The sequence below is a fragment of the Nipponia nippon genome, unplaced genomic scaffold (genome assembly GCF_047370975.1).
Source record: "Nipponia nippon isolate SJK-2023a ecotype South Korea unplaced genomic scaffold, ASM4737097v1 scaffold_30, whole genome shotgun sequence".
NCBI lineage: Eukaryota > Metazoa > Chordata > Aves > Pelecaniformes > Threskiornithidae > Nipponia > Nipponia nippon.
Genome location: NW_028262348.1, coordinates 4,449,998 through 4,681,419, shown reverse-complemented (window position 1 = coordinate 4,681,419; position 231,422 = coordinate 4,449,998). Strand labels below are relative to the sequence as shown.

General features: G+C 59.4%; 15 protein-coding genes, 1 non-coding gene and 1 pseudogene across 52 annotated transcripts in view; 9 read left to right on the top strand and 8 right to left on the bottom strand.

The window, feature by feature from the left end:
• Positions 1-1,559: 1,559 nt before the first annotated feature.
• UQCR10 (ubiquinol-cytochrome c reductase, complex III subunit X) lies at positions 1,560-4,581 on the bottom strand. Its single transcript, XM_009462688.2, has 2 exons — positions 4,408-4,581; positions 1,560-1,837 (listed from the first exon to the last, which is right to left on the bottom strand). Exons 1-2 carry the CDS (start codon positions 4,546-4,548, stop codon positions 1,790-1,792), a joined length of 189 nt encoding a protein of 62 aa, XP_009460963.2. The 5' UTR covers positions 4,549-4,581; the 3' UTR covers positions 1,560-1,789.
• Positions 4,582-4,640: 59 nt separating this feature from the next.
• ZMAT5 (zinc finger matrin-type 5) lies at positions 4,641-22,559 on the top strand. Of its 10 annotated transcripts, none has more exons than XR_015707167.1 (7): positions 4,692-4,830; positions 9,255-9,487; positions 11,227-11,289; positions 11,521-11,601; positions 18,095-18,206; positions 19,982-21,242; positions 21,336-22,276. XR_015707167.1 is itself a non-coding variant. In XM_087768461.1 (6 exons), exons 2-6 carry the CDS (start codon positions 9,361-9,363, stop codon positions 22,537-22,539), a joined length of 645 nt encoding a protein of 214 aa, XP_087624587.1. In that variant the 5' UTR covers positions 4,641-4,702; positions 9,252-9,360; the 3' UTR covers positions 22,540-22,559. The 10 variants fall into 10 exon arrangements, 8 of the variants coding, with proteins under 8 accessions (XP_087624587.1, XP_087624586.1, XP_087624585.1 ...); XR_015707168.1 differs by having other exon boundaries at positions 22,026-22,157; XM_087768461.1 differs by lacking the exons at positions 19,982-21,242; positions 21,336-22,276 and adding an exon at positions 22,278-22,559 and having other exon boundaries at positions 4,641-4,702; positions 9,252-9,487.
• Positions 22,560-28,375: 5,816 nt separating this feature from the next.
• Positions 28,376-36,446, bottom strand: CABP7 (calcium binding protein 7). Of its 2 annotated transcripts, XM_087768534.1 has the most exons (6): positions 35,666-36,446; positions 31,815-31,958; positions 30,176-30,288; positions 29,361-29,514; positions 29,139-29,242; positions 28,376-29,001 (listed from the first exon to the last, which is right to left on the bottom strand). In XM_087768534.1, exons 1-6 carry the CDS (start codon positions 35,772-35,774, stop codon positions 28,885-28,887), a joined length of 741 nt encoding a protein of 246 aa, XP_087624660.1. In that variant the 5' UTR covers positions 35,775-36,446; the 3' UTR covers positions 28,376-28,884. The 2 variants fall into 2 exon arrangements, with proteins under 2 accessions (XP_087624660.1, XP_087624661.1); XM_087768535.1 differs by having other exon boundaries at positions 28,376-29,242.
• Positions 36,447-46,860: 10,414 nt separating this feature from the next.
• NF2 (NF2, moesin-ezrin-radixin like (MERLIN) tumor suppressor) lies at positions 46,861-96,163 on the bottom strand. Of its 11 annotated transcripts, none has more exons than XM_087768843.1 (17): positions 95,961-96,163; positions 84,836-84,961; positions 83,650-83,772; positions 80,815-80,898; positions 76,204-76,272; positions 75,640-75,722; positions 74,865-74,940; positions 74,419-74,553; positions 72,036-72,110; positions 70,399-70,512; positions 67,872-67,994; positions 67,279-67,496; positions 65,796-65,901; positions 60,549-60,679; positions 58,603-58,762; positions 56,757-56,816; positions 46,861-48,283 (listed from the first exon to the last, which is right to left on the bottom strand). In XM_087768843.1, exons 1-16 carry the CDS (start codon positions 96,072-96,074, stop codon positions 56,781-56,783), a joined length of 1,773 nt encoding a protein of 590 aa, XP_087624969.1. In that variant the 5' UTR covers positions 96,075-96,163; the 3' UTR covers positions 46,861-48,283; positions 56,757-56,780. The 11 variants fall into 11 exon arrangements, 10 of the variants coding, with proteins under 10 accessions (XP_087624969.1, XP_087624967.1, XP_087624970.1 ...); XM_087768841.1 differs by having other exon boundaries at positions 56,772-56,816; XM_087768844.1 differs by having other exon boundaries at positions 56,772-56,816; positions 60,549-60,676.
• A 2,372-nt stretch (positions 96,164-98,535) lies between these two features.
• On the top strand, positions 98,536-102,133 carry LOC148054413 (uncharacterized). Its single transcript, XM_087768326.1, has 6 exons — positions 98,536-98,552; positions 100,420-100,543; positions 100,646-100,749; positions 100,869-101,040; positions 101,629-101,722; positions 101,805-102,133. The coding sequence occupies exons 1-6, from the start codon at positions 98,536-98,538 to the stop codon at positions 102,131-102,133; spliced, it is 840 nt and encodes a 279-aa protein (XP_087624452.1).
• A 25-nt stretch (positions 102,134-102,158) lies between these two features.
• NIPSNAP1 (nipsnap homolog 1) lies at positions 102,159-104,749 on the top strand. Of its 2 annotated transcripts, XM_087768382.1 has the most exons (10): positions 102,159-102,298; positions 102,770-102,897; positions 103,010-103,055; positions 103,358-103,452; positions 103,592-103,662; positions 103,778-103,918; positions 104,112-104,143; positions 104,253-104,347; positions 104,442-104,525; positions 104,613-104,749. In XM_087768382.1, the coding sequence occupies exons 1-10, from the start codon at positions 102,177-102,179 to the stop codon at positions 104,675-104,677; spliced, it is 879 nt and encodes a 292-aa protein (XP_087624508.1). In that variant the 5' UTR covers positions 102,159-102,176; the 3' UTR covers positions 104,678-104,749. The 2 variants fall into 2 exon arrangements, with proteins under 2 accessions (XP_087624508.1, XP_087624509.1); XM_087768383.1 differs by lacking the exons at positions 103,010-103,055; positions 103,358-103,452.
• A 4-nt stretch (positions 104,750-104,753) lies between these two features.
• THOC5 (THO complex subunit 5) lies at positions 104,754-120,021 on the top strand. Of its 2 annotated transcripts, none has more exons than XM_087768380.1 (20): positions 104,754-104,892; positions 105,861-105,974; positions 106,612-106,755; positions 107,413-107,526; positions 108,221-108,318; positions 108,955-109,101; positions 111,511-111,625; positions 112,126-112,258; positions 113,599-113,676; positions 114,051-114,091; positions 115,023-115,122; positions 115,614-115,722; positions 117,215-117,316; positions 117,567-117,663; positions 118,008-118,122; positions 118,639-118,742; positions 118,829-118,916; positions 119,059-119,174; positions 119,368-119,558; positions 119,799-120,021. In XM_087768380.1, the coding sequence occupies exons 1-20, from the start codon at positions 104,821-104,823 to the stop codon at positions 119,860-119,862; spliced, it is 2,142 nt and encodes a 713-aa protein (XP_087624506.1). In that variant the 5' UTR covers positions 104,754-104,820; the 3' UTR covers positions 119,863-120,021. The 2 variants fall into 2 exon arrangements, with proteins under 2 accessions (XP_087624506.1, XP_087624507.1); XM_087768381.1 differs by lacking the exon at positions 104,754-104,892 and adding an exon at positions 105,500-105,520.
• Positions 120,022-120,784: 763 nt separating this feature from the next.
• Positions 120,785-126,285, bottom strand: NEFH (neurofilament heavy chain). The gene is made up of 4 exons (XM_087768379.1): positions 125,472-126,285; positions 124,226-124,425; positions 123,430-123,554; positions 120,785-123,083 (listed from the first exon to the last, which is right to left on the bottom strand). The coding sequence occupies exons 1-4, from the start codon at positions 126,256-126,258 to the stop codon at positions 121,340-121,342; spliced, it is 2,856 nt and encodes a 951-aa protein (XP_087624505.1). The 5' UTR covers positions 126,259-126,285; the 3' UTR covers positions 120,785-121,339.
• A 1,202-nt stretch (positions 126,286-127,487) lies between these two features.
• AP1B1 (adaptor related protein complex 1 subunit beta 1) lies at positions 127,488-154,917 on the top strand. Of its 4 annotated transcripts, XM_087768542.1 has the most exons (24): positions 127,489-127,537; positions 133,543-133,658; positions 135,048-135,110; positions 136,184-136,289; positions 138,103-138,238; positions 139,046-139,291; positions 140,152-140,342; positions 140,911-141,132; positions 142,515-142,635; positions 142,851-142,946; positions 144,010-144,125; positions 144,919-145,084; positions 145,979-146,077; positions 146,451-146,710; positions 147,160-147,361; positions 148,296-148,316; positions 148,651-148,680; positions 148,796-148,942; positions 149,480-149,625; positions 150,187-150,316; positions 150,909-150,993; positions 151,516-151,602; positions 152,372-152,526; positions 153,790-154,917. In XM_087768542.1, the coding sequence occupies exons 3-24, from the start codon at positions 135,074-135,076 to the stop codon at positions 153,862-153,864; spliced, it is 2,874 nt and encodes a 957-aa protein (XP_087624668.1). In that variant the 5' UTR covers positions 127,489-127,537; positions 133,543-133,658; positions 135,048-135,073; the 3' UTR covers positions 153,865-154,917. The 4 variants fall into 4 exon arrangements, with proteins under 4 accessions (XP_087624671.1, XP_087624668.1, XP_087624672.1 ...); XM_087768545.1 differs by lacking the exon at positions 148,296-148,316 and having other exon boundaries at positions 127,488-127,537; XM_087768543.1 differs by lacking the exon at positions 133,543-133,658 and having other exon boundaries at positions 127,490-127,537.
• On the top strand, positions 149,729-149,833 carry LOC148054412 (small nucleolar RNA SNORD125). Its single transcript, XR_015707264.1, has one exon. It is a non-coding gene; the product is annotated as a small nucleolar RNA SNORD125 (small nucleolar RNA).
• Positions 154,918-155,827: 910 nt separating the features above from the next.
• Positions 155,828-164,597, bottom strand: GAS2L1 (growth arrest specific 2 like 1). The gene is made up of 6 exons (XM_087768809.1): positions 164,310-164,597; positions 162,983-163,641; positions 160,575-160,682; positions 160,228-160,324; positions 159,613-159,910; positions 155,828-157,999 (listed from the first exon to the last, which is right to left on the bottom strand). Exons 2-6 carry the CDS (start codon positions 163,625-163,627, stop codon positions 156,745-156,747), a joined length of 2,403 nt encoding a protein of 800 aa, XP_087624935.1. The 5' UTR covers positions 163,628-163,641; positions 164,310-164,597; the 3' UTR covers positions 155,828-156,744.
• Positions 164,598-165,165: 568 nt separating this feature from the next.
• EWSR1 (EWS RNA binding protein 1) lies at positions 165,166-188,280 on the bottom strand. Of its 4 annotated transcripts, none has more exons than XM_087768850.1 (17): positions 188,171-188,275; positions 185,012-185,048; positions 184,711-184,762; positions 182,242-182,365; positions 176,640-176,826; positions 175,099-175,266; positions 174,127-174,341; positions 173,438-173,618; positions 170,582-170,619; positions 170,017-170,049; positions 169,087-169,205; positions 167,638-167,767; positions 167,111-167,233; positions 166,853-167,030; positions 166,375-166,472; positions 165,588-165,861; positions 165,166-165,379 (listed from the first exon to the last, which is right to left on the bottom strand). In XM_087768850.1, exons 1-17 carry the CDS (start codon positions 188,244-188,246, stop codon positions 165,340-165,342), a joined length of 2,073 nt encoding a protein of 690 aa, XP_087624976.1. In that variant the 5' UTR covers positions 188,247-188,275; the 3' UTR covers positions 165,166-165,339. The 4 variants fall into 4 exon arrangements, with proteins under 4 accessions (XP_087624976.1, XP_087624977.1, XP_087624979.1 ...); XM_087768851.1 differs by having other exon boundaries at positions 170,582-170,616; XM_087768853.1 differs by lacking the exons at positions 165,166-165,379; positions 166,375-166,472 and having other exon boundaries at positions 165,702-165,861; positions 188,171-188,278.
• Positions 188,281-189,788: 1,508 nt separating this feature from the next.
• Positions 189,789-200,482, bottom strand: EMID1 (EMI domain containing 1). Of its 4 annotated transcripts, XR_015707250.1 has the most exons (16): positions 200,266-200,482; positions 197,857-197,970; positions 197,628-197,734; positions 195,104-195,190; positions 194,939-195,000; positions 194,688-194,814; positions 194,079-194,177; positions 193,759-193,896; positions 193,575-193,661; positions 193,429-193,481; positions 193,277-193,330; positions 193,084-193,128; positions 192,959-193,003; positions 192,565-192,649; positions 191,622-191,712; positions 190,332-190,378 (listed from the first exon to the last, which is right to left on the bottom strand). XR_015707250.1 is itself a non-coding variant. In XM_087768855.1 (15 exons), exons 1-15 carry the CDS (start codon positions 200,406-200,408, stop codon positions 190,248-190,250), a joined length of 1,377 nt encoding a protein of 458 aa, XP_087624981.1. In that variant the 5' UTR covers positions 200,409-200,482; the 3' UTR covers positions 189,789-190,247. The 4 variants fall into 4 exon arrangements, 3 of the variants coding, with proteins under 3 accessions (XP_087624981.1, XP_087624982.1, XP_087624984.1); XM_087768855.1 differs by lacking the exon at positions 191,622-191,712 and having other exon boundaries at positions 189,789-190,378; XM_087768856.1 differs by lacking the exon at positions 191,622-191,712 and having other exon boundaries at positions 189,789-190,378; positions 197,628-197,731.
• Positions 196,413-197,507, top strand: LOC148054410 (uncharacterized; annotated as a pseudogene).
• A 5,362-nt stretch (positions 200,483-205,844) lies between the features above and the next one.
• Positions 205,845-216,747, top strand: DTX1 (deltex E3 ubiquitin ligase 1). Its single transcript, XM_087768576.1, has 10 exons — positions 205,845-205,981; positions 207,055-207,818; positions 211,320-211,980; positions 214,155-214,216; positions 214,337-214,498; positions 214,741-214,802; positions 214,991-215,149; positions 215,260-215,421; positions 215,517-215,606; positions 216,260-216,747. Exons 2-10 carry the CDS (start codon positions 207,560-207,562, stop codon positions 216,482-216,484), a joined length of 1,842 nt encoding a protein of 613 aa, XP_087624702.1. The 5' UTR covers positions 205,845-205,981; positions 207,055-207,559; the 3' UTR covers positions 216,485-216,747.
• A 75-nt stretch (positions 216,748-216,822) lies between these two features.
• RASAL1 (RAS protein activator like 1) lies at positions 216,823-226,622 on the bottom strand. Of its 3 annotated transcripts, XM_087768573.1 has the most exons (21): positions 226,367-226,576; positions 224,840-224,896; positions 224,636-224,749; positions 224,461-224,522; positions 224,245-224,374; positions 223,308-223,389; positions 223,090-223,227; positions 222,708-222,796; positions 222,434-222,551; positions 222,188-222,341; positions 221,915-221,979; positions 221,663-221,775; positions 221,278-221,470; positions 221,052-221,189; positions 220,073-220,217; positions 219,654-219,829; positions 219,428-219,565; positions 218,594-218,729; positions 218,383-218,503; positions 218,234-218,298; positions 216,823-217,307 (listed from the first exon to the last, which is right to left on the bottom strand). In XM_087768573.1, exons 1-21 carry the CDS (start codon positions 226,429-226,431, stop codon positions 217,186-217,188), a joined length of 2,421 nt encoding a protein of 806 aa, XP_087624699.1. In that variant the 5' UTR covers positions 226,432-226,576; the 3' UTR covers positions 216,823-217,185. The 3 variants fall into 3 exon arrangements, with proteins under 3 accessions (XP_087624699.1, XP_087624700.1, XP_087624698.1); XM_087768574.1 differs by having other exon boundaries at positions 218,383-218,729; positions 226,367-226,622; XM_087768572.1 differs by having other exon boundaries at positions 221,278-221,775.
• Positions 226,623-228,626: 2,004 nt separating this feature from the next.
• Positions 228,627-231,422, top strand: part of WSB2 (WD repeat and SOCS box containing 2) — a 4,284-nt gene continuing 1,488 nt past the window's right edge. For 2 of the 4 annotated variants that reach the window (XR_015707198.1, XM_087768607.1), the window contains exons 1-7: positions 228,627-229,144; positions 229,315-229,486; positions 229,561-229,796; positions 230,007-230,138; positions 230,504-230,604; positions 230,863-231,035; positions 231,269-231,382. Coding sequence is in view for 3 of the 4 variants with exons in the window: in XM_087768607.1 (XP_087624733.1) it covers positions 229,129-229,144; positions 229,315-229,486; positions 229,561-229,796; positions 230,007-230,138; positions 230,504-230,604; positions 230,863-231,035; positions 231,269-231,382 (944 nt within the window). In the remaining variant the exon portion in view is untranslated. The remainder of the gene's footprint in view (positions 229,145-229,314; positions 229,487-229,560; positions 229,797-230,006; positions 230,139-230,503; positions 230,605-230,862; positions 231,036-231,268; positions 231,383-231,422) is intronic. The other 2 variants (XM_087768606.1, XM_087768605.1) reach the window with 2 other exon arrangements.

Below are 231,422 nucleotides of genomic sequence, written 5' to 3'. Positions count from 1 at the left end.
AGCAGGCAAAGGTGCCTGGGGTTCTCACCTGCCTGCTGAGAAAATTAGCAGCGGGTTACGTAGCGTTAGAGCTACTGTTCAGGGTAAACCTAGTGCTGCCTTCCCGCTTCCGAACGCCGCAGAAGGAGTGCTTTGGTAATAAGCTCTGTAGGCACGTACATCACCGCCTAGTTTTACGCAGAGGGCGGGGACTACAGGGCTGTATGATGAGCGCTGCTGCCAAACACTATTGTGCTGGGGCTGTTTTGGGAAAGTGTAGAAATGGCTGTCACCATTATGCAAATAAGATGAAGTCCTGAGTGCTCCGAGGACAAGATTTTTCTTTGCGTATCAGTACTGCCCAAACCCCCACATGACAAGGCATCGGAAAAAGGGAATTACATTTACCAACTTGCCCAAATCCACTGTCAAGGGAAATCACCTGCTAGGATAACTAACTCTGCTCTTCTGTAGCTACTGTTCTCTGGACTAATAGCTTCATTTACTCTCCGCCAGTCCGCTACAATGCTGTCTCCCCCTTCCTAATACTGCATTCATCTTCAGTTCTTGCATCTAAGAAGCTGCAAATCTCTTATCACCCGCTCAGCATAGCGTGAAGCTATCAGCACTGCAGACAGATCTGGTAGTAAAGCAGGCAGTCTTAAACTCTACAAGATTACCTGAAGAAAGCTTAAACCATTCCTCTTAAGCATCTGTATAAAAGCACAGCTGGGGCTGTGAAAGCTGCAGTTGTTTTTTGCTCAAAAACCACAAGCACAATTTTTAAATCCTCTTTGTGTTCTTAGAGTAAATGTTTTACTCCTGACACCTATTTGCAAACCCAATAAAGCTGCTTTCGTTAGCATTGGCTCTAATTTGCTCTGCCTCATCCATTGCTAAAATTCCTCCTTATTAGTGAAAATATAGTGAGGAGGGAGAGATGTGGCTTCTGGGCTGGTACAGTGGGAAGAGCAGGAGTCACTCAGCCAGATCTTCCTACAGCCACCTGAGAGCCCGGAGTAATTAACTGAATCATTACCCCAACCAGTACCTGAGCAGCCCTTCCCTGTGAAGAAAGACATGTTTGAAGTGGCCGCTGAGGACGACAGGGGTGGACTCTTCAGTGAAGCTGCTAAGAGAATTACTCCTTCCCCTCCCACAGTCAGCGGCTGGAGCCACACGCCCAGAGCGCGGCTGAACGCTCCTGGCAGAGCTGCAGCTGCGGAAGGCAGAGGAATCACTTGGCTCTGCAAGGAGCCAAGAACCAGCACAGTCCTGCATCCAAGGCGTAGAGGATTTACAAAAGAGCATGTAAATTTAAGTCACTTTTCTTTGAACAAGACTAGAAGAGAGCAGGCAGCTCCCTACCCCTCAAAGTTCTCATCAGACAGAAGCCAAGGGTAGCGGCCGTGGACCACAGCTGTATAAATGCTTTCAAGTCTTTCAAACCATTTTTAGGATGTTGTGATTTCTTAGTGTCTTGAAACTAAGGTGTGGGGCCATATTTAAGCATTCTCCATCTGCTAGATAAGGAGAAGTTACAAGCAGGCCAAAGGATAAGTCAGGTGGACACACAGGCATGAGACATGGACCAAGAATTTTTTATTTTAATACAGTAAGTTTGAGTACAGCAGCAGAACTCCTTGAGTCCATCTTGGTTTACATCATATCAGTAGGTGGCTGATATAATCTGGCTTGGAATTGTTCAATTGGGAATCCATTTCCCATTTGATACAACCAGTTTCAGGAGACCGAATCCTTCTCTGCAGTGTCTTTTGCCACCCCAGGCTGGATCCTGCTGCTGAGCATTTCAGTCTTCACTTTTCTCATACTTGTGCTTGATGTGTTTCCACAGTTTCTGTAGGTAAAACAAACAAACAAAAAAAAACCCCAAATGATAATCTTAGCCAGCTTTTCAGTGGTCCTGGGATAAAGTTTCACTTCAAAATGCAAGTTATCATGAAACCTACATCCGCAACAGGCAATAGCAAGAGAGCAAGGAAGAGATTGTACGAAAACACATCCACAAGTACCACCAGGGTACAAGTACCACCAGGGGGGGCACGCCCTGCTCCACAACAGCAGCCCTCCCACACAAAGGTTTGAGGAGCAGCTGAGAGGCCACGGGCCCGCGCTGGGCACAAAAAGCTGCTTTCTGCTGTGGAACAGACACGGTGGAACAGTTTGTCCTCTCACCGCTTTGTCTGTCCCCTCCACCTTCCTCCCCTTCTGTGGGGGCTCAGTGGGAACAGCACCCGCTGATGCTGCTGTGCCTCAGCTCCCCTGCTCCGGGAGGAGGTGGCGGATGAGTCCTGTACCCAGGTCTGCGGGACAGGAACAGCGCGCAGGGGGCTCCGCGGCTCTTAGACTAGACAGGGAGGAATCTGCAGATGTCCCGCTTCCCCTCTTCTCCTATTCTGGGAGCCAGTATTCCAGTCACATCGCCTTGGCTTCCCACTCAGACCGGGGAACGTATTTCTGCTCCCAGAGATACGGGATGCACAGAAGAGTCCTATTCCAGGTACTGAAATCTGCTGGCACAACGGGGACTGAGGGAAGCGCTGCGCAAGGGGAAGGCGCGCGCCCTGCTTTGCTGTTTGTTGTAGACAACGCTTTAGATTTTCAAGAAGAGTTAACTTCCTTGATAATTTGTTTTCAAACCCTGCTTTGGGTTCAGCCTCAAGCTGCGCCAGGGGAGGTTTAGGTTGGATATGAGGAAAAACTTCTTCACCAAAAGGGCTGTCAGGCCCTGGCACAGGCTGCCCAGGAAAGTGGTTGAGTCTCCATCCCTGGAGGTATTTAAAAGATGGGTAGACGTGGTGCTCAGGGACATGGTTTAGTGATGGAGTTGGCAGTGACAGGTTAACGGTTCGACTTGATCTTAAAGGTCTTTTCCAACAAAACAATTCTGCACATAGAAAACTAATGCTACAATTAAAAAAGGGAGTTGAGTGCAAAGCTGAAGTTCAGATATGATTTTATGTCAGCTTTTAACAAATGACTGTTGCTAAAAAGGAGGAGAGAGGGACCCTGGTCTCGCTCTTACTGTATTTTCTCAGCTCACCCAACCCCTCGTGAGTTACTTCAGGGCAGTGAAGATGTCGCTTTGTGTGGTATCAGTTCTCAGCTGGTTTCGTGACCTGGTTCAGGAGGCCAAAAAGCAGACATCACGCTGTCAGGGAAGGCACAGGGCAGCTCTTTCCAGCATCAGAGCCATTCAGATGACCTGGCTATCCTAGGAAACTGCACCCTGGGTGCTCCGAGAGACCTGAGGCACATCAGCGCTGCAGGACGGGGAAGAGAACTGCTGTGCTGCAGACAGGAATGTGCAACACACTTAAGGTTTTTTTGTACTTGGTGCAAGGTGGAAATAACAGCACCTTTTCTTAGGGCACGCGCTGTATCACCTCATCCTGTCCAGGACACTGTAACATGTCCTGTCCGTAAGACTCATTTTCCAGGCAGTTATTATCCTATCGCAGCTCTACTTTGAAATGTAAGGATGACTTGACCCATCTCATCGGCACTGGTGAGGCCGCACCTCGAGTGCTGCGTTCAGTGTTGGGCCCCTCACCCCAAGGCGGCCATGGAGGGGCTGGAGCGTGGCCAGAGCAGGGCAGCGAGGCTGGGGCAGGGGCTGGAGCCCAAGGCTGGGGAGGAGTGGCTGGGGGAGCTGGGGGGGCTCAGCCTGGAGAAGACGAGGCTGAGGGGAGCCCTCATCGCTCTCTGCAACTGCCTGAAAGGAGTCTGGAGCCGGGGGGCGTTGGTCTCTTCTCCCCAGGGCAGGGGCTGAGTCCCCACCCCTGGAGGGATTTAAAAGCCGGGGAGATGTGGTGCTTAAGGACATGGTTTAGTGATGGACTTGGCAGTGCTGGGATAACGGTTGGACTCCATGATCTTAAGGGTCTTTTCCAACAAAACGATTCTATGATTCTATGATCCACGCCTGGGAGAGCAGACCCCGCTGTCCTGCACGTCCCAGCCACAACTTGACAGCACCGCACATTCACCAGCCGGCATCCCTGGCCTCCGCCAAGGGCAGACCAGGAAAGGTGGAGGGCTGCAGACCTGGGGAGTGCAACGCAAGCTCAATCCATTTTAACTTTCTCGCATCTCACCGTCTTTGATACCTTCTCCCCACCGGCCTTCGCAGCCAGAGGAGCCCCAGAAGACACCGCAACCCTGACTACCAGGCGCCACGGCACCAGCAAAGCCTCTACAGGCCGGGCAGCGCCCAGCTGCGGCCCCGCGGCCTCCTCGGGGAAACCAAGGTCGCATTTCAGCCGGGGGAGCGCCCACCGCGGGCCCGGGAAGCCGGGGGCAGCCGGCGGTGCGGGCCCCGGGGCCGGGCCCAGGCGGGGCCGGCCTGACCTTCAAGGCCGGGCCTACGCCCGGGTGGTCCCGCGTCGCGTCGCCGCCCTTCCTTACCCCCTCGTTGAGGTGCTCGAAGATGGCGTCGGCGCCCTGGTCGAAGGCGCGCTCGAAGAGGACGGCGCCCAGGACGATGGTGAGGGCGAAGGTGGAGGTGCGGCGGAACAGCGCGCTGTACGCCTGCCGCAGCAGCGCCATCTTGCTCGAGCACTCTGCGCATGCGCCGCCGCCGGCGCGGAGCATTCTGGGGGTTGTAGGCAGCGGCACTCCCGCCCGCCGCGGGGCCTTCTGGGGGATGTAGGCGGCGCTCCCGGCAGGCGCGGCGCGGCCTACGGCCCAGGGCCGGCGGGAGGTGAGTGTCGACGGAGCGGAGGAGGCGGTTTGAGGGCCTTACCCGGGCTGCGGGTCGAAGCACCGTCCCCTCCTGGCACCTCTTCCCTTCAGCGGCTTCCGCTGGGCAACCCCAGTCTTTATTTTCTGGTGTGTTTTTGTTTTTGAGGTGAAATCTGCAGCGTTAGCGCAGGCCGGGGGGCTGAAGGCCTCATCTCGTCTCTGAGCAGAATGATGCCTGTCGGGTGAGGCCCTCCCCGGCTGCGGGGGCAGTGGGCCTTGCTGGGGGGTAGGAGACCCCCTCTGCCCGTGTGGAAAGGGGAAGAAAGAGGGTTTGGCGTTAAAGTTCTCTTCTGCTGACCCCCGGGGGGGGCGGGAGTAATTTGGGCGGTTTCTTCTTGTTTGTGCCAGCTGCGGAGGGCATTAAGCATCATCAGCGTCGTCCGAGCGGGAGGTGGATGCTGTGGCTCCTAAATCCTGGAGGACGCTCAGTCGGCCACTCCAGAGGCCTCGAGAAGAGCGTGACATGGCTCCCTGTGGCATAGCCAAAGTGGAAACGTTCCCGTTTGCCGCCCTCTCTTCGTGTTTTTCTTTCTGTTTCACCTTGGCGAGGGCAGAGGGGCCCCAGGGTAGCTCCAGCACCGGTGGAAAAGCGAGAGAGGTTTGGGTTTGGAAAGGGAGGACAGGCACAGAGGGTGGGGGAATCTTAAAACTGAAGTCATCCCGCAGCCGGATTGTTGTTAAGTGAGCACCTACATTAAATTTCAGAGCAGATCCTCAAGTGACACTTGCTCTGTCGTTTCATTTGTCTCGGCTGCTCAGGAAGAACGCGTAGTCTGGCCGCATAGTCATTTCTCTTAATTTATTTATGTTTGGTTCCCTGCATGTAGCTACTGTGGGATTTCTGGGGTAGGGTAAAAGCTCTGCTTGTGCTGGAAGCCCCTACAGAGGCTGGAAGGTGCCTAGCGTATTCCCGTGCCCTGTGTATAGAGTCGTCCCTTAGGCCAGCCCGTTGAAAAGCTCAACTATTATTTTTCAAAGTTAACTGCTAGGGATTGTCTCTAAGACAAATCTCCCCAATAGCCTATAAACTGCTACCCCTGGGGGGGGGTTGTGTAACAGTCAGGTTGACGTTAATCCCGAACCGAGCCGGTGGCTCTGGATTTACACTGGGCGTAATGGAAATCAGAATCTGTCCCTCTGTCATTGTGAAGGTGCAGACTCTGCCAGCGTTTTGCGTGTTCCCACAGAGATATGACCACGTCTAAATTGGCAGCTGAGTATCATCAGCTCAACACTTGGATTTAATTAACTTCACATCTGTCTGGATACCCAAAGTGGCTGAAATGGCCCCGAGCCTGGGCTATAAGAAAGCAGGAAATTGAGGTCAAGGCCCAGCAGCAATTCTCAGGGTTCGGCGTGGAGAAAAGCCGTTACACCCAGACGAAAACAAGTCTGCCCTATGCCCGTTTCTGGGTCATCTTCTTCCCTCTGTTCACATCTCGGGGAAATCAGTGGAAGAACCCCTGGAGAGTCCTAAATAAAATCTGTAGCTAGCAGAGCGCAAGGTGGAGTGTTTTGGCAGCAATTTGAGAAGGGAAAATGTCGAATGGTGCACATGAGATCTTGCCTGGAGTTTTACCAAGCATGTCAGCTAGATGAGCGAAACACCTGCTAGGTGTCGTGGAACATGCTATTTCTTATAAAACATTGCTCCAAGAGGCTTACAGCAGAGGATTTTTTTGTTAATACTTTTAAGCATTGAGATACAAGACAAAGCTCTGGGTTTTTTTTGTATTTGGATTTATGCAGAAAGACTTTTAAGCTGGTACAAAGCCTGTCTGAAATCATTTATGGCTGCCTTTGGGTCCAGAGGTCTATTCGCCTGAATTCAATTGCAAATTAGGGTCTAGAAATGTTAAGAGGAAGTGGCCAAGCTGAAGCAGTTCTTTATAAAGCAGCTAGATTTACTTTATTTCGTAATGACTAAGATGGATTTAATTAGAAAACATCTCTGTTTTCAACTGAATAATGCTCTTTGTTTACTGTTTGAGCCGTTCGGGAAAATGGAAATAGGTTAGCCAGTGTGGCTCAGAAGCGGCTTTTATTCCTACGTACCAGTTCAGCGCAAAGCGCTGTGGATGCTGATACTGCAGAGAGTTGTCAGAATCCAGCCAAGATAATCCATGCAATTGAATTCTTAAAAAGATGGAAATAAGTGTTCAGTGTAATCTTTGGAGGGGGCGATCTCTGGGAGAATCCGATGCTCCTCTATTTGCCTTTTTTTTTATTCTGTTCATCCCCTGCAGTGGGAATTGCTAGGAGAATTTGGGAGCCGGCACCCCTGGGGTGTGGGATCTGGCTGCCTGAAATCTGTAGGAGCTTTCTGCCTACATTATTGGGGAAGGAGGAGGAACGAGCTTCTGCAATTATTGCCATCGGGGTGATGAAAGGAAAAGTTTGAAATATGATTTCAAAGGCTGGCTGCTGCTGGGCTTCTGCAGGCAGAATTCCCATTGAGATCTGTGGAAACTTGCGTGGGACCGCTGCAGGATCTCATTTGTTTTCCCCGTTCACAGCAGCCGCTTCTGCAGAAAGGGAGTGCAGGAGCCAGCAGCTGAAGCAGGAAGCTTTTATGTTACCAGAAACTTTGGGAGACTATGGCACAAGATGCAGAAGGGGGATTTTTCAATACTTAAAAGCCACAGCAGAGCCTGCCAGTGGGCCAGACGCTGAGGGTAAGAGCGTTCCCTCTGGATTCCAGCAGCCCCACCACAGTGCAGCAAAGCTGGCTGCCAGGCTGGCTGTGAAACTCTGGAATGATCTAGTAAAGGACAGAGGAAAATTATGGCTTCATGTTCGTTAAGCAGCACTTGGTTTTGGTTTCTTGGGCTGGAGTAGGACAATTTCAGACCTCAAGCCCTCCACAGCTGGTTTACACCTTCCAAGCAGGAGCCAGGTCTGACCGTGTTTGTAGGTGAAGCAGTTTGCAGTCGTGTCAGGGAGAGGTGGCTGGCTGATCAGCACCGCCTCCCAACAAGGTATTTCACCTGGAGAAGGAGGAAAGGACCTTAAAACAAACAGATTTCAAGTTCAGTTGAGTCTCTGAACATTTTACCTTCGGTGTGAAGGTTTGCAAGCCGATTCAAAAAAATCAGGTGGTCTTTCTATTGAATGTAACTGGATGCAGATGGAGGAGACTACGTTTTAACTTGTGTGCGGACTGAGAGATTTCTGGGGACGTGATTTTGAAGCAGCGGTTCTCGGGAGTGGGGGAAGGAAGGGAGTTTGGCACAGTTGCTCATGAGGTGCCAGGATGGATGGCTGGCAGGAGGGCTTGGCAGAACTGCTTCGGCTCAGCGTGCTCGACTCTGAGGGATTGCCTGTTGCCGCTGCTCTTCCCGCTGATTCTGAGGAATCGTTAGGGAAGCTGTGATTGATTCTGACCCTGTTTTATTTATAAGATCTTTATTTCTTGCGCTGCTTTCCCTGCCATTTTTTAAACGCATTTGGCTGTCAAGGTGTCAAAAACTGGAGAATTGCTTTTGGAGTTTATCTCCCAGTCCATCCATCTTTGGCATTTATCAGGTACCTTTATATCACTTGGGAGAGAACTTACAGCTCCTTCAGGCTATCTGTTGCACCTCCAGCAAGGACAGCAGGTGGGGACAGGGCTGCACTTCATCACAAAGCCCATCTGCCCTACCGGGGTCTGGGCTGCTCCAGGCTCAGCACAGAGAAGAGCACCCAAATTCTCTCCTCTTACTTCTCGATACTCCGCAGCAGAGTCTCCGGACTCCAAATCCATGTGTGATAAGCCCCTCTTCCCTGTGGGAGGAGGAGGACCGGGCATCTCCAGGTTGCTTTCAGTGGCCGTGGAGTTGGGGGTTCTTTCCTCCTGGCTGTAAGGCTGTTGTGATCATAGTTATTGCACGTCTTGTACTCGCTGAAGCAGACACATCTTGCTGCCATAGGCTGCGGAAGATGAGGAGAGCAGTCCTTGATGTATAGGAGTAAAGAGGGCTAGGTGAACTAAACAAGATGTTATGTCCTTTAGTGTTTGTAATGCAGCTTCCCACTTGTGGTACAGGTGAGATCAGCTTTTTTCAGCTTTGTGGAGTTGCTGAGTTTCTTCCTTACCTTGTAGAGATGGACACGGGGGAATTTCCTTCCTCTCGCATGGCAGCTTGTGGAGGTTGTCTGTGGTCTTGGGTTAAAGTCCTGGGGCCCCAGATGGAGGCTGTGGCATGGATCTCTAGCTCCTGTTTGCACACTGGATGGTTTGCTGCACCTTCCCTGGCGCAGGTGGTGGCTGGGAGCCGCTGGCTCTCTGGGGTCTCTGCTTTGTGTGATCTGAACTCCGGCACACTCAGGAAAGGAGAATTCTTTCAGCAGAGACGTTGTTGCTTTGAGTAACGGAGGTAAGAAATGCAGATCTGAGCCTGTTCTCCCATATACATGCAGTAGATGCTGCCTTACCAGTCTCTGATGGACAAGAATGTATACTACTGGGTCTCACTTCTTTCTCTGCCTGCCAACCCTAAATGATTTGAGTTCTACTCCTTTGGAAGCAGGCGCTGTAAATCTTGGATCCTCCATCCCCGGGGCAGGCATGGCTGGGCGCCGAGGAACTGTCTGATGTTTCCCAGGCTGCACTGATGCTGCTCTGCCAGAAGAGAGATGGGGAAAAGATACTTCTGTGACTACTGTGACAGGTCCTTTCAGGACAACCTTCACAACAGGAAGAAACACCTCAATGGAGTGCAGCATCTCAGGGCTAAGAGAGTCTGGTACGACTCATTCCGAGGTGAGTACTACCAACTGTCTGCCACTCCCTTTCTGGGACTGGGGAGGTGATGGATGAGGTGTGGGGCGGGGGGAATAGCTAAAATAAATCAGCACTGATGATTTATGTTCAGATTGTCTGTGCCAGTAAATTGTGGGCTTGATACTGTTGCTGTCGAGCAGTCTCAGAGGCAAAACCCTCATGTGCCTGGATGTGGGAAGGGGAAACTGTAGACGTCAGCTGGGACTTGAAATGAGGTGGAAGAGATAGGGAGGTTGTTTCTGAGAACAGGAGTTGCAGATAAAGCTCTCTTGGCATTACGGGCAAATCTGAGACGAGACCTGGGAGAACAAAGTGGGTTATGGTTTCTGAAGGTGTGTTAGGTGCCTTCTGCAAACCAGAGTTGATCTCTGACATGCAAGGAGCAACAGATATCAGGGGCGGAGGGTGTAGATGGAGAAAGTGGGCTGGAAGGCAGGCTGTACACATGGGGTGTGTGAACGGGTGGGAAGCTGGCAGCAGTGCTCTGCGCTGGGTGGAGATGTTGGTTCTGAGGGTGGCCGTGGGAGAGGCTGAGGATGCGACTGCTTGACTGGAGACCCCAGAAGGGTGAGAGGGCTGGGGAAGCAGCTCAAAGCAGGGTACGCTCAAAACTATCTTAGCCAAGCAAGGGAGCAGAGGAGGAGGGCTAGGTGCACTGGGGCTTCGGCAGAGGAGGGATTGGAGTTTTGGGGCTGGAGGCTGCATTAGGATGTGCTGAAGGAAAGCCCTGTGTCCTCTGTCTGTTTAACAGGACTCTTCTCACCTAGCTCAGTGCTCTGACCCGGCTCGCCACACAGTTACATGTGTTTTAGTGCCAGCCTGAGGAATATGGTGGGAATGTGTGTCCAGGGTCCTGAGAGCAGTAGCAAACACTTAGTTCGGGTTCAACTGATTGTGAAACCATTGCCTGTATGTTCCTTTGCTTCCTTCTGGTTCCTCAGGATCAGGAGTTGCAGGCTGTGCTTGTCTCCTGGCTAGCTAGGTGAGGAATACCCTGTGGAGCTCTGGGTAGCTCTGCTGTCTGCTTAACCATACATGGAATTTGGAAAGGCTCTCAAGTGTGGAGGACCAACAGCCCCAGCCCAGCACAGTTCTAGCTGGGTTAGTGATGGCAGATTACTTAGCACTTTTCTTCTCACCAGGCTGCAACCCTTCATTTCCCTCTGATTGATAAAATTCCTCATCCCATCCCTGATTAGGAGGGTCATCTCCTCTTGTCTCCAGACTCTGTGGCGTGGCATCAGCCAGTGCAAGTTCTTCCACAGTCTATGGGAGCTGCTGTGTCTTTGGGGTTCGCTTTCTCCAGGACATCTCCAGGAGGTGAAGGACCATTTCAGTGGTGTCCACTGGAGACTCAGCACACGGTTCTGTGAGGCCTCACACAGTTTTTGTGAGAGCTCTGTGAGTCTGCCTGGTCTTTCTCTGCTGCACAAAAGTGCTGCAGAGTCCTTGCTTTTCTGTCATGCTTGTTTTCCCCTACTGGCGTGGGGAGAAAGCATGAAGCAGAAAGCAAAGAAGGTGATATTAGCAAGCCAGTGAAAAGCTGAAGCCAAGGGTACAGATAGGGACTGTTAACTGTCAATTTGTCTGTGGCTTAAGTTCATGGTTGTCACGTAAAGTGACTTCCCACTAGGGAACTGACCTGTTTGGGACCATGATACGATGGGGTATTGCTGTGCAAGAGATCTTTACCCTGTTTTGTCCTTTGTCTCCCATAGATGCTGCCGCTATCCTGCAAGAGGAGCAAACCAAGAAACCGTGTCGGAAGTTTCTGCAAACAGGTGCGTTCTTCTGAGGTAGAAATAACTGCCTGAGCTCCGGCAGCTCCTTCACGAGCCAGCCCAAGGCTGTTCTGGAGAGCCCTGGTATGTGTGTTTGTCTTGGAGGGAGTGAAGGGCTTGGGCCTGTGTGTCTGGCATGGAGGTGGCAATGGATCTTGGGTTTGCATGCACATTTACAAGGGAGGACCTTGCGTGTGCGGTTCTCGTGGAGCTCCGTGACTTTTCTTCCAGGACAGTGTGATTTTGGGTCCAACTGCAGATTTTCCCACATGACAGAGCAGGACCTAGAGAAGCTGAGTGCCCAGGTTCAAGGTGAGTCCTCGAATAAAAAAATGTCCAGGGGTCTCTGAGGAGGGGGAGTTGCTGCAGGGAGCGTGGGCTGCAAAGGGGCGTGTGAGGGGTTGTGCAGCAAGAGCCTGCAATCCCGCGCTGCCTGTATGTAGCCAGCTGAGCGTGGATCCCTCCCGCCTGCCTCTCCGTGCTATGTGAGTCTGTAGCGTGGCTGTAAGTGCTGCAGTTTTTCATATGCTTTCTGCTCTTGATCTGCTGGCACAGACACAAACCTAGAGTTGAGCAATGCTATTACTACTTAGCAGCAAGCATCTGAAGCAGAGAGTGGGCTTTCTGAGCCCTCAGGGTTTTGTTCAGGCAGGGAATAAAAACTGTCAGCAGCAGAGGGCACTGGTACATCACTTCCCCTTAAATTTATGGATTTGATTTCCCCCCACCTCTCTGCTATTACCAGGGAGCTGCTGCTTCCACTCAGGAAGAGCTAGCCTGCTGTCGGTTGGGTTGTCCTGAGGAGAGGACACAGGGTCCTGGATCCAGAAATGGCCTCTGCTCATGTGGCTTTGGGTGGAACTGAAGTTTGGGCAGAGGATGAATGGCAGCTGCTCCCCTGCTGTGAGTCTCCAGAACAGTTTTGAACTTTTTCGTTCTGGGAGTACCACCTCCTTGCCCTAAAAGGAGTGGCAGCTCTGTTTTCTCTATAGGATTCATTACTTTGGTGGTTAGAGAAAATGTGAGAGAGGTGTTGGTGAGAACTTGCGGAATGGTTGAGGTCTCCACTGGAGATCTAGTCCCAACCCTACCTTGCTCAAAGCAGGGTAAACTAGAGTGGGCTGCTCAAGGCCACGTCCAGTTGTGCTTTGAATATCTCCAAGGCTGGAGACTCTACAGCCTCTGTGGGCAACCTGTTCCAGTGTTTGACCACATTTGCAATAAAAATGTTTGGTTTTTTTTTAATATTTAAATGGAAATTCCTCTATTTTGGTTTGTGCCCATTGTCTCTTGGCTTTGCTGGACTCCCTCCAGTATGTCCCTGTCTCTGTGGTGCTGGGGAGCCCAGCGCTGGACACAGCACCCAGACATGGCCTCACCAGTGCGGAGCAGAGAGGAAGGATCCCTTCCTCGACCTACTGGCAATGCTCTTCCTAATGCAGCCCAACTCCTGAGCAGATCTTGTGCCCACACTGCTAGCTGAAGCCAACTGTTGTTTTGCCAATAGTCTGACAAAAACAGGCTTAAGTGTTGAAAGCGTGTGTGTGTGTGTGTGTACATGCATGCGTACATATGAGATTTGGGGTGTGCGTGGGGTAGAGACTCTCTCCTGGCCTTCCTGAGGGATCAGATTTGGGGAGGCATGGCTCTGGTGAACCTGGGGGAGCAGGAGGAAGGCAGGCACTACGGAGCTATTCCAGTCCTTGCCGTCGCTGAGTCAGTCTGCGAGTCCCCGAGGCGACTCTGTGAATCAATCGCTGAACAACGCCGGCAGTCAATAAAACCCATCTCATCGGGCTGCGCAGGAGACGGAGCGCTCCAGCCAGCCCTTCTCGGAGCGGCAGTGCCGGGCTGGCAGTCGCGCTCCTCTTCCGCGCTGCTAGCCCAGAACCTCTCCCCGACCCTTCTCTGCTGCGGGGTTTAAGTGCTGGGTTCCCGAGAGGTGGCACAAGATGTCAGCCTATTTGCAGGAACCTGCAGTGTTTCCAGTCATTGAAGACTGTTTATTGCAGGGGAAGTGAAAGCTCTTTGGAGCAGAGCGGAGCTGCAGGGGAAGGCTGGCAAGCTCCTCTGTGGTTGGGTAGGTTCCTTTGCCAATTACACTTGTTACTGAATATTGACTTCTGTCAAATGGGTCAGGTGTAAGTGGAGAATTGGCTAGCGAGAGAGCTGATTCCTGGGAGATTACTTGGAAACCTTACATTTGTATTACCGAGTCAAACATTTAATTAAACAATTAGACTTCAAGGAGCGATGGCCAGGGGACGGCAGGGTGCCCTGTCCTTGGCTGTGCTGCTCTAACACGAATGCCTGGTTGTAGAGTTAAATCCTGCTCACCTCTCTCATGGTGTTGCTCCATGGAAATCCCATGTGAGCCAAGCGAGTAGGCTGAGCATCACACAGACCTCTAAATCCAATCAGTTGAGCCCACAGAGAGCTTGGAGGGATCTGATGGAGGGAAGAGCTCAGCAGGACTTGGTGGAGAAGAGGTGGAGCCCGTAACACGGCAGACTGGGTGGAAGTGTCTCAGGTGGTGAGGCTTAGGGCAGAGCTTAAGGCAAGCTTGTGTGATGGCAGGTTGGACTGCAGGTTGCAGTAGTCATGCAGGAGACCTGATTCTTGTAGCCTGTCCCTCAGGCGCCTCCGTCAGTCATGTCCCTATATCCATTAGCACCTAGTCCCAGTGTTTCTGTACTGTGAAGCATCGCTGGCCACTGCCAGTGAGACGATACAGGGTAGAGCAGTGGTCTGGATCAGGCTGCCTCTCACTGAATTGTCAGTGTCCTCAGAGATTTCCCATCTGAACCCGCAGCGTTTGGGAGATTTTGACAGGCTTGCAGCCTGGGGTGGTTGGGGATTTGAGGTGAGCTAAGAGGCTGGAAGCACCAGAGCCCCCTGACCATTTTGTGCAGAGCCTTGTGTGACCATGCTGGAGATGACCACGCTCTGCCTCTGGCGGGGTAAAAGTGGACGGTCTCTTGGTGGGTCCCCAGTGCTGCTTAACTCCACTTTCCTCAGCTCTGGTGCGAGGGCATAGAAGCAGAGGAGCTGTCAGACTGCGTTGAACCCGTGTCTCGTCTTGTCCAGGGGCAGATGCTTCAGCAAAAGGTGCAAAGAAATCCTGTGGTGAAGTGGTGTAGCCCAGTAACCCGTGTTCAGGGGTGAGCTTGCATCCTAAACCACAACAAAGCCTTTTCTGACTTTTTATAACACTGCTAAACCGTGATGGCACTTTCTTTGTCATATAAATATTGAACCTGTCCCTGAATCCCTGTTAAGTGTTTGGTGTTGGTAGTTCTGTGTCAGTGAGCTCCCCTTGCTAATGATGCGTTTATATTACAGCCAAAGGAAACATTACATTATTTTTAACATTTGGCCTTTTTAATGCAGGGAATTCACCCTGCTGTTTGTGTTAGTCTTGTGGGTTAAGTAGGAAAATTTCTGGACGATTCGCTGTTCTATATCAGCTTAGAGCATGTCCTAGTTTGGCTTCAGCATTTCTGCACCCCGTAGAATATACTCATCAAGGAGCAACAGTTTCCACCTTCAGCAGGGAGAGAGGCATATTCCCAGCTGTTACCGCATCAAAGCATTAGCCTTCTGCATCTGCTGCATCATTCATCAGCGAGACACTTCCAGGCTGTCATTTTAAGTACAGTCATGTCAGGAAAAGTCACTGTCAAATTGCCATCTTCTTGCTTAAAGTTATTGGCTCCCCGCTACTCTGCGTCACTTCTGCTGGTAGTATTGACACAACCCAGCCTCTTTGGTGAGCTCCAGCTAGCCAGAACTGCAAGGGGAGAGTAAGGACACGGTTTTGCAATATATCCATGTGACTGAAAGAATATGAGTGACCCTGCTGGGGGTGGCTGTAGTCAACCAGTTTAACTTGGCGATGAGCAGGAGGAGCGCTCTTGCAGTCGGCTGCCGCTTCTTGGCTGCGGGGCGGTAACTTCTTAAGCTGCTCATATTGCAAGACCTCATCAACCTCATCTCTCAGCCGCAGTCTGCTGCTGTTCATGTGCTCTGGAGGAGTTTGGGCTGCCACATCTTCCTGCCCAGGGAGGGAGCTGAAGGATTACGTGTAAATCCCTTTGCTGGGTGACTTGCTCGGAGCTGGTGGTTGCATCTCACATATGGTGGTGTCTCATTCAGGAAGAAAACTCATGGTAAAGGTTGCATGGGGAGAGAAGATAAATCTGGGCTCCCACTCTGGCATCATTAGAGAGGCACTTCATGACTACAGACGCTCTTTTAATTGGCTGTAATTAGACTTTGAAACAAAAACCCCAGTGAGAAGGAGGGGGGAAGCACCTTCACACCTGTCTTGCTGCTGCAGTCTGGCTGGCTGCACGACCAGGTAGGAGGAGTAAGGGCTGTAATTGTGTTTGAGTTACAGCTTGGAATACCTGTTGACATTCAGGGGGTATTTCCTATCTCATGGTGGTTTTGGTGGTCCTTGGATGGGACATGTGTTTTTCAGAGGAGGACAAGATGAAAGATTTGCGTTTTTGATGGGCACATGCCAAGGTGGACAGAGCCAGACAGTTGCCTGTACCTGCTGCCGCACTTCTCAGCCCACAGGTTGGAGTTACTTTGGAGCAGTAACTTGTGGAGCTGTGTGAATGGGGAGCCAGCTGGATGTCTTTCTAGTCTGGACACCTGGCGCCTCATTTAGGCCAGTGTGAGTCTGGAGTCGTTCCACTGCAGCCAGTGAGGTTTTCTGGACGAGACCAGTGGGTTGTGGCTGCTTCAGTCCATGGGCTCCCACCAGTTCCTGCTGTGGCACTTTGGGGCAGTGGCCCTGGGGCTCCCTGCTCTAAAGAGAGAGGCTTTGGCAGTTTTTGGGCTGTTCTGTGTTGGGGCTTGGAGTGGTGGGAGCGGTTTCTCTCTGTGATTTTCTTCCCTGCCTCATTGAAGCATCTCACAACCAGTGCTTGTCCCCTTGCTGAGGTGGGGTGTGCCCAGGCACTCGCTAGGTGGAGAAACCTGAAACAAATGGAAATAAAGTGGCTGTAGCCAACGTTGCTGGAAAAGTCTAATCCGGGAGCTGAATTCAGATACCCTGAGACTGAGCAGTGCCCGGTTCACCAGACTGAGCTTCTTGCCTCCCCACTGCTCTCGTGTGGCCAGGCTCTTGGGGTGACCCAAAATAGCTCTGCTGGGGCTTTGCTCCTTGGGAACAACTGTAGGAAACTTGAACAGTCCTGTTTCCAACTGTACCCTTATCGCCGGGTTGCAGAGCAGCACCTCGACATCAGGACCACAGCAGGCTGTCTTTGTGGTGGCAGCGAGTACATCGTCACCCCTCTCAGCAGCAGCAGATGAAAAGGCTGGATGACAAATTATCCATCTCCGGCTGCTCATTGTGTAGCACGTTCCTGCCATCCTTATTAATATTCAACAGGCAGATGAATAATTGGTTGCCACCACTAGGATGAAGTGATCCTTCACTCTGCCCAAGCAATATTAATTTCACACCCTGTCTGGAAATGTATAATATTTTCCTTAACCGTGTGACATATGGCGGGTAGGTGTGGAGGAGGCTCCTGGTGGGCACGGCTGCAGGATGGCTGCCACCGTGGGACTGCTGGTGGGTTGATCTCTAAATGGGATCAGGGTTCCCCCAGAGCGCTTGTCCCTGGAGGGTTTGATGAGCCGGGCAAAGGGGAATGACACACAGCTGCCTCGGCTTCCTTCTTATTAATATCAGTGTTTGTTTTTCAAAGTATCGCATTCCCTTTTCTGTTAGGTGGGAACTTTCCACTAGGCTGGAGCTCTAATAGCTCTGAGCATCTCTTCAGCCTGCGCTGCCTGACGCGCTGTCAGGAGCATGACTGTTGTTTGTGTCGAGGACTCGTGCTAGACCCTGTTCTCCACTAGCATCCCTTCCTGCTTTGTCACTGGTGCTGAGGGGGGACCGAGGAGCTTTGCTAACTGGGCAGCTGCGGATTTCTGCCTGGTGGGAGGGACTGGTGAGTGCTGGACTGTCCTGCTGGCTCTGTGCCCTTCTGCCCAGAGAGGACAGTGCTGCAGGATGGGGTGGTGGAGGGGTTGAAAGCTTGAAAGGACGTCAGGCTGCCCTGTCCCTTGGTAGACAGCAGAGGTTTCCTACTGGTCTCCTTGCTTGTTCCTAACTTACATGAGAAAATACAGGAACTTGTTCCCCTCCCTTCCTCCCTCCCTCTGCCATGCTCTGCTCTGATTTTGCACCTGGGCTGAGCAGAGCTGGGCAACAGCCTCCCACCCTGTCTCTGCAGGGGCTGGGGATGCATCACGCAGCACGCGCCTTAAACAGACCTGACAGCATCTCTGAAATCCCGTCTCCTGCTTGTACGCGCACTCTGAACCTTTCAGACTCCCGCGGCCTGCCAAGTCTGCATCGATCTGGACAGACGTCCCTGTCACTCCCTCCTAAGTGGGCAGAGGTGGCAAAGTCCCTCCTGCCAGTAGGAGGGACACGTCTTTGGAAATGGCTCAGGGCTTGGGGCCAGCAGAGGCTGTTCCAGGCGAGGATGAGGATGATCTGCCCCGGGGGGGAGATGTCAGACTCCCTTCAGTTAAGTGCCCGAACTGCTGCTGTGCTCTCTGGCTTAGTTCTTGTTCCCGGCTCTGTCTGGCTGGAGCTGTCACCAGTGAGGAGGCCAAGCATCAGATGGCGGGTGAACAGTGGAGGAGGAGGGGCCGCCACAGGCAAATTGCAAACTCCACCATAAGAACCTATGCAGGGTAATGAGCAGCGGGTTTAATGGAGTGAAAGGACTGCAGCGCAAGCGTCTGATAGCCCTTTCTCTCTCTCAACCAGGGGAGCAAAGGTTGAAGGAGCTGCGGCAGGAGGGAGCAGATGTCCCGCCTGGCACCATTGAGGACTGGCTGGAGAAGAGAGCAAAGAGACTGAGCGCGGCTCAGAGTAACAGGTACTGGTGGCTGGAGAGCATCCGTGTGAGGGCTGGCTGCTGCTGCTGGCCCACACGATGCAGAGGGGGGATCCCACAAGAGGGGTGTGAGTGGGATAGGAGAAGGCACGGGTGATCAGAGGTCCCAACTCGCTGGGACCCCCCGAGCCTTGCTGCCTGTGGCTGCTTCCCTGGGGAAGGCGAGCAGAGGGGTACTCCTGTGCTCTCTGCAGAGTGCGCAGATGTGCCTGGAAGGACAGTGCCACCATGGGGCTGAGTTATTAATGCCCGGAGTTAAGTGGCAGGAGCCCAGTCTCAGCTGTTGACAGCTTCTCCATCCTCTGTCTGCACATCTCTGCCAGTCCCTGCCAGTGAGAGGGTGGAATTAGCTCCTCCTCGCGGCATTCATTCGGATTCCGGTGCCTGCCGGTGCCTGCTGTTTCCTTGCTCACCTGACTGTGCCGCAGGCTTAATTGGATGACATTTGGGCAGGTGCCAAATCTCTCTTTTGTTCTTTTTCAGTTTGCTCCTGTCCTCTCTGTGTTTGATCTGGGCAGGATCTTCCTTCTGGTGCTTGTCTGGGCTTGTTGCTTTCTGTTCGCTCCATCCATCAGTTTGGCTGCCCTTAGCCTTGCAGCGGTGCTCACTGACAGCCGTAACCTTCCTACCCTCCATACACTTCACTTGCCCCATTTTGCTTGTCCTGCCCCTGAGTCCCTTGGTCTTGGGGTAGATCATCTCTTACAGAAGATAGCCATCGCTATACCCAGAGCAATTTCCAGACCTTCGTAACTACTTAGTCCCTGCTGCCTCCAAAGGTGCACAAGACCTGGGATTTTTAGGGTTGTTGCTTTCTACCCAGCCTCTGTGTCCCTGCAGGCTCAGAAACCGCCTACTACAGGAACTAAGCACCAACTATTCAAAGCTTCTCTTTCTCTATCTGGCCTTGCCGACGCCTGTCCCTTTTGTTTCTCTTCTCCCCTTGTGCTCTCCAGCCCCAGCATTGCCCTTCTGAGCAACTGTGTGTTTTGTTTTGTCGGCCAGAGAAGTTGTTTTGCATTGCCAGGGAAGAGGGCCTGTTTTAGGCAGATCCCTGTGCTCCTGGTGCCTGGGGAGTCTGTGTTCCTCCTGAAAATGCTTTTAAGAACAAGGAGCTCCCTCTCCCTTCTGCAGTCATAGAATCGTTCAGGTTGGAAAAGACCTTTAAGATCATCAGGTCCAACCGTTAACCTAGCGCTGCCAAGTCCACCACTAAACCATGTCCCTAAGCACCACATCTCACTGGCTTTTAAATACCTCCAGGGGTGGGGACTCAACCACTTTCCTGGGCAGCCTGTGCCAGGGCCTGACAGCCCTTTCGGTGAATAAGTTTTTCCTAATACCCAACCTAAACCTCCCCTGGCGCAGCTTGAGGCCGTTTCCTCTCGTCCTATCGCAGTCCTCAAGGTCCCTGAAATGTGGCAGAATCTCTGGCAGGGTCTAACACTGCTTTGGGGAATTTGTGGTTTTGGATGATAATCTGCCTAGGGGCTGCCTTGCCTGGTTGGCGATGTCAGTAAAGACCAGTGGTCTGCACAAAACAGTAGAGAAAGTGCTCTTGAGGGCAGTCATCTCTAACAGGGGATGCTGGAGACCCAGCTCCACTTCTGTCTTCTCTGGCAGCACTGAGTAGGAAGGATTCACACTGGGATGGAAGAGGTCTTGGAAGCGTGATCTCCCAAAGTGTGATGGGAAGCTGTTGCTGTGTTAAGCCTCAGCCTGCGAGCGTAGCTGAGTTTCTGTCTCTGCCTTGCCAGCGGCTTTCTAGCAGGATACCCAGTGGAGCTACTGCCTTGCATGGTCTCCAAGTACACCACAGTGCAAAGAAAACACTGCGCTGGACTAGAAGTGGCCATGTGGCCAGGTATTGCCTTGGCTGAAGGGTAGCACTTTCTTAAAGGCAGTAACTTGAGCACCGTTTCTGACTGTCACCTAGCTTAGCCCCATGGATCGAGAGTTGCCGCGCTGCCTTCCACCCATCGTTAGTGCAGCCGCTCTCCCAGCCTGGCTGGGCTCAAGGGGACAATCTTCATTTGGAAGCCTCTTACCCAATGCGTTTTTTCAAAGTCACGCTGTGCCGTTGCTTTCTGGAGAGCTGAGGTGGAGTTGGATGGGGTTCGTGTAGTTCTCTTGGTAGCGGAGCTCTGCCAGGGTGTGATTGATTTTTTTCACCTGATTTCCAAAGGAAACGGAGCATGGCAGCGCACGTGAGTGTGTGCTTCCGCCATAACTGCCGTGGAGCCCACTTGCTGATCTCCATCAGAAAGGGGGTCTGAGGCCTCAAAGACAGTAAGATACTACAGGTTTCGTGAACGTGGGAGTAGGTAGAGGAGAGGGATCCCATTAATGCCTTCAGAAAGGAAATATTCTTGACCCTTGCTAGACACCAGAGAATCCACATGGGACAACCATTCTGAATGCTCCAGCTGTAGGTAAACCTTGGATAGCACTCGTATCTTATGAGACCCCAGGGAATTGCGTACCCAGACAGCATCATCCCTATTGATTAGTTCTGCTGCTCACAGAACAGCTCATTAGTTGATAGCTGTGCTGTTCCACCTTGCAGCATGCCTTGTCCTGCTCCCCACCCCACCGTACTGCTGCTGCGGGGGCTCCCCTGCCTGCGTGAGCGACAGTGCCTGGATGTAACAAAAAATATTCCTGCCTGAGAGGGGCCTGGTGTGTGTCCTAGCAGTCTTGTCTCATCCTCGGCTCTGAAGAATCCCCATCAAGGGGATAAGCATCAGACCAAATGACTTTGCTCTGTGTTAGTTGCCTAGAAAACACCGCACTCAACTTCTATAGCTGGCTTTCGGCCACGTCGTCGGCCCTGCAGGGAGAGGAGGGTGCTGCTTCTCCGGAGTATAATGTAAAGGAGTTTGATTAGATATCTTCTGGCATAACAATTAAAAAGATTCATCAGGATCAGAGGTAGAGGCCTGAGAAGCTGGAAGGCTGCTGCCAAGGCTTGCGCTAAAGAACAAATGAGTTTCCTGCACTCAGGAATTAATGGAAAAGGTATGTTTCCCATTAATTTAAACCTGCCCCGGCCAAGCACTTTCTTCAGCTGGAGAAGAGGGAGCAATGCTTCTTGCTTTTGCACTTCTTCAGTCAGGTGTGGTGTTTGCAGCAGCCTCAACTAGTAAACTTGAGGGAGAGAGACAGAAAAAGTGTTTCCCAGGCTGTGAGTTGGAGGAGGAAGCCTGTTCCCTCTGCTGAAGGGTGCTTCTGTGAAAACACCCCATCGTTCTGGCAGTTTCTCCGTTTCCGAGGGGTCCTTGTCCTTTGGGAAGTGCACAGCTGGCTTGGGATTCAGGCTGCTCGGAAAGAAACATCTGCTAATTTTGTTTGTTCTTCTCAAAACTCAGCTGTGTGGAGAGTGGAGAGCAGCTGGGGGTGGGAGGGGACGGGGCCAGCCATGCTCCCAGCACGGGGCCTCTCCTGCTGTCAGCTGGCTGGGGCTGGCGCTGCTGCCCCTCTCGGGGGGCTGCGCCTGCTCTCCCCCCCGGCAGACCCCCTTAACTTAGTGCTCCCACCTTATTTTTGCACTACGTTAGCAAGCGCCAGCTGCTTGAATGGGCTGGGGGGGGGGGGGTTACGCAGCAGTTGTGCTGTTGGATTTGGTGGCAGGGGGGGAATATACCTGCTTCTTGATAACCAAAACCCTCCTCTGCTGGACCCCTCCTCTTTTGGGGGCTAGCGGAAGGCGCGCAGGGAAGCTCAGCCGCTCAGCAGGGTCTTGCTTTCAAACTGAGACGGCCCCATCTCCCCTCTGTCCCTTCCATCTCCCCACCTCCGCAGTGCTCTGCCTGAGAAACCAGCGCCTTTCCAGTACCCGCCGGGCTGGCCACCAGTGCAGGATCTGCCCCCGTCCCTGCAGGCCCCCCCACCTGGGGGGTGGCCAGTCCCCCCCAACCTGCAGTGGGGCTGAGGCACAGGGACCCCCGCAGAGGTTGTGCTGGAGATGGACTGCTTCCTCACCTGCTCTAAGAAAGGGACAGAATTATTTATATACACTTTTATATCAATAAAAGCCTTCCCTCCCTGTTGCAGCCTGCATGGGTCGTGTTATTTCTCGCCTGGCAGCCTCCCGTGGGTTGAGCCGGTCGGGCGGTTGTCTCCCTGCCACTGGAACGGGGATCTGCGCTCCGCGGAGCTCCAGCCCTGCGCGGAGGGGCTGTCGTCTGGAGCGGACAGCCCCCGTTTCCTGGGACAGGATCCATCCCCTCGGACCGCTGCTGTCTGTGCTGTGCCCTGCACTGGCCGCTCTCAGTCAAGCTCTGCGGCTGATCCAGGCTGGGGAAGGAAGCTGTAACCAGGCTTTTAAAATTGATATTTACTATTTCCTCCAGTGTTTATGACTTATGTTTGCTTCTGGTAAATTCAGTGTGTAAAACTGCTTCAGTTCAGGTGCTGGAGCTCCTAATGAAGAGCTTGGGGAGCTCCCATAACCCCTCTGCTCCTGCTCCCACTATGCTGAAGGCGAGAAGCAAGGAGAAAAAAATACCCTAAGGTTTCTCCTTCTCCAGAAAACTAAGTAAACGGTGAGTGCCAGCGGGGCAGGTACCTCCGTGGGTCGATCCCTGCTGTGGGAGCTGGCTGGCCAGGCGTGTGTGCTGGGGGCTTGAGCTGGGAAGGGGCGAGGAGGGACTCTGCCGCCATCCCACTCGCTGCGGGGCTGCGCTGGGAGCCGAGGGCCAGGCGCAGTGGCCGGGGAGGCCAGCGTGCCTGCCTTCAGCTTCTCTTTACTGCTCTGGAAGGGCTGTGCTGGAGAAGCACACCTATAGGGGTGCTTTTAGGGTGCAGTTTTGGTATGGCCAAGCCCAGGCAGAGGCAGGTTGAGCCCAACCACGTGGCTGCTGCAATGAGAGTTTCACAGAGTCATCTCACCAGGAATCGTAGAATCATTTAGGTTGGAAAAGACCTTTAAGATCATCAGGTCCAACCGTTAACTGCCAAGTCCACCACTAAACCGTGCCCCTAAGCACCACATCCACACGTTTTTTGAATACTTCCAGGGACTGTGATTGCACCACTTCCCTGGGCAGGCTGTTCCAACGCCTGACCACTCTCTCCGTGAAGAAGTTTTTCCTAATATCTAAACCTCCCCTGGCGCAGCTTGAGGCCGTTTCCTCTCATCCTATCACTTGTTCCTGGGGAGAAGAGACTGACCCCCCCCGGCTCCAGCCTCCTTTCAGGCAGTTGCAGAGAGCGATGAGGGCTCCCCTCAGCCTCCTCTTCTCCAGGCTGAGCACCCCCAGCTCCCCCAGCCGCTCCTCCCCAGCCTTGGGCTCCAGACCCTGCCCCAGCCTCGCTGCCCTGCTCTGGCCACGCTCCAGCCCCTCCATGGCCGCCTTGGGGTGAGGGGCCCAGCGCTGAGCACAGCACTCGAGGTGCGGCCTCACCAGTGCCCAGCACAGGGGCGCCATCACCTCCCTGGTCCTGCTGGCCACACTATTCCTGATACAGGCCAGGGTGCCATTGGCCCTCTTGGCCACCTGAGCACACTGCTGGCTCATGTTCAGCCGGCTGTCAGCCAACACCCCCAGGTCCTTTCCTGCCAGACAGCTCTCCAGCCACTCCTCCCCCAGGCTGCAGCGTTGCATGGGGTTGTTGTGACCCAAGTGCAGGACCCGGCACTGAGCCTTGTTGAACCTCATTGAACCTCAAAAAAAAGGCAAGGGAGGGATGAAGAAGGCCCTTGGCTTGGCTTTCTCAGGAAGGCAAGTGGGTGCTCGGCTTCACCGCAAAGCTGCCGGGCATGTGGGGGACCCCAGCCAGCCGCGTCCCGGGAGAGCAGCTCTCCGGCAGCAGGTCTGTCCAGGACAGCCGCAGCTCCTGCCAGTGCATTTCAGGTTTGGCTGCGCACGGCGGCGGTGGGTCCAGATTCATGAAGAGCGCAGGCAGGAGCCAGCTGCCTTTGGCCAAATCTTGCCTGCATCACGCCGGCGCTCGGCTGCCCGGGACAGAGCAGAGCTCCGGCCTCGGGGTGTGCAGGCAGCTGGTCATGGGGAGCCGTCAGCCGGAGCACGCCCCATCCTGGGACACAGCTTAGACATGAGCAGGGGCTGGATGTGACCGCAGCGAGGCTGGGTGCGGAGCTGCCTGAGCCCTGCTGCAGCGGGGAAAAACCAGCCTTGGCCGGAGGCTGGTCAAGCTTTAAGCCAGACTAAAGGGTGTTTTTATCCTTCCCGGTGTGACTGCGGTTGCCCTGCCGAGCCCTGTGCTTGCTGGTCTTGGGCTCAGAGGACGCAGCATCAACCCTGTGTCCCATCCTCGCCTCCCCTTGCAGGAGCTGGCACGTGGGTAAAGAGCACCCGTGTGGCACCCATCTGGTAAATTGAAGTCACCTGGAGGAAGGGGACCCCTGCCCTGAATGCGGAGGTTGCACAGCTGCAGGAAGCCAATTGGGGGGGTAAAAAAACCCCAAAGGGGCTGTGGGATGCCCTGGGGTGGAGGCATGAGGGCTCTGCTCTCGGCCATCACGGGAGCAGCTTTGGCTGCTCTCTGCAACCTGCTTTGATGTGCATCCCCCCAGCACAGCACGGGGGGGAGCCGGGGGCTGCTGGGGGGCTCAGCCCCTCACCCCCACCGCTCCGCTGACTTCAAAGGCTGGCAGACGGCTTGGCTGCAACTCTGAGTGGCGGCAGTGGCAGCCAGGCCACGTGCGGGCACCTTCCTAACCAGGCCACGGCTGCCGCCGCCGCTGCCGGCAGACGCAAATCAAAGAACAACGCTCCCATCTCTCCCGTGGATGTTTTGAGGACGGCGGCAAAGCGTGTGCCGGCTGTTTTGCAGTCAGCTGTCAAAATACCTTGCAGTTCCTCGCCCGTGTTTGGAGATGTGCTTTTATCCAGCCCCAAGAGCCCATCCCTGCTCCATCAGCAGATCCTGGTGTGTTTTGGAGCATCCCTGGGAGGGTGGCTGGTCCAGGAGGTGTTGCTTTACCCAACACCCACAAGCTTCATGGCTCTGAAACTGCTCCCCAGATCCAGCTTAAATTTGGGAGAGAAACACGTCTCCGGCTGAGCAGGCTGGAGCTCCAGGCAGCTCCCTGGGTGAGCTGCAAAACTGAACCGTAAAAGAAAATTACAGTGTAAAACACAAATGCAGCCACAGCCCCTCCACGCTCTTCCTCGCTCCCGAAGAGATGAGCTGCTTGTGACGCAGAAATTCCCAGTAAAGCCGGAAAGCTGCGAGCGGGAGCGTTCCCCGCCAAGCACCAGCCTGGCCGGGGGAGGCTGAGAAGGGCTGGCGAGGGGGTTTAATTAAAATCGGGCTTTCCTGCAAAAGCTCGTGGGATCTCCGGCCGTCCGGGCTGAGCTGAGCATCGCTTGTAGGGTGTCCTGTATTCACGGAGCCGTGTAACTCCCAGGTACTTGTAGGAGCCTGTAAATTACAGGCTTTTATGGGGGCGTATTTTACAGCGTGGTGTCAGGAGATGTAATGATGGCATGTATCACTGCCGGGGCCGGGACGCGGCTGGCGTGGGCTAACCCGAGGAAAAAAACCTCTTTGCAGAGAGCTGCACGGTGGGGAGGAAAACGCCGAAGCAGGACAGGGCGCTTGTCTCCTTCCCTTGCTCCCACTGCGGGACGGCTGGTGCCCGGCTCCCAAAGGATGCTGCAGGGATGCTCAGCATCCTCGGCAGGTCCTGGCTGCCCCGGGGTGGGCGAAGAGGAGCTGCGGCCCCTTAGTGACGGCACGAGCCAAAGTGCCTTTTATAGAGCAAGAGCGGGAGTAATTTATCGGGAAGCTTTTAGGGAAATGAGCAGCTCCTGGGCCCCTGCCAAGGCGCAGCCCCGCTGGGCTCTGCCCGGTGTCCTCTGGCAGCTCTTGCTGGGAGAGGAGGGGGGGACGGGGATGGGGATGGGAATGGGGAGAGGGTGGGGAGGGGGATGGGGACAGGGATGGGGATGGAGATGGGAACAGGGATGAGGACAGGGACAGGAATGGGGACAGGGATGGAAATAAGGATGGGAATGGGGATGGGGATGGGGAGAGGGGACGGGGACGGGGATGGGGAGAGGGGATGGGGACATGGATGGGGCTGAGCCCATCTCAGACTGCTGGCAGCACCAGAGGGAGAAATAACCTTTACCAACTTCTCCCCTCCCGATCCCAAAGCACTTCTCGGTGCTATGGCAATCTCAGCGCTGCAAGCCCCAGTGGTTTTGGTGCCGGTTCTGCTCTGTCCGGCGGGGACCGGAGGGGTCCCTCTCCCCCTCACCCACAGCAGCCCCACACCTCCCCGGCACCTTCCCTCATCCCGCTGCAGCGCTTGCAGAGTAAAATTTTTTTTTCCTTTCCTAGTGAGCATTTAATTAAATTAGCGAGGAGCATCGCTGTCTCGCAGCAGCCGCAATGAGCCGTCCCCGGCTGCGGCAGAGCGGTGCGAGGCTGGCGTGCAGGGAACGTGGCCGGGATCCCGTGCTGCCCACCTGGGGCCCGGCGGCTCCTGGATCGGGAGCTGCGATCTCCAGCCCCGCCTGAAGAAATCCCTTCTCCCAATTCCCATTAAAATTAATTGAGCAGCTTTGAAAAGCTGAGCTTGGGGGATCGCATTATTCCTTTTATCTAATTTTTCTTTTATGTTATTGTATTTTCTAGCAAATTAAATTGTCCTCTTTTTCTTTTTGGCTCCCTTATGTTTATTCACAACGTCTATAATAGACCTGGTTAAAAATATATATATACACAGACATCTCCAAGGCCACGTGGCTTCCTTTGGAAATGCCAGTTCATAAAAAATCAAAACTTTCTGCGGGGAGATGGATGAAATTTCATTACGGGCGCAGAGCCTTCCCCACTTTGCGAGGCAGCCGAAATGATTTCATTGCCGTGGAGCACTTCCCATTTTCATTTCTCATTTGGACGTTCGGTTCAATTTGTTTGATAAATTATACGAGATCAAGGAAAAAAAAAAAAAAAAAAACACCAACCCAAACCCCAAATCAATAAACGCAGCCGATTCCTCCCGGCATCCCAAAAATGGGGTGTCCCCCCTCTTGGTGCTGGGGAGGCCCATCTGGAGGCTGGGAAATCCCTGGAAATGTGTTTTCCCCATGAGGGGATCAAACAGGGCTCCAGGGAGGTGAAGGCTGGGGTTGCCCCAGCCCCAACGCCCCGGGGATGGTCACCTCCAGCCCCTTCCCCACGGGGACCCCCCCAGCACCGCCTGCGGCGGGGGGCAGCAGCCTTGCCCCGCACGCTCACCGCACCGAGAGCTTCCCCTGGTTTTATTTATTATTTTAATCTGTTTGTCATTAAAAATGCATCATTCGGGGGCTTGGGGAGGGCGCTCCATTAGGCGGACGTGATTGCCACGGTGGTTTGCACGAGCACGGCCGTGTTTTCATCAGCGGGACGGTGTCGCTCAGCACGGAGGGGATTACACCACCCTGGTGTAAATCAGGAGTAAGAGGGTTGCTCCCCTCCCTGCCAGACTCCGGGCAGGACGGTGACCCCCCCGGAGCCGCTCTGAGCCCCCGGTGCTGCGGGCCGGATCCTGGCTCTCCCTGGATTTGCGGTTAAGCTGGGTGAAAGCACTTTTGGGAACATGCTCGGGCCGCGTGTTCTCCCTGTCAAGGCGCTTTGTAAGGCAAATGGCCTTCAACCATTTGCCAACATAAAATATCAGGGCATGGAGACAAGGCAGGGGGAGTAAAACCGCTCAGCGCTTGCACCGATGCATGGGAAAGGGCGGCATCCACAGCAGGATCCACGGCTGGACCGGGGTAGGTGACACGGGGGTGTAACCCCCCCCGGCGCTGGTGGGAGCCACTGGGTCCCCTCCAGCCCAGGTTTGGGGATGCTCCGGCCCCTGGGATGCTGGGGGCCACAGAGCCCCGGCCATTGCTCACCCCCCTTTGCCAGGAGGACTCGGCCACAGACTGGCAGCAGCTCAGCAGCACCCATGGGTGCCCCCATGGCCCTACACCCGCCTGGCACCCATCACCCCATGTCTGTCCCCACCCCAGCCCCGTCCCTGCCCCCCACATCGCCAGGAGCCCCAGCAGCCCAGAGCACTTCAGAAATGCCAGTTTTATTTCAGATCAGAAACAACCAACCAGGAAGAGAAAATAAATAAATAAATAAATAAATAAATAAATAAATAAATAAATAAATAAAAACAAACCCCAAAACAACTCCAAAGAATGAGAAACGGCCCCAAATCCGAACCAGTCCGGTGCCCAGGTGGGTGCTACATACAGGCTGGGGGGGCTCGGGGTGCACAGGGTGGGCTCCCCAGCCTCGGGGTCGCTCCAGCTCTTCCCAGGGCGTTCGGCTCAAAAGTGCATCAAGCAGGAGGTCAGCGGCGTCCCCCCATCTGGAAAGTGGGGAAACCGAGGCACGGCGCGGGGGCCGGGGTGGGGGTGCGGGCGGGAGGGGGGTGAAATCCAGCCCTTGGCAGCCAAGTCCATGCAAACGCTCCCATCGCAGACCAGAAACCATCTCAGGCGCGTGTATTGCTTAGGGGATGATTTGGTTTTTATCATAAATATAGAGCTATAGACGCTAGTATCGGTGTATCCGACGGGATCCTACGCCCGGGGGGGCAATCCGCCCCCGGCGCGGGGAGGGGGCAGCACACGGGGCTCCATGCACGTTACATGCACTTACAGGTTTAGGGTTTTTTTCGTGTGTTTGTGTGTCTTTATCAAAGTTTCCATGTTCTGCAAACAGCCATGCGATCGCGTCGCACCAGGACAGTGGGGACCCGGCGCAGGTCTTCCCCCCTCGGGTTTGCCCCTCTCCCGGGGGGGGGTTTGTGTGTCTGATTCAAATATGGAGATATATATAGATATATATATATATATATATCTATACTCCCCACTATAGGTGTGGCTCCCCGTCGGTGGCCAGAGGCAGGCGCTCGGGGCGGCCCCGCTACTTCATGCCACTGCGCAGCACCTGGTTGGCAGCGATGAGCATCACGCTGATGATGAAGGCGATGGCGAAGGCGCAGATGAGGCTCTTCCGCACGCAGGTCTGCCGGATCTGCTGGCTGGAGCAGGCTGGAGAGGGGAGAGCCGGGGATGTTACCCCAACGCCCCTCCGTACCCCGGGTACCCAGTGCCATCCCCGTGGCATTGGGGCTGGGGTGTTTGGCATCCCCAGCCAGCCGGCACTCACTCTCCACGTCGACAGGGCACTCCTCGGCCGTGCCCATGTGGCTCTCCTCCTCTGTCATGATGATGTTCTCGATGTCCTTCATGGAGAGGTGCTCGCAGAAGGTGTCGTACAGCAGCCGTTTCAGCTCGTCCACCGTCAGCTTCTGCATGTCACACTGCGGGGGCGGGCGGGGGCTCGGGAGGGGGCTGACCCCACGCTGGGACCCCGCCAAGGGGGCCGTGGTGATGCTGTGGGGTCCCCCGGCACCCTCGGGTGCTGCATTTTGGCTGGATCCCTTCACTTTTGGTGGGAAAAGGGCTGGTGACCTGCTTAGCCCCTGGCAGAGCAGGGCTGGCGGCTCCCAAGAAGGGCACCCAGCGGGTGCCCAGCCTCAGGCCGTCTGCCACCCCGTGCCGAGGCAGGGACAGAAAAGCCTCAGACTGGTGAATCCTAACCCTGACCCTGATCCTGACCCCAGCCTAACCTTTCCACTAACCCTAACCTGGAGCCTGAGCTTGACTCTCACCCTAATCCCAACCCTGACCCTAACCCTGACCCTGAGCCCAACTCTGACCCCAACCCTAACCCTTAAACTAACTCTAACCCTGAGCCTAACCCAGAGCCTGATCCTGATCCTAACCTTCAGCCTTGCCCAAACCCCAACACCAGCCCTGACCCTAATCCTAACCCTGACCCTAACCTTAACCCCAAACTTGACCCTAACCCTGACCCTGACCCCAACCCTGACCTTGACCCTAAAGCTGACCCCGAGCCACCCCCCGGGGCTCCTGGTGCTGGGCGAGGGGTGGGGGGGGGTGGTGGGGGGGTGTCCCTACCTTCCAGAAGACGGTGTCGAAGTCCGTGCCGTGGAACTTCTCCGGGATACCCGAGGTAGACAGCTTGGGCCCCAGTAACGTCACGAACTCCTCGAAGTCCACCTGCCCGTCGCCTGCAGGACACGGAGGTGACCATCACCCCCTGCCCGGGCAGGGGGACGCATGCGACTTCCCCTCCCACCCCCAGAAGGGTCCCCTGGGTGGGGACACCCTGGGTGATGCTCAGAGGTGCACCCCTGCGCAGCCTCAGGGGGGCCCCGCTCCAAGCCTCGGTGTTTTTTGGGAGGACCCCACTCCTGGGCTTGGCACTGCTGGGGACACCCTGCTCTGGGGCTGCCTGGGGGGACCCTGCTCCTGGGCACAGCACTTGGGGGGCTCAGGCAGCGCCCAGAGCCCCCCAATCTTGCCCATCCACCCCACAATGGCCCACAGCAGCAGCCGGTATTACGGGACCTTGGACTCTCAGATTCAGCAGCCAGGGACCCCCAAGCTGGCTGGGGACGCCCAGTACCAACCAGGTCCCCATTCCTGGCCAGGGACCCCCAAAGCCAGCCAGGGACCCCAACACTGGCTGGGGACCTCCAGCATGGCTATGGGTCCCCCAACATTGGCCAGGATGCCCAACACTGGCTGGGGTCTCCAGTGCCAGCTGGCACCCCAATGCCATCGGGGACCCCCTAGTGCCATCTGGGGACCCCAATGTTGGCTGGGCCCCCCCAAAACCAGGCAGGGACCCCAACAGTGGCTGGGGACCTCCAACAAAGTTTGGGGTCCCCCAACATCAGCCAGGATGCCTAACGCTGGCTGGGGTCCCCAGTGCCAGTTGGCACTCCAATGCCATCCGGGGACCCCCAATGTCGACTGGGGCCCCCCAATGCTGGCTGGGGACTCCCAATACCATCCAAGGCCCCGAAAACCAGCTGGAACCCCAGTTACAGCTGGGACCCCAATGCCAGCTGGGGACCCCCGTGGTGGCTGTGACCCCGGGGCGGCACTGGGAAGGGGCTGGGTGCAGCCGGGCTGGCCGCATCCTGCAGCTGCGGAGGATGCTGGTGTCGGGGCTGGCAGGCCGGCACTAACGATGAGTAATGAAGGGAGTGGCGGCTTGGCAGCGCTGCCGGAAAGGCTTTTAAATGGGGGAAAAAAGGAAACCAATAAATTAACGAGCTCTTTAAGGTCCTGATGAGTGCGGGAGCGACGGGGACAGGCAGATGGTGGCAGCGAGTGCTGGAGGCGCATGGCCAGCCTGGCCTGCTGGGTGGGGAGGGCATGGCCCGCGGTGCAGGATCCGACCCAGGGTGCAGGATCCAGCCCGGGGTGCAGGATCCGGCCCCAGCAGCCCAGTCCCAGCTGGTTTGCCGAGCCGGGAGAGGTGCCATTCCTGCCCACAAGTGCACCAGGATCATTAAATCCTCCTAAACGAAGCTGGGGTGGCGATGACGATGACGATGACGATGATGATGATGGATGCAGGAGGCTCCAGGCACAAGGCAGAGCCTGGATCAGGCCCTCCCGCATCCCACATCGGGGCCGGCAGCCACCAGCCAGCGGGGCAGAAACAGGGCAGATTGGGTGTTTCCCCAAAGGGAGGGTGCTGGGGTCCCGTCCCCATCCCTGTCGCGGGGCGCCAGGGTCCTACCGTCCATGTCGAGGCGCTGGATGATGACTTCCAGCTCCACCTCGTTGGGCATGTAGCCCAAGGAGCGCATGGCCGTGCCCAGCTCCTGCTTGGAGATGAAGCCATTGCCATCCCGGTCGAACACCTTGAAGGCTTCACGGATCTCTGCGGGGGGAGTGGGGATCAGTCTGGCCGTTCCCCCGGCCCTGGTCCCCACAGATCCCCCATGGGCAGCACTGGTGGCCCCAAATGAACCACCCACCCCTCCGGCCATAGCGGGGTCCCCCTTACAGAGGGGAAACTGAGGCACATGTGCACACACACACACACACGGTGTCCCCAGCAGCTCGTGCCCCCACAGCCTCCCCAAGAAGGGCCTGACCCCCCCAAAGGGCCACTGACACAGCCCAAGGTCTTTGCTCCCACTCCAGCCACCCACTCACAGCACCCACCCTGCCCTTGCCACCGCCTGGCCCTCTGCAGCCGAAAACCCAGCATCCTGCCCCAAACTGCCCTCCTGGGATGTGCTCGAGGTTGGGGTGCCCACCAGGGTGGGAGCTGCGGGTGGGGAAACCCCCACGGTGCTGCAGCACCCGGCTGGGAGCATCCCCGCGCCCCGGCTGCTGGCACGGGGAGGGTGCTGTGCACGTCCTCCCTGGGGACTTTGCACCCATCGCAGGGTTATGCAGGGTGGCCGCCAGAGCTGTGCCACACTTCAGCCAAAAAAAGTGCCAGCTCTCACCAGGGTCGCTTCAGTGTTCAGCCCTCTCCCGTGCGGAGAAAGATGGGATGGAGACAGGGAGGATTTGGGGTTTCTGGCTCAAAATGAGTCCTGGGGCGCAGGGGAAGGTCCCAGCGGGGTGGCAGGGAAAGGCTGCACTGAGCTCAGAGGGCAGCAGGGAAACTGAGGCACGGTGCTTGCCACACCGCGTGGCTGTCGCCCACCCAAAAGCCCTGCGGTGTCCATAGGCTCCATCCCACCTCCCACTGCGCTCAGGGCTTTGCTCCTTTTTGGGGGAGTTTCTGCCTTTTTGATGCCCCCCTAACATGCGGAGCTCGAACCAGGCCGATGGGAAAGAAGGGACTGAGCGAGTTTGTATCAGGAACACTGGGAAGCTGAGCCGGGATGTCGTGCCCTCTTCCTTCGCCAGGCGGCAAAGCTGCCGGCACCGGGCAGCATAAACGTGCAGGTCTTTGCCGGTTGCCAGAGGGATTCGTGTTGGAGGACCCCGACAAGGAGAAACAGGGGCTGAGAACTTGGGTTTTGGGGGGGGGAAAACCCACGTAGGGTTGTGCTATCGATCCCCAGCACTTGGGGACGTCCCTGCCCAGATGGTGGCCCATCGGTGACGTCTTCCGAGGTGTTTTGGGGGAGTTTTGGGGGGTTTTTGGCCTGCCAGCCCGATGGGTAAAGCTTTTCCATGGCCGGCACCCCTGCCTGGGCAGGGGGATGCTCCTGGTTCCCCCTGCGCTCGCGGGGAGCCCCGCTCCAGTCCAGGCACCCCCAGAATGCATCCTTCGAGGATGCTCATCCCAGCCCGCCCAAAGGCGGGTCCCCATCACCCGGCTCAGGGTGCTGGGGGAAAAGCAGGGGCATGCTCCGACAGTGGCCAAACTGGGGTCCCACTGGGGGTGTCACCCCCCCAGCCACGGCACCCCAACTCTCCCCAGCCAAGCCAGTAGCACCCTGCCCTGGTTTGCACCCTGCGTCTTCTCAGCCCCAGCGCAGAGCCCCGAGGGGCGGCTGCGGGGACGGGAGGACGGCTGGGTGTCACGAACGTCCCCCCCAAAACTGGAGGGTGACCGGCGGGAAGGTGGCAGCACGGCTCCCCCCGCAGCGCTGCGGGCGTCTGGCACCTCGCGGGGTCACCTTGGGCCTCCTGCCGCTGCCATCGATCCCCGCGGGCCTGCAGCCGCAGGTGGGGTGCTGGGGGGGACCCGGGTGCTGGGAGCACCCCGGGGCCTGGCAGCGCCCGTCCGTGCTGCGCCAGGCTGGGTGCATCGCCACAACTCCCTGGTGCACGTGCACGCACACGCAGTGAGCGTGTGCACACACACCCGCTGCAGCGAGGCTGTGTACAGGCACGTCGATGCACAGGCACAGCTGCAGTGAGGTTGTGTGCACGCAGACACCTTGCAGCGATGCTGTACTCGTGCATGCACACATGCACCAATGCCTTGCAGTGACGTACTTGTGCACGCACACAAGCACCTTGCAGCAACGCTGTCCTTGTGCATGCACGCACATGCACGCATGCAGAACCACGTTGCAGCAATGCTGTATTTGTGTGTGCACAGACACCTTGCAGCGATATACTTGTGCATGCACACACACGCACAGAACCACCTTGCAGCGATGCTGTACTCGTGTGTGCACACATGCACTAACGCCTTGCAGTGATGTACTTGTGCACGCACACGCGCACACAAACACCTTGCAGCAACGCTGTCCTTGTGCGTGCACACACACAGAACCACGTTGCAGCGATGCTGTAATTGTGCGTGCACGAACACCTTGCAGTGATGTACTTGTGCATGCACACACACACAGAACCACCTTGCAGCGATGCGCTACTTGTGCGTGCACACACACACCTTGCAGCAACGCTGGACTCGTGCACACACAGCGCCACAGTGCAGCGATGTACTTGTGCATGCACACACACCCCCCCTTTGCAGTGACGCTGTACTTGTGCATGCACACACACACACACACACTCTCTGCAGCAGGGCTGTGCACATGAACCCGTCCTGCTCTGACGCTGTACGTGTGCGCACACACCCTGCAGCGAGGCTGCACATGTGCACGCACGCCCTGCAGCGATGCCGCCCGTGTGTACACGCACGCGCTCACGCAGCCGCCCCGCAGGGAGGCTCTGCGTGTCCATAAAACTGCACGAGCGCACACATGCAACGCGCGGCAGGGCCGGACGAAGGGGTGTGCGTACCCACTCGTGCACACACACACACGCAGGCACAACCCCTGCAGTGAGGCTGTAAATGGGCACGTAAGCACACACGCACGCAACCCGCAGAGCCATGGGCACACGCGCGCTCTCGCACACCCGCCGTGAGCCTGTCTGCCCACCTGCTCGGGGCTCCAGGCCCCCAGCCTTGGGGCTCCGTGCCTCAGTTTCCCCACGGGGTGTCCCCAGGGGCTCCAGGCCTGACGCCGAGCCCCCTCCATCCCCTCTCGCAGGCGTAGCGGGGCCATGCATGAGGCCACCCCGTGCCTCAGTTTACCCTGTGGTGCCAGCGCCGGGGCAGCGATGGGGCTGGGGGTGCTGCAGCCCCTTCCCCCCGCCCGGGGCTCCCGGGGGACACCCCGAGTCGGGGCAGCCTGGGGGTACCGGTAACACCCATCCCGCCGCCCTGGCAAACTTTTAGGGTGGAAAAAGCCATTCTGGCCAGAGCCAGCTGAGACCGGCCCCGCTCATCGCAGGGGTGGGCAGAGCCCCGGCGGCCGCTCCTGCCGGCCGGAGCCCGGTGACAGCGGGGCTGCGTGGGTCTGCCGTGACCCGGGGGGGGTGCCACGGGTGACAGCGCCCCCGGGCCCCCCCCCCCGCCACTCACTGTCATATTATGACAGCGGGGAGGGGTGGCCCCGCCACGCCGGGGGGGTCCGGCCCCGTGCTGCCACCGCCGGTCCCTGCTGTGTCATATTGCCACAGCCGGGGCCGGGCCCCCCCCCCCAGCCGCCCCCCCCCCCCCCCCGCTGCCCGGCTCTCTCCCACGCTCCTTCCTCCCCTCCTCCTCCTCCCCATCCATCCGCATCCCGCTCGCCTCGAACCTCCCCAGGGCGCCGGCGGGGGCCGCGCACCCCAAAACCCCCCCGGGGGATGGGGTCCCGCCCCAGCCCCCAGCCCGCTCACCCTCCAGCTCGTCCTCGGGGATCTCCACGGGGTGCTGCTCGGCGAGGATGTTGGGGATGGTGTAGATCCCCCGGTACATCAAAGCCGCCGTCACCGGGTGGAAAGGCATCTTCAAGGCTTCCCAAAAGCCAAAGTTTAAACCCAAATTTCCTCGGAGCGGGGGGGGGGGTTTGCCCCAACCGGTACCGGGGTAGGCTACAAATAAGTTCCCGCTGCCCGCCGCCCCCCACCCGGCACCCACCGGGCAGGGGGGGGCCGGGGCGGTCGCTCCCCGTCCTCCGGGGCCGGTGGCGGGACGGGGGGCTGGCGGCGGAGCCCCTCACCGGGGAGTCAGGGCGCGGGGGGGGGCCGGGCCGGAGGAGGCTGGGGGCGGCCCGGTTCCCCCGCGCACATGCCCGCCCGAAGTGGCAACGGGAGGCGAAAGCATCCAGGCACCGGCTAAATCCCGGCGGCGGCGGCGGGGGGGACGGCGCTGGCCATGCCGCTCCGGGGCCCCCCCTCCGCCAACCCCGGGCCGCTCACAGCCCCCGGGGGGCCGCTGCCACCGGGCCACGCTCCCCGGTGGGGCCCGGCATGGCGGGGCCGAGGCCGAAGGCGGCCTCTTCTTCTTCCTCCTGCTTCCTCCTCCTCCTCTTCTTCCTCGCCGCTAAGTGTCCCGGGCAGGGCCGGGGCTCGGTTCCCCGCCGCTGGCTCAGCCCCCGGCGCCGCGCACACGCTCCCCCCCCGCCGCCACCGGCGAACGGAGCATCCTCGGCCGCGGCCCCGGGGAAGCGGCGGCGGAATCCGGGGAGAAGCGGCGGGGCCGGGCGGGTTTTGAACGGTCCCGCCTGGCAAATGGGGCTGGGGGCGGGGGGGGGTGGTGCCTCCCCCCCCATCACCCGTGGGGGGGGGTGGGGGGGGTGGGGGGGAGTTGCGGCAAAGGGGGTGTCACAGCCACCCGTGAGCGTCCCGGGCCGGATCCTGCTGGGGGGCTGGGGGGTGCTCGAGGGGTGCTGCGGGGGTGGAGAACGGCAGCGCTGGGGTCCCTGTGCGGGCAGTTGTCACCCCAGGATCCCCACAGGCAGCAACCCATGCCCAGGCAGTCGTCAGCCAAGGTCCCCACACATGGCACACATGGCACCCCAAGGTTGTCATCACCCCAAAGTCCCTGCACGCAGCACCCCGGACCGGGGCAGCCATCACCCCGAGGTCGCCGCGCTTGGCACCCTGTTCCTGGGGCAGTCATCGTCCCAGCGTCCCCACACACGGCACCCCAGGCTGCCGTCACCCTGAGGTCCCCGCAGGCAGCACCCCAGGCCATCATCACCCCAAAGTCCCGGCTCACAGCACCCTGGATCATGGCAGTCGTCCCCCCGAGGTCCCCAGGGAGCTGCGGGGTGGCAGGGACACCGCGGCCAGGCCTCCTGCCCCTGCCCCAGGGCAAAAATGAGCCGTGGAAGAGGAGCGAAGCGGGGCCGGGAGCGAAGCCCTCCGTCCCCACCCCCATTTCCAGCCGCTCCCCACTTGCCCCCAAGCCCCGATCACAGTTTTCACCTTATTTCTCCCTTTGGCACTGATTAACCACAGTGGGGCTCATGCGCCGGGGCCGTGCCATGTCCCCGCGGCATCCGTGTCCCCATGGCATCCGTCTGCACCCTGGTACCTGGGCAGGGAATCCCAGATGCTGGGATTCCCTCTCCTCCCAAGTCCCACTCTCCATCTTGCCTGGCCTGTCTCCCTGGCTGGGGGTGGCCCCGGCAGACCCCAGCCTGCCAGGAGACGGGGGTCACGGTGTCCCCCGTGCCTTGGTGGCATCTCTGTGGCTGGGCATGGTGGCGTGGGGAGGCTGCCGAGGCCCCCGCTCCCCGCTGGAGGCTGCTGTGGTGGGAGGGAAGGGGTTGGGGCAAGAGGGAAAACGTCCCCAGAGCCGGAACGGGGTGGGAAAGAAAAAGGGGGATGGCGGGCACCTCTTAGGGGCTCATCCGAACCCCAAAGGTGCTCAAGAGTGATGGGGAAACTGAGGCACAGCCGGACAGGCTCCAGAAGTGCTCCTCACATTGGGACTGGTGCAAGAACCCCCAAAATTTTAGAATGGGGTTCCTGCCACTGCAGCCTCATCATTAAAATCCCCCCGGCATCTCGCAGCCGCCCCGGCCACGCGCTCAGCCTCAGCCATTGCCTCGTTCAACTCAATGCTGCCGGGAATTTTGGGGCAGACGGCAGCACCAAATCCTGCACCTCTGGCGGGAGCAGCGGCCGGCACCCCACGCCGGGGCTCCCCAAAACCCATCGTCCTTCCCCACCCGCCTCCCGGCAGCGCTGCCTGTTTGATTTTAACCAGCTGGGGTCCCCTTTAAGCTATTTTTTAGCTGGGAGAAATTTCCTTCTCCGGCAGCGGAAAACCACCACGGCCGTGCTCCGGAGCTGGGGAATTACAGGGCTGAGCAAATCCCCGCTGCTGTGGGGTGGTGGCTCCCAGGGCAGGATCCTTCCTCCCGGGATGTCACAGCTCAGGGCTGGCTTTTCCCAGCTCTGATAAAAACTTCATCCCCCACCGGGGCTTGGGACAGCGGTGGAGCACACGGACCTGCGCCCCACGGGGAGTCTCTGGTGTCTAATACTGCGGTTGAGCTCGCAGCACGGCCCTGAGGGGGAGGATGCTGATGATAAAAAGGGATTTTTGGGGAGAAAGAAGCCCAAAAAGGCAAAGTACCCTAACTGAAAACCTCCTCCTTTGTTCTTAGAAGATCAATTTGCTCCCCAATGTTAACGAAGACACCCTCCCAATTAATTCTCCGTTTGCCCACCGGAGGCCCTGGGGTGGAAGCTCATTAATTTCTCACCACCCAAACCGCGGCAGGAATAACACCGCAAATTTCTGGGCTTTTCCCCACAAATCCCCCCAGGAGATCTCCGCGCTCGGCAGCAATGGGGACCTGTCGGAGCATCCTTCCCCACGGACGGGGGAGGCAGCCAGTCCCAGCTCCTGCTGCTTCATCCCTGGGGATGGAGAGCATGAGCACGCGGCGGCACGGGGGAAAAATGAGAATTAAACAACGGCTTAATTACATTTGAAGTCTTGGTTGGTTTTGTGCTCATTAGGGATCAGCAGCAGAGCAGTCTCGGCATTCCCCCTGTGCCCAGCTGGAGACCCCCACCGCATCCTCTTCCTCACGGGATGAAGGCTGGGACCTTCCCCCTGTACAACCCGCTCCATTGCCCACCGCTCTGCCCCGCAGCTTCAATGTCCATGCTTATTTTGGGGCGAGAAGCTCTGAATTGGTTTCCTCAGACCTCGGTCCATCACCACGCACCGCGATGACGGGGTGGAGGCAGCGGTGCCCCCAAACCCCAGGGATTTCAGCTTAAAATCCCAGCCACAGCCGGGTGATTTACACCTTTCCTGCACCGCTGGGACGTTGCAAATGTTCCTCTTCATAATTCCTCCATTATTTTATTAGCTGTTTCTCTTCACAGTTCTCCCTTCATTTTAGGAGGGGCTCGGCCAGCCCTGCCAGCAGGTCAATGCCGCCTCTCCCCCCATCCCCGCGTCCCTCCCGTGCTGGCAGCACCTTCCCGATGCTCGCAGCTGGTATCCTAATTAGCTGATCCCGCTAACGAGGCAGGAGAAGCACGATCCAGGCCCAGCATTTTGCATCTTATTTGCAGCTTTGCGAAGACCTTGCTCTCAAGAGCTCCTGGGTTTGCATCCCGACATCGTCGTCTTTATTTCTCTCAGGAAGATTGAGAGGAAAAAATTAAAAGGGATAAAGCCGTGCTGGCACAGAGGCGGTGCTGATTTATCTTTAATTTAATCTTCTCCTCCTCATTTATTACTGAGCCTGCTTTCCCAGCCTCCCTGGCAGGGCGGAGGTGGCCCTTGCTCCCCGCCGGCCCCCTGCCCAGCAGAGACTCCTCTGTCCCATTCTCTCCCTGTGCGTATCCCGCCAGCTCCGTTTATCCGGGTGCTGGCAAGTCCGGTCTCTGCCACGTCCCCCAGTTGAAATTCCCAATTGTCCTTGCAGAGGGGAGAGGGAACCTGCCAGGGATGGGATGGGGATGGATGAGGATGAGGTTGGGGATGGGGATGGGGGTGCGATAGGGATGGGATGGGATGGGATGGGATGAGATGGGGATGAGGATGGGGATCCCTCACAGGGGTGGGGATGGGGATGGATGGAGATAGGATGAGGATGGGATAGGGATGGGGATGGGATAGGGATGGGATTGGAGATGGGATGGGATGGGATGGGATGAGATGGGGATGAGGATGGGGATCCCTCACAGGGGTGGGATGGGAAGGGATGGAGATAGGATGGGGATGAGATAGGGATGGGGATGAGGATGAGGATGGGGATGGGGATGGAAATGACGGGATGGGATGGGATGAGATGGGGATGAGGATGGGGATGGGGATCCTTCACGGGGGGGGGATGGGAAGGGATGGAGATAGGATGGAATGGGATGGATGGGGATGGCAATAGGATGGGGATGACATGGGGATGGGATTGGAGATGGGATGGGGATGGGAATCCCTCACGGGGATGGGAATCCCTCACAGAGATGGGAAAGCTCACAGGGAGGGGGAAATCTGGCAGAGATGGGGCTGGGATGGTGCAAACCTGGGCTGGGTGCCCTCAAATCCCCCAGGACACCCTCACGGATAACTCACCCCGGGGCAGCGTGAGGATGCTGGGGTGCAGGGCAGCACCACAGCGTCCTCCGGGATACAACATCGCTCACGCTGAGCACAGGGAGGGGACGTGAGCGGCCCAGGGTGGCCATTGTGTCATTTTAAAGTCACCCGCTGGCACCGAGCCCTCGGAGACGCTGGAGGCATCAATCTCCCAGGGCCGTTGCTGTCAGCTGGGCATTTAGTGAAATGTTTCTTAAATGAATGCTTGATGGAAGAAGAGGGATGGCTGCAACACACCAAGCCGCAAGGTTATCCCTGCCGCCGCGCCGGCTGCCAGCTCCCTGTGCCCGCTATTAAACCCAGGGAGGGCGGCTGTCAGAACCCAGCGGGGAGGTTTCGGGAGACGCTACCTGGGGCAGCCGTGGCCGTTCCCACACTGGGGTGCATTTCGGAGCAAAGCCGGGAAACGCCGTGCAAAGCTCCCGGCAGCTGGTGCAGGTGGGGAGGGAAGGGAGAACGGGAAAGGCTTTGAGACCCCCATTTAATTTGGGTTCACAAGGGGGAAAATAGCCCCTCCATGGGAGGAGGCAAGACTTCTGCTTAGGAGAAATTTTTCTTTATGAAAACCAGGAAAAATTGAAACCAGCCTGCTCTTAGCATCCCTCCAAGCGGATGCGGCCCGGGATGCCAAGGGCAGTGGCGGTTCCGCTTGCCAAGAGACCAAGCGGGGAGGTAACTCCCAGAGACCTCAGTCAAGGACCTTCTTAAACTCATTAACAGCATAAAAAAGACTGGTGGGAGGCTCAGCCTGCGCAGGAAGGAGTGCGGCAGCGCAGGGTGGGATCCAGCCTTTCGAAAGGGATGCAGGAGAGGGGGGCAGGGAGGGCCCTGGCCGAGCCATACTCGGCCCCAGAGGCACCGCGCGAGGGTGAAGCCGTCCCCGAGCCACCCGGCTGACCGTCAGCCCATGCCCTCAGCGACGGCGGCAGGGAGAGGGGTAAATGCAGCAAACCCCAGGTTACAGCGCCTGTGCGTCCGACACAGGCGGGCGCTGGCACCAGGCAGGTCCCTGAGCCGCTTTTCCCTGCTACAACCAACGCCGAAGGCAGACTCCAAAACAAAACCCTTGGCTGAGCGTTAAAACTGTTTGGAAATGGTTTCCACACCTCCCTCGCAGCGTCCCTACAGCATTTTCCTCTCTATGCATCACCCCAACAAATCTCCTTGCAATGAGATTTACCTTCAGGACACGGCCATGCCGGGCCAGGCTCTGCTCCCATCCTGCCATCGGCACACAGGCGATGCTCGCCAGGAGACACCAGCAATCAGCCATGCCCCAACGGCACAGCGACCTCAGGTAGCAACACTGGCTCCATCTCTCCCAGATGCTGCGAGCTGTTGCCCTGGGACGCCCTGGCACTGTGATGCCAGGACCCGGCGGTACCCAGTGCCACGATGCCAGGACCTGGTGGTACCCAGCACCACGATGCCAGGACCCAGTGGTACCCAGCACCACGATGCCAGGACCCAGTGGTACCCAGCACCACGATGCCCAGGCAGGCAGTAGGCAGCATCCCAGCTGGGACGATGCCCGGTGTCCCTGCAGCAGGTGATGCTGTGGCCGGGCAGGAGGAGGTGATGGGAATGGGACCCCAGCGTTCCCATTCCGGATCCGGCCCAGGGGTCCCCAGCAGTGGTGGCAGCAGATGCCCGGAGGCCAGGAGGGATGATGCTGCCCGAGGTGATCACCAGGGAGGGGGAAATGAACGGCGAGGGTGAAGGGGTGGAATCCTGGCTGGTGGGATCCTGGCCGAGATGGCGTCTCCTTCCCCAGGGCCGTGTCCCCGTCAGGGCCGGCCGTGTGCTGGTCGGCAGCACCTGCTCACTCTCTTCCATGCCCGGAGAGATATCAGCCCTTGTGCTCTCAGGGCAGCAGCTCCCCCGATCTCCTGGGCACCGGCTGGTCCCAAGCGTGTTGCGTGGTCCTACACCAAACCGCATGACCCTGCGACCTGCTGCATGGTCCCGCACCCTGCCGCATGGTCCTGCAGCAGACTGCGAGGTCCCACTCCCCACCATGTGGTCCTGCACCAAACCATGTGGTGCCGCAGCCTGCTGCACCATCCTGCACCAGGCCATGTCATCCTGCAGCCTGCTGTGGGGTCCTGAGTCCCATTGCACAGTCGTGCAGCCCACCGCCCCATCCTGCACCCCATCACATGGTCCCACACCCCATCACATGGTCCCATACCCTGCTGTGCAGTCCTGCACCAAACCACAGCATCCTGCATTCCCACAGCGGCCTGCGCCCCACCGCAAGATCAGGCACCCCATTGCATCATCCTGCACCCCACCATGTGGTCCTGCACCCCATCACATGGTCCTGCACCCCACTGCACGGTCCTGCACCCCATTGCAGTCCCGCACCCCACTGCATGGTCCTGCACCCCACCATGCAGTCCCACACCCCGTGGTGCGGTCCTGCACCCCATCACACGGCCTTGCGCCCTGTGGCGTGGTCCTGCATCCCACGGTGTGGTCCTGCACCCCATTGCAGTCCTGCACCCCACCATGCGGTCCCACACCCTGTGGTGTGGTCCTGCACCCCATCGCACAGTTCTGACCCCACCGCACGGTCCTGCACCCCCTCACACCTCGCCCAGCATCCCCCCCGCTCGGCCCGAGCCCCCTCCAGCGATTCATCCTCCGCTCGCAGGGAAGCTGCGGCGGCTGGAGGAGCTCCACGCGCTTTTTATTTTATAGCATCCATATATCGTCCCCTCCCCGGTGCTCCGCCTCAGTGGCTGAGTGGGCACCTCTGGTACCCGCCAGAGGATTCAGCTCCGGAGCTGTGGCTTCCCCACCGCAATCCTCCCGCTTTGCCCATTAAGCCCTTAATTAAGCCGACAAGACACGCTGGGCTTTTAATTACAGCTGTGCGGCGGCTGCCCCAGGGGAGGTGTCGGGGCAGGGGGAGATGCACCGAGCTGGCCAGGCCTCTGCTGGGTGCCTCTCCCCGGCGAGGCTGCCTCTCCCCTCGCCTCTCCCTCCTCATTTCATTTTCTTTCCCCTTTTTTTCCCTGGAAGACAAAGGGCCGGGAAGAGGAAAAGGTGGAGGGACGCTGCCAGCAGTGCTGTGCCATCGGCCCGCGCCGGCGGTGATGGCAGAGGGTGGTGGGGACAGCACAGGGCAGGCAGCCACCAGCCAAGGAAGGCAGAAGGCCCCCACGTCCCCAAGATGCTGTCCCCAAAGAGCAGGACCCCAGCCGGCTTTGCTGCCGGGGAGCCGCATTTTACGTTGGCATCTTGCAACCTGGCCCCAAACCACGTGGGAGCTGAGCACCCATGGGTGCCCCGAGCACCCCAGGGTGCCTGAGAGCAGGGATGGGGTGTCCCATGGGCTGCTCCCCTAATTCCCACCCTGCGCTGGGGCCCCGTTGCCGGTGAGCCGAGTGCGACCCCGCAGAGCCACCCGCAGCCCTGGGGTGCCCCAGCTCCCCCCGGCTCCAGCCTGCACCCATGGTGGCCCGTGGCCAGGCGCCTGCTGTGCCGTGCCGTGCCATGCCAGCCCACATCCATTAAGCAGTGAGTCAGAGCCGGGTCGGTGCTGACTAACGCCTGTGTGCCGGCTCCGAACACCCGTCCTGCATGCCAGGGCACCCGCTGCACCCCGACATCGCTGGGGTGCACCAGCGCACGTCCCTGCTTCACCTCCCCGTGCAAATGCACCTCCCTGGGCACGCACGCCCCGCGTGCAGGTGCACGTCCCTTGTGCATACACTCCCTTGATGCAAAAGCATCCTTCATGCAAATGCACATCCCATCTGCAAATGCCCTTCCCTTGTGCACATGCACTTCATGCAAAAGTACCCCTCGTGCAAACGCAAATCCCTTGTGCAAATGCACATCCTACGTGCAAATGCCCGTCCCTTGTGCATACACACTTAATGCAAAAGCACCCTGCTTGCAAATGCACTTTCCTCGTGCAAATGCTCTTCCCATGTGCACACATACCCTCGATGCAAAAGCATCTCTTGTGCAAATGCAATTCCCTTGTGCAATCGCTCACCCTGCGTGCAAACACCCTTCCTGCGTGCACACACGTGCTGCCCGACGAGCCCACACGTGCAGGAGCACCCCAGCCCTGGCACTGCGGGACGAGGCTGGCACACCAACCGGCAGCCCCCAGAGCTGGCCAGCATCCCTGGCGCCAGCCCTGCCTCAGTTTCCCTGTCCACCCCGGCTCCCTGCTACAAGTTGGGGTTTGGGCACAGGGACGCCCAGGTGAGCAAGAAATTGTCCCCAAGCCAGCGCCAAAGCCACCGCCACTGTTAACGCGCACGGAGAACCGCTGCCGAGGTGCTCAGTTGCTGCCTTGGGTTAGCAAAATCCCCGATTTCCTTCCCGAGGGACGCGTGGCCGGAGGGAGCTGGCACGGGCCTGCCCGCTGCCGCACGGGGCTGCGCATCGGCAGTGCTGCCGGTGCAAGGCTGCGAGTGTGCAATGCAGCGAGTGTGAGGCTGTGAGCGTGCGAGGCCCTGAGCATGCAAAGCTGGGAGCACGGGAGGCTGCAAGTATGCGAGGCTGCAAGTGTGCAATGCGGTGAGCGTGCAATGCTGCGGGTGCCTGGTGCTCTGAGTGTGTAAGGCCGCAAGTGTGCAAGGTTGCAAGTGTCCAATGCCGTGAGCATGCAATGCTGCGTGTGCATGGTGCTGTGAGTGTACAAGGCTGCAAGTGTGCAATGCTGTGAGTGTGCAATGCTGCAGATGCATGGTGCTGCAAGTCTGCAGTGCTGCAAGTGTGCAAGGCTGCAAGTGTGCAATGCCACGAGTGTGCAATGCTGTGGATGCATGGTGTGGCGAGTGTGCAGTGCTGCACATGTGCAATGCTGTGAGCATGTGGGGCTGCAGGCGTGCAATGCTGTGAGTATGCAAAGCTGTGAGTGTGCAAGGCTATGAGTGTGCAAGGCTGTGGGGGCATGGTGCTGCAAGAGTGCAAGACTGCAAGTGTGCAGCACTGCAAGCGTGCAATGCTGTGAGCATGCAAGGCTGCAAGTGTGCAAAGCTGTAGGTGTGCAATCCTGTACACACACAAGGCTGCAAGTGTGCAATGTCATGAGTGTGCAATGCTGCAGTTGCATGATGCTGCGAGTGTGCAAGGCTGCAACTATGCAGTGTTGCACGCGTGCAATGCCATGAGCGTGCAATGTTGTGGGTGCATGGTGCTGCAAGTGTGCAAGGCTGCAAGTGTGCAAAGCTGCAAGTGTGCAATGCTGTGAGTGTGCAATGTTGCAGGTGCATGGTGCTGTGAGTGTTCAGTGCTGCACATGTGCAATGCTGTGAGTATGTGGGGCTGCAGGCATGCGATGCTGTGAGTATGCAAAGCTGCAAGTGTGCAAGGCTGTGAATGTGCAAGGCTGCGAGTGTGCAATACCGTGAGTGTGCAATGCTGTGGTTGCATGGTGCTGTGAGTGTGCAAAGCTGCAACTATGCAGTGCTGTGAGTGTGCAATGCTGTAAATGTGCCGTGCTGTGAGTGTGCGGGGATGCAAGCGTGCAATCCCACAAGTGGGCAATCCTGTACACACTCAAGGCTGCAAGCGTGCAATGCCATGAGCGTGCAATGCCGCGGGTGCATGGTACCGCAAGCGTGCGGTGCCGCGAGCGTGCAGTGCCGTGAGCGCGCAGGGCTCCAGTGTGTCGGGGGGCAGACGGAGACCCCCCCATGTGGGACCCATCCCTGTCCCCCTGTGCTGCTGCCTCCGGCCCCGCCGCCGTGGCCTGGGCTGGCTTCGCTTTGGGGCTGGGGGCTCTGCCCGTCCGCCGCAGGCAGCACAGGCAGCGCAGGCAGCGCAGGCAGCAGCTGCATTATCGACACCGGTGGCTGCGGGCAGTGCTCCCGCCCTGCGCGCGGGAAATCAGGTCGCCCTCCGCTTCCATCGCCCACCGCCTCCCAGCAGCCCCGAAATCTCCCCCGTTTCCCCATCAGCACCCCTTTGCCAAAAAAAAACCCAACCCCATCCCATCTCCAGATATGATAAGACATGCAAACAAGCACATCCATCGCTGAGCGCATCAAGGCGCGGCGGGGCCGGGAGCAGCCCCCCGGGGTCGGATCTCGGGGTGCTCGGCACGGACGGCGGGGTGGTGAAGCCCCACCGGCAGCCCCGGCTCAGGGCTGGCAGCTCAGCTGGCTCCCCGCATTCCCAAAGGGGTTTTATCTATAATTAATTTAAAAATTGAGGTCAAGGCAGCATATCGTTTCTTTATTCCAGGCAGGCCGAGAGCAGGCAGCATCGGGCAGAGTCCCAGCGATGGCAAACTCGGGGCTTGGCCCCTCCGGACACCCCAAACCCTGGGAGGGAGAAGGGCAAGCGGGGATGGAGGAGCCCTGAGGGGCTGCTGAGAGCAGGACCCTGGAGCGACGGGGAGGGGGAAGCCATCCCGGTCCCACCGGGAGCTGCCGGAGGGATCCCAGGGCCACGGCTGTGCTTCCCATTAAAATCTCTCCTTGCTTTAACTGCGGCAGCGAAGGGCTTTGCAAGGATTTTCCCAAAGAAAAAAGACCAAACAAGTCCCAGCTCCCCCTCCCAGTGCTTTGAATTTTTATTAAAACAAAGGAGAAAACCATTATTTCTTCCGAGTACAACAGTCCAGGGGACCGGGAAAGCGGCCATGCCGGGCCACAGCCACCCGAGCGGGAGCCACGTGCGGGGAGTCGATCCGAGGCAGCGCGGTTTTAAATAAAACGGCTTCAGGACGTGATCTGCTACGCACCAAGCCCCGGGCTGGCCCTCCGGCCGACGGCGGTGTGGCTGGAGGTCGGGCGAGGGAGGAATTGGGGGTCCCGAGGGGACGCAGGGGATGCTCAGGGCAGCACCGGCTCCGTATTTCCCCCTGAGCAAGGGCAGGATTTGGGATGGAGACAGAAGGGAAATGTCCGGGCATCCCCGTTCCCACCGCGGCTGCCGGCGGGGGGTCAGAGCTGTGAGCAAAGGCACCCGCTCAAGGACAGGCAGGAGCAGGCAGCCCCAGCGCTGCCGGGACGCAGCCCGGGGAGGCTTGGAGGAAGCTGGGGGGGCCCACACCGCGTTAGGGGTGCCGGGCCTGGGCACCCAGGGAAAGCTGGGGCCGTGCCTGCCCTCTGCCCGGCTCCGAGCCCCCAGAGCCCTCCCGGCCTCAAGCTGCCCAGGTTTGTCACAGTTTGCAGGAAAAAAAAACAACAACAAAAAAAAAAGGTTTCATTTGGTTGGCACTAGCTGTTCTGCTCCTTATCCCTTGCAGAGAGAAGGAGGAGGAGACCTTCCTCCCCACCTCCTGCCCCTGCCTCCTCTCCCCAGAGAAGCAGCAGCCCTGATCCCCACAGACCGAAGCCCCTGCAGCCGCTGCGATCCCGCTCCCTGCCCGCCTGCCTCCCACCTCTGCCGGGCGCTGGCAGAGCCGGCGCGACGGCCCCTGATTTACAGCACTCCACTCGAACATGCTCTGGGTGCCTAATGGAGCTCCAGGCACCGCCAGCCTGAGGCTCTGGGGCTGGCGGGCCGCTGCCGGCAGAAGGCAACCCGGAGGGTTGGCATCCTTGCCAAGGGAGCCCCTTGGGCACGCTCCTCCGCTGGCCGCCGGGCTGGGGGGCACGGCCGCAGCCCTGACCCCGGCACCGGGGGAAAGCCTGGAGAGCCAAGCCAAAAAACTACACTAGAAAAGTAAGAAAAAGGCTGGAAAAAAGAAAGGCAGGGAGGAGGATGAAGGGACACTAAGCTAGAGAACATCACACAGTCCGTGGGCAGCCGGGCCCCGAGTCCGTCGGTGTGCAGAGGCTGGCAGCACCCGGCGGGGACCGGGGGCGATGCCTGGCTCCCCGGCCCCGGTTGGGGCACACCGGTCCTGGGGAGAGGCTCCGGCTGGTGGGGAGCCGGCCGGCAGGCAGCAGCGGTGCGGAGCGACTGGTTGCTTCCTAGAGCTCCTCGAAGAAGGCCACGCGGGACTTGGTGCTCTGTAGGGTGAGCTGCAAGAGAGCAGAGGGGGCGGCTGAAGGGGGATGGGGCTGACCCCCTCCTTCCCGCAAGGCACCCAGCCCCGGCTTCACCCCCTCCAGGAGGGCACCGGGCTGAGCAGGAGGCAGCTGCTGCCTGGATCCCCTCCTGGCCCAGCCCCTGCCCCTCCGAAAATACCCGGGAAGGCAGAAGCAGGGACGTCGCGCGCGTCCTCGGCAGCCGAGCCCCCCGCTGCAACAAGCGGAGCCCGAAGGCAAAGCGCGGGGCGAGGGGAGGCGGGCTGGGCTGGGGCAGCGCGATGCCGGAGCAACACCGTCCCCCGAGCAGAGGCTGCTGGGGGGCCACGGATTCCATCACCATAATTAGCGTGGCCGCAGCTTCTAGGCTGTGGGATACACAGGGGCATGGATCAAAGGTGCCAATGCTGGGCATGGGACGGTGCCCTCGGGGTCCAGCGGGCTCCCTCTGTTCCTTGTCCTGATGGTGGGGGACACACAGGGCGCTTGCAAAGCTGGAGGAGACAATCTCCATCAGCTGAGGACATGGAGAAGCATGCTCATCCCTAAACCCACAGCTCCCAAAGCCTCCGGGACAGCCTCCGTCACCGGTTAGGGACCATCCTCTGTCCCGTGCTCACGTCCAACCCCAACCCACCACCCGTGATGGGACGAACACACATGCCTGGTGCGGTTCAAGCAGCCACAACGCGGCTCGCCACCACCGTCCCGGCACCTGCATGGGGCTGACGCCTTCCCCCTGCCCCGGGACCTCAGCCCAGACCTGCTGCCTCCATCCCACAGGAGGATGGAGCTGGAGAGCCCTCGCTTGCAGGACTGCGGCCTTGGAGCCAAGGCTCTGCAGGACTTGGAAACCTGGCCCAGAAAAGCTTTTTGCAGCGCTACTGAGGCTATCTGAAAAATAATACCCCACGGAGGAACCACAAGCTCCTTTTCTAACGGGCCAAACAAGAGATGAAAGAAACATCCTCAGCAGCGAGGAAGAAATCACAGTATTTCCAGATAACCACCCAAAGGAGCATGGCGGAAGAAGTGCCACCTTCCAACCAGCTGCTGAATCACCACAGGAGTTTGCCAAACCAGCCAGCTAATTGCAAAGGCTTCATTTCAGCTGGATTAAGCAGCGATGCCTTCCGCCAGGGATGCCGGTTTTGCTGAAACAGGAATCCTAGGATCACGTTACAGTGAGTTAAGCCCCCGCGACGGAGCTGCCAAGTGCTTCTCCCCTCCCTGCTTCCCCCCACGGCCTTTCCCTCGGTAATTCCTTCACAGTCTTAATGTCATTCTGAAAAAATCTGTATTGCAGAGGAAATTTCTGCAGGGGCTTAATACCCTTTGCTGGCAGCATCTCCTGGGCCAGGGCTGGCTCTCCTCCTCCTCCTCAGCATCCCCTGCAGAGCTGGATGGAGGGGGGATGAGATGGGGCAGGGGCTCCGTGGGCTATGGGCAGCTCTTTGCCTCTTTTTCAAGCTGGAAAGGGGGGGAAAAAAAAAAGCGTGGGCAGTCCCAGCCTGCTGCCAGCCCCAGTGTAGGCTTCGTTCCGGCTCTTCCAGCAGAGATCACGCCCGTGATCCCAAGCAGACACCTGGCTGGGTCACAGGCCAGAGAATTTGGCAATAAAGCTGGAGCGGACATCCCGGCGTGCAGCACGGTCCTGCCCTGTGAGCAGGGCTGCTGCCTCCCGCCGCAGTGACCTGGTGCAAGGACGGGGACTGCGGTCGCCCGGCAGAGAAGGGCGGTGGGCGAGGGGGCAGCTTCGCTTTCCCGTTTCACCTGTGGAGACCTCTGAGAGACCAGACACCCCCAGGGAGGAACATTTACCTGCCAGCTATCATCTCCTAACACCCTGCCACTGAAGCTCTCTCTTCTGCAGGCTAGATGGTGAATCCAAGCACCCCACCACCTCCCCGGCCTGCAGCAGCTCACGGCGCTGCTCTGTTAAAGCACAGCAAGGGGAGATGCCCCCCAGGTCCCCCCCAGCAAACCCCACACTCTGATGGAGAAAAGAAAGGAGCCAGTTCCAAACGCTGATGAGGCAGAGAGGGAAGATGTTTTCCCCAGGCTTATACAGGAGATTCGACTATTTCGAGTCTGCTCTCTGCCTTTAGCTACACACAGCTCTGTTAATCCCCCACGTGCTTTCACGGTCCTGGGGTACCTCAAAGCACCGCTCGGGCAGCCGCCTCCGTGCCCAAAGCTGGACCTTCCCAAGCAAACACTGCTGCTGCAGCGCTGGGGGAAGCACGCGGAGGCAGAGCTCCGAGGGCATCCAGCACAGGCGCAAGCGGAAAGAAGAGATGCAGCCCTGCTCTTTCACCAGGGGCTTTCATCCGTGACCTTCAAAGGCTCCCTGAGATGCTCGATGTTGCTTTTTTTAACCTACCAGGGAAACTGAGGCACGGGAAGAGCAGCCCAGCTGCAGGCATACAGGGAGCGGGAGCAAAGATGGGGCTCGATGAGATGGGGTGCCGCAGAGAGAGGGCTGTGCCCTGCGGCTCAGCGGCACTCAGCAGCGGCCAGATTTTGCCACCTGAAAGGCAAAGACCACAGGGATTTCAACAGCAGCGGCGCAGGCACCCACGCTGCCACCCTCGCTCCTGCCGTGCAGGGCACCCCCGCATCTCTCATCACCCCCATGTTATGCTCCGGCTGTTTCTGAGAAAGCCAGGAGGCTCGGGCAGTGCTGGCATCTGGGCAGGAGGATTTCTTCCCATTTAGGCTCCCCAAACAGGAGCCTCCGGCTGTTTCTCCCCAGTAACCTGGAGGGTGTTAGAAAAGCAGCACAGGAGCGGGGCAGGGGCAGAGTTGGCCTATTTCTCCTTAGCAGGAGCTGGGTTATGGCTCAGACCTCGGCAGTGGCTTGGGCAGCAAGGGGCCAGCCACTTCAGGCTGCTCTGCCTCCACCACCCCTGGAGCGAAGGCAGCTCCGGCAGCCGCCAGCGGGAACCTCCGGCACCAGGAACGGGGCTGCCCAGCAGCTCCCAGCCTCCTCACGTCCGATCGCAGTCAGGCACATCAATAAACAGAGGGGACATTAGGATTGCTCTTGACTGCACACTGACTCTCCACCACCATGCTCCACCGCGCCTGGAGGGAAAACTCCTCCCCTCCCTTTTTCTTTTATTTTATTCTCGTTTTTCTTGCTGTTGAGCAATTGCAGGCAGGGCTCTCCTCGCTCCCGTCGCGGGCAGGTGGTGTGGCCTCGACAGCGAGCTTGGCAGGGCTGCAGCATGACAAAACCCGAGGGATCGGCTGGAGGAAGATGGGCAGAGGCAAGGAGGGTCCTCGGGGCAGAGCCCCACGGCAGCCTGGCTCAGCCCGGCCAGCGCCGCGGGGGTACGCAGAGGTGCTGCCTAAGCCAGGGGGCTGAGCTCTCCTCCCCTCCCCTTTTGATTGCAAAAGCACGAGCCCCAGACAGCTCTTTGCAGGGAAATCCCATTCCCTCATGCCGGGAGCAAGCAGTTTTGCTCTTTTCTGCACCGGAGGAGGAGAGCAGGCAGGGAGGAGAGCACAGCCCTGCTCCGGCCTCTCCGCCATCTGCCAGGGGAAAGCCCTAAGGTGGCCTCCAGCACCTCCGCAAACTCTTTTTGCGCCGTCTGCCTCCCCTCTGCCCAGGCAGGCAAGGACAAATAAATATATATATCCATACCGTAACACTGTGCAGGCGAGGCAGAGTGATTAAGAGCAAGTTACATTCTCGTCAGTGCGGAGAGAGGGGAAAAAAAAATTGATTTACAAGCAGTATTATGATAATCTCCTTCCTGCAGGAGGGAGGGTGGGCTCCACAACGCACTCCCAGAGCCATCAAAGACAATTTAGAGCGAGAGAGAGGGAGCGCAATTAAGCGACCAGAGCTCAAATGAATCAAGATATGAGAAAGGGAAGAGTCCCGCTCCCTGCATTCCTACACTGGGGCTCCTCCGAGCTCTGCTTTTACCCAGGGCTGCTGGACTGATTTGATTTGAGAAAAACAAACGAACAAAAGCAACCCAATAAATCCCTCATAGCCAAACACGTTTTAGAGCAGCTAACCCAATAACTGCAGGCACATAACTTCGGCTGGCAGGGCAAACCGAATAGAGAGAAACCACCTGGGCGCCCAGCAAGCCCACGGGAGCCGGTGCCTCCCCACACGCTGGAGATGGGGCGCAGCAGGAGAAGGGGGCTGCAAATCACATCAACATCCTCCCGGGTCCCGAGGAATGGGGAGAAGTTTAAAATTTCTCACTTCCTTGCTGTTTTCTTGTTTATCCTGCAGCCCGGCCAGGCTGGAGGAAAGGGTGACCCATGCCACCCCCAGCAGCATCGCCTCACCCCACGCGATGTCGGGGACGTCTTCCCGCGGCTGGGAGGGAGATCTACCATCCCTGCTAAATCATCACCCGGCGCTGCACACAGTAAATCCTCTTTATTCCCCCCGCCCCGCTCCCCTGAACGTCCTTCTCCACCCCTGCCCACTCCCCAGTCCCCACCGGCCAGGTGGATGTTTCAATTCCCACCTTTACTTTTGAAACCAAAACCTTCCCATTTTTTCCCTCCCCACCCCCTTTCCAATCCCCACCTCGCCATTTCTCTCTTACTCCCACGCTGCCGTTTATTCTCTCCCAAGCACAACTTTCCCCTGGCCTCCAACGCTTTGATGAGTGCGTTTAAAAGAGAGGAGATGACGCTCCATTTGAAGGAAACACTTTTCAAAGGCTGCCACAAAAATAGCTGATAGGCCTGACGTTTCCTAGTTTCCTTTCGCTCCTTGTAAACAAGGAAAGGAGGCTGCCGTGTCCCAGTTTAGCTGCCAGGGAGTTTCACTTCCCAGCTCCCAGGAGAAGCAGGGCAGAAAGAAAATGAGCCTAGCGTGGACGCGGCCTCGCACACATGGGGATGTGTGGGCAAGACCCACGCAGGTTGCGCCTCCGACTCCTGCTACGCTCAAAAAATGTGTGCCTAGAGGTGTCCAGAGCTGCTCAGCTCACTGGGTATCTCCCGGCTCTCGCCTGCATCCCAGGCGGGTGCCAGGCGGGGCGAGAAGCCAGCATCCTCACTCATCTTTTCTCTACCCTCACAGCTCCCGAGGTGATGGGAATGCCAGTGCTGCTTCTCCTGGGAAGTCCCTCGCTGGTCACGGTCCTGCACTGCAGCATGCAGCCTTCCCCTCTCCTGGTGGGAGCGGATTATACAGCGATGCCATGGCAATGCTGCAGTTCTGCATGAGACTAAAGATCCGTGTCCAGGCTGTCGCAGGATCCACAGGAAAGGATGGACGCACCTGCGTGCGGCTCAGCCCAGCCTGCCCTGTGCCACCCAGGCTCCCTCCTGCCCTTCCCAGAGCCAAAGGATTTCTTGTGCTGGTCCCCTCCCTCCGCAGGATGAAGCTCCAGAGGCGCAGTAACGTCCTCCTTGCCTGAAATGGCCGTGGTCCACCATCTCCCCAGCAAACTGCTGAAGCAAAGCGGACCCATTTCACACAGGGGAGTCTGCAGTTCCCAGAAGGGGCGAGGCGAGGAAGGGAGTCCCCAGGAGATGACAAAGAGACCCCACAAGATTTGTTGAAGTCCTTGAGGGACATGTCTCGGCGACCCCTAGCAAGATGCTAGCCAGGCGCAGCTGGAAAATGGGCAGAGAAGCCGGGGAGAAAACCTTCAGCCTGTCCAGATGATTAAGTAGCCTGATGACATTCGGTGGTGGCACAGCAGCTTCGTATCTGCATCACGAGAGACTCGGATGGCAGTGCCCATCACTAACTCACCAGTGTCCTTACTCTGCTGTAGAGGACAGACCACAGCTTGTCTCAAAGGTGAGAGCAGTGAGGACGAGCCTGCAGAAGTCCACTTTGCTCTGCCTCGCTCGCCCCTCCGTGCTTGGCAGCCAGGAGCTGCTCATTGCCTAAACCCGAAGGGGTCCGTAGGAACGTGGTAGAACATGACCGTTCATGGCCCAGTGACGGAGGAAGCCCAGTCCAGTCTACTGGTGATGAATCAGCAGATTTGAAGTAGTTTATCCAAACCCCCAGTGCCTCAATGATAGGAAAAAAATCCTGCATTACCCGAGTTGAGGGCAACGCTGCACTGCAACCAGGATCAGCCAGGAGAGGAGCTGACAAGAGCACCATCAGCAACAGCTCACCCCACCGTCGATGTCCACACCAATTCCCACGGGCACCAAGACCGCTGGCCCCAAGGAGCCAGCTCGAGCCCCAGGGAAATGCTGCATCCAAGAGAAAGCCGAGAGCCGCCTGAGAGCGCGGCAGGGAAAGGCCAAGCCTGTCCATCGAAGGACCAGAGCGCTGCTCAAGGACAAAGCTGCTTGTCTGGGAACAGGCATGGAGATTTGCTCCTTGCCTGGATACTTCAAAGGGCTTAAATCACAGTAAATAAGCATGACTGTGCAAGAAGAAAGCAACTGGAATGAAAGACCTGATTGTGTTTTAGAGCAGCAGCCTGCCCTGGGAGCCTTCCTACACCGGAGGATGCGAGGAAGAAGTGGGTTTTTTCATCTTCTACCGCAGCCTAAGCGGCAAACCCTCCTGAAGCCGAGCCAGCTGGAGTCAGCAGCGCCAGCCCACGGCGGAGAGCGCTACGGAGAAGGGAAATCAGTTTCCAGATGAGGTGCTTCTGCTGTGCCCACAGAGCTCATAAAAAAGGATTAGCATGTTAACCACGTAATTAAACATAAAAAACTTAGCGGGCGTCTTCAAAGGCGGGCAACAAAACCCAGAGGTCACACCGCAGCACTTGCTGTGCATCTGGTTTAATTATGGGGGCTCCTCCCAGGCACGAAATCTCTCCTGGCTGCTGAATTAGGCTTTCCACAAATTGCCAGAGCATCATTTCACCTCCTCGTGTTGCGGCCACAAGTGGATTTTGCCCAAATTTCACCTGCCACAGAGTTCCTCAAGCCAGTCGGGATGGGACAGCGGGTTTCAACCACGGCCAGCCTGCCCCAGAGAGACATCCAACGCCTCCCCCAAGGTGTCCCAGACTTGCAGGGTCACCCTTCGTTTTAGCCACGTCCTTCCTCTTCCCAAGGAAACACTTAACAATGAGAGTGGCTGGTCCTGGGAATATCCGTGGCCCCCCCGAGAGTGGCTGGCAGCAGCCAGCCAGCACAAAACCCTAACTGGAGTCATTTACCGCGCTGCCTGCAGCCCTGAAAGGGCTGGTCCGTTCAAGAACAGCACAAACCTGTGCTGATCACTTCTGGGTACTGGCCAGGGAGAAGTCTGCATCTAAAGCATCCTCCTGCCTCTGCTACAGAGCTCCAGAGGTGCTGAGAAATTGCTCCACAGTTGGCTGTACGTGCCCGCCATGCAGGCAGGGCTGTGCAAGCCCTCAGAGTAACTTTTAACAAAAGCCTTTTCCACAGGCGTTTATCACCAGGTTTGCCACCCGCCTTCGTGAGCGCTGCCACCGCAGCATCCTTGCTGTTCCTTCCCTTAGCGCTACCACTCAAAACTCGCTAAACCCCGTGGGTGTGCAAGAACCACGGTTGAGGAAAGAGCAAAAAAGCTTCCCCAAACTAATCCTCCCGAAGGAGGGAGTCAATGCTCTGCACACACACAGCCCGCAGATCGAGGGCAAATCCTCAGAGGAAAGCAGGCTCCAGAAAGAAGAGACATGGCGTTAACAGAGCAGGAGGCACCGGCGCGCGGAAGGAGGCAGGGGACAGGCAGAGGCATCGCAGGCAGGAAGGAGAGCAGCTCTGACAGCCGGTGTCCCTGGGCGCGACGGTGACCAACACGGCTACCTCCAGCACAGTCTCCGTGGACCACCCCCAGCCTTGCCCAAGAGCTACCTGCAGACGCCGGCTGTCCTCAACCATCTGCTTTACGTCCCCGCGATACTTCTCAAACAGGCGGAAGCTGATAATGCGTCCGCGTGCTGCTCCGCTCCAAGATGGAGGTGTGCATTTTTAGCCTGTTATGACAGTTTTGGCAGCAAAGAGTTGGTCGGGTCTGTTTGTTTGTTTTTTTAAATCCTGAATTTCTTTCTGCAGCAAACGAGTGGGAAGGTCCTGGTTTACTTCATTAAAGAAACCTTCAAAGGCCACCCTGCACCTCCAATAGATTCCCAGCCACCAGCAGCACAGCAAAAACAGGCATGTTTAAATATTTAAGCACCTATGCCTGCACTCCCCCACTGATGTTGCCAACTCAACTTCTGCCAAGAAAGACACTTCCCAGCATGGAGGATCAGGTGCAAAAACGAGTGCAGAGAGGCCGTGAACGCCACCGAGGGAGCAAGAGCCGGGCAGGGCGGCTGCCTGCGACATGCTGCACGGGTCCACTGCGGGGACAGGCAGGGTGCTGCGCCGCGGCGAGCCTGGTCTCACCGGCGCCACACCCCGCTGCGGTGCGTAAGGAGCGTTGTAGGGGTGGCAGCAATGGGAGCTGGCTAGAGCGGTGCATATCGCAGGCAAGCTCATGCACGGGTTAGTATTACAGCCGGTGATCCCATCACCCCACGCAGAGTACCTTGGAATAACCTACTTTGAAGTCTCAAATGCAGATAGGTCTTCTGCCCTGGGCTTGAGGCTAAACCAGCAAAATAAAATGAACAACAACAAAAAAAAATAATCCTCTGTGATACGAGTAATGTCAGGTCATTCGTGCAGTCTGTACAGTTTGCCCAGAGCGCTGAAGTGATCAGCGGCTTCCAGGTGGGGCAGAGGGTTGGTATTATTTAAGTGTTGCTAAACTGCTATCCCATTTCCAGCATCTTGCATGTTCCTTTCCATCACAACTGCAAAGACAAAAGCCCTCCTGACCTCCTGGTGGCATGAACAAAAGCAGTCTATAATTTTCTTCTGATGTGCTCCACTAATAGACTATTATTTAAAAGCCTGAGATGCAGGAGCCCGGCAGCCTCAGTCCCCTCCTGAAGGGAAGGGACAGGACAAGGCTCCAGCTTCAAAGGAACGAAGACTGACCGCACAGTCCCAATTACAGCGATTAGCCCTGACAGACATCGAAATGATTGCCCAGCCACCTTCTTCAAATGAGACAAATGGGACCATCGGCTCTCTATGAACTCGTCTCTGTTAGAAGTGAAAATTTAGCATTTTCTGTTTAAACTGAGGACTCTGAGCACGGAGACAAAACCCAGCAAAAGCTACTGGGAGCAGAAATGTCTTCAGATTCTACGATGACAAAAGGGTCTGTGAAGATTTTTTATGTTCTCCGCTCTGGAGGGACAGGAACCTGAATAGCTCAGGGCTAGCACGGGGAAACTGGGAAGGGAGACACGCTAGATTCATTTTCCTGCCCCAGTTCCGTGATCATAAACTCCCAGCCACAGAAGTCAGCATGAACTGATATTTTCAAATCCTTTCAGACACAACTCTCAGCTGGGGGTAGTAAAGAGATAAGGATTTGTTTTTAAAACCTGGAGTTGTTACCACAACCTGCATCCCATGCCATACAGATTTCTGAATCCCTCACAAGGACAGCTGCTAGCAAAAACCCAGCTGGGTAAAAGCCTTTGCAGGCTAAAAGCCTTTGCAGGTGAGTGGGGCTGACCGCTACATCCCACCGTACCAACTATGGATGTGCCCCCAGCCCCTCGTTACACTGAGCCCAGCTGGGAGAACAGCAGAGCTACTAAGCAAAAGGAAAAGGACTGGATGTAAAAATAAAGAATGGGCTTGGTTGTGACCTTTCAGGTGTGACCGCCGGGTTAGCAGACCCAGCCATCCTAACTTTTTGGCTAGGTAGTCACCCCAAAGACATTTCGAGAGGCAGGTGGTTCCAGGGTCCACAGCACCTTGCACACACCCTGCTAGCAAAAGATTTTGCTGTTAGTATTTGAAGCTGCACTACAGGTTACTCAAGAACAGACTAAAAGAGAGGACGAGGCTTTTGGCTTTTTCTACTGAGAGCCCGTAAGTCAGGAGTATTTTTGCCCTTATTATTCACCAGCCAAGCTCAGGACTGCTTCCTTGCAAGGCCTTTAGGGAATGGTTGCGATAGGCAGGTAGGGCTTTGCTGTTCCTGGGGTCACTAGGGTAGCAGATCCCTTCTAACAGCATCCCTGTACAGCTTTTGTTAAGGTTCAGCAAGACCTTCAAGCCTCGAGACCTTTGCTTCCCCTCACACAGCACTGAAGAGCCAAGGCTTGGTTGTGGCCAATATAAACCAGGAGCCACCAGAAGCTGAAATTCTCTGCACCCTGGTTCAAAGCTAAGCAGCCACGGAAGAAAGCCTAGATCAAATAATTTTATTATAACAACTTGTGCAAAAGCTAAATCAAACGGAAGGGTTATTTTGTTGTTGTTTTTAAAGGATTTCATCAGGCGAGATACAAACTGGAGCTCTCCGATACCTTTTTAATAGTGTTGTGCTTGCTGTTGCCTCGGCTGGCATTCTCGTTGTGCAATATATCCAGAGCTGTCTCTCTCTCCTTTAGCTTCAGTGCCTCAATTTCTGTCTTCAGCTCGTTCAGCTGCTCCTGCAGGTGCTTGCTCTTCTCCATGTACTCCACCCTAGCACACACAAAAGAGGCCTGGGTTAGTACTGGCCAGCTCCACGTGCTGACATGATACCGTGGCAGCCGATAACAGAATTATAACAGAAAAACCTTATCTTGTTCGCTTCTAGTGTGTGGAACTGACAACATTAGTTTACAGCACACAGTAAACTACCCCGAGCATTGATTTGTTCGTTATTAGAAAGAGGACCCAGACAGCTGACCCAAGAACAAAATTGTAAGTTATGTTACTATAAAAAAAACCAAAGCCAAACTGGAGCTGCTGGGTGATATTTGTGAGCCTCCCCATTTCCGAGCGAAGCTGCACCACGACATAGGTTAACATTACCCAGTTTCAGTCTACAAGAGAGCGGTTTAAGCAGCGCTGCTCTACTCACTGCACCCTCTCTCCAACCCAGCTCACAAACTCAAAGGCACGAATCCTTCCAGAAAGGACGGACCCTGATGTACTGACTTCTCACGTTTTAGAGGGATTTAGCTTGTAAACCACGTGGGAGCAAGCACTGTCTCCAAAATATCAGGTATCTTTTAGACACACAGCATCCCTGGGAGAGAGAAAGGTCTCCCAAAAAAAGAAAGAAAGAAAAAAAACCCAAACCCAGCCGTTCTGATGACTCGGCCCTAACTGCCTTCCACGATGAAACACTGACTGGAGAAAAATCACACCATGCCAGCCTCGTACTTGTGATTAAACACCGAGACCCGGGTCACAGCACCAGCAGACTAACAAGAACCTTTTCGGAGTGCCAAAATTTGTAGCAGAGTTTATCTCAGCACCCGACGAACGCAAACAGTCCCGGAGAAGTCAGTGAAAGCATGTTATTGCTTTCAGCATTTGGCAGAGACAAGCTCTCCCTGCTTTGGAGAGTGGGATGACCTAGTTAGCAACCTGGCTACAGAACCAGGAATTATCCTGTTATTTTCAGCTTCTATCTTTTTCCTTCTAGCTTTAGGAAAAGTTTTTAACCTCTGTCTCTAGCACAGTGCTCTGTTATTTCATACACAGGAGAGGGTACTCGGCAGAGGCAGAACAAACGACCCCTCTGGGATCCAGGGGCGTTTCATTCCAGCCCCAGGAAGTTTTGGCCGGAGCGCTATGGCAGAGCCCTTCTAGCTTTGATCTGCTCCCCAATCAATGAACAAAGCACATCATTACCACAGAGATTAAAATCTGATCTGCTTTGATTTCTGCTAAATTTGTAATTTTGAAGGCTACACTTACACCCCCAGGAAAACACAAGATCAAAGCTCATAATCACATCCAAACTTGCTTGCGCACACTTTTTATGTATAAACATGACACAGATTCCAAGAAAAAGGGGTTAAAGCCCTAACGCGGGACCTTCGCACAGACTCCGGCTATCTTTACGTTCTCTGGACACACTACAAATGCACAGCTATTGCCAGCCTGCAATAGTTCAGCGTACCAGCAGCCAGACTGCTCTTAACTCCTTCTACCAACATGGACAATCCAAGCCTAACCAAGAGCTGGGTTAACCGTACAGAGAGGAACTGACCGGTGCAGGGCTCAGCATGCTTAAACTCGCCTTTAAGCAGGTACTAGGGATGCATCTGTGACACCAGGTCCCCACCCAGAGAAATGGTCAACCAGCAGCTACTAATGACCTGGTAAAGGTGGGCTCAAAAGCCTTCTCCCTCTTCCACCTCACACCGGTGCTCGTCTGGAACGTAAAAGTCCCATTCAGCCCCGGCGCAATTCCTCCCACTGCAACCGAGGCACAAATCCCAGCCCTGGCCCGGACTGGATGCATGCCACATACTTCTCTTTTTCGATTTCCATTGAAAGCCTCTTCATGTCCGTATCTTTGAAGTCAAAGGACAGGCTCTCGCTGATGAGGTTGAAGCTTGGCAGGTCGGTAGGCAGTGCTGTCGTACTTGAGTTCATGGACTGCTAAAGAGAGAGAGCACAAATTAATCACTTTTGGCCACACAAATGTTGCTGCAGCAAACGTTCTGCAACACAGAGGTAAAATCAGAGCAACACGCAGTACGAGGTGCTACTTTCTAATGCCGTAATAATCCTGATCTGCTACTCACACAGGTAACAGCACACTCTTCTTGGAGTTGGGTGTATTCTCCTTGCAGTGGTGCTGAACTGGAGGGATCTCATCATTTGCACGGGGAAAGGGAAGGGGCACCTGTATTCCTGATGCAACACAGCCCACAACCCCATTTGTCTGAACCAGCCTCAAACTTTCTGGAGAGCAGATGATGAGGCTCTTTTTCAGCTGGTGATCTTTTAACACAGAAGATGGCAAGCACCCCAAGGCGCTGCAGAAGCAGAGTGGCAAACAAGCCCAGCGTCCCGAGCACCAGATCAGCCTGAAGAACCCCTTGCTCCATTCACAATTTGCTCTTCCATACAGAGCGATTGCTCCTCTGGGACCCCACTCTTTGCAGTAGTGAAGAGGAGACAAAACAACACTTGCCTTCAGAAGCTATTGACAAAGCTTCATAAAATCTACATTTTATTACTGCTGTGCCACTTAACGCCGGACAGAAGCTGCCTCTTGGGTGACACCTGACAGCTATTTAACATTAAATCAAATTTTAAAAGTGCAAGCTGTGAACAGGGGCAACGTGAGACCCTGCGTGACAGCAGAGTCCTGCGCTCCACTGCTCCCCACAGCGTGAGCAGAGAACACTGTAACCCCAAGGGTTAACTCAGGATGCAATTTCCGTAAGGTCCATGGAGATGCACCGAGACATTTTTCTCTTCGCAGTAATTTACAGTTCCAAGTGTTTAAGAACCACTGCTAGATTCAGTTGGAAATGCAGAGATAACATAGGGAATCACTCATATCGCACCTGAGCAAGGGTTTGGGACTTTCTTCCTCCTGTAAAATGCTGTGATATCCCCCACCGACACATGCTGCCAGGCCCTCAGATTTTATCTTCCCCTAAAAAAATGACCCTCCTCTCAGTCAAAAATTCTGTCATACCTCTAACAAACGGGCTCATTACCAGGAGAGGCAAAGCACCCTGACTCAAATCATCCCTCTGCTCTTGCAATACGTTAGATGAGGTCGCAAGCAGCAGCACGCGTCAAGAAGGGCACAGCAGCTTCAGACGGCAGACTGCGCGCGTGGATCTGAGTCAGAACTGCTGCTGGCGTGCTCAGCCCTCGCTGTGGAAGCGAGATAGCCAGCCCAGCATACAAAAGGTCACCCACCTCTCTGCTAGATGCTCCTTCTGGCTTTAAGGGAGTCCTGTAATGAAAACAATGTGCCCAAAGCATCCTGGACTGGGGGACGGCAGGAGACGGTGCTGCAGAGACAGGCTGCTCTGGCAGCACGCGCCAAAAGCTGGGGGGATGGTTCTAGGGTACCTGCCCCAACAAACGAGATCTTGAGCTTCAGCTGGTTATTTCTTTCCCTCATTTCTCCTATTTGGGATACTCCAGGGGCTGTCTGCAGCTAGCTCCGCTTCAGCAAGAACCACAAGCACCAGAGCAGTGACAGATTTACTCTGCACAATAACCTGCCTCTTCCCTCACCGCCAGCTTGGAATTCACAAACAGCCAGGGCTCGTCCCCCGCTCGCTCTTCGGCTGGACAAACCTGAGAGGGACGACATTTCATTCACCCTGCTGGTATATAAAATGGCAAAGCGGGAATGCAAACACCTAGTACAAGCATAAACAAGGCGGCACCCGGACCTGCACTGCTTGGTCTGGCTGGAGTGTCACAGGTACGTTAGACTCACACGACAAGGAAACACGATTTCTTACTCCCCTTTGCGATCACCGCTAGCGCAGAACACAGCTGCATTAATTCTGGAGCAGGCGCTGAAAGGGAGAGCTGAGTACCTAAATTCCAGTCTGGAAGGAAAGGGGACAGGTCTGCCACTGAACCAATTTAAATACTTGCATCACATTAACATTCAGGTCCCTTCCCTGTAAGGCTCACAGGTGTTTGCAAAGCCCTCCCCACGTGAGGTTCTATGATCTCTGCTGTGCAGGGGAGCCAGGATCATCAGAACCAGCCTGCCGGCCTTCAAACAACCTTTAGCTTTTTTTTTCAGCACAAGCTTTTTGGGTTTTGTTTTAAAAAAAACCAAACGGCAGCAGTAACAGTTGAGCAGGAATTTCAGTTGCTGCAATCATTAAGTCCAGATGCCAATTTCTCAGGGTTACTACAGCCACTTCCTCGCCTTTCCTCAGCACTGCTGTTTCACAAAGCAACGAAAAATTGGTGGAGAAATCAGAGGAGCAGCAGCGAGGAAGAGTAAGGAAAGAGCAAAGAGCATGCTGAGGGCTTGCAAAGGCACAGGCTTAGTATCTGGAGCAAAGCATTTCCCTGCCATTTGCAATAATCCTGGGCAAGTCTTGCACAAGGTGCAGCGATTTTTAATCCAGGGGACATGGGGTGTCACTGGGACAGAGGATGATAAAGGGGACACAGACCTTTTCCCTTATGTGTTTCCTCACCTGGAACAAACTGCATAACCCTGTTACTGCATTAAAGCAATTTCCTGCAGTTAATAGAGGCAAGCACTACGCTGACAGCGTTCATCCCTCTGGAGCACAGAGCAAGCGAGACAGGCAATACGGAGGAAGCACGGAGCAAGTCATGTCCTGAGGCTTCCCCCGCAGGGAGAGCTTCTCCTGTTGCTGCCACTGCCTTTACTTCGCTGCTCAAGAATTTGGGCAAGCCCAAGACAGCCACTTCAAGAGGATCAGAGAAGAGATGACTGCCTTTAGTCTTGCCATGAGTGGTACCTGAAGGGCAATGAAAGAGGCAAAGAGCCGTTGCCAAGTCAGTAAAGAATGAATTGTTCTCCCAGCCCTGAGACTCAGATTCACGTCTTCTTTCTCATGCATCACCTACCAGTCCCATCACAAAAGCAGCTTGGGCTTCAAGGACTAAAAAGACACCGAAACAAGCTTTAAAGAAGGATGGGAGACTGGAAAGTTACAAGAAAAAAATAACTGTTTCTTGCCTTTTCTGCAACACATCCATCCACTCCCCTCTTCCTCTCCTGCTCTTGTTGCCCCAGAGGGAAGTCCTGTCTGGCTCTCGGTGCCAGGGGACGACACAGCACAAGCGCTGGGACCACAGAAAAGAACAAGCTCAGCGTTACACCCTCATTAAGGAAGAGAGGAGCTGGAATCCTGCGCCGTTCAGTAGAGCTGCCATTTACCTGAGGGACACGAGCCTCCCAACAGCAGCTTTCAACACCGGTTCATCCCTCAGGCCAGCCTGGGCTCGTTCCCTCCCTTGGGCTGCGCTTGCCTGCCTCTGCGCGCTGGCAGGGGAGGCCGGCTCGCCCGAATCCAGCTTTCTGAAGCGGTGCGCAGGACCAGGATCTCAGCACATCTCACTTGTCTGCCCCAAACATGCATGTGGCAGAGCCACGAGAGAGGCCACAGGGGAAGGGAGAAGCGAGACCAGCGTAGGAGGGGACGGAAGGGTCAGCAAGGTGTTGTCACCTAGATACAGGCGCAACGGTCGCATTTGCATCCTCCTGACCTTGGAAAACAACAGCTGTGGAGTCTGTGCGACACGGTGCTCCTCCCAGGGCCACGAGAGGGGCAGGAGGAGCGGCAGTTGCACGAGGAGACCCTGCCACCTAACTGGGGAGGAAAAAAGCATCCTTCCTTCCCTCCTGGCATCAGCAGCTGTGTCAGGAAGGCCAAGGCTCTTTAGGGAAGGGAGAGGACGCAGCGCCATGTGTCTGGAGGAGGCAGTTCTGCGTGGATTGCCTCCAGGCAGATGCAGCTGGAGGGGTGGAGCTGAGCTCCATGCAACCCTACAACATTCCCACTAATGAGGCTTTAACTCCGCAGGCAGGAGCACAGCCATGCGGCTGCCCACTAGCACGGGGATTTACGCAGAAGGGCTCGCTAGCTGGGGTTCTGCCGGTTCGACTACGGATGGACACAGCAACACGAGGGAACGCGGACATGTAAGAGCTGCCCAAACATCAACACTGGTGCAGCCATGCAGCAGAGTTTCAATGAGGATGCTCCACAAGTTAAACCCAGAATTAAAGACCTGGTGGATCCCAGAAACCTAGCGACTTGTAAAACAAGGAGCACTCCAAAGCTAAGCTTTATAAAGCACTGAGGTAGCCAGCGCTTGACTGAGTGTCCTATGGCTAAGAGCACCTGACTGTTTTCCATCACTGCCATTTTTGAAAGCTTCTGAATATTTTTGCAGGGTATTTCAGAGAATCAGAATGAAAAGTTACTTCATCTCAAACCCTCTTCAATCTGCTCCTGAAAAGTTTCCAGAGGAGGGGGGAAGAAGCCTGCAGGTACAAATTAAAACTTCAATACTAGACAGGTCGATAATTCCCACGTACGTCTGTTGAGTTTATTCCTGAAACTGCTGAGCTCTTTCCCCTTCACCCCTCAGGACAGCGAGGCAGCCAAACCAGCAGCCGTGGCAGGTGTGAGCTACAGGGAGGGGAGCACTTGATGGGTTTTTGCAGGCCCTGCAGCACAATTCGAGAAGTTGAGGATGGCAACTGCCAGACGGATCAGAGCAACGGTCATTTAGTCTGGCGTTTCAGTCCCCAGCAGCAACCGGGACCAGATGCTTCAGAGGAAGGTGTGAAATCCTCTTAATGGGCAATTATGGAATAATCTCCCTTCAAGGAAGGTTGTTTTTTTTCCAGCACATAGAGGCACAGTGTCCAGTTTATGCCCAAAGAATGAAATTTACAGGTTTTGAACAGTGTTTATCCCACCTAACAAGAATAAGGACATCCTCCGTTTCATAAGTATTAAACCCTGTTGCTGAGCTGGTATGCTCCACACGTGCTAACAAAGCATGGCTCTGATGTGATTGTTAAATTGCTTTAAAATTTGCTGCCTTTAACTGGATGGGGTGCCTGGATGAAAAGGGCAAGCGCTGCTAAGGGTTTCCAAACAGCTGTAAGCAATGCCAAGAGACAGCTCGTACCCCTCCACCACCATGATGGAGATACGAGACTCCTCCAGGCTAGAGAGGAGGGCATGTTCGCTGGCTGGGAACTAGGGATTACGATACAGAAAGTTCTTACTGTGTAGGACGACTTGCTGGTGATCTCCAAAAGCTTCTGCTTTGCTCTCCGCTCAGACTCGCGAGCCTCCTGAAGGTCTTGCTTTAGTTGATCAGCCTCCTTCGCCCTACAAAGAAAAATAGCAAATGGCAAATATCAGATTGAAGCTGAGAGGAACGAGAAGATGGAGAAGCAAGATTACAGTGGAGGTGCAGAACAGGTTGATATTTGTCCCACAACAAGACCTAAACTAAGAAATCATTTGGGAAACGCCACAACCTCTGACAAGTGGGATGTTTTAATGAGCACAAAAATCCAAGCCATAGGAGGGCAGCTCTGACATGGGCTCTGTGTGAGCATCAGTGAGCAAGGCTAAGGCCTGGAGAAGCGTGCCGAGATGCCAGAACGGGGAGAACAACTTCAGAAGTTAAGCTCAGACTTGGAGCAGGAGAGGCACTTTTCTGACAAGTAGGCCTCTACTAATGATTATTTACCACATTCAAAAAGGAAAAAGCACCCGAGATCGCACAGCTTTGCCTACTTGCAGGGCCCAGCTATTCTGAAACTAGTATTTACCCTTGAGCCTCAAGGACCCCCCCATGAGGAGAAAGCCAAAGGAGGGAAGGAAGCTTTCTCTGCCGGATTGAAATTTGAGTGGAGACTTCACAAAAGAGAGACCAAGGCAAGAAGAGATGGACAAGGGCAGCGTTCATCCAAGCAGAAGGGCGGACGCCAAGCAAGCTCTCACCCAGAGAGGAGTAATCAGTTGGAAGGAAACAAGAATGATCTTTCACTTGCTCGCTACCAAACGCACCATGGGACCCGGGCTCTGGTATCAAGAGGACGGAAATACCAGTTTTAACAAGAAGCAAGGACTCCAGGAGCTAGGGAGACCTCAAGGCTAGCGTGAAACAGAGACCTCACGACTGGTAAGGAGAACTAAACAACTGAGAGGTAAAGAGAGGAATAAAGAGAAAATAGGGAATGTAGATCTACCATCCAGAAGGAAAAAGAAAAAAACCTCCAAGTGTTATTAATGTTGTCAAATACTTTGGGGAATGCAGTGGGTGTTTGCAGAAATCACCCAAAAGTAGAGCTGGCTTCCGCTGCTGCTGTCAGGGGGTGGAAGGCAGAGTGCCAAGCACCACAGTTCCTTCTCCCCTGCGAGCTGACGGCCCCTTTCCCTGCTGCTCTCACCACAGTATCTCTCCCAAAGAAGGCTTCAGAGAAGGGTCTCCAGCTCCAATCCAGGGAAAGATCAGGGCCACCACTGCTCTACCAGCACCGTTTCCCACTCAGGGACAGCCCAGCTGTGGCAAACAGCGAGATGGAGAGAGAAACCAGCTGAGTCCTGGGGCCATTTGCTGCTGTACAGGCAGGGGAGGCCAAGGGCTCCCTGCAAACCGTTGGTCGGACTAAGTCAAGGCATGAGCCACTCGTTCAGCTAAGTCAGAAGGGGGCTGGAAAGCAAAGCAGAGGCAGCTGCAAGGTTGTACCCTCTGACCTCCTCTCCGACTCCTCCGCCATTTTCAGTGCCAACATCTCTGCCTCTAGCACCTTCTGTTCCATCAGTCGCTTCTCCTCCTCCGTCCGGATGGCCGTGGCTTTGATTCGCTGCATCTCCTGTTCAGCCTCAGCTGCTTTCTGAGCCAGGAGCTTGGCCTCCTCCTCCGTGATCTGAGCCTTCTCAGCCAGCAAGTCCGCTGTCTCTTCAGACCTCATCTGAGAATTAAGGCACATTAAGCCATCAAGCGCGCTGAATGTCTCCCCGAATGTGCTTACAAACCCCGGAGCAGGGCCCTGAGCCGCTCGCTCTGCACAGCCCATAGAGTCCCACCCTTCCGTGAATGCCTGCAGCCTTCTGCAGCCAAGACCTGGCTGTGCCCAGGCTCTGTCCCAAATCATCCTCCTTTGTGCTCCTGCCACAGCAGGCTAGCAGGATGAGATCAGCCCCGTCCAGCCTCCTGATCACCATCCACCAGCAGCAGTTTGAGAACAGCCATAGGACAGTCACAGTGTGCCTCCTAAAACGCTTCGGCAGTGGAAAGGGTGAGGAACAGTTGCAGTGCCTTGGGAAACAACCTCCCAGAGACTCACCAGAGCCTCGTTGGCCATCGTTGCCTCTTCCTTTAACTGCATCAATCTTCTCTCCAGCTCATCCCTTGTCCTCTCAGCCTCTTCTCTCATTTGCTTCTCTCGGGCCAGCCGCTGTCGTTCCATCTAGGAAAAGGTATTGGGGAAAGTGAGGAGAAGTAACTCACATTCGAGAGGCTTTCCATAGTATGAGAAAGGGTCACTACGTGAGGGTTAGAGCACAGGACTGCACTGCTGCCTCCTCTCTGCTTATCAACACGGGGAACTTCACTAAATGGGGGTGATCTGATGCACCCTGCTCCCTTGAAGAGTGCCATTGCCAAGACAACCCCCTGTCCTCTGATCAGGCAGTTACCCACAGCGATGCCTGCAAGCACTTACGTCCCCAGACAGCAGCCTCCTACGCTGACCCACGGGGTGGACACAGACAAATAGGTCCCAGGAGCTCCAGCTATGCCTCAAGTTTCTTACGGCAAGTTGAACTGATGGCAAGATGGGGCTGAAGGACAGTCTGAGGGCATCTTCCAAATATCAAATATAGACACACCGCAAAGGCAGGGGTTTGAAGGATGTGGATAGCCGCTACTTTTGATCAGACATCTAACTCGGCATGCTGGAAACTTCACTTCCACTCATTTATAGGGGAGGTCACAAAGAGCGCGACCACCCCTATCAATTTCTAGCTATGACAAACTCTCTCCCTCCAGCTCTGACTGCAGGAATAGCAATGCTTCTCCAGGAGGGGAAGATCCAAGCTATGCTAAGACATCCCACCAGAATCCTGCCGCCTCTTCCCAGAAGATGCTGAGAGTGTTGCGCAGTCAGAGCGTGCCTCTCCGCTAGCCAAGCGCCCAAAGGGAGCCATCGGGCTAATTAACACACCAAGTTTAAGCACTCCGGTATGACAGAGATGGGTGCATTATAAATATCCACGCTACAGCAAGGATTCGCAGCATCGCACAGGCCACCTGCTGGGTTTAATAAGGGAAATAAGTGCGACAAGACACATTTCTCTGCGCCTTGGACACCAACTGTGTTCTGAAAGCAGGACGCCCACTGCTCTAGCGGCTCTGCTTCCTTCTATTAAAGGTTCCCCTCATTAATTATCATTACGATCTGTGTCCCGCTCAGGACTTCCATTAATGAGAATTCCCGTTATAAAAGGACTATCTGGAATCAGTTAACAACGGTGAATCCTGGGGAGGGAGGAGAGAGCAGGCGAGACAGCACGGTGGCTAGCTCGGGAGAGAGCAGCCAACCCAAGCAGAAGCCTGACCTTTCCTGTAGAGCACAAGTGCTCTGGATTTGAGAGCTCGGGCGAGGCGATAAGCTTCTGCTCACTCTCAGTGCCCGTGGCTCCCCTCCCTCACCTCCCCAAATAAGCACAAGATCTCAGCTCTTGCTGGTGCTGTTCAAATGCACCAAAAACTCAGAAGATATTGCAAAACCTGTCCCTGAAGCCACCAGCGCTCAGACACCACGCTGCTCCTTCCAAGGAGGACCTTTTTTCCACTAACACCAACTCCTTCCTGACCAGAGAAATCCCCATGGGAAGCAAACAGCCCCTCTTCCCCAGAGGAGCTGGCCTGGTTACCCTCGTAGTGGCTCATGTCCTGTCCTCTCCTGCCACCCCACAAGCTATGGGAAGGAGAACTGCTTCAGGAGGTGCCTACAAGAGAAGCCACACCACACCTCCAGGCCAGCTGAGCACCTCAACCCCAACTCCAGCATCGTGCAGGCACCTCTGTGGACATGCTCAAATCCATTAACTTAGCAGTCCCTTGAGCATAAGACTCTCCTGGCTGCAAGCAACTGCTTTGGTTTCTTCTGCTGCTATCTAGCGGCTTTGTTGCGAAAGGGACATTTGTATCCTAAGCACCAGTACTCAGATTAGCTGTGTGGGTTTCAGTGAGTAGAAAAGGTCTACGAGCAGAAAACAATGATTCATACAATCCAATTTGCTGATATATGCTCATCGGCTACACGCTGCTGCCTCCAAAGAGCCGTGTTTGCTGCCTGGGCTGGCCTGCGGCAGATAAAGGAGGCCAGCACCGAATTAGCATTCAGGCTGCAGACCCCGAAATGTCGGCGTGCATTCCATCACCATGTAATTAGAAAATGAGGCGAAGAACTACGGCAAAGCACAGCTCCCCCTCACAGCCCCTGCTTTAATTACAAGCAACTACCCCAATATACTACATCTTTCCAGCTACGGCACCCAGGCATAAACCGAGGCAGGGAAGATGTAGGCACACGTGTAGGACACCCAGATTAGCCCTTCCGTCCCGTCCTCCCGGTTTTGCTCCCGAGTGCGGGGGCTGGACTCGGACTGCCAGGCTGCCATCAACCTGCAGAGCCAAGTTGAGAATGACTGGTGAGGTGGGAGCAGGCTACTAAAAAGCAACGTTCAGCTGGCCCATCCCTCAAAGCTGCTCCATGTGCTTGATGTCATTCTGGAGACTGTTCCTTCCCAAGTTCATTTGCATTTCTGATTTTGGCTCACGGTCTAGTTACACGAGATGTCTCTCACCTGCTTCCTGGCTTTCTCCTCCCTGGCCTGTGCTTTCATCTGCTGGACCTCCAATGAGTCTGCCTTTCTCCTCCTCATGAAGAGGTCGTGGTTTCCAATACACAGCTGAAGAATCTGTTCCAGTCAAGGGTGAAAAGCAGAGAGAAACAGCTGTACATGTGATGATGATGAGGTGGTTTGTATTCTTGACACACAAACCCACTAAAACTGCTTTGGTCTGGTGCTTGTAAGCACTTCCACCCACTGATCTCCAACCCTATGAGCTCTCACACCCACAGGAGGGGCAGGGAGCCAAGGCACAGCCAAGGCCCATACCAAACACCAGCTCCCAGGCTATCAGCTCTTTGCAGAGACCAATTTTCTGTTTTCTGGGCATCCAGCACAGCACGGTTCTGGCAAGTTTTATACAGCCCCAAAAAGGCACTAGGCCAAATAACGAAACAAAGACTTCTACAGTTCCCTGGTTCTCACTGCCCCCTTTCTTTAGGTTCAAGATGAACTGGCACCTTCTACCAACTGCATGTTTAAAGCATTGAGATTAAAAAAAAAAAGAAAAAAAAAGAAGGAAAACCACTTTCCGTCTTGGACAAACAGAAAGGCTTATCAAAAACTTCCTTGGACATCTTCAGATACCTTTGCTAAAGGGTTTTAAGGACCAGTGTGGTTTCCTCTGGTACTCAAGGTGGACAAGGAAGGTGGCAATACTAGAGGAGGGTTAGCAAAGGGGTGGGCACCCAGAAGAGTGAAAGCTCTTTTCAGCAATAAAAGCAGGTTTCTAAACTCAGATTCTTTTTCTAAAGGACTGATTCACAGGCCCGTCTTCCATTTCACAAGTCACGAATGACTTCTCTGGAGTCAGAGGAGCTGCAGCACTAAGAACCTGATGAGTGCAGCGAATGAATCCTTTGTCAGGAGCCCCACTTCCCTACAGCACGTGAAGTACAGGACAGCAAAGTTCCCCTCCCTCTTTTATAAGGATGGGAAAAATATCCCCCTCTGCCTTCTGCAGGTCCCTTGTGTGACTTAACACAGTGCACAGCTACTACAGAATCTGGATCAAAGCTCCTCCAGTTACCAAATCCAGAACACCAGCTGAAGCTGCTTGCTAACACGGACGCTGAACAGAACAGCTCAACGTAGCCCCCTCTGTCCTTGTACAAGGAGAGTGTCCTCAGAGGGGACCAGCCTAGGAAAAAAACAGGACTGCAGTTCTGATAATGGTGCATCCCAAAACAGGGAGATGTACGTCACATCCCAAAACAGGGAGATGTACGTCACAGGGCAGAACAGAAAAGATCTGCAGGAGAAGAAAGGGGATCTGGAGCAAAGATGGGGGTGACAAGAAAGTTTTACTTACTAAGTGCTTCCACCATGCAGGTCAGCTGTAACCAGAGAGCTCAGAAAGGGAGCACAAAAACGGGAGAGGGGGGAGAGGTTCTGTGAAGGAGCTTGACTTGAGCTTCCCCCTTCTCTTCTAGAGGCTATGACCGAGTAGTAACTGCTACGCCAAGTCACATCTACAGGCCAGCACGCTCCCTCCAACTGCTCGAACGAAAAGCCCCAACAGAATGTTGTCTTGTACTGCCAGCAGAAACCACTGCTGCAGGCAATAAAAATTACTCCGTCTGTAGACTTACCAGCTTATTCACACGCAGCTTTGATGAATTGAATTTAAAAACATCAATCTTTTTGTCCAATGGCTTAATCGTAAACTGAAAAGGAAAAAATAAAGAGGGAGAGAGTTATCAGAGAGCGGTGCATTTAATAAAAACGCAGCTATAAAAGTCTTACTGAAAGCTTTGGCTCAGAGGAGGTCAGCAGTGTCAGCCAAACAAGGCTGAGAGCTGTCCCTGTGGCTTTTAGCCAAGCAAGAGAACTAGTATCAAAAGCGACCAAGGAGACAACTGTTCCTCCAGTCAGAAAAACGCGAGTGCCACACAGAAGCAACGAGAGCGCTGTCCACCTACAGACTGCAATGCCCGACAGCCGGTGTTCTCCGCAGAGCACCTTGCAGAGGGCAGAGACAGCTCAGCACCTCCCGAGAAAGGCAAGACGCTGCTCTCCTGGCAGCTGTAGAGAACAGAGAAGGTGTGGCAGAACCTCACGACGCTTCTGAACGGGGGAAGAACCAGCTCCACTGCCCGATGGATGGGCAGGAGGGTTGCATTAGGAACACAGCAACAGGAGCTGCCATCCTTCCCACTGACACCTCCACTGGCAAGGGCTCCCCAAAAGGATTTTCCATGCATTTTGCTCTCCAGAAGTCAGCCATGTCGCAAGACTGCTCCGCAATTCGAAATATTATTCCCTCACTCTAACTTGTATTTACGGTCCATGTGCCAGCCAAACAGCTGTAACCATGGCCTGGGTTTATGCTCTCCAAAGAGCTCTCCCACAGCGGGTCTCTCAAGAGGATAGGGGTGGCATCGCCAGACTCGAGAGTTTCGGGAAGACAGCCCCTGGATAGACAGAAGACTCTGAACTAACAAAAGGATACTTGAAGAGATGGAGTGCTCCGCAACACCACATTTTTTAGAAGGCATGCATCTATTCCATCACTCCCCCACACACTACAAAAATAACCGGCTGAAGAGACAGCACTCGAGCAGGCAGTCTGTGTCCATTAAAGTAGGTCTATTTGTCAATACATTGTACTGCCTGAAAAGGGCTCCGCAGAACTCGCCCTGGCAGTGTTTTGTTTTGTCAGTTTAAGAGCCAATCTTTTAAGACTTTCACACAGGCAGACGTGCGTGAATGTCCCTGGACTCTGGCTCCAGCAGAACCCCCTACCAGTCACTGAAAGCAACAGCAGAGATATGCCAGGAGAGGAATTTCAGTTCCACGTAACCAGTCAATCTTTGTTACGACAGATTAAACCCCTCTGTTGTGTCAACGTAGCTGTCATACCCAGCTGTTAAGCCTGTTTACTATCACATCAGGTCTACTTGCGGTCATCTCATTACACAGATGATTGACCTGATGGAAGGTGGCAGTCCTTTCCCCCAAGAGAAAGCTCTATTCCAGTCTTGTGTCAAGGCCTGGTGACGGAGGCTTCAGTCCCCAGGTTTCTGAGGCAAGGCCTGATCAGACGGCTTCCGCCGCACTCGCGTGTCACCAGCAGGAAAGCCTTCGAAAGCCACTACGTGCTGGGCTGTTCTGCCGAGTTGTGAAGCTCTTTATTTTTAAGGAGTAAAACAAGTGAAGAGAATTCCAGTAGAGCCTTACTACTTATAAAACTTCACAAGACATGCAATAAATGCAGCTGATGAGAAACGTTTAGCTTTTACCTTGATCAATATCACGTTTAGATTGGAAAACAATTTTTAATTAAGAAGTTAATTTTCTTCCTTACCATAGAGGCAGCTGGTTCTCTTTGAGCAGCTCTCACAGACTGAAAATTGAACAGATCAGTTTCCCCTCCACAGCCAATTTCACTGCTATTCTCAAACAGGTTTGGTGGCCAACGATTCAGAAGATTCATATTTACGCTCTGGATTTAATAAATATCTATCCAATAGCAGGCTTAAATTACTCAACTTCCTAAAAAGATTCCAGCTGTTACGCTAAGCCCGGCAGCCTGAAAACTCAAGATGATGTAATGATATGGCAAGAGGCAAGAGCTCTTCTCGCCAGGAATACATCTCACTGTATTTCATAACACAGTGTATACACACAGTAATATATACTGTCATGCATACAGTAAAGCAGAGATCTCAACTTCTGAACTCTGGTATCCTGGCTAAGCACATCAACAGCAATTTTGTTTCTTGAAAAAAATTACATAGCGGGTTTGAGCGTACTCTAAAACCAGACAGGAGAATAGCTCCCAGTTGACCTCTTGTACCCCCGTTGCTGGAAGGTTTCAGAAGGCTTGGAATGAAGGTTTCAATTGGAGAAGCTGAGCTGCCCTTAGCTAAGCTGGTGATAGCAAGCACAGCAGACAGAGAAGCTAAGGGAAATAATTTTAAATTGCAACTGTGTTCCTGCTGCTCTCAGGGAAGAGGGGAGATGCATCCATACCTCTTTATCGCTGTATGAGATATTCCGGATCTCATTCCACGGAAAGGAGATTTTAGGGGTCAACCTGTTGTCTGGGTCATAAATGTGAAGACCCAAGGCGTCAACTCCAAGGAGCAGTTCGGTGCCCTTTTTATTCTATGGAAGGAAAGAAAAGAGCAGAAAACCCTTTTATTCCACTCAGAGGGTCTGACACGAGTCACTGTTAGCTTCATCGACCAGCCCTGAGCAGCGACCCACCAGCACTGCGTATTAAAAGAGCTTCTGCCTCCCCAGCAGCTAGCAGCAAAGCACGCTGCAGCAGGGACTCCCACCCACGCACCGCAGCCATCTCCCAGGTCTGCTGGCTCTCCAGGGCTCCACTCATCCAATCTCACAGCAACACAAAAGATGAAGACTAACACAAGAGCTACGCCAGCAAGAAAACATCACCCACAACCTACACTCACCCTAATCGCAAAATAGTTCACTCCATACATCTCCAAGTCCTGAGCTATCTTCAAATACTCCATTTCAGCTTCATCTCTGTCAGACAAAAAAAGGCCAGTGTTACAATGTTTGGTAGGATCAGAGAGAGGGGGATGGCTGCTCTTTCTGATCCTAAGCACTCACAAGGCTTTAAAACCTGGACTGTCTCTATCGCACAGGTCAAGCCTGTCTTTGCTGGCAGGATCAATAAAGTCCAACAGCAAATCCCACTCTGCAGCTTGCTGGCATCTTAATGGCTGCGGATGCCTGCCTAGCGAGATGCAGCACGTTAAGCCTTGCTTTCTCCATCTCCCAGTCCCTTAAGCAGAAATAGGAAATCCCTGGCTGGGAGAGGGTTTCAGATCCATCTGACTGTAGGCTTATCCCCGACAAGGAGCATTTTACCAGCCGAGGCAGCAATACACCTCATCAGTCTGAATCCCCATTTCTTTTCCTGGCCCAAAAAGCAGCCCGACCCCTCAGCAGGCAGGGCTGCCTGCCTCCCTGCCCCTCTGTAGGTGGCCCCTCACTGAGCATCGGTCTGAGATCCTCTTGAGGACCCCGTCAGTGACCAGGGGACAGCAAGGCACATGCAGAGCAATCAAAGAAAGCCCTTTGCGAGTCTGCTACAGAGGCGTGCTGCGATTAACCCTGCTGTCAGCAGAGCTCATCCATCCCCTGCCCAAGCCCCCCAAACCCTGGTGACTCTTCAGGCGAGGGGACTGACCCTGAGCCACCGCTGCAGCACACACTCACCTCGCTCTGCCTCGGTGCTCCGCGTACCAGGCTGTTATCCTTTCCTCCCACATCTCTGGAGTCATCTGGTACAGGTTTATTACCTGAGATACACGAGGAGACAGAGACCAGGTCACACTGCTGCTCTTGTCGGAGTCTCCTTAGCCAGCAAGCAAGCCAGAAACACCTGAGCCCCAAGCAGCCCCTTCCCAGCACCATGTCCGACCTGGCGACTCTCAGCAGGACACGCTCAGCCCCGCACCCTGCCATCGCCCAGTGCTCGCTCAGCCCTCCCGAGCACGCAGCACAGGCAAACTGTCCCCCAGCCATCGTGGGGAGATGCAGGCAGGATGAAACCGTGAAAACATTTGCTTCTGTTTTTATTAAAATATGTCAGAAAAAGATTGAATTCTCTTCCCTCAATACATTTTCTTGGATTGTTTGCCTTGGTAAGGAAGCCCAGGGAAAGCGAAGCAGGGTGCACCCCGCTGGCAGTTCCAGAGAGACCTTCTCTGCAAAGGGCTCTGTTACACAAAACACTGCCAGGCTTGGAAACCTACTCCTCTGCTCAGCCAAGCTCCTTACCCGCTTTGGAAGCAACTCCTCTTGCGCCAAGAAGCCTCGCTTATGGACGTTGGGATCATAATCACCGTACTGGAAAGAAGCACAGACATCGTGCCCACCCCACATTAACAACACAGGCAAGTAAAACTCTTCACCCTTACACATCCACCCCTTGGGGAGAGAGCAAATGCAGACTACTTACACCCTTCACGTCACAACCTGTTAGCGCAGAGAACATATGCTGCTCGGTAAATTTAATAACTGTATTCTCTTTGTGATTTGATTGCTAATAGAAACTAACATCCTCCTTCTACTCGTGCAGCAGAGGTGGAAGCAGAACAAAACTTCCCACCATCAGTTGACGTCCACCATCAGTTGACGTCCACCATCAGTTGACGTCCACCATCAGTTGACGTCCACCATCAGTTGACGTCCACCATCAGTTGACGTCCACCATCAGTTGACGTCCACCATCAGTTGACGTCCACCAGCTGGACTAGACGATCGTTGTAGGTCCCTTCCAACTGAACTATTCTATTCTACTCTAATTACCATGCCCAGAAAACACTTCCCCCGATGCAAGGGAAGACTCACTCTCTAGCTGAGAGGTCCTTGCCCTCCCTGGTGGGACAGGGAGTCAAGATATAGACAAAGACCTGTCCCCAAAGACTCATCGATACCAGTAGTTCAGGTGAGGCAGATGGCGGTTTCTCTGTCACTGCTCACCACCTTAATGAACAAATACAAAAAAAATTACAGGAGTTTGACAGACTCCTCTCAGTCAGGTGTTGGCTTTTCTCAACTGGGTCGTGGAATCCAATTCAGATTTGTTAAGTGCATCCAGTAATTCTAGTATTTGTTTAGATTTACATCTTTTTGAGCAGCATACAAAGTGACTGAGAAATAAAACCGCTTATTAACAGATTGAAAAGCCGAGTGTCCCTGCAGTGCATGTGAAAATGAATTTACCTCCTGTACAGCTTAAGAGGGCAGGAAGCCACCAGAAAACGGCACCTCAAATAACCTAGCAAGTTCAAGAGAAGAGGACAAGGGATGTGAGGCACGTACACGAAATGCTGCGATTTCCATTCACCTGGCAAACAGGACTTCTGCAGTGACATTACCCAATCACACAAGACACGGCGACGTTTGCTCAAGTCACTCATTTTGCAAGGGAGACAGCCCTTCCCTCCCTGCTTTTCTGAAGGGCCTCAGCTCAGAAAGTACAAAATGGAGACAATTTTTAAAACCAAGACCAAGACACACATGGTGGTCGTGTAAGAAGCCAGGAAGCTTTCCATATCAGCCTCCTTTTAATGCCAGAACCATCACGTTGTACACTAAACTCAGAGCTCAGCATCAAAAGTCTACACATAAATCCTCTCCGCAGCCCAGCAAGCAATGTTTCATAGACGACAAGCAGGGATTAAAGACGCAAATATTGATCTGGAGCCAATGCAGATGCAAAGGAAGCATGCAACAATCAACACTGACTCAGACTTCAATTAATATAACAAAACCGCCACGGATTTCATTCAGAAGGGTGCTGAGCAGCAGCAACTGTCTGTCTTCCAAGGTCTACAGATGCTCGGAGCTCCTCAGAAAGCAGCGCATTGCAGGTACGCGTCCCTTGAACCCACATCAAAAGGGAACAGCAATAAAAACGTGGCACTGGCAAAGGAAACAACTCCAATAACCTTGGAGAGGCAGAAAATAAATCATTTTTAGGTGATGAAAATAACAGCAAATAGGATTAACGCAATTATTTTTTGTTGTGATCTACCGTGGAGATCCAAGACTAAGTATGGATTATGTGATTTTCATGTGGTGAAAAATATTGCCACGTCCCAAAGGAATATTCGTACTAAGAGAGAGCCTGGATGAGAGCATTAATTATTCACAAGTCAAAAATCAACAAATGGCTTAAGTATTGCAGTGCATGTTGGCTCAAACGATTCGGCAAACATACTTTAAAAGACCTTTTCAATTAAATCATTACTTCAAAACTGTCATGGAATTTCAGCTCCCGTTAATTGAACTATATGATTAATATTCACGGTTCCACAGGGAAGTTGCCTTTACCTCATCCATACACCTGGCTTACATTGTCCTGGATAAACACAGGCATGTTCAGCTTCAAACTATTAACACCAAGTATTGTTTGTTTGGGCGGGGGGGGGGAACAAAAATAAAAGAGCCCTTTGCTTGTCCTACAAGATTGGAAGTGCTGAAAGGGCTGCAGCATGGCAGCGATCTGCATTTAAGGGGCAAGAAATGGAAGAACCTCCTGGACATTACCGTTTTCTGCCGGAACGCATTTTTCAGTAGATTCCACGTCTCTCCTGGCTATTTAAAACCTGAACCGCCTCCAACATCTGAAAGCAGTGTGGGTGGTTTAAGTGCAGGGCTAGGGGGGAAAACACATAGTAATTCCCCAAATGAACACAACAATATAGAAATAAATAAGCTTTTATTTTTACGACCCATACGCTTACTTCGTTATTGCAGGTAGGTGTGCAACAACACTACAAACCAACCTGGCTGTCAATCAAATGGCTGCAAACACACCGCTATGTCAGGCTATTATGCCCCTAATCATGCAAATCAGCACGTTATTAGTGAAATTACTGTGCTCAGTGGCCGCTTTCTTGTCCAGAAAGGACATCGTTATCCTATTTAACTGGAAGGAGATGACCTGCAACATCTTTCTTCCCAGCTCCATACCGAAGATGTGCTTTCAGCTTTCTCCTTTGCTGAAAAAAAAAAAAAAGCAGAAGGGGAAACCCCGCCTGGAGGGGCAGCAAGGAAAAGCGATGTCTGATGCAGACATGAAAGCACATTAGCAAAGGTCGGAAAAGGCATCCCTCTTCCACCTTCTCACAATCTCTGTGCAGAATCAAGACGTGCAAGGTTAGGACAACTGCTCTGACTCCAGCTGACCGCCTCCAGACAACCAAGCATCGAGCACGTCGAGCCTGCTACTGAGCACAAGGTCAGCAGCCGAGCCGCAAGAAGAGAAAGGGGACAGCACAACAGCCCTGTACCGAATTACAGCCTGTTCCCGATCGCGCGAGCAGAAGCTGTCACGGCCAAGAGTTAACAGCGCTCAATATTTACCCAATGGTTTATTCATTTTGGCGACAGGAAAAGTCATCCCCTACGTATCCTCAGCTCAGCAGGTCAAGGGAGAAAAAGCCAAGTAAGTGTTTACTCATGCACTCTAATAAGAGTGATGAATGTTTCACACAAATAGAAACATTTCTAAAAGCAACTCGTCTTTCCCTGGCTGATGAGACTCTCGAACAAAGTACAGTTTCATCGATATTCTGACTATGAGGAGAAAACATCTTTTTCTAGTCAATTCAAACACTCATCGTCAAAGAATACTGCTGCACGTCACCCAGGGCTGTATTCAGACAAACCAAAAAAGTCCAAAGCATGGACTAAAGGGTCACGAGGAAGATTATACAGCAACATGGAAAAAGCCACGGTGAAACACTGCGGACTGGCCTCCCGGATCAGGCCCTCTCTTCAGGCAACAGAGCCAAAGCCCCGCTCCCGTGCTGCCAGCGAAGGTGGCTGCGCAGACCGGAGCCACTCTGCTTCTCCAAAACTGCTCGACAGTCCTGCTCCTCCAGGACCCAGGCACGGCCACCTGCCTGCGGTCCCGCGAGCCAAAACACCGCCCTAAATCGCATCCGGAGAGTCAGAACCAACTACGACCACGAGGCTACAGCGATAACGTAGCTAGGCTGCAATCGGACTCCAGCTGCTCCTTTTCCAAAGACATTATCTTTACACACACAAACTGGAGATTAGCTAGAAGACTCGTTAATTGAGCAGCAGCACGTTGTGCATATACAGGGATAAATTACTTCCTCTCCTGCGAGAACGTCCCCGCTTCTGAACCTTGGGCTGCTCCCTCTATCCCTCGAGTCCCTCTGCTGTGGGCTGCTCCAAGCTGTCCAAGGCTGCGTGCTCCAGACTGGAAAACAGTGTTCTCTTAAATAAATCCTCAGCAAAATGCACTGACTCTGGGTCCAGAGCAGAATTTGGCCAAGGAACGAAGGGAACTTAGTGAGCATTGACTTCTCCCCCTGCCTACTGAGGCCAAACACCCAAGAACAAACCCAAGATAAAGGGAGAAGTCAGCAAGAGCCCTTTAACACTGCAATAACAGTGCCGTGGCAAGCTGTAGCCCTCAAAATGAAGTAGTTATCATGATGACAAGTATTCTGGGGAAGCAGCAGAGCTGTGAGTCCCACAGCTGGTTTGCCTCTGGCTGCAGCAGCAAGAGCAGGGAGGAGACCCAAAAAAGCACGGGCTTAGGGAATTCACCTGCTCCAGTAGCAAGCCACACTTGAGCAGGCACTGCAGCTCATAAACTGAGCGCTTGCTAAAGAGTCCTGGAAACAGGAAAAATCTGTCCAATGTCCGAAAGGCAGCCAGGAACCGGCCGGGCAGAGGAGACGACAGTGCTAGCGTAGGCCCCTCACTTCCCAAGTTTTAACAGCTTTCCTTGCCTTCCCCTTCCTCGGGAAGCGGGTACGTTGCAAAGCGCCTCGCTTCCCAGGAGCGACGCTAACCCACTGCCAAGGTCAGCAGGGCCCTGGAAAATTCCCCTGTGCCTACCTTGGCTTGGACGGCGTAAGAGGCAAGCAGGACAGAAGCTTCAGGAGGACAGTAGATCTTCTCATCCAAAATCTGCTTCTTCACCTGCGCATAGCAGTAAAGGATACATAACACACACTTAGCAGAGCAGTGCAAAGCATGACTGTCACAGCAGATGGTTGCAGTTTGTTTTAACTCGAGCTGTCAACCATACAGTTAACAATTTTCCTAACACTGATTACAATTCAGGCCCAGGAAGTCTCTGGTGGCTCGGAAGGGAAGGGCTCAGGATTTCACAGGCCACCTTTTTCAGACAGGTTTGCGAGAAGAGCTAAATTTATACATGGAAAATGACAGAACCCATATCCCATTGCTAAAGGCAAGGAGGGGGAGAAAAAAAAAAAAAAGTCCTGCATGTAAAAATGGAGATGAAACCTCTTAAGGCATAAGCTACGGAATGATATGACATCTATACACAACACTAAATTAAAAAAGCAGTTTGCAGCCAAGTCTCCGAGCACACAAAGGTTTTGCTCTGGGCTATTCAGGCCTCATTATGAGTCAGTGCTCACCTGTGCTGGAGGCTAATTCCCTCCGATCCCACCAACAGCAAGGAGCGCTGCGGGTCATCTCCGTGGCAGTGCTTTTAGCGGCAGGCAAAGCCCGGCGCGCGCTCCCAGGAGAGCCAACATGCAGTTCCCAAAAGCCACAGCTTTACGTTTCCTGGCTTCTGTGCATTAAAAAATTAAACCTGTCATGTTGGATATTTTTTGGTTTTGCACACTTAATTTTCCTGAATAAAGATAGAAAAAAAGCCTACTATTGCCTTGGAGACTTAAATGGATTGTCACAGAGATGCAGTAGCATCAATTTGAATTTATAACATGCTTTGAGTCCTCAAAGTTGGTTACAACATAATCACAGAAGATATTCTCCTGCCTTAAGATAAAAACAGGAGAGTTTGCGAGCTTATGTGTGCTCCCGGTTCCCATTCGCATTACAGGAGCCCAGGCTACTCTCATAATCAGAAATCCTAGTAGAAAAGTCACAGTCTGCATTTATAAAATGCAGCTTTAACTGCTTTTCCTCTCTGATTTTCCTTTTCAAAGATGCCAACAGTACTTTTCCTCATCAAGGATAAAGCCCGTGGCAAATGGGACATTTAAAAATAGCCCTAAGGAGACCCTAGTGCACAAGACAGACCTTGGAAATTAAGAGCAATACTTTGCATTTAAAAGTCCTTTAGCTCTGAAGAACAAGGATGAACTTTGGAAGAGCGAGGAGTGCCAAGAGCTGGTGAGCTCACTTTGATATCCGTTTCAAAGGGCAGGGCACACGGAAGTCTAGAGCGGTATTTCCAAGAGCATCCAAATCCAGGTTGCCTCTACTTTGGTGTAGCAAACATCAGAATAAGTGTCTTCTTTTATTTTTATAACTTACTTATTTTAGAAACTTCACATTAACAGCCACAGAGCAGCTGAAACATCCCAATAAGTACCTAAGGGTCTGACTAGGACTACTCCACTCCCCGTAACCGTACTTAGAATCATAGAATCATAGAATCGTTAAGGTTGGAAAAGACCCTTAAGATCATTGAGTCCAACCATTAATCTGTCACTGCCAATTCCACCACTAAACCATATCCCTAAGCACCACGTCTACCTGTCTTTAAATACCTCCAGGGATGGGGACTCAACCACTTCCCTGGGCAGCCTGTGCCAGTGCCTGACTGCCCTTTCAGTGAAGAAGTTTTTCCTAATATCCAACCTAAACCTCCCCTGGCGCAGCTTGAGGCCGTTTCCTCTCGTCCTATTGCTTGTTACTGGGGAGAAGAGACCGACCCCCACCTCGCTACAACCTCCTTTCAGGCATTTGTAGAGAGCAATAAGGTCTCCCCTCAGCCTCCTCTTCTCCAGACTGAACAACCCCAGCTCCCTCAGCCGCTCCTCGTAAGACTTGTGCTCCAGACCCTTCACCAACTTCGTTGCCCTTCTTTGGACACGCTCCAGCAGACTTGACGCGACCCTTTACAGGACACAGTTTCAGAAAATTGATCTTGTCTGAAAGGGAGCTCCTGTGATAGAAGCTCTTCATTACCAGCCATGCAGCACTGCTACAACAACGTCAGCTGAGCTAATTTCTCAGAACACCAAGTTCTGTAGCGTACTTTAAATAAAAAAGAAAAAAGCCCGAAGATGTGTTCACCACAGTTTCCAAATGCTTAACATAAGGGCACGAGTTACGGCGGCAGGTGGGACTGTTAGGTTTCCCCTTCTCCTCTGCTTTTGCCATCAGTCTCTGACGGAGCTGTGCTCCTGGGATCGTCTTCTGCTCCAGTTATTTGAAGGCTGTTTTGCAAAGAGGTGAACCTTGGTGTACAGCCCGAACACAAAACAGGTTGGTTGCGCTCTGTTCTGGAGGATGAAATTCCCCTGCTTCACATAACGATGCTATCACGTACAAAGGCAATTGCCAACCCTCAGCACAACTGATATCCACACCCTGCAGAGAGGTGGACTCCAAGGCTGTGTGTGTCACTCAAGCCCACATCTGACAGATCCATTTTCCCTAGCTACCACACACTAACATTACAAATCACCTAATCATTCCTGACAGCCAGTTTACGAGGTCTGCAAGTCTGGGCATCTGTGACTGCTTCATCCAGACAAACCATCTTTGTCCTATTTTAAGAAGTTTTTGTTGTTGAGGACAACTCTCTTTGGAGAGGTGTGAACATAACGATGAGGATCCACACTCTGCTGACCAACTTTCTGACCCTGGAACCTTCTCGCACTTCTGCTCATCCTGGCTCCTTCTCCCTCGGGCTGGAAAACAGCGTATTGACAAGGTTCCTACCTGCAGGAAGAACAAGTGCTGTGTGATTTCCTGGACCAGTTCCTCCTCTGCGTTCTCAGGATAAAATTTGGCTAGGAAGTGAAAGGTGACAGGCTCCTCTGTTGGAACATCGTGATCCAGAACCTGTGGGATGGGATACAAGAGCCATTCTCAGCTACTCCTTCCAGCTTCTCCAGTGCTCTGTCTCTTGGAGTCAAGACACAGTTCCCTTCTGTTCAGATCAGCACATCTTTTGTCAGGCATTTTAGACATCTAGAACAGACGAACCAACCTAAGTAGTTCAGAAACCACAGTTAAAAAAAGAAAACAAACAAACATTTCTGACACTCATAAGGATGCAAGAAAACAAACAAGGCAGAAACAAACAGCATGCGAAATGAGACAGCAAAGGTCGGTCCTGATCTGACGTGCGCACGTTGCCTCTTCCGAACCTCGCAGAGCAATGCTATATCCTGCTACGCCACCATCCGTCTCTCTCGTCGTTTCCCTGCACTGCCGCCTCTTGTATTTCACTGTTGTTCCTTTGCTACCTTTCTACTGTGCTGGCGCTGTCCAGTTCAGATTCACGTTGGTTTCAAACCTTGGCATGACAGGCGAGACACCCAGACCTCCCTCGCAGTCTCGACCACCATCTGGTTTTAGCGTAACATCCTTTGGATGCAAACAGAACTACATCTATCACTTCCCTAACCCACCCCTCAGCAACCTGGAGGCTCACATATTTGGGAAGCGTTTGCTCCCTTATCTCCATCTCCTTTTCACTCCTCTGGTTTTCCTCCTCCCTAGCTCTTTGTACATCTCAACAACAAAAGAAGCCAAGGTGCAACTTCACTTTTCCGCTAAAGGTTTTGTCTTTCAGGGGCACAGAAGAGAGACCTCCAGGTTTCACTTACGTTACAGTCACCCAGAAGCCCTGCATCCCAGCATGGCTGGCTCCAAAACGCCTCAAGGGGATTCAGCGTGCACAGTCTGAGGCTTCACAGCTCAGAAGGAGCTGGGGTGGGGTGTCTCTGCCAACTCTTCCCCATTTGACTTACGGGTGCTATGGGGATGAGATTTAAATACACTTCACCCGGTTCCCTTCGATACCACATATAACACAACCTCGGGCAATCAAAGAAAGAGGAAAAAAGTACATTCTCCTTTGTCATCCCACGCGACCTCTCAAGGGAAATTTGGTTCCAACCTTCTTGTCCATTTTGAGCCAAGCCACTGTATCCTTGATAGTGTATTGAAGGCCGAAGAACCAGGTTTCTCGGAGTCCTAGTGTCCTGCATACGAGATCGAACAGGTCCTTCCCTTTCCACTTCACCTGCAGGAAAGCAAACGGGAAACAGAGTTATAAAGATGGATTTCAGAACTTCGTCTCCGTTCAACCAAATCCATCCTGTTTCACCTCACAATGCCTTTGCAGGCGTGGAAAAGGCATCTGGTACAGATAAGGAAACATCCTAACGAAGCATACTTTATATCCTTCCATCTGATCGCATCTGCCCATCACCAACTCCTCCCTCACTAGGAAACCGAGATGTGATTTTTTTTCCACCCCTGCAAGCACCACTGTAAATAACTCCCCCCATTTCTTCCTCTGGCACCCACCGACATTCAACAGGGGACCCAAAGGGTCCCTTGAGGTTGCTTTTGAGCCGTGTGCTGCTACGAGCAGCCTGTTCCCAGCAAGAAATAAAAATCACTCTTAACTGCCCCTTAGCGACTTTAATGTCTCTACTTATAGCCCCAGGAAGCCCTGCGCAAACTCCAGTACCAGCAACAGGGTTTCACAGACAAGGGCACAAAGCACTCCTGAAAATCACAAGCGGAACGATCTATGTACGAAGTGCGTTCGTCCAGAGCTACTGACCCTGCACACGTAAAAGGAAAAAAGAGCTCAGAAAAAAAGAAAATTATCCCTGAAGTCAGCGGTTCTCTTGGAGCATGTTTTGATAGAGTCAAGCCGCGTTTTCTGCTGAAAATGTTGGTGACAAAAGCAGCTCGGGAGCTGAGAAAATTGGTCCTGCTCAAAGACCGTGTCCTTCGAGCAGTCTTGCAGCTGCATCTATGTTGTTAGTGAAGTTTGCTCATAAAAACAGAAGGCGTTGGGAGGCAGAAAGGTGAAGAGGGACATAAAACAGATGAATCTAATATGCCAAAGCCACTTTGGTCTTCCATCTGCACTGTGGAAACAATTGCTGGACCAAGACATACGGCCGTTACTCTAAAGCCCTAGGGCAAAAGGGTCTGGGCGCATTCTCCTGTCGCTACAACTCAATCTTGGTGCCACCTGGACAGCATCAATATTAATACTCAGGCACGGCGGGGACGCGCCGCTCCCGCTGTCACCCACTGCCGCCTTGTGGGCAAAGCCGCCGAGGACAAGCTTATTGCCATTCCGCTGCCTTTGAATAAATGAGTATATCGCTATTTTCTCCCCCTCCCGGGGCACACACACGCACGCTAACAGCCCCAGAATAGAATAAAGTCGACACTACCCTCCAAAAACACCACCCCAGGACGGCTCACCGCAGCCTCTTCGCAATTTGTATCAGGCGCCATCAACACCTCGAGGTCAAAAACACCAGGAGGAGCAAGTTTTGCAGTGTTGTAATTATAAAACCCTAATTTCACACATTTAGCTAGCCTCCAGTCCCCATGATGAGCTCCAGCTCGGCACAGGATGGCGCAGATTGCAGAAGATCTTTGCCTATGATTTTAAGAGGGAGGTTAATTCGAGGGTTCAGACAAAACAGAGCAAGACACATTTAAACCGCTATTTTGTACCATTTCTGTAGGCACATAAAACCAGGCTGCCATCAAAGGGCTATTTCTTAACCAGAATTAAACTGCTTTGCATAAAGCGTTATTGGCTTTTTTTCCTTTCTGCAAAGGCCACATTTCAGCCCATTGCTTTAGTGGAGCAATTGGTGCCTGCACGCACCCAGCCCTGCACCAAACCTTTCCCAGGACAGGCTCCGGCGTGCCGTGGACAGGAGTATCTCCTCCCCAGACCTCGCTCCGCATCCCATGGGATCGGTGTTTTGAACAACCCTACCGAGTGTCCCCCCCCCCGGGCTGGGATTTCCACTGGCAGTTCGTTTCCAAGACCAGCAGCAAGCATTAAAGCAAGAACTTTGTGTGTTCCTCACCCCCCCCCCCCATTTTAATTTGGTGATGGGAATATTTTAAGCGATTGCTTCTGCTGCTAGATTTTACACCACCACTCTGTCATTGCACGCATACGTTATGGCAGAAATATATATTTAACATTCCTGGCTGCACGGTGCTAAAGTCTCCAACCATAACATTGCACAGACATCCTCCCCGACTGTGTTGAATTACCTTCATTAAATATATAAATGGAACAGCAGCCACGTTTATTTCAACATACATGATTTCATTCCACACCTCGGTACTTAAAATAACGATCTGCATTCAAGTGGCATCTTTTGGCAGCTGAACTCCAACTGTTTTACAGACGTTCAGGACCTCAGCCCTCCTTACCCTCACTCGATCAGCCTCGTATCATTAACTGCCACATTTCGTGGCCATAAAACACAAAAAAAGACCCCCCCAGGCACGGGGAGATGGAGAGCGCTGCTGTCCAAGGCTGAGCAGAGAGCCCGGGGGAGAGCCAGGACGGGCTGGCCATTCCCCATCCCCTCCTCTGCCCGTAACGCCGTTCCCCTGCTCTGCACTAAAGCGACACCTGAAGCACAAAGTCGATTTTGCAAGCCGCTACGAGCTCCTGAAAACAAAACAAAGAGGCTTAGGGGAGAAAAATCCCCTCTCAGCCATATGCCAGAGCGGCTGGCACGACACTGTAATAAAGCTCAATCTCCCAATAAAAAGCTACATCACGATAACCTCAAGCCGACCCGCAGGACAGAGCCGGATGCGACCGCGTCGCTTCAGCATCCTCGATCAGCTGCAGGCGTCACCTCTCGCATCGGCAGCTTTGCTTTCTCCCATTAGCATGATGGCAGCACGCGTTGTTAGATATATTCGGCGAGTCGTTGAAGGAATACGTGGACGAACTGCTTTATAAACAGGGTACGCGCTGCAAGGCTGTTATTCTGTGGAGCTGGAATTTATGTTCTTTACCAAGTACAGAGTGCTTACAATTTATCAGCAGAGCGTTTTAAGTAAACAGCACTAAACACTTAAAACTCAGCAGCCAGTGGCTAGAATAGAGTACTTCCAGTACGGGTTATTGGCATCATCTTTTTCTCCAGCAGAGACATCACATTTGGCATCTATTAACAGGGTTTGCATTATTTATTAACCTGCACCAAGAGTCATTTCCAACTAGCAGGCAACTGGACAATTTATTTCGGTGCCTAACCTTTCTGTCAAGTTTCACAACCGCTCCTTAGCTAACGAGTCGATAAAGCAGCCGCAAAAACGAGCAGAAGGGTTACGATATCCCCTCATCAGGGGGTGACAAGGAGGGAGGCCGAGCGCCTACAAAAAATGGGCGCAAGAGGGTGCAACCATCCTGCGCAGAGAGGGTTGAGCAGGGGGTCAGCAGAGAAAAGCGGTTCCCAAAACCCACTGGCATCAGCTGATGCTTTTCTGCCAACGATGTCAAATTGAATTTACACCAGCTATGTGGAAAAAGGAGGGGGGGGCGGGATTAAAAAAAGGACATTTTTTAACCATTTAAGATTAAGGTTCCTCACATGGGAAGCTCTCCTCGGACAACAGGGAGGTACCTGAACTCCAGGGGACAGAACCCGGCTCTGTCCAGGGACGGTGGATGGAAATCTTGCCTCCTTCTCACCACAAACACAAGCCACCCGAGCTTCAGCCATCCCTGGGGTCAGGCTGGGGAATAAGGGCACGAACAAGTGACTGGGGGACACCACGGCAGCAGTCACCAGCTCAGCCCGGGCACGCCGCCTCCCAGAGCAAACCCATCGCAACGGTCCCTCCGTACCCCGCACAACGCAACCACTTTGCACGGTACTGGGTTAAAGCATGACCTTGAAGAAATTACTAACATCTATAAAATATTTTACTACACCAATTCATCCTTAAATAATGCAGAAAATGGCTTTTCACCTTAGCAGATCATTTTATTAACTGTTAGTTCTGTGCCAGAGATGAGAAGACAGCACAGAGCCCCTGTCGTAATGACGACAGTCTAAAAGACCACACAGAAAAGGGGGCCGAGCCCCAGAAGCAATGCTCAGCTTCCACCGTGTGATGTTATTTCCATTTAGAAGCAAGTTTTAATAAGAAGATGTGACACCTCTGCACTGAAACAGGGAGGGAGATGGCAGAAGGGAGATGGCAAGGGCCAAGCATCCCTCCACTACCCACCTGGGACACAATACGTGGGTAGGCTGTATGCCCAAACCAACCACCCACAACAGTTTACTACTGAAACAGAGACAACTTTGAGACTGCAGACCACATTTATTTCTCCTTCTGGACTTGGACGATAACAGCAGTGCCACAGACAACCACTTATTTGGATTTAAAGCCCATTTGGAGCAAATGGGGAATCAAATATGCAATATTCTTCCTTTTTTTTTTTTTAAATAAAATGATGTCAAATACTTCCCATTGCCACTTACTGAGCCACAAGACAGGGTTGTAAAAGTTATTTTTATTTACTAATGCTACACGACAACTCAATAATGAGCTTTTAATTAAAATCTATTTCTGTTAACCACCGAGGAGGCCAAAAACTCGCCCAGGCGTAACAATGCAGATGGTGCAGCCGAGCACATTTCGTGGTGTCTGCCCAAGACAGAGACAGAGCGGAGTACACGGGAGAACAAGCTGCTGCAGCTCTGGCCAGCCGGCACCGAAGCGAGCAGGAGAGGCGGAGGGGACAACAACCGATGATGTCCCAAAGCCCCACCTCACCCAGCAAGGGCCAGGTAGGGCAGCGATCCCAGAGCCGAGCCTTACCTCCGTGCGGGAGCTGACTGCTGACAGACACGGGGTATTTCAGCACAAGCCTGACCTGCTCTGCTGATCTTTTGCACGCTGATGAGCTCTGAAAACAAACAGCTCACCCCAGGGAAAGCCAAGCTAGGCTTTAAGGAGCCAGTGTTGTCAGCCTTAGGAAAGAGGCTTAGCCTTGCCCGAGGAACGGCAAGTTTACCTGTGAATGAAGCAGGGCTAAACACACGTATGCTGTCAAATGCCTCTCTTCCAATGCTAAGGGCTGTTTGATTTTCTAACAGAGTGCTGCCTCCTAGCTTCAAGTGGATTGTTTCCGGGGCTGCTTCCCTGTTCAAGTACTTTTAATTTCAAAAACCACCTACTTGAAAGCCACTGCCTGTACAAAGGAAAAAAAGAGGTATTAAATGGCATCAAAATTGGAGTACATACACCAAAAGAGAAAGATTTTCTGTCACAAATGCCTTCCCTCCTTCCCCTTCGCATCAACACAGCTCCTCTGGATTAACCACAGAGACCGAGGATTGACAGCGGTTTTGAGCCATCTTTGGAGGGAACTGGATAACACCGAGTTTCATAACCGGCTTAGAGGAGGCTGCAGTGGGACATGGGGGATCCAGAAAGCATTTCAGATGCCGGCAGAGAGAAGCCAAAGAGGATCTGTGTTCATAGTAAGTCTCATGTGACTTGCGCACAGCTTAAGGGAATGCAGAACCAAACCGCGCCACGCGAGACATCTCTGAAAAATTAATTCCCAAATGATGCTGTTGTGAATCAGCAGAATTTCTGACTTTTTTTGGCATAAGCCCCTCCAAGACACGAAGTGAGAAAACAGCCCTTACCTGCCGCGCCTTGTATTTAAAGAGAGATCAGCAGCAACCAAACAGCCCAAACTCCTGAGCGCTCGCAGAGCCGACGCAGGACCGGGGCAGATGGGCGCGTGAAGGAACCAGAACATTGACTTGACAGCTGGTATCCCAACAATTTACTGAAGATCATTTCATAGCTGAGGGGGATTATTTCTCGCAGCTTTTTAAAATAGCTGTTACTGCCTACAGATTCGTCTTTTCCAGTTAACTTTCTGCCTGCTTGCAGAAGCTTAGCAGCACCGAGAGAGGTCACTGCCCCTACTAGCATCGCTGAGCTGCTGCTAAACGTTTAACTGCGGGTGGAGGGATCTTTATGAAACCCCTTCCACGTATTTGGCAAAGCAGAAGGGAGCTGGGGGCATTCTGCTCCCTGCTTTCCTTCTCTTGCCTTTTTATTTTGGTGCAGCAACCAGACAGAGCTCAAATCTCGACGCCGATTTACTGTGCCAGCTCTTACTCAAAAACCGATTTGGCCCTGGATTTTCACCACCGAATCTTCGCTTGCTCCTGTTTCAGAAGATGAGCTTTTGCAGCTCAGCTACGTAACTCCCTAATCTGTTAAGAGACTAACGCTTGGCCGCACGCTGCTGAAATTGGGTCTCATCTACTTACAAGCGAACAGAAAAGCTTTACAACCAACCTCATCCAACTGGCCCTGCCCCGAGTGGGGCACTGGGCTACAAAGATCCCTTCCAACCAAGATTATCCTCTGGAGAGAGGGGAACAGTTTAAGCATTGAAGCAGTAACAGGATGCACGTTTAAACCAGCAAATACATCAGTCCAAACTTGCCTCTTCTTGCTGCTTGAACACTTAAGCTGTTTCTCTAGGTTGGCTGTAAAGCTTTTTCATTCATTTTTAACTTAAGACCTGCAGAAGCTGCTGCTGTCAAAGGATTAAGGTCAGATTAAGGCAGCTAGCTGCCCCTCGGTGGAGTAACCATCCCTGCAGGAGTTTCAGGCCCAAGATCAAAGGCACAATAGAAAGGGCTAAAGAAAAAACACACCCTTCAGAAAAGGTGCTGTGGCTCCGGAGATGGAGAGCCACTAATCCGACTGACCACTGCAAGAGGAAGAAATGGGCAAAGACACGCACGAGACCAAAAGAAAGACTGATGGGTTCTATCAACCAGAAACTTGCTTCTTGGAGGACAAAAACTGCGCATCGGAGCGTGTGAGACCAACCTGACGCCAGCCGCACTACACCACCGCCATCCCGCCGGAGGGACAGGATGAACGATGCCTCGGAAGACACGGACTCAAAAATACCGCCGAGTTTTAAGATGTTATGCCAGAGATAACAGATAACCAACTACCTCATCTAGAGAGGCACCACCAAAATCACATTAACCTTTGCCACGTTGACTACTTTAATTTGGTTCAGGGCCACCGTCAGCAAGTTGCACCATCGGGGTGGCAACGGCAGTGGAAACCATCGGGCACGGCAGGCTCCTGGCACCGCGCTCTGAGCTGACATCAACCCATTAGTGCAAGTACCACACCCTGGCGAGCTCTGCTTTACGCTACTGCCGCTTAAAATAGCTTCCCAAATCAGTACTCAAGCAGCGCACCGCCTATCGCGGTGTTAATCGCAGGAGAACATCAACATTAAATGTCTTTCGACAAGATTCCTCTTGGGCTCCTCTCCAAGCACAGAAAGCTGAAGGACCGCACGGGCTATTTGAGGGTGTTCTCAGGAAGGTGGGGCAGCTAGGGATTGGCTTAACACGGGGATTTTAAGAGCTATGCAAATGTCTATCCTTCCTCAAGATGCTATCAATTAATTAGGTATCAGGCTCAAACAGCCACGATGGAAGAAACAAAAAGGAAGACACTCACTTTGTGCCTTCAAGATTTCCCCAAACAAATTATAAGTCTTTAAAGTGAAACCCCAACTGTGACTATTAAGCTTAATCGCCATGTTAGAAAGATTAAGATTTCATTTCTACAAATTATTTTAGATTTAGGCTCAATTTAGAGACATCATTTGCAGAGTAAACAGATGGAAAGCTGGTTTAATCTCTTACAATACCCAGCTGGGAATTTCTACAGGGCAGATTGAAAAATTAACACAGAAAAACAAGGTGCCCCCCCTGCAGCTCCGGCGGTGTCGGTGGGGTCAGGAGAAGAGGGACTGCTGGGACGAGAGCCGGGGCTCTACGGTTTGCACCAAGCAACCTGCAGTCCAGCCCCGAGAGCCAGCCATCAAGCCAGAGCAGGTTACGGATTCAGATCTCTCCGCTGCTCCGCACGCTCTCCTCGAGGGCCGGAGCAGACCTCACCAGCTCTGTCTGCTTGCCGCACTGCCCAGCCGGTCGCTGCCAGGCCTTACACCCCGCAGCCTCTGCCATTCCCAGCCGCCGGGCCACCCTCGCGGTCTTGGGCCTCGGCTGTCACTGCCTCGCGGTGAGGACGTCGCCTCTGTCCTGCATGGCGGGGTTGGGAAGTCTAACTTGTGACAACACAGAGCACACATCGAGAGCTCTGGAATCAAGTTTAAAGAAAAAACATCCATATTAATCCCAGACAGCAAAGCGCTGATCACGCCAATGTGGATATCAGCAACGCGATCAATACCCGTCCAGCAAGCCACCAGTTAAGCTATGCTAAAGACCAGCCCACGTAGCGTCAGCCTCCCCAGAATGGCCACACGCACCCTGGACTGCTCACCGGCCAGGCATCCAGCTTCTGGAGAAGGAAAAAGGGGGAGAAAGCAACACGGCAAGGCTCGGAGCATCAAGGTAGGGCACGGAGACGAGCAGTGGTGTTTTGCCATGGGGTGGAGGGAGGGTGAGGGCTTCTGGAAGCGGATGGGACCAGAGGGCGTGATAAGATGGCACAGCAGGATGACAGAAATCAGCCTGCTCTGCCCGGACGGCAGCCTTTCCTCCCCGGGACCTGCAGTGGACACAGGAGGGAGCAGGAATTTCCCACTGCCCCATCCTGCTCCAAACAACCACCTCATGGCTCCCGAGGCTTGGGCAAACCATGCTCATCGGGACGGCTGCCAAGCAGGCAGGGCTCCCTGGCGAGGCCATTTGGACGGGCAACCTGGGGCGAAGCCGAGGTGTCAGCGTGGATTAGGCAGCAAAACTTTCCCGCACTCCTTCCTCTGCCTGCTTGGCTGCTGTTTATCGAGGGGTGCGAAGCCCGAGGCAGGGAGCAGGCTCCAGCACACCAGGTATGCAACAAAACCCAGCCAGAGGTACAACCCCCGGCCTCGCAGAGGAATTGCTGAACCCCCAGCTCATTCCTGTGGCGGACCCAGGAAGTGCCTGCGGCCAGAGAGCAGCAATGGAAAGGACAAGCACGGGCAGGAGAAGCCAAGAGGCAGCAGCAGTTCCCCCTGCCCGGCTCGGCAAGGAGAGGAGTGCCCCTGGCAGCAGGCTACCAACGAGACGTCCAACAAGCCATCAGCTCTCCATCCCTGTCAGTGTGAGGCAGCATTCGCAGGCAGCAAAAACACATCTCAAGAGCCCCCCAAACAGCAGGAGAGCCAGACTCCCACTGCACCTCCTTCCACTAATCCTCTAAAGAGCGTTTGTGCAGCAGGTTTCACCCTCCGCAGCCTCCTGCTCAGCTCAGCAGGCCTCCTTCCCGCCTGAAGCAGCCCACCACCTCGATGCACGCACAGATATTCGGGCAAACATAGAGCTGCTCGCTCATCTCACCCCTCCAGGGCCTCAGCCCGGCAAACCTTCGGACAGGGGACAAATCCCTTCAAGGAGGAGCACGGTCCTCCCCAGATCATCGACTCTCTCACCCCTTTGACTTTCAAGAGGAGCAGCCGAGACCCCCGCGGGTGCAAGCTCTGCTCCCGGCTCCAGGCCTGACCGCGGCGAGGCCCAAGCCAAGCCCTTCCCCGTGCCACCTTCCCATCCCCGACCCCTCCCTCACATCAGCCCCAGCGACTCGAGGTGTGTCCAATCCCTCTGCAATGTCAGGCGTGGGGCTCGGTGCGTTTCTGCAGAGTCAGAAAAGCGAGGAGCTTCCCCCAGAGCCGTACAGCTATGAGACGGGGGCAGAGACCCGGCCATGGAGCTGGACTGCTCGAATAAAGCTTGAATAAAACTCGGGCCTCAAGCTAGGCTGCCCTGTGCTTAAATAAAACACACCCCGCCTGCACTAAGAATGGTGTGAAACAGCCTCATCACCCACCTGCGCCCAACTATTTCCCTCCGCTCGGGCGCTCCACGCTGAAGGACGATGCCTGAATCCCCCCGTGCATCCCGTGTGCACCAGCTCTGACAAGACGCAGGAGACACAAGCAGGACCATACACGCAGCTCGTGAGCTCCTTCCTGCGCTCCCAGGAAGGCTGGAGAAGCCTATCCGCAGCAACAAGTTTTTTAGGCAGGAACCTCCCCAAAAAGTCATCTGAAGACGCACAAGTTGCCCGTTCAAATCCCACCCGAGAGCGTTGCTTTACCACTGCACAAATTCCCTAACCCCAACGTGAAACGACAAGTGGCCGCACCATTAAAAAAAAGAATTATTTACTTTTCATCATACATTATTACTGACAGCCTCGGAAAAACATGCAGGAACAGAGCCAGGACATTTAAACTCTCCTGGCAGCGCAACGCTGGGAAGCTCGTGCAACTACTGTCTAAAATAAATCCTTAATCCCTGGGAAAGGCAGAAAGCTCTTCAGAGCTGACAACAGATCTCAAGAGCAAGAAAATTTATGATGACAAACACCCAGTGCTTATGGGCACTGGAATTCCATCAAGATTGGGATCAGGCTAATGAAATATAAACTATTAAATAAGAAAGTTAAACCGGGTAGAGAGGGCTTGCAATGTTTGTGTGTCCAGTCTCTCTAGATCAGCTGAAAACACAGCACCAACAAACCAGACCCCTGGGGGCTGACAGCAACCGCCCCGGGGAGCAAGAACGCTTCAGCGTTACCAAGGGCCCAAAAAAGGAAAGTATCGGAGAAAAACTAGACACAACGGGAGCAGGCGCCGGGACACAGCCCCCCGGAACACCCCTTGCCCACAGGACCGAGCTAATAAGTCAGGAAAACGCGAAAATTTCATTCTCGTCCGTTTGTTGAGCGCTTTGAGTTGAACCCGGGTGGATTCAGGCCTCCTGGGACGCCGCAAGCCCCGGCCTCCTCACGACAGCTGCTGTGCAGCGGGCGACTCTAGCTGTGACAGCGAAATAAACCGGAATTATAAAGAAAATAAAGGGAAATTATAAAGAAAGTAAAGCGAATTATAAGGAAAATAAAGCGAATAATGACCAGGATGAAGCGGAGCTGCCCAGCCCCGCCGTCCCACCCGTGTGGCCCCCCGCGGGTGCCTCCGTGACCCCGCACCTCCCACGGGCGGCGGGGAGCCGGCCCAGCGCAGGCCCCAGACCCCCCCCCCCGCCCCGCTCCCGCCTCCCCGGGGCTCAGGCCCGCTGCCGGCCCGGGGGAAGCCCCCCCGGGCGGGCGGGAGAGGCCGCGGAAGCCGCCGGGGCTGCGGCCCACCTCAGCGGGTCCCCCCGCCCCGGGACCCCCGGCCCGCCGCCGCCCCGGCCCGTCACCTCGCAGCTGAACTCCATCTCGGCGTCCATGGTGGCGATGCGCACCGTGAAGGTCTTGGGCTGCTTCCTCTTCAGCGAGCTGAAGCTCATGCGGGACGCGATGGCCCCAGCCATGGCGGGAGAGGCGGCTTCAGCGCGGCGGCAGCGCCATGGCGGCGGGGAGGGCCCGGGCCCCGCCGCTCCGGGCCGCGCTGAGCTGCGCCAGCCCACGCCGCCTCGCTATTGGTCCGAGACGGATTGGTCCCGCCCCCGCCACGCAGGTCGCGCCGTGGCGGAGCCAATGGAAAGACCTGTGATAGAGGAGAGGGAGCGGAAGCGTCGATGATTGGGGAAAGCGGACGCCGCTCAAGGGAAGGGGGCGGGGAGAGGCGGAGCCACCGCCTAGAGAGGTGAGAGGGCGGTGGCGCCCCCTGGCGGCGGGCGGAGCGGTCGGCGTGCTCGGGGGCGCCAGGCGCATGCGTGGGAGGGATGGGCGGGGCGACGGCGGGCACTAGGACCCGGCAGCGGCCCGGGGCCCCCAGGCCGCCCACGGTGCCACGGGTGTCCGCGGCCCGGGGGTGTCCCCGTCCCCGTGGGGTGCTCCCGTCCCCGTGGGGTGCCGCCCCCCCGACGTCCCCCGGGGCCCCTCTGCCCCGGCCGGGCCCCTCCGGCCCCGCGTGGGCGCTGCCCAGTTCGGCCCCGGCGCGGGGGGGGCAGAGACTGGGACCAGTGCCCGGGGCGGCGGGGATACGGGGCGGGACTGGGACCAGCACAGGGATAACGGGGCAGGACTGGGACCGGGACAGGACTGGCACCAGTAACCGGGATAACGGGACGGGACTGGGACCAGCACCGGGATAAGGGGACAGGACCAGTACTGGGATAACAGGACAGGACTGGGACCGGTAACCGGAATAACGGGACAAGACCGGGACCAGTACAGGACTGGGACCAGCAGCGGGATAACGGGATAGGACCGGGACCAGCAGCGGGATAAGGGGACAGGACCAGTACTGCGACAACAGGACAGGACCGGGACCAGTACCGGGATAACGGGACTGGGAGCGGGGGGCCAGGACCAGCACCGGGATAGCGGTATGGGACTGGGATTGGAACTGGGACTGGCGCTGGGTAATGGGATGGGACTGGGAGCAGAACCAGCACTGCGATATTGAACTGGGATCGGGGGATGTGGACCGGCACTGGGATACTGTGATGGAGACTGGGATGGGGACAGGCACTGGGATGATGGGATGGAGACCGGGACCAGCACCAGGGTTATGGAACAGGAACTGGGACCGGCACGAGGATAACGGGATGGGACTGGGACCAGCACTGGGATAATGAGACAGGGACTGGAACCAGCAGGGGATAATGGAACGGGACTGGGACCAGCTCAGGGTTACCGGGGTGGGAACTGGGACCAGCACTGGGATAATGGGATGCGACTGGGACTGGCACAGGGATAAAGGGATGGGACTGGGACCAGCTCAGAATTACTGGGATGGGAACTGGAACCAGCATGGGGATAATGGGATGGGACTGGGACCAGCACTGGGATAATGGGACAGGGACTGGGACCAGCAGGGGGATAACAGGACGGGACTGGGACCAGCTCAGGGTTACCGGGATGGGAACTGGGACCAGCATTGGGATAATGGGATAGGACTGGGACTGGCACGGGGATAAAGGGATGGGACTGGGACCAGCTCAGAATTACTGGGACAGGAACTGGGACCAGCACAGGGATAACGGGATGGGACTGGGACCAGCACTGGGATAATGGGACAGGGACTGGGACCAGCAGGGAGATAATGGGATGGGACTGGGACTAGCTCAGGGTTACTGGGATGGGAACTGGGACCAGCACTGGGATAATGAGATGGGACTGGGACCGGCACGAGGATAACGGGATGGGAACTGGGATCGGCTTGGGGTCACTGGGATGGGAACTGGGACCAGCTTAAGGTAATGGGATGGGAACTGGGACCAGCTCAGTGTTACTGGGACGGGAACTGGGACCAGCAGGGGGTAACGGGGCGGCCCCGGACGCCGGCAGGAGTGGGCGGGGGAGGGGCAGCAGGGGGAGCCCCCCCCCCCGGGGCACCCAGGCCTCCGGGCGCGGCCCCCCCCCCCGCCCCGGCGCCCCCGCAGCGGGAAGAACAGGTCCTCTGTCCCCGCGGGGACAATGGGGACATTGAGGGGCCCCGTGTCCCCCCCCCCCCCCCCGCTGCCCACGCAGGACCCCATGGCAGGTGGTGACGAAACCCCGCGCCGGGCCCCCGGCCCGGGCACCCAGGTGGGCACGGGGGGGGCTGGGGGGTATGGGGGTATGGGGGGAGCTGAGGGGGTTATGGGGGGGCTGGGGGAGCTGGGAGGCTGGGGGGGTCGGGGGGTTATGGGGTTCGGGGGGCTGGGGGGGACATGGGGTTTGGGGGGTCTGGGGGGGTTATAGGGGGTATGGGGGGTTATGGGGTGTGTGGGGGGTATGGGGGGGTAGGGGAGGGTATGGAGGATATGGGGGGCATGGTAGGGTATGGGGGGATATGGGGGGGTAGGGGAGGTATGGGGGGAGCTATGGGGGGCATGGGGGGCTATGGAGGGATACGGGAGGTATGGGGGGAGCTGGGGGGAAATGGGAAGGTATGGGGGATATGGGGGGGTAGGGGGGTATGGGGGATATGGTGGAATATGGGGGGGAGCTGGGGGGGGGGGCATGGGGGGCTGGGGGGGCCGTGGGGAGCTGGGGGGGATGGGGGGGCAGAGGTGAAGTGGGGCAGGGGGGCTGGGGGGGGCCCTGGGCGCCCCCCGGCCGTGGCTGGCCGCCGGGGGGGGCCCCCCCGAGCCCCCCGCCCTGGGTGAAGCCCCTGCCCAGCCCTGCCGGGCCGTGCCGAGGGTCCACGCCTTCGGGAAGGGGGGGCAGGCGCCGCGCAGGGACCCCCGCGCCCCCGCCGCCATGCGGGGCTGGCTGGGCAAGCAGGTGCGGGGGGGGCTGGGGGGGCATGGGGGTTTACGGGATTTGGGGGGGTCTGAGGGGGGCTGGGGGGGTTATGGGGTCTGGGGGAGTGGAGGGTGCTGGGGGGGTTATGGGGGCTGGGGGGGGCTGGGGGGGCTATGGGGTTTGGGGGGGTCTGAGGGGGGCTGGGGGGGTTATGGGGTCTGGGGGAGTGGAGGGTGCTGGGGGGGCTGGGGGGGGTCCTGGGGGGTTATGGGGTTCGGGGGGCTGGGGGGGACATGGGGTTTGGGGGGGTCTGAGGGGGCTGGGGGGAGCTGGGGGGGTTATAGGGGGGCTGGGGAGTTATGGGGTTCGGGGGGCTTGGGGGGCATGGGGTTGGGGGGTCTGAGGGGGGCTGGGGGGTTATGGGGGCTGGGGGAGTGGAGGGTGCTGGGGGGGTTATGGGTGTTGGGGGGCCTGGGGCTTGGGGGGGTCTGAGGGGGGTCTGGAGGGGTTATGGGGCGGGGGAGGTCGGGGGTGGGAGGTCCTGGGAGGTGTTATGGGGTTTGGGGGAGCTGGGGGGGCCTGGGGTTTGGGGGAGTCTGAGAGGGCTCAGGGGGGTTATGGGGTGGGGGTCCTGGGGGGGGTTATGGGGTCTGGGGGGTTCTGGGATTTGGGGGGTTATAGGATTTGGGGGATCAGAGAGAAATGGGGGTTCGGGGGTGTTGGGGGAGTCCTGGGGGGGTTTCGGGTTTGGGGGGCTCTGGGGTGGGGGGAGGTTGGGCGGGTTGGGGTGGGAGCTGTTGGGGGGTTATGGGGTTTGGGGGGATCTCGGATAGAGGGGTGCTGGGGGGGGTCGTGGGGTTTGGGGGGCTCTAGGGGGGTGGTGGGTCCTGGGGGGAGATGTTATGGGGTTTGGGGGATCAGAGGGAGTTGGAGCTTCGGGGTGGTCGGGGGGTCCTGGGGGGGTTATGGGGTCTGGCGGATCGGAGGGGGTCGGGGGCCTGGGGAGTGAGGGGTGCTGGGGGGGTGGGGGGTCTGGAGTGGGGGCGTGCTGGGGGGATTATGGGGTTTGGGGAGCAGAGGGGGTTGTGGAGGTCTGGGGTGCTGAGGAGTGCTGGGGGTTATGGGGTGCTGGGGGGTTATGGGGTCTGGGGGATCGGAGGGGGCGGGGGCAGCGGGGGGGCCCGGGGGAGGGTGGGTTGGGGGGGCTCAGCCCCCCCCTCCCCCAGGACAGGTCGGGGCTGCGGGTCTGGGAGCGCCGCTGGGTCGTGCTGGGGGATCTCTGGCTCTTCTACTACCGGGGTGAGGGGACCGGGGGGGGGCTTGGGGGACCGGGGGTCCCTGGGGGTCCCTGGGGGGGTTGGGAGGTCCCTGGGGGGCTGAAGGGGTTCCTGGTGGGGGGGGGGGAGGTCTAGGGGGGGTCACAGGAGGTTTGGGGGCAGCCAGTGGGACTCAGAGGAGGTCCCCAGCATCCCCCCGATGGTGCTGGGGGTCTTGGGGTGCCGATGGGGTCCCTGGGGGTTCTTCCCCCCCGCAACTGAGACCCCTCTGCCCCCCAGACAGCAGCGAGCAGCAAGTGCGGGGCGGCCTCCCTCTGCCCGGCTACGAGATCCGCGTCCTGCCCCCAGCCCCCCGGGCGCCCCGAGCTCCCCGATTCCTCTTCACGGTCAGGCCCGGCACCCCAGATCCGGGGGTGCCCTGGGTAAGGGGGGGGACAGGGCCCGGATGCCTGGGTTCCCCTCCATCGTGGACCCCCCACCATCCCCAGGCCGAGCACCCCGGGATGCGGACGTACTGCCTGGGGGCCGAGACCCCCGAGGAGCTGAACGCCTGGGTCTGCGCCCTGCGACGGGGCGCGTCCCCCCTGCCTGGGTGAGAGGGGCCTGGGGCAATGGGGGGGCTGGGGTAGTGGGGGGTTTGGGGGGTCCCGGAGGGTTTGGGGGGCCTGGGGGGGCAGTTAACCCTTTAACCCCTGTTTTCTCCTCCCCCAGTTTCCCCCTCTCCCTCTCCCTGCAGGCGCCCCAGGAACCCCGGGGTGCGGGTCCCCCCTCGCCCGCCTGCCCCCACGGCTGGGGCTCCCTGTGCCCCCCGGGTGAGGGGCTGGGGACCCCACCCACGCCCCCTCCTCACCGCCCCCCGGCCCTTCCGCTGCTCCCCGGCAAGGTGAGCTGGGAGGGGGTGACCCCCAAACCAGCCTCCTCCCCCCCATTCCGTGGCATTTGGGGACTGGGGGAGGTGGAGTAAGTACCCCCAACCCCCCAGCCTAAGCCCTGGTGCCCCCCAAGCTGTTCCAACACCCTCTGTCCTGGGGTCCCATCGGTGCTGAGGTGCCCCATGGGTGCCAGTGGGTGCGGTGGTGCCCCCAGGAGCAGCAGCTGAGGGGTCTGCCCAGGGTTGCGCACCCACGTCCCACCATGGGGGATCCTGGCGGTTCCAGTACCCCCACAGCCGAGTACCTGGGGGGGTCCCAAACACCCCCGGGCTAAGCACCCCTGTTCCCCAAGGCTATGGGGCAGGAGAGTCTATGGGGCATGCTGGGGGGCTATGGGGCAGGAGGGGCTATGGGGAGGGCTGGGGGTCTATGGGGCAGGCCTGGGGGGCTGTGGGGCAGGAGAGGCTATGGGGCAGGCCTGGGGGGCTATGGGGCAGGCTGGAGGGGGCTATGGGGCAGGAGGGGCAACGGCGTGAAGCCGTGGGGCACGACGGAGCAGTGGGCACCCCGTGCCCTCACCGCGGGCAACCCCACCCCAGGAGGAGGCCCCGGCCCGGGGGGGGCGCGGCGGGACGGAGGACACCCGGGGGGAGCCGCGGGGTCCCCCCGTGGGCGCCGCCGCCGCCGCCGCAGGTGGGTCCCGATCCCGGCCCCGGTCCCGGCTCCATCGCGGGGCGCCCCCGGCCCCGCCCCACCCTGACCCCGCCTCCCCTAGAGAGGAGCCCGAGGAAGCTCCGCCCCCCCGAAGCAACGACCAACCAGCAGCTGCTCCCTCGAACCGTCAGGGGGCGGGACGCAGCGGAGCAAGACCCCGCCGCCAATCAGACACCGCTCTCTCCAAATGGCTCTTCTGATTGGCTGCCGGCATCCGAAGGCTCCGCGGGGGCACCGCCCTCCCCGGGCACCGCCTCCCCGCCATCAGCCAATGAGGCCTCGCCCTGGCGGCGGGCGGGAGCAAGTGGGCGGGGCCGGGAGCGCGAAGGTGTGGCCGGCCGCGGGGCGCGGCGGCCAATCAGAATCACCCTTCTGCGGGCGAGCTTCTGAGGGCGGGGCGGGGGGGGCGTGGTCAGGCTCAGAGGCGGGGCTGATGAAACCACGCCCCCCTCCGCCAGGCCCCGCCCCGCTGCGGGGGAAGATGGCGGCGGCGCGGGCGGGCGGCAGCGCGGCGCTGCGGCGGCTGCGGGGCGGCGGCGCCCTCGGTGGAGCGCGGTGAGCGGGGGCGGCCCGGGCCCCCCCGGCCTTGGCCACCCCTGGCCCGGCGGCCCCTTACACCCCCTCCCCCCCCCCCCCCCGCTTCTTCCCCGGGGGCCGCTCCCGGCGGGCGGGGCCGGGCCCTGCCGTTAATGCTTCACCCGGCGGGCAAAGGTCCGCCCGGCCCCGCCGCCCCGGGGGGGTCCCGCCGCCCCTCGCCCTCTTGGCTACCACTGGGGCAACCCAGGCCACAACACACACCCCCCCCCCTCCGGGGCGGGCAGAGCCGGGGCCTTCGTTTCCCCCGCCCCCCTGACAGAACCGGGCCAGGCGCCTCGGCCCCCGCCCGGGACTGAGCCCCCCCGGCCCCGCGGTGCCGCCCCGGGGCAGGACGGGCAGCACGGCCCCGGGCCCCCGCTTCCCCCTGCAGCTGGTGGCTCCCGGGGGCGTCGGGGGGCTCCCCCGGCGCTGACCCCCCCGGTCCCGCAGGGGGTACTCGAGGGAGGCCGAGGGCAGCTGGTTCCGCTCCCTCTTCGTGCACAAGGTGGATCCCCGCAAGGACGCCCACTCCAACCTCCTCTCCAAGAAGGAGACCAGCAACCTCTACAAGATCCAGTGTGAGTGGCCCCCCCGCTCTGCTGGCCCCCGGGGACCCCCCCCGGCTGCTCTGCCCTGGCCCCCGCTTCCCCCCGGGGCCTCGGCTCCAGCCCCTCTCTTCTCCCCCCGCAGTTCACAATGTGAAGCCGGAATGCCTGGACGCCTACAACAGCCTGACGTGAGCCCCCGCTGTGCGGCATGGGGGGCTCCCTGGGGCGTTGGGGTGCAGCTTTGGAGCGAGGGGGGGTGGGAGAGCTCGTGCAGGGCTCCTTGAGACCCCGGGTGGGTCTGTACCCCTGCTCCTGGCCTCAGTTTCCCTCCCTGTGAAATGGGTGCACCCCCCCCGGGGCTGCTCCAGGTCCCGTTAGGGCAGACCTTTCCGCGCCCAGACCCCTCGTGCTGGGCTGAGGAGGGCAAACGGGGGTTTTGGGAGCATTTTGGGGTGGCTGCCCCCCAGCCACCCTCCCTGCGGCCCTGCAGGGAGGAGGTGCTGCCCAAGCTCCACTCGGACGCCGACTACCCCTGCGACCTGGTGGGGAACTGGAACACGTGGTACGGCGAGCAGGACCAGGCAGGTGAGGGCAGGCAGGCAGCGTAGCGAAGGTGAAGTCCTCGGCTCCTGCCGGGGGCTGGCTGTCATGTGGCGGGGAGAGCTGTTGGGTGGGCTTTTGGGGCGCTGCTCCCCATCTCCCCAGCCCTGTGCTCTCCTTCCAGTGCACCTCTGGCGCTTCTCGGGCGGGTACCCGGCCCTCATGGACTGCATGAACAAGCTCAAGCAGAATAAGGTACCGCTGGGATTGGGGCGAGCCCCCCGAGCTCTGCCCCTCGCCTCTGCCTGCCACCCCCAGCCCGGGTCGCGCTCGCCCCCACCCCGAAATCCCCAGCTGGGGCTGTCCCCAGGAATACCTGGACTTCCGCAAGGAGAGGAGCCGGATGCTGCTGTCCCGCAGGAACCAGCTGCTCCTGGAGTTCAGCTTCTGGAATGAGCCCCTGCCCCGCCAGGGACCCAACATCTATGAGCTGAGGACCTACAAGCTGAAGGTGAGCAGCTGTGGGGGGCCAGCCCATGCCTCGGGGTGGCTTTCAGATCAATATACCCCCGGGGCGGGGGTTCTGCCTGGTGTTTTGGGGGGCAGCCCCCCCAAATTCCTCCCTCTTTGGTGAGGAGACCCCAAATGGGGGGAGCAGGTGGGATCTGGCTGCTCACTCTTTTTTTTTTTTTTTCTATTTCCAGCCAGGGACCATGATCGAATGGGGCAACAACTGGTAAGCGACCGTTTTCCCGGCACGGAGGGAGCTGAGGTGGGAAAAGGTCCCCCTAGAGCCGGGGGGGCCCCCTGGGCAACTCCCCTCTCCCGCGTTTGCCACATGCCAGGGCTCGGGCCATTAAGTACCGGCAGGAGAACCAGGAGGCAGTCGGCGGGTTCTTCTCCCAGATTGGGGAGCTGTACGTCGTGCATCACCTCTGGGGTAAGGGGGCTCCCCACCGCACCCCCCCGGGTACCCCAGCGAGGGGGCTGGGTGTGGGGGGTCCCCAGGTGCCAGCCCCGTCCCTTCCTTGCAGCCTACAAGGACCTGCAGTCCCGGGAGGAGACGAGGAACGCGGCCTGGAGGAAGAGGGGCTGGGACGAGAACGTGTACTACACAGGTGAGTGGGACCCCCCGCCCTCGCCGGGGACCCCCCGCCCTCACTGGGGACCCCCCGCCCTCACCTCTCTCTCCCTTCCTTTTCCAGTTCCGCTGATCCGCACTATGGAGTCACGGATCATGATCCCCCTGAAGATCTCCCCGCTGCAGTGAGCGGGGGTCTGCGCCGGGGGTGTCTGCCTGCACCCGGAGGGGCTCGCTCCTTGCCTGCGCCCTGGCCCTGCTGGGGAAGGACTGGGGGGGGGGGGTGTCTCTCCTTCCCCTCCCCCACCCCATTTTGGGGTGCCCTGTGAGGGATGAGAGCAGGCAGGGGTCTGCGGCCAGGGAGGGGAAGGGCGGCAGCCCCCCGTCCTGCGGCAAGTCCCCAGGTGGGGCAGGGGACGGCGCTGCCGTGGGGGTGGGCAGGCTGCAGGGTGGGGGGGTCCTCAATTATTCCAAAGGGGCTCAGTGGGTGCCGTTCCCGCCGGGAGCCTGCCCGCCTGCACCTCGCCAATTAAATATTTAATATGCCAAAGCCTGGCCCTCTCTGGGGAGGGGGGGCTGGGGGTGCTGGCCCCCCCCGGCAGGGGGAGCAGACCCCCCCCCAACTTGGTCCCATCCGGGGGGGCCACCCTGCCCCACGCCTGGGTGCCCCCCTGCGCCCGAAGCCTCCCACCCGTGCGTCCCCCCCCAAAGCCCCTCTGTGCCTCCAGGGCCATTGGGGACCCCGTACCACGCCCCCCAAGCCCGTGGATACTTCCAGGGCCGCTGGGGACCCCCCAAACAGGGCCCCCCCCCCCCCCCCGGGGGGCCCCCCAGCCCGCGGGTGCCCCCAGGACTTGTCAATGGGGGCGCTGACCCCGCCCCTTTGCCGAGGCCACGCCCCCTGCTCTTGTCGCTCGCGGTCCTCCGGAAGCGAGGGTCCGCTAGGGGGCGCCTTTAGCGGCGGCCGCTCTGCGCCGCCCTCGTTTGTTCCGCTGGGGTCATTTCCGGGCGGCGCTGACCGGGAGGGACGCGGTGAGCGGAGCCGTCGGCCCGGGGGGAACCGGGGCGGGACGGGACGGGACGGGACGGGCGGGGATGCGGCCGGGGCCGAGTTGAGGCGGGGGGGGACGTCCCTGGGGCCTTGCGCTGGGGGTTTGGGAGGGCTCCGGTGGAGCGGAGGCCTTGGGGGTGCTGGGATGGGGGAAGATGGCGGGGACGAGGCCTGGGCGGGCGGGGAGGGGGTGCTGGGGCTCACTGGGCCGGGAGCCTGCGGCGTCCGAGGCGGGCTGGTGGCAGGAGCCCGGGATAGCCCCGGTCCCAGGCGGCTTGAGCCCCCCTTCCCCGGCCGACGGCTTCGCCTCTCGCCCCCCAGTCCCTGGCTGGCAGCGCCATGTCGTCGGACTCCAGCAAGAAGAGGAAACCCAAAGTGATCCGCACGGATGGGGGCCTGCAGGAGGGCAAGCGGGGCAAGGCCGATGCCGACCAGGTAGGGCCCCCGGCGGCAGCAGGCTGCTTGCGTCCTCCTGCCTCGCCAAGGGCTCTTCTCACACCCGCTCTTTCCTGGCCTTATTCTCCCCTTCGGGAAGTTCTCCCAGAGCTGAGCCGGCTCCCAGCGCCTCTGAAACTCTCAGTCTGAGTTTCTGAACCCACTCCTGTCTCCTTTGGGAAACACAGCCTTCACAGAGACAACCCTTTCTCTTGAGACCCAGGGAGAGTGAGCACAAGGCTGAAACGGCCCGTGGGGGTTTGCAGGTTGCCTTAAAACACTCCTGCGAGCAGCGGTGTAACCTAGGTTCAGCCAGAGTGGGGACTGAGGTCGAAGCAGTAGTCGCCTTCCCCAGTTTGTCCTCTGTAGGAATTTGGATCTGCCTGGTGCAGGACAGGTGCCAGTTTAAACTGACAATAACTCTATAAAAGGCAGCCTGAACTCCCCAGGCGTTTTAATGCCCGGTGGCGTTTGTGTCCAGGATCGTTACCAGAGTCCTCGTCCCGTGTGTAAAGTCTCCTCAGGCGCGGGATTAACGGACAAAGCCAGGAATCGAGACTCAGCGGTTTGTTTCCCAGCTCCCTTTCCAGAGGAGGTGGAAGGAACAAGCTGTAGAAAGCGCTTTCTGCCTTTGCAGGATGTTAGGTACTACAGCGAGGAGTGCGAGGTGGATCTCCGTGACCCCATCAAAGACTACGAACTCTACAGAGAGACTTGCCAGGAGCTCCAGAGGCTGATGGCAGAAATCCAGGAGCTGAAGAGCAGAGGCATCAAGGACAACGTAAGGAGAAGCCTCGGTGCTTGATTTAACGTGTTCTGTTCTTTGATGATTTTCCCTTAATCTGAGAGGAACGGGAGCAGAAGCCGTGACGTTCTCTGGGGAGCGTCAGGAAAATGGAACAGCCTCCCTTAAATAAAGTCAAATACGATTTAGCTGAGGTGTTGGTCTCAACTGAGCAGCCATTGTGCAGACCGAGTCCTTCTAAAGTGTCTCTGGGCTCCTCGTGGGTCGTGCTGATGGGTCGGGGGCTCCTGGGGGAGGAATTGAGCCCCTGCTGACTGCCGGGGGGTGGCTGGGCTCCTGCTGGCCCACAGTGGCCTGCCAGCCTCGGCCCTGGCTGGGAAAGCCCTGTGCTCCGACTGCCTGCGCAGCCCCCTGCGCAGCAGCGTGGGCACTTTGGCCTCAAACGCCTCTGTTCCTGCTGCCGAGAAAACACCCTAGAGCGAGCCCAGAAACTCCTCCTATTTATTTCTAGCGGGTGACCTGCGAGCCTGGCAGCAGGAGGCTCCCGCAGAAGCCCTGGTGACGTTAATCGTGGCTCCTTAGCGAAGCGCAGAGCCCCCTTTGAGACGGGGCTTGCAGGAAGGGCCTGCAGCAAAGGGGCTTTGTGGCGAGAGCCGACTCTCCCGCTTCAAACGCCTCTCTCCTGCCACTCAGGCTTCGGAGATCGATGAGCGGCGGATTCAGAGCTGCGTCCACTTCATGACCCTGAAGAAACTCAACCGGCTGGCGCATATTCGGCTGAAGAAAGGGCGAGATCAAACCCATGAGGTACAGAGTGGGCTGGGGGGGCGAGGAATACCGGTCCGGATTTAGCGGGATCAGAGAGCGCACCGTTTCTGCCAGTTCTGTCTATGGCCACGTGGGAGGAATTGGGGAGGAATCAAACACCAGCCAGGCTGTGGGTTTTGAATTAGGGGTTTATCAGGGGACTCTACTGCGGTGCAGCGCAAGCTCTGATTATAACGAGTGATGAAAGAGCGGTATCTGCTTCTGTCTCAAATATAACGGGGAGTTGGAAAGCTTTGTCTTGAGAGTCTGGTGTGCTGTGGGCCTGAGAAGCGTGTACGTGGTTGGCCCCGAAGCTCCTTACCCAGACTTCTCGGAGAGCTTTGCACGGTTAGTGAAAAACGCTCATTTTCGTTGTACCACTGAGGAAGCTGAGGCACAGGGACGGGAGGGGACTCGGCCCCTGTACCCCAGCAGGTCTGCCCTGTTCTGTGCCGTGTCCCTGAAACGTGCTGGAAGGGAGTGGAATCAGTTTGATATCACGATCGTTTGGTTTCCCAGCCCTTGAAAATGTCTTTTTTTTTTTTCCCCGAAAAACCTGTTGCACACCCTAAAACCTGCCATCTCTAGCTGGTACGGTGAGAGGGTGTGTGTTGGTGACTCTCCTGCGGGGTGTGTTTGCTGGGAGGATGGTAACAGAGCTTCATCTCCTGCTCTGGCCGTGTCTGTGTTTCAGGCAAAGCAGAAGGTCGACGCGTATCATCTGCAGCTCCAGAACTTGCTCTATGAGGTGATGCACCTGCAGAAAGAGATCACCAAGTGCCTGGAGTTCAAGTGAGTTTGGCTGGGGAGGAGAGGGAGCGACGGTGTGTCTGAGGTGGGGCAGAGGCCTCGAACGTTTGGAATCTCTTGCCCCGTTGCCTTGAGCCCCTTGCGGGAGGAGAGCGGGTGCTCCAGATGCCACCAGGCAGGAGAGATGGGGTGTCCCAGAGTTCTTGTGCTGGGACAGGGGGGAAGAGGCTCGTGTAGGGAGGAGGGAAGAAGGCATCTATGGTGATGGAGGGATGGTGGAGGGGAAAACAGGTAAATGTCAAAGATGTGGCCACGCTGGTCTCTTCGAGGACTCTCTGGTCTCTATATATCAGGAGTTTTCTCCGAAAGCCAAGCATTCCGTCTTGCCTGTTGCACAGGCAGCGCTCTGGGCTGTGTTTAGACTGGTGCCTCACACAGCGCTTTGGTTAATCGTTTGGGGAAGGTGTCTCTGTGAAAGGAGGGACCCTGTTCAGACCTTTCTCTCCTCCACTGAGCTCTGCTGCGGTTCAGGTCACCGACATTGCCGTGTTTCACATAGCAGAGGGAAGCTGGGGCACAGGGCGTTGGCATTGACCGCTCTCCTGCAAGGCATGGTTGAGTTTGGCCCTGCTGCGGCATTTCCCACCCTTCCCTGATCTGATCCCTCTGTCCTTGCAGGTCAAAACACGAGGAAATCGAACTGGTGAGCCTGGAGGAGTTTTACAAAGAGGCCCCCCCTGAAATCAGCCGGCCCGCCATCACCCTGAACGAGCCCCACCAGCAGACCCTGGCCCGCCTGGACTGGGAGCTGGAGCAGCGCAAGAGGTGGGTCGGCGGCGTGTCGGTTCGGTGTCAGCCTGCTGCGCTCTTGACAGACCCCTGGCGTGAGCTGCGCGGCTGCTGGGGGAAGCAAACGTGGGTGGTGGAGGTTTTAACATCCTCTTGAAACAGCCAGTGTAGAACAAGTGACAGATTTATTGCGTAACTGCGGCGTGGAGGATCACTCTTTGTGTAGAGCTGGGCTTGCTGGGATCCTTGTTTCGTAGATCAGGGAGTTTTCTTTCACCTGCCTGATGAAAGGGAGCCCCAGGGGATCCTGGAGAGCAGAGCAACCTCCAGACCTGCGCGAGAGCGGCTGCCTGGCTGGGGCCACACCTTGTGCTCTGGGTGACAGCAGCAAAGCCATCTCGGCTCTCCTGATAATCCCACGTGTTATCTCACTGAGGAAGCAAACATAAGTGCTGGCTCTTGGGTATCAAGGGAAGAAAAGGAATTTTATAGTTTGACATTTCCCCGGCGTCTGCTTGGAGGCTCTTGCAGCAGGGAATGGGGACAACGCCCACCATGGGGGTGACATTGAAGGATGGACGGTTACGCGCTTCCATCCAGAACCTGCTTCCACAAGATGTCCCACGTAGGGTGAAGCGATCCCTGTTTTGTCTGCTGCGCTGTGGTGCAAGGAGGAAAATCAAGCCAGCCTGGCTTGGCGGCACGGTCCGGTGCTGCTGCCGTTCCTGCCTGCCTGTGCTCCTGACGCTTGCCACGGCGGGGAGCTGCCTGCGTGGCGCTCGGCTCGGCCGCGCTGCCCTGCGGGGCTCTAACCCCCCAGGTCCCTCAGCTGGTGCAGGCAGTCTGGGTGGCTCAGCTGCTCCGTCAACTCTTGCCCCGTGCGAAAAGCAAACGTGATGCCGCGTTCCCATGTTCTGATAACGGCCAGCAGCTTTTTCAGCCAGGCGGCAGCTGAGACCAGCGGTCTGGAAAGATCAGCCTGAAGCTGCCGGTAGGTGCTGCAAGAGCAGGGCAGCTCAGCAGAGCAGACTAGGGAGAGGGGCTGCAGTGGCTCTAACACCTCATCCTCCGCCTCTCCCAGACCCTTCGCATCAAACCCGGCTTCTTTTGCCCGGTGGAAGGCAGCCGTTCGCACTGCAGCCGAGATCCTCCGGACGGCTCTGCCTGCGGCTTGCGGAGGAGCGTTCAACCTGGAGACCTCTTGAGGATTCTCCTTAAAAACGATTGTTCGGTGCAAACTGTGTAGAGGGCAAAGACGAGCTGAACGGAGCCTGTCCCATGGTTGCATGTTCAATTGCTGAGAAGCCTTGCAATTCCCAGTCCTCGCCCCGCGGTATCTAGGGAGCGGCACCGTTTTTCTCTTGCTGCCATTGTGGTGGGAAACGGCCGCTTCAGCTGCCTCAAGCAGATGCCGGTCGTGCTTTGGGCGCTTTCTGATGCTGTTGGTGTTGTCAGCGTCCATCCATAACAATCCTGTTGTGGAGTACTGGATTTGTCTTGGTTGCTATTCCGAAAGGCGCCGTTTAACGGCGTCACAGGGATCTTTGCTGCTTTTGCTAGCTTGGGGAGCTCAGTAGAGGTGTTTGAAAGCTGGACTTCAAAACTGCATTGTGTCGGAGCCTGTTGGGGCATGCTGACTGAACACAGTTTTGCTTGGAAACAGAAGTGTTGCAGTCCTGCAATGGCGGGTCAGTTGTTCCCCCTCTGAGGGGGGGTCCTCCGCACTGCGGGTGCTCTCATCTGGTGGGGAGCAGGGTCCTGAGGGGAGAGCGCAGGAGCCCCCCCAGCCCGCTGTTCCCCCTGCTGTGGCGGTGGCTCGTCCTGGGCAGCACACCTCCATACCCTGCTGTCCCTGCTGCTGCTTTCTGCTGAGCAAGAGGTTGCGATTGACAGCAACAATGAGATTTCACGCGTCCTCCCTAGACACGAGCGTACCCGGGGCTTGGGGGTTTGTGGTGAACTTGCATTTTCCTGGGTTTCCTACCCAGTTACAGAGGAGCACTTGCTCATGTATTAAACCTCAACTCTCACGAGTTTGACTAAGGAGGTGATGTGACATGAAGCGACTCTGGTGTTATGAAGCGGGAAAAGCCTCTTCAGGAGCTTGGCGGGGTCGGCAGGGCTCCGTCGGCGCGGCTGCTGGCAGCAGAGGCTGGCATGGGAGGAGGTCTGCTGAGAGCAGATCTGGTTGCTGTCCCTTCTCGGAGCACGGCACAAGGCTGAGCTTCCGTTTTCTCTCCCTCTTCGTTTTTCAGCTCTAATCGGTTTCTTTCTGCCTCCGCTTGCCCTTGGCGTTAAGAGCTCTTTGTTTGTCACCGTGTCTGGGCTCTCCTGGTTCCTGCAGTGACTTTTGTCAGGTCTGGAGAGCTGGGGTCCGTGACCCAGGCAGACCCCAGCAGGCTTTGTAGCTGTGATGTGCGATGGTAACCGAATTCCCACCCCTAGGCTGGCAGAGAAGTACAAGGAGTGCCTGACCAGCAAGGAGAAGATCCTGAAGGAGATCGAGGTGAAGAAGGAGTATCTGAGCAGCCTCCAGCCTCGGCTCAACAGCATCATGCAGGTACTTGAGCTCTGCAGGAAGGAGCCGAGCTGAGGTCACGCTCCGAGGGCTGTGTTAGAGAGATGCAACGCCTGGGCTGATACTGCTTTGGAGATGTTTCGCTCCCAGTCAGCGTGGATGAGGGGTAGATCGGCTTCATGCTGAGGCTCCTCTGGAGTCTCCTTGTTTATGCGGCAATTCCTGCAGAACTGCGGACAGAGGAGTCGTTAAATGGGCCTTTCCCTCGAGAGCGATACGCAGTTCCAGCCCCTTGTGAGTGCCTTGGGAGGGAAGAACAGGAGAAGGAACTGGGTTATTTGCAGATCCAAAAGTTTTCCAGCAAAGGAGAGCTGCCAGCCTTTCCCTGGGGCCTTGCCGTGCCTGTGGCTGCGTTTAACCCCGCACCACAGCTGCTGTGCTGGTTTCCAGTCTCCCACTTGCCAGTCTGGGGTGAAGGAGAGGGTGAGGAGGGTGAACTGTTCTGTTCCCAGTGATGAAGGTGAGCCCTCTTGTTCCCCCAGGCCTCCCTGCCCGTCCAGGAGTATCTCTTCATGCCATTCGACCAGGCACACAAACAGTACGAGACAGCCCGACACCTCCCGCCGCCTCTCTACGTCCTCTTCGTTCAAGCCAGTGCCTACGGGCAGGCCTGCGGTGAGCACCGAGGGGCTGTTGCCAGCTGGGGCTGGGGGGCAATGGTCCCGCCACGGGCCAGATTTCACTCCCGCTTGCAGGAAGCACTGTTTTGGGGACACTTTGGGAGGTCCTTTTTGTCCCATCTGCTCCGCTGCTGGATTCTGCTGAGCTCAGAGCAGTGGGGTGGCCCCAGGGCCAGCACAGTGAGGCAGCAGCATTTGAAACCTTGTTTGCTCAGCTCCCTTGCTGGAAGAACTGCTTGGGAAGCTCGCTTCCCACCTCTGCCCCGCTTTCTCAAGGTCGGCAGGAGCATCCCTGCAGCCTGCGAGCTGGCTTGGTGCTGACGTGGCCTCCCGAGAGCTGTCACCCCGTGGGGTGGGCGCTACGTTGTGCCACCCATGGGTGGTGGTGACTCCAGAGCAGGCGGTACCTCTGCCTGCCCTCGCAGAGGCCTTTCCCCGCAGCTCACCTGAAAGCCTTGATCCCCTTCGGCAGCTTTGCATTTCGAGGGGCTTTCTGAAGCCTCCCTGAGTTGGCAGAGATTTCACAGCAGGGCTCAGGATCCCCCTGGGCCGTCCGCATCTCCTGTGCAGAGAGAGCTGTAATCCCACCTGCTCTCACGCTGCTCTGGGAGTGGGGCAGGCGGCAGAGGAGCATGGAAGGACCACGCTGTGGCACTTGGCCGCACCAGCTCATAGAATCACAGGATGCTTTGGGATGGAAAGGACCTTTAAAGGCCATCCAGTCCATCCCCCCTGCCATGGGCAGGGACAGCTTCAACCAGATCAGGTTGCTCAGAGCCCCATCCAGCCTGGCCTTGAATGTTTCTAGGGTTGGGGCATCCACTGCCTCTCTGGGCAACCCCTGCCAGTGTTTCACCATGCTCATTGTGAAAAATTTCTTCCTTATACCTAGTCTAAATCTACCCTGTTGTGGTTTAAAACCATTCCCCCTTGTCCTGTCGCAGTAGGCCTTGCTAAAAAGACTAGTCCTCGCTAATGAGTACCTGCAGCCCTGATGACCCAGCTCCTCACTCCCTGCTTGTGCCAGCCAGATGCCAACCCTTCTTGGCTCTTGATAAAGATCTGGCCTTTACGGTTTCCAGGGACAGTCCCTCAAAACCCAGCATTTTTCCTCCTCTGACCCCGTCCTGCCTGGGAGATCCAGCCCTGTGGTGGCCCCACGGAGCCCTCTGGACAACTGCCTCTTCCCACTGACCCTCGGTTTGAGCTTCCTCTGCCACGGGGCTCTGCCTTGTGCAGCCATGAAGCAGGAGCTTTCTGGGGCAGGGCTGCTTCTAACTGCCTTTCCCATACAGAAGTGGGCTTCGTAGCTTAGTTTTCATGTCTCCTCTGTAGATAAGAAGCTTGTGGTGGCCATTGAAGGGAGCGTAGAGGAAGCCAAAGCCCTGTACAAGCCGCCTGAGGACTCACAGGGTGAGTTGGGATGGTGTTGCCACAGGCAGGCTGCCTGATGCTCTGTGCAGGCAGAGGAGTCGGGTAGAGAAGCGGGTGGGCTCGGGGGTAGATGCTGGAATGGCGCAGTGCCTGGTGTCTGTGCCAAAGTCCCTGGCAGCTGATCCCCTCTGTCCCCAGCTCCCGAGAGATGTTCGCAGCCCCTCATCTGTCCCTAGTACCAGGGGTCACTCCAACATGTTCCTGTGTGTCTGTGGCCTGCTAGGGCCCTGCTTTTGGGGGACAGTGATGTCTGGGGGAGCTGTGGTCTCAGAGAAAGGGCCGGCAGTCCTGCTGGTTGTGGGAAAGCCGCTGAGCCCCAGGCAGTCCCCGCTTACATCCCTCTCTTTGCGCAGATGATGAAAGCGATTCTGACGCAGAGGAGGAGCAGACCACGGTAAGGGATAGTACTGTCCCCTTCCCAACGTCCTCTCCCAATGCTGTATCATGGACAAACGGATCTGTGCCTGCTAACTGGGCAGTGCTGGAGGAGCTGGGCCTGAGTGGGGCTGGGAACTGGTCCCTACACACTGTGAGAGCGTGTGTAGCTGCACTGATGTTAAATCCAGCTGTTTCTTGAGAGGAGAGAGGGGCCATTTCCAGTTTCTGTCCCGAATGCTGTAGAATCAGGGTACAAATCTGCCCAGCTCACGTCCCACCACGCTCGCATCCCATCCGGCAGCAGCGGCCACCTCACAGCTCTCCGGCTGGAGCTGTTCCACTTTGTATAAATAGCCTGGGGCCGGGGAGGCTGGCTGGAGGCTGGCGTCCGGCGGGGAGAGGTGCCTGCCTGTCCCCCTGCCATTTGCCAAAAGCGTTGAGCTGAACTCTGCACCGGGGGTTGTTCGGACCTCCCCTGGGGTGGTGTTTAGGTCCGTTGTACATTCTGGATGCTGGGGAGAGGCCGTAGGCGCTGGCTGCCCCCAGCGTGGAAGCCCGCGGGAGGTCTGTGCCGCCGCTCCCCACCACCCAGCAGCAGCGCCTGGTGTTTCAGGCTGTGCTGTGGGGAAGGGTAAAGGGAAGGGTCTCAGCTTCTGCCCCTCGAGGTGGGGAAGCTTTTGGGGCCTGCAGGTCCTTGGCCCAGTGTCACAGGGGCGGGGGTGCTCCTGGGAGCTGAAGGAACGACAGGACCCAGAGCTGCTTTGTCCTCGCCCTGCAGCAGGGCAAGGGTTTCCTGCTCCCCTCCCTCCCCAGGGCTGCTCCGTGGCCGCTGTGCTGGGGGATTGGGGAACTGGTGGGAAGGGAAGAGTGGTGGGAGAGGAGGGTGAGGGCCGAGGGTTCCCAAGGAGCAGGAGAAGGATCTGACAGCTCTGTTTCGCCCTCCCCAGAAGCGGCGCAGGCCCACCCTGGGCGTGCAGCTGGACGACAAGCGCAAGGAGATGCTCAAGCGGCACCCCTTGTCTGTCACCGTCGACCTGAAGTGCAAAGGTAAGCGGGGTCTGGTGGCCCTTGGCGGAGACCACCCAAGAGTGTGTGACAGCAGGTCAGGGAGCAACTTGGCAGCAGCTTGGGAGCCTCGGGGAGAGCTCGGGGTGCAGAGAGGCTTTCCTGCCCTTGGCCCAGCTGCCCCAGCAGGGATGAGCGTGGCCTTCCAGGGGAGACTGAACAAGGTGGTTTATCAGTTCTGTCTCCCGGAGCTCCTCTCGCCCACGCGGGTGGAGTGACCTTGCTCTGAAGCTTCCTCCCTCTAACTGGGAGCTTTTCTCTTTTCTGATGGGGTCTTGGGCCTGACGGATGCAGCCTGGCAAATGCTGACGGGATGGCGTTAGGGCTTACAGTGCATCGGTTGCCAGTTACTCCCCGCGTTGCTTGTCTGCCCCGTTTGCTGTTGTGCTAGCAGGGGGGGCACGCGTATCCCCCTCTGCAGGGTGCTCCGAGGTAGAGCAGACAGCAGCGTTGCCCCTTCTCTGTTGGCGCAGATGAGAACGTGCTTCACCTGACCTTCTACTACCTGATGAACCTCAACGTCATGACGGTGAAAGCCAAGGTGACCACTGCCGTTGAGATGACAACTGCCATCAGTGCCGGGTGAGGAGAGCCCCGGGGGCACTGAGCCTGGAGCTCATTGGGCAGCGATACCTCCGCTTGCCACAAATGCCCTGCCCTGGTGTCCTGCCGTGCTCTGCTCAGAGTTACCCATTGGCAGAGTGATGTTCTAAGAGCAGCATGTGGTGGCGATGTCTCTCGGCTGAGCCATAGCTCCTGTGCCCAGCGGGCCAGGGATGCTCCACACCCAGTTGCCTGCTCCCAGCGGGTGAGGTTTTAACCTCAGTCCCTCTCCTTGCCTTACCTGGGGCACCTTAAGGGCCTTTGTGCAGAGGTGCGGTTTCAAAGCGCTGTCTTGGCTTGTCCTTTGATGGGCAAAGGAGTCGCCAAAGAGCACAGCTCCACCTCTGCCTCTGGGGAGGGCTTTCACCTTGTGCATCCTCTGCCCTGCGGTACCCTTCCCCTTAGCCCCAGGGCCCTGCCCAGAGCCCTGCCAGGCTGCCACGGCCCAGGCAGCATCCTCCTACTCTCCTTCTGTCACAACAAGCCGGGGCAGGGAGGTTGGGAACCTCTGAGGGGAGCGGTGCCAGACCTGTCAGGAGCTGGGGGAGAGCCTCTCCTGCTTGTCGCGTTCAATCACCCTCTTGCAGCCGAAGTGCTTTCCTCCCTCCTGCAGCCTGTGCCTGGCAGCTCCCGTCACCTGCTCGCTCTGCAGGTCACCTTGTCTTGAGCGCCAGAGACGCGGCTGCCTCTCCCTGGGCTCCCCAGAGAGCGCTGGAGCCTGATTTGTGTGAGGAATAGCTGAAATGGCAGCAGTGGGAGCCTGCCCAGGGAGATCAGCTGCCGGCTCTCCAGTGTCTCTCTCTGGGCCAGGAGGAGGTGCCTGAGGAAGAGGGAGGCGGGAGAGGCTGGTCTGGGCTACCTGGAAACAAGTGCTGCCTCCCAACCTGTCCCATATGAGGCTTCCCAATCCTCTTGGGGTTCTCTTTTCCCCGTTTTCCCCCACAACCCTCCGTGACAGCAGCTGGAGTCTCCGCAGGGTTCCTGTGCAGGGTGCTCCCTCCCTCGCAGCTGCATTACCCCAAACCAGTGAGGCTCTGGCTTGAGCCAGACCCCAGTCCCTACAGCCCTTTATGCTTGGTCGGGCTTGTGAGCACAGACGTGACAAATCTTATTTCATTAAGCAGAATTCCTCTGCTTAAGCTTATTGGGTGGCAAGCAGCCATCAGGCCATGCCCTGCCTACGCTGCCCGTGTTTTTTCTGTACACATCAGTGGGTTTCGGAGTTAACGCACTGGAGTGAGCAGCTTCCTGGGAAACCGGGGAGCTGGTGCCCCGTGATTTCTATCTTCTTCACAGCCAGGGAGGAGGCAGATCTTTTGGAGTGGAATTAGGGGAAAAGCTATTCTGGTCTTGAAACCCAACTCGTGGAGCTCGTAATCCCCTTCTCTAGGCTCAGAGTCTGTTAGTGACCACCCCAGAGAGACGTGGAGCCCAGGCTGCTGCTAATTAATCTCTTTCCTCCTCCTGGCAGTGACCTGCTCTCCCCAGACTCCCTCCTCAACTGCCTCTATCCAGGAGACCATGGGAGGAAAACGCCCAACCCAGCCAACCAGTTCCAGTTTGATAAAGTGGGGTGAGTGGGGCGCTGCCCAGGTGGTTGGCGTGAGCGTCCCGGCATGGCACGTCCCTCCCCAGCTTGCCAGGGAGGGCTCGGTGGCCGGGAAGCCGGTGTCCTGTTTGGCATCGGGTGGGCCTGCCGGGCACAGCTTGGGGTGCAGGCGAAAGAAGCACCTGCTCCCTGCGGCTGGCTCGCAGGCCAGGCGGTGGGGGGATGGGGCGGGAATGCTCTGGGGTGGCGTAACCCTTCCTCCTTGTCCCCGCAGCATCCTGACCTTGAGTGACTACGTGACAGAGCTGGGGCACCCCTACGTGTGGGTGCAGAAGCTGGGCGGCCTGCATTTCCCCAAGGATCAGCCTCAGGCACGTCACACCCCCTGCCATCTCCCCCGGAACGTCAAGCTGGGGTTTGGGGAGGTTTTGGGGACAGTTGTGTCCTGTCCTGTCCCCCCAGGCCCCAGAGCTCCCACTGGCACCAGCCGCTCCCAACCCACGCTGCACCCTTGGCTGGGACAGGCTGTGCAGCGGGGCCATGGCAGCGTATTTTATCTCCCACCTGTGATTAGTCTAAGCCCTATTATGGGGGCTGAGCAGTGACTTGAGCATGTGCCTGTCCCTGTGGCTGGGTGGGGTGGCTTCTGGACCATGGGGTCCCCAGTGGGGGCCCCACAGGCTGGCGTGAAGGTGACGGTCCCTTCTGCCCACAGCACACGGTCACTGCGGACAACTCGCTGAGCGCCAGCCACATGGAGCTGACGGTGAAGCTGCTGCGGACGAGGCTGCAGTCCCGCCTGGCTCTCCACAAGCAGTTTGCGTCGCTCGGTGAGTGCCTGGCTCCCCACCCTGTGCCTGGCGACGCAGTAGCAGGGTCCCCTTGCGGAGGAGAGCTGCTTGATGTCACCTTTAATGGTGCTACAGATCTGTAGTGCCACCCTCAGCGTTCCCAGTCATTCCCTCTGTCCTTGGTGGTAGCAGGGCGCCAAGGGCTGCCCTGTTTTGGGTGGGAGAGGAAGGCTGTGCCCCCTCTGGATGCCCAGCACCCCTTTGGGACTGGCCATCCCTGCACTGGGAATCAATTCGGGCCGTGGTGGGAGGTGAAGCACACGCCCATGTGTGTCATGTGCCTGTCGGGCAGGCCAGGCATGCGCTGCTGAGACTGCGAGCGCCAGTGGGATCGCAGCCGGGGCTTCCACAGTTCCTCTCTGTGCACCTGATGAAGGTGTCGGAAGGATAACAATGTTCCCAGGTCCTGGTTTTGGAGCATCCCCACCTGCAGGACAGCAACAGAGCTCTGTCCCCAGCCCTGCCCTGCTCAGGTGGCCTTGTCCTTGGTTTCAGAGCACGGCGTTGTGCCAGTCTCCAGCGAGTGCCAGCATCTCTTCCCTACCAAGATTGTCTCGCGCCTGGTGAAGTGGGCTGCCATTCCCTACGAAGATTATGCGGTAGGTGCCGAGCACGAGGCCATATCCCTTCCAGCTCCCGCGTGGCGCCGGCAGCTGCTCACTCCTCCTCTTGTCTCTCCTCTCAGGAGCTGCCCTACACTAAAGATGTGATCGAGGCCGGCTTGGCTGAAGACACTCACCTCTACTACATGGCTCTGATAGAAAGGGGAACAGGTAGGCATGTTTCCTTCCCCTGGCAGTGGCCAATTCCCACACTGCACACCCCCAGGGCAGCTTCTGGGGGGTCTTCATGGGAAACCCCTCTGGTTGGAGGCCCCTTGGGCAGCGGGTGACATTTGTTCCCTGCCCCACTCAGCCAAGCTCCAGGCCGCCGTGGTCCTGAACCCCGGTTACTCCACGCTGCCGCCTGTCTTCAGCCTGTGCCTGAACTGGAAGGGAGAGCGAACCAGCAGCAACGACGACAACATTCGGGTGAGCTGGGGCAGTGGGAGAGGAGGCTGGAGAAGCGCTGGCTTTTCAGGGGTGTTCCCGGCGGTTCTGTGTCCGTATCAAGTGAGCTGGTGGCCGGGCAGCGCAGGGCAGGCCCACGGATGCAGCCGTGGGTCCTGGGAGGGCAGAGCAGAGACCCAAGCCTGCACCGTATTCATCCCTCTGCCTCTACCAGGCCATGGAGAGTGAGGTCAACGTGAACTACAAGGAGCTGTGGGGGCCCAAACCGGGCTACCAGCTCCTCACCAACCAGCTGCAGCGCCTCTGCATGGTGCTGGACGTCTACCTGGAGACGGAGCCCCACGACACCAGCGTGGAGGGACCCAAGGAGTTTCCCCAGGAGAAGATGTGTCTGCGCCTCGTCAGGTGAGAGCCTGGCAGCACGGGGGACCCTGGGGCAGTGAGAAGCCTGGGTGTGGGGGGTTGAGGGTGCTGACAGGGGCCTGGTGCCACTGCTGTCCCATTGCCTGACCTCTCCTTTAGCTGCCTGTGGGGGGTCTGCCCCCCCCCCCCAGCCGGGCGGTACCCCAGGACCAGGCCCTTTTTGTGGGTTCCGCAGGCTTCCCGACCCCCGTGGGTCAGCCTCTCCCTCTTCTCCTCTTCCAGGGGGCCTATGCGCCTGAAGCCCTTCAAGTTCAACTACCCTCAGGGGTTCTTCAGCCATCGCTGAGCACCCCTGGGCATCGCTGCGGGCTGGGCCTCATCCTGTCCACAGGGTGGAGCAGCCCCATCCCACCATTTCAGTTTCTTTTCCCAGGTTTTGGGTTTCGTCTGAAGGTTTTGTAGCTGAAGAGATTAAATGCTGAACTGAAGGAAAAGCGTGTGCGTGCCCTGTCTGTGCAGAGGGCTGGGATGGGGGGGGATACGTGGGGGCTGCAGCAAGCCCTGTCCCGTGTCCCTGGGCTCTTGCTGCCTGTACATCCCCTTGCCTGGGGTGCTGCCTGCCTCCTGCCCTCCCTCCCCACCACAGGGCCTCGGCACTGCAGAACTCAGATGGCTAAAAACTGAGATGGCTAAAAATAGCCCCTTTCCGGAGCCCGCACTGCAGCCCCAGCCTGTCCTTGCCTGCACTGGCTGCCAGCCAGCTGACTCAGCACAAACCCCGCAATGGGGTGGGGGGCTTTGCTGCTTCCCCCAGCTCGGCTCCTGCGAGAGGCAGGACCTCACGGCACCGTGCGAGGGGTCGGGGTGGGCATCTCCAGCGCCTCGCAGCTCTCTACTGTGGATCCCGAATGGGGATGGAGCCCAGCTCCCAAGGTCATCGTCCCTCCTGGCTGCCACCCTCTCCGCTTCTCCCCTGTGGGTGATTTCTTCCCCCGGGAAGGCCGGCAGAGCCCCTCCGCACTCCCGTGCAGCCCCTGCAGTCAGCGCAGTGCTGCTGTGCAGGGCAGTGCTGCAGCGCTCGGGTTAAACCGGGCCCTACCACCCTGATGGGAGCCACGCTTTAAAAAGGGAAGGAAGAGAAAAAGCAAACCACTACGCTCCTTTTGCAGAGAAGGGGGGGGCTGGCCCTGTTTCCAGCCCTGGAAAGCCCCCTATCACCCCCCCCCAGCCCCCCAAGCCAGGCTTTCCTGCCTTCCTTCACCACCTCTCCCCCCGTCCCCGCCCCAGACATGAGGCCAACAGAGTCAGGACGTCTCTCTAAGCACTTTATTTGGTTATTGCACGGAAAGCAAATAACAGTGGGCTGAGGTTCCTAGTGCACCGTGTGTCCGTGAGCGTCCCTGCAGCGCCCAGCCCCTCCCAACCGAAGCTGGCTGCAGCCTGGGTCACTGCTCGGAGGGACGGTCGTCACCCCCGGGCCAGGGAAGGACCCCAAGGACCCCACCAGCCCCCGTCCCAAGCAGCTAGAGCTCTGCGTTGCACTCATCCATCGATTGCACATACATTAAATAAATGCACTTATTGGAGAAGGGCGGTCGGTTCCCCCGGGGTCTCTTCTCCTCGGTTATAATTCAAGTGTTTACATGTGGCGCTCGGCGTATATCACATTCTGCTAGGGAAGCTATCGGCCAAACCGCCGGGGCAGGGCAGCGAGGGGCTGCGTCTCTCACACAAACATATTGCTAAGGTAAAGCCCGGCCCTCGGAGGGGAGCAGCGCAGCTCCCGTGCCCAGAGGTGCTCTTCGGCCCCCGCGGGGCTCTGCTCACTTCTTCCCTGCGGCGGGTGCCGGCTCTGGGGCTTTGCCCTCCTTGCTGGAGGGGGCCTCGGCCTTGGGGGGCTCCTGACTGGCTTTGGGCTCGTCTTTGGGTTTTGCTTTAGCTTTGGGCTCCTCCGCCTTCTCCTTCTTGGGCTCCTCCACCTTCTCCTTGGCCTTTGGCTTCTCGGCCTCCTTCGCAGCCGCTTTGCTGACCTCCTGCTGAGGTTTTGGCGGAGCCTCCTTCTCAGCCTTTCCTTCTTCTGCGGGTTTGGGGCCCGGCTTGGTGGTCTCCTTCACCTGTGGGGCCGGAGGCTCTGGCACAGCAGCCGCCTTCTCTTTGGGCTTCTCCTCCACCTTGGCTGGGACATCCTTCTTAGGAGCTTCCTCTTCCCTGCCCTCCTCAGCTCCAGGCTTGGAGGGAGCCTTCACCTCCTTGGGCTGCTCTTCCTTTGTGGGGGCTTTTGGCTCCTTTGGAGGGGAGGGGGTGGGCTCCTTGGCTGGGGCCGCTTCCTTCTGTGGAGACTTGGCCTCCTCCTTCACGGGAGATTTTACTTTCTCGGGGGACTTCACGGTCAGGGTCTTGGTCTCCTCCTTTGAGGGGGTTGGGGGCTTCTCTGGGGACTTCACAGCCGGGGTCTTGGCCTCCTCTTTAGAGGGGGTTGGGGGTTTCTCTGGGGATTTGACAGCTGGGGCCTTGGCCTCTTCCTTTGCAGGGGGTGCGGGTTTCTCTGGGGACTTCACTTTCTCTGGGGTCTTGGCCTCTTCTTTCAAGGGGGTTGGGGGTTTCTCTGGGGATTTGACAGCTGGGCTCTTGGCCCCCTCTTTTGAGGGGGTTGCAGGTTTCTCTGGGGATTTCACTGCCGGGGTCTTGGCCTCCTCCTTTGAGGGCGTTGGGGGCTTTTCAGGGGATTTGACTGCTGGAGTCTTGGCCTCCTCCTTTGAGGGGGTTGGGGGTTTCTCTGGAGACTTCACAGCTGGGCTCTTGGCCTCCTCTTTTGAGGGGGTTGCAGGTTTCTCTGGGGATTTGACAGCTGGGCTCTTGGCCTCCTCTTTTGAGGGGGTCGGGGGTTTCTCTGGAGACTTCACAGCTGGGCTCTTGGCCTCCTCTTTTGAGGGGGTTGGGGGTTTCTCTGGAGACTTCACAGCTGGGCTCTTGGCCTCCTCTTTTGAGGGGGTTGCAGGTTTCTCCGGGGATTTCACAGCTGGGCTCTTGGCCTCCTCTTTTGAGGGGGTTGCAGGTTTCTCCGGGGATTTGACAGCTGGGCTCTTGGCCTCCTCTTTTGAGGGGGTTGCAGGTTTCTCTGGGGACTTCACTGCCGGGGTCTTGGCCTCCTCCTTTGAGGGGGTTGGTGGCTTTTCAGGGGACGTAACAGCTGGGGTCTTGGCCTCCTCCTTTGAGGGGGACTCGGGTTTCTCTGGGGACTTGGCTTCCTCTTTTGCAGGAGACTTGGCCTCCTCTTCACCTTCTGCTTCAGCTTTCTCCTCTTTTTCCTCCTCCTCTTCAGCTTTCTCCTCTTCAGCCTCTTTCTCAGCCTCCTCCTCCTCTGTGACCTCCTCGGTCACCTGGATTTCCTCTGTCTGCTCCTCCACAATCACTGTCTCCTTCTCAGATTTTTCCACCACCTTGATCTTCTCCTCACTCTTCACCTTGATGTTGGTGGTGATGCTGGGAGCCTTGGGGACCACCTCAGGGAAGGAGAGCATCCCAAAGCCAGACTCGATCCGATATTCCTCCCCTTCCAAGAGCTTTCTGCCAGGAAAAGACCAGAGCAGGGCAGTCAGTGATGGCTTCTCACACAGCTCTCACCTCCTCCCATGCCCAGGAGCTGCCAGCCATGCCCTGTGGCTCCTTCTCCCTCCTTGCTCTGCTTTCCAGCTGCTGGCTGACCCTCCTGCTCCTACACCCTGGGTTGTGCAGGTTCCCTCACCCTTCCCTTCACAAGCCATGTGCAGGCTTGGGTCACCCAACTGGACAGTCTTGGAGGATGGATGGTCTCTTTCTCACCAAGAAGGGCCCAGGTGTTAGCGAGGGCCCTTGAGGAGTGTCCCCAGAGCCACCAGCACTAGGGACTGGCTGAGACCCTCCCGCCCCATACCTATAGGCAGCAATTTCAATGTCCAGGGCCATTTTGACGTTGAGCAGATCCTGGTACTCCCGGAGCTGAGCTGCCATCTCCCACTTGGTGTTCCTCAGCTCGCTGTCAAGCTGCTGGATGGTTTCCTGCGGGCAGACAGAGCAACTGGTGACATGGGGGGGCCAAGTCCCCAGGAGCAGAGGGACACAGAGCACCCCTAAACAGTCCCCTGGTCTCTGGAGGAGGGGCTGCTCGCAGTGGGGTCTGCAGCCACCTCCCCTGGCAGACACAGAGGGAAGGGGACGCAGCCAGGGGCTGCTTCACTGTGTCCAGTTCCCTTGGGGGAACCAGTGGGAGCCCTGCACTGGCTTGGCTGAGAGCTGCACTGTGGCCAGCTGAGCCCCAGCCCCCTCCCCCAGGGACTTTCGAGGACTTGGGTGAGTCCACCAGTGGCGTCACCCTGGGGACAGTGTTACAGTCTGTGGCCACCACGTTGTGCAGCCCTCTGTGCTGCAGCTCCCAGCTCTGGGATGCGAGATGTGGCCTGAACCCTGGGCGCGGTTCAGTGGTGGCTTTGGCAGCTCAAAGCCAGGCAGAGGCACGGGACAGCTCCAGCGTGGGTGAGGGACACAACAGCCCGTGTGCAACCTCAGGCTCTGGGTCCCTGATCACTGGCTCTAGACACAACCCTGAGTATTTGCCGCTGGTCATCACCACCTCTGGAGCCAAAGCACCAGCGCTGCTCCTCCCCAGCAGCTGGATGGTTCCCTCCCCACCAAACGCCAGGTCTGGGATGCTGCCCGCTGCACCACGTTACCTGGTAGGACAGGACATCTGCATGATGGCGCTCCTCCGAGTCCTGTCTCTGCCTCTCCAGTGACTCCTGGGTCCCTTTGAGGGCTTCGAGCTCGGTGGTCTTGGACTGGAGCTGGCGGCGGTACTCGCAGATCTCCTCCTGGGCCAAGCGGATGGCGTCTGTGTTCACCTTGGCAACCTCCGAGAGCTTGTCCAGCCTCACTGCAACGAGGGAAAGGAGAAGCTGCAGGGAGGGAGGGAGGCTGTGGGCTCCCCTTCTTGGGGAACCTCAAATCCAATACTGCGCATCCCCTGCATGCATCCCCTGCAGCGCTGGCCCCATCTCCCCGGCTGTGCTTGGCTTTACCAGCCCTCGCTCCGTCTGTGCTCGTGCTGTGCCGGGGAGGTGAAGGATGGGCTGGGCGGGTTTTTTCGCCATCCTGGCCTTTATCCAACGCAAACCCACACTGCAAACCTCCCTCTGCCCTCCTGCCGCAACCCCTGTGACCTCCAGAGCTGCCAGCACCCACCGCCCTGCTGTGCCCGCCTCTGGCCGGGCCCACCCTGCTGCGGCGAGGCAGGGGGGGTTGCCGCAGGGCCCCGGGGGGGACAGAGGGACGGACAGAGGGACAGACAGAGGGACAGACAGAGGGACAGACAGAGGGACAGACAGAGGGACGGACCCCACTGCTCCCAGCTCCCACGGGTGCGGGCCCGCCGCTGTCCATGGTGCTGAATGGCCGCTGTCCGCGGTGCTGAACCCCGCCCCGCCACCCATCGCGGTACCCCTGGGTGCTGAGCCCCGGGGTGCCAAGCCCCCCGCCCCCCCCCCGTAGTGCCCCACCCAGCAGCGCAGCAGGGACACGCCCCACCCCCGCGTCAGGGCTGCGGCACCCTCCCCACCCCCTCCCCGCAGCGCTCCGCAACCCCCCCGGCCTCGCTCCAGCGGGGGGGGGCACCCTGCAGCACCCCGGCACCCCGAAAACTTGGGGGGGGGCGACCGGGGCAGTGTCCACCCCACCCTCCCCCAAGCACACTGCGGGGCGTGGGGAGCAGCGCACCCGCAGACACCGGGGAGCCGGTGGCAGGGGTGGGGGTACCCTAAAGCCCTCCCGCAGCGCTGGATACACGGCGAGGTCCCTCCTCCCCCCGGGGCGCGGTTGCTCCAACGCCCTCCCCGGAGCTCCCGCAGCCCAGGGGGTCTCCGCAGCCCCGGGGAAGGGTGGGGGGCTGCCGGCGGAGCCCCCCGCGGGTGGGGACACACTCACCGCGGAACCACTCCTCGGCCTGCAGGGTGCTGCGGGCCGCCGTCCCCTCCAGCTGGGCGCGCAGGTCGCGGAGGGCGGCGGTGACGCCGGGGCGGAGGGCGGCGGGGGGCTCGGCAGGGGGCTCGGGGCGGGCCCCCCGCAACAAGGCGCCCACCTCGGCCCGGTGCTGCCGTCGCAGCAGCTCCGCCTCCTCCCGCAGGGCCCGGGCTCGCTCCTCCAGCGGCCCCCGAGCCCGTTCCTCCTGCGCGGAGCGCTGGGCCAGCCCGCGGGTCGCCGCCTCCAGCTCGGCGCGCTGCCGGGCTTCCTCCTCCAGCCTCCCTCGGAGAGCGGCCACGTCCTCGGCCAGGCGCGATCGCTCCAGCCGCAGCTGCCCCTTCTCGGCGCCCAGCCGCAGGACGGTGCCCCGCATATCGCGCAGCTCCCGGGCGTACAGCTCGCCCATGGCCGAGCGGCCCGCCTGCTGCTGCCGCAACGCCGCCGCCTCCGCCGCCAGCGCCCGGTTCTGCTGCTCCAGCGCCCGCACCCGTTCGATGTAACCGGCGAAACGATCGTTCAGCACCTGCAGCAGCTCTTTCTCGTTCCGAGCCCGCGGTTCGCCGTTCAGCGAGTCCAGGCTTTCGGTGGAGGAAGCGGCCGCGCTGCCGCCGCCTCCCCCGCCCCGAGCTCGCCCCACCGGGCCCGACCACGAGTGGAAGCCGCTGGAGGCGGCGGAGCGCGGGGGAGCGCGGCCCGGCTCCTTGCGGAGCCCCCCCGGGGGGCCCAGCAGCGTCTCCAGCATCAGGCTCATGGCGGCCCCGGTCCACGCTGCGGCACCGGTACCGGCACCGCCCGCTTTATAGGGCTCGGTGCGACCGCTCCGCCCCGCCACCAGCAACGGGGATGGGCACCGGTACCGGCACCGCCCCGCGCCGCAGCCCCGCGGGTGCGGGGGGACCCCGCGGCCACGCCCCGGGTGGGGAGCGGCGGGGGGGACGGGACCGGTGTTGGGGAACGGGGGCCATTCGAGAAGGGAGCGGGGACCCCCCCCGGGAAGGGGAGAACGGGAGCCCCCGGGGCGGAACGGGGACCCCCGGGAAGGGAGCGGAGACCCCAGGAAGGGAGCAAGGACCCCCGGGGCGGAGCGGGGACCCCCTGGGAAGGGAGCGGGGACCCCCGGAGGGAGCACGGACCCCCCAGGCGGGGAGCAGGACCCCCTGGAAGGCAGCCGGGACCCCCCGGAAGGGAGCGTGGAACCCCCCGGGTGGGGAGTGGGACCCCCAGAAAGGGAGTTGGGACCCCCTGGAAGGGAGAGGGGACCCCCGGAGGGAGCAGGGACCCCCCGGGCGGGGAGCAGGACCCCCCAGGGCAGAGCAGGGCCCCCCCGCGGGGTGAAGGAGAGCGGGGACCCCCGGGGGCGGAGGCCGCCCCCTCCCGCGGGGGGGTGACCGAGCAGTGGGGATCAGCCCCCCCCCCACTTCGCGACCCCCCCGGGGCTCGGGCACCGCTCGGGGCCGGGGGCTCCCGCCGGCGGGGGGGCGCTGGGCGGCCGGGGGGTGCCGGGACCCCCGGGCCCAGGCGGGCAGGGGGCGGCCCCGGGGGGGGGCTCCGGGGGGCTCCCCCGCTTCGCCCCGCCCCCAAGCGCGCCCTTGGACCCCCCCGGCCAATCAGCACTGGCGGCTCATCTGGCCAGCCAGCAGACGGAGCCCAGCTGGCCAATCAGCACGGCTGTAGCCCAGCTAATCAGCATAGAAAGAACTCTGCCAATCAGCAGGTACCGCCAGCTGGGCTACCCTACAGGTAAGCAGAGCTCAACCAATCAGCAGACAGCTACATAATTCTAGCTAATCAAAACTCAGGTACATAGAGTCTAGCCAATCAGCAGCCAGCCACATCCCGCCCAGCCAATCAGCACTCCCTCAGCACCGCCCCGTCTCCATCCCCGTCCCCGCTCCCGCCCTCCGCCCCACCCACCCGACATTATCCCCGCCCAGTCTCCGCCCACCCCGCCCTAGCCCCGCCCCGGAAGCGCTCCCCCGCTCGGCGCTCACTTCCGCTGGGCCGGTGGCAGCGGGCGGCGGCGGCAGCAGGTACGGGCTGGGCCGGGCCGGGGGCGAGCCGAGCCGAGCTCAGCTCCAGGCGGCCCCGCTGCCCGCCTCGCCCCTCCCCTCCCCGGTGGCGGGGGCTGCTGGCGGGCTCCGGCTGTGCGCACCCCGGGCTGGGTCCCCCCACTGGCGGGCTTCGCTCCGGCCCGGGCCGCCCCCCCCCCCCCCCCCCCCCCCCCCCCCCGGGCTCGGACCTTTCCCGCCCCCCTCGGCCCGGCCTCGCCCCTCGCCCGGGCGCGGCTGCCCACGGGGCCCCCTCCAGCCACGAGCCCCGGCTGCGGCCTCCCCCGGGCCAGGGCCGCGTCCCGCCCCGCGGTGCCGCCGTGGAGCCCAGCCCCGGGGCCGCGCCTCCCCCCGTGCCCCTCTGTAGCTCTGTGTCCGGCCCGGGTGGGTGCGCGGCGTCAGCCCCGGAGCCCGCTCCCCTCCGCCGGCCCTGCCACCCCCCGCAGCACCCGGGGGTCCCGGAGCCCCCGGCGGGCAGAGCCCGTTGGAAGCAGGGGTTTCCCTGCCCGCTGGGGCTGCGAGGCCCGGGGCGTCCCCCTTTGCTTGCCCTTGGCCCTGACAGGTACGGCCCGAGCGGCCCCGGTGGAGCCCGGACAGGGCAACCCCTCGAGGACAGGAGGGGACAGGACTCGAGGGCCAAAGGGCGCACGGAGCTCACTGGGGGCGGTGGGTGGCTGTGGAAAAGGGGAACCCGCTCCCTGCCTGCCGCTGCTTTGGGTGGAGCAGGAAACGCTTGCTGGGCTGGGGCGGCTTTGGAAAAGCCGTCCCTGCCGTGGGCCCGCCGTCGGTGGCCGCTTCTTGGGGCCCAGCTTCCACGCCGTGGCTCAGAGCTTCCCAGATCTGTGGGAAGAGGTCGGTACCGGGCTCCACTGAGATGTGGAATAAGCTGGGAACGGGGCACGGATCAGGCAAGGAGGTACCCGGGGTGATACCCTGTGCTTGCTGCCTCCTCTGTGAAGCTTTTAGGTGGGAAAAAATCCCCAAACTTCATAAAAAGGAGCCTGTGAAACAGCTTCTGCCTAAAGGAGATGTATTATAGGTGCGCCTTCTCATCCTCTGCAGGTGTTTCATGTTGTACAGAGTTTGCCACAGTTCTAAAACTTGTCGGGGATCCCCCTGCCCTGTAGCAGCGGGGGCTCACACGGAGTTTTGCCGTCCGCTCTCGCGTGGGATGTTAAGTGGGTGCCTTGGATAAGCAGCTGGTTCCGTGGTTTGCTGCCCCCCAGGCCTGGCCGCGGGATCGTGGGCTGCTCCCGCGCCGCTCAGGCAGCCAGGCTGAACGGACCTGGCGCTTCGGGACCCCGAGGGGCTTTCCAGAGGTGTCAGCCCGTACTCGGATCCCGCCAGGCTGAGAGCTCTGCGGTGGGAGGTGTCTGGCCTCGGAGCCCGGCTTTCCCAGGAGAAGAACGTCCCCTCTGCAGCGGGAAGCTGTCGGTGGGGCTGATGCTGCGGGACAAAGCTCGTCTGTGCGTCCCGACACCTCCAGGACGAGGCCCTCGGCATCTCTGAGGGTGCTGAACGGGTGTTTTGGGAGGGACGCTGGAGGGGTTATCCCTGCTCGAGGTGATCTCTGGGCTTACGCTGCTGGAAGTCCCCCCCGGCTCTGCGGAGCGCGATGCTTTGGGCCCCGTGGCGCTGGGATCCCTGCGTGCGGCTTTGCCCGGTAGCGTGTGGTGCCGGAGACGCCTCGGGACTTCCCTTTTTCTGTGTGTGGGCTTTAGTCCCCAGTTATCGGTGGGGCTGCATTGGTTGTGACTCGTTTTTAATGTGTACGGCTGCGCTCGTGGCCCTTCTGCCATCTGTGTTAATTAAGGGCCAGGTGCCGGAGCTTTGGGGCTTCGCTCAAGCGGCGACTTGGCAAACGAATTGATCTACCCTGATTTTGGGCACCTTGCTCATGCCATGGTAGCTTTGGCGGGGCTTTTAACCTGTAGTTATTAAACCACGGCACCTTAACCTGTTGGTTGACGGGAGACGGGACCCTCTTGGGTCGCTCAGGCTTGTGGGAGGATGCGCTGGCTGCCGCCCCGCGGGGTTCGCAGACCCTCGTCTGCGCTCAGCGCCGCTGTTTGTTCGCGGCCCCTCTCGTTACAGGAGGTGCGGGATAATTTGCGGTGTTCGCTGGCTTTGGGCAGTTCCTTTTTGGGGGGATGCTGCGGGGTATTTTTACACCTTAGGGGGGAGCCGCGGGATCTTGCCGGTCCTTGGGGTTGGGCGGCGCGGTGCTGGGTGCCTGCGCTGTGCTGGGGTTGTGCAGGCACGCTGTTTTGCAGCAGAGCACGGCCTGGCCGTGGGGTGGGACAGTCCCGGTCCCTTCGGGGTGACGCGAAGGTTCGAGCCGAGCTCAGGACACGACAGCAGGCTCACAGCCCCACGTTGCTGCATGCTGCAGGGCTCGTGTGTGAGCTAAGACTGGCTCAAGTTAGGCCAGTCCTTAGGAAAAATATCTTCCTAGGGAGCGTGCGTGGGGCTGGTGTGAGCCCGTGGGGCTTTGCGCCGGCTGCGGGGAGAGGCGTGGGGCAGAGGTGGGGAGGAGCACGGGGATGGGAGCTGCGGATGGGATGCACCACGTAACGCTGCTGTGAATAAGGAGGAAAGAAGAATTGGGTTCCGCGCGAGGCTCTTTAGCTGCTGGCTCTCGTATCCTCAGCTGCTCGTTCTCCTCTTCCAGGCTTGGGTTTTTATCTTCCCCCACTGGTGTCTGTGCCTGGTCCGGAGGGTTTATTCGCCGAGGACATGCAGTGCTGCTTGGCAGTGTGGGGGCCGTCACTGCCTCGTGCCTTCCTGGCCTTTTGTGTTGGCTTGAAATTGGCTCATATCAACAGAGAACAGTTGTGTGAAGTCCCCAGGGCTTCAGTTACCCCTCTCAGTATTTAGGATTTTTTCAGTCTGCCTTAAGTTTCTTTAATTATGCCAACTTACTGGGTTTTACTGATCCACCTCCTGCCCTCAAGTGCTTTATTTGCAGCTGCGGGAGGGCGTGTTACTTGCTCACAGGAGGTTTTTTTCCCTGCTAACCCTCATCTGACCCGCTGTTTTCTAGGTGAGCTGTCTCCTAGAAGCTTGCCCTTTGCGTTCCCGCTCCTCTTTGCCTCTCCCTCCACTTCAGGTACCAGCACGTACCCCCCAGCACGCCGGGGACGTGTGTTTGCGCAGGGCTGGAGCGGATGCATCTCCCTGCGTTTGCTTCCTTCCTTCCCTTCCCGCCTGCCTCGTCAGACCCTCCTGAAGACGCGCGCCAGGCTGGGTAGATCAAAACTTACTGTCAGCCCATAAGCTCCTGTCCTGGGCTGTCACAGAGTCTGTAGAAAGATCGGCGGAGCTACGGCGAGCCCTCTCGCCGTAATAACCAGGCACCCGGGTTGTCCTGGGCACGGTTTAAATGCTTGTGTGATGCTTAGATGACTCGTTCCTCTGGAAGAGCGGCAGCGGCGCTTTCCCTGCATCCCTTCCCAGGTAACGGGTCTCTGTTGCTAGAAGCTGAAGAACTCCTGTCAGCAGCATCTCAGCCTCCAACAATGGAGGAATTGCCCTAAAACAGGGCAGTAAAAGTAGCTGGGGGTCACTAACGAGTTCTCTTCTTCCACTCTCTGTAAGAGGAAATGAGTGGCACCAGCAACAGCTTATTCAGCATCGTGTTGTCCCTGGGAACTCGCTGGCAGCACCCACCTCGGCGAGAAGCACCACGCTGTGTTTGTTGCTGTATCTCGGGTTTAGGAGCATCTTATTCACCCGGGATGGCTGAATTTGGGAGCGCGCTGGCGTGGTGGCTGGGAGGAAGGGAACGGCTGAGCTCTGCTGCATTGCCAACCCGAGGGCCTGAGGTGGAGGAGGGGGCTTGTGCCGTGCCCATTTGGGCGCGTCACCGAAATGCAGGGCCTGGGAGGAAGGTGCTGTCCTGCCTTCAGCCCCGTGAGCTCCGCTGCAGGAGCACCGGGTTCTCCTTCAGCCTCAAAGCACTTCATGAGCAGCAGCAAAATCAGATGCTCCAAACCATGGGGCTTCCTCCAGCTGGGCCACAGGCTCCTTGGTGCTGCATTGGAGGAGCAAAATAACCTCATTAAAGCTGTGTCCATCAAGGAAGGTGTCTGTAGCAGCACCCAGCAGGACCCTTCTGCTGTGCGTTGCGTGAACGAGGACGATGCTTCCCACCCCAAGGCAGGTGGAGGGGGAGCGTAGGAGGTAGAGCGGCGTGGCCGCTGTCGTGCCGGGGGCCTCAGGAGAGCAGTATTGCTCTGGGTCTTCTGGGGCTCCTGAATTTAGTCGTCCCAGGTGAATAAGATTGGTTCGGAGAGCCCCTTTCCCCCCAGCAGCTGGTGCAGGGGGGCTGAGCGGGGCTGAGCAGTGCTGAGCTCCCCACTTCTCCATCTCGCTGAGCCTGGCAGGCGCAGCCCATGAGGTGAGAGGTGCGGGAGGGATTGCTGGTGGCACGTGCTCTGCTTTCACCGTTAGCAGGGGCTTCAGAGAGGAGATCTCCCACCGCACCTTGGCTGGGGGGACCGAGGCAGGAGGCTCTGCAGCAGGGCAGGGGTCGGATGGCGCGGGAGCCCTCGCGCCCTGGGGTGGCAGATCCAGGGTCACGGGGAGGGTGCGGGTTTGTGCCGCTGCAAAGGCTTGTCCTCAAAACTGAGGAGCCCAAACTAAGTGCAGGTGAGCTCTGGGTGCTTCCCTCCAACAGCCAGATGCCATTTTGCTACCAGATCCTTACAAACGCTTTCAACCCCTCGAATCCAGTTTGCAAGACCGGCTTAAAATAACTTTGGCAAGAAGATAGGGTAAAATTTGAGCCACCACAAGGTCAGGGGCTTTTTGTCTTCCTCGTTTTGTTGCTGCTAATCTTGCATCCTGCTTTTTCTGAGGGCTGGTGCTGCTCCCGGGAGCTGCTGATCCGCTCAGCTGGGACATCAGTGAGTGCTGGGACGTTTTTCCCAGCCTGGAAGGGAGCTCTGTGGGAATTGCTGGAGCAGGGGGAGCAAACGCCCGCGCTCAGCTCCTGGCTCCGCACCACGCAGTGAGCGCTTGCTGCCATCTCCCTACTCATTTTTGCTTGCCGGGTGGAGGGTGTTGAGCAAGGGCAGAGTATTTGCAACTCGCCATAATATCTCTAAACAATCAGATCTGTCCAAACGAGATGATTGAGGCTGTTGGCTCTGAATCTGACACCCCCTCCCCTGCTCCTCTGTGCCAGAAATCTGCCTTACTTACTGTCGGGAGAGGGGACCCTGCCCCATCCGTCCCTTTGCCCGGTTCAGGCTGGACAAAGACGTGTGTAGAAAGAGATGGGGTAACGCAAGAGCTGCTCTGCAGTCCCTGAACCGTTTCCTTTGCTCTCCTTAAAACTGGAGCCAGGCAGCAGCGTTGGACCCTGCCCAGGGGCTGAGCTTGGGGGAATTCACCTTCAGCAGGGCTGTGCCAGCGGCGGTCGCGTCTCAGGGCTGGCAGGCAGCCCTGCCTTGTCGCCCTTGGTTAGCCCAGAGGGGCCGCACACGGTGCAGGTGCTGAGCACCCAGCTTTGGCGGCTGTTTGGAGCCTCGCTCGGCCTCTCGTCACCCTGCTCGAGGCGCTGGGTTGCTTCAAGTCTGGTCCTGCCGCTGGGGAGGTTGAGGTGTCGGCATGGGGAGCGAGGGTTGCGCCTTAATTCTCCAGCTCAGGCTGGAGGAGGCGACGGCATTTTGCTTTTTGGAGGCTGCTGTTGGCACTGCAGGGCTTAAAGGAGCGGGGGAGATGGGTGGCCGTCTCCATCTCTGGAATTAGTGGGGTTTTGGATGGCTGAAACACCCGCTGCAGTACCCGGGGGCTCTGGGAAACCGGGAAGCCGCAGGAAAGCAGCAGGCGTGATTCATGTCTCTGAGCCGGCTGCAGAAATTCCCTGGTAGGCTTCAAGTTTGCTTTCTAGGCACTTCTGCAGAGCAGGGCTGGCTGACTGCGAGCCAGGTCCGTGAAATCGGAGGGACTGCAGTAAATCCTCCTTCCTCCCTCTCTTGCAGGACGGGATCTGCAGTGAGGCGCAGAGAGCTGCTGCGGCGCAGCCTGGGAGCTCCCGCTGTTTGCTGGAGAGCCATCGACCTAGGGGGGGGAAAAAAAGGCTCTGAATAAATCCCAGGTAACTGAAGCAGGGAGGAGTGTCGTGTCTTACACGAGGCTGCCCGGGAAGTGGTTTGCTCACGGGGCGGCCTCGGCAGGGCTGGGGTGGCACGGTGGCAGACTTGCCCCCTCTGTAACAGCATTGGGACCGTGCTGCCAACACCCAAAGCGAGCCCCGAACCGATGCAAACTCTTTCTCTCTTACTGCCCGCCAAGCTGGCGCTGGCTGTGTGCTCTGCCCCACAGGCTCAGCCCCCAGATTTTATCCAGATTTTCTTTTTATCCCTGTTGGAGATCGCTATCCAGCTTGGACAGGGAACAGAGGACACAGTTCCTCTGGCCACATCTTGTGTACTTGCAGGGGATTGCTGCATTTGGCTTTCAAGACGCTCATTTACATTTTAAAACCATTTGCAAGCTCTTTTTCTTTTTTTTTTTACTTGGCTTTGCTTTCTGTGCTCCTGCCCCTCCAAACCAGCAAGGCCACTGCGGGCTTTCAAGGACGATCCTCCGGTTTCTTTGCTGTTGAAGGAAAGATGGGTGAAAACAGCCGTAAAAGACAAATCCCCGCTGACCTTTATGAAGGGCTATCTGCTGCCTGCACATCGGCCTTCCTCAGCCTGCCAAGCTGTAAATCTGCCCTAAACTGCCTGAATTATATCATATAGCCCCAAGCGCAGGGCGGAAACCTCGCGCCCTTTGAATTTAAAGCAACACTGCTGGAGCAGGGATGGTTTCTGGAAGAGGCTGCTTTTGATCTTGCCGGCGTGTTTGGTCAGGCGCTGCAGACGCGTGCCCCCCTCGGCTGTGCTCTCTCCTTGCTCCGGCGTTGGTCTGAGCCTCGCCTTTTGCTCAATTCCTCTTCCCATCCCAGAGCTGTTCCCTGCGTAGGTGTGAGGGAGGGCTGGGGGTGAATTTTCCCTAGAAAAGTGTTTCTCAGATGGGGAGACACAAACCCAGGGGAGATCACTGAGCCCTTGCGGCAGGGACGAGGGCTGCCCAGCTCCGCGTGGGATGGGGTAAGTGAAGGGGCTGCTGCCGCTGGTGAGAGAAGCGAGTCGGGGCTGGAGCTTGAGCAGGGGTGAACGCTGGCGTCTTCAGCGGCTGCTTTCCTCCTCCTCCTCCTCCTCCTCCACATCCTCGTTAGCAAACCAGCTGATTCCCCACTCATCGGCAGAGCCCGTGGTGTGCTGGCGTGGCTGCAAGGCGCTCGCCCTCCCCGGGGGAACGGGCTCCTCTGGCAGTGCAGGAGCCGAGGACTTCTCTGGGCACTTCATCTCCTTCTGACTCTTCCCATGAGATCCCAAGCTCTTTTGCTCCCCTTGTTTTTCCTTCCCAGAGCTCTCTGTAGCGACCTCCGCAAGGAAACTATCAACCCTCAACCTCTCTGGTCTGCCTCTCTTCCCAGGGACGTGCCGCTAGCTGGACACCACCATGACGGACTCGAAGTACTTCACCACCACAAAGAAAGGTAAGAGAGGGAGCGGGAGGGTCTCACAATTTTTCCCCAAATAATCAGGTTTTGCTTGCAGCAGGGCTGTCCCTGCAGTGGGAAGCTGGTGGAGGTGCCAGCTGTCGTGGGAATGCCCTGAGCCCATGCGGGATGCTGTGGCTGACACCCTGCTCCTCGCTCCGACACAGCTGGGGTGGCTCTTGGGCTGCCGTGGGGTCAGAGCACCTCGTCCCCAGCCCCCTGAACCCAGACAAGGCTGTTGGCAGCTGCGTTATTGGCTTTAGCAGCTCAGGAGTGGCTGCGGGACATGGCCTCTGCCCCAGGCTCCCTTGGGCTGGGACAGAAGCGCTCGGGGTGTTTGACTTAAGCACTTTCCAGACCAAGGAATTAATGTGGAGGAAAGTCATGTGGCATCTTCCTCTTCGATCTGCCTGCCCGGGAGTGAATAAAAAGCTCAGCGTGGCTTTGCAAGGGCAGGAGACGATGCCCTTCAGCTGGGCCTGGAGCCACTGGTTGCCCTCAGTGAGGCGCTGGGTTTGGGGGATTGCTGCCACATGCGGAGTGGGATTTGGGAGCCACCGTCCCTTGTGCGGGCTTGAGGAGCAGTTCCCAAAATCTGCCTGCATTCGCTGCTGCGGGTGCCTGCCGTCATCTGGGCTGCGGTGGGCTCCCCAGGTAGGGGAGGGCCTCCCAACAGCTGTGTGTGGGGCTGGGGCTTGGGCTCCGCTGTGCGATAACTGTCCCACAGCCAAAAATACCTGCCGAATAAACCCCGTGTCCTGTGCTTGAGGTGTGGGGTGCTTGTGCTCATCGCTCCTGCAGCATCTCCCATCCCTAAATCCCTCTTGGGGCTCTCCTGGGGCTGGAGAAGCTGCAGGGACGCACCAGAACGCTCATCTCTGTTTCTGTGGATGAGAGCTGAGCCCCCAGAGAGGCCCTGGCCCTCGGCGAGACATTTGGGAAGTTAAATCCCCTTTTCCAGCTCCTGGCACCCTGGAGTGGCCAGGAGGTGTGCTCACCCTCCCCTGGGAGCAGCACCCAGCAGAGGAGTGGGTGCCCCGTCCCCTAACCCCCTTTTCCCCTTCGTCCAGGGGAGATATTTGAGCTGAAAGCCGAACTGAACAGCGACAAGAAGGAGAAGAAGAAGGAGGCCGTGAAGAAGGTGATAGCATCCATGACTGTCGGCAAAGATGTCAGGTGCGTGGCTGTGCTGTGGCGGGGATGCCTGAGCCAAACGGTGCCGGGAGGGTGCCCAGGTGGCTTGTGGGCTTCTCTTTTCCCCTGGTGCCTCCGAGGGGTTTTCGTGCTGGCTTTCATCTCGGGCGAAGACTGAGCAAACTCCTGGCCACAGCTATACCTCCTGCTACGGGAGGAAAATGTTTGTGTAAGCGTGGCCATCTGGCAGGTGGGGGCTTGCCTGGCTTTGGTAGTAATCTGGCTAAAAGAGGATTGGTCTGGCTACGAGCTAAGTTTGTTGGGATTATTGCCGCTTCCTTCTAGTGTTACTAAAAACAAGCAGAAACCCCCTCCAAGCCTTTATGGCAGAGGGTCAGTGTCTCTGCCTCAGTGTCAATAAGCTTTTTGCAGCCGCTCCAGTCCAAAAGGTCGGGCGGCTGCTTTTCCCTCTTCTCCTTTATCCAGCTGACCGAGCAGCACGTGGCCGCCCCAGGTCCTCCTCCCTGCACGGACCTGTCCCTGCACACCCTTGGCATTACACACAACGTCAGCACTTTGCTTTTCATGGTGTATTTGAGAGTAGATGGAGGAAAACCACGGTATGAGCTCTCTATTTGGAAAACTGTTGCGTCCCCAGCTCCCAGAGCACTCGCAGCAGCAGGCGGTGCTCTGTCTTGGGGCCACTGTGGAAAAGGTGACACCGGACATGGCAGGGACTTGCCTGAGGCTGGTCAGCGCTCGGCAGAAGCTACATCGATTGGAAAGGAAATATCGGCTGTGGCAGCCCATTTTTTTGGTGTGTGTGTGTATTTTAGGCTGCAAGAAAGCAGTTTTAAGTTCACCCCTCCCTGGGAGGTGCCAGGACAGCTTGGTTTAGCCTGGGGTGAGAACAGCTGAGGTGGGCGCCAGCTCTGCCGGCAGCAGGAGCTCTGCGAGAGAACTAGCAGCGAACTGGATTTGATCCTCAAAGTGATGGCTGGGTTTGCAGTGGCAGAGAAGCTTCCCGGAGCCAAGGGACATCTGTCAGGGTGGGATAACTCCTGCGTTAGCCTTCTGATCTTGACTGCTTCTCCTAAGGTTGTTTAATAGTCTAACTGGGCTGTCTTCATCGTCTGTGGTGAGACGGTGTCTGGCATCCCACAGCTTTAGGGTGTTTAGCACTCGCTGGGTTCAAGTTTGGGAAGGGGAAGCCCCCAGCTCTACGCAGGCAGCTTGGCAGCTCCGCTCCGTCCTAGCAGAGCATTCTTCTGCTGCAGGGCTCGCCTTGGGGAGCGGGGCTGTTCCTTACACCCGGTCCTCTAACGTGATGCTTCTAGCGTAGGACATGGGGCGAGCGCTCAGTGGTTTGCAGCAGGATGGGTTTAATGTCTGCAAAAGCAGAGGACGGTTTTGGTAGGCCTGTGCAGAAGGCAAGGGGGGAACGGCTCGTCTCCCGCGTCCTCTCGCAGGCGCCAGAGGCTTTCGTACCGTCCCATGACGGCTGGGTGGTGTTGCACCTTCTCCCGGGGCAGTGGAGCCGCGCTGGAGCTGGGATACAACAGAGCCGTGTGGGAGAGCTCAATTTCTGTCCATTAGGGGCCGTTTTGAGCTGCTCTTGGTACAGATCTGTAAAGAAAAACCCACTGGGGATGGGTGATTTAGCCACATCTGCTGCAGGGTGGGCTCAGGTCGTGGGAGAGCCTGGGGTCTTCGGGCTTCAGGAGTGGGTTGAGCCATGGGAAGGGGATGGCCACGTGCCTGGGGAAGCGTGGGGTCCCATAGGCAGCGGCGTCTCCTTCCCCTAGCTCAGCAGCGTGGCCGTATCCTGCCTTCACAAAGGTGCTTTGTGTTTCAGCGCTCTCTTCCCGGATGTGGTGAACTGCATGCAGACAGACAACCTGGAGCTGAAGAAGCTGGTCTACCTCTACCTGATGAACTATGCCAAGAGCCAGCCGGACATGGCCATCATGGCTGTCAACACCTTCGTGAAGGTGAGAGGAGAGGGCTGCGTGCCTGAGAGCTGCACACTGCAGCAGGTTGATTCAGCCTGCTACGTTCATCCCTGCTTTCATGCGAGGCCACCACACTAAGCTGCTATGTACCCTGCTCCAAAGAAAGGAGCATGGGCAGGTTTCCAAAGCCTCTCTCCTAGGGAGCAGGGGCTCCCCTCGCTCTAGATAACTGAGCAAATCTGTCCAGTAATGCAGAAGAAAAGCATTTTCTTGGCAGCCGTACTGTGCCAATTGCTCTGTCAGTGGCAGCTTTGGTTGTGGGCAGCTCCCGTGATTGAGCTGCCGTCATGTGAGCTTAGACACTGAAGTCTCTGCAGCTGAGAAGGCCTTCATGATCTTCCAGTTGGAGTTGGGAACTGAAGAGCATGTTTGTTAGGAGCCAAGATATTGCCAAAGCACTTTGTGAAAAGGCTTGGTGGGCATTAGAGGGAGTTTTGTTTTTTTAGGAAGGAAAAAAACCACACCATAAACCCAATAGATGCATTTCCCAGCTCAGGTGGCCGTTCTGCAGGGCAGCAGCTGATTTCAGACACTTGGTGTAAGTGACTAAGACATCAGGTTCCTGGAGGTGTGTTTGGAGTGATGGTGTTAAAACCCTGTGGGTGCCAGATTGCAGAACAAGAGATCAAACCTCTTTCTTGGGTGACTTATTCTTTAGAGCTGAGTGTTAAAACCTCTAGACTTCAGGTGCCCAAACGAGGCTGGAGGTCCTGAAGCCACCACTGATGCCTGTGATTCAAGGAGAAGAGGCCCTGGAAATCTCACCTCCTTCTCTCATCCCCACAGGACTGCGAGGACCCAAACCCTCTGATCCGGGCTCTGGCTGTGCGGACCATGGGCTGCATCCGTGTGGACAAGATAACGGAGTATCTCTGTGAGCCCCTGCGGAAGTGCCTGAAGGACGAGGACCCGTACGTGCGCAAGACAGCAGCCGTCTGCGTGGCAAAGCTCCACGACATCAACGCCCAGCTGGTGGAGGACCAGGGCTTCCTGGACACCCTTAAGGACCTCATCTCAGACTCCAACCCCATGGTGATTGTTTTTTGCCTTCTCCGTCCTCTCTTCTCTTCATCCGAATGGCAGTAAATGCTCTCCCTTCATCTTTATATGCTGACTCCTTTCCTCCCGTGCTCCCCTTCACTCTCTTTTTGGTGCTTAGCAGACAGCTTTTGGGGACAGCTGTTTCTGAGGGCTGCAGGCTATGTTCCTTGTCCTGTAACCTTGGCTCCTGGATGGAAGATTTCCCTGATTCCTTGTCAGTGCGTTATTAGTCTGTTCCCAGTGGGGAGGAGGCTGCCCCAGCCAGCTCGGAGCAGGGGGATGGTGGCAGAGGGGAGCTGATGCTTGGCTCTGGTACCACGTAGTTGGTGGCTTTGGCCTCTGGTGAGGGTTTCCTAGCAGCTGGGCTTTGGCCAGCGTTAGTCTCCCTGCCGTTCCCCAGGCGTGAGAAACTTGAAAGCCTGCTTTCTACAGGGTTTCTCTTCTCCCAGCCTTTGCTGCTCTTCAGATCTTGCCACAGGCGTAGCAGTGAGCCCAGGAGCTGCCGCAGAAAGTGATGGGGCTCCACAGAGCAGCCCGACTGCCTGGGGAAGGGGAGCAAGAGCAGGCTTCTCCGTGCCGGGCACGGGGCCAAGGCTGACTCTGGCTGAACATGTGCGAACTGTTGGAGATGTGGCGTGGGTGGTGGGACCGTGCTGGCGGTGATTGCTCATCTCCTGAGGATCAGCTGGTGGGGAGGAGAAGCTGGTGCCCAGATGTCGCTGGGATGCAAGGTGCCGATACCGAGAATGCAGCTCATCCGCTTGCACCAGCTTTTCCTCAGGCTGCTGAACTGCATTTGGTGTCACCTAATGCTTGCTGTCACGTAACACGTGCCCTGTCCCCTCTGGCAGGTAGTGGCCAACGCAGTAGCGGCTCTCTCGGAAATAGCAGAGTCTCACCCGAGCAGTAACCTCCTGGACCTCAACCCCCAGTCCATCAACAAGCTGCTCACGGCCTTGAACGAGTGCACCGAGTGGGGCCAGATCTTCATCCTGGACTGCCTGGCAAACTACATGCCCAAGGATGACCGGGAAGCCCAGAGGTGAGGGAGGCTCTGGGTGCTGCTGGGGCTGCGATGGCTTCAGGGCACCGTGGACTGGCCGGAACGGGGCTGGAAAGGGGAGGAGGACAGGCAGGTATCGACACTGCCCGTTCTCCAAATATCTTCATCCTGCTGACCCTTGGTGTCCTGCTGTGGGAGGTGGGACAGCAGGCATCTGCCAGCCACCGTGCCTTGGGCACAGCCACCTGGGGACTGCCCTGGTCCCGTAGTGAGCCCTGTCCCCTTGCCGGCACGGGGGTTGTGCTTCTTGAGCTGCTTCAAAATGTGGCCTTACCCTGCCGCAGGGGAGGACAGGCACTAGGGAGCTCGGAAAGGGGGGTCACTGCAATAGGGTTTCGTAAAGGCTGGGAAATAACCATCATCAGGGCATTTAAGAGGCAGTTCAGCATCTCTTGGGAAGGCCTTATGTGCTGCTCAGCTGTCCTGCTGCAAACTCTGCCACTGCTTTGTTCTTCTTCGTCGGTACTGGCAGCAATGTTTAAGCAGGGAGACGGGTTGTGATTGTTTTCTTTCCCTTCTCCTTCCCCCTCGCCCCTGACACCTCCAGCATTTGCGAGCGGGTGACGCCCCGGCTGTCCCACGCCAACTCGGCGGTGGTGCTCTCGGCCGTGAAGGTGCTGATGAAGTTCATGGAGATGCTGTCAAAGGACCTGGATTATTACGGCACGTTGCTAAAGAAGCTGGCCCCGCCACTGGTCACCCTGCTCTCCGCAGAGCCCGAGCTGCAGTACGTGGCTCTCCGCAACATCAACCTCATCGTGCAGAAGAGGTGGGTGCCCCGGCGCGGCAGCAGGGACAGCCTGGCTCGGGCTTTCCGTCTTCCCTACGGGCACTGCTTCCCAGTGCTTCAAACCCTCTGACTGCAACAGTGTCGGGGCTTTGCCGGCACAACCCATCGTATGAGTTTTTTTCCTTCTCTATTATTTAAAATCCAAGGGCTGGGCACAGGAATCATGAGAGTTAACAGGCAGGGAGCTAAGCTGGGATCTCCAGGAGGGGTTTATTTTAATTTATTGTTTATTTGGGGCAGCAAAGGATGGAAAGGCAAAAAGCTGAGTCTTTGGTTTAGTCATTAAATGTCTAGTGAGGAATTTTCATGAGATCAGCTTGTTTCTATGTAATCATCCTCTTTGAATAAGTGCTGAGAGTCCTTTTGTCCCTTTGCTGATCTAAAATTGCTGGTGGGCAGGAGGTGTCTGAGGCCCCACACGTGGCAGAACTGGCCAGCTGGAGAGCCACACTCCGCAGTGACAGCCGCAGTCAGATGATTTGTTGTCCCACCAGTTATCGCCGTAGTTGTCTATTAAAAATAGCAGCAACTTCTGGGAGAAGTGGAAAGCAATTAGTGTCCCTGGGAGCGGGAATGTGGAAGGCAGGTTGGCTCCCTGGAGCTGGACCTGGCCTGTCCCATCCCCAGCTTAGAGGATGATCTGGTGAGAAAGGTCCAGCCTAGCCCTGGGGTCTGGGTTTGTGTCCATGCTCCCGCAAGACGTCCCTTCCAACCTTGGCAAGACAAACGTCCCCTGTTGCCTTGCGTCTGGGCTTTGTTTGCGGCAAGGTTGTGCTCTGTCCCCTGCGTGCCAGCAAAGGGAAGCCAAGGGACAGAGCCCGGGGGGGGAATAATCACGGTATCTTGGATTCCTTGGCATTGAACAGGCCCCCAAAACCTTGTGCTTGTGGCCAAGGAGTCTCGTCCTCCTGGCCCAGAGCTGCTCGCTGTCCGGCTCCAGGTTTCCCCAGCTTATGTCCTCGGTGTCCTCAAGCCTTCGCCATCCCAGCTCCGGGAGCGATGATTCATGCTTGTAGCTGGCTAATGGAGTCACAAATTTGCACGGACTCGGGGCGTTAGCTGGCTGCAGGGTCAGGCGAATGATCCCCATCTGTCTCCTGACTGGTGTGCAGCTTTCTGGGTAGGACAGCTCCCTTTCTGCATTGCTTTGCCTGCTGGTCGCTGCCAGGGTCAGAGCCTGGAGGTGAGAGCAGAGCTCAGATCTTGCTTCTGCCACTAGAGAAATCATCAGATAGCAGTGTCGGGTGTCCAGAAAGCTCTGGAGAAAACCGTGGTTTCTAGAATATTTCTGATGTCTCTCTTTGTGGTCAAAGTGAAGGAGCGTGCATATCCCTTAATCGCTGCCTCTCATTGTCCTCCAGGCCTGAGATCCTGAAACACGAGATGAAGGTGTTCTTTGTGAAGTACAACGATCCCATCTACGTCAAACTGGAGAAGCTGGACATCATGATCCGCCTGGCTTCCCAGGCCAATATTGCTCAGGTCAGGGTTTGCCTGATGCTGCTGGGTGGGCACCAACGGGGGCGTGCAGGGGTCTTCAGCCCTGCGGGGAGGGGATTTGCCTGAGAAATCCTAGACCCAGCTTTGCAGGGTGCTGATGGGAGCAGCTCTACCGTCTGCTTCTGCTGGGTTGCTACCCTGCTTTGCTGGTGGCTTTTCTTGCAGCTGGACTCTCACTGTCTTGTCCCCTCTGTCAGGTGCTGGCAGAGCTGAAGGAGTACGCCACGGAGGTGGACGTGGACTTCGTCAGGAAGGCGGTTCGAGCCATCGGCCGCTGTGCCATCAAGGTGGAGGTGAGGGCTGGGCCACTTTGGGTCCCGATGGCAGCTGTGGCTCGACAAGGCATCGCTCTCCAGCACATGTTGGATGAGCTGGAGGTCATCCCACCCCAGGAGTTAACGCTGCCCTGACAAGCTAGAGCCTTCGTGGGCCTGGGGATGAGCCACAGTTGTTCCGTGGGGCACGTACAGGGCGTAAGGAGGGTGTTTCATCCCCTTCCCCTTTGCCACTGGAGCTGTTTTAGGATCCCTGCCCTCCCCGTGCTCCGTTGCAGACCCAGCTGCCTGCAGCTGTGCCTGATGTGTTAATGCAGCGGATGATACGAGTGCCTTGTTCGGGGACCTAAGGGAGCTAATCCCTTACTGAGGGGCCAGGAGGCTTTGCTTCCCTTCGGGGATAATTAAAAACCTTTGCTGTGGCTCTGTGTGGCCCAGGTACAGGCAAGGTTCAACAGCTTTCAGCCAGCTGATATTGCACCGTGTTTACCGCAGAGCATCCTCAATCACGTGAGACAAACAGCTCGACACCAGCAAGCCAGGCGCTGGCGAGAGGCAGGAGGAGACATGCTGGAGCTGGCTCAGGCTTTGCCTCCCACCGGGAGCTGAGCTGGCCTGGCTCTGCCACTAGAGCGATCCCTCCCCTCCGCAGCGAAGCCAGCCTCTCCCAGGGGGATTTATTGCCATGACATTAGGTGTTTTTCCCTGTTAACACTGAGCTGTGTGGCTGTGCAGATCCCAGCTAAGGCGAGATGCTGCTGCCCTGGCAAGCCGAGGTCTGGGCTCGCTGCTGCGCTCCTGCACCCAATGGCCTGAAATGCATCCCGTGGGAGCAGGGAGCAAGCAGTGTCGGGGGAGAGAAGGCTCTGGGAGCGTGCAGGGGGGATGAGGAGGAGCCAGACCTGGATTAAAGGGGCAGGAAGGGGAGACCACACTTGTGCATCCCCCGTTCTGGTTGGAGTTGGGTTTGGGGGAAGTATGGAGGGGATAAAGCAGCAAGGAGGGACGGTGAGAAGGGCAGTGGAGGCTTTGGATGGGGATGTAAAAACATCGCTGCTGACTGACCAAGTCCCTCCGACAGCAATCGGCCGAGCGCTGTGTCAGCACCCTGCTCGACCTCATCCAGACCAAAGTAAACTACGTGGTGCAGGAGGCCATCGTTGTCATCAAGGACATCTTCCGCAAGTACCCTAACAAGTGTGTGGCAGTGGACGCTTCCGGTCCTAGACGGGCGCTTTCTGCCCCTCTGTGCTTGGGGGGGCCCTACAAAGACCTGGGCAAGGGCCGAGCTGCTGCTCCCTCCTGGTGCGATGGTGGGTGTGAAGCCACCTGGAGCCTCCCTGCAGCGAAGGTGGCTTTGGGTTTTTTGCTACTGGGGGTTGTGGTCACCAGTCAGTGCTGCCCCAAGAGTTAAGCTGGGGGCAGGAAAACCATCCCCAGCCCGACGGTGGCCGTCCCAGAGACCCAAACAGACAAAGCTGTCGGAGACTTTGAGGCCCCTTGTGTCAGCATGAACAGTCTCTGGCTCTTAATTTGGCATTCCTGATGCCGGAGCGAGGGCGGTGGGAGGAGAGGGGAGTGTTCCAGCTGAGCCAGGATGAACGGGCGGCTGCGTGATCAGGAAGTTCGTGTACAAATAGTGGTAATAAATACTAATGAACTGAACTAGCAATGGACTAATCTGCACAAATAATCAGTGACTCAGGGCTGCTGCAGAGAGGACAGAGGTCGGATGAGCGGGGCTGGGAAGTTAATTCAGAGGCAGGGCTGGCGAGCAGAACAGGCTGGAGAGGGATCGGCATGGACAGTGTCATGCCATGCCACAGCCCTGGGGAGAGGGGACAGCCCCAGGCAGGTGGCAGGGGCTCTTGCTGGTTCCCTCAGCGATGTCCTGGTTCTGCTGAGGGTGATGGGACGTGGTTTGGAGTTAGAGTGGAGCTGGGACTCACGTTTCTTGCTTCTGGTGAATGTGTGTCCTCTCCTCGGGAAGGTATGAGAGTGTGATCGCCACCCTCTGCGAGAACCTCGACTCTCTGGATGAGCCCGAGGCCCGGGCTGCCATGATCTGGATTGTGGGAGAGTACGCCGAGCGGATCGACAACGCCGATGAGCTGCTGGAGAGCTTCCTGGAGGGCTTCCACGATGAGAGCACCCAGGTGCGGTGGGACGGGGGGACGGCCCCCCATGCAATGGGGGGGTTCTGGCCACCAGCAGGACCAGCTGGTTGAGGGGTGACACCGTGACAAAGCTTGTGCTAATCGGAGTGTAACGAAGCAATTTGCTCTAGCAGGGTGCTCTTGCAGGTGTGCGGGTCAGTGGTGTCCCCGCAGCAGCTTTGGGTGTAGAACGTGGCCCATGAAATGCCACCACGGTGGTGTCCCAAGCGCCTTTCCTCCTTAATAGCTGGGAAGGACCCACTGGTCATTCCTCTGTGCCAGGACAGGATCAGCCCTTTGGAGCTGGAAAATGGAGTCAGACGGCTGAAACGAGCAGAGGGACGTGCCTGCCCCTTCTGCCAGGGCAGCTGAGGCCAGTGGTTTTGCCTGTGGAAATTTTGGGGGGTTTCCATCTATGGAAACTTCCTACAACCCCCTGTGCAAAACCCCATGAAGCTAAGTCATGGTGAACAGGGGAAAGTCTATAAATGCAAAATAGCAAAGGCAGCGATCCTGGCTGCCCTGTCTCAGGTCTAAAGGAACCATCGGAGGTGAATTGCTGCTGCTTATCCTCGGGAAAGTCAGAGGATGCTTTGGCCTTCGCCCTTGTGGGACCGCGTAACCTGGTCCCGAGATCTTGCCCAGTAACCTCTGTGTCAACCTGTGGCTCTGACGGTGTGGTAATCTGCTTGAAATGGGCTGCAGACCTGGCTGGGAGCCACGTGGGCTGCCCTGACACTTGGGCACTTAAGCGGTCACTGTGTGTTTGGTCCCTTGAAAGGCAGGTTGGGGTTACATCCTGGCAGCACGTAAGGGAAAAATTCACGTGTTCTTGCATAAAAATGGTGTGAGCTGCCTCTCTGTCTCCCTCTAAGCCTGTTTGTCTGTCTGCAGGTTCAGCTGCAGCTGCTGACGGCCATTGTGAAGCTGTTTCTGAAGAAGCCCACTGAGACGCAGGAGCTGGTGCAGCAGGTGCTGAGCCTGGCCACGCAGGTGAGAGAAGAGCTTCCCATAGGCTTCGTCTTCCCCGCCAAGGCAGCGGGAATGGCTTGGTAATGCAGTGCCCATGACAGGAGGCAGATAATTGGAGCTTAATTCTGGAAAAGCTGGCAGTTAAAGTCCTGGAGAGGAAGGACGTAGTCTACCATAGCACAGGAGGCATCTTGTGCTGTTCCCCTGCTAAGGCTGGTGTAGCAAAGCCTCTGTACACCAGAGGTGTGACATAAATAGCTTTAACTTTTATCCCCGTGATCCCTTTAATACTACAGCAAGACTTAGATAGGGCCAAGATGCTCTGAGTTGCTATTTAGTAGCTGCAGCTTTCCCTGCCCGATGGCTTCAGCACTAACCCCCGTGCTTCCCGAAGGACTCCGACAACCCTGACCTGCGGGACCGCGGCTACATCTACTGGCGCCTGCTCTCCACCGACCCCGTGGCTGCCAAGGAGGTGGTGCTGGCGGAGAAACCCCTCATCTCCGAAGAGACGGATCTGATCGAGCCGACGCTCCTGGACGAGCTGATCTGCTACATCGGGACGCTGGCCTCTGTCTATCACAAACCTCCCAGCGCCTTCGTGGAGGGGAGCAGAGGGGTTGTGCACAAGAGCTTGCCCCCACGAACGGGCTCGTGAGTATCTCCGCTTCCCCAGGGTGACTCCCAGCTCCGCGCAGGGACTTCCAGGGCTGGATCCATGCGATGGGCAGGTCGGATGCTGAGCCAAGAGGCTGTGGGGCTGCCATGGCTGCACACAACACTGTGCAGAGCTGGCTGTGTCCGTTGAGCTCGGAGCTGAGCTGAGGCCCCCCTTCCGAAGGGGAGGTTCCCCTGTAGGAGCAGGGCTGTATAGATTCAGTACTGTCCTTACAAGGCTGAAGGAGTGACCTCAGACCTAAGTGGAAGGTGATGTCAATGAGAACTTGTTGAAGTGTTGGGAGCCATGCTAGGACAGGGTGTCTCTTCGAATGCTTGCTGCGAAGCCCAGCTGGGTGACCCGCAGCCCTCATGTCTCCAGTGGGACCTGTTGGCTCAGCTGGAGCTCCTCAGCATCTCATGTCTCTCCCTCACCCTTTCTTTAGGAGCGAGAGCGCCGAGAGCCCTGACACAGCCCCCTCAGGGGTGCAGGCAGCGGAGCAGCCAGCCGTCATCCCCACTCAGGGCGACCTGCTGGGTGACCTGCTGAACCTGGACCTGGGTCCCCCGGTGAGCGGGCCTCCCATCGCCACCTCCTCTGTGCAGATGGGCGCCGTGGACCTCCTCGGAGGTGGCTTGGACAGCCTGGTACGTTACAACCCCACACGCTCCTTCCCCAGTGGCTGGCTGCTCTGGCAGCATCGTGCTGGGCTTGATGCTGGCTCCGGTCTGGAGCTCCTGGGGATGGGATGGGCTTGTCCACCTGGAGACACCTGGGCTAGTGCTTTCCTTCTACAGCTGGTGAAAATGGAGGGGCACTGCACCCCGATTTATCCTGTCTTCGTCAGATGGCTGGAGTGGGGCATGGGGTTAGTGCTCCTGAGTGCCTTTTCTCTCGGTACATGAGGTCTGTGTAGGTGCTCCCGCTGTCCGCGCTGTGCTGCAGGGGTGACTCCTCTTCCTGGGTCCCCTCTGAACCCCAGTTAACCCCCAGAGACGCCCATTAAACCGCGCTGTGGGGTCGAGACGTGCTCGCTCACAGCCTGCAACTATCTCCTGCGCTGGGAGATCTGGAGGTGACAGCTTGTCCTCCTGGGAATGCAAACCAAGCAGCGGTTTGGCCACAGGGTGAGGAGGGATGGAAACCTCTGCCTGGTTGGGACTGCCTGCCCTGCAGGTGCTGGTGATGATCTGGGCTTCCTGAAGGAAAAAAAGAGTTTGGAGTTTTCTCCACTGCTCGTAAAAGCCAGCAGGGATCCACGAGGAATGGCAGCATTGCTGTCTCTTCGCCTGCTGCCTCTCCTGATCTGTAATCCCCCAAGAGCCGCCCTGGCTCTTTGTGGACTTGTGGAGTTTGGTAACGGGCCAGCACTGAGGGCAGGGACGAGAGACCCTGGTCACGCTCTGTCCCCAGGCTCCAGGGCAGCCATGGATGGACAGATGGACGGGTTGGCAGTGCGGCAGGACTAACCTCTCTTCCCTCCTCCCCTTCTCTTGTCTCTCTGTTTTTTGTCTCTTCTCTCCTGGCTTGTCTCTGCATGTGGCTGGCTCTTCTCTCCACCTTGCCTGCTTCTGCTTGGAGATGGGGGACGAGTCGGAAGGGGTATGGATCAGCCCTTTTCTTAGCTCTCTAGACCACGCGTGGCCCCGGTGCCCGTGCCAGCCCCCCGGTGCCCCTGCACCCTTCCTGCAGCCTGAGCCCTTGTGTTCGGTGCCCCAGTGACACCTCACTTCCCTCTGGGGACAGCCAGGCCCACAAACAGCTCCTGGTACGCCAGGTCTGGGACCAGTGGAGCATCCTCGCCGACTCTGGGCCCTCGCTAGCCCACACTGATGCTTTTAGAGAGCACCCGTGATACAGAGCGTTTTGTGGGACTCCTGTGCCCTTGGCGCGCTGGCCCCTGCCCCTGCTGATGCCCCTTTCTTGTCTTTTGCAGCTGCGAAGTGATGTGGGAGGCAGCCCTGCTGTGAGTGTGCCCTCGTGCCCAAACCCCTCTCTCACCCTCTGCATCCTCCTCCTCCTCCTCCTCCTCTCCCCTGCCCCGCAGTGCCCCGCATAACCTGCTCCCTTGTCCCCCACAGATGGGTGGCGGCGGCAGCTTCGCACCAGCACCCAGCACCGCGATGCCTGCAAACCTGGGGGCACCCCTCGGCAGCGGCCTGGGAGACCTCTTCGACCTCACCGGTGGGGTGGGAACCCTGTCGGGATCCTATGTGGCACCCAAAACGGTGAGTGGGACAGCCGAGCCCCAGCCACCGGCTACTGGAGCAGCTCAGGGCTGCAGCATTAAGATGGGCAGAGACCCCCTTGTGCCCGCTCCACGCTGCAGGGCCTCCCGGGGGGAGGTGGAAGACAAAGCCCCTTTTCCTGGCGTGGTAGCAAGCTGAGCGAGGGCAGTGGTCTGCAGATGGAGAGGACGTTACAGCGCTTGCCCGGGTGCGGGGATGCGGGGCAGAGGCGGTCTGCGTGTTTCCCCGGGTGGCACGGAGCCCTCGGCAGAGGGGAGAGCAGGGATCTAGCAGGTCACGGCTCTGATTTTTGGGGCCGTGCTGTTTCCCTGTGTGTGGGGTGAGGTTTGGAAGACTCGGCAGCAGCATCCCACAGCCCTGGCTGGGGTGAGGGTGACTGTGCCCATGCCGACTGTGTGTCGGTAGCCGTGAAATTCTCCTGGTTTACAAACACCCTGCACTGCTCTGCCAGGCTGGAGAGGACCGAAGGGTTTGCTTTGGGTAAAACCCCAAGGGTTTCTTGTCTCCTTAACCCAGGTCTGGCTCCCTGCCATGAAAGCCAAAGGGTTGGAGATCTCCGGCACCTTCAGCCGGCAGGTGGGCTCCATCTCCATGGACCTTGTGCTAACGAACAAGGCTCTGCAGGTCATGTCTGACTTCGCCATCCAGTTCAACCGCAACAGGTGAGGTCCCTCCGGTGAAGGTGCTGCCTGACACCTCCGAGCTCAGCCCTGGAGCGGCTGTGTGTGAAGAGTGGGAGGAAGGGGCTGTGAAATGGCTGCAAGGGCTGGGAACGGCCTCGCATGATGACCCTTCTCTCTCTGATGGCTGTGGTGGTGATGATCATCAAACCAAAGCCTCTAAGAAGTTGACTGAAGAGACTGTTCCTCTGGGGTCTGAACACCGTCCCGTTATTTGTCCTCCTGGTGAACCAATGCTTCCATTTCCCTCAGAGGGCCACAACAAAGGATGGCCCTGAGGGAATGAGGCAGGAACGCTAGAAATGGGTGTGAGTCTGTGTAGGAGGAAGGGGTGTGAGATTTTGGGGCTACCTGTTATTGCCCCAGGGTGGGCAGGGCAGGAGCCAGCCTGGTCCTGGACTGTGCAGGGGCAGCAAGATGAGCTGGGGCATTGCTGGGGTCTGGGTAGAAGAAGGCAGGGAGTCCTGAGATTGGCCCGGAGTGGGTGCGCAGTGCCTTCTGCCATCGTCTGCTGACCCCCTGCCCTCCTGGGGTGTCCCCCAGCTTTGGCCTGGCCCCGGCAGCTCCTCTCCAGGTCCACGCGCCCCTCGCTCCCAACCAGTCCGTGGAGATCTCCCTTCCGCTGAACACCATCGGCTCAGTCATGAAGATGGACCCCCTGAACAACCTGCAGGTGGGGAGCGCCCGGGCTTCTCCCCTCCTGGGGAGCTGGGGTTGGGGTAGGGGGTGCCCTGGGCTGGGTTTGCTCCCTCGGGAGGGAGGTGTGACAGCAGGAACCAGACAAGAAGAAACGCTCAGCTCATCCCTCTGCTCTCAGAGCTCAGTCTGACTCCACTTTGACATCCAGCCCCACGCAGGCTGCTCCCTGCGCAGAGGAAGATCCTTGCTGACAGCGGCAGAGCCGAGCCTTGGCTGAGCATCTGCTCGCAGCATCCCAGCGTGGGGGTAGACTGCGGAGCTGTAGTTCCCAGGAGGGAGCAGGGAGAGCAGGCTAAGGGGGTGCAGCCCTGGCAGCTCCCCCATTTCCCCAATATGCTGGGGACGGGGCATGCCTGGGAGCGCGCTGGCGTGCGGGGTGTGGATGCTGGCCTCTCCAGCTCCTTCAGGCAGCTGCCAGTCTCTTGCCTCTGATGCTTGCTGGGTGAGACCCCGCTCCCAAGGGATTGGTGGTGTACAGTGGGATGGGATGCGATGCTCGCTTTGGGAACAGCTCGCCTGCTGTAGGTCGGAGGAGGTGTTGATGTCCCTGTGTCCTTCCATCCCAGGTCGCAGTGAAGAACAACATCGACGTCTTCTACTTCAGCACCCTGTACCCGCTGCACATCCTCTTCGTGGAGGACGGGAAGATGGGTGAGTTGGGGTGCGGGTGGCTGTGGCTCCTGCAAGGTGCACTTCTGCCACCGGTCTGTGGGTGCCTTCCCAGCCCCTGAAATCCTCCTGGCCATGTTTCCAGCCCTGGGGAAGGAGCAGGGAGCCGTGGGGAGCCAGATGCCCCTGGCAGGCTGGAGCAGACAGGGACACTGCCATGCCAGCATGACCAAGCTGTGGCTACCTGAGATGGCCCGAGCCACTTTCTAACTCCTCACTGCCAGGGAGAGCTTCCCTCGCTGCTTATTTTGCCTTCTGTGGCACTTGTTAGTCTCTTCCCTGAGCCAACGTAGCTTGAACACCCCCCAAAGTGGGTAGATTTCCTGCAGCTGGGTGAGGCTGGTCCTGGGTGGCTGCTGGAGGGGGAGGGTGGCAGCGTGGCAGGGTGAGATCCCTTCAGCCACCAGTGATGTGGCAGTGTGGCCCGTGTCGTACCACCCTTAGGAGGTGGAGGGGGCGGCCGGTTCTGTGGCTTCACCGTGTCGGTTTTGTTCCTCGCTGCAGAGCGGCAGATGTTCCTGGCCACTTGGAAGGACATTCCCAATGAGAACGAGGCCCAGTTCCAGATCAAAGACTGTTCTCTTAACGCAGGTGGGTCCAAACCCTTCAGAAGGACCTGGCTTGGCTCACGGCTGGCTGCTGGTGACCAGCTCTTCCCAGTTATCCCAGTCCAGGCTGCAGGGAGATGGGAGATCCTTTGCCCTGTGCCCACCCGATATCTCTGTCTCCAGGAAGGAGCTGCTGCTTTGCTTGCCGTTGGCTAGCTGTAGAAACTTGGCAGTCTCAGAGATGTCCCTGCCATCGGGGACAGTTGCTGTGCCCACCCTGGCATCAGTCTCGTTGCAGAGAAGCTGAACTAGATCGTGCAGCCCTGATGCTGCCCAGGCTCACAGCAGCCTGTCCTGGCCAACCCATGGGCCGGGCAGCGGTCCCATGCTTGCGGGCAGCCGTGGGCAGGGGCTGGGGCCAGGCTCCCTGGTGCCTTCTCACTCCCCCAGCTCCTTCTCCGGAAGATCTGGTGCCAAGTGGGACGTGCAAACCCTGGGCAGGGACAGCCAAGTCCTTTCAGTCCCGCTGGCAGCAGCGAGTTGACCTTTGTGGAGTAAAGCGGGGTGGCTCCGCTTGTGAATTGAGCTCTGGGCTGTTGCCTGCCCTCCCCGGGGAGGACCTGGGAGGCCGGGTGAATGGAGCCCTTCTCCTCGCTGTGTGGGGATGGTGGGTTTTGGATGTGCTGCATCATGGGGTGGGGAGAGAAAGGGGAGGAGAGGAGATTGGGCAGGAGCAGGTCCAAAGGGAGCCGGTGTTCAGTCCAGTGCCCTGCCCCCAGCAGCCCCCGCAGCAGCTCTCTCCTCCTGCGCAGATGCCGTTAGCAGCAAGCTCCAAGGCAGCAACATCTTCACCATCGCCAAGAGGAACGTGGAGGGCCAAGACATGCTCTACCAGTCCCTGAAGCTCACCAACGGCATCTGGGTGCTGGCAGAGCTCAGGATCCAGCCCAGCAATCCCAGCTTCACGGTATGCCTCTTCCCCTGCCTGCCTCCCAAACAGCCCCGAGACGGCTCCGAGCCGAGGCTGCTGCCCACCCTGCCTTCACCGCTCGGAGCTCGGGTCGGGCTGGATGGTCCCACAGCACGTCTGCAGTGGCAGGACCCCCTCGGCTGCTGTCGGTGCCAGCTCCCTGCCCCATGCCTGTCCTGGCCTCCCTCTCACGTGGGGAGGGCGAGACACAGTCTAGTGCTGCCTGCCTGGGCTCTGCAGCAACACTCAGTCTCCGCTGAGCTGCCCTCCTGGCACCGCGGTGGCAGCAAAAGGAAAGAGAGTGGTCCCAGGCCACCGACACATCTGCCTTCAAATAAAAACCCCAACCCCTTCTTGGGGCACCCCTGGCTCTGCCCGTGCGCTGGGCAGCCCAACTGCAGCTGCAACCAGCCTTGGGGCAGAGCTCTGTCCTCGTGTCGGACATGAGCTGTCCCCATGTCCCACTTTTCCTGGCCCGGCCCCTTCCCCACCTTCCTCGCAGCCTGTTTTCTTTGGGTTGGGACGAGCTGTGTCGCCTTGACTCACCTCTCTGTGTATCTCTGTACCTGCTGCCTGCCTGCCCTCGCCGGCCTGCCCGCTGTTGCAGGATTTGGAGGTTAGCAGACCGGATTTTACCCCGGCTTTGGGCTGTCTCTGGCTGCTGCCTGGTTATTTCTCCCCTGATGTTTTCGTCGGAGGTGAACGTTTCGGAGGATCAGGGCATTCCCACCACCCTCCTGGGTTCACTTGGGATGGGGATAGCTGCAAATCCTTATCCTGGAGGATTCCCCGCTCGGCACCCCTGCGCTGAGCTCTCCCCCCTCGCCTGCGGGCTGAGGAGCTAATTGATTTCAGAGTCATTTAATATTTAATCTTTGAGCAAATAACCGAAGGGGGCTTGTACTGCTTAGAATAGGAAGGTGCCTTTGGGGGAACCGTTCACCCTCGAGCTACAGGCAGTGAATCAAACCCCAAGAGACCAAGCGTGTGTGTGCCTCTGCCTGCCTCCCTGCCTGCGCTGCATGTGGATGTCTCTGCTCCTCAGCCGGGCGGGGGGAGCACCAGCAGCCCGGGGAGAGGGAGTTTAGGGGGCTCGGTGCCTCTTAATATCATCTTTTATCCAGCTGAAACAAGGAGCTGGGGCCACCCCCTGCCCTGCGGGGGGGATGCTGCAGCATGCAGGGCTTTGTGCTTTGGGGCTGGCGGCTCAGCGACGTGGGGCGAGGCGCCATGACCCCCTCTCCTCCTCTCTCCCCACAGTTGTCCCTGAAATGCCGAGCACCGGAGGTGCCCCAGTATGTCTACCAAGCCTACGAAACCATCCTGAAGAACTAAGGTGCTGCCGCAGCCTCTTTTCCTCCTCTCCTCCCTTTCCCGCCCGAGGAAGTGGGGCAGGACCCGTGTGCATGTCTCCTCTCCTTCCTGCCAAGGAACCAGCCCCTGGGAATCTCCCTCCAGCCCTGGAGCCCTGAAAAGGGAGCCGCTGCTCCCATCTCTGGCGGGGCTGGGGCGGGTGGAGGAGGGCAGGGGCATCCCGGCCCTGCATCCCTGTAGAAATCTGTCTGTGAGTAATGCGGTGTCCTCCTTGCTGATGTTGCCCCCTCCAGAGCCCTGTTTCACCTGCCGGGTCCCTGTGACTGCGCTTTTTTTTTTTTTTTTTTTTTTAACCGAGCTGCCGCAGGTGGGGGGCTGCTCTCCTCCTCCCCTGCAAAAATCCACCTCCCTGCTGGTGCTGGGTCTTGTGTCTGCCCAGGGTGGTGTCTGGGGAAGGGTTCAGCACGCCTTCTCCCCAGGAATAGCACCCCGGGCCTCGCTCTGAGCCTGTTTGGTGCTGGTCAGCACCCGAAGTGCTGTGGGTTGGGGGGGCTCTTGCTGCAGATCCCCCCTGGAGCCCTGGCTTTGTCCTTCCCCTGCGGCAGCTCCCACCTGGCCCTGGTTTTTTCCCCTGGTTCAGGAGAGCCGTGGGTGAGCCCCTGGCCCTCTGGAGAGGGTCTCCCTATCATGGGAGCTGTTTCCAAAGGTCCCAGAAGGGCTTGAGGATCTCAAATTTGAGCCTGTACTTACAGGTGCGGTAAAAAAAAGGGCTTTTCCAGCCCCTGCAGTGGGGCCGGGAGGGCTCCGAGCATCAACTCACACTGCCCTTCTGCCCGCCTCCCCCGCCTCATGGCTCCCTCTGCTCCCCGCTGTCGCCCATGGGTGCCGCAGAGGATGTGCCACCTTCCCCCCGTGGTGACACTACTCCTTTCTCTCCTTGCCCCCCAAAAAGCCATGGGTCAGCCCTATCTAGAAGCGTTTGGTGCAGGAAATATCTAATATATAAAATATAAATGTATTGTATGTTCACTTGTTTTAAGCGAACGTTGAATAAAGTTGACATCTGCCCACGGAGCTGCTGTCAGGGGCTTCCCCAAGCTCGGTGCCCGAGCCATGGCCTGGTGCTCCTGAGGGAAGCAGGATGCTGTGAGCTTCCTCTCAGCAGTGCCTTGCCCTCAGCAGGGAGGAGATAGCCCCTCTCTGGGGCTGGTGGCCCTGACCTCTGGCTCGGCAAGGCCTGAAGCAGCAAAATGCCTGGAGCTGGGCATGCAGCCAGGGGAAGCGGGGCACGATGGTCCTGCGGAAGGTCGAGCGGCAGCTCCCGGCCCTGCACTCTGCCCCCGCCTGATGCCAGAGCCTCTAATGGCTCCGCCGAGGCCTACGGCAGCCCCATGCCCAGTGCTGGGGCCCAGCTCCCAAGCCTGTCCTGAAGTTGGGGATGGGTGTGGGGTCCCCAGGAGGTGCAGCTGGTCCCGGTGGGGTGACAGCCCCGGTGCTGGCACCACTCTGACCACTGGGCTGGGCACCAGCACCCCACTCCCAGGGCAGATGCATGGCAGGTACTCGGGGACCACAGCAGGCACCCTGCTTTGGGAACCCCCAAGTGGCAGCGGGATGGCCACCACCACGGCCACCCACCACCTGCCCAGCCCTCGGCCACACTGGGCAGTGGCAGAGCATGGCCATGCCCCTGGGGCCAGCAGCTCTCGGCCATGGGGTGCCCCAAGGGCTTCGGGGATGTGGAAGGGTCCCACATGCAGCTGAGGAGTCCCCATGGCTGCAATAGGGTGCAGAACATTGGGGCTGAGCCTCACCCCGGCTCTTCCCCTCTCTTGAGACCCCAGCCCATCCTGCCTTGGGCTTGGGGGTCTCACGCCCCTCCTGCTCGCCTCTGGCTGCCCCTCAGCAGGTCCCAAACCCCCTGGAGGGGCTCATTCCCCCGCCCCCCTCCCCCCCCCCGGACAGATGACTGGACATGGTGGGCTCAGCTCTGTTGGTCTTTACTGGCTTGGGAGAACATGGAGGGGTGGGGGCTGTGGTGGCCCGGGCAGGGGCTCCACGCACAGCCTCCTCCCATCTTAGGGACATCAACACATGCTATGGACACGGCTGCGGCTGATGGGTGCTGGAGAGGAACAAGCGATCCCCCTGCCCCAAGATATGGGTTGTGACAATAATAAGCTGCACATCCCCAAGTCATCTCAGATGTGGAGAGAAGAGGAAGAGATGAGAAAAAGAAGAAGAGAAGACAAGAAGAAGAGAACATGACATGAAGAGAAGGTGGCCAAGAAGAGAAGGAGGAGATGAAGAGGAGATTACATGAAGATGACAAGAGAAGGTCAAGACGAGGAGGAGAAGACAGACAAGAAGAGGAGAACATGACATGAAAAGAAGGTATCAAGAGGAGGAGAAGGCCAAGAAGAGAAGGCCAAGAAGATGAGCAGAAGACCAAGAAGAGAGGATGGCAAAAAGAGAAGAATGAGGAGAGAAGATGAGAAAAGAGACAAAAAGATCAGAAGAGAAGAGCTGGTTGCTTTCCAGCCCTGTTCCCAGGGGGCTGGGATGCAGCTCTCTGCTCTGGCCACTACCACCACCGTGACCATGCCGTGGCCACCCCCATGGAGCTGCTCTCCATGGGGACCGGGGCGCCTCCGGGGCCCTTTGCACCCAGCTGAGGCCGGGAGCTCCTTGCAGAGCCCAACCCCAACTGCCACCAGCCACCAAGGAAAGGAGTCCTGGCTCCCCGGCCACCCCGGCTCCGTGGCCACCGCCTGGCCGGGGCCTCTCCGTGCAGGTGCCATCACCAGCAGCAGCTCCGTCATGTCCCCGGGGGGTGGCCGAGGGGGTGCTGGGCGCTTCTCCCCATCCTGCCTGCCACCTGCAGCCACCAAGCTGGGCATCTCATGGCCAGGCGTCCTCGTCCAGCCCCTCGTGCTCGCGCAGGACCCAGGTGGGCTCCAGGAAGGAGGAGAGGACGCTTTGCAGAGCCCCCCAGGGCTTGCGCTCCCCGGGCTTGGGGCTGCCGGCGGGGGGCCGGGGGGCTGCCCCGTAGCCCCGTGGGGTGGGGATCCTGGAGGGCTTCTTGTGGGGCTGCGTGTCCAGCCGGGGCTTGGCCCAGGGGTGCGGGGACGGCGCGGGGAGGGAAGGCACTGGCTCGGGGACCCGCGGGGGGCCATCCACCATGGCGGGGGTCTCCTCTGTCTCCGTCAGCTCGTCCTCCCCCGGTGCCCAGTCGGTGTCGGACTCGGGGCCCCCCCGGCTCTCCCGGGCATCCCAGGAGGCTGGGAAGCAGCTGCTTTCATCGGAGGAGCTGGAGAGAGCCGGCCGGCGTCCCGCAGCCGCCATTTCGGGGGCCACCGGCAGCAGTGGACCGGCCCCGTTCCCGCTCCGCCGGCCGTCCTCGGCGGGGAGCCCGTGCTTGCCGAAGACGTTGAGGGAGGACGAGGAAGAGCTGGAGGAGCAATAGGCCGAGTCGGCAGCGGTGCCGGGGGCCGGCGTGGGGGGCGCGGTGGGGGTCTCCCCGTCCTCCATCTCCTCCATCATCCGCGTGTTGGCCAGGAACTCCTCCTCCAGCCGGCGGAAGAGCTGCTGCTCCTGGCCGGGCTCCAGCCGCAGCGGGGCCTGCAGCCGTCGCGCCAGCTCCTCCAGCTCCCGCTGCAAAGCCTCCCCGGCCCCACCGCCATGGGGGGCGTCCCCGGGGACCCCCGCCCGCCGCCCCCCAACGCCTTCCTCCAGGGAGGAGCGGCGCGGGGTGGGCGCGGGGCTGCGGGCAGCCGGCCGGGAGGGTGTCCGGCTGCGGGCAGGGCTGCTGGGCCGGGAGGGGGTCTCCGCCCGCGTCCAGGAGTGCTGCCCGTCCCGCCGGCGGCTGATGAGCAGCAGGGGCTGGGGGCCGGGGCGGCCATGGCTGCGGGCACGCGGCGGGGCCCGGCCAGGGCCGTTGGGCACCCGTGAGCGGCCACGTTCCTCCGGAGCTGCTTGCCCGCCCGGGGAGGGTCCAGTGTCGCGGGGCAGCTGCGGGGGGACCCCCCGGCTGGGGTCCCGGCGGCGAGGGGTGCCCCCGTCCCGCGGGCCCGGGGGGCCGCTCTGCGCCGAGGAGGCTGAGGAGTCGCTGTCACCCGAGCAGCGGCGGGCGCGGGCAGGAGCGGGGTCGCGGGGCCTGGGGGGGGCACGGAGAGGAGGGTCGGGGGGCTGGGGGGCAGTGCAACCCCCATTGCACACCCCATTATGCCCCCCCCATTGCATCTCCATTGCAAACCCCGTTGCACACTCCATTCCACTCCCCATTACTCCCCCCATTGCCCCCATTACACTCCCCATTGCCCCCCGTTACATCCCCCATTGACCCCCATTGCTCACCCCATTGCACCCAATCCCCCCCCATTTCCCCCACTACACCCATGTTGCTCCCCCCATTACTCCCCCCATTTTCCCCATTACACTCCCCATTGTCCCCCTTCACCTCCCCATTACGCCCCATTGCCCCCTTTGCAAACCCCATTGCCTCCCCATTGCACCCCCAATGCCCCCCTTCACCCCCTCATTGCACCCATTGCCCCCCTTGCCCTCCTTCACCCTTCATTGCACCCATTGCCCCCCATTGCTCACCCCATTGCACCCCCCATTGCTCCCCCTATTACCCCCCCATTCCATTCCCCATTACCCCCCCTTTGCCCCTCCCATTGCCCCCCATTACACTCTCCTTTGTGCCCCATTGCCCCCATTGTCCCTCTTCACCCCCCATTACACCCCCTTTGCCCCCCCTCAACCCCCATTGCACCCCCATTCCACCCCACATTGCTCCCCCCATTACTCCCCCATTGCACCCATTGCCCCCCATTGCACCCCCCATTCCATTCCCCATTACTCCCCCCTTTCCCCCCATTGCACACCCCATTATAACCCCCTTTGGCCCCCATTTCCCCCACTGCACACCCCATTGCCTCCCCATTGCATCCATTGCCCCCCTTCACCCATTACACCCCCATTGCCCCCCTTCTCCCCCATTGCACCCCCATTCCCCCCATTCCACCCCACATTGCTCCCCCCATTGCACCCATTACCCCCATTGCACCCCCCCATTCCATTCCCCATTACTCCCCCCTTCCCCCCATTGCACCCCATTACACCCCCCTTTGCCCCCCATTTCCCCCCACTGCACACCCCATTGCCTTCCCATTGCATCCATTGCCCCCCTTCACCCCCCATTGCACCCATTGCCCCCCCATTTCCCCCATTCCACCCCACATTGCTCCCCCCACTACCCTCCTATTACACCCATTGCCCCCCCCACATTCCACTCCCCATTGCTCCCCACTTTGCCCCCCCATTTCCCCCATTCCACGCCCCATTTCCCCCCCATTCCCCCCATTGCACGCCCCTTCCCGCTCTCCCAGCCCGCCCTGTCAATCATCCCGGGGGGGGGCGTGGCCACGCCAGGCCCCGCCCCATCCCCTCGCCGTGCGCACTGCGCCTGCGCGCTGCCGCGGCGGGAAGAGGCGGGGGGGTGGGGGTGGGGGGGCGAAGCCCCCAGGGCCGCGACCCCCAGGACACGGGTGGCGTGGGGCCGGGCTGGGCTTTGCCAGGGCTGGGGCACCTCACGGGAGAGGTGGATTTTGCTCCACGGCAGGCCCCAGCCCCACGGCGGGGGGGCTGGGGCCTGCCGTGGGGCTGAGGCCTGCTGTGGAGTTGGGCCCTGCTGTGGGGCTGAGGCGCTCTCCCACCCTTCCCCTGCCATAGGGCGATCCCCCCCCCCCCCCATGGGTGCCCTACCTGAGCGCGGGGCTCCTCGAAGGGCTGGCAGAACCAGGCAGGGTTGCCAACCCCCTCCTTGGGGGCAAACCCTCCTGCTTGCTGCTGGACGGCGGCTTCGGGATGCCCGTGTCCCGGCTGTGGCCGCCCCGCTCCGTCCTGGTGTGGCTGTTGTCCCCTCCGCTGCCCGAGGAAGGGCCGGCTGCGCGGGGGCGGCGGGGGGTGCCGGGGCTGGGGGCGCGGGGCGCCGGGGAGAAGCTGCCGGGAGATGGTTTTTGCGGGGAGAAGCCCGGGGCGCGGGGCTGGGGCAGGCGGTGAGCTGGAAACAGAGACGCCGGGGGGTCTGGGGGGGGCCATCCCTCGCCACCCCCCAGCCCCTTGGTGTCGTGCCGGCACCCGGCTTTTCCAGCCAGGGCTTCCCAGGCTGTCGGTTAATCCCCTCGGGAATTAATTTGGCCAAAACCCCGCCTTTTCTCACCCAGCCTTTTTCCCCTTTTAGTCGGATCAGCGCCCCGAGCAGCCCAGCCCCGGGGAAAGGAGCCCCAGGGAGAGCCAGGAGCTGTGTGAGGTGATGAGGTGGGGTGGCAGCGGCCATGGCGGGGCTCCCTGGGCCCCGGCATCCCCAGGGGCACTCACCAAGGGAGGAGCAGCGGCACGGGTCGTGCTTGTCCAGGTAATGTTCCAGTGTGTCCCAGCCTCCGCCGACGCGCACCATCACGTGGCTCCTCAGCACCTGCGGACAGCCCGTCACCCTGCCTGCCCTGCCTGCTGCCTGGGACGTGGCCAAAGAGGCGGGGAGCGGCCCACCAGGCCCCCAACGCGGGGCAGCTTGTGGGCAATAAATTCGGCTCGGGGCCCACCCCACCACGGGGGCCCTCAGGAGGGGTCCCCACCGCGCCGAGGAGTGGGAGGAGGAGGAGGGTCGGGGATCCCGGCGGGGGGCGGGGGGAGGATGGGGTGAGAGGCGTGGCGGCGGCTCTTACTCGGACGAAGATGAGGGTGCTGGAGTCGCCCACTTTGTATTTACCCTCGGAGACCTTGACCATGGGGAACTGGGAGGGGCAGGAGCAGCAGCCCAGGATCTCCCGCACCTGCAGGCAGAGAGGGGAGAGGTCGGTGGGGCGCAGACCCCCAGCTATAGGGCCAGCCCTTATAGATAGGTGCACGCGGAGGGGCTGTATAGAGCCCACAGGGAGTGGGGAGCCGGCTTGGGCCCAGCCTGGCAGCTCCCCTGCTGCCTGTGCTTGCCCTCGCAGGAGCAGGCAGGCCTGCGGGCAGCGTGTTGCCTGTACCTGCCGGGAAGCAGCTGGGTGGGTTCGTGCAGGAGCCCGAGCCGGCAGCTCCCACCGCAGCCCCAGGGGGTGGGGAACACCCACAGCACCCACGCGCCGTGGGAGAGGGGCCCGGGGGGGCTTCCCACGACCGGCCACCCCTGAGCAGGCTGAGAACGGGCACAACTCGCTTCATCCGCCACCAGCCCCGCTCCCTGGAGCCCACCCGCTCTGGGACCCCCAGGTGTGGGGACCTCAGAGCCGCCCCAAAACTGGGAAGGAGGAGAAGCCCCCCCCCCAGCCCTGCTAACCCCCAAACCACGGGGGCTTTGCCCCCCCCAAGCACCCCGCTATGGGGCAGGGGCTAAAGCCCCCCCCCCCAATTTTAACATCTGGCACCGATAAAAAGGCAAAGGGAGGACTTGGGGGGGACAACCCCCCCATCGCGGTGGGGCTGCCGGACAGCGCTGCCTGCCCGGCTGCCTGCCCGCCAGCTGCCCGCCCTGCCCGCGGCCTGCCCGGGGCTGACGTCAGGGATTAGGCAGGGAGCCACGGGGGGACGTGGGGACGCGGCCGCATCCTGCCCTGGCCCGGGGGGGGGGGGACGGACACAGCACAGCACCGCCTCCCTCACCCCTAAATTTGGGTTGGTTTTTTTTATAATTCCTCCTTTTTTCTTTTGTTGCCGTTCTGCCCATTGCAGGGCTCCAGCCAGGGCAGGATCCGGCCACTCCAGTTCCCATCCGGGGCAGCAGCCGGGTGGCAAGGTCAGCCCCAACCGGGGAAACTGAGGCACGGGGGGGGGGGAGGGGAGGGGGAGCTGCAGCTGGGAGGGGGGGGGTCCTGACCCTGCTGCCATCCCGGGGGGGACACATGGGGACCAGCCGGGCCGGATCCAGCACCGTCAGGCTCCTCCCTGGCTCCAGCGCTGCCCATAAAAGCTGATGGCGAGGAATTACGCAGCCCAGAAAAATGCAGCCGGGGTTGGCAGCGCTCGGCCAGGGGGGCTGGGGGGATTTGGGGGGGCAGCAGCGAGGGGGGGGACCCCCCCTTTGCAGTGGAGGGGGGGTGCAGGATGCTCCCCCCGCCCCGAGCATGGCGGCTGCGGGACTTTATGAGGAATCGGGGGTTCAATTAAAAAAACGGCTTTGAGCTTAGGGAGTCAGGGGAGGGCAGCCCCCCCCGCCCCCCCCCCCCGTTGTCCCATCGTCCCCTCCCCGTATTAATCCGCTGCCTCGCACGCGGGCCGGATCCTGCACCCAGCCCGGCTTTAATCCCTCCTGAGCCTCCCGGCCCCCGGAGGAGGGGGGGGGTCCCTGCACCGCTCCCCTTCCCGACACCCCGAATGGTGGCTGTGAGCAGCTGGGATGTCCCCACGTCCGTCTGTCCGTCCCTGGGGACAGCAGCTGGGAGGAGGAGGGCTGGATCCGGGCAGGAGCAGGTTCCTGGGGTGGGGACCGCTGTGTCGTCGTCCCCCGCCGCGGGGAGGAAGTGGCAGGGGCGGAGGTGCCACCCGTGTCCCCCCTGTGATTATGGCCACGGCCACCAAAATAACCCGTCCTGATGTCAGGAGGCTCCAGAGGGCACGGGGGGGGGCCTGGCCAGGCGGCTGAGGACCTCCCACGGCCACCAAGAGCCCGGGTGGGTGGGTGGGTGGGTGGGTGGGGAAGGACAGCCCATGGGCTGCAGCCAGCCCGGTTGGGCGGACAGAGGGGACCTCCCATGGACCACAGAGCACCCCAGAGGACCTCCCATGGACCACAGCAGCAGATGGGACCTCCCATGGGCCACGGGACCTCCCATGGGCCACAGCACCCCGTTGGATGGACAGACAGGACCTCCCATGGGCCACAGAGCACCCCATTGGGTGGACAGAAAGGACCTCCCATGGGCCATAGAGGCAGGTGGGACCTCCCATGGACCACAGAGCACCCCATTGGGTGGACAGAGAGGACCTCCCATGGGCCACAGAGGCAGGTGGGACCTCCATGGGCCATAGAGCACCCCGTTAGGCAGGCAGAGAGGACCTCCCATGGGCCATAGAGCACCCCGTTGGGCAGACAGAGAGGACCTCCTGGGGACCACGGAGCAGCCCGTTGGGTTGGGGGAGCGCGTCTCACCAGCTCGTCCAGGTTCTTCAGGTCGCAGAGGGCGATGGGCCGGGCCCTGCTGGGGTAGGCGGGCGCCTGGGGGTCCCGGCTCTCCTGGCGCGTGCCCAGTGCACCGTAGGCCATTTGGTCCCTCATCTCCTCCTCGATCTCCTCCTCCATCTGGATGAGCATGGGGGCCAGCATGCCAAACTTGGAGCCCCTCCTGGCCACCTCCAACAAGCAAAGGACAAAGTTCTTCTCGTTCTTCTTCAGCACCAAGTCATTGGTCTCGAACATGAGGACGTCCTGGATGCCGAGGTCCTGCCGGCACCACTGGATGAAGTTGGAGACGTTATCCCGGGCGATGAAGGAACCGGGCACCACGTTCTTGGCTTGGAAGACGACCTCGTTCTGAGGGACGCGCATATGGGCGGCCACCTCGGGGTGCCGCTGCTGGAAGTCCAGGGCGATGCGGTTGACGTTGTTGGCGTGTCGGCAGAGGTGACAGCCCGTCTCCAGGCTCTCCAGGAAGGTGTCCACCTGGATGTCCAGGTCGTAGAGGGTGTTGAACCACTCGGCCAGGTCCTCCTTCATGGCCTCCAGGTACTCCTCGCTGGAGCGGAAGGGGCGGATGCTCTTGGAGGCGGCCGACTGGATGTGGCTGGGGTCGGCCATGGCGAGCTGCCGGCCTGGGGGGGCGACGGGTGCCGTTAGAGGGAGGCAACACCCCCCAGCGCCCCCCGTCCCCCACCAGGCTCCTCGCCAAGGGGAATTTGGCTGCCTGGTGTGTGTCCCCCCGCCACCGGTGACACCCCCGTGCCTCAGTTTCCCCCACCCGCAGGCGGGGGGGGGGGGTCACCACTGCCATCTCCCGCCTGTCCCCTGCCACCCCGTGTCCCTTCCGCCCCCCCCCCCGGGTTAAGGAGTCACTCGTCACCGATCCCCCCCACCCCAAAAGCTGCCCAGTCATGGTGGGTGTCACCGTGGGAGGAGGTGACGCCCCGAGGGACCGCGGTGCCGGTGGCAAGGAGACCCCCCCCGCCATGGCTACCAACCCCCTGGGGCGGGGGGTGCTGGCCCCAGCGCTCAGCCATGGCGGGGGGGGGGGGCTGCACCCAGGGGGGTGACCCCCACCCTGCTGGGGGGGACCCCACGGGCCGCCCCCCCCCACCCCCACACCCTGGGGGGTCCTTGCCGGGGGGGGGGTGTCTGTCCGTCCGTCTGTCCGCCGGGGGAGGGGGTCAGCACCTGCGAGGCAGATGCCGACTCGTGCGGGGGAGGAGGAGGGGGGAGGGACACGGGTGGGGACAGGCGGGGGGGGGCACAGGGACAGGGACCCCCCCAGCCCCGCACTCACCGCGCTCCGCTACCGCCGGGCCGGGCCGCGCCGCCCGCTCGCTCCCCGCTCCGGGCCGGGCCGCGGCTCTGAGCCCCGGGGGGGCCCCGCCGCTGCCGCCGCCGCCGCCGCCGCCGCAGCCCCCGCCGCCATCCGCCGCCGGGAGCGGAGGGACCGGGAGGGGAGCGGGGGGGACCGGGAGGGGAGAGGGGGGGAAGGGGAGCGGGCAGCGCCGGCCCGCAGCCCCGCAGCCGCCGCCGCCGCCGCCGCGCCCCGGCCGGGAAGTTGGGAGGCGGCCCAGAAAGGGCCGGGGAGGGAGCGGCGGGCGGGGCCGGGCCCACACGCGGGACACGGACACGGAGGGGGGGGGGGCACACGGACGGACGGACACACGTACAGCGACACGGCGACCCACCCCCCTCGGTGCGATGTGACACGGAGGGGGGGCCGGTTGGAGCTGCCCCCCCCCCCCCCGCAGCCAGCGGGGGAGGGGGCACCCAGGATCGGGCCCTTTTCCAGCTCCTGGGAGCGCAGCCCCGCTGGAGATGGGGAAACTGAGGCACGGGGGGGGGGACGACACAGAGGGGGCTGGTGGCTGCGGGAGGGACGGATCCGGAAGGTTCCCCCCCACCCCCCCGCCGGGAGCGACGCTCTCAAGAGAGGCCAGAATTGGTACGTTTATAAACATCGGGAATTTTTATTTAAAAAAAAAAAAAGAAAGAAAGAAAGAAACCGTCACAAAACCATTAACATCGTTACAGTTCGTCGCTGCGCGGCATGCTCACGACAAGGGGGGCGCGCGGGTTTAGTTTTCGTTAAACAACCGTGTTTAAAGGGGGGGGGGGGGGGGGCAAAAAAAAACCCAAACTCGGCACGCTACCGTTGAACTTGGTTTTAATGTTTCTCCACAAACGGTGAAAAATACTAAAGTACAGACAAGGAATAATCATAATGTTGTGGCCAACATTATAAATATGGAATTATAAATTTAAAACATTTTCTGGTTTAAAAAATAAATCTGGTAGTAAATGCAGCTCTGCGGGGTCCGTCTCTAGTAGGGCCGGTCTCGGCGCTCCTGGCGATGCTCGCCCCTGCGAGTGGAGGGAGAGGCCGGGTCAGTCAGTGCCCCCCAGGCTCCTGCCCTCGCCTCACCAGCCGCTCGCCCCAACACCCAAACCCGACCTGGGGAAGGAGCGGGGCCCCGGGGCCCCTCCGCCCCTTTCCCCGGTGACTGGGGTGCCCCCTGCTCGCGCATCAGGGTTTGCCTCAGCCCCCCCCCCGCCCGCTCTCCGTACGTACTTGTCCATCTTTCCCGGTCCTCCGCGCCGTCCACCTCTGCCTCCGCCGCCCATCTGTTCCATCAGGGGTCCCGGGGGGCCCCCGGGGCCTCCGCCTCCTCCTCGCCGGCCGCCTCCTCCGTAGCCCCCTCGATCCATACCCCGGCCTCCTCTGAATCCACCTCTGTCGCCACCGCGGCCACCTCTGAACATGCCACCGGGTCCCCCACGGTCCATGAGGCCACCTCCTCGCCCACCTCTCATCCCCCCGGGGCCGCCTCTACCGCGGTCTCCGCCTGGGAGAGAGGAGAAGACTCTCAGAGCGCTCCGAGGGGAGAGCCAGCCCGCTCCGGACACTCCGAGAGAAGAGGCAGCCCGCTCCGGACGCTCCGAGGGGAGAGCCAGCCCACTCCGGATGCATCTCCGGCCCATCACACCCTGCCCCCATGAACCCGGCGCATCCAGCTCCGGCACTGAAAATGTGAGCAGGTCCAGGAGCAGGTTGGGAAGCCCGAGGGCAACCAATGCTGCAGGGGAGCACAGCAGCAAGCACAGGAGAGCCGAGGCTCGTTAGGGTGCTGCCTAACGAGGTGAAAGCGGTGCTCTGGGGCACCGAAGTGCTGAAGACAGCCCCGGGGAAGAGCCTCGGCAATTCGAGAAGAGCTGGCAAGCGCGGGAGGAAGAGGAGAGAGCGGGCCCGGCCGCCATTTCGCAGCTCCGGGAGGGCTGGAGCCCCAGTAGCTCCTGGGGCTGGAAAGAGCCGCTCCCGGCGCAGCCGGGCGCCTCCAGCCCCACCGCCGCCCGCGTACCTGGAGGGGGGAACGGCGGGGGAAGGAACCCTTCTGGTTTCGGAGCCTTGCACTGGTTGCACTCCGTTCTCCAGGCGAAGTTCTGGTTTCCGCATCCCCTGGGTTAAAAACAGCAGTTAGGGAAGACCGGGAAGGCATTCCTGGCTAAATAACGGCGGGAAGTGCCACCAGCTGTCAACGGGAGAGCACAAGGAGCAGAGACGCAAAAGCTGGTCAGTGGGACCTGGAGGAAGTCAGCCAGGCTACTGGTCCAGCAGCAGCGACACCAGCCCTCCCTCCCTGCTCCCGACGGGAGAAAGGAACTCCCTCGGAAGGCCCAGCGAGTTATTTTAGGAAAGGCCTGTTTCTCCCGGCCAGCACCTTGGACAAAAGGGCCCCCGACGCTCCGAGACGGCTGTTATCAGCAGGCGGGAGCGACCACAGCGGTGCTGGGCTCACGTGGAGCTGCTGTGATGCGCGGGCAGCACGGGATACTTACGGATTGGGACACTGCCAGTCGCCGGCTCGGTGCTGGACGCTCCCGCCGGAGGCGTTTCCCCTGGATCCCCGTGGTCCTCTCGAGGAGAAGCCACCCCTGTCTCCACCTCTGCCTCCCATCCGCCCCATGGGGCCGCTCGGGCCGCCAGGCCCCCCCGGGCCACCGGGTCCCCCTGGACCTGCAAGGAAGGCTCCGTTAACCCCGGGAGGCCACGGCTGGAGGACGGGGTGCAAGGGGGGACAGACAGATGGACGTTACCTCCGCGGAGAGGGGGAGGCATTCCCCGCTGCTCACGTGGGGGCATCCCGCCTCGCATGCTGTTCATCGGGCCCTTCTTCCGCGCGAGGCTGACTTTGAGCTTGCTGCCCTGGAAATCCTTCCCTAAGGAGCGACACGAGGGCAAGAGCGTCACTTTGGGCTGCGACCCTGGTATCGCACGCGTCTTTCCACAGGGGACACAACTGCACCGAGTCGTTAATCACAGGGAAAACGTTATCTGGCGAAGGGCAAAATTCCACCCGTGGGACTGAGATTAAACTCCCGCCACAGGAGACAGCAGGTGACAGAAGCATGGGCAACTGAGGACAAGCACAACCCAAGCACCAGGCTTATCTGTTCCAGTTAAACGCAGGAACCTCTTAAAGCTCGACCACCTAGAGCCAGCCTTAAACGACTACGATCCTCCACGCGCCAAGGAGAGACACGCTGACTTCCGCCGGACGAGAACTTAGTTCTGAAATGGAGAAGAAAGCGGTTCCATCCCACAACACACCCCGCGTACTCACCATCAAACCACTCGACGGCTGTTTTGGCAGTAGATGGGTCATCGTAAGATACCGTGGCATCTCCTTTTGGTTTGCCGGTTTCTTTGTCGATGTAGAGGTTTATCATAGGCTGCCCAGTCCTCTTGTTCATCTAGCAGGACAGCAAAACGTCACCTCGAGCCACATCTCCCCATAAGCTGAGCGAGGATTTATTCTTCTCTGTTCTGCTTTTGACTTGAGACAACCAAGCCTCATTTCTGCGACTCCGTGGCAGAAGAAAGGGCCCCTCCGGCTTACCACGGGCGGCAGCTGCTGCTCGGCCCGACAGCCGGCACCCGTGTGCACTGGGCAGCGCAAGAATCAAGCTGCAGCCTCCCCGCGTCCTCCCCCGCTCTCCCCGACCCCTCATGCTGCCACACATCCCGCCAGCAGCGGATCCACAGAGGCACGCGTCCTCCGCGGCTGGAAGCACTGGCGCTTCCGCAAGTCTAATCACGCCGCTGAGGGACAAATCATAGAATCACAGGATGCTTTGGGATGGATGGGACCTTTCAAGGCCATCCAGTCCATCCCCCCTGCCATGGGCAGGGACATTTACAACCAGATCAGGTTGCTCAGAGCCCCATCCAGCCTGGCCTTGAATGTTTCCAAGGTTGGGGCATCTCCCACCGCTCTGGGCAATCCCTGCCAGTGTTTCACCACCCTCATCGTAAAAAATTTCTTCCTTATATCCAGTCTGAATCTCCCCTCTTGTAGTTTAAAACCATTCCCCCTTGTCCTATCGCTACAGGCCCTGCTAAAAAGTCTGTCCCCATCTTTCTTGTAGGCCCCCTTTAAGTATTGAAAGGCCGCAATAAGGTCTCCTCGCAGCCTTCTCTTCTCCAGGCTGAACAACCCCAGCTCTCAGCCTTTCCCCATAGCAGAGGTGTTCCACCCTCTGACCATTTTGGTGGCCTCCTCCGGCCCCGCTCCAACAGGTCCACGTCCTTCCCGTGCTGAGGACCCCAGAGCTGGAGGCAGGGCTCCAGGGGGGGGTCCCCCCAGAGCGGAGCAGAGGGGCAGAATCCCCTCCCTCGCCCCGCTGGCCACGCTGCGGGGGATGCAGTTCGCTTTCTGGTCTGGGAGAGCACATTGCCGGCTCGTGGCCAGCTTTTCATCTATCCGTACCCCCAAGTCCTTCTCCTCAGGGCTGCTCTCCATCCCTTCACCCCCAGCCTGTGCTGATACCGGGGATTGCCCCGACCCAGGTGCAGGACCTTGCACTTAATCCCGCAGAGGTTCCTTGGGAAAACTCGAGCTACAGCTCAGCGCCAGGCTGTGGCCATCCTCCTGCCCAACCAGGCAGAGACCTGCCGGCTGCTGGAAACGAAGGGCAAAGCGGAGACGAGCTTTGCGCAGGCAGGGAGGAGGCGGGCAATCCCTTTCCCCCAGCGGCTGGAGGCCGACCTGCGCACACCTCTTCCCTCTCACCTTGACAACACCGCACTGTTTGAAGAAGTCTGCCAGATCCTCCAGGGTCACATTATCATTGAGTCCCTGCACATAAACCGAACTGTTGTCCGAGTCCTCGTCTGGGTCCATAGGTGGGCCTAGAAGATAATTCACGGTGTCATTGCAGGGAGAGGAAAGGCAGCGATACAACATAACGGACTACTTTTCATCACGTCATCCCCTCGGCCAGCTGCGGCTTCGCTCTCAATGAGGGTATTTACGAAGCGACCCGAAAACCCAGGCACCGAGAGGGGCGAGGCTCCACCACCGCCTCCATGCAGGCAGGCGCCGCCGGCCGCTTCTCCCGCCGCAGCCACCCACACGCAGCCAGCGCGAGGAGAACCGGGCAGTTCAACTGCTCGGTTATGACGGCAGACATCCCAGATGAGACGCGAGGAAGACCTTCGCATCCTTCGGGCTCCCGCACGTGGATTTCCAGCCCCCGCTTCGCTGCGCTAACCCCCCCCTTTCCGCAGCAACGTGCCGATCCTGGAAGGCTGACGCATAACTTCCAGACGCGCCTGTGCAACAGGAAGGAAAAAGCTGCACGGCAACGGGCCAGGGGTGGCACAAGAGGCGGCTACTGGACCGGCGCGTACCAGGCTGCCCGAAAAGGGCTTTCTGCTGAACCAAGCAGCTGCAGAGCAGCTCCCCCAAAAGCCCCCCGAGCTTCCGCGGAGGATCGTAAGCGTCTCACAAACACGTGCGGTTTTCCACCAGTCCGGCTGTTCCGATGAATCGGGAATCAAGAAATAAATGAAACGGCCAGAAAGAGACTGCGAATGGCAGAGCATCCTTGCGCTCTGACAGAAGGGAGCATCGTCTCCCGCGGCTGCAGCCCTCCTCCCGAGCAGAGAAGTCTCAATTTCACGAGCTCGGGAGAGAGTCCCACCAGGGATCGGCAATTACCTAAATCGAGGTCCGGTCCTTCTTCCATGTGTCCTGCCAGTCGGGAAAGAATCATAAGAAGCGGTGTTAGTGCACGCCTTGCAGGCCGAAGAACCGACACACACAATACTATCTACTTATAACCACCATTCGCTGGCGCTGGTTAAACTCAAATTGACCTGCATTGCACAAACATCAGCAATGCACCTTTTACTTGGTGATCGGTTTGCTATTTTTAGCAGCCTTTCAAACCATTAACCACTATTACACTTTTTTCTTTTTTTTAATGCTTTACCAGGCCAATCAAGTTTTACGTTCATTAATAAAAAGTTACTTTACAAAAAATTTATTAAATCCAAACCATTTATTTTCCCCAAATTACAGAAGTGGTTGCTCAATTCTTCCACGTTACCCTGTGTCCTGTAACCGCATACCCCTAGGCATTGCCGGCAGTACCCATTACAGTCTTGTTGCATATGTCATTTTAACCACTTAAACTAATAAAAATTACACTTTGTTCTAAAAACTGACTGCAATTTTTTTTTTTTTTTTTTAACACTATCCATTGTAATGCTCAAAAACTTACCACCAGGCTTATTGAAGCCACCTCGCTCTCCAGCGCTGCTGGGGGGATAAACGAAGAAATGAAGGCCTTTCCCTTTACAAAGCCAGTACCGCTCTGAGCCTCTGCGGCTCACTGGGAAGAAGGGCACTGGCTAAACATCTCCAAACAATGCATCTGTCTCTCTCTCTCTCATCTCGGCACTATGCCTTTCTTCAGGGCAGCTCGCTCAAATTTCCTTTACATATACGCAACCTCGCTTGTCTGGTTTTAGACACCACTTTGCTGTCGGTACCCTTGCATTACTTGTATGGGTATTATCAGTGCAATACTTGGCAAAAAATGTTTTCGAGCGTTATAAATTGGGTTTTTGCTTCGGAGAAATTGTGAGGTCGTTCGCTGGTCAACTCCCTCCCCGCTGTGTGTACATAAAGGTGCACCCTCAGCCTCTCGCAGCACGGGAGCGAAACGAGCCCGCGGGTCCCTGACATTAACAGTTAAAAAAGGTAGGAGACAACCATACGCGATACCTACAACACAGTTCAGATGACATTTCTGCTAAAAACCTCGGTATAAAGCCATACATTCAGGTCGCTACTGAATTTAACAAGTCTCTGTGGAGGGAGAACTTACAGAATACAGCGGGGGCTCGAAGGCCTGGGGTGCAGCTTTGTGGACACAGACCAGAACGGAAGATTTCGGCAGGCGCCAATGCAAACTCAGGGCCACAGCTTTCGTGAAAAGCTTTGGCTGAAGCGTTCAGCTAAGACTGCTTTCAAGCGCTGCTTAATTAGGAAAATGCCACCTGAAAAGGATTTTGATGTTTCTTGCTCTTTTTGGAGAGACAAGAAGCTGTTTGGAAGGCGACGAGCAGAGGAGGGAGAGCACCGCCTATTTTCTAGCAAGTATTGCACCTCTAATACTGGAAAAAAAAAAGTTGTCAATACACAGTTTCAAGCTGTTGCATGCAGCTTTGCCTCCTTTTGTTAAAGTACACACCATTTACGTAATGTCTCTCTTTTTAAACATAGACGTTTACACTTTTTAACGTTACACAATTCTAAAGTAGTATACCTCCTCTGGTTTTATTACCAAACAACAAGTATGCAGTTACCAAAGTTACAGAAGGATTCCATTTATACAATGAATACATTTGGTTAAAAATATTCTATGTATATTTTTCCTCTCCATATGGACACCGTGTCTAGTCCCACTTTTCATTATGCTGCCGGCTGAGTACTGAGTACGGGTACTTTTTAAGTATTGAAGTGTATACAAGGCTCTCACTTTGTAACCTGTAGCATATAAATGCGACAAAGCATGTTAAAAAGTTTCCATGTTTAACAGCCAATGAAAATATAAAATAATTGAGTCAATGAAAAAGGGCACGTTAATAACATCGAGCTCCTTACCTGCCGGAGACACTGAAATCCATCACCACAGCATGATAAGAGGGGCCGAGTTCCCCTACCTGCCCCTCGGCGTTCATAGGAAGGCCGCCTTGTCTATGGACAGCAGAAAGTCTACGTCCATAAGGCAGGGGACCCTTTGTAATGGTCTAGCCAGGTGGAAATCGCTACGCACGCAATTTAAGCTCGGATTAGGGCGTGAAATCAGAGACGGGTGACAAATCTTTTGCATGAGAAGCTCCGGAGGGGCTAGAAATTTTAAGATGTGATGATAGACATTTCAAGTGTCTACATCTACTTTAAACCGTTAGAGATAAATACAGCATGGGTGAAATCTTTATGCAGAACCGTGGAACTCTGTTCCACTCAAGCCAATTCAAGCCGGCTGGGTTCCAACACAAGCCGGTCTTTTTCTTCTGTTTCCGTACACCGGTAGTTGTATTTCTCCGATAAAGATTTCATGCCACTTCAATTCATTTCGACAGAGCTATGCAGAATGGGACTATCGATTGCCAAACTCCGGTTGCCACCGGGTTGTAAAACACCTTCAGAAGTTGCCTATCGAGGAGAAGCTGCAATTCCGGCTGCCCCGTGAAATACCAGGGCTAGCGCCGTGCATCCCACGCCACATCTCCAGCGGGCACCTAGGGACCCTCTGCATAGCTCTGAACGACGGTGTGAGGGATGGAACACACACAAAGCTACACCTTCCTTCTCTTAGGAGCCTGTGGGATTAGTCCTCCTTCCTTGCCGCTAGCAAAACAAACATCACGGACAGGGAGACAGACTGCTGACCTGAAGGCGTAGGTTTACCAAACCAGATTTTGCCACCGGTTACCATGGCCAAACTGATTTAGACACCTGAGAGCTCCAAGGGGGAGCAGTCCTGGGAGCCAGGCCAGGTCCCTCTGCTTTCTCGGGGTCTTTCTTCGCGCTCCCGCCAAGCTCTAAGTGTTCTGGCCACTCAGAGTCGTGGCTTCGAGAGCAGCCGTACGCTTACAGACGCAGCTCTGCGTGCTGCTGCTAAGGTGAAGAGGCTGATGGCGTAACACGGGGCTGACACGAGGCTTCTGCCTTGTACATACCTGCGCTGCCAAGATCCCCGCTGCCGAGGCACAGGGAATGACTCCTGGACCTGGCGGAAGGTTTGTGTGTGTTCAATCCGGAGTTACTGTTAAACCCCGCAGAGGATTTCGCCTCTGTGTGACCACGAAGGGAGCTGAAAGTTCCAGGTTTAGCAATAACCCTAATTCCCCCCCCCCCGGGGCCCAACCAGCTGCAGGGCAAAACAAAATAGATCCTGCTCCTATTTCCCCTAGGATAATATTTCCATGGATTAGAAGCAATGCTGCCATAGAGATGTTCTCCATGGAAGTACCGTTGGGCATGTCAACCTTTCAGTCCCTTCTTTCCATTTCAAATCCTATGGGTAAACCAGAATTAGATAAAAGGAGAAAAGATTTGCTCTTACCCCATTCCACCGCGTCCTCCTCCCCGCCCACCTCTGCTCATGCCTCCGCGATCATATCCCCCTCTTCCCCTGCCCCGGCTATCAGGGCCGCTCATATTCCGGTTCTCTCCCGGGCCTGAAAAGCCTCCGGATTCCTGTCCGTACACGTTCATGCTGCTAGGATGGTCCTGACGGAATGAGCCTGAGGAAGTTTGTAACAAACACGTTAGGGAGCTGCAGACAAGAGTGGGTCGAGGCTGCCTGTCCCCTTTTTAAGCCCTTTTACCTGCCTTCAGCTTGCTACAGCGCTTACAGCAACAGCGTTAATTTAAGGATGCTCCGCTTTCCATTTGCAGAATCAAGTTTTACGTTAGGCCCTACCAGCATGACTTCGGCAGAACTGCCGCCCGGCCAAACACCGGTGTTTACACCAAGCCTTGCCCACTCCAGCCACAAGATTATTTTGTACTTCTGTGTTTTTCAACCATCTGTTCACCTTCGCCGCGCCGAGGAGAGCATCACAATTTGCCGCTGCACCAGGCACGCCGTTTTGGGGCAAAACCCAGCTACAGTACGCTCTCCCTTTGACGCAGCTGCAAGCTTTAGACCCAAAGTAACGCCAAGCCTCCTTCAGAGGCAGCCCACCCTGCGAGGGCAAAGGAGACCGACCCTTTCCTCCACAACCACGCAGCTCTGCTAAGCACACTCACTCTGCTGGCCGTAACTGCTGCTCTGCTGGCTGTACTGGCTCGGGGCCTGGCTGTAGGATCCCGTCTGGGGTGGGTAACTAGTTGGCGGCGGCTGCTGCGCGTAGCTGCTTTGCTGGCCGTAGCTAGTCTGTTGTCCGTAGGTGCTCTGTTGCCCGTAGGTGCTCTGCTGGGAGTAAGTGCTCTGATCGTAACTGCTTGGCTGTGTGGAGGAATAGCTGGAAGACAAAAGCATTGGAAAGATGAGCCAAGTCACTGGCAACGTGCATTAGGCTGCAGAAGTGGCTCGCGCTAGAAGGTAATGCAATTACAAGCCATATGTACTCTGGTAAACCATTTAAAAAGGTGAAGTCATCCTACGGAGGCTAGTCTGGTGGCAGAAGGGAAAATAAGCCCGGTACGATGGCTAAAAGCAAAATCCACGCGACCGTTCACAATTTATTCGTACCTCCAGAAAGAGGCAGAAGCGCCAGGGCAAAAATCAGTGGCAATGCAAGCAGCAGTCTCCCCTTCTGCCTTGCCACTGAAGTATTTTCAGTGGATGGAGAATAAAACAGTCCCCCCCTCACGCCTCTCAGGCTTTGAGAATTTCAAAACATAGGCTTTACAAGTCAGCATCAGCACATCAAAGACACCTGAGGGGAAGAGGCGAGCCCCTTGTCAAAGCCACGTGTAAGGAGGCAGCAAGAGGTCACCGTAACACACCCCCTATCTAGGAAATTTCTTAAAAAACATTTGTCATCGTTACACCTTGCTACTGCAGGTATGCATGCAGAGACACGCGCTCAATCCTAGCCGCATCTTCCCTACGACAAGAAGTAAGCCAACAAGAACCACGCCTCCCTCTCCTCCCAGGACCCCAAACCTCCTTTTACATCTGTTCGTTTGAAATCCCTTGAGAAAACCCCTTTTGCCCCAGCTACGCTGAAAGTTCCCGCGCCAGCTGCGTGAGGCTTCGAGCGCTGGGAGCGTTACCTGGTAGGAGGATAGGAGGGAGGCGCGGTGACCGGCTGCATGGGGTAGCTGGCAGGCACCTGAGGATAGCTGTAGTTGCTCTGTCCATACCCTAGGCTGGGCTGGCTGTAGCCTGGCGTACTCGATTGCGGCTGGCTGGTCTCTGCTGGTTTGCTGCCATCCTGGGGTCTACGGAGCAATATCGAACAAGAAGGAAACGTTGGTGCAAAGCCCCACCTCTGGTAGCAGTGAAGGCGCTCAGATCCCCCCCAGGACGGAACGGCACTACCTATTTCTTCGGGTAGCATTACAAGCTGGCATCACATCGGTGTCCGTCCCTCTGGCAGCAGCTAATTATGCTTGTTAAACACTAAACACTTTAGCACCTGCTAACTGGGTATTTGCGCACTCCCCTGCCATGAGGAAAGGCCCGAGCAGCACCCTGAACAGAGAGTGCAGAGCACCACAGCTTCTGTTCACCGGCTGTGTTATAACACCAAAGGAGAGAGATTTAAATTTTGGCTCTAGAATCGAGTCGAGGATGTGAAACAGGCAGGAAAGCAGTCGGCAGCACCGCCCCTCCACTCCAGCCGGTTTTCCACAACGCTTGGAAACAATTAGCTCAAAAGCAGCCAGAAACGCTGTCAGTCAAACGCACCATTGTTTGGTTTAGAATCCAGTGCAAGCAGGTATTGCCCCATACACTTATCCGATGAAAGGGAAAGGATGTTGGGGGTTGGGCTAGATGACCTTTACAGGTCCCTTCCAACCCAAACTCTTCCATGATTCTGTGTTTAGTATTAACCCTCGAGGCCTGAAAATAAAGAGAACCCTTTGCACATGACTCCCATGTCCCCCCCTTTTATATTTGTCCCACACAGTTTCTAATCTCTAAGTGCTTATCAGAGCGGAGTAAAAAGAGTTAAGCTACTTTTGTTGTACAAGCTGGGAAAAAATTATTTTAAATGATGTCAGGATTCATCCTTAGCAGTGTAATTGGACAGAGCTGTGCCAAGCTCCGTCTTTCCTTACCAAAGTGGTTGCTACAAACATCAGGTAAATGAATAAAGCAGTTTTTACGCCCTACTAAACAAGTTTCCATTACATAGTCTAAATTTTTCATATCCTGAGCAAACAATTAAACTAAATATACTATTGACAGTGCCCAGACACAAGAGATTTAAAAAGGAAATTGTCTACAGCATGTACATCCACTCCAGAAGCCACAGCACGTAACAGTATCCTGGCTGACCCCGTGACTCAAGATCAGACCAGACTGGTCCATTTTCTCTTCTACGTCGTGAGTCAAGAGCCCATTTTTGCTGTTCATCTCCCAGTAACGGCGCTGACTCACCCTGCCAGAGCAGAACCAACCTACGCGGCTTCCCCCAGCCCTGAAACGCAATGGGATCGGATGTGGCGAGAGCAAAGCTCAAGCGCAACAGGGAGAGAAAAGGTGTAAGCAAAACCAGCAGGCCCCAGTTCAGCTGGTGGTGTGCTGGGGCTCTCCCCGACAGCAGAGCCAACGCAGCCTGAGGAAGAAGAGAGGAACCAGACGTTACCTTGCGGGAGCGGACGCTGCTGGCTGCTGCCCGTAGGCTGGGTAGGCGGGCTGGGTGCCGTAAGCGGACGGTGCTGCGTAGGAAGCCTGGGTGGTGGTAACCGTAGCGGTGTTCGTATCGTAGGCGGCTGTGCCGTATCCCTGGACGGGCTGACTGTACGCTGGGGGTGCAGTCGGGGTGGTATAACCTAGAACAGACGACAGCCTCGTCAGATTAATTTGGCGACCTTCACTCATACCATTTCAGACTACTGCGCTTCTGTTGACGGTTTATCGGACCTCGGGTACAGCACTGATTTTCCCACTGCAAAAATATCACAGATAAGCCAAAAACGATGAACTAACCCACGCCGCCCCTTCGCCTTCCTCGGAGAAACCCCCTGCCCTGGGAAGCCTCAGCCTACAGCCCTAGCTCTACCCTCGCCATCCAAAAACCACGCTCCAAGGAGCTTTCTGGAAGCCACCCTTCGATCAGCATCCAAAGGCTGTTTGTTTACAGCTACTGAAGCTCACGGCTCATGTCATAACGCGCACACAGGGCAAGCTGAGGCATGCAGCGTCTTCTGAACACAGGAAGGCTAAACAAAGCTCCTGTTAGCCCTAAAGTAAAAGAAATCCAATTGATTTAAGAAGCACGGTCCCATCCTTTCAACTGAAAAATAAAAGCACAAAATGGCACCAGCCTGACTCGACAAGTTTTTTTGAGCCATTTATGAAGTCTTATTTTAAATCAGTAATTCTGGAAACAAAAGAAAAGCACTTTACATTTGCTTTAACTGAAGAGAAAGGTCAAAAAAGACACATAAGCTAGCTCCTGATGTTTTATGTACCTCCACCTTTCTTCGAATTTCAGTTTGTTTCAGGTAAAAAGCTTACAGACCATACATTTATTTCTGAACAATTTCACAAGAACATCCAAGATCCCCAAACAGCTCCATTTAAATTAATCCCTCCAGCAGCTGCCGCTGTATAATTTAGCCGACCATTTGGCTTGTCACAACGGTGAGCTATAACCCTGGCATTAACACGGTGGCTTTTTATAGTTAAGAACCTTGCAAGCAGGTTTTGAAATTATGAAACGGAGACTTACATGAAAAAAGATCAATTAAAAATTTTGTTAGCAAAAGCTGACTCACTAAAAATACAAAACATGGATTGCCAAAGAGCAGTTAACTGGTCTCAGTCTTGTTGATGTGATCTTAATTGCATCAATTAAGATAACAGCTTCTCCATTGCTTATTTTTAATAAACATAGGACACTTGTGACATAGTCTGCCTTCTAATTACACAGCATTGTAGGCAAGCTGCAGCTTTTTATTTCAATTCCCTAATTTGAAAAAGCGATACACTTCCAGCAGAATACAGCGTGCCTTCCCGGCCCACCGCAGTACTTCCACATCTCGCTGTCCCTGCTACCGCAGCAGGACCCTTCCCCACGGCTCTCTGAATCAGCGAGTAAAGAGAAAGAGAAGTGAGAGGAGGAAGTTTGCACAGCACATTAGTTAAAAAAACAAACTTTAGCTTTCTGTCCTGAACTCTTTGAGTTTTCTGGTTAGCCTCGGGATCCTGATGAAGGGGACGCAAGCCTGTCCGCTCTTGTCACCTGCAACAGCTAGCCTAAAAGCCGCTGCCCGCTCCCACAAGCCTCATTCCTCCTGCCCTGGGCCCCCCACGCTTGTCACGCTACCGCCCTCCTGCTGAAAGCTGCGGGCTGGCTTCCACATCGCAGGGCTGCCAACCTGGAAACACGAAAGCCAGAGAGTAAGCTCGTCTCCCACCAGGAAATAACGTGCACGAATCACTAGTAAATCAGCTTTCACGGTCATTATTCCTTTTTGCTGAGAAGTTCTCCAAAAAGCAAAGTCCTGTTCTTGCGTGTTGCTGAGCAGGGTGAATGGGATGATGCCGAAGAGGATAAAATGAGCATGATTTTTAGAGCCTCGGACAAATTTATACAGTCCAAACGCTTAAAATGTCAGCCACCACAGCATTTCCACAGAGAGCACCGACACCAGAAGTTAAAGGAATCCTTATTTGAACTGGCCCAAGCCTGACCACTTACTAAAAAAGCCTGCTGTTTGTGTAAGTAGAGTCTGCAGTAAGTACCGCTGAGGCCACAGCCGTGCCCTAGGCTGCTCTTGTCAGACCCAGAGCCACAGGGCGGTCCTCCAAAATCTGGGCCCCCTTTCTCAGCACTGTTACTGGCAGCACCAACCTCTCGAATCAAGGAAGCGAGCAGGTTTGCTAACACCTGGCTCTGCCCAGTCGACAGAATAAAAGGGAGGGAAAAAAAAAAATCCTGAATTTTAATGGTTTGGCCCTAGATGGAGCGTTTCCGTTGTGCGAGTGTGCTCAGCAGGAAGGGTTTGTACCAAAGAAAGAAAAGGCGGTGATTTAACATCCCACTGGTCTAAATTTTCATTTCAACCACTTAGTTTAGGTACTCTGAAAATCCCCAAGAGCTGTATTTTTGAGGGGGGCATTTACATTACATCACTTCTCTCTCCTCCTGCTGCCAGGCGGCAAGATAAACGGTGAGTCTGCAGAACAGATACTGTAAGAAAAAGGTAACAGAAGAACTTTGATAACCTGCTTAAGAAGTCCAGTTACGTGGCTCAGTTTCCTCTCAAAGTATCCAAGCCTGCAGGCAAAACCCTTACTGAAGTCTAGGAATTCTTCAGGCGGAGGGGAAGCTTGCAGGATTTGGTCCTCAGAGAACATCAACTGAAAATACTGGATTCAAAGAGATTTATTCTGAAACAAGCAGGCTTCGCGTCAGCTAGCAGCAGTTTTTAAAGGGTTCTCTCTGCTGCAAGCAGTATTAAAAGCTTGGGGGTCTGCGTGCCCAAAGAGAGCTGACTCCTGTTTGGCATGCATATCTTCTACCGGCGGCGTCTGGAGAAGGGGACGGAGAGGCTACCCTCTCTCTGCTCTATTTTGGTGTAACAGATTATTGCGGTAGCCAAGACAGCGATGGGTGTGTTCGTTTCAAATTCTAAATACATTAGAAACTTAAAATATACATAAGCCTAAATTTCACAGGTAAAAAGAGAAGTGGGGGCTGGCTGTCTTTAAAGAGTAATTCCCATGTAGCTACTTAAAGGAGATTCATACTTGGACATTTGAAATGATGTCTTTACCCCCAAACGACATCGCTAAGAAAGCCAATAACCCCAACAGATACAGCTCTTTATTTACTCTTGTAATTCATGCTTACACACCGCAGCGATTAAAGAGCAAACCATGACCACAGATCTGGTGGTGCCGGTTAATCCCCTAATCCCGTTGCCGTCCGGGGAGCTGCAGAGGAGCCCACAGGCTCCCGGACCCCTCTTCTCCGTAACAAACCGATGAGGTGACTCCAAGACACCTTTTCCTTCAGCCCCGGGGAGGGAAGAAGCGCAACTTGGGCGGTGACTCTCACCTCGGGCGGCCCGGGAGTCGGTGCAAGGCTGGATGGCAGAGAGCTTGGGACAGGAAGGTCCCCAGGGAAGGCTCCACCAGCGCTCACCTGAGGCGATGCAGAGGAACCGTCTCTGCCGTTCCTGCAGAGCCCCGAGAGGGTGTATCTGCACAGGATTGGAATTTCCCTGACCACAACGGCATGTTACACAAAAAACAGGCAAAGACAAAAAAAGGCACTCTGCTTTTAAGTAATTGCAGACATCCCTTTGCTACAAAAAGGCGACGCCTAGGAAAAATAAATTGAGATTCAAGCATAAAAATTGCATGTCTCTTAGGGCATAAAGATGTAAGCCCCAGGCGACACCCCAGGCTTTATTTAGTACGAAAGGCAGAGGACAGAGCGAGGAAGACAGGCTTTAAGCACTATCGGTCTCATTTGCACAGCGCTGGCTCCTCAAGGAGAGGCAGGTGTAGGAAGAATAAATACAACCTGGCACTCTGCCCGGAGACCGACATCAACAGTTCTGCCGCAGACCAACGCTACACCAACTGAGGCAAATCGTACTCGAAGGTCTGATACGATCTTTTGTTTGACCACTTCTTGAGTCTTTTGGGTTTTTTTGATGAAAAGAAAAAGAAGCTTTTTGCCTAAAAAGAAGCAGCTGTGCAGAAAAGGTGATTAATATTATTATTCCTCCAGCAAATACACTCTTAAGGGACAAGCAAAAACATGAACAGTGCAGCTTCCTGCGACCCCTGCGGGACTGGGGTCCAGTAAGGATTAAGGGACTCAAACATTTTTAAGAAAGGAATTCTGGAAGTCCACAAATCCTTTTTGCTGCCAATTTATGCCCATATACTTTTAAATGAAAGGAAAAAAAACCTGTAGATAACCCACAGCGACACCAGCTAAAGGGTACTGGCTCTCATTCTGCAGGACACGCGCTAGCTGCCTGGCAGAAACTTCCCTCATCCCTGCAGAGATGTTCAATATTTTAAGTGCCGTGTAACTGGACGGACAATAGGATAATGTTTTCTCTCCACCTCTTCCTTGGGAAGCATTCCCCGAGGGCTTCTGTGGCCAGATACCCCATTGCCCGGTATTCCCTTGCTTTGGGAAGTATTTAAGCAAGCTCCCACTCTAACAGACATTTGTAACGTCTCTCACAGCAAAGGATGAAATCTGCGGAAAACGGCACCCAGGGCATTACGTGGAGGAAAATCCATTTTCTTTTTCAAAGTCTCCTAAATATTCAGTCCGAATATACCAGAACTGAACGATGTCTCAATAGTTTCTTTCAGACATTAAGACACTCGTACGTACAAAACTCCAGTTCAAAGAGCACATGTTGGAGTAGTGTACAGCGCGTTAACGGACACGTGACGTACGCGTCTGCACTGGAAATCCAAAGACAACATGGAGCATGCAAGACGTCAAGACGCCTGGACGTGTCTCACCATGCTGTTTACCCTTTAGGAATCGGTCATTGGCGCTCAGGAGGTTTTATCCATAGAGTACGCCGCTCGGAGGTTTTACAGAGATACGGAGATGGCAAACACCATCGCAGCCTAGCAAATTCTTACTGTCATTGCGTGCGCGCGCTCTGATGCTGGGCATTTTTAGCGCTAAAACCAAGTGACACCTAAAGGGTTAACACCACAAGTTTAGACAGGATGAGACAGCGTTTTCCCCGCAAGAGTGAGCAGGATAGTCAAACCTGTACCGGTCCCTTCTACTGTGGGAAGCGCAAGACAAAAAGTAGAGGGTACGCTATCAGAACAGGCATACATCACTTCCACTGATTTGATTTTTAGGCAACCGAAGCACTGAGGACACGGGTTCTCAAGCGCAGCCAGGGTACAGGCTCCCAGGGAGCGCTGCCGCGCCGCTCGCGTTTGCTTTGCTCTAAGCGCAGTACGCTCCGCAGCCACGCTTGGTTCCACAGCATGAACCAGCACCCAAAACGTTCCCTGAAAAATTAAACCGGCATGTTGATTTACTCCTTCTCAGCCCACCTGCATCTTCGCATCATTTTAAACTGCCCTTTGCTCAAGGCAGGCTCTTGAGGAAGGAAGGAAGCCCTTTCCACATCAGAGCTGCCCAGAGGAATTCTGTATGGTTTGGGATGCAGTTCCCCAATGCAGACTTGAGCTCAACTCAAGGATTAAGTCAGGCCTTGCAGGCATGGGGCTCTTACCGGTAGGAGGCTGCCCGTAGGACGTTGCGTACGCAGTCTGCCCGTACGTGGCGGTCGTCTGGGGCTGTGTGTAGCTGACGTCGGTGGGTTGTCCGTAGGTTCCGTAACTCTGTTGCCCATACGTCTGCTCCAAAGGACACACAAATTTAATTCATGAACAGAAGGGACTCACAGGCGTTGCAGAGATACACACAGACTGTTTCAGTGATGTACACAGACTGAGGGATCTGTGTTACCTGATGCACTGAAAGCAACCAGAGCCAAGCCAAGGCTACTGTGAAAGTTTGGGCGCTACTGCAAATTTCGGTTCAGATCTGTAACGAAGTTACAAACGCAGTTTTTCAATGCCAGGACTGGAGGGGCAGCCTCTTACATTTTCACAACACGCCTCTGCTCTACGTAATGCAAAACACGATAGCATCCAGCTCCTCATAATTGCCTGGGCACCCGTCAACGCTCACAGGTACCTCCCGAGGGCTAACGTGAAACACGGGGAGCGGGACTACTCGGAGGGCAGAAGCACACAAAGTAAAACAGGTCAGTTACTTCAGCGTAAAAATGCTTTCGTGTTCACTAGAAGTAACCTATTTAAGGTTTCAGTGAAGTTATTCTGAATATTCATGTCCACTGGCGAATAGTTTGAAAAACAGGAGTTTACGTAGGCACCCGAGGACGGGCTCAGCAGGAGCATCCAAGGGCTTGCCATCACCAAACTGGCGCGGTGACGGCTGCTCCCGTCCTGGCGCCTTTGCATTCAGCGAGAGATCAGCTCTCAACTCGCACCTTCCCTGGAGCTCATTTTCAAGCCTAGACTATCACTAAAGGACCGCTTCTGCCCATCATCCGCCTCAATCCTGAAGACGGCACCGCAAAGCAACTCCTCAGCCGCAGCGATCCGATCGGCAGCACAGCCTGACTGGATCAGCGCAGAGCTCCCGGCGCTGCAGTTTTACCAGCTCCCTCAGCCCCGTGCCACGGACCAGCCGGCTCAAACTTCAGGCACCAGCCGCCTTCCAACAGCTTTGTGCGGCCAGCAGTTTGGTTTAGGATAAAACTCTAGTTACAGCTCAAGAAGCAACGTGAAGACAGCCTTAACGTCCAGATTCCCAAAGGGATTTACTGACTCCTGTGGGAGCCTGGAACTTAAACACCTTTTGGGATCTAAGCCTGTGTTACTGGAGAGCCAGCCTCCTTGAACTCAAGCCCGCAGATCTTAACCAAGAGTAGAAAAGCCTTGACCGGAGCACATAGGTCACGGTCTGTGGAAGCTCATGCATCGAGAGGCAGGAAACGCTGCAAACCTCCCGTGGCCATTTGCCTACAGCTGAGTTTAGTTGGTTAGTTGTTTTAATCTCACGCTAGAGGATGTTGTTGAGGCCTTCTGTTCTTACGCTTGCCAGACTGCTTACACTTGTCCTTCCGCGTAACCCGCACATTTGGTAGCGGTTCTTGCAATTGTTCTGTCTCAAAATACTTATTCAAAAGAAAAGCTACCGTCACCTTCATTTAAGCCGAGCCAAATGCCAAGACTGAACCCGTGCTCCTCCTGTAACCCTGATATTTTTCGCAAAGGGCCTTCTCACCCCGCCGCAGGAACAAGCGAGTGTGGTATTCACGCAGCCTCACCTGCCTTGGACTGGCTAGTGCAGGCAGCAGCAGGCAGCATGGCACAGGCAGAGGAAGATAGCTCCTGCTCACCCTTGCAGCACCAAAGCCAAGCTGTTGCTGCAACCAGAATTAACCAATTTAAAGCTGCTCACTAACGCTCCAAGATGACAACGTGGTGGTTTTTATCTCTGTAATACAGACGCACTCTTAGGCAGCAGGATTTTCCCTTCAAAAACCTTTCTGGAAAGGCGAAGGAAAATTAACCTAGGCTACTTTTCGAGGACGAAAGCTTACCTTAGAAAACATACTTGGAGTGCCTATACAAATGTGGTTTTAGTAACTTGTATTTTAAGGATTAAAAATAAGCACGGTTTAATTAATCTCTTAAAGATCATCATCACTTTGCAGTCTAGCCAACTGAGAGTATTAATAAGTTCAGCAACAATAACTCCATGAAAAAAATCTATTCTCTCCTCCTGCTTTGACCAACCGCGGCAATCTCACAAATGGCAATTTCCTCCCCCTTTTTCTTTTAAGGTTTTTCTCTCCTACACTGCTGAGTAAAACACCCACCACCACAGTGGTGCCAAACGTACATCGAGAATTAGGCTTTTATAACCCTCTCGACAACAACCACCTTAGGCACGGATATATTGACAAAGGGGACTGTTGAGGCTCCTTGATGTTTAGGCTGTGTACACTTGAAGAAAGCAGTTCGGGCTGTGTGGGAAGCTACAAGACAACTTTTAATGACAGATGTTGACGTTGTCGCTCAGCGTTTTTTGTGGCTGGCAGAGCCCCGTGTAGCTCACTGGGAGGCACGTGATTCAGCAGCAATTATAAAACCGTCTCGCATTTTACCTGGGCGGTCTGTGCATATCCTTGAGCTGGCTGAGGTGCATACGCGCTGTAGCTGTAAAATGAATTTAAAGACATTTATAACGCATGCCCGTATTTTTGACTTGCGCAAAACATGTATCACAAGACAATTTTCACATATCCGAATGGTTTCTGCTGAAATACGAAGGCAATGCAAAATCTAAAAGCTAAAGGAAAACCATAGGATTTACAAACATACCCAAGTTAAGACTAAACCACAATTATTATATACTTATATTACATCTTTTTAAAACAGAGAGGATAAGACCGTAATGCTACTTACCCCTGCTGAGCTGCAGCTTGGCTATAGGTACTATAATCTACAAGAAAAGAAAAAAAAAGAAAAAAAGGTTGACAAAGGCTTAACAAAATTAACAGTGCAACAGCACAGCAGCTGGAATTTCCTCCTGCAGCTTGAAAGAACTGCTATAAACCGCTGGAAATCCAGTTTCAAAAGAGTGTAAGGTAAATGCACTTTTTCAGTCTTTGAAGGAAACAAAACCTCTCTTCCCTTCATTGTTACTGCTGTTTGCAGCAGCAACTTTGATCTCAAATGACCCTACTTTAATTTAACTGCCACCTTGGATGACACCCAAGGGGGCTGGCAGGAGGGTGTTTTGTTTTGGAACAAAAGAAACGCTGGGGCTGACACTTACAAACCCCCCACCCCGGTTTTGCAAGCTTTTGGCTCTGTAGAAACCACCACACTTCACTCTTTCCATTTAACTTTCAAGGACGCGAACAAATGGCTGTGGAAAGTTCTACCGCAGGGTTTGAGACGGGCAGCTAGCAGTAATTCCTTCCTCAAAGCCCCCATCCACACCAGTACCCTGATTTAGAGGAGAACTGAAATCCTGAAAATCCAAGCAGAAAAGTTTATGCTGAACTGGTTTGCTGGCGGGAATGGAAAATGTGTCCACATGGCAATTACAAGGCTATATTTGAAATGATTACAGCTCCTAAATGTACGCTTTCCCTCAAAGTCACCAAGCAACTCCAGTTCCCATCCAAACTTCTAGAGCGAACGATGAATTCATCGCTCAGACCAGACCTTGCCAGCCAGATTCCAGCTCTCCCGGGACCACAAAAGTCCCGAGGACGGAGATCAGGAATTAGTCCAGACCTTGCTTGCGTTTGCCGCTCGGGCTATGGCATCTGACCGAGCTGAAGACAGAAGCTGGATGTTAGCAGAGCTTTTCTCAGGCAGAGCCACATCCTCCTGTGCGGGAAGAGGTTTCGGTGTTTCCATCATGCTGGCACCTCGGGGTACGCTGACCTCGGTTAGAAACCTAACTAACAGATTTGAGGAACCCGGCTGACAACCTCCTACAGCCTTCCGTTATCCCTAGGCTGTGAGGACCGCTTTAATGCCTTCACCACTTTGTTTGTAACTGAAGGTGACGGAGCACCAGGAATAATTTTGAAAATTTTCATACACCAGAACCTCCTGTTACGTGAGGCCACGGATTCAGCCCTAATAAAGCTTTCCTCTCCTCCTCCTAACCCCTCTACGTGAGCTTACGGATCTTCCTCCTTTGCACTTCCCTCCGCTGATGCCGGAGCTCAGACCCTGGGGCGCGTGTTGACAGCCGAGGAACGGAAGCGCCGTAACTCTGGTAGTGACTTTTGACAGGTATTAATTACTTCAACCTCGCACCAGACCACGGGAATCGGTACGAGTACACAAGGAAGACGACTGAAATATCACGCATAGCAAAAAGACACTGAACTGATATCCAAAGGCTTCCACGCTCCTGAGACGCACGGCACAAGTTGTTAAATTACTCTGGCACTGCTCCTGCTTTCCTTACAGGTTGTCACGTTTAATATTGAAAAATCTAGCTTGTTAAATTCAGGGTCGCTGCTCTTTTATTTTTTTCAGTCTACACGTGGCTCTAAGCTCTGCTAAATCCTGAGTGTTAGAAACCATTAACGCCCATTCCCCCTCATCCATCTTCCCTCTCCCACCACCTCCTTCTCCCAGCACCCCTCCATCCTCCCCCCATCTCGCCGTATGCCCTCCTCCGCCCCTGCCTCCTCTTTTCCAAGCCTGTTCACCCTCCAGCCCCCCAAACCTCCACACTCCTCATTTAATTCTCATTTTCTGCACCCCCTTGGGTTACCACAGTGCTCCGGGCTGTTAAAAAACAGCCAGGTGCTGAGCACGGACCTCCCCAACCTTCACCCCTCGCTGGTAGACCCCCAGCAACCTACCGCCCTCCCGAAGAGCTGCCGGGGCCTCGAGCTACGCACACCGTCTTCAATTAAACACCCATCACGCAGCCCTTCTTACAGCCTTCCCCCAGTCCGACCTAGACACGACGTTTTCCCCTTTGTAGGATTTAAATCCAGGTGTTGAATTTGCAATTTGTCTCCGGTAATCCTTCTCTTCTAATTTGCTCGAATTTAGATTAACGCAAAACATTAACAAAAAACATATTATGGTTCATTTAGTTAAAACCATCTCCGAGCCTTTATTTCCAGTGGGAAATTAATCTTCATCCTTCTATTTCACAAGGCTCAAGAGCACAATAGCACAGCCGAAAATAGCAGCTCCCACAGAAGAACATTTCCATGTATTAAGCGGAAAGACAGCTGTAGTTTTAAACCCCACTTTGACAATTGCATTGGCACACGTGTCTTTAGTAATTTTTTTTTTTTAAGAAAACCTCCCCAAGGTGATATTAGTCACGTTCCCGCACGCTCCATGGCCTGTGACATTTTCCTCTGCGGAGAGGTCCAACCTTCGGCTGTTGGGCTTTACTTTAAGGCTGATGCTGTCGTGGTTGGTAAGTCTCAATTTTGACCTATTCACATTCAGTTGGAGCCCTCGCGTAAAAGCATGTTTCCTTCTATGATGCTTCCCTGGTTTTATTAAAAAAAAAATTACATTTGCACCAGAAACCGTCCCGAATAGCCACCAGAAAGGCCGAAGGCATGGAGGAAGCCTTCAGTAAGGACAGTGATATCCTGAACGAGCACAACCCAAAGAATCTTCTGGGGCTGGAGCACCGAGGATCCGCTAGTGTAAACAACCCCTTAGCGAATCTCTAGCAGGGAGAATCTGGGCACTGCGGCCCCGGGGAGGCACCGGGGGGTCCCGGCCGCCGCGGGGCCTGCGGTGCTGGGGGCAACCGGGCCCGGCTGGGGGCCGGGACGGCGGCGGCCCAGCCGGGAGGGACCGCGCCACCGCAGGGGCCCCGCCGTGACCGGGCCCCGCCGTGACCGGGCCCCGCCGTGACGGGGCCCCGCCGTGACAGGGCCGCGGCCCGGCCCCGAGGCGCCCCCCCCCCCCCGCCACCGCCCCGCTCCCCTCAGCCCGGCCGGCCCCAGGCTCAGCCCGTCCTGACGGGTGCCGGAGGCCGCTCCGGCTTCAGCCTCTGCCGCTAATGGGGCCCCCGCGAAGGCCCCGGACCGGCCCGACCCCCCCGGCCCCGCTCACCCGTCGACGCCATTTTCTCGCCTTCCTCCTCCGCGCTCCCAACGTCCGGCCGCCGCCGCCGCCCCGCACTGCGCATGCGCCGCCCGGCCCCGCCGAGCCGTACCACGGCGGCGGCGGGGGGGAGCCGCGGACGGCCGCGCACCGAGGGCTCGCCTCGCCCGGTCCCGCCGCCTTCCCGGTGGTCTCGGACCCCCGTAGAGAACCGAGGCCGCTCCGCGCCGCGGCGACTGCCGCTGGGGAGGGCAGTTCTCCCGCGGCGCTGGGGGCTCCCCCCCGCCGGACTGCAGAATGGTACGGCCCGAGGCCGTTAGGGACCGTCGCGCAAGAGCCGTTCGGGTGGTGAGGCGGAGCGGGGAGGGCGGGGCTACGGCGGCGTGATGTCATCGCCGGGCGTCACGCGGCAGCGAGCGGCGCCGCGGGGCCGTGCGCGGGGTCGCGCTTGACGTCACACGCCAGCAAGTCGCGCCGCGCGCGGCACGTGGCGTTAGTGCCCGGCGGCACGCGGTGTGCCGTGGTGTAGTATCATCGCCTGACATCACGCTCCTGCAAGTGACACCACGGGCTGCGCGTGACGTCAGCAGGTGTCACGCCTCACGTGCTAGCAAGTGACACTGCAGGCCAAGCCCGGTGTTGTGTGGGATCCCACGCTGTGCCTGGCATTGCATGCTGCCCACGCAACGTCATAATGTGAGCGTGACGGGGTGACATCACACGTGATGTCAGCCCACCCACGCTGCCAGCAGTGTTGTCCCATGATGGGTGGGGAGGCAGGTATGCCACAGGGATGGCCCTGGCTGGTGTCCCCGTCCCCAGCAGCTGCCACCCCCCGTGTCCCCCCCAGCACCCTGCTGCTGCCTGCCCCTGCCTGCTGCTGCCTGCGGGCACCCGGCCTCGTGTGCCCCAGTGGGTGCTGGGGGGCTGCAGCGTCTTGCAACGCCTGCATGGCATGGGTGGGTGTCCCATGGGTGGCATAGAGTGGGTGGCTGTCCCAGGGGTGATGCGGCATGGGTGGGTGTCCCTGGGGTGACGTACAGTGGGTGGGTGTCCCAGGGGTGACATGGCATGGGTGGGTGGGTGTCCCAGGGGTGATGTGGCGTGGGTGGGTGTCCCAGGGGTGATGTGGTATGGGTGGGTGACCCCGGGGTGACGTAGAGTGGGTGGGTGTCCCAGGGGTGACATGGCATGGGTGGGTGTCCCATGGGTGGCACAGAGTGGGTGGGTGACCCCGGGGTGACGTAGAGTGGGTGGGTGTCCCAGGGGTGGCACGGAATGGGTGGGTGTCCCATGGAAGGAGTGGCACAGGTGGGTGTCCCAGTGTGGGTAGGTGTTCCATGGGTGGCATAGAGTGGGTGGGTGTCCCAGGGGTGGCACGGCACAGCCACGTGTCCCCTGGGTCCCCCTGCAGGTCACCGCAGCCCATCTCCCTGTGGCACCATCCCACCCCGCTGGCAGCCCCGGGGAGGCCCCGTGGGACCCCACCACCGTCCCCACGCCACCCACTGTGGGCAGAGGGGACCCGCTCCAGCCACCCACGTCCCCACGGCAGCACCCATGGGTGCTCGCTTCACCCGCGGGGGTCCCCCGAGGCGCTGAGGGACGCCGCAGGCCACGGGTTCAGGAGGCGTTTAATGACCTTGAGGGGTCCCAAAGCGGCGGGATGAAGCGCGCAGGGCAGTGGGGTCCCCGCCTGGGGGGTTCCCCACTGCTGGCCCCCCCGGAGCCCCTTCCCCGGCGCAGGGGTGGTGGCGGGGGCTCAGGCCAGGGACAGAATTAAGCACCCCCAGAGCTGCACATCGGGGTGGGGGCAGAAAAGGGGCAGGGGGGGCCCTAGCACCCCTTTGCCCCCCCCCCGGGGGGGGGGTTCAAGCAGCAGCGAAGGCGGCCAAAGCGTGGGGGAGGGGGGGCCGGTGCCGTGCCACCGGCTAGCACCAAGTGCCCTGTGGGGCCACGGGGATGCGGCGGGGGGTGGCCCCCATCCTGCCCCCTCCGGGGTGATGCTCCTGCCCGTACCGGTGCAGCGGTGGGCGCAGGGTGGGGAGGGTGACAGTGGGTGACACACCCCCCCCCCCAAGCTGTCTCACTGGTTGCTGGGGGGCCACCGGTGGGGGGCCACGATGCGGTAGGGGAGCTGGCCACTGCCACGCTTGACACGGGGTGGCCCGGGTGTCACCGTGCCAGGGGGGCCGCTCCCTGAGCCAGGCTCTGGTTCTGCGGGGAGAAAGGAGGCAGGCGTCAGGGTGCCCGACACCCCCCCCCCTCCCCCAAAGTCACTCTGGCATCGGGTGCTGTGGGTGGGGGTCCCTTGCCCCACCGAAATGGGGTTCATTGCTGCCTGGCCACGCGGCAGCGTCGAGCCCCACGGCTCCGGCTGACCCCTGGGACCCGCATGCTGGGAGAGGCACACTAGGACTGGGCGGGGGGGAACACGAGGACCCCCCGGCTGGCACCCCCTGCGTGGCACCCCCCGGCCGGCACCCCAAAAGCCAGGGTCCCCCCTGCAGAAAAGCACAGTGGGAAAGTGGAGGTGGGGGGGGGGGTAAAGAGAGGGGGGGGCACCCGCTGCCCCCCAGCTGGGCACCCTGGCACGGCAGGGGCTGGGCACCGGGGTCTCCCTTGGGCCAAGGCGGGGCGGTCCAGGGGCTCCCTCCATCCAAGAGGAGTGCCAGGGGCTCTCTGGGTTGAAGGGCTCCTCCTGGGCCTCCCTTCATCCTTGGGGAGCTCCAAGGTTTTCCTTGGCCCAAGAGGGTCTCCATGGGTCTCCCTTGGGCCAAGAGGGTCTCCATGGTTGTCTCTCTCAACCCAAGAGGTTCTCCCTGGTCTCCCTTGGTGCAAGACAGGCTCCAGGGTTTCCCTTGGCCCAAGGAGCTCCAGGGTTTCCCTTGGCCCAAGGAGCTCCAGGGTTTCCCTTGGCCCAAGAGGGGCCCCATGGTCTCCCTTGATGCTTGGGGAGCTCCAGGGTTTCCCTCGGCCCAAGAAAGTCTCCAAGGGTCTCCCTTGGTTTGAGAAGGGCTCCATGGTCTCCCTTGATCCTTGGGGAGCTCCTGGTGCTCCTTTGGTCCAAGAGGGTCTCCATGGGTATCCCTTGATTTGAGAAGGGCTCCATGGTCTCCCTGGAACCTCGGGGAGCTCCAGGGTTTCCCTTGGTCCACAAGGGTCTCCCTGGTTGTCTCTCTCAATCCAAGGGGAGCTCCATGGGTGTCCCTTGATTTGAGAAGGGCTTCATGGTCTCCCTTGAACCTTGGGGAGTTCCAGGGTTTCCCTTGGTCCACAAGGGTCTCCATGGTTGTCTCTCTCAAGCCAAGAGGGTCTCCATGGTCTCCCTTGGCCCTGGGGGGCTCCAGGGACCCACTCCCAGGGGCTCCAGCCCCCCGTGCTCCATGCCTGCTCCCGGGGGGGGCCACAGCACACCCAGCTCATGCAGGGAGGGGAGGAGGGAAGGCGGCGCGGTTACCTGGCCAGATGATGGCTTCCAGCAAGGTGACCCTTCTAGCCAGGACCTCCAGCTGGGCCTGCTGCCGCAGGAGGGTTTGGAAGCTACTGGCCTGGGGGAGAGTGAGAGAGCAGAGCAGAGCGCGCGTTCGCCCCGCGGCGGGCACGGCACGGGTGGCACGGCATGGCATGGGTGGCATAGCACGGCGTTGGTGGCATAGCATGGGTGCAGCCCCGGCAGGCAGGGGGGTGCCGGTGCAATGGGTGGGGGGTGCCAGGTCTCCCAGGAGGATGCTCATCCTGGTGTCAGAGGGGTGCCGGGGGCTCCCGTGGTCCCAGGGGGATGCGAGGGCCTCCCCCATCCCTGTGGGTCCAGGGGGCCCGGGGGGCCCTTGCGCTGACCCTGCCCCAGCCGCAGCTGCCTCCGTGTCCCCAGCAGTGCCCCGATGGGGACACGGCTGTCCCCTGCCCAGGCAAGTCCCAGCGGGGTGCTCCCTCTGCCACCCCCCAGCACACCAAGCCCCCGGACACGTGGGGGGACACGTCCCCAGCCTGCCTGGGGGGCCACCGGCTTGTCCCCAAGACGGAGACTGTCATGGTGTCCCTGCCAGAGGTGGGTTCCTGGGGTGCCCAGCCGTGGGTGCAGGCCAGGGATACCCCAGTGGCCCTCGCCCTACGAGCGGTCCCCAGTGCTGGCCATGATGCCACAGGGTGGGTGATGACATCATCCACAGCTGATGACATCACACTGCAGCCAAGGTGGGGCCGACGCCTTGCCCCGGTGCCTAGCCCCCCGTGGCAGAGGGGATGGGGTGCCAAGGGACCCCTTCCCGCAGCTCCATGACATCAGCGAGCCAAGGGCCACCGTGATGTCATGGGGGCCTGGTGACCTGCCAGCAGGGATGGGGGCCACCCTGGGGGTCCCTGTCCCCTCCCGCGGCCCGGGCTGGCCCCCCCCTACTCACCGTAGAGCCCAATCATTGTTTCCAAGATTAAAACCCTCTCCGCTAAAATCTTCAGCGCCTCGCGGAGCTGGTGCAAACCCTCCCCCTGGGGAGAAGAGAGGGACGGGGGTGAGGGGGGGCTGGACCCCCGCATGGCCCCAGGACCACCTCTCCTGGGGGGGGGCACGGAGGGGACACAGGTACCCCCCACCTCCCAGCACCCCCCGACTCACCGCAACACTGGGCATAGCCGGGGACCCCCACGCCATCATTGGCGGGCCCAGGGATGATACATGGGGGAGAGCAGGGGAGGGGGCCGGGGGTCCCCCCCATGCCCATCACCACACCCCCCCGGCACCCATGGGTGGCAGACCCCTCTCGGTAGATGTGTCCCCGGTGTCACCCCCCCACTCACCCAAGTGCCCTTCTCGCCTGGCTCGCCCCTGGGGCCCGGCTCGCCCTGAAACACAGAAAGGAGAGGGCCTGGCAGCGGGGGGCACGGGGGGCTGCGGCCCAGGGGGGCCCGACCCAGCAACGTACCTGTGCCCCATCCTGGCCACGGCTGCCCGGGTGGCCCTGGGGACCCTGGAGGGGGGGGAGAACCCGTCAGCATCCGGGGGGCACGGCCAGACCCTGCATCGTGGGAGATGCTGGCAGACCATGCCCTCCCCCCCCCCCCCCCAGCTGAGACCTCCCCAACTCGTGTCACAGTGCTGGGCTGGTGGGGACTCACCCTGTCTCCCTTCTCCCCGGGGGGGCCAGCAGCTCCGGGTGCCCCGGCTCTACCCTATGCAAGGACAAGGTGGGTGCCATCAGCTGTGGGTGGGAGCCCGGGGGGGGCTCAGCCCACCCTGCGCCCCCCACCCCAGTGCTCCCAGCACTTACGTCAGGTCCTGGGGGGCCGGGTGGCCCAATGGGACCCGGGGGGCCAGGGGGACCTGGAAGGAGAGGGGGCACAGATCAGCTCGGCCCTGGCAGAGTGCCCCACACTGGTGAACACCCCAAAAATGCTGGGGGGTGGACACACTCACCCATCGGTCCCACAGGTCCGGGGGGTCCGATGGGACCCATGGTGCCCCCGGCGGCTTCGGTGAAGGTGTTGGAGAGGAGTGGGTCCCCTGGGGGAGAGCATGGGTGGTGGGCAGGGGCCAGCCCCCCCCGGGGCTCCCAGCACCGCCCGGGGAGGGGACCCCCCCCACCCCAGCCCCTCCTTACTGGGCTCGGCTATGCGGGGTATCGCTGGCCCCACGGGGGCAGGGGGTCCCGGGGGGCCGGGGGGCCCAGGTAACCCCTTCTCTCCGGGGAGCCCCCTGGCTCCATCCCGGCCAGGTGGTCCTGGGGGGCCGGGGGGACCTGCAGGGAGGAAGAGGAGGGTGAAGGTTGGGGGGCTGCCTGTTAAACCCCCGATGCCTGAAGCTGTGCAGCGCTGGAGCCCTTCTGAGCCCCAAAACCGCTGCACAGACCCCCCTGAAACCTGCCCACCAGGAGAAGGGATTGGGACCCCTCTCCCCCTGGGGCTCCCTGTCCCCCCTTACCTGGTGGCCCCGCTGGACCCTTCACCCCAGGAATGCCCGACGGTCCCCGTCCTCCTGCATCGCCCTTGGGGCTGGAGGGTCCCCGCAAGCCCGGTCTCCCTGCAGCCAAGCAGCACCCTGAGGGGAGCACCCCAGGGACAGCCCCTCGGAGGGTGCCCCCCACCCACACCCGGTCCCCACCATCACGCCCCAGCACAGCTCCCAGCTGCAACCCTGTTGTGGGTGGGGAGAGCATCGGTCCGGGGGGACACCCCAAGGGCAGCAGCCCCATGCCTGTGCCCCCACCCTGCCCCAAACCAAAGCCCTTCAAATCCTCCCCAGAGCTGGCCTGGTCCCCACGAGTGGCTCAATGTCACCACCATCCCCTGGGGACAGCTGGGGTGGGACTGCAGCGTGTTCCCCCAAGGTGAGGGGCTCCAAGATAGGGGTCCCCCAGGTGCCCCCCCAAATATTGAGAACACCTGCGTGCTTTTCCTGGGCAATGGCACTGCCGGTGCTGCCAGGTGGCACTGCCACCACCGAGGATGTGGCATTGCCACCGCCGGTGCGGCAGGATGCGGGTGGCTGCCCGTGGGGGCATGGGGCAGCCGCCTGCACTGCCTGCCTTACCGTCATCCCCGGGGCTCCCGCGGGCAGCCGGAGACCCCCAGAGCTGCCCGGTCTCTGGTCCCCTGCCCGCGACGCTGCCTTTGGGTGCTGGGGAGGTGGGGGGCTCGGCCACTGACAGCCGGGCCACCTGGCAAAGAGACGGGAGGGTTGGGTGCCGCAGCGGGGGAGACCATAAGGTGACCCCTCCCCGGGTTCCTGCGCCCCTCAAGGGGTGGCTGGACCCAGGGTCGGTGGCACTTTGGGGGCCTCACCTGTGCCTCGAGGGTGGCGAGCCGGGCTGTCAGCTCCCCGAAGCGGCTGCAGTTCAGGCACCCTGCGGGGGGAAAGTGGGAGGCACGGGTGGTTGGGTGGGGGGCACCCACCCCTCTTTCACCCACACTGATGCAGCGTGGGGTGGTAAGGGGGGGGGGACCCACCTGAGAAAGCCGTGGGGCGCAGGGGGGGCCGGCGCGGGGCAGTGCTGGGGCGGCCAGCGTCCCGCAGGGCGACGAAGGTGTGAGCCTCTGCTGAGGGAAGGGGGAGTCAGGAAGGGGGCACCCCCTCCCCATTGCATTGCCTCTGTTGGGAGACCCCCAAGGGCCACAGGGCTGGGAAAGCCTCCTGCCCCTCACCCCAAAATAGGGGGGGGGGGGGGGGGTGCAAGGGCTCCCACTGCTTCTGCCCCATCCTCGCTCCTGGTGAACCTCAGAGCCCCAAACCCACCCATGTCCCCAAGCCAGATCCCCCTCAAACCCGCAAGTGACCAGCCAGATCTCCCCAAACCCCTCCGGTCCTGAACCAGACCCCCCCAAACCCACACCAGATCCCCCAACCCACCCCATAACCCTCAGCCAGCCACCTCCAAACCCCTTCATGGCCCTGAACCCCAAACCCCCAAACACCGCTATGGCCCCCAGCGAGACCCCCCAGCCCCAGCTCGAGGGTGGCTTTGGAGGGGGGGCCACATTCCTGGGGACACTGCCCACATCCACCACCCATCACGGGGTCCCAGCACCTCATCCCCACCGAGGGACCTTGGGGACAGCGGTTCGGGGCCACCCGGGGTGGCAGGAAAGGGGTGTCTGGAGCAGAGTTGGTGGCATTGCACCCCCCCACTCCCCCGGCGCTGCCACCCCACCCCGGCACAGCCACCGCCATGCTGCAGGGGACAGCCAGCGCCGCTCTAAGCGGGCCCAGATGTGGGGCACCCGGCCAAGCACGCACGAAGCAGGAGGAGGAGGAGGAGGAGGAAGAGCCCCCCGCCTCCCTCTGTGCTGCTGCCACCCAGCTGGCTCCGGAGCCCCTCGTGCCAGCCACTGTCCTGCAGGCCCTCGGTGCCACCCCGGTGTCCCCAGGGTGCCCCCACCCCTGGGTGCCACCCGCTGCCCCTACAGCCCCTTACGCCCCCCGCCCCCCCAATGCCCCGCATTGCTGGGGCCAAGGCTGGGGACCCACAGCCAGGATCTCAGGGGAGAGGGAGGAAGGAGGGTGTGGGTGACGATGGGGACAAAGACACCCCACCCCACCCCACCCCCCGTAAAGAGGCAGGCTGGGGGCCAGCTGCCGAGGCGGCAGCACCCGTCCCACCACGCATGGCACAGCCTTGCACCCATTCATCCCCCGCGCGCGCAGGCAGCTGCCCACCCGCCCTCTGGCCGCAGGCAGGGACAGCGGGCAGGCAGCCATCTCCTTGCAGGCACACAGCCATCCCCTTGCAGGCACAGCCACGCACCCACCCACGCAGGAATGTCCGACCGTCTGTCTGTCCATCCATCTACACCCCATCCATCTATTGACCTTTCCAGTTATCCGTCCCCAGGCACAGCCAGCCAAGCGTCCATCTGCCCACCCACCCCTGCATCTACCCATCCAGCCAAACGTAGGGCCATCCACCCGTCTGTCCACCCACCCACAGGAATCTCCCTCCATCTATCCACCCACCCACTCACCCACCTACCCACCCATCCGCATGCAGGGACATCCACCCCCCTATCCACCCACCCACCGACACAGGAACATCCAGCCAGCCGTCTATCTGCTTATCCATTCATCCATCCATGGACACAGCCATCCAGCCATCTACTCACAGGAACAGCCACCCACCCACCCATGGGAACATCCATCCGTTCATCCATCCACTCAACCACGGGAACATCCATCCACCCACCCAGTCACCCACACAGAAGAACACCCACCCACCGACCCACCCATCCGTCCGTCCACTCAACCACATGAACATCCATCCATCCACCCACCTATTCACCCACACAGAAGAACATCCATCCATCCATCTGTCCGTCCATCCATCCATCCACTCAACCACAGGAACATCCATCCATCCATCCACCTATTCACCCACACAGAAGAACATCCATCCATCCGTCCGTCCATCCGTCCGTCCGTCCACTCAACCACAGGAACATCCATCCATCCATCCACCCACCCACCCATTCACCCACACAGAAGAACATCCATCCATCTGTCCGTCCATCCATCCATCCACTCAACCACAGGAACATCCATCCATCCACCCACCCACTCACCCACACAGAAGAACATCCATCTGTCCGTCCGTCCGTCCGTCCACTCAACCACAGGAACATCCATCCATCCACCCACCCATTCACCCACACAGAAGAACACCCATCCCTCCCTCCCTCACTCCACAGAGGAACATCCATCCATCCCTCCATTCATCCATCCCTCCATCCAGAGGAACATCCCTCCCTCCATCCCTCCATCCACCCACACAGAGGACCACCCACCCAGCCATCCCTCCCACCCACCCATGGGTCCGTCTCTCCATCCAGCCCTCCCCACCCTGCCCATCCCTGCCACTGATGCCGACGGCGGGGGGCCACAGCCCCTGGGTGACACCCCCCCACCCCAGCCACAGAGAGGACCAGAAGCCCAGCACCGGGGCAGGATGAGGCCCCTTCCCATGGCCGTGCCACCTCCCACCTTCCTCGCAGTTGGCCCCGGTGTGCCCGGGGCAGCACCTCCACTCCAGCGCCGTCAGCGTCTTGTAGGTGACCCTGTAGATGGGCCGGACGACAGTGCGGTAGCTGCTGGCACAGAGCAGGGCAGCGCCTTCAGACCCATCCCAGGGGTCAGCCCAGCAGAGCACCCCAGGGTGCTGGGGTGGGATGCCGGGTGCCCGCTCCCAGGGGATCCCGGTGGCACCACTCACCTGCCCCCATTGCAGGCCAGGGGCCAGCGGCAGCCCTGGAAGACCCGCTGGAGGAAGGTGCCGTTCTGGACGTGGCACGACACCGTCCGTGTCACTGTGTAGGAGCACCAGTTGCTGGAAGGGAAACCGCTGGTGCCATCAGCCCTGCCTGGGGGACGCCACGGAGCTGGCGGAGGTGGCGGTGCCACCCAGGGTGTCCCCCCGTCCCTGTCCCAGGAGGTTCTGCCCCCCAAATTGCCCCAGGAGATGCCCACCCCCAGCTTTCGGGGTGCCCATGGAGGACCCTCCCAGACGGGGGCTGCCCTGGCACGCCGGGGGGAGCTGGGGCCCCACATTCCTGCTGCATTCCCGGCCGGCATGGCGCTGGCGCCGGCTGGCCTGGAGCGGGGCCCGGAGCCCCCCCCTGCGCCCCCGGCCCACCCCACACAAAGGCTCCTTTCTTTGGGCGCCTGCCTGCCCCACGCCGGCTCCTCATGCCAGGCTCTGCCCACCCTGGGCATCCCCCCCCGCCAGCCTCAGTTTCCCCCTGCAGAAGGAGGGGACACCAGTGCCACAACGCCAAGTACCCCCGTCCCTGTGGCGGGCAGGACTCAGCTCTACCCTCAGCGGGGCTCCAAACTCCGAGGCTGCGTAATTTGGGTCAAAACCCAAGCTTTTTGGGACCGCCGCAGCACTGCACAGCCCCTGCAAGCAGGGAGGCGGTGGCAGCGGGGACGAGTGGGCGCTGCGGGGGGACAATTGTCTGGGAGGTGCCGGGGGGGCGGGGGGCGCAGCAGGGTGGCACAGGGCTTTCCGGCCGGGCAGCGTCCCAGGTGGGCCCTGTGCCAGGGCCACGAAAGCACCAAGCCCGCCGGGGCTGTCTCCACGCTTCTGCTGCCGCCCCACGATGCCAAGGGGGGTCCTGGGGGGCAACGGCACCTCCGGCCCCCCTACCCTGGGTGACAGCATCGTCCTCCCTGGGTGGGCATCCAGCTCCCGGGCAATGCTCCCCCATGCAGATGGGGATGGCACGGGTGTTGCGTCGGGATGCGGCCACGCCGTCTCAGGGCGAGGATGCAGCAGCGGTGCCAACCCCAGCTGCGCCAGGCGCCCGCGGGGATGGGGATGGGTCCCGGCCCGTTTCGCCTCCCGCCTGGCAGAGGGAGGACGTGGGGGAATGCCCTCCCGGGGAGCGGGGCAGGAGCTGGCGGGCATCGGCGTGCGAGCGCTTGCATGGCCTGGCCTGACCTTGCCCACCCGCTGCCGGGCCGGCACTCGTGCACTGAGCGGGCCCGGGCTCTGCTGCCGGGGCATGCACACACCTGGGGCAAAGTCCACGCCGGGGTTGGCTCTGAATCCCACCCCCCCTTCCCAAATCCAGCCTGTTGGCTTTGTGCCCCCCCAGCTTGGGCATGTGGGACCCCAGTGATGCGTTAGCCCAACGAGAGGGATGGGGTGGGGGCTCGCGGGCCCCCCAATGCCGACAGCAGGGTGGTGGGTGCTGGGTCGTGGGCTGGGGGGGAACACGGCAGGGTGGTGCCAAGGCACCAGGGGCTTCCTGGGCTTGGCTGGGAGGGGAAGGGGAAATGAGGCAGCTTCTGCCCGTCGCCTCACCGACCCGAGCGGAACCGGGAGGTCCCGGCAATCCGGTGCCGGAGACACGGCCAGAGCCAAAGATTTCCTGTAAACAACCCCCCCGCCACCCCGCCTGCCGCTCCGCCGGGCCGGGACTGTGGGGACAGGGACCACAGCCCCCCGAACCGGGCAGCGGGCTGCCCCGGTCCCCACCACCTCCCAGGGACAGGCAGGACCCTTGGGCCGGGGCCGCTCACCCCGCCCCAGCCCCAGCAGTCCCAGTGTGCCCAGCTAGCCCCAGTAGTCCCAACAGCCCCAGTATGCCCAGGCAGCCCCAGTAGCCCCAGCATCTTGCTAGCCCTGGTAGCTCTGATAACCCCAGCAGTGATGCTAAACCCAGTATGTCCTGCTAGCCCCAGTAACCCCCCAGTAAACCCCAGAAAATCTTGCTAGCTGCAGTAACCCCCAGCCCCAGTAAGTCCTTCTGGCCCCAGTAACCCCCAGCCTCAGTAAGTCCAGCTAGCCCCAGTAGCCCCCAGTATGCCCAAGCCCCAGCAGCCCCCAGCAGCATGGACCAAGCAGCCCCTGCCCTGCCGTCCCCAGCAGCCGGTGTCCCCCGGTACCCAATGCCCCCCGTGCCCAGTACCCGCAGCCCCCCGTACCCACAGCCCCCCAGTACTCGATGCCCCCCAGTACCCAGAGCCCCCCGGTACCCGCTGCCCCACCGTGCCCACTGCCCACATCCCCATCTCCCCGGTGCCCCCCACGCTCTGTGCCCGGTGCCCCCCGTGCCCGCCGCGCCCCCCCCCCCCCGGTGCCTGCCCTCCATCTCCCCGGTGCCCCCGGTGCCGGTACCTGCGGGCGGCGGGCTGCAGCAGGGCCGGGCTCCAGGAGCCGGCGGCCGACGGCAGCAGCAGGCAGCAGAGGTACAGGCAGAGCCCCAGGGGGACAGGCAGGGGCAGGCAGCGGCGGCAGGACCCCCGGTCCCGGCCCGCCATGCCGTTCCGCTGGGCTCGGCGTGGGGCGGCGCTGCCCGGGCACCGGCACCGGCACCGGCACCGAGCGGGGCGGCGGGAAGGGGAGGGGAAGGGAGGAGGAGGAGGAGGGATGAAGGAGGAGGAGGGACCCCCCGCTCCCCCGCCTTCCCTCCCGATGGCGACACGGGGGGGGGGGGGGGGGGCGCGATTTGGGGGGGGCTCGGTGCGGGGGCTGCGCCCAGACGCGGGGCCGGTGTGAGCCCCGGCGCGACCCCCTGCGTGGGGCACACGCGTGGGTGCGTGCGGGCGTGTGCACGGTACACACGCGTGGGTGCGTGGGTGTCGCGCCTGTGTGTGCGTGCGTGTGCATAGTACACACGCGCGTGTGTGTGTGTGCATGGTACAGACGCGTGTGTGCATCTGTGTGTGCGTGGATATTGTACGTGTGTGTGCGTGTGTATGCATGGTGCACACGCGTGTGTGCATCTGCATGTGTGTGGGTACACACACGCGTGCTTCTGTGTGTGCACAGGTACACACGCATGTGTGTGTGCATGGTACACATGCATGCGTGCATGTGCATGGGTACACACGTGTGTGCGTCCTGGTGTGTGCACAGGTACACGTGTGTGTGTGTGTGCATGGTGCACATGCATGTGTGCATCCTGGTGTGTGCATGGTACACACGCATGTGTGCATCTGCATGAGTGTGGGTACACACGTGTGTGCGTCCTGGTGTGTGCACGGGTACACCTGTGTGTGTGCCTGTGTGTGCATGGGTACTACACGCGTGTGTGCATCTGCGTGTGCGTGGGTACACCTGCGTGTGTGTGGGTACACACACATGTGCAGTTCTGTTTGTGCATGCATACACACGTGTGTGTGCATCTGCGTGGGCACGGGCAGACATGCATGTGTGCATCCTGGTGTGTGCATGAGTACACACGTGTGTGTGCATGGGTACACACATACGTGCATTTCTGTGTATGCCTGTGTACACATGTGTGTGCATGTGTATGTGCAAGGGCACATGTGTGTGTGCATCTGCGTGTGCATGGGTTCACACGTGTGTGCTTCTGTGCATGCACGTGTACACACGTGTGTGCATCTACGTGTGTGTGGGTACACATACACGTGCTTCTGTGTGTGCATGGGTACACGCGTGTGTGCATCTGCATGTGCGTGGGTAGACACTTGTACGCTTCTGCATGTGCATGGTACTACATGTGTGTGTGCATCTGTGCGTGCATGGGTACATGCACATGTGTGCTTCTGTGTGTGCACGGGTACACACGCATGTGCGCACCCCTGGGTATGCGTGAGTACACGTGTGTGTGCATGGGTACACACCTATGTGCATTTCTGTGTGTGCCTGTGTACACGTGTGTGTGCGTGTGTGTGCAAGGGTGTGTGTGCATCTGCGTGTGCATGGGTTCACACGTGTGTGCTTCTGTGCTTGCACACGTACGCAGGTGTGTGTGCGTCCCTGGGTGCATGCATGTGTGTGCATGGGTGCACATGCGTGTGTGCATGAATGTGTGCACGGGTACCCCTGCCTGTGTGCGTGTAGGTGTGCGCGGGGACACAGATGTGTGGTTATCAGCGTGTGCGTGAGCACACACATGTGTATGTGTGCGTACATCTGTGTCCTCACACCCACACCCGTGTGTCTGTCCGTGTGCGATGCACCGCAGGCCCGCAGGCGTGTTTGCGTCTGCGTGTGCGTACGCATGTGGACACGGCCCGGGTGTGTGTACGTCCGCCTGTCTGTCTGCGGCTCTTCTTCCGGCTGCCTCTTCCATGTGTGCGTGTGTGTGGTCCCTGTGCCAGGGCGTGCAAGGAGGCCGCATGTGTGCATGGGCGTGCGTGGGTGGTCCCTGCCGGGGGTGTGCGGGTGGGGGGGCCCTACAGGCAGCGTGTCTGTCTGTCTGTCTGTGTCTGGGGACACGTCCCCGCACCGGCAGCATGCTGGGACCCCCCCCCCCCCTCCGCGGGGTGCGGGTGGTCGCCCATCCGCAAACCTGCTGAATCCCTTCCCACGCAGGCGGCGGGGGCACCCAGGCGTCCGGGCCCCCCACCCGTGGGGTGGGGGCGTGCGAGGGGGGGCTGCCTGCCCCCCCCAGTATGGAGCGAGCCCTGGAAGGCCTGGAGCTGGGCTCGGGGTGGGGAGAGCGGGGCGGGAGGACTCTGCGCTGGAGCGGATGAGGGAGGGCTCCCATGGGCCCCCCCACCCATGGGTGCTGCCTTCCACTGGGCAGGGACCTGGCAGAGCGCAGGCGGGGGGGATGCACCCACCCGCACCTGAGGGGACCCTGCCGGCCCCCCCCCGGCTGGCAGCCACCCCCTTGGTGGGTTAGAGCCCGGGGGTGTCCCCAGCCCCCTCGCCGGCCCCCGCAGTGCCGCTGGCAGCCTGGCCCCCGGCGCGTCCTTGCCGCGGGGCCCGGGACGTGCTGTTTACCCTGGTGGGTGCTCGGAGGAGCTGAAGGTCGCCCGCGCTCCTCCTCAGACTAAACAAGCCCCACCGATGGCCTTCCCAGGCTGTCCCCAGCCCCGTGCTGAGCGCATGGGTCCCAGCCTCGGGCTGCACAGGACCTTGTCCCCGCGCCTGCCCTGAGTGACCCCTGCCTGGCTCTGGGGTCCCCTCACCCATGTCCACCCCCTGCTTGATGGCTTGGATCCCTCCCAGGCTCCTCACGCATCCCAGTCCCAGGTCCCTGTCCCGGCTCCATGTCCCCATGGCATGGCCCAGCTCCCAGGCCCCATGCCATGTCCCTGCCCTGGCTCCCCATCCCCATGCCGTGTCCCCATCCCAGCTCCAGGTCCTCGTGCCATGTCCCAGCTCCAGGTCCTTGCCCTGGCTCCATGTCCCCGTGCCGTGGCCCAGCTCCATGTCCCCATGCCACATCCCCATCCCAGCTCCCAGTCCCCATGCCATGTCCCAGCTCCAGGTCTCTGCTTTGGCTCCATGTCCCCCTGCCATGTCCCTGTCTCAGGTCCCCATGCCAAGCCCCCACCCCAGGTCCATGTCCCCATGCCATATCCATGTCCTAGCTCTATGTCCCCATGCCTTGGCCCAGGCCATGGTGCCAGCCCCCCACCCCATTTGCCCCGGGGCTGGCTCCTGTCATAAGACCTGGGTGCAGCTCATTGCATGGATGGGGCAGTGGGTGGCCCCTGCCCATGCGGGCCGACGGGGAGCCGTGTCCCCCACCCTGGGGATGGGGACAGGGACGGGTGGGTGTCCCCATGCTCGACCCTGCTCAGCCCCTGCCCGGCCAGGGGCTCGGTACCACCCCGGGCTGCCACGCCGCGTGGCCGAGGCCACCAGGTGGCACTGCGAGGCCACCGTGGCCATGGCTGCCCGGCCCCTGGCCACCCCCGGGGCCAGCCCCGGTCCCCGGCGGTCCCGGGGGATGCGGCCTGAGCATCCCTGCCCGGCGGGGGGGATGCGGCCGGAGCCCAGGGGGAGCAACTCCTCTGTCCCCAGATCTGTCCCCAGTCTGTCCCTCCACGGGCATGGCCACAGTGGCAGCCCCTCTGTCCCCAAATCTGCCCTCTCCATGGGTATGGCCAGAGTAGAAAACCCTCTACCCCAAATTTGTCCCCAAATCTGTCCCTCCATGGGCACAGCCAGAGTGACAACCCCTCTGTCCCCAAATCTGTCCCTCCATGGGCACAGCCAGAGTGACAGCTCCCCTGTCCCCAGATCTGTCCCCTCTCCAAGCACAGCCAGAACGACAGCCCCTCCATCCCCAGATCTGTCCCCAAATCTGTCCCTCAGCAGGCAGAGCCGCTAGCCACTGGGGCCAAAGTAGGTGGTGATGGGGGCAAGCGGGGCAGCCACTGGGGTGTCCCCAAGGCTCAGGGCCTCCTGCCACCTCCCGTGCCTCAGTTTCCCCATGGGGCTGTGGGAACCACATGCCCAAAGGGGGACAAGGTCCCCCCCCAGCCGGGCTGGTCAAGCTGGGGGACAGCCCCCCATGGGGACAGCCCACCCCACGCATGTTTGTGAGCACATGCATGTTCGCTGCTCTGACATGCCTGCGTGCCCGTGGCCCAGGGCTGGGCCACCTGCGGGTGCCGCTGCCTGCTCCTGCGCTGGGTGCAGGTCCCTGGTGTGGGTGCTGGGTGTGGGTCCCCACTGCGGGTCCCCGATGTGGGTGCGGGTCTTGGCCTTGTGCCCGGTGTGGGTGTACGTGTGACTGGTACCCTCGGTCCCTGGGTGGGCACCCACAGCAGGTGGGGGTCCCCGGTGTGGGTGCCCATGCCCAGTGGGGGTCCCCAAGGCAGGGCACTGGTGTGTGTCCCCAGTGTGTGTCCCCAGTGGGGGTCCCCAGTCCCCAGTTGGGGGGCCTGGCCCCGGTGCTGATGCCCAGTCCCCTACATGTCCCAAGTGCGTGTCCCCAGTCACCCGTGCGTGTCTCTGGTGCAGGTGCCCAGCCCTGGTGTGGGTGCCCAGTCCCAGTACAGGTCCCAGGTGCAGATCCCTGGTCCTCTACACATCCCTAGCATGTGTCCCCAGTCCCCCACGCGTGTCCCTGGTGAAGATCCCTTGTGCGTGTCCCCAGTCCGTGGCCCTGGTGTGGGTGCCTGGCCCTGGTGTGGGTGCCCGGCCCTGGTGTGGGTGCCCAGTCCCAGTACAGGTCCCTGGTGCATGTGCCCAGTCCCCTACATGTCCCCCGTGCGTGTCCCCAGTGCAGTCCTCAGTGTGTGTCCCTGGTGTGTGTGCCTGATCCTGGTGTGTGTGCCCAGTCCTGGTGTGTGTCCCCAGTGTGTGTGCCTGGTCCCGGTGGGTGTCCCCAGTGCGTGTGCCCAGTCCCGGTGCATGTGCCCTGTCGCAGTGAGTGTTCCTGGTGCGTGTGCCTGGTCCCAGTGCGTGTGCCCAGTGTGGATGGCCGGTCCCAGTGCGTGTGCCCAGTCCCAGTGGGTGTCTCTGGTGCAGATGTCCGATTCTGGTGCGTGTCCCCAGTGCGTGTGCCCGGTCCCGGTGTGTGTGCCCAGTGCACGTGCCCAGTCCTGGTGTGTGTCCCCGGTGCGTGTGCCCGGTCCCAGTGTGTGTGCCCAGTGTGTGTCTCTGGTCCCAGTGCATGTCCGTGGTGCATGTGCCCGGTCCCGGTGTGTGTGCCCAGTGCATGTGCCCAGTCCCAGCACATGTGCCCAGTGCGGGTGGCCGGTCCCAGTGCGTGTACTCTGCCCAGTGCGGGTGGCTGGTCCCAGTGCGGGTGCCCAGTCCCAGTGGGTGTCCCTGGTGCAGATGCCCGATGCTGGTGTGTGTGCCCAGTGCGTGTCTCTGGTCCCAGTGTGTGTGCCCAGTGCCTGTGCCCGGTCCTGGTGGGTGTCCCCGTTGCGTGTGCCCAGTGCGTGTCTCTGGTCCCGGTGCGTGTGCCCAGTGCGTGTGCCCGGTCCCGGTGCGTGTCCCCGGTGCGGGTGCCCGCGCGGCCGTGCGCGCCGCCGCCGGTGCCCGTGGCTGCCTGGCGCTGGCGGAGCGCTGCCGCCGCCCGGCCCCGCTCCCGCTCCCGCTCCCGCTCCCGCTCCCGTCGCCGCCGCTGCTGCCGGTGCGGCTGCGGGTCCCGCTGCGGCTGCGGCTGCCGGAGGTAGCGACGCGGGGCGCGGGCGATGCCGGGCGGCGGCGGCGGCCATGGCGGGGCGGGGGGCAGCGGCTCCGGGGGGGGCGGTGGCGGGACCGTGCACCGGGGGGGGGGGGGGGGGGGGGGCACCGGCGGGGGCCGTGCACCGGGGGCCGGGCCTGGCCTTTCCAACCCCACCCCCCCCCGCAAAGCAGCCGGGCCCCGGGGCGGCGGGGGCTGGCACCGGGGCTTGTCCCCACAGTCCGGTCCCGGGGGGGTCCCGGGGTTGGGGTGAGGGTGCCTGCAGCTCCGGCGGTGCTTGGGGTCACGGCGGGTGCTGGGTGAGCGCCGGGGTGCACACGCGTGTGGAGGTGTGAGGGTGCGCGTGTGCACGCCTGGGTCGGTGCGTGTGTGTGCATCCCTGCGGGGGGGGGGGTGGTGTTGTTGTGCTGCCGTGGGTCCCTGTGGCTGGCTGTCCGTCTGTCTCGGTCCCGCTGCCTGTCTGTGTCACCGGCTGTGTGTGTGCCAGCGCGTGTGCCCGTGCGTGCGTCTCTGTGTCAGTGTGTCTGTGTGTGCCTGGCCGTGTCCGTGCATCTGTCTGCTTACGTCGGCTGTGCAGCAAAACATCCCCCCCCCCCCAGCCCCCCACCCACCCGCGTGGGGCTGGGGGGTGCCGTGGGTGCGCGAGGGGCTGGGCTGGGGAGTGGGGGGCCAGGGCCGGCGGCCTGGGATCACCCCCAGCCCGATGCCTGCAGTGCAGATCATAAATCAGCGGCGGCTGGAGCGGGCTCGGGGGGCCACAGGCTCGCCGTCACCCAGACTGCCTGGGCAGGGAGCCATGGGGCTCCCCAGCCTTGCGGGGCCCCCACCAGCCCCCCAGGTGTGAGCAGGGTCGCCTGTCACCCCCCTGTCCCCCTTGTCCCCGCTGTCACGTTGGAGGCCGGCAGCCGGCCGGGGCTGGCAAGCAGCCCACGCTGCCAGGGCTGCGGGCAGTGCGGCCTCGCTGCCCGCCGGCTCCGTGGGGGTGATGGGGACGGTCCCCCAGCTGCCACCTGCCTGGCGGTACCTGGGGTGACCAGCGTCGTGGCCCTGTTTTGCAGGTGACACCCCCTCATTTGCCACTGGTGATGTGCTGGGCGACGGGGACAGCCGTGGAGCCACCGAGGACATAGGCTCAGCGGCAGGACACGAGGAGGAAGAGGAGGAGGGGGTGTCTTGGGGACAGCACCGTGGCTGTGTGTCCCCAGCATCGTCTGCATCCACCAGCCACCCTTGAGCCGATGCAACCCGGGGGACTCCCGGTGACTTTTTGGAGCCTGAGCCTTGCCAGTGCTGAGGGGAGGAGGAAGGGCTGAGGAAGACGTGCCGAGTGATGGATGGCCCCAGCCCGGCGTGGCAGCCCCGAGAGAGCAGGACCAGGCGGCTTGGGGACCTCGGGGACCTGGCTGGCAGCACCCGTCTCTGCAGAGCCCCGCAGTGTTTGCTGTGCTGAGCTCCGCAGCCCGCAGCCGGCGGGAGCCGGGAGGAGGATTCGGAGGGGCTCCGGGTGAGCCCCGCATCCCTGTGCCGGGGCATGGCGCGGGGCTGAGCCGCTGTCCCCCCGGCATGGCGCGGCAGGGCTCGGGGGCCATGCTGGCCTCCAGCGGCCTGGGCTTCCCCCCTCAAAACCTGGCCCGCGTGGTGGTTTGGGAGTGGCTGAACGAGCACGGGCGCTGGCGGCCCTACTCGGCTGCCGTCTGCCACCACATCGAGAACGTGCTGAAGGAGGATGCCCGTGGCAGCGTGGTGCTGGGCCAGGTCGATGTCCAGCTGGCGCCCTATGTCATCGATCTCCAGTCCATGCACCAGTTCCGGCAGGACACAGGTAAGGGGCTGGTGCTGAGCTGGGAACATCCATCCACCCATCCTTCCTTCCATCCTTCCATCCTTCCATCCCTCCCTCCATCCATCCTTCCATCCATCCTTCTGTCCCTCCATCCTTCCATCCCTCCCTCTATCTTTGCATCCCTCCATCCATGCATCCATCCATCCATCCATCCTTCCACCCAGTGTGTATCTATTTATCTGCTTGTTGTTCCATTCATCCATTTGTCCAGCTGTCCATCCATCCATGCATCTCACTGCATATTTCTGTCTGTCATTCCATCCTTCCATCCATCCTTCTGTCCATCCATCCATCCGTCCATCCATCCGTCTTTCTCTCCCTCCCAGTGTATCTCTACTTACTTGTCTGTCACTTCATTCCTGCATCCATCAATCCATCCATCCACCCATCCATCCACCCATCTGCCCGTCCATCTGTCCCTCCAGCCCATTGCACACACCCTCCTCTCCGTCCATCTGTCCCTCCCGTTCCTTCTCCCCTCCCCTCGCCCTGCTGGGCTCTGCTCCCCCCGTGGACCCCATGAGGCTCCTCCTGCCCTTTCCTTTCCCTGTCCCCACTTTCCCCCTCCACTGTGGACCCCTGCCCCGGAGAGACGTGTCCCAAAGTCCCTCCATCCCCTCTCACCCCGCTGTGGGGTGCTGTGGTGGGTGGTGTGTCCCACTGTCACGCTGGCCACCCATCTGCCCCACAAAGCTGCTCCATCCGGGATCCCCAAGGAACTAGGGAGGCCCCAGTTTGGGCACTGGGAGCTGCGGTGGGCGCTGGGCTGGTTGCAGCCGTGCAGCTGTGGCGGTCGGTGCCTGCCTGCCAACGGCGCCGTGCTGCGGCGTGCATCCAGGCCACGCGTCCTCGGGGGAAATCAAAACCGGTCCCGCGCCGGCATAGAGCCCAGACCCCATTAAATGTGTCCTGGTCGCGGTGTGACCCATTAAACCGGCGCATGCCGGCTGTGCCACTGGGGACTCGCCAGTTCGGGTGCTTTCCTGGCCATCCCTGCATCCCTGCCTGCTGGGAAGCGTGAGGCTGCCGAGGGCAGGGTCCGGCCCCAGGCCAGGCAGAGCAGGCAGGGGACCTGCCACACACTGGGTGCCACCCCTAGCTTCCCCCCAGCTTGCCTGGGGCCACCCCAGAGCAGGACCTCCATGGCCGTGGTCCCCCTGCCCGGCCACTGATGCCACCATTCCCAGTCACCAGCGATGGTGAATGACCCTGCGTGCGAATGTGGCTCCTGTGATGGGCTGGGGACCGAGATGGGGACCGAGCCAGGGACCTGCCACCCTGCCTCTGCCATCAAGCCTGGCTCCGAATCGGTCTGCAGCCGGTCACGGGCTTGGCAAGGGGCAAATTGGCACCTGCAGCCCCAAGTCAGCGCGGCTGCAGCCACCGGCACAACTGGTCGCGCTGACTCAGAGCTGTGGGTGCCACTGGAACACCCTGGCTGTCCCCATGCCAGCTCCTGCCAGCTTTGGCCAGGACCCATCCTCTGACAGCAGACACCTGGCATCGCATCCCATGGCCACGGTGCTGGGTGCTCCCAGGGAACACGTGCCCATGCTGGGGCTATGGCTGAGTTTGGGGGTGACACGTCTCTGCTGGGAGCAAAACAGCTCTTCCCGGCATGTCCCCGAGTGCCGCTGTCCCCGTGCCAGCAGGGCTTGGGGACAGGGATGCTGAGAGAGGGGCCTCGCCGTCCCCAGGGATGTCATGGGAGGGGACGTGGCCATCACTTTGGCTGCATCCCGTAGATTGTCATCGTCATCTCCGTGTGCCCCATCCCTGTATCCGTCATCTCTGCCCTTGGATGCGGCCTGCGGGCAGCCAGCTTTGGAGGCTGTCAGATGTCTCTGGAGTCCCGTGGTGCTTGGGGACACAAGGGTCCCCCATGCTGAGGGTGCTCCCGGTGCCCACTGTGGCATGGGGACACAGGGAAGGTGGGCAGGAGGCTGGGGGCAAGGGGGCTTGGCCCGTGCTGTGCCTGGGGAGGGAGAAACCCAAGCCAAAACGGCGACGGTGTGAAATGAGGTGACCCCGTTCCAAGCAACGGGGACGCGCACCCCCTCCCTGTGGTCCTGGGGATGCTGGCTCGGCCCCGTGGCTCCCGCATGGCTGGTGGAGGTGGCAGGGGCTGTGGGGCTGGGGCAGCTGGTGGCCCTTGGGGACCCGGAGCTGTGTGTGCCCACATGCACAGGCTGGGGTGTCCTCCCCTCATCCTCCTCTGCTCTGCGGCAGCGGGATGCAGGATGCGGGATGTGGCTGTGAGCGGGCAGGGGGATGCGGGATGTGGCTGTGAGCGGGCAGGGGGACATGGGATGCAGCTGCAAGGACCAGCGGGTGCGGGACATGGATGTGAGCGGGATGCGGGATGCGAGCAAGAGTGGGCAGCAGGATGGGGGGACATGGATGCAAGGAGGCAGGCACGAATGTGAACACAAGCGGGATGTGGGGCATGGATATGAGCGGGATGTGGGCAGGAGCAGGCAGTGGGATGTGGATATGAGCCAGCAGTGGGATTCGGGATGCGGGCAGGAGCGGGCAGCGGGGACGAGCGGTTCTCCGCGGGCTGCCAGAGCGGGGTGAGCAGCTTCCCTGCCTTCCTCCCGCGGGGCTGCCGGCAGAGCTGCCTCAGCACAAGCCGGCACTGGGGCCAGGCTCTGCTGCCTGACGTGGCCGATGATTAATGACCGTTATTAGCCTCGTTAATCAGGCTGGGCAAACAGTGCTGGCGAGGGGATAGAAACGCACCATGCTGCGGGAGCACTGCCGGGGCCGCGGCTCGAGGAGGGGGCTGCGATGCCTCCCCCCACCGTGGAGCTTCGGAGGCGGCTGCAGCATCTGACTTGGTGGCAAACAAGCAGCAAGGGGCCAGGATTTGGTCGTGCACGGGGGACAACGCCTCGCTCCTGTGACTGCCAGCGCCGGCCAGAGCCACGGCAGCTGTCAGGAAACCCCTTCTGACCGGGAAATGCTCCCCCCGCCCCAGGGATGGCGAGGGGACCCCGGCCGGGGAGGGCGGAGACGGGCCTGGACCAGAGGGATGGAAAAAGGCACTGGGGGCCGAGCAGCATCGCCCTTCCCGTGGCGGCCAGGGCCGTGATCCCAACCGCCGACAGCCCGGCCGGCGGCCAAGCCAACACCGCCGCCACCGCTAATGGAGGGTTGTTGAGCCTCATGAGTCCCCAGGGAGGCGTAGCCCTGCAGACATGCCGATCGATCCATCGCACGCCGCGGCTGCCGCGGCTCGGCAGAGGGGAGGCTGGTGCTGCCTGTTGGGGTGCGGTGGCTGTCACCACTCCTACACCCTGGGGTGCTTTGTGGTGGGTGAGAGTGGCTGCTTGCACCCCAAAGTGCCTCTGCATCCCCATCCCTGCGGGGTGCTGGGCTGGGAACTGGACACACACACGTGCGTGCAGGCGCGGGTCCCTCCGCCAGCACCCTGGGGTGCTGGAGCCCTGCGGGCGCTCATCCCTACTGTCTCCCCAGGGACCATGCGCCCCGTCCGGAGGAACTTCTACGACCCATCCTCGGCCCCGGGGAAGGGCATCGTATGGGAATGGGAGAATGACAACAGCTCCTGGACACCCTACGACATGGACATCTGCATCACCATCCAGAACGCCTACGAGAAGCAGCACCCCTGGCTGGACCTCTCCTCCCTGGGCTTCTGCTACCTCATCTACTTCAGCAGCATGTCCCAAATGAACCGGCAAACGCAACGCAAGCGCCGGCTCCGGCGTCGCATGGACCTGGCGTATCCCCTCACCATGGGCTCCATCCCCAAGTCGCAGTCGTGGCCGGTGGGCACCAGCACGGGGACACCCTGCTCCTGCCCGCAGTGCCTGCTGGTCAACAGCACCCGTGCTGCCTCCAACGCCATCCTGGCTTCCCAACGCCGCAAGCTCTACCCAGGTGCCGTCCGCCAGAGCAGCACCTTCGCCGGGGCGGCTCTGTGGCCAGCAGGGACGGGGACGGCGGCAGTGGCGGGTGGCACGACCAAGGGCGAGGGGCTGCGGGTGCCCAGCGGGGCATTCGCCCCCAGCCAGAGCGTGCCTGGCGGCGTATCGCTGCCCGGGCTCAACAACCTCAACCGGCCCGGCACGCAGCGGGGGGCTGGACTCGGCGCCCGTGCCACCGTCCCCCCGGGGTAAGCTGGCTGAGGGAGGGTGGCCTGGGGAAGGGGATGGCCACGGTGTCACTGAGGCTGTGGGGATGCCAGGCAAGGTGGGTGCAGGGGTGGGCATGCAGAGGAGGGGGAAAGGGGAGATGGAGGTGCCCCGTCCGCTGCTGTCACCTTGCACAAGCAGCCCCAGCCCTTCCGGCACCGCGTCACCTCTGGCCCCAGGCTCCCCACCCTGCGCCCATGGTTGCAGGAGGGACAGCCCCAGCAGCTGGCTTGTCCCAAGTGGTCCCTTGGATCCCTGCCCCTGCAGAGAGGCTGCGGTGATTTGTGCAGCATGCTGTGTCATGCTGTGCCGTGCCGTGCCGTGCCACGCCGTGCCATGCCAGCTGGAGGAGATGGAGTGCCCAGTCCCAGAGGACTTGTGTCCCTGCTGTCCAGCATGGGGTGTATGACCCTGGCTTGTGGCCCGGTGCCACCAGGCAGGTCTCTAAGGGGCACACGGTCATGGGGACCACAGCCCCGTGTCCCCTGCATGGGTGGGAACAACTCATTGAGGGCGCGCGGGTGGATGAGTGGACCCCAGTGGGGTGTCCCTGTCCCAGCACCCAAGCCCCCATGGCTGTACCCCTCGGTGGGTCAGCCTGGCATCCCCGAGGGGCAGGCAGGGCAGGCAGGAGTGGCCATGGCCCCGAGCCCGACCTGACGAACAAGCTGTGATGGCATGTCTGGCAGCCTGCCAGTGTGGGAAAGCCCCGGTGCCGCTCGCTTGGGTGGGAACCAGCCCGGATCCAGCCCCGAGGTATTTGGTCAGAGACCCCCAGAGGGGAGCGAGCGCCCAGGGCTGCAGCAAGCCAGGCCGGGGCACAAGGGGACAACCTGTCCCATCCATCCCAGCTCCCTGCCATGGGGACAGGATCCGGCCCTGGGCTGGGGGACATGGGGGGAGGCAGGGGGGCCCCAGCTGGGGCTGGGAGATGGGGGCTGGGGGGGCAGGCAGGTTCGCTGAGCCCCGGCAGGTCCTGGCGTGTTTCCTTCCCCTGCTGACGTGCTGCTTTCGCTTCCGCGTGCTGGGCGCTGGGCCAAGCAGTCCCTGTCCCCATCACTGTCCCCGTCCCTGTACTGGCACGCAGGCCCCATCCCATGCATCCTCATGGACAGGTAGGAGGGGGCCAGGAAGACCCTGGGGGGGCTAAGCTGGGACCTCCACCACTGCCCCTGCCTTGGTGTGAGTAAGGGCAGCTTCGGGAGTGGGAGGGAAAACACCCGCAGCCCCAGCTCATGTGGGGCTGAGCGCTGCCGAACTCATCACCGTGATGGTTGTGTGCATGGTGGGCTTTTGGGATTGGGGAGGGGGGTGACACCGCTGGCGGGGGCTGCTGAGCTGGGGCAGATCCCTGGGGCAGGAGAGCACTCGGGCACTGTGTGGGGCTCCTCTGCTGGGCTTTCTTGCTTGTCCTCCATCCCAGTGCATGTCCCATCCATCCATCCATCCATCCATCCATCCGTCCATCCATCCATCCTCTTGCCCAGCCACACATCTGTCTGTCCATCCGTCTGTCCATCCATTTCTCCGTCCTTTCCCACCCACGGGCACAGCCACATCCATACCTGCACACACCTGCGCACCAGCCCCCAGCTCCCACCCAGCTCTGCCTGCACACGCATCTGCCTGCGCTCCCAGCTGCACGCCCAGCCTTGCACGCACGGGTGCCCACCCAGCCACGGGTGCACACACGGGTGCACACGCACATGGGAGGTGCCCTGGGTTAGTGGGGGTGGGCAGGCAGGGAGGCACTGTGCCATCGCCCCGGGGGTCTTGGTGCTGGCAGCCCTGGAGGGGTGAGGGTCCCCTTGGGGCACGGGAGCGATGGCCAGGGTGATGGGTGAGGTGCCGAGGCGCAGGGATGGTCCCTGTGGGGGATGCGGGACATGGGGCATTGCCATCGGGACATCCCAATGAGGCGCCCACCCCGTGTCAAGGAGGAGGCGATGTCCCCAGCACCACTGGGTCCTTACTGTTGGGCTGGCACTGGGTGACAGCCCTATGAAACGGACAGCAACCCCCCAAGGCTGGCCAGGGGACACCCTGCTCTGTGTTCCACGGGGAGGACGCTGCCCTGGGGATGTGCCACACGTGGGGGAGACAGTGCCAGCCCTGCCAGCCCGGCTGAGCCCCTTCCCCTCCCGTCTCCGCGCAGGGTGCCAGCCCTCCCGGTCAAGAACCTGAACGGCACCGGCCCTGTCCATCCCGCCCTCGCAGGTAAGGGGGGATCCTGCCACCGGCTGGGTGTCACCGCCGGGTGACATTGTGGGGCAGGCGGAGGGAGGGAATGGACAGACATTGGGTGGACGGATGGACAGCACCTCTCCCCTGGCGCAGGGATGACGGGCATCCTCATGTGTGCCGCCGGGCTGCCCGTCTGCCTGACCCGTGCCCCCAAGCCCATCCTGCACCCGCCGCCCGTCAGCAAGAGCGACATCAAACCTGTGCCTGGTGTCAATGGCATCTGCAGGAAAACCAAAAAGAAGCATCTCAAAAAGAGTAAGGAGGTGCCGGCGTCCCTGCGCACCCTCGGCTGTGCCAGCCCCTGCCAGAGGGGAAACTGAGGCACGGGCGCTGCTGCTGCCTGCGGGGGTGGGGTTTGCCTGAGGGTTTTGGGCTGATGCCCGTGGCTCTTCTGTGCCACATGCTGGCACCCCGTCCTCCTTGTGCTGTCCTGGTGGCAGGGGTGGCAGGGCACCATGGGCAGGCTCTGATGGCATCCCCCCCTCTGCCCGCGGCAGGCAAGACCCCCGAGGACGTGGTGCGCCGCTACATCCAGAAGGTGAAGAACCCCCCGGACGAGGTGAGTGGGCATCCCTGGGCACCGCGGCTCGGCCACGGGCTCACCCCGGGGCTGCTGGAGGTTCATGGGGCTCAGGCGTGGGCAGAGGTGCGGACAGGGGACAGGCAGCCCCCCATGGTGGGCAGAGAGCCAAGGGTGAGCTCCCCGTCCCACCTGGGTGCTGATGCCCATCAACCCGTGCCCGGCAGGATTGCACCATCTGCATGGAGCGGCTGGTCACCTCCTCCGGCTACGAGGGCGTCCTCAGCCACAGGGGCATCAAGCCGGAGCTGGTGGGCAAGCTGGGCAAGTGCGGGCACATGTACCACCTCCTCTGCCTCCTGGCCATGTACAACAACGGCAACAAGGTGAGCCGGGACCCCCCCGGGGGGAACACCCTCCCTGCGGTCACCCATCCCCGCGGGTGGGTGCTGCGGGGTGGGTGCCGTCCCTGATGCCCGCCCGGGTGCCCGCGCAGGACGGCAGCCTGCAGTGCCCCACCTGTAAGGCCATTTATGGGGAGAAGACGGGCACGCAGCCCCCCGGGAAGATGGAGTTTCACCTCATCCCCCACTCCCTCCCGGGTTATACCGACTCCAAAACCATCCGGATCGTCTACGACATCCCCACCGGCATCCAGGTGAGGTACCTGCGCCCACCGCCCCTGGAGGACCACCGTTGGGCTGGGTGCCCCCACCCTGTGCCACCCGCTCACCCCATTGCCCTCCCACCCAGGGCCCGGAGCACCCCAATCCCGGCAAGAAGTTCACGGCACGTGGCTTCCCGCGGCACTGCTACCTGCCCGACAACGAGAAGGGCAGGAAGGTGAGCGTCCCCGACGGCACTGGGGTGGGACGGGGTGGGATGGGAAGAGATTGGATTGGATGGGGTGGGAAGGGATGGGATAGGATGTGAAGGGATTGGATGGGATGTGAAGGGATTGGATTGGATGGGGTGGGAAAGGATGGGAAAGGATGGGATGGGATGCGATGGGATGCGATGTGATAGGATGGGAAGGGATGGTAAGAGAAGGGATGGGATGGGATGGGATGGGATGGGATGGGATGGGATGGGGTGGGATGGGATGGGAAGAGATCAGGAAGGATGGGATGGGATGGGAAGAGATGGGGAAGGATAGAATGGGGAGGGATGGGATGGGAAGAGAAGGGGAGACGGGATGGGATAGAATGGGAAGGGATGGGATGGGAAAAGAAGGGATAGGATGGGAAGGGATGGGATAGAATGGGAAGAGATGGGATAGGAAGGGGTGAAATGGGATAGGAAGGGATGGGATGGGAAGGGAAAGGGAGGATGCAGCAGTGCCGGGGTGGGGCAGGAGTGTGCCACAGGGAAGAGTGGCACCATGCAGGCACTGTGCTGGGGCTGAATCCTGCACCCTGGGGTGCTGAGGGCCGTGCTGTGCCGGGAGGGCTTGGGGTGCCGGGTGGGCGAGCGACGGCTGTGCCCGCCCGCCGCAGGTGCTGAAGCTGCTGATCGTGGCCTGGGACCGGCGGCTCATCTTCACCATCGGCACCTCCAACACCACGGGGGAGTCGGACACGGTGGTGTGGAATGAGATCCACCACAAGACCGAGTTCGGCTCCAACCTGACCGGCCACGGCTACCCCGACCCCAACTACCTGGACAACGTCCTGGCCGAGCTGCTGGCCCAGGGCGTCTCCGAGGCCACCCTGAAGGACTGAGGCAAGGGTGAGGGGCTCCCCACCGCCCCCTCGGCCCCACGTCCCCTCCCGTGCCACCGCCGCCCGCGCCGCTTCACTGCCGACGCCGCAGCCCTGCCGGGTGGGCTCACCCCCCGCATCCCGGGCCACCCGGTGCCACCCACCACATGTCCCCGTGTCCCCGTGTCCCGTCCCGGTTCGCCCCGCTCCCGTGGCGATAGCATCGTGGGCTGGTGCTTTTCTTTTTCTACCCGTGGCCTCTTTGCGCGTCAGCCGCCGCGTGCCACCCGTGCCACCCGCCGCCATCCCACAGAGCCGCGTACAGCCGGTGCCATGTGTACATCTCTGTGTTACAGAATACACGCCGGGCCAGTGTCCCCGTGTCCCCACTCGGGTCCCTGCACCTCCCGCCCTCCCGGGGTGCTGGGTGGTATCACCGCAGGGTCCGTCCCCCAGCGGGGTGTCGCTGAGGGTGGGTGGCGGTCCCTCCCTGCGGGGATGCTGGGCTGGCAGGGGGGGCTTGGGGCACCCCCGTGGGCAGACAAGCGTGTGTGTGTGTGCTTGCACACGCGTGTGCCGCGGGCCCCCACCGAGACGGGGGAGGCGGGGGGGGGCAGCGGGGACTACAGCTCCCAGCAGGCCCCGCGGCGCGGGCAGGCCGGGCTGCGCGCGGGGGGGTGGGCGCAGGGCATGCTGGGAGTTGTAGTCCCAACCGCCGCCGTTCAAATGGCGGACGCCGGGGGCTCGGCGGGCCTCGGGGGCGGCTGCGGGGCTCCGTCCCGGCGGGCGAAGGCGTCGTGGGCGATGTCCAGGTCCCGCAGCACCGCCCGGAGCCGCCCCCCGCCTGCGCCCCCCGGCAGGGTCAGCGCCCGGCACCCACCCGCGGCACCCACCCCCGCACCCCCCCCCCCCCATCCCACTATGTCCCACCCCGTCCCCCCGTGTCCCCCCATCCCATCCCGTCCCCTCGCCCCCCCGCCGCCCCCCCAAAGCCCCACGGACACGGACAGGCACTGCGGGGGTACGTGGGGGCGCGGGGGGGGGGGTGCGTGGGGATGGGGCGGTTTGGGGGGCGGGGGTGCGTGTGCAGGGGGCCGCGCGTGTCCGAAGCTCGGTGGGGGTGCGGGGGAACCCACGCACGCCCAGCGGCGCGCGCCCCGGCGTGCACATCCGCGTGTGCGCACGCGTGCGTGGGCGGGTGCATCCAGCCGGGCGCGTGTCCCTGGCCGCGTGGATTTGCTGTCCCCTGGTGGAGGGGGCCCGCTGAGTGCTGGGGAGTGTGCATGCGCGTGCATGCCTGTGGAGGTGTGAGCAGGTGTGTGCATGTGTGTGCAAGCATATGCAAGTGTGTGCACGCATATGCACGCGTGTGCAAGCTTGTGCATGTCTGTGCAAGTGTGCGCATGCCTGTGCAAGCGTGTGCATGCCTATGCATGCCTGTGCATGTCTGTGCATGTCTGTGCAAGTGTGCGCAAGTGTGTGCATGCCTGTGCAAGTGTGTGCATGCCTGTGCAGGTGTGTGCAAGCATATGCAAGTGTGTGCAAGTGTGTGCATGCCTGTGCGAGTGTGTGCGTGTGCATGCCTGTGCGAGTGTGTGCATGCCTGTGCAAGCGTGTACAAGTGTGTTGAAGTGTGTCCATGCATATGCAAGTGTGCATCGGCGTGTGCATGCATGTGCCCGCGTCTGCCAGCCGCCCCATGCAGGGGCTGCCCCAGGCAGCACCCCGGGGTGCAGGGTCCCCATCACCCCCCCGCAGGGCTGCCCGTACCTGCCTGCCCCAGGCAGGGGGGCTCGGCCTCCGCGCTGCCTTCGGGACCCTCGGCCCCCGTCGCCCTGCGGGAGAGGGACCCTCAGCACGCTCCCACCTTCCCTGCCAGCACCTGGGGTCCCCTGGGGCCAGCACCCCCCCAGCCTCACCGCAGCTGGGCCCCCGCTCGCCGGAGGTGCCCGTAGAGGGTCTGCGCCGCCGCTGCAGGGTCCAGGGGGTCCCTCCACTCACCCAGCGCCACGGTGCCATGGGTCCGGCTGCACCCGGGCGCTGCCAACGACAGCCGCAGTGGGGGTGCCGGGGGACCCCCGCACCCCCTGCCTGGGGGAACCCCCACCCTACGCTGCCTGCTGGCCTTACCGGTGCAGGCAGGCTGCAGGCAGCAGGTCCAGCGGCCGGCGCGGAAGGTGCCCGGGTGGCAGGTGGGCAGCATGGCCTCGTTGGCGCTGCTGGCCTGCCGCAGCGCCCACAGCCACTGCCACAGCTCCTGGCCGCTCTGCGGGGACAGGGAAGGAGGGTGGCACCCCGCCGGGCACCAACGGGAGGAGGAGGAGGGTGGAGGTGAGCACGGGCGATGCCGACGGGGTCCCCAGCAGGGGTGGGCACTGGGGATGGCGGTGGGGACTGGGGGTGCCGGTGGCCACCAGGGCCAGGTGACCGGGAGTGACAGTTTGATGGCAAAGCTGCCCAGGTAGGACCTGGTGGGGAGATGGCACCGCGGGAGCCGGGGTACCCCAGTGACGCCAGTGCAAATAGGGCTGGGACCCCAGTGATCCCAGTACAGAGAGGGCTGGTACCCCAGTGACCCCAGTACAGATATGGCTGGAAACCCCTCTGCTCCCAGTACGCCAGAGCTGGTACCCCAGTGACCCCAGTACGGCTATGACTGGATACTCCACTGATCCCAGTAGCCCAGAGCTGGTACCCCAGTGACTCCAGTACAGCTAGAGTAGGATGCCCCAATTTTCCCAGTACAGCCGGAACCCAGACACCCCCTTGACCCCAGTACAGCCAAGGCTGTGCACCCCAGTGTTCCCAGTACAGCCGGTGCCTGGGTACAGCTGGATTTGGGACCAGGACCATTCCCATTGTCCCCATGGGACCCAGGGGTGTCCCATGGCGGGGTGCCGGGAAGGGGGCTCCCAGGGTGCTGGGGCAGGGGGTTCCCAGGGTGCCCGGGGCGGGGGCACCCACCTTGCACTGGATGTAGGTGGTGTGGAGCTGCCCATCGCCATCCTGTGCCACGATCTGCATGACGTGGGGGTGCTGGAAGGTGCCCTCGTCCACCCGCTCCACCGCCCGCATTTGCGGCACGGGGATGGAGCAGCGCACCTGGGGACCCCGAAACACCGCAACTCACTGCACCCACATCCCCTTCCTGGGCACCGGGTGTGGGGTGGGGGTCACGGGCAGCACCCACCTGCCGCTCAGGGGATTTGGAGTAGGTCAGGGCCTTGCTGCTGAGCCAGAAGTACCTCTTCTTGAAGGTGAAGCGGGGCAGCAGGGCCGGCCCCCCTGCCGTGCGGGTGTGCAGGTACCCCTCCTTGATGGTGGCCGAGGGCTGGCAAAGTACCGGCAGCAGCGGCCCCTCGCCCGCTGCGGCCACAGCACGGCCGGGCAGGGAGGCAGCGGCGTCACCCCAAGTGCCACCGCCTCCCCCAGCCGGAGGATTCCTGTCCTCAGCCATCCTGGCAGCGTCCGCATGGCACCCAGCGGGTCCTCCGCCCCAGGGATGCTCCCAGGGTGCGGGGGACAGCAGGGATGATGCCACCCCTCCGTGTTGGGTGCTGGCATGGCCGGACCCAGCACCGGTGCTGTCCCCCCAGCGTGCCCACTCACCCTCAGCGCTCTCCACCGTGACCAGGCTGTCCAGGAAGGCTTTGACACGGGTGACACTGGGCAGCAGGATGGCGTGCAGCGGGGCCATCCACGGCTCCTTGCCCTGCCCCAGCTGCAGCCCCAGGTTGCCGATGCTCTGCAGCGCCTGCCCCATGCAGGGAAGGGCTCACGCTGCCATACTGCCCATGGTGTGGGGGCTGCAGGGAGGGACCCCCACTCTCGCCGCTCCCCTGAACCCTGGCGACTTGGGAATTAGGGAGGAAAGTGGCAAAGTGGAGCAGCCCAGTGGGTGATGGGACCCAGATGCGGCCCCAGGCTGGCTCCTGCGCTGTGCCGACATGTGGTGGCATGGCCCGGTGATGAGCAGGGCTGGCATCAAGCGTTGTGGGAAGGAACCAGCCCGTGGCAGGTGGCATGGGGGCAGGAATGGCTCTGCCCTCCTTGGGGTCCCCATCATCCCCTGGGCTCACTGCCCCTTCCCAGGTTCCCCATCCCTCCCTGGGATTCCCATCCCTCCCCTGGGTCCCCACCCCTCCCCAGGGTCTCCCTGCCTTTCTGGGGAACCCATCCCTCCCTGGCATTCCCATCCCTTATGGGTCCCATTTCTCCACAGGGTCCACATCCCTCCCTGAAGTCTCTGTCCTTTCTGGGGTCCCTCCCTGGAGTCCCCATCCCTCCTTGGGACCCCTGTCCCTCCCCAGGGTCCCCACCCCTCCCCAGCGTCCCTGTCCTTCCCCAAGGTCCCCATCTCTTCCCAGGGTCCCCATCCCTCCGCAGGGTCCCTATCCTTCCCCAGGTTCCCCATCCCTCCCTGGGGTCCCCAACCCTCCCCAGGGTTCTCATCTTTTCCCAAGGGTCTCCATCTCTTCCAGTGGTCCCCAACCCTCTCCAAGGTCCCCATCTCTCCCCAGGCTCCCCATCCCTCCCCAGCATCCCCATCCCTCCCCAGGGTCCCCATCCCTCTCCAGGCTCCCTGCACCTTGGCGAGCAGCAGGAGCGTGCGGCCAGTGCGGGGGTCAGCATGCTGCTCCCGGAGGCTGAAGAGCTTTGGGGTGAGGACGGCGGGGGCGAAGAAGCGGAGGAAGAGAAAGCTGCTGATGGAGAAGTACTGCACCTCCTGGCCGGGGATGGGGACAGCTCAGGGCTAGGGGTGGTGGACCTGGTGGCGTGTGGACCCCCAGTCCCAGCCCCGCCGCCTGCCCCACCTCGTGCTGTGCCGAGGGGAACCGCTCCTCCACCCGCCTGCGGAGCTGCTTGAAGGCCACCCTCATGAGGAGGGGACACTTCTCCACTGAGCCCACGATGGCGTCGACGATGTCCCCCAGGTAGCCCTTCAGCAGCTCCAGGCTGCTCTCCCGCACCTGCGCCTCCGACAGGGATCCCTTGAAGGAGATCCTCCTGCGGGGATGCCACCGGGTCAGGAGGGAGCCGATGTCCAGGAAAAGGGCACCCCGAGTTGGCCAAAAGCCATCGAGGTGACCCATGGGCTCAGCAGCAATAGGTGGCCCCTTCCCGCAGGAGACACTGGGATGGGGATGGCTTGGGACGTGCCAGGCACCATGTCCCCCCCAGCCGTCCCCCCGCACTTGCCTGCTGCGGCTCAGCTCCATCTTGCCGGGGTCCAGCTCCACGTACTTCTTCTCCTCGAAGATGCGGTTCACCACGGGCTTCAGGACCTCGTGCAGGTAGTGCAGCCCCACCACCTGCAAGGGATGGGAAGTCACCATCTTTGTCCCCAAACTGTTCCCAGATGCCCTGCTGGGACAAAGCCTGGCTCTGTGCCCCGATGCCACCATGGGAGGGCACAGCGGGGACCCGGCTGGTGTCCCCTCCCACGCTCACCTTCATGAACTGCTCCACGGACTTGGAGGCCAGCGAGTTGGCACGGAAGAGGGTGTTGGGGTCCGCTGGAAGAGTGCAGAGGCCATGGCAAGGTGGGCACGGGGTGATGCCCTAGCCGTCCCTGGTGTGCCCGACCCCGCGGACACGTGGCACCTTTCCTGCCCCCCCCCTTGGTGGCCCCACTCTTTTCCCCATGGGGGTTTGAGGGGGACCCTGGCAACCCAGTTTCCCGGCTGGGGGGGTGCAGATGGTGCCCCCAGCCCTGGCACTTACTGGTTCTGGCCAGCTCGTGGGTGGTCAGATAGTCCAGGAGGGGCACCGCCAGCCCCTGCCCCAAGAAGATCTTCACCAACTTGGTGGCCACATCCTGCCGGCTCTCCCCCGAGGTCACCTCCTCCAGGACGGCCAGGGCCGTGTCGGTGGGGGGCTGTGGGGAGGGCAGGGTGGGCACAGTGAGGCCCCTGCACCGGGGTGGTCCCTGGCTGCCCCTGAGGGTCCCCCCCACCCCACAGCACCCACCTGGCCCGGAGAGAGGATGGGCTCGGTGAGGAGCTGGATGAGGGGCTGGTAGTAGTGGGGGGGCAGGACCCTGTCCTCCACCAGCCGCACCGCCAGCCGCAGGGCGCCCAGCTGCCCCCTGCAACGACACGCGAGGGGCTCGGCCGCATCCTGCACACACCGCCCTCCATCACCCCGGCTCCTTCCCGGGATGGGGGGATCACCCCATGCTGCCCTGGGCACAGCCGCCCTGGGGAGCTGCTCATGCAGGGTGCAGGCAGCTGCCTGCACTCACCCGTGGTCCTCTGTGGTGCTGGGGAAGGGCAGGAGCTGGAACCAGCCCTTGGTGGGGTCCGTGCAGATGGTGTCCAGAGGGAACTCGACCTGGGAGGGCCGGAGGCAGGGTCTGAGTGGAGGGTGGGGGCACACGCCAGCACCCTGTGCTGCACCTTGCTTCCCTTGCCCACGGGGACCCCTCCTCAGGGGAGAGCCTGGGACGTGCAGGGGGTCTGGATGCGGCCCTGCCCTGGCTCAGCGGGTGCACGTACCCCTGCCCTCATCCCCATCCCTGTGGGTCCTGACCCGTGGTCACCCAGACCCCGAGCACAGGGAGGGTCTGGGGGTGCAGAGGTGCCCCTGGGACTCTGCCCCGTACCAGTGTGCCCCAAGGTCCTCACCCGTCCCAAGAAGTCGTTCTTGCCCACGATGTCCCAGTCCCACACCTCCACGCTCAGCACGGCCTCCCCCAGCTCGCCCTCCGCCAGCTCGAACTCCAGCACCTCGTCCCAGTGCGGGAAACGGGTTTTCTTAATCACCTGCTGGGGACGGGGACCAGTGGCTGCGGGGGACGAGATGCCCGAGCCTCTGGGTCCCAGCACACAGCACCCCAACTCACGGCTGTCTCCAACGTGTGCCCGCAGCACGACACCCGGGCAAAGGGGTCCGAGGTGCCCGAGAGGTCCCGGGGGGCCAGGTCCCTGCAGGGAGGTGGGGGTCAGTGGGGACGCAGCGGGCAGGGGGCCTGTCCCCACCAGCACGGTCCCTGCACCCCTGTGCCTGCCCTTCCCCCGGGCTTGCCTGGGCCCACTGAGCACTGGTGGGGCAGTCGGCAGGTGCTGGGGGATGCTGGTGAGAGTGGGTGCCCATTCCCCAGAGCTCCTACCCCGAACCCCCTCCTCCCCTGGTCCCTGGGGGCCAAATGGCACAGCGGGGGGGGCTCCGCTGTCCCTCCTGGCTGTCCCCATGGCCATCCCGTTGCCTTGGTACCCGCTTCGGTTGCCATGGCAGCGGGATGCTGCCTCTGCCACCTGCTCTGCTGGCAGCAGCCTGCCGTCTGGCAGCGGCCTGTGTGGGCACACGCGCACACGCACACACACAGACATGTACACATGCGTGCACGCACATGCACACACGCCGGAGCAAAGCAGAGGGGCAGTCTGGGGCGTGCCTCAGTTTCCCCAAATTGTGAAGCCAAAGGGGAGAAACCCAGCATGAGAGCCAGCTGGGCTGGTGGGGACCGTCCCCAGGTACCCCATGACCCTCTGCGCCACTCAGCTCTGCCCCTTGTCCCCCCTGTCCTCATCCCCAAGCAGGGCTGGTAGTGTCCGAGGCAGCGCATTCCCTGCTGAGACCCCACAGCATCGTGACACGCGGGTTGGCATCATCGATGTCCCCAAGCAGGACACAGTGAGGGCCCTTCCCAGTGCTGAGGGGGGAGGACAAGCCCCGTGCCATCACTGTCCCCACCACCTCCCACCACCCAGAACCCCCCAGCTGAAAATAAGACCCCGGGACGGCCACAGCTCCGTCGTGCCCCGCCAGCCCCCCGCTACCTGGCCTCGATGAGGTGGCAGCGCAGCACCCGCGGGTGGCCCTGCTTGGGGACCCACAGCTCCAGGTGGATCTCACCCTGCACCTCCTCATCGGGGTCCACGGGCGCCAGGCTGAGCCAGCTGTCAACACCTGCCGAGGGGGATGGGGTGGGTGCCCCGAAGCGTGGGGATGGGCCCTGCCGCTGCCCCCAGCCCCCCATCATGCCCCCCACTCACCCCGGGGCTCAGCCGAGATCTGCTGGTGGCTGAGCAAAACCTTGCCGATAACATCATCCTGCCTGCGAGGGCAGAGACACGGTGGGTGCTGAGGCCACCGGTGGGGACGTGCCACCCCTTGAGGGGCTCCCCGTGGATGGCTGGTGCCCACCCGTGACCCCGTTGTCCCCTTTACCCGATGGTGTCTTCATCCAGCACGTAGACGGCGAGGCTGCGGAAGCCGCGGGGCAGGCGCAGGGTGTATTCCTCTCCCCAAAACGGGTTCAGGCTCTTCCACACCGTGGCCGTCCTGCCGGTGACGGGAGAGGTGGCTGCACCCCCAGGGAGAGCGCCCGTCCCAGTGCGTCCCCTCCCCGGGGTGGCGTGGTGTCCCCCCTACCTGGCCACCACCTCGTTGTCCACCTTGACCACGCAGTAGGGATCGCTGGAGCCGGACCTGGGCAGGGGAGGTGGGATCCAAGCATCACTTCAAACCCCACCAGCCAAGCGCCAGCTCCAGGGGGTGAGACGAGTTGCCCGGTCTCAGCCCGACCCCGCAACTGACACCAGGATGGGGACAACACCTTTTCCTGGTCCCCACTGCTGGCCACCCTGAGCCATCACCCTGTGTCCTCGTGCCCCCCACCCGTGGGTACCGGTGTCTTGCCAGCACAGCTTAGTCCGAGTTTCTGTGGCAACCCCTGGTGTCAGGGTGACACCAGCCTGGCCCAGGGCCCTTCCCAGGCTTAACCCCTTCCGCGGGGGAGGATGGGATGCGGGGCTGGATCCAGGGCTCTTCCACCTGCTCCCTGCAAAGCCCCTTCTCCGCTCATTTACGGCAGCCAGACCTGCACCAAGGGATGCCAGCCTGGGGTGGCATGCCTGGGGTGATGCTGGAGCCCTGAATCCCCAGCTGCTGGAGGCAGGGGATTATGGGAGGTGCTCCAGCAAGGAGCCAGACCCCGGATGGGGCAAGGGAGGTGACCCCAGCCATGGGCTGGGGGACAGGAAGGTCCTGGCTGAGGCTGGGGGCTCAGCACCACTTGCTGCGAGCCCGGACGATTTTGTTAGTCCTCAGGGGTGTCTCAGCACCTCTGGGCAGAATGAAGCCCACAGCCCGGCCGGTCTGGCAGGGACAGGCAGGCAAACCTCAGCAGTGCACTGTGGGGTTGACAGCTCCCAGCCCCCTTGAGAGCCCGGACGAGAGTGGGTCACCCCGAGCCCCTCCGCAGTCCCAGGACGGCCCCAAGCTGGATTTGGGGGGGCTGGGAGCGGCACCGGGTACCTCGCCCCCATGTCGGTGGGTCTGTGTCACCTCGCTGTGCCCAGACCCCCCAAGCGGGGCACCCAGCACGGCACCACGACCCCCACGGGGTGGGGAAACTGAGGCAGGGAGGCCCCACTGCCCGCAGCCGTCCCTGGCTGCCTGGCCCTGGGAGCGGCCGGCGGTGCCAGGCTGGCACATCCGGAGGAGCCCGGGGCTGCCAGCTCCGCCGAGGCATATCCGTGAGGCAGGAGCAGGCAGGGGGTCTCCCTGCCCCCCTCAGCCCCCTCCCGAGGGCACAGATGGCCACTGGGTATGTGGGGGTGCAGGGGGGCTGTGCCCCCCCCTCCAGTGCTACCCACAGCCTTGGGGGGACACCCTGTGCCCACCCTGCTGGGGAGCAGCAGGGGGATGCCTGAGGGGTTGGGGGGCTCATACATCTCCTACGGGGGGGGGGGGCTGAGGGGGCTGGTGGTCCCCTGCCACCCCCAGACCCCCTGTTTGGGGCAATGGGTCCCTGCCAGCATGGGTGCAAACAGGGACCCCGAAAACCACAGGGAGAGCAGAGCACCCAGGGCACCCAGTCGCCCCCCCCCCCACCATGTCTCCCAGGGTGGGGGGCCGGGGAAAACTGGGGGGCCGAGAGCCCCCCGAGCCACTCACATGTCCTTGGCGGGCAGGTCCTTCCCCTCCACCACCCGGCAGTACAGGGAGGTGGTTTTGGCCATGCCGGCGGACTTCGGGGCGGGCACCTAGGAGTCCATGGGGGTCTCTGCAGCGGGTGCCCCGGGGTGCCCTGAGCCCCCCGCACCACCGGTGAGGTTGCCGCCACCTCCTCTCCTCTCCGATTGTTTCTCGCTGTTGCTTCTTCCTTTTTCCTCTTCTCAGTTGTTTTTCTCGCCGCTTCGCTCCCCACCTGCGCCGGAGCCAGCGAGCGAAGAGCAAGCGAGCCGAAGCGCGCGGGCACGCGGAGGCTGGCGAGCTCGGGTGGGCTGGCCTCGTGCCCGCAGGCCCAGCGGACGAGCAGCTCGCTGCGGGGGTCCCCCTATGTACCAGCGACCACCGGCATGGGCAAAGCCCCCCCCCCCCACTAATTCTAGCCATGGGGAAACTGAGGCACAGGGCCATCGCAGAGTGCTGGCCCCTCAGGGCAGGGGGGGCAGCTTCTGTCCCATCACACCTGAGTGGCACAAGGGACTGTCCCCAGGCTCGGGGGGGCTCTCCCCGGACCCCGAAGTGGTGATGGGTGCCATGGGGAGCCTGGCATGAGCGTCGGCCTTGGGGTGGGGATGCAGCGGAGGAAGCAGCCAGCTTGGGGGAGACCCTGAGACCCCCATGGGACCTTGCCCCCGCCCAGGTGCCCCCTGCCCTCGCAGAGGACACCCTGAGGCAGGGCAGGGAGACTCCAGCAGACCCTGGGGTGCCTGCGGGTGCAGCACCGCGATGCTCCCCGGATCCCCACGCTCCCCGCGCCCCGGCTTTTCCACGCCGGGGACCCCAAGCCGGGGTGGGGGGGATGAAGGGGGGTGAGCGCTAGGGGGTGAGGTCCCCCCTGTCCCCACTGCCCTGTTGGAGTGTGGCACAGTGAGGGGCACTGGGGGGGCCGGAGAGATGGCGAATCTGGGGGGGAGACGCGGGGGTGGGCTGGCCAGATGTCTCCTGCAGTGACTCACGGTAGGGATTGCCAGGGCGGGCGTCACTGAGTGGGTGCTGGGTCCCTGGGGGGGGTCACTGCCGGGGGTGTCACCGTGCGGGTGCTGGGTCCTGGGGGGTCACTGCTGAGGGGTGTCACTGTGGGGGTGCTGGGTCCCTGGGGGGGTCACTGCCGGGGGTGTCAGCATGCAGGTGCTGGGTCCCTGGGGGGAGTCACTGCTGAGGGGGTGTCACTGTGGGGGTGCTGGGTCCCTGGGGGGGTCACTGCCGGGGGTGTCAGCATGCAGGTGCTGGGTCCCTGGGGGGGGTCACTGCTGGGAGTGTCACCGTGCGGGTGCTGGGTCCTGGGGGGGGTCACTGCTGAGGGGAGTCACCGTGTGGGTGCTGGGTCCTGGGGTGTCACTGCTAGGGGTGTCAGCATGCAGGTGCTGGGTCCCTGGGGGGGAGTCACTGCTGAGGGGGTGTCACTGTGGGGGTGCTGGGTCCCTGGGGGGGTCACTGCCGGGGGTGTCAGCATGCAGGTGCTGGGTCCCTGGGGGGAGTCACTGCTGAGGGGGTGTCACTGTGGGGGTGCTGGGTCCCTGGGGGGGGTCACTGCCGGGGGTGTCAGCATGCAGGTGCTGGGTCCTTGGGGGGAGTCACTGCTGAGGGGGTGTCACTGTGGGGGTGTCAGCATGCAGGTGCTGGGTCCCTGGGGGGGAGTCACTGCTGAGGGGGTGTCACTGTGGGGGTGCTGGGTCCCTGGGGGGGTCACTGCTGAGGGGTGTCACCATGCAAGTGCTGGGTCCTTGGGGGGCAGTCACTGCTGAGGGGGTGTCACTGTGGGGGTGCTGGGTCCTCACTGCTGAGGGGTGTCACTGTGGGGGTGCTGGGTCCCTGGGGGGGGGTCACTGCTGAGGGGTGTCACCATGCAAGTGCTGGGTCCCTGGGGGGCAGTCACTGCTGAGGGGGGGTCACTGTGTGGGTGCTGGGCCCTTGGGGTGCTGCTGCCGAGGGTGTCACCGTGTAGGTGCTGGGACCTCAGGGGGGTGTCACTGCGGAGGGGGTGTCACTATGTGGGTGCTGGGACCCTGGGGGTGTCACCGTGTGCGTGCTGGGTCCTTGGGGTGCCACTGCTGTGGGGGGGTGTCACCGTGCGGGTGCCAGATCCCTGGCGGGGGGGTCACTACTGCGGGTGTCACCGTGCGGGTGCCGGCTGCCGGGGGGTCACCGCCAGGGGTGTCACCGTGCGGGTGCCGGCTCCCGGGGGGTCACCGCCAGGGGTGTCACCGTGCGGTGCCGGCTCCCGGGGCTGCCCCTTGGGACACCGCGCCCCCCGCCCGGGGGCCAGGCCCCCCCGCTGCCACCCCGCCGCACCGGGGGGCCGGGGACCGGGGCGTCCCCGCGGGCGCGGCTCGGGGCTGTGTTTGCCGTCAGACCCGTTCCCGGCTGCCTGCTGCCCGCCTCCCTCCTCGGGGAGCGGCGGAGCCCCGGGGCAGGGCCGTCCCCGGAGGCCGGCGGGGAAGCCGAGCCGGTGCCTCCGCTTCTCCCGCCCGGGGCTCCATCCCCGCTGCCCCCCGGCTGCCGTTGCCCGGGCTCAGGCCCCGGCGGGGCGGTGCCGCCCGGAGGAGGAGGCGGAGGCGGAGGAGGAGGAGGCGGCAGCCGGGCTCCCCTCACCGCGCCGCCGCCGCCGCCGCTACCGCCACCCTGGGCCTGGGCCTAGGCCTGGGCCCGCGGAGGCCGCGCCCGGCCCGGCGGGGCTTTGCCGTGGCCGGGCGGGCCGCAGAGCCGCCATGAAGCCGAGCGGAGGTGAGGCGGGGCGGCGAGCGGCGGCCGGGCTCGGCGGTGGCCGGGGCCGCCTCGCTGAGGGCCGGGGAAGCGGGTGTCCCCCCCTCCGGGACCCCCTGTCCCCATGGGGAGGGCGGGAGGAGCGGGGCGAGGCCCAAGCCGGGGGGTAACGTGGCCGTCCCGCCGCCCAGAGGAGCCGGTCCTGCTGGCGGAGCTGAAGCCGGGCCGTCCCCAACGCTACGACTGGAAATCCAGCTGCGAGACGTGGAGCGTGGCCTTCTCCCCCGACGGCGCCTGGTTCGCCTGGTCGCAGGGACACTGCGTGGTCAAGCTGATCCCCTGGCCCCTGGAGGAGACCGAGCTGTGAGTATGGGGGCAGCTGGATGGAGACGGGGCAGATGGGGTGGGGGTTAACGTGCATCCCTCCTTTCTCCCAGCAGCTGCAAAACCACAGAACGCAAGAGCCGCGGCAGCAAAGCGGAGGCCAGGAGCCGAGGGGTGGCCAAGGAGAAGACGCTGGAGTGCGGCCAGATCGTCTGGGGCCTGGCCTTCAGCGCCTGGCCGGTGGCGGAGGCGGGGGAGACGGACCCTGCCTGCGCCGTGGGTCTTCCCTGCCTGATCCTGGCCACCGGGCTCAACGACGGGCAGATCAAGGTCTGGGAGGTGCAGACAGGTGAGCGGCCCTCGCCGACAGCGGGAGCCGTCGTGGCTTCAGGCTGGTGTCTCTCCCTTTGGAAGGAGATCCCGTCTCCGTCCTTCCCTAAATACTTCCCCGGGGTGAGCGGGAGCCCCTGCCCTGTCCCAAAGCGGGGCTGCCTGCGCCTGAGGGGCACTGCCTCGTTCCCCATGGAGGGACGGCGCCGAGCATGGCTCGTATCCACAGGACACCTCCTCTTCAGCCTCTTGGGGCACCAGGATGTCGTCAGAGACCTGAGTTTCGCTCCCAATGGAAGCCTCATCCTTGTGTCGGCCTCGCGGGACAAGACCTTGCGCGTCTGGGACCTGAGCAGAGATGGTAGGAGCGTGCAGGGATGTCCCCGGTGCTGGGTCACCCCCGGCCGAGGCTGGGCTCTGCTGCGGGAAAGGGGGGAGAAACCCACCCCGGTAGGGGAGATGGTGGGAGAGGATCATAGGGGACAGTATTCTGGGCAGAAGGGGTGAGTCCTGCGACACGGAGCAGAGCCATCTTCTTGCAGGTGGGGCCTGGGAGGCGCAGGAGGGGGCTGCAAGTAGACAGAGCCTGGGATCTGCCCAGAGGAACCCCCCAGCCCCGTGCGCATTCCCTCTCGGCAAGGGGAGCGGGGGAGCGGAGAGCAGGGGCAGGGCCCCGCGCTGCCTCTCGTGCTCCCCTCTCGTGACTCGCGTGTCTGCCGTCCCCAGGGCGGCAGGTGCAGGTGCTGTCAGGCCACGTGCAGTGGGTCTACTGCTGCTCCATCTCCCCAGACTGCAGCATGCTCTGCTCCGCTGCCGGAGAGAAGTCGGTGAGTCCTGCAGGCTGGGAGCCATCCTGTGTCCTGCTGAATCCAGCGCTCCCCTCAGCCCTCCGTGTCAACCCACGCGAGAAACCCCACTATGAGGAGGGGCCGGGCCAAAGCCACCCTCACTCCTTGGCCGTTCTGGTTCTGCGTGGAGGAGCTGGGACCAGAACCCGTGTGCCTTCAGCCCCAAGGGGGAGATGCTTCTCCTCCATTCCCACCCCAGGGATGCTCCCAGCCTCAGCCCCTGCCCGTGTCCCGCAGGCGCTGCTGTGGAGCATGCGGTCCTACACCCTCATCCGGAGGCTGGAGGGGCACCAGAGCAGCGTGGTGTCGTGCGACTTCTCGCCAGACTCGGCGCTCCTCGTCACCGCCTCCTACGACGCCTGCGTCATCATGTGGGACCCCTACACGGGGGAGCAGCTGAGGACGCTGCGGTATGGAGCCGGGGGGGCAGTGAGGGACCGTGGAAGGGGGACAGAGCAACGCCATGGGGGTTTGTTGGGGCCTTCCCTTCTAGTTGGGCACAGCCAGCGCCTCTCCCCTGTCTCCCGCAGCTGAAGGGGGGCTCTGACTTGCCAGGTTTGGCCCCGCTGCCAGCCCTGGAGCACTGGGGATGGGGTTCACAGCAGCCTGGGACTGACGCTGGGCTTGTTCTCCCCACCCGCAGCCACGTCCCCTTGCACTCGGCGGTGGACTACAGCAGCGAAGTCCACACCAGCTCCCTGCGCTCCGTCTGCTTCTCTCCTGAGGGCCTCTACCTGGCCACGGTGGCAGACGACAGGTGAGTGAACCCCCTTGGGGACCTCCAGCGGGAAGAGGGT

What these genes read in the sequence shown, in the direction of transcription:
- UQCR10 (XM_009462688.2), bottom strand. Translation starts at nt 4,548, where the DNA reads ATGGCGCTGCTGCGGCAGGCGTACAGCGCGCTGTTCCGCCGCACCTCC. An exon ending in TCGAGCACCTCAACGAGGGG is followed by an intron (nt 1,838 to 4,407) that starts GTAAGGAAGGGC and finishes TTTTACCTACAG; the next exon opens with AAACTGTGGAAACACATCAA.
- ZMAT5 (XM_087768461.1), top strand. Translation starts at nt 9,361, where the DNA reads ATGGGGAAAAGATACTTCTGTGACTACTGTGACAGGTCCTTTCAGGAC. An exon ending in CTGGTACGACTCATTCCGAG is followed by an intron (nt 9,488 to 11,226) that starts GTGAGTACTACC and finishes TGTCTCCCATAG; the next exon opens with ATGCTGCCGCTATCCTGCAA. An exon ending in TCGGAAGTTTCTGCAAACAG is followed by an intron (nt 11,290 to 11,520) that starts GTGCGTTCTTCT and finishes CTTTTCTTCCAG; the next exon opens with GACAGTGTGATTTTGGGTCC.
- CABP7 (XM_087768534.1), bottom strand. Translation starts at nt 35,774, where the DNA reads ATGCCTTTCCACCCGGTGACGGCGGCTTTGATGTACCGGGGGATCTAC. An exon ending in CCCCGAGGACGAGCTGGAGG is followed by an intron (nt 31,959 to 35,665) that starts GTGAGCGGGCTG and finishes CTCCCCCCGCAG; the next exon opens with AGATCCGTGAAGCCTTCAAG. An exon ending in CCAGCGCCTCGACATGGACG is followed by an intron (nt 30,289 to 31,814) that starts GTAGGACCCTGG and finishes CGTGTCCTGCAG; the next exon opens with GCGACGGGCAGGTGGACTTC.
- NF2 (XM_087768849.1), bottom strand. Translation starts at nt 96,074, where the DNA reads ATGGCTGGGGCCATCGCGTCCCGCATGAGCTTCAGCTCGCTGAAGAGG. An exon ending in GGCTCAAAATGGACAAGAAG is followed by an intron (nt 83,773 to 84,835) that starts GTTGGAACCAAA and finishes CCCATCCCACAG; the next exon opens with GTTCTGGATCACGATGTTCC. An exon ending in TATTAAAAAGGTATCGGAGA is followed by an intron (nt 56,805 to 58,592) that starts GCTCCAGTTTGT and finishes CCTCAAGCCCAG; the next exon opens with GGCAGAAGACCTATCTGCAT.
- LOC148054413 (XM_087768326.1), top strand. An exon ending in CTCCCCGATTCCTCTTCACG is followed by an intron (nt 100,544 to 100,645) that starts GTCAGGCCCGGC and finishes CACCATCCCCAG; the next exon opens with GCCGAGCACCCCGGGATGCG. An exon ending in GGCGCGTCCCCCCTGCCTGG is followed by an intron (nt 100,750 to 100,868) that starts GTGAGAGGGGCC and finishes CTCCTCCCCCAG; the next exon opens with TTTCCCCCTCTCCCTCTCCC.
- NIPSNAP1 (XM_087768382.1), top strand. Translation starts at nt 102,177, where the DNA reads ATGAAACCACGCCCCCCTCCGCCAGGCCCCGCCCCGCTGCGGGGGAAG. An exon ending in CGGCGAGCAGGACCAGGCAG is followed by an intron (nt 103,453 to 103,591) that starts GTGAGGGCAGGC and finishes CTCTCCTTCCAG; the next exon opens with TGCACCTCTGGCGCTTCTCG. An exon ending in ATCGAATGGGGCAACAACTG is followed by an intron (nt 104,144 to 104,252) that starts GTAAGCGACCGT and finishes GCCACATGCCAG; the next exon opens with GGCTCGGGCCATTAAGTACC.
- THOC5 (XM_087768380.1), top strand. Translation starts at nt 104,821, where the DNA reads ATGAGAGCAGGCAGGGGTCTGCGGCCAGGGAGGGGAAGGGCGGCAGCC. An exon ending in TTCCCTACGAAGATTATGCG is followed by an intron (nt 118,743 to 118,828) that starts GTAGGTGCCGAG and finishes CTCTCCTCTCAG; the next exon opens with GAGCTGCCCTACACTAAAGA. An exon ending in TCTGATAGAAAGGGGAACAG is followed by an intron (nt 118,917 to 119,058) that starts GTAGGCATGTTT and finishes TGCCCCACTCAG; the next exon opens with CCAAGCTCCAGGCCGCCGTG.
- NEFH (XM_087768379.1), bottom strand. Translation starts at nt 126,258, where the DNA reads ATGAGCCTGATGCTGGAGACGCTGCTGGGCCCCCCGGGGGGGCTCCGC. An exon ending in GGCCGAGGAGTGGTTCCGCG is followed by an intron (nt 124,426 to 125,471) that starts GTGAGTGTGTCC and finishes CCCTCGTTGCAG; the next exon opens with TGAGGCTGGACAAGCTCTCG. An exon ending in CAGATGTCCTGTCCTACCAG is followed by an intron (nt 123,555 to 124,225) that starts GTAACGTGGTGC and finishes GTCTGCCCGCAG; the next exon opens with GAAACCATCCAGCAGCTTGA.
- AP1B1 (XM_087768542.1), top strand. Translation starts at nt 135,074, where the DNA reads ATGACGGACTCGAAGTACTTCACCACCACAAAGAAAG. An exon ending in GAGGTGGCTTGGACAGCCTG is followed by an intron (nt 147,362 to 148,295) that starts GTACGTTACAAC and finishes TTCTGCTTGGAG; the next exon opens with ATGGGGGACGAGTCGGAAGG. An exon ending in ACCCCCTGAACAACCTGCAG is followed by an intron (nt 150,317 to 150,908) that starts GTGGGGAGCGCC and finishes CTTCCATCCCAG; the next exon opens with GTCGCAGTGAAGAACAACAT.
- GAS2L1 (XM_087768809.1), bottom strand. Translation starts at nt 163,627, where the DNA reads ATGGCCGACCCCAGCCACATCCAGTCGGCCGCCTCCAAGAGCATCCGC. An exon ending in TGAAGAACCTGGACGAGCTG is followed by an intron (nt 160,683 to 162,982) that starts GTGAGACGCGCT and finishes CTCTGCCTGCAG; the next exon opens with GTGCGGGAGATCCTGGGCTG. An exon ending in GCACCCTCATCTTCGTCCGA is followed by an intron (nt 160,325 to 160,574) that starts GTAAGAGCCGCC and finishes GGCTGTCCGCAG; the next exon opens with GTGCTGAGGAGCCACGTGAT.
- EWSR1 (XM_087768850.1), bottom strand. Translation starts at nt 188,246, where the DNA reads ATGCGCAGTGCGGGGCGGCGGCGGCGGCCGGACGTTGGGAGCGCGGAG. An exon ending in GATATGCACAGACCGCCCAG is followed by an intron (nt 182,366 to 184,710) that starts GTAAAATGCGAG and finishes CCTTTGGAGCAG; the next exon opens with ACGTATGGGCAACAGAGTTA. An exon ending in TGGCTTCAATAAGCCTGGTG is followed by an intron (nt 170,050 to 170,581) that starts GTAAGTTTTTGA and finishes CCCGACTGGCAG; the next exon opens with GACACATGGAAGAAGGACCG.
- EMID1 (XM_087768855.1), bottom strand. Translation starts at nt 200,408, where the DNA reads ATGGCGGGCCGGGACCGGGGGTCCTGCCGCCGCTGCCTGCCCCTGCCT. An exon ending in CCGGCCCCCCAGGACCTGAC is followed by an intron (nt 193,331 to 193,428) that starts GTAAGTGCTGGG and finishes GTCCTTGCATAG; the next exon opens with GGTAGAGCCGGGGCACCCGG. An exon ending in CAGGCGAGAAGGGCACTTGG is followed by an intron (nt 192,650 to 192,958) that starts GTGAGTGGGGGG and finishes TCTTCTCCCCAG; the next exon opens with GGGGAGGGTTTGCACCAGCT.
- DTX1 (XM_087768576.1), top strand. Translation starts at nt 207,560, where the DNA reads ATGGCGCGGCAGGGCTCGGGGGCCATGCTGGCCTCCAGCGGCCTGGGC. An exon ending in CGTGCCACCGTCCCCCCGGG is followed by an intron (nt 211,981 to 214,154) that starts GTAAGCTGGCTG and finishes GTCTCCGCGCAG; the next exon opens with GGTGCCAGCCCTCCCGGTCA. An exon ending in AAAGAAGCATCTCAAAAAGA is followed by an intron (nt 214,499 to 214,740) that starts GTAAGGAGGTGC and finishes TGCCCGCGGCAG; the next exon opens with GCAAGACCCCCGAGGACGTG.
- RASAL1 (XM_087768572.1), bottom strand. Translation starts at nt 226,431, where the DNA reads ATGGCCAAAACCACCTCCCTGTACTGCCGGGTGGTGGAGGGGAAGGAC. An exon ending in CCACGAGCTGGCCAGAACCA is followed by an intron (nt 221,980 to 222,187) that starts GTAAGTGCCAGG and finishes GCACTCTTCCAG; the next exon opens with CGGACCCCAACACCCTCTTC. An exon ending in CCCCTGCCTGGGGCAGGCAG is followed by an intron (nt 217,308 to 218,233) that starts GTACGGGCAGCC and finishes CGGGGGGCGCAG; the next exon opens with GCGGGGGGCGGCTCCGGGCG.